The sequence below is a fragment of the Polyodon spathula genome, chromosome 23 (assembly GCF_017654505.1).
Source record: "Polyodon spathula isolate WHYD16114869_AA chromosome 23, ASM1765450v1, whole genome shotgun sequence".
Classification (NCBI taxonomy): Eukaryota; Metazoa; Chordata; class Actinopteri; order Acipenseriformes; family Polyodontidae; genus Polyodon; species Polyodon spathula.
The window spans coordinates 10,814,697-11,103,054 of NC_054556.1; the positions used below are offsets into that span (position 1 = coordinate 10,814,697).

General features: G+C 36.9%; 8 protein-coding genes and 1 long non-coding RNA gene across 15 annotated transcripts in view; 5 read left to right on the forward strand and 4 right to left on the reverse strand.

The window, feature by feature from the left end:
• Positions 1-38,435: 38,435 nt before the first annotated feature.
• On the reverse strand, positions 38,436-41,215 carry LOC121298301 (U6 snRNA-associated Sm-like protein LSm3). Its single transcript, XM_041225353.1, has 4 exons — positions 41,157-41,215; positions 40,385-40,495; positions 39,948-40,043; positions 38,436-38,590 (listed from the first exon to the last, which is right to left on the reverse strand). Exons 1-4 carry the CDS (start codon positions 41,175-41,177, stop codon positions 38,510-38,512), a joined length of 309 nt encoding a protein of 102 aa, XP_041081287.1. The 5' UTR covers positions 41,178-41,215; the 3' UTR covers positions 38,436-38,509.
• A 706-nt stretch (positions 41,216-41,921) lies between these two features.
• Positions 41,922-49,375, forward strand: zgc:171566. Its single transcript, XM_041224896.1, has 9 exons — positions 41,922-42,293; positions 43,710-43,824; positions 43,969-44,019; positions 44,464-44,548; positions 44,806-44,944; positions 45,428-45,534; positions 46,876-46,966; positions 47,484-47,621; positions 47,955-49,375. The coding sequence occupies exons 1-9, from the start codon at positions 42,176-42,178 to the stop codon at positions 48,074-48,076; spliced, it is 966 nt and encodes a 321-aa protein (XP_041080830.1). The 5' UTR covers positions 41,922-42,175; the 3' UTR covers positions 48,077-49,375.
• A 91-nt stretch (positions 49,376-49,466) lies between these two features.
• Positions 49,467-58,986, reverse strand: LOC121298089 (ankyrin repeat and BTB/POZ domain-containing protein 1-like). Its single transcript, XM_041224895.1, has 12 exons — positions 58,716-58,986; positions 57,327-57,389; positions 56,887-56,942; positions 55,278-55,422; positions 54,688-54,847; positions 54,323-54,368; positions 53,893-54,009; positions 53,264-53,379; positions 52,883-52,981; positions 52,471-52,638; positions 51,928-52,128; positions 49,467-51,169 (listed from the first exon to the last, which is right to left on the reverse strand). The coding sequence occupies exons 1-12, from the start codon at positions 58,769-58,771 to the stop codon at positions 50,963-50,965; spliced, it is 1,434 nt and encodes a 477-aa protein (XP_041080829.1). The 5' UTR covers positions 58,772-58,986; the 3' UTR covers positions 49,467-50,962.
• A 4,850-nt stretch (positions 58,987-63,836) lies between these two features.
• LOC121297755 (podocalyxin-like protein 2) lies at positions 63,837-83,625 on the reverse strand. 3 transcript variants are annotated; one of them, XM_041224230.1, is made up of 8 exons: positions 83,119-83,624; positions 78,149-78,436; positions 72,850-73,505; positions 70,431-70,505; positions 67,598-67,754; positions 66,154-66,215; positions 65,115-65,294; positions 63,837-64,626 (listed from the first exon to the last, which is right to left on the reverse strand). In XM_041224230.1, exons 1-8 carry the CDS (start codon positions 83,150-83,152, stop codon positions 64,420-64,422), a joined length of 1,659 nt encoding a protein of 552 aa, XP_041080164.1. In that variant the 5' UTR covers positions 83,153-83,624; the 3' UTR covers positions 63,837-64,419. The 3 variants fall into 3 exon arrangements, with proteins under 3 accessions (XP_041080164.1, XP_041080163.1, XP_041080165.1); XM_041224229.1 differs by having other exon boundaries at positions 72,850-73,508; XM_041224231.1 differs by lacking the exon at positions 70,431-70,505 and having other exon boundaries at positions 72,850-73,508; positions 83,119-83,625.
• A 4,304-nt stretch (positions 83,626-87,929) lies between these two features.
• On the reverse strand, positions 87,930-98,924 carry LOC121297701 (DNA replication licensing factor mcm2). The gene is made up of 16 exons (XM_041224145.1): positions 98,881-98,924; positions 97,938-98,110; positions 96,009-96,178; positions 95,273-95,539; positions 94,640-94,859; positions 94,088-94,295; positions 93,715-93,849; positions 93,220-93,411; positions 92,964-93,057; positions 92,437-92,687; positions 92,020-92,146; positions 91,776-91,888; positions 91,414-91,656; positions 90,812-90,994; positions 90,181-90,336; positions 87,930-89,063 (listed from the first exon to the last, which is right to left on the reverse strand). Exons 1-16 carry the CDS (start codon positions 98,884-98,886, stop codon positions 88,953-88,955), a joined length of 2,649 nt encoding a protein of 882 aa, XP_041080079.1. The 5' UTR covers positions 98,887-98,924; the 3' UTR covers positions 87,930-88,952.
• A 1,244-nt stretch (positions 98,925-100,168) lies between these two features.
• LOC121298338 (transmembrane protein adipocyte-associated 1 homolog) lies at positions 100,169-110,030 on the forward strand. Of its 2 annotated transcripts, none has more exons than XM_041225431.1 (11): positions 100,169-100,356; positions 102,855-103,048; positions 103,248-103,380; positions 104,492-104,578; positions 105,188-105,260; positions 105,565-105,644; positions 105,764-105,874; positions 106,475-106,535; positions 107,100-107,202; positions 108,028-108,108; positions 108,874-110,030. In XM_041225431.1, the coding sequence occupies exons 2-11, from the start codon at positions 102,867-102,869 to the stop codon at positions 109,103-109,105; spliced, it is 1,143 nt and encodes a 380-aa protein (XP_041081365.1). In that variant the 5' UTR covers positions 100,169-100,356; positions 102,855-102,866; the 3' UTR covers positions 109,106-110,030. The 2 variants fall into 2 exon arrangements, with proteins under 2 accessions (XP_041081365.1, XP_041081366.1); XM_041225432.1 differs by having other exon boundaries at positions 100,169-100,334.
• A 4,323-nt stretch (positions 110,031-114,353) lies between these two features.
• On the forward strand, positions 114,354-225,009 carry LOC121298287 (MICOS complex subunit mic25-a-like). 2 transcript variants are annotated; one of them, XM_041225330.1, is made up of 9 exons: positions 114,354-114,603; positions 115,331-115,442; positions 116,929-116,998; positions 120,155-120,299; positions 149,020-149,040; positions 152,188-152,271; positions 177,310-177,380; positions 192,409-192,544; positions 224,757-225,009. In XM_041225330.1, the coding sequence occupies exons 1-9, from the start codon at positions 114,520-114,522 to the stop codon at positions 224,778-224,780; spliced, it is 747 nt and encodes a 248-aa protein (XP_041081264.1). In that variant the 5' UTR covers positions 114,354-114,519; the 3' UTR covers positions 224,781-225,009. The 2 variants fall into 2 exon arrangements, with proteins under 2 accessions (XP_041081264.1, XP_041081265.1); XM_041225331.1 differs by lacking the exon at positions 149,020-149,040.
• A 38,142-nt stretch (positions 225,010-263,151) lies between these two features.
• LOC121297818 lies at positions 263,152-271,822 on the forward strand. The gene is made up of 3 exons (XR_005947221.1): positions 263,152-263,547; positions 267,176-267,289; positions 271,609-271,822. It is a non-coding gene; the product is annotated as an uncharacterized LOC121297818 (long non-coding RNA).
• A 12,418-nt stretch (positions 271,823-284,240) lies between these two features.
• Positions 284,241-288,358, forward strand: part of LOC121298001 (plexin-A1-like) — a 202,587-nt gene continuing 198,469 nt past the window's right edge. For 2 of the 3 annotated variants that reach the window (XM_041224676.1, XM_041224679.1), the window contains exon 1: positions 284,241-284,387. The gene's annotated coding sequence lies outside the window, so the exon portion shown is untranslated. Of the gene's footprint in view, positions 284,388-284,492; positions 284,583-288,358 lie in introns of all 3 variants that reach the window. The other variant, XM_041224678.1, reaches the window with a different exon arrangement.

Consider the following 288,358-nt stretch of genomic DNA (forward strand, 5'->3'; position numbering starts at 1 on the left):
CAGTCCAGGACCTTGCTGTACGCAGGATTTGTATATGCTCTGCAAGAAACAGCTTCACCTGGAAAGTCCAACCCACCTCCCAGGGTAAAATCCCTCATTAAAAAGAGGGCAGGTTAAAATCTGGAATTACATCAGTCTGAGATGGCTGCCACTCTTGGCCTCACGGGTGTCATTGCTGATGTGAGACAAGACGTTGAGATTTGATTTGCAAAATCAAAACATCCCTGGTCACATTCTTTTTTTGGCAGGTGAAGCCATTTTTTTTTTACCTAGAATTGTTCAGAAGTAGGTATGAGGATAGAGTAAGTAACGAGGTTCAGAATAATAACTTCATAAATGTACAAAGTTGTCCGGATGTTAACAATGAAAAGAAAAATAGGTACGTTATTTAAGCAGTTGTAGCAACATATGGGGACGTGTAACGTGGTATTTTTCGGAACCCTGCTACTTGCTCTAATGCACAGGCAGCGTTGAAATCATTACAAAACCAGCTCCTACAAAGTTACATTGAAGTAAAATGATAAAAAAGCTTTTTATTTCACTATAATGTTCTGCTTGCCTCCTGAGACATTTCAAAAGGTGGGCTTCAGGCTTCTATTCAGCAGCTTGAAAAAATTCTCAGGAAATTTTGAATCAGCCCTTGTTTTTGCTACAGAATCATAATGCATAAATAGCCACCAGGCACAGATTTGTTTTAACAAAGCAGCATAGATAAAATAACTGAAGGAACTTGCATAACTGGTAAGAAGTTTTTTACAACAAAACTACACAATGTTCTGACCACAAAATTAAATAAATTCAGTAAATGCCACAAGATACTGTATATAAAACAATTACAAGGTGTGTGTGTATATATATACACACACACACACACACACACATAATTATCGGGGGGCTTAAGTCACATTACATAACTGTTACAGTCCATGCTACTGAATGCTAACACTTTATTTATATATAGTCATATACAAAGTCACATGTTACTGTATATGCTTCCCTTCCATGGTGTGATCCATCTGGTGACAAGAGACGTCACCATCTCATCTCTGAGGGCATATACAACAAAAACTGTTTAAATAAAGGAGTAAATATAACTATGTAATGTAAACAGCTTCTGGTTGGATGGTTGATGCATTAGAGCTTTTAAGCTGTTTCTCTTATCCTTGCAGTGTAGTGATGCAAGTGGGCTTCAGTTTCACACGTGCTCAAAGAAAATGCCCCCAGACTCTACAGCTAATAGCTAAAATAAACTGCGGAAGGAGGTAGTAGCAGGACTGGAGAGATGAAATGTCTTTTGATAAGTACACGCCTATAGAAATCTATAAATATCTATAGAAATACATTTACAGCCAATTTTATAGAGCTGTAGAAAATTACTGAAGTCTTTAGATAGCTGTAGAAGTGATATATATGGCAGTGATATACAGACATGTCTACAACAAAAAGGCATAAATCATATAGTTTTCTACAGTAATAGGATTTTTTAAGGGTTACGTATAAAATCCAGTCCAAATGCATTACTTCTTCTTAGTGTATTTGATTACACCATGTAACAAATTTTTTTTTTCTTTTTTGTTCCTGGGTAGAAAGTGTTATTTCCTAATTGCTTATGCCTCCAAAGTATAGAAAATGGCTATTATTATACTGTAAATACAGTATAATTGTAAATCTCGAAAAACTACTCACTTCTAAATCTTTTGTAGTCATTTTTGTATTACTTTAGTATAAATACATGTTAATTTGGATTCATATGTTGTTTTTTTCTGACTTTATGTGAATGAAAAGACACACATTTGCCTGTTTTCCCACTGGAAATAGTGATATTTTGAAATATCACTGTCCTGGTCACAAAAGCAAAGTTTGTGGGGAATAATAGCCATTTTCTATACTTTTGAGGCATAAGCAATTAGGAAATAACACTTACTACCCAGGAACAAAAATTGTGTTACATAGTGTTATTTATTAGTGTTGTAGCAAATTTCTTTGTGCAAGTTGGCTATTCCATACATGACTGTTTTATGTTAATCCTTAACATAAATTCTGTAACATATAAAAGCTCTTTATCCTTGTTGGAAGTTAGTATCAGGCAGAACAATCAAGGTTGCACATTGGAAAGATTGATTGAGAGTCCGAGGTCGTTTAGATGCTTCTGTATCTAACAAACTGCTCATTTCTCATCAGGAACAGTCTTTAATGTATTGACTCAATGGCCCATTTGGCAAAACGGGAACCTCTAAAGAATGGTCAGGTATCCCTCCAGAACAGTTTAAACATCTTGCAGGCCCGTCACATTGAATCTGCACTATCGAAACATACCGTGCTGTCCTTTGGATGAGCCTGGCACCCATGAAACATCAAACACACACTCAAAGATAACTGACAGTGTTCTGGCCATGCAAGCTTTGTTTATCCGCCCACAACACAGACGCACACACATGTCTGTGGAAATGAGAGTTGTGAAAATTATAGCCTCTTGCTGCTGTAGAACAACACACCTAACTCATTTTAAGCATGCCATATGCCTAGAGGTGTCATGTGCCTATGTTTCTAATGGTGCTTTGACGATGGAACCTTTCTGTGAGACAAATGGTGCTCCTATTAACATTTCAACCATAGTTACAGCCCCCCCCTACCCCAAATGGAAAATGTGCTTCTCATCTGTGTCCCTTTCACTTCACTGAGAAATTGTTTTTGTATCATTTAAATCTGATTGATGCCTGAAATGTTTCTCCTAAAACAAACAGACATATTTCAGAAAAGTGAGCAGTAAAAGAGGAATACATTTGAGCTACACCTCAAACAACAAAGACTCAAAAAAATGAATTAGACATTCTATTACTGGGGAGATAATCTGGGTTATTCCTCGTATGACAAGTGGAATCACTTATGACATTCACTGTCATTGGGAGTCCAAATCATGTTTATCCTGTGATAACACAACACAGTATTGTTTGGATAAACAAACTTCACATAGGGTACATTGACATTACAGTGACTGTAGCCTGTCGCTGTGCCAAAAGATTGGTTCTATTAAAGTCTGACTAAGAGCGGATCCTACTGACTTTTTGTTATTAAAAACCATGACCTTAAAACAAGGAAAGCAATTTTAATATAATACGGTAGCTATTACTAGAGGACGTATCTAGTGTGTTGGAGATAACTGTCTTTAATTCATTTTTTTTTATATATTAATCAGAGTTCGAAAACAGCTCTTGATTTGTATCAACGTTTTTGTTTCCCTGTATACATGTGTACCGCAGGTTAGATTGGCAAAGTGTCTGTACATTTGTAAGACCTCAAAAACTGCTCCTGAACTGTCAAAGCACTATATGACAAAGTGAACACAATACAGTATGATTGCAATAGGAAGCACACAGAATGCAGTCACAATAAAAAGATGTTTTTACAATGTAAGGGAAAAGGCTCCAGTGCGGCAATAACTGGTTGTCTTTTCAGACTGAGAAACATGGCTGTCAAATGTCAACCACTTACATGTTTGCATACTACAAACGGTAAGAAAGATGATTTCTAATGTGTGTTTTTTAAAGCATTTGTAATGGTTTACTTATTGTTTTAGTTATTTTAAACCTGCCTCCATTAAACTCAGCTGACTACAACCTTTCATGAGATTAAATTAGGACCCCACGTAGCCAGACAGAGGCAGTGCCTTTCGTCCTAGGCACTGAAAAGGTTAAACATTTTCTGTGCTGATTTTTTTGACTGCCACTTTCGTTAAGTGTCATGCCTCAGTAGTGGCCTAGTACATTGAAGGAGTTTATGTTATCTCAAGGTATCAGAGTATCATAGTTGTGTCAATTATTAGCCTTGTGGTCTTTATCTTATCGAAAAGTGAGTCAAACATTGGCAGAAAACATTCTTCACCTTTCTTTAAAAACACATGAGACCACATGACTCTATGTTGTGGAAATATACTGGAGTCATTTGTATAGCATCTACATTGTCCATTAAAACAAAATGGAATTTCACTACACCTGACTAATACTGTCTTACACAGGTAGAACAGATTTCTGTTGCTTATCAATTATCTTTATGTTTTGTATGTATGTATTTAACTTTGGCAACAAAGCTCCTGAGAGGAATTCAGTTCTCTGAAACCAGACAGATGTAATGATATCACAGAAGCAGAAGGCTGCAGTTCAGCGGGCCCTGACACCTACAGGATTTATCATTTATATAGAGAGAGTTGCTCCCCTGGTGTTGTGGCAGTTCCACTGAATTTAACAAACACTGTTTCAAACAGAAGGTGGCCATCCGGCAGACCAAAACTACAAACACATAACAAACAGGCTTTCAAAGCTTATACAAAGGTAGGATTCAAACCCGATTTCAGTTCATTATGAGTCTATTTTCATGTGTGAATAATCATTTTCAGGCAGGTTGAGAGCACCAATGCTGAATTTGTTTTTATTTTGTAATCACGTGCTGTAGGCTAACTGAGGTGCCTGCTACCATAGAAACAAATGATGTCAAGAATGAAACCACCCATAACAACTGAGATGGTTGGACTGATCATTAAAATGACTATTTCATCCAGCTCTTGAGCTCCCAAGTGCCTCTGTCTTTCCCACTCTCTCACATTTGAGACCGACGAAAAAGCTGGTCTTATAGTGTGTAGTCGGTGGGGGTGGGGTTAAAACCCCTTCCCGAGTACCCTCGTGGGAATGTGGCAGGAGCCTTAAGGTAATTATTGTATCAAATTAGGTAATTAAGGCTCCAGCCACAGACTATAAAAAGCACTCCAGGCATATTAGGCTGAGAGTGTCAGAGGAGAGACGTAAGTCAGTGAAAAACGTGTTAAACTAGAGGAAACAATTGCTATACATGCTGGCTAAAAAACAGCACGATGTTTGTTTGGCCAACGCGCCTTTTATTTTGCAGTGTTTTGTGTTTGTTCAAATCTTTTGTTTGTTTCTGAATAATAAAATGTTGAGCGCCGTAGAGCCTCAGTTTCACCCGTCATTTCATTGTTTTGGAGTCTGTGTTTTTTGGTCTGACGTCACCCCAACAAAGCCACCCTTTCACACCTGGCTTAAGTACATTTCTTTGTATTGAAATACAGTATTGAGTCAAGTGAAGGATAAGGACACTTGTCAGTTGGGGATTGGTGTTCCACTGACTACAGAGGCGGGACATTACATACTAAAGGCAACGTACTACTATGTTCGGGGTTGGTCCGAAAGTAAAATAGGAGGAGTAACGGGTGCAGCGGGATTTTTAAAACAAAAAACACTAACATTTCTTTTGTCTTTTTTGTTTATGTATGGTTCGCCACGAAGACGATTAAAGACGAGTTATCACGGTTTGTTTTGGATTTCACCCCTGCACTCCTTCCCTCACACCATTTTGTTTTCTTTTGTTATTTAATTATTTTGTTGTGTATAGATAATAAAAATAAATTATTTTATTTCTGTACACATAAATTACTGTCTGGACATTCCATTTAATACACTCTCGCCTCACAGGGATGTAAACCGTTTTTTTGTTTTTTTTTAAATGGTAACTGTTTAAATCCTTATATAACCGTTGTAATTCCTCAGGAAAAACGCATTCAAATTGGGTACAAATATATATTTTTTTCAAATTGAAAGTTTTAAGTTGGACACAGATATTGTAATGCAAGCACCTGTGGACAAAAACAAAGCAAAACAAAAAACAATTCTGTTAACTGTGGCCTCACTGACAACAAACATTAAGAGTAAACGATTCTGGTCAGGTTAAAGAGGTTATACCCAAATGCTGTTTTTATATCTCATTAACTTTACAATCTTTCCCTTTCCATGTCCATGTCACTGTTTTTCTTCCTTGTTTAATCCATTTACTATAAATATTCATTTTCTGTGTTTATTTTTGAAGAGCCTATCAGTCTGCAGGCAGGTGTTAGACATTATCAGAACCTAGCTCATCTGCTTGCTGTCTCGAATGGCTCAGCCTCTAAACAGTGCTGTATTAAAGTAATACACACTGAAAACAGGGAAGTGTGACTGTATACACACTTGTACACAAGGTATTGAGACCCCACCTGAGCTGTATACAAGGAGTGAACGTAGTGTGATGACAGGATAATTGTAAGTCTGGAAAATTTTTAATAAATACAATAATTAAACTTGGTTACAACCTCTTTATGCCAACTCTGATGACAATAATTTGAATCGACTTAATCTTTAAATCAAGTGAAGCCACTCGTGTGTTTAATAATAAACCTGGTGCGCTGAACTCATTACAAAACTGCTGTCCTCTATCTGATCAAGAATGTGCCCTATTAAAATGAATTTTAAATTAGTTTCAGAACAAAAAGGAACATTTGAAAAGCTGTCAGGTTTCTTCTGCAAAAGGGGGAACCTATGTTATCTGTTTTACTGTGGTTTTGTGTTATATGGTTGTATGCACTTTTGTTAAGACAATGCTGTGCTAGCAACTTTCTAGCTGTGTCTGCACATTAACAATTCATCAAGATTTTGGAAGAGTTAAAGAGTCCCTTGGTACAGGTCTGAGTTATCACAGTTATCTTGACTTCATACTACTCTCCTGTTTGATCGACTATATCTTATTTTCTGTTTCAGTCGTCACGACCTGGTTCATTTTTTAAAACTCTTAATTTTAAAGCACCCTTGTGACCTCAAAAGGCCTCTCTCTAAGTTCCCTTAAAATACATCCTATAGTAAAAGCTTAGGAAAGTACAGTAAAGTATAGAGAAATCATAGGAAAGCAATATAAGAAACAAAGAGGTATGGTAAAGTATAATTAAAAAAAAAAAAAAAAACATGACAAAGCTAAACTGTGTATAACCATGGGAAAAGTATGGTGAACGTACAAAAATACAGAGTAAAAATACAGTGGTAAATTTTTACAAGGGTTAAGCTGGGACACCAGCATTTAACTATTAATTTGTCCTCCCTGCAACACTTTGCAGTGGATGTAAATCGTTCCACATCTGTTAACATTTCTCACTAATGTATTTAGAAAACCCACTAGTGTTGCAGGGGGGACAGAGTAATCGCTACACTCTGCTGTCACTTAGGTTTAAGATCATGTTGCTCTTCAAAAGGATTGTAGCTAACACAATAGTTCTATAAATCTTACCTGCTGGGCACTTTATCTCAAATGTGCAGGTTTGAAAGAACCACATAGTATAGTAAACATGCATTTTTATTTAAAAACGTTATTTATAAAGTGTTTCCTCCATTCTATTCTTAATCCTATGTTTAAAAAGGAGACAAAACATGTTAATGTTACAAAATTACACTGAGTGCTTAAAAGGACTTGAAACTTGTATTTAGGCACAGGGATTGCACAATCACTCCACGTGCAGATTAAAAAGGAGAGCACAGGGATGCGTGTGTGTGTGTGTGTGTGTGTGTGTGTGTGGAATAATGGGTGACAAGGAGGAAGTTAGAATCCTCCCTGCAAAAATATGTGGGAATGTAGCCATAGGTGTATAAACAGGGTGATCACGGTTGATACGGGGTCAGTGTGTTTAGAGGCGGAGCGAGAATCAGGAGGTAGAGAGAAAATATAACTAATACAATTGCTATTCGTGCTGGTTTTACACAAGCGTGATCCTTGTGTGTTCCGTGTTCTTGTTTGTCTGTTTTGGCTACTGTGCCATTTTGTTTGTGTTTAGTGTTTTTGTTTGTTCAAACCTTTTATTTGGTTAATTTATTGTTTATAATAAACCCACACCAGCGCTTCATTTACTCACAGTATTGTATGTTTCTTCTGGGTCTGAAGTCACCACAGAGCTATCCGTGACACTATAGACTAAAAATAACTAAAGACTAAAGAAGGTGCAGGTTTAAGCACTATTGCATACATTTCATTACAAATAATAACAAAAACAGGCACAAGGGCCAAAAACAAAAGGTTTATAAAAAAAATGACTGTGCATATATCGTCCATTACAACACAACACAGCACAGCACAGCACAGCACAGCACAGCACAGCACAGCAAAACATCAAAATCCACCAATATTAACTCTAATCTTACCACCTGTGATTTTCCTTTTTATATACCTATGGCTAGAGCCTAATTAATCATCAATTATTCCATTATGGCCCCATCCACACTGCCACGTGTGTTCTGGCATGGAGGAATTTAACCCCTTCCCTGCCCACCCAATATTCCCCGCACAGACCCACACATTACACCGGCAGGGCCTCAGTCTAGCCGCACTGCTCCAGTTTAACAAAGACTGGTGCTTTGCATCAGAGCACAGAAGCTTATTGTGTTGTAATCTGAAGATGATGGTGTTTTAAAATATTGACACTGACAGGAGTGGTGAATCATGTCTGCCTGCCTTTAATCTCCACTAGAGGATAATTTAATTACAAAGACAAGGTCAAAAGACATTTCAGCACACTCTTTATTTAGGAGCCTGTACTGTAACTTATTTTCCAAGGATACTGTACAGCTCCTACTCTCTAATGAATTGGCTAGCCTATACACAAGACTTTAAATAGTATCCATTAAGATTACTTCTATTTGTTTGTATTTCAATTGGATTTGAAATGGATGCCAAAGGGATTCTTTTAACTTTCGAAATTCACAGCAGGGAAAACAAAATAAGTTAAAGAATGCAAAAACGCTACTTCATTAAAATCAGAACGTCTAGCAAAACTTAAATGAATTACATAATGCTAAAGAACTAAAAAAAGTGTCATGAATGAAAAACAAAAAAGTAAACAGTATTTATATATTGGTTCAGTCTGGAAAGAAAAGCATAGTAAAGCACAGCATGACCATCAATGGCAACACAATGGATTTGAAAGAAGTATTGCACAATGCTCTTGATAAGATAGCACACTGTTATTGATATGGTACAATTGTACTCCACTGTATTACCAGTTTACATTGGTTCTCACTCTTTGTGATACGTATATACAAAATATGAAACTGTTACCACTTCTACCAAAGGCAATAGTACATAACCATTGAATTACTAACATGATACTGCCACTTCAATTAAAGATCGTTCAGCAAGGGAACGTATCACTTTAAACTCAGATAATACATAGACTTGGGTGCAGGACCCTGCTGATTTTCTGTTTGTATTTCTGCAGTGGAACAGTATTATTTTCCCAGGGTCTGACATGAAATGTCTACTGTTGAGACATAACTCATTGTCTCGTTACATTTCCAGTGAACTTGGAAATGTAACGAGAACATGTGTGTGAATACGTGTGTTGAATAATTGTGTAGCACTAATTAGCTTTAGAAGACATGTGTAAGGAGCTCAGTTGCTAAAAGTTAGTCTTCAATTGAGATTAAAGGACCAGGAAGGGAAAAGAGTAAAATGGCTGAAGACTAGGGTTACAGTATATGGAAGGCTAATGTCCTTTTCCTCAAAAAATTAAAGAACTACTAACATTTTAATGTATATTACCATGTTTAAAGAGCTCTTTATTGTTGTAGAGAACAGCATTCCAGGACAACAGATACAGCATTTTCAGATAATAACATCTAACAAAGTTACATTTAAACCAATCATTCACAACATAGGGCTTTTAGAGACACATGTGCCTAACAGTTTAATGGCCACTTAATTAGTGTGTCTATTTCAAAAAGCTGTTCCTCTTATATAATCTCTTAAGCAGACCATATGCAGTAATTCAAAGATCACAAAGGTTGGTAATCACCACAGCCCTGGGTACTTGAGTTCTGAAAATGTGTAGCTGGGGTGTAGTGCTATACATAGTTTTAGTTGTCATAGTAACCCACTCCTCAGTGCCTGTAGGAGTGGAGCTGTGGTGATTTTTTTCTGTGAACACAAACCATTAAACACATTTACACAAAAAACCAATGCTCTATCTAATTGCTTTATTGTTTTAATTGCATTGTTCACTTGTATTGTGTATTGTTACTTCTTTTAATCGTTGTCAGTGTGTTTGTCTATGTAAAGCGCTTTGGGGGGGGGGGGGGGGGGGGGGGGGGGGGGCGATTTGTAGTAAAATGCGCTGTATAAAAACAAAGATTGATTAAAGGCTTTCCACCATATGTATTATTAATTCCGTTTTTATATTAAAATAGTATTGCTAGGTGGTTTAGGTCAAAACAAAATATGTATGCAAATGTACCACCCACTCAATATATTGCGGGTGTCGGGTCCAATATAAATCTACTATATATCGAGGGCCGCCTGTGACAAAGTGCCCGCCCCTGTGTATATGATCTGTTATGTGTTGCGTGTGGTGTGTTTAAATGTTGGTGTATAGACATTGGTACACGGGATATAAACGGGTCTGTGTAACACGAGTGCTTAAAAATGTATATGTGTATTTAGGCACGAGGATTGCACAGCACTTCACGTGCAAGTAAAATGTAGTAATATGTGAGCACGGGGAATTGCACTTTATTAATTCACGTGCTGGTATTCAAGTGAATAATTAATTGGTAATTGAATCCCAGCACAATAGTATATATAGATGCACGTTGGCACATACTTGGGGTTGGGTGTTCGGGAGTGGAGAACGGGAGCGAGAGAAGAAGAAACTTAAATATATCAATTGCAATTGCCAGCACGATACTTGTTTATTTAAAACTCACCGTGTTTGTCAGTGTGTCTGAGAGTGCCGTGTCCTGTGTTTTCGTGTTTGTTTAAACCTTTTATTTTGTAATAAACCGGCGCCAACAGGCGTCTTCTTCATTTCATTTCACATCATCGTCTTTGTATATTTCATTCCTTCCTGGTTCTGACGCCGCCCACTTGGCCGTCTTTGTGACACCGCCATATAGCGAGAGATCCATAGAAAAACAAACGGGCTAATAAAATACTGTACAACCACTCCCGACATAGGAGGCTTGTTTCTAATGAGCTGACGTCACTGACTTATTTGTGCATTGCTGCCACAAATAAACACCTCGTTGGCTACAACAAAAACTGCTTCAGCAAGTAAATTTTTAATTTGTTTTGTGTTATTATGCAATAGGTGTGTATATGATTACAGTATGATATTACTGCTTTGTTTTTAATTGTTTTGTATATTTTTGTTTGTGATGTGCAGTACAAAATAAAACAAACAGTAATTCTAAGTGCCTATGCATATTGCAGCTAAGACATACGCAGTTAGACAGTAAAAATGGGGAGCCAACTCCAGGATCGCGATATATCCGAATCCGCAGCATAGCAAGGGGCGATATAATAAGGGGTGAGTGTATATATTTGATTGTATGCAACAGTGAGGCCATGGGTTACATCAGCAGTGTCTTCTGGGTTAAAGCATGCCACTGGCTAAAGCATGTCAGTCCCTCTCCAGCTGAAGTGAGTAAGGATGTGCAACACTGTGTTGAGGAGATTTCTTTAACCTAGCATAGAACCTGATATACATCAAACAATACATTGATTTATTTCAAAAATACACATGTAAGGCCTATAAACGAATGGAAGTACACACAACATCCACAATTTCTGGAAAATATGTTGTTGGTTACAAGACCGGCGGAATACAGTGGCACCATTGTTCTAAGGGACTATAATGCCAGGCAGGCACAATAGAATGGCACAATAACAAAACAGAGTTTTGTTAAGACTGAGGGCAACTCCAACAGCTCACCCTCTTCAATGTAATTTTTTTTTTTTTTTTTTTTAAATATTGAACTGCTGTAGATTTTAGAACCATAACTCGTTCATGCAAATTCATAAACCTGTTTCCGCCCTGGTAACAAAGGGTGTTAGGCTCCTGGTAAAGATGACAGATAGATAGGACAAATGGCATATCTCTGATGTAAACAGCAGGTGTGGCATCAGGCCATTTTCATCACAAGACCCAAGTTAGTTTGTGATCAGGATGTGTTCATCATAATCGCAAACATGATGAACAAAAATATCGCAGGAATACTTAAAGCATACCAGGTATCAACAGAAAATGTTTTGCTGTCTACTATAGAGCTTGTTCAGAAACACTTTAAAATCTAAGAAAAGCCAATGTTGAAATCAACTCTAGTATTTCTCTGGTGAAGAAAACCATCAATCAAGCTTTTTCTGCCAATTTCGTTTTTTTTTTTTTTTTTTTTTTTTTTCCAAAAATATTTTTTAAAATAATCATTGCAAAACTTAAAGTAAAAAGTTAACATTTAAATACTGTTATTATGTATAGGTACAACGCACTTAATGTTTATTTATTTTGTTTACATGATATAACCCTAATCCTAACCCTTTTCTGATACAATTATATAGATGTTTCGGACTGCCTTTGTCCTATAATCTGATTAACTCTCAATGTGCTCTTCAACTTTCCACCTTTGCACTTACTTTCAAACTGATGTCATGGCATCTCAGCTCTACCCAGCTCTACCAGTACAGCTGAGGTTCTCATGTGTACATAAGGGCTTTTTTTTTCTTCCTGTCTGTTAGTTCTGTTTAGGGAAGGAGGGATCTCAGGGTTATTACCCTGCATTATTGCTATAAGGTAATAAAATTGCTGAGCTTTAGTGGGAAGAACAAGCCTAACTTGGCTTTGAAAGTTTATGACCGAGAGAAGGCTTATCACCTTCAGTGTTTAGTTCAGGGCTCTAAATACTGTTTTGAGTGTGTGTTCTCCCATCTTAAAGAGACATTAAACTTTTGGACAACATTCTAAATAAAAGTTTGCTAATGCGCTTAAATACATTCTTAACTCTGTTGTGCCTGGTTTTTTTTATTAACCCAAGAAAGACAAAGAACACTTGATATAGCACTCACATCCTGACCCATAGGGGGCTCACAATACATCTACAAGGACAGGGTGTTGCATGGACAATTCTGATAGACTTTGCACTTGATTTGTACAGGAAGGCTTTAACCAGAAGTGAATCTATCAAGAACACATTAGTTAAGGTGTTTGGTGCAATATGTCCTAAACCTAATCTTTATTGTTTATTAATTGTTTATGAACTATTTGTGTATTACATAGAGGACAACTGGAATAAATAGTGGGGGGTTTATAAAAGGCTGGGCGTAATGTAATAGTACAAATCAAGTTACTAACCTGTTATCCTTTCTGTAGCTCATAGCAAGGATCAGTGTTTTATCAGCAGATCGGTTCAGATGGCAAATGTCAGTTGAAGGCAGGACCTTGAGTCCACTAGGCTATCAGAATTTGACTTGGATAATGAGAACTGAATAATTGAGTAATACAAGGTGACGGACTGTTCATGCATTAATAAGTAAACAATAGACCCTTAAATGTGATACAGCTTTCTGTCACAGCCAGTTGCATACTAAGCAAAGCATTGATGTATTCCACAAACTCACACACACAGCCAAAATTCAGCCTGGCAGAAACTGAAGGACGACTCACAGAATAACAACAACTCATTTGAGACAAAAGGTTATAAACTGTTGTTGTAATCCTAACATTAGTACAGGTTCTTGGTATTTTTCACATGACAACAAGGTGCCTTTATTATGCAGGCTTGCTGAAAGATAAGGTAGGCATGTAAGAAAGCCCCCAAGTTGCATGCATAATTTACAGATAGGTGTATTAAGTCTTCCAAATGACATTTAGTAGCCAAACCTACTAAATACCAAAGATCATTTTTTTAATGTTTTACTTAAGCAATATTTCCCGTCAGTGAAGGCTCTACTAAAAGTCAAGGCCATCTAACATTCATCAATAAAAAATTATTCTTTTTTTTTCTTTAAAAAAGGACATATACAACCTGGATTAACCTTGTTCTATGAATTGTCGGGTACCCTTACAGGGATAAATACAACTATGAAAAAATGAAGAAAATAATGCTATGTAAACAATGTGTCAGTCAACTGAAAAAAATCAGCCATGCGGCTAGTACAGCAAATCATACAACAAAGCTGCTTGTTTTTATTGCTGTTGAAGGATAACTGAGTCTGTTCAAGGGCCTATAGTAGCACAACATTTAGACCAGCAGCTGCAAATCAAGTTTTAGGTGACAGTGAACCCTAACAAGCTTTGACAAAGCTGGAAGCTTCTGAAAGTTTTACCTTTAGAATACTAGGCCTCTATAGCAGGGCTTCTCAAACTCGGTCCTGGGGACCCCCTGTGACTGCTGGTTTTCATTCCATCCGAGCTCTTTTACTTAACCAGACCCTTGAATTAATAATTTGCTTAATTAGACCTTTTTACTTGTTTTCAGCTCTTAAACAGTTGCAGTTCAAGTTACTTATCAAATGTTACAGCTAATTCAAAATACGCAACTGTTCAAGAGCTGAAAATAAGTAAAAAGGTCTAATTAAGAAAATTATCAGTTCAATTAAGGGTCTGGTTAAGTAACAGAGCTCGGATGGAATGAAAACCAACAGCCACAGGGGGCCCCCAGGACCGAGTTTGAGAAGCCCTGCTCTATTATGGTATGCTTTCAACAATTCAATCTCAATTTGACAACGTATTCATTGCAAATTCTAATATCGTTCAGATTCGGGCTCAACCCTGATACTGTACAGTGTGTTGCATGCACAGAATTACGCAAAACTGAGAGATCAAATGGGGAAAAAGGCAAACAAAGTGTAATGTTAGGTAACTGAGCATCAGCAGTAGTTATGCAGTGTCACAGAGTTTTTAGTTTTTAGCAATTTACTAATGGAACGTTTCAGCAGCATTTCAATGTGTTCCGTGAAAGTCTACGCCATTAGAAATATTAGCAACAATAATTCTTTGTTTTAAAAGGTGAATGACAAGTTATAGAAATCAAAGATGAATACCTTTTCTGCCTGCTTCCATTTCTTGTTGAGTGGATTTTACACCCCCTCATTTTTATGTAGCCAGTACAAAGACCCACAAGAGAAGAACAATGTGTTTTCTTCTCTGCACAATGTCTCCCGCCTCTAGCATTACAGGAATCCAACTGAAACGGACAGCAATGGGATTACAAATCCCTGGTCTGCTTCAGATTTCAAAACATTGCTAAACATTTTTGTTTTTCTGTGTGAACCATTCTGTAATGCTAACAGAAACCAGGTTAATTTTGAGTAGTCTGTTTAACATGCATTTATAAATTAATTCAATTCATTTTGTCTTCATTATTATCATTTTGTTAACATTTTCGGTTGCCCTCATATCTTTTGGTAATCTACTTGTTTGTAAAGCTTATCACTTTAGCACCCCTGTACCTGGGGGGGGGGGGGGGGGGGGGCAGGCAGCTCATTTAAATCATTTGACTATAATCAAAGCAGACTATTATCTTAGTAGGAATACCATGACAGTAAACAAACAGTATGAGTGGGTATATTGAGCAACAAATGACTTAACACCTAGCACGACAAACCAGCAGTTTGTTTGGTTGTTTGCTTTTTTTGGAAGTCACAGTATGCTTTGTAATCAATGAGACTGTACAGTATTTCAGTCAGTAGGTGATTCAGATGAAGATGAATCAGACTTCTCAGCTGCTTAATGTTTACAGTTAATGGATTTTCTAAACAATTCTTAGTGTAAACCAAATGGAGATGTCTCCATGTTTAACAGGTGCAACCTTTATTCAATTATTAACTATATAAGTCCTTTGTTAAAAACTTTGAGTGAGCTGGCCAAAAGTTTCTTGTCATGTGTATTTCTTGGTTCAGTTTAATAAGGAGTTTCATTATTAATGACTCCCATCAGATGATTAAAGCGCGAAGCAGGTTGTAAAGTAGGACAACTTCTAGGACGTATAGCTCTAGGGATATTTGCTATTTTCAGTCTGCTAAGCTTTGGACCCCCTGGGATGCTGAAGGACCTGAATGTAAATATGGAGGAGCTATTGACCGTGTGTTTTCTCTTCACACTACAGATTGACCTTCATAGATTAGGTCACACGGACTGTGTTTAACTGCCTTGAATACTGGATCATGCCTATTTCAGCATGAGACTTACCACCTATATCCTATACTCAATAAGGATATACTTTTCCCAAGAACTTGATTAATATACTGCAGTGCCAGAGTGTTTAGATCTCATCCCCCCTTAATTTTGAATTCACTTTTAGGTTAAAACACCATTGATATTTTTTTTAATCCAGACGCGGCATAGATGCAGAAAGACAGGTTACACTCTTTACCTAGTGCAGAAATACGGTTCAATGTAAAACTGTTTCTTCAAGATTCGTTTTCTTAACAATAAAATAGTCTGGACAAAGATTGTCAAAACTATCAACATCTTTATTGTGAAAAAAGCAGAGAACAGATTAATATTGGACATAGCAAAAAGAAACTCATTTAAATTACTTTTACACTGCTCCCCTCCTTCACTGCGTCCCCTCTCCTTCTCCTCACAGACTACTTTACAAGCTGAGTGTCACATAACTCAACCAGCCGTCTACCTTCTTTTACACACACAACCCCATTTTATGACCTGTGATACATTCCAGAGCATGTGCTGAATTCATGCCGACTAGAACTAGCTATATGAGTTTGATAAATTTTCAATTCAAAGCTTACCAGTGCTGGCGGAAACATTTTCTGGTTGCAAGGGTGAAGCTTCCTCAGTGCTATTTTCAGTGTTCCCACCAGATAATTGAAATATTGAAAACAATAAAGGCCCTACCGACATCACGAAGAGATCTTCAAAAAATGCAACTCAGTTGCAACCAAAGCATGAAAAAAAAATCACAGAAATTTTGTTCTACTGTCTTAATTACGAAGGTCATTAAAAAAGCCATACAAACAGCTTTTCATTTGGTTATTTAATAAAAAATCGCAATCTCAAATGACAGAAATAACTGGCATTATTGTATTACCACATGTAGTATAAATGATTTACATACAGTAAATCATTTACAAAAAATCAAGTCCAGCAACCTTTGTAGACTGACCAGTGGATTTACAGTATTTCACAGTAGATAAAGTTGGAACACAAAAGTGAGCCAGACCTGTATATTTACAGCTTGCAGGTATTTCATTTTTTTTTTTTTTTTTTTTTTTAAATGCGCTCGCTACATTTTTCAGGCACTGCTAAGCATGCAAAACATTGACAAACATGACATTTTTTTGGAAACTGTTGCAGACTTTCTGTTTGCTTGAATGCTGTACATCTGTACAGGAACACATGTGATTAAGTGAGCAGGGCTAGGCAACCCTGGTCCTGGAGTGCCACAATCCTGCCGGTTTTGAAGGTATCTCTTGATCATTAACTGCTAAATACCTGGAACACACGATAATTTTGACCAATTAAGCCAATCATTGAATCAATTAGGGCTTGGGTAAAGCAAAAACCACAAGTGTCTGTGGCACTCCAGGACCAGTGTTGCCTACCACTGCCCTAGAGCATTACCTACATAAAAGCGAGCATGGTTTGTGAACAGTTTATTTTTATTTACCTCTTAAAACATGTAAAAGAATAAAAGTACTGGTAACTTTTTTTATTTTTTAGGAGTTTAGTGAATGTTTTTGTATTTGTGTAAGTATCTAAGTTACTAACACAGGCTAACTATTAGCAAAAGTAATAATAATAATAATAATAATAATAATAATAATAATAATAATAATAATAATAATAATAATAATAATAATAATATTGATTTTATTAAAAATATGTAGCAGACCACATATGTTAGTGCTAATTGTGCTGTTTGTTCAGTTTGTTCAGTGTGTTCACAAAGTTTATTCAAAGTAATCTGCATCCAGTTGTTTGATTTCTATAACTTGTCATTCAAACCGGAGACTAGTTGCTTTTCCTGCTGAGCGTACTGTACTGCCGCTGAGTACTAGAACAGAGATTTTCTTTCATCGAGCACAATAAGGTCAAATACATAAAAGAAGAGGCCTACTGTATTTATGTATTTTTACATTAGAGGAAATCTTCATGTTTTGATATACAGATATACCTCTTACATGCCTTACTGGAGACTCCACCCCGCGGTTCCACCCGCCTATGGTCCTCAGTTCCTAGCAAAAATAAGTATTTTTTGTAATATTATATTGGACAAATGTGTCTGTCTGAATCTGGAGGCACGAAATCAATCTGCCTCCACCTCGTGAAGATAAGAAGGGTTTCTTCCCAGATATTTTAATTGCAGTCCTCGGCATAAAGCTCACAACACACTGCTAAATCAGTCTAAAACTGCTACAGTGATCCTCCAGTCAGTCTGCATCCAAACACAACCCTCCAGCTCCTCAGCTGACTATTTATCCTTAGCTTATCCCTGCCCCTTTTCATCAAATGTCACAGCCTCGTCACGGATGCCTTTCAGTCATAAAACATCTAGAATGAAACCCAATGCAACACACTGACACAAAAACATACCACTGGAATTAATTTAGGAAGAGCCCCACTTTAACTACAGATCACACCCACAGCTGAACTATAGGGAACAATGTAACCAATCATCCCGAAAAAAGACATAGAAAAAATGAATTGCACATCCCTTTAACTTCAATTTCTTTTACATGAAGCTTCATTGTCATTTAACAAAAACTAGCATTCAAATCCCAAAAGAAAATGTGACTCAATAAACATTTTCTATGCAAGTCAGTTTCCATGACAACCAGAAAACAGGTTTTGAAATTAAATACAAAATGGTTGGAATCTGTGTAATGGCCTTCTAGAAATCCAGTAAAAGCTGCAACTAACAAGATGTTGTAGGTATATAGTCTGTACTGTAGTTAAAATATGAATCATTTTATTTGAAACCATTATGATTAAAGCAGTATAATAAATAAAATCACATGATCTGTTTTGACCAACATGGTATTGGCCTTTCAGTAAAAGCTGAATTGCTGAAGTACGTCACTGTAGTTTTCCACTTACTGCTTATCAATTGTAATCACTAGTATTATCATTATTGGATTTTTCTATTCAGAGGATACATATCAGCAAAAAATGTAAACAAGTAACAATAAAAGATTAAAAAAAATTGTAAAACTGGAAACCTACTATCAGAAACTAATAAAAACATAATTTGAACCTTATTGCGAAAGTAAACTATATGACCCTCTTGAATCAATCACTATTAATGCTGGTAAATTAATCATTAAGTTCCATCTAATGTCTAAAGGTTCTGATAAATGATCAGGACACCAACTGAATTACCACAGCTGTGACAAACGAAATGTACTCATGTAAAGTAAGAGATGTGAGGGTATTTTGTTCTGTTGTGTGCACAGTGCATGTTATCTTGTTAACAACCAGTTTGATTGTTTCTTATTCCAAGTGCTTAAACATTGTGTTTTTGTGTTGCCCCCCCCCCCCCCCCCCCCCCCCCCCTCCCCCCCCCCCCCCCTCATTGTAGAACTTTGTCTAATGCAAAACTGTTAGCAATACAAAAGGAAACATGACATAAGCTGATGCTCACAGTCTGCACATGACTATGACAGGCAACTCAAAGTGAAGAGCAGTTCTTGAACTCAAGTAAAAGCAACTTAACAATTACAATAAGAAACACTCTTGCATATTAATACTGTCACGGGGCAGGAAAAAAAATAAAACTACTTTCTTAAGGAGTAAGAACTACATTTTTAAAAATCCATTCTTTTATTAGCACTACATCGACAATACCTGGATCATGCCCCCCCCCCCCCCCCCCCCCCCCCCCCTTTTTTTTTTTATGTGCCTTAGGTTTTAGCCCTTATTATCTTTTCTACATTTATTCTATGGTATTTAATTACTGTAAATATTATAGAACGATCCAAAGGGTTGACATACCATTTGGAATATGGAATATTATATTGTCTGAAAACATCTGGCCACCATATCCTTTTAAAACAAATATGAATCAGTCTCTTCTGCTCTTATCACTGTATTAAACAGTATGTATGTCATGTACTGCACAGTACATCTGAGACACATGTGCATATTAACCATATCCAACAGTTGGGACAAACGTATTGGAAGAAACACCAATCACAACATCTGGCCATGATTTTTTGTTTTTCACTTCAAAGGAATTGAAATAATAATACTAAACTGTAAGTGAGCGGGATTCTCAGTAGTTTTCCACTGCCTCAGTTATGCAACTACCGCTACCAAAAAAAAAAAAAAAAAAAAAAGAAAGAAAAAAAGACTTGTCAAGGAAGTTTCTTCCCTGTTTTATTTATATGTGTATTTCGTAAGACAGCGTGAGAACGTGTTCAAAGTCTTGAGTTTCTTTAATAGAGACCTGTTAGATAAATAAGTTTTCTAGTTTTCAGTTATAGGACAATTATTACATCGTAATAATTATTGATCAAATTAAGTGTGAATTTCAAAGATATACACACTATAATTATTATATCACAATCATTATAATTTGCAGTAATTAAAAATGACATGATTAGATCTTAAGAAAAGTGGTGTTGGAAAAAGGTATACTGGACTAATCATGAAACTCCATCACCACAATTAAATCGAGGGATTACAAGCATATAGAATTTAATACTATCTGGCACATACAAAAAAGGTAAAGTCTTTTTTTTTTTTATTGTAGATTAAAATCAATGTACATAAATACTTTTCTTTGTACAGCCAGCTCTCAGATATCTGTTACCCAGATACACGTCAGTAGCGGTTTACCACCGTTGTATAAGAATAAAGTCTATCCCCATATGTAACAAAATTTACCCGTTACACGCAATTTCCAACTCCATCACCAGTTTTCTAATACAAAATCCATCTCTTCAATGTTACAATTCATTTGATTTTTTATTTTTTTTCTCTATTTCAATAAATTGCAATTCTTATATGCAGTTATGTGTATGGCTAACATTTTGATTTAATTTTGCTGTTTGGTCATTAGCATAAAATTTGACACACTGCTACAATACTTATCGGATTTAAAAGTATGCGCTGTATTACACTCCACGTGTCTTCTCTTTTGGTAAGCGATATTTTCAGAATCATATCGTTCTGAATTAAAACACTTCTGTTGAAAATATAGTACTGTACCAACAAAACCAATACAGTACTTCTAAATGGAAGCATACTTATTTTAAAACACAGTCTTTTCACCTATGTATTTTTAATATTGTCTCTTTTTTGTACTCTCTGAAAAACGGACAACGGTTGGAACACGACAAAATGAAATAATCAGACATACATCACACGCCTTTAACCGTCACTGAAGTCAGCATGTTACAGGGCCGGATATGTGAGTGCTGACTGTATTTTTCTTTTTCTTTGTATTTTTCCAATATTATAAAATTATTTACATTATGTAAAGCATCAAGTGCTGATTGGTAAATGTAAAACAGCGTGTTAAAAAAAAAAAAAAAAAACAACTAAAAACAATCCTGTGTTGTTTTCAGGGGGTTGCTAATCAGGAGTGACCCCAGGCGGTGGAAGATTGGTATTTGGAGAAGATGGCCTTTCATGCCCAGAATAATTCCTTGTAAGTCAATTGTAACTTGGCTCTGATTTCCAAGATTCAATTTTTGCTGGTCTTTGGCAGATGTTGTGGTACTGCTGTGTTGTTTGCGAGGTATGCAGTAATCTTATTTGGGTCATCTATACCCCACCAGTCTGATACCCCTGTAATTGTGGCACCATGTGGGCATAACAATCTTGTGGTCAGTGTCTGTTTCAGGAAGATCTATTGCCATAAACTGTGAATAACTACAATGTCACCGGATTAACATTCCCTGTTTTTATTGAGAGTGGTGGCGTATGCAATTGAATTACAGCAAATTTAATTACAGGACATTGAAAAGCAATGAATAAGATGGCAGATAATACTGCTGCCATTGCTTGTCTCATTATAAGTCCTCATAAAATATAAACTCATGTCTGTGTTGTAGCCCCTTTGCATCTTTACACTTACTAAAAGTGTCTGTTTTTACATATTACTTTTGCAACTTTCTGTTTTTTTAGTACTAAAATTGCAATGACAAAACAAAACAACCTGCTGTTATTTTGATATCTTCTAAGCTGGCTGGTAACAAATATATACAGAAAATACACTAACCGCCACACTTTTAAAAAAATAATAACACTTTTCATATTTACGAAAGACCAACATGTCTTATGTGGTCAATAACGCACATTTGGCTGGCCAGACATACTTAAGAATGCATTGCCATTTGATAAACCACAAGATTTACAGTTTGCACTGCATATACCCTTCCATAAGTGGGTGTTGCTCTTTATAGTGCAAACCTGATGGCCAGTGAATTGAGCTTTCTGTCGGGTGAAGAGAGAAAATGCTTAGCAGACCTAGGAATTTAAAAAAGTAACTTCAATGTGTCTGTATTATTTTTTATTTTGTTTTCAATCATTCTATGGTATTTCTGGAATGAGAAAACCACATGATAGTCTGTATATTTACAGTACATTTAGCTTAATGCCATCTATACAGAAAAAACAAACAAATTCAACTTAACATGATTATGAACATAAAAACGAACCAGAAAGTAAAATAAATAAACAATTGTGTTTGAGCATTACAGGTATTTCGTTATATTATTTAACATGTTTGGCATTGTGAAACCACAACCAATGTAGTATGTATGTAAAATTAACCTTGCTTGAGCCAAGTTAGGCATTCCATCTTATCTGAGATGTTGGGTGGACAGCTTTGTGTTTTGATAATCTACCTCATTCTTAACCTGAAATATGTACCTGCATGTCAAAACTGGCAAATTGTATTGTTAGATTTTACTGACAGTGTATGTAAATAATATGTCTTACTTGCATGTTAAGGTTACCAAGATCTGAATCCGGTCTTTGCTATCTCCAAACTGGATTACTGTAATTCAGATACTAGCCTGCTATTACAACATTCAAGTAGATTAACATCTCTGCACCTTGCCTCATTAATAAAGCCCATTGATGCAGTATGACTGTGTCACAGCTAGGAACTCTATTGGCTGGCTTCTTTTCTTCATACCCAGGTTAAACTCTTGACACAGATATACAAAGCCTTCAAGGAGACTTTTGTACCACACATATATTAAGAAATGTCAATTTAACAAGTCACTACATTAATTTTTTTTTGGTAATTTCAATACAAATAAATTGATTCACTATAAAATTAACAAACCAGGAAAAGAAGGGATTGTCATAAGCGTTTTTTTTTATTATTATTATTATTATTATTATTATTATTATTATTATTATTATTATTATTATTATTATTGTTTTAAAATTCTAATTGATATTATCTTCTTACAATCTGGGCGAATGACAATTTGGAGTAAAAGGCTTTGTCAAGTATTCAGATGTTTTGGCTAGTGCCTTTTTCAGTGAATTGCACACTTAAGAAGGCAACAGCTTATTTACTTGATTTAGTTTCTTATAGTTTTGCATCGGAATTCTGATTGAACTTTTTCTGATGATTAAAAAAACAAGATCCTTACTCCCTTTTTCTAATGGTAATCAGGTAACTGGCATTTAAATGTTATGAGATGTTGTGTGGTCTCTTTTGTTCCTTTTTTTCTACAAAAGCTAGAAAGACATCAGATTACCTAAAACACTGAAGAGCTACGAAGCGGAACTTTCCCACCACTTCAGAAAGAAGTTACAAAGTCGCCAGAGGAATGCAGATAAAGTCTGCTTCTCAAAGGCAATCAGCAGAGAACAGAACAAATTGCATTGCTTTGTTTCCATTATACAGAATCAATTAACTTTTCAACCACTGGGAATCCCTCCAAAGTTTTTTTTTTTTTTTTTTTTATAACTTATATATTTAGGACCGTTTTCAATTAATCACCATGCTGTCACACCAAATTAGTGATACCTCATTCTTCCTGTCCCTGGTTAAATAGATGTAAAGTGAACTGATGCATTCCCAGCGCTACTGAATGAGTGGCTAGCTACACTTCTTTTCTATGTCTATCCAAATAAGTTATTTAGCAACTCTTAAGTGTTAGTAATGGCTAGACACTTTAGGGTGGCGTTGCCTACTAGTTCCAACATGTGCAAAAAGGCATACTAACTCCAATTACTGAATACCATTGGTGAAACAAACCTGGGATAAATTTGCATTGTGCCACAAAATTGAAGATAATTAAGTGCGGTTCAAGTTGACAGGATTTGGCCTGAAGTCATAGCTCCCTTTCAAATCAACATTCACAAGCTTTTGGGAGCTTGTTAAAAACAACAACTGTTGAGAATAGAGGTATTCACAAGTTAAAAGAAAAAATGCTGTGGCTAACTCATTCAGGAAAGCTGAAGTGCCCCTTGGAGATGTCTTTACAGAGAACCTGGTGCCATATCAGCAGGGACGGCAACTACCCTACCTTGTCTCCGACATTGTGAGGTGGATGGCTGAGTTAAGATTTAACAAAGATAAAAATTATAAAAAAGTAAGTCAAGTAATGACATGTTACTTGAATTAGTTTTTTATAAGTTGTACATTAGAACTTCATTGTTTCGAATTCCTTTCATTCCTCTGTTGTATTTCCATGTCTTTATTTCGAGTGTATTTTTCTGTAGTACTGTTTGCTGAGAACTAAAGCTTATGCTAACCCTTCTCAATCCCAGTTATATAACCACAGGGGATGCAGGAAGAGGAATTAAACATGTAGTCGATGAGAAGCTGTTTCTGGTAAGTCTTATTCCACTGCCAGGGAAGTATGAAACTATGTGACTCAAGCAAGGCTCACTCTAAATATAAAGGAAAGCTCACTCTAAATATAAAAATCTGCATTGCACTGAGGAACTCAAGTAATCCATAATTTATCCTCCATTTATTCAGATCACTCATTAAGTTTGACCTAAATAGTAGAGTTAGTCTAGTCACTCAATGTCACAAAGGCTCTCACAACTGTTGAATAACATTCCAGTTGCACTTACTTACAGTAGCAGATGCTACAATGTCTTCCATCGTGCAGGTTATGCAAGTTTACCCTTGAAGAGGTTCAGTTTATACCCACCATTCCTGCTTTTAGTATCTCCCTGTTTAATGGGATACTTTACATCATCTACATTTTCATAGCATGTCATTTCTTCTGCATGTACTCAATTATTCTCCATTATTTTTATAGTGCCATGTGGCCTCAACAGACCTCTCAGACTTGTCTCTTCTCTAAGTATAGCTTGTATTGCACACCAGAGTATAACTATTACATTCTTCATTTAATCAAGAAAAGAATACTTTAGTTAAGATAACTTGGATATTTATTACACTTGGAAGCTTGTTGTCTTTCTGAATAGGAGAATCGAACTTAATCAATAACATAATCATCTGCAAAGCCCTGTCTGATTACGCCTTCTTGTCATTTTTTATTGCTGTCCACTCCACCCCCCCTTTTTTTTTTTTTTAGGTATCACATATTCTGATGGCACAGGGGCGACTAGTGCGCCCCTATGGACAAAGCCATGAGCCAAAGTTTCATGTTTGTATATCTGTATGGGCATATTTTCTTTAAATGAATAAATGGCCATTCTACATCAATTGTGGATTCTCCTTTCTGAACTATCAAGTCACTATTTAAGTTGCACAATCTTGTTAAATTCTAAACTGAAATATAACTCATTGGTTTCTGCACATATAGGGGCTGATCAACCTTATAAGGTAACAACAATATTTAAAAAAGAAAGTCAAACCAAATGGGACACTATACACAAGTCAGTCAAGTACAGAAACAAGTTGTTCTTAAAAGTGCGCTATGGACTTCCTATTTATTTGTTCCCATATTCAAGTGTTTTATAATAAAAGATTCAAGTTATTAGTATAGTATCTTACAGACGACTGTGTCTAGTCAAGACTTAGTAACAGAAAAGAAAACCTTGCCAGAAAAAAATAGATATATCAAACTTTTAGGCCAGTCAGAAGAGTAGTATGATACATTTTGATATTAACATGGTTTAGTTTAAATGTTCCTTAGATTATATTGCACAAAATGAAGCAGTTTGTGTAAACGTGCAAAGCAAAAATCATTCCCAGCATTATCTGCCTGTCCTTGTGAAAAACACAAGGCATTTTCTTCTTCCCACTCTCAAATACAAACTGGCTGATTTTGAAAGCACGAAAAGGTTAATGTGAACTTCTAAACAGACAGCCCTTGGGACTTTATAATCCTGATATTCTCTCTCTCACACACACACACACACACACAAAACATTACTCTTGTGAATAAAAGCATGTTGAGACTATAGTTAAAACAGCTGGCAGCAGTACACTTGCACAGATGGAGTCAGAGAAACTTAGATTTGGGCCAGAGGATACAGTGCCCTAAAGATCCTTAGTTTTCCTAGCCCTGATAGGTACTTCATTGCATGGTTCGGACCACTGAATCTTTAGGTAATCAGATGTGGAGGCTCAAATACAAGAAGGGTATTAACACAGTATAATCACAAATATGATTTTGCTTTTGTCTGTCACTTTCACAGTCCCATTCACTGTTCAAGTGTTATATTTTCTATATTTATTCCCATTTTTTATTATTTGTGTATAAAATGCAGACATATGTTTACTCCTTTACCACTTAAGAGAATGACCATCACTTACTGGTCACTTGTTTGGTCAACACTGAAATAATCACATTTAAATGAGACAATACATTTAGTAAAGACTGCACATTTTTGGTGTCAATAGGCTGAAGTAAACTACAGAAACCGTTTTATTCCTCTTGAGTTGCTGTTTAATAAAGGTTTAAAACAGTTCAATTAGTTTGAGTTCCCAGACACTAAACCATGTCTTTGCCTCCACAATATGACACCTTTAATGGACTCTGGATACATCCCAATGGTTTCTTTCAAACTGGCAGATTCTTGTGCTGCTCCTTGTCCATTCCTGTGGTTTTCGTATTCAAACCTAAATAGCTGTTATTTTTAGATGTTATTTACTTGAAGGTTACATGGGAGGAAGTAATTTTATAGGCCCCTATTTTTCTTCCCTGGGGAAAGCTTAATTATTCATCTCCCACTCTCCTCTTACAGTAAAAAAAAAAAACACAAAACAAAAAAATATATCATGTGGATATGATGTCATATAATTTATGCTTCAATCTTACCCTTCCTTTGAAAATGCAGTGACAATGAAGAGAGCCTCCAGGAAATAATTGTTTACCAGACAACAAGAACTTTTAGAGTCCATCTTTACAGCCTGTTTATTAGGCCATTAGAAGAAGTAGCTGAAATGTCAGCAGCCACTAGTATTTTATATTATTTTGTATTTATTTGACTCTGTTTACCAGGAGAACTGTATGTTTCTTTTGTGTCACAAAATATGATAACCTATAAACTCAATTTTTTTTGTGTGCCATATTATCAAACATTGCATTGAAAACATTGGGCCTCTAAAATATATTGGCGTCTGCTCAGTTGTACTAAACATTGTCAGATCTAAAAACCCTGAAGCTTAGATTAAAATAGCTCTTTGTTTACCAAAACAAAATTCAGCACCATGAGAGTCACACTGTATTTTTCCCTGTAAATGTATGTAAAACTCAAGGGAGGAGATGTAGTAAGGAGAAAAACGAAAAACATTATTTTATTTTTTTCATTTCACCATCATATACAGTAGTTACATATAACTTGTTGACTGATTGACCTATAAAGTGAGTAATCTGATTCTTGCTAGGGTCATCTAGCAATTTAATAGAATCTGTTGTATGCGAAAACACAACCAGCCAAATAGGAGATGATTTCTCACATATAAACCATTTAAACGCGGACCATGCATGAACTGAACATCAGAGGTTACAGGATTAACGCAGATTTCTTGAAGGCGGCAAATGTAACATTTTGCAACCAAGATTGTATTCAAAGACTTGCTAAATGAACACCTTAGGATAACACCCACAAGCATGTACAATAATTTACAAAGCTCTTAAACCACAACGCACCAATCAAAGTAAACACTGATGGTGTCAGTCTAACTATAAACACCATGACCGTGTATAACTTGGCAACCTTCCAACGGTATATAAATCATGTAAGAGAAGAAAAAAAAAAAACATAATTATATTCTTATTGAGTTTATAGCGCTCTCATGGAATTTGTATTGAAACCTAAAAACAACAGTTTTATAAAGTACGCTCTCAAGACAAAATAGTGTGTAGGCTTACCAGTTAGAATTTAAATCACATAAACAGGCACATTCACTTTATTTCTAACAAGCAAGACCACTGTTTCTATGAAAGGAATGCACCAAGACTTTTATGGACGGTATTGTAGCCTTTGTGCATTGTATCTGATGACTTGCTTAAAGAAGTTTACAGGATGCCCACACTACACAACTGGCAAGGCTTCCAAGAACCCATTTTGGGTGCACACCAAAAATGTACATAGCAAAAAACAAGGAAACTGAGAACAATTTGTACAGAGTGACCAGTGTATATCACACATACAGCAGACTTCCCGTCAGCTGTGCTGTCTCTGTGAGAGAATGTCTTGGCAGTGGCAGACATTTCGATTAAGTCTATCTCAAGGGATCTACTTCACTATATATATATATACACCCCCCCCCCCCCCCCCCCCCCCCCCCCCCCGTGACTGTATAACTCGTTCTCCAAAGTGATTTTTTTTTGGCAATGTGTTGGCGCTGGAGGCCAAAAAAAGAAATCCATGCTCTGGAAAAATACAACGATATTTTGGTATGTTCCAATAAAGGCCAACTGGCTCCAACACTTAGTGCTCTACCAGTCTGCACTCTAAATTATTTTCATATGAACAAGAGCTGATAAGATGACTCACCTGCAGTCCTCATCTTAAAGCATATATTTCATTGAAATGTACTGTTGCTAAAGGTCCACATTAAATATTAATTTATCTATGAATAAGAATAGCTACCAAGCTTACAGATAATAGTGTTTTAGTCTGATTCTCCTCTTATCTCATTTCCTGGATGTTTATGAGCTGAGTATTTGTAATCTGCCCCTGACAGAGTTGAGAGATACAACCCCAACAGTGACTCACTGAATTCCACGCCATCAACAAATTAGACAACATTAAATTATTGATATAAAGTTTATATCTATCTTTGGAAGCTGGTATCTCTTAGTTACAAATGTTTTTTTGTCATTAAAGGTAACACGAATAGAAGTGCACTGTTCTATTTTAGTCCAGTGCATTAGTTAGTAATCCTCACAGGAGTCATAGCAATTACTTTCAAATCCATCTTCTTATTAAAGTGACTGTAGCCCACAAAATAATTCCATATTGCTTTCCACGCCATGCAACTCACTCCATTCACCTTATAGGTCTCAAAAGTGCAGTCTTAAAATAAATCTGTTTTAGGAAACAAGTATTTTCATTTTAAAACATGATATCTGGTACTACACTAGGTTAAACAAATTGCAACCCTTGCTTTATAGTTTAAAAAAATTAAAATGATCATGTTCCTTCAGAAACCTCACATTTGAGAGCTGCATATGGAATTGCATGACAGGTAAGAGCTATGAAAATATTATGTTTGCTAGAACCACTTTTGTAAGGTTATTAATATGTAACTGGTCCTCTTTATTGTGAAGGAAATATTTCACTTGTTTCTTTGTTTTGTTTTTTTTTGTTTGTTTTTTTAGGCAGGATATGGAAATATATTAAATATAGACAATCAGATGCATCCTGGTACCTGTCCTGTAGGTAAAATGTTTTGATTTCTGCCGGACCATTGGAGTGAGTTTGAACTACAACTTTCTATTTGGGTGGATCTAAATATAACTGTTCGTTGATTCCCTACTCATCCAACTGAAGTTTTCCACCAGGAGTGAATAATAGAGCCTCTTAAAGGGTGCATAAGGACCTTTTATTTTATTGTGTTACATGTTCTCATGTGTTGCTACAACTGTTTACGTAAGGTGTATGTATTGTTTAAAATATATATTTTTTAAAATTTTGACCACTTTTATTAAACTTTTAAATTGCATTCCATGACTCCCCTGAATCAAGATGGCTTCCCATGTACCAGCATGGATTTCTCGAAATGGCGGGCACATCCAAGTCTATTCATCTTTCATTTTTAGCCTCTACCTGAGACCATGCCATTCAGTTACTCTAAAGAACCACCCTTTGTTTTAACAAGGTTAAATATTTATGATGGTGGCATTTATTGCATTGCCCATGCTATAAATGGATACCATTATTGGAGATGCCTGTCACACAGTAGGATTAATGTATACCAATGCCCTTGAGAGATTATCTCGACAAAATGAACTATCAGCCAATCAAACACATTCCAATGGCACTGGCAAGGCCACTGGAAACAATTTAGGAATTAGTCCAGCGTGGGCATTAAACAGGGGAGAGGGTGTAGGTCATGTGAACCTTTTCCAATTAGAAAGCGTCCTCCATCCTAACCAGAAATTGAAGGTCTCTCTCATGAAAGTTCAATTTGGGATTGTTTTGTCAACAGTGCTATGTGTATGAGTGAGGCGGGCAGGTGGGGATTTAGGTACTGGAGCATTAGACATTAGGCATTAGGTCAAGGTCATCATTGTGCAATTATGTTTTATTCCTGAATGTGGTGAACCCAAGCATGTGAGGGTCAGTGGATGCGTCACAAGGTTTTTTAAAGCAGCTGTTTTTGAGACAGGTATGAAAGATGTGATTGGTTGAGCCAGATGCATTTACAGACTGTATTGATGTATCAAAAGTTCAAGTTCGCAAATGATGGAAAATAAGAACGTGGCAATAGACAAGTTAGTTTCTGCAAATATCCCCAATGGTTGTTCCATTAATGATGAAACAACTTTCATTATAAATATTCTTTTTTTTACCATCACTTTCAGGCAAAATTCCTATAGTATAGACCCTTGTACTTTCTCTACCATAACACTATGAGTTCACTTCCTGTGTTACATAATATTGGACACATTAGCTGTAAAACAGGAAATTAATAGAGAGGAAATAAAGTACCTCCATCAAATTTAAAGTGATGTGGAAGAACTCAGAAATATTAAATCTGCTCTAGAAATCCAGCTGTGGTTTATCCTGGTGGGGTATAGCTTGATCAAATCAAACACCTACCACTGTCATCATATGCTAATGAGAGCTTAGAAAACAAGTTTAATAGCCTATGTTGTTTTTGAATGGCTCAACAACATCAAAAATTAAGTAGAAGTGAAATACGCACTCCATATAACTAGTGTCATAGCTAATACTGTATCTAACAAACAAACCATACTGCAATCTCTGGTCATTTTGTGTATACCAGTAACATTTTATATATATATATATATATATATATATATATATATATATATATATATATATATATATATAAAAGATCTAAACAAAACTGTAATGGATTCGTTTGTTCCAGGTGTGGGTGAGTCTTCATGAGTCACTGAACGTGTGAGCCCCTTTAGCACAGATTAAGCACTGATTTCTAATTAGAAGTGCATTCTGCAAATGCCCTCAGAACAGCACAGTGGGGGTTAGAGCACACAGTAATCTTTTGTTTTTGAAGGCCTGTGAAGTTCTGTGGTTTCTGCTAATCCAGCAGAGGACAGCAGTCATCATGCATCATCAAGAACCACTACACAGTTCAGCACTATTGGAACCAGACATCTTGGTAGCAATTCACAAAACAGAGGAGTAGATGGACAGAGACTTTCTTTCTCTCAAGCCTCAAAGACGCTAGCCTCCTTAAGGCAGGTTTATAGGGCGGTTTGGGTAAGCTCACGTTGTCAGTCACTGGGTGTCTCTTATTTTAAGGTTCAATCAATCAAACTGTAAATGTTTAATGACAGCCTTCACACGGTTTCCATTCAGGGGCAAATTCCAATGAACTGGAGAAGCGTGTGTAATTATTTTATTTTGCTTACAAGCACTGCTTAATGTCAATGGCCTTTACCCCTATTTGGAAACGGGGGCTAACAACATATATTAGCAATGGGCTCTTTTGTACTATAGTCCCACTCAAAAATGTATACTGAATTATTATTGTCTTACATTGGGATTTTGCTATATGACTCTTACAGTTCTTTTAACACCAAACCTATATAATTCCACTGCCTATACGTATTTTATTATTTTTTTTTTTTATTGCATTGTGTCTCATATATATATAAATGACTTGCTAAAATATAAAACACTGGCACCCACATTATAACAAACAAAAAAAAAGCATTTTACAGTACCAGGGAACCAACCCTTTATTTTCAGAGGTCACCCCTGGAAACTCACTGATAGGCAGGGGGTGAAAACCAAAGACACTACTCTGTGCTGTAAAATGCTCTAAAAACCCAGCTGTGTTTATTCCAGCAGTGGATACATTTAGTAGTCAAATCGAGTTTTTGGAAAATAGGAAGAATTTTAAGAGGAATAAAAATCTAGGTATTTCTGTTTGAAAATTAATTTATGAATCTGAAGACCATAAAGTTTTTGGGGTTTTTTTTGGTAATTGTACCAAAGTAAAGCTAAAGAATGAAACAATATATTTAAAGACAGTATATATCAATAACTGCTGTCTGTAGTAGAATTACATCTGCAAGTATTACAATAAACTACAATCCCATAAAAAAGTGTTTAAGTACATTGAATAATTTGGAATTAATTAATTCTAAAACCACCATTTTATTCCTTGGTTAACCAGACCCAAACAAAGCAGTGCCAGGTTCTTCAATGTTGTTGTTAACTGAAATGTCACTGTTAGTTTAAATATAAGATAATGTTTTTTCCTTGAGGGTATTCTAATCAAGGGTAATAAAACTCACAGTAAACATGGTGTGACTGCTCACAAGGAAGAACTTTAACAAAATGTGACAGGCTGACCACACCAGCTGCATATTACATTTAGCAATAACAAAACAGTAACTACCATTCACAAGCCAAACCCTAGCTCAACTGCTTCAGATATACAGCACCAGAATATATTTGATATGCTTTCTTATTAGTTTTTCAGAAAGAGTTGGTCTGCTATTATGTCAGTATCCTAAATGCTAGCTTTATACACGGCTTGACCACATTTGGAAAGGCAGTGAAAGGCCACTCAAGGGACCAACAAAATGTAGCCTTAACAGGGGGGTGACCTTATTACTGAAGGTCAAAACATCAAGAGGGTTTGGTAGTTTAAAAGTAGAGAGGTTATTTAACAGTGCTTTTACATTTAGGACTGCTGACGTAATGGGCAGTGCTGTGTGATACACTGTCGTTACGGACTCTGTCCCGTCGGTGAGATGATCTTGCAGCACGTGGGTTCATTAATTGGCGTCCAGCATCCACTCTGTTACACTGATAGTGTCTGTAATACTGAATACTGTCAATAGATGCAAAATAAAGTTGCTACAAAGAAAGGTTTTACTATAGTAAGTGTTATCAAGCACAGGGGCCAAGCCATGTGGCGTGTAACATGGTCAAATGTACAGTATATATGAGGCCAAAAGCCCTTTGCTGGTAGTTAGGCAGCTACATAACTGAAAGAAGTAATCATCTAGTGTGTTAAATTGTTGGGAGGCATGATAGTGGATTCCAAATTGCCCCATGCAAGATTAAACAATATCAAAGCATGGTACAGTCAGCATAGGAAACTGCATTGCTACAGTGCAAAATGGTTAGGTGTCCAACTATAACATGGGATATCTTGATTTACTATTTCTTTCTTTCTTTTCTGCTGTACTTGATCTCCCCACTATGATCGCAGCATGGTTTTTGAGGCAAATCAGTGACAAAGCGCTGTTCCACTTCCAGTCGAATTTCTTGACCGAAAGCTAGGATTTACACAGCAGGCCCTGGCTGCATTATAAAATAAGTTGTCATAAGATGGGGATTTCCAAGGAGTGGTGTTGAAATCAGGAAACAATGGTAGATGACAAAGGAGGGGTACTGGTACTTAAGATATTGTGTTACACTTTTAAATAGGTTATTTATTTATTTTTTTAGGTTGGATTCCTGATATTCTATATAACATGACAGGTTCCAGAGTTTGTGACTATTTTATAACAGTTGAAACACTTTAATGTGGGGTGGAAACCAGGTGGTCTGCTTTCTATTGAAGCAAACTGTAGAAGTCTATTAAACACCAAAACATTTTAAATGTAAAATTGAACAAATGGACAGCGGTCCTAATACGGTAGGAATATCTGAGCCACCACATCTTCAAATATCCCAGCGTGTCACTGTTTATATGGAGGAAACTAAAGAGTTAACAGTTACAAGTTAAGTATTAAGAGGAAGTTGAAAATGTATACAATCATGCCTCTTGTCAGTGTGTGGTAATAACATAATACAAGGGTCAACGTGAGCCCTGTGGGTCTGAAGCACCCTGTTAAATCATCTCAACTGAATGAGGCATTTGTCATACTCCTGGCTCTCTCCTTGATTACCTTGCAGAGTTATAAACCTGTACCAGCACCCAGTGGTCCTGGGCCCCATTCCAAGGTTTCCTTCGCAACCCAGCCAAGGCAGCAAATCATAGTTACTGGTATTTATTTACTGGTGTCAAGTTCAATGTCAGTGTCTGAGCCAGTAAAAATGGAGTAAAATGTACTCCGGTCACATGTAATAAATGATTTCAAGGCCCTTTTTTTTTTTTTTTTTTTTTAAAAACATCAGTCGCACTGTACACAGCTCTCCAATTTATTCATGTATGGCAGACTGGTGCTCACTAATATTGGCACATTACAACAAAAACAAGCCCAATGCACACCATAAACATGAATACATTAATAATACTTTGAACCATAAATGTATATTGCACATTCTGAACCAGCCTACAAAAACAGGGTTTGCCTTTATGTATCCATAGACCAATATATAAAATACCTGAAAAAATTATGATATTTCCAGTAAACTGGCAAGTTTCCTGGGTATTTTGTTGGTGTTGCTCCTCTGGACAAAGATGTCTTGAGCCCTGTTTATTACAAGCCTGCTGGAGCATATAAACATCGTAAAAAACATTTTAAAATGTGTTCAGTACCAATCTTAAACATAACTCCCTACTCCCCATGCGATACCATAATGTGATTACTGTCAAGCACCACGAGTAAAAGACTGTGATAGCGCATCAACACTGCCACCTAGTACTTATTTCCAGCACTGCCTTGGATTGGTTTTTATTACTCTGAGGTCTCATAGCAAGATCTCTACTAGGGGAGCTAAAGCAGCACCTCACAACCCATCACCACTCTCCTTGAACATCAATCCCCTGATCTCAGATTAGAACAAGTTCACAAAAGTCAACCACATATGCATTCTGTGTTGATATTGATACTGTAGCTTTACATATTGTATTCCACTTTGAACACTTATTTGAAATAGACACTAAAGAATTTAGAATAATCTGTTTGGGATTAAGAGAAGTTTGTAATATATCATGATACCATTGTACTATTTCTCTGAAGAAAACCTAGCTGACTCAAGTGTTTCCAGAAATTAAAGGAGGGTGTGTGGTCCAGTAGTTAAAGAAAAGGGGCTTGTAATCAGAAGATCCCTGGTTCAAATCCCAGCTCACTCACTGTGTGACCCTAAGCAAGTCACTTAACCTCCTTGTGCTCTGTCCTTTGGATGAGTCATTGGTGTAAGTGACTCTGCAGCTAGCATAGTTCACACAACCTAGTCTCTAAGTCACTTTAGATAAAGGTGTCTGATAAATAAACAAATAACAATAGAACAGTTATCCTAATGCTGTAGCAAACTGTTGCAGTAGATTACCAGTACATATTAACTTCATTTCATTAACACTACTGTAACTGTGCTAGCATTGCCCAATACAGGCCAGCCACACTGATTAGAAGGTGTGTTAATATTTAACTAATAAAACAGGGACATACTGCAAACATTATACATTTTTCAGGGTTATGTTGTTCCATAATTGAGTTATAAGTTTTCTCTAAATCAGCCACTTTGAACTTAGAGTACCCGAAGGGCTGGGACTAAGCAGCCACCTTCATTCCATTTGGAATCATGTGACCTTTCAACTCTGCCAGTCCAACCTACTCTCTCTGTATTCATAAAGGGAGAGTAGGCAGGGCTGGTAAAATTAAAAAGGTCATATGTCATATGATTTGACTAGAACAAAGGAGGCTGTACAAAAAGATGTCCTAGCTATACTAATTTCTGTAATTCAAAATGCTGTGTTTTCTACATACTGTACATTGCTTAATTCCATTGCTTAACATCATGTCCATTATTGTTGGTTTACCTTCCCCTAAGGTAGTTTCATGTGCAAGACCAGCTTCTTCTGCCACCCTGTCAGTTAAATTTCAATTAACAATTTGGAACAGTGTCTAAGAAACCAACAATGGAGAGTAAAATCAGTGGTCACATTTTCACAACTTTGTAGAATTGTTTGGTCATGTGTAGAGACATTGATGAGTATAACATTTGTCATTAAATGATTCCTCTGGCATGAATGTAAACCCTTCCAACTTGGATCATGCGTACAGGATAGGCAGGCTGTTAAAGCTCTAGATTAATCTGATTACGTACAAGTTTTAAAGACAATCCCTCCCTAATTCCTTCTTAGGGAGCTTGTGAAGATACAATTAGATTGTTTACCTTCAAAAGCATCCAAATGGACATCACGCCCTTGAACAGTGAACACAGCCCTTAGAAGCTGCATTAGAAATGGCTTTTTTTCTTAAACCAGCACTAACAGCACTGTCAACCCATGTTGGTTTAATTCTCTTGCTTTTTTGTTAATACTAGTTGTTACTTGGCATTGTCTTACTCAAAATAAGTTTTTTTGTGGTTAATATATTGGTCACATTTATGTGGTTATCGCAAACATATTACAAAAAAAACAGTAGCACCTGCGACAAATGATTTCTAGGACAGAATTATTTGATCACTTCAGAACTGAGCACCACAATTACTTTCACAATGATACAACTTGAAAAATTTAGTTTCATTTTGAAAACAAACAAGTTTTTCTCATTACTTTCTCTTCTACTGCAGTTACCATGATTATTGTTTTGAACTACAAACTGTATAGTGCGTGGTGACAGACAGGTGGGTAATGCTTTAAGGGGACTTTTCTATTAGTTAATAACTATCTTACTAACATTAAAAAATTATGTTTTTTTGTCTAAATAGTTGGTTAATAAAAAGTAAATTTATAAACTAACATTTGATAGGCATATGAAATGTGATCTCTTTTACACAATAGCTTACCGAAATAAATGTTTGGGAATTAGAAGAGGCTGTTTGGAGCATCGAGGCTTGTTCTAGCACACTATGTCTCTACAAAGGAGTAAGACATAACCAAATTGATTTTTAAATGTTCCTCACATTTAATGTTACTATTTCAAAAACCGACCCCATTAAAATGCAAAAGGTGCATAATCCATGGTAGACCATAAATAAACCACACAAAACAACCAAAAAAGAAAAAAAAAAAAAAAAAAAAAAAAAAAAGAGTAAAATTTGTTGTAACCACTGACCACCAAATTCCATGAAACTAGTATTTAAACCTTAATAACCCTAGGCTCCAATACAATAGACATTTTCTGGACTTTAAAACCCATCTGGTAACTCCACTGTAAAACATTACTGGCAGATGATATTAAATACAGACAAAATCACTGGCTTGTAAACAAAGTTTAAATAAAATTCCCTGATTTGACCCCCCCCCCCCAAAGGCGAGGGGGTACAAGATGGAAATTTTGCAGAGTTCAACCAAAAAAGTAATACTTACTAGGAAAGTTGTTTCACCTTTAATAGAACTATTATGGGTATATTAACAGAAATGAACTTGTCTACTACCATATATATATAGGAATAAAGATGGTGCCCAAATTTGTAAAATATAGGTTGCACTAGTAGATCTGCCTAAGATTCGAAATAGCATCAGACAAGTTAATTTCTGAAACTATTCTATTAAAGGAACTTCTGTATTAAGTGCTAAGGTTTTTGAAAACAGCTTAAAATAGCCAAAAGTAACATACACACGCTAGCACTTATTTGAAGCCCAGTGGAAGACCCAATACTGGGTTAAAATAAAATGGTATGTGGTATGCTGTCGATGCAATTACTCTGAGCGGTTTTGGGACCTGATGCTTCAACAGTTTATACCTAAAACAACAGTGTCATCTGCCAGTCTAGTCAAAGTGACTGCTGTAGATGTTACTGCAGAAAGTAAAGATCTAACAATTGTTTTAAAACAAATGTACTGTACTAGGAAATAAGAATTCGGCATATTTAAGAGAAAAGAAACCCGTTGCTTGTAATTGCAAGCAGGTTTTTAAAAATCTGCATACCAGAACAGTTTGTAACCCTGAAGTCCCCTGAATAACAAATCACATTTAGCAGCAATGGAAATAAAATATGTTTTTAATCCAAGCTAGTGTGTAGGGAATGAAGTACACAATGTATTTTATTTTCTTTAAAATACAATTCCTACCAAGCCTCTCATACTGTGCATCGGATATGATAAGGAGGAACCTGATCCAGATTACGCAAATAAAACTATGAGTGCATCACCGTCCAAAAAGAAAGCCCATTCTTAGCTGCATATACATTAAATCGGCAAGGCAACTTTTTTTCAGGTTTTATACTCTGAGACGATTCTAAATATTATAGGTTCTAATATATATATATATATATGATATATATATATATATATATATTATATATATATATATATATATATATATATATATTCCAGAATCATATAAAAGTTGGTTTCCTCCAAAAAAAAAAAAAAAAAAAAAAAAACCTCAATTCAAGAAATGTTGGGTTACATTTTTCTTAAAAAAAAAAAAAAAAAATTCCACTCCCAATGGGAAGCACAGTTCAACAACCTGGATCCATTCTCTTCCAGGATGTGTGCATCTAGCCAACTCTCAGTGGAGGAGCTACTAGTACTACACCATCCCCTCGAACAAACAGCATTGGGATGTTCCTCTTTGTGGACTGGAAAAGAAAAGAGAAACCTTTATCAGAACGCATATCCTATAGTAAAACTTGTCTCTGACAGTTCCATATCGAGACCAGTTTATTTGGCTTCAGCATCTTTCAGTCCCAAACAGAGTTTTCTAAATTAAAATGCACTGAAGACATTGAAAAAGACTTCCAGTCAAAACATGTATTATTTCATTTAGTTTTTTTGTATTTTTAGTATTGTAAAGCAGAAGATTTTTCTTCATTGAACTGCCACCAGGTGGCGACTGTGTACTACAAGGAAACTAAAGCACAATACAAACAGGTGTGAAGCAGCACCTAGGCACACAGGAGCGGTATACACTAAGGGGTACAGTAGTTCTCAGTACCACACCGTAGGCTATGCACTCTAATACAATTTGCATATTATGGCAAATTGTTTTGCATCACCTAGTAGAATACTAGGATGCAAACAATTTTAAAAAAACCATATGAACATAAGCCCAATATTTTATTTAACATCATGCAATCTAGAAACTACAAAATGGTATCTACCTGAAACTACAATACAGTATTTCATGTTAGATTTCAAAATGTCACATTTCTCAATTTGTGGAAAACTACAAAGCAATATGTAATTTCAATACATAAATGTAACATTAATAACTCTATAGGGCGCGATGCAAAACTTTTGTACACAGCTATAATGCTCCCCACAATATACTAAATAAAAACGCTGGTTTGTTTATCAACTTTGTTTTTCTGTCATCTATATGCAGGTGTATGAAATGAGCGATCTGAGCTTAGCAAAGAAACATACAATATGTAACAGCCAGTTATTTAGTAACAATAGTAGTGAACTACAAAAACAATTTTAAAAAGGCAGGAAGGATGCTTATCAGGGGCAGTGTATAAAATACTGGCTTACCTGTCCTTGTATGAAACATGGGAGGGATCAAACACTTCAGGGTGCTTGAACAACTCCATAGACAACAGTTTCAATCATGATTTTTCCTGGAAAGCACATGTTGTCAGCACTTGGCTGTGATTGGTTAATCCACCGGTACTGCACAGCAGCCAGAAGAAAAAAAGCGCTCTATTCGATTTGAGCGTTACCGCTCAGTGTCACCACGGGACTAGCAGTATTGCAAAGTGCTGATCTGTCCAACACCACATGAAAGCAATGGCTGCGATACACACAGCAAAAAAAAAAAAAAAAAAAAAAACTAATCAACCGGGTGCATTGGAGACCTCAATGGGGCCTAAAAAGGTATGGCACTAATTCTATTCACAAAAAAAGGCCTACCAGAACATATAAATAACTAAACTGAAGGCCAGATATTAACAGTAAAAGAGGGAATAAAAAATGACAGATTTATTCAAAACTTACTTTATAAATTTCTTCATACGTCTCCTCATCAATTTCTACTGTGGTCACAGTCTCTTCAACATCACCCAAAATCATATTCAAGTGCTGATCATAAGCCTGCAATAAGAGAACTTGGCTTAATGCAAATAAATCTTTATTTAAGTATAACTGATAAGTAACAGTAATACTAATTTAACATGACAATCTGTGGATCATATTTGGATTCACAGATTTTTTTCTGCTTCCATATTTGTCTTAAATGTAATGCAGTGCAATTACCATGTCCAGTTTAAAAGACAATCCTTGGTATCAGTTTACAATAATCATCCCCAGTTTAACTCCCTGTACACTATTTTAACAGAGAATCGGTACTCAAAATATTCCTTGTCATTCAGTCAATAGGCCTACATCTTTTGGAGAATTGCAAATTGACTGATATTATTATTTACAGTACTTACGTGTAGCCTTCCTCTGAGCTCTCTGTCATTGCGCATTTTCACATAAATGCGCTCATCAAGACTAAGCCTGATGAGATCAAGAGGTTCCTCAACAGTGTTGGAAGTCTGTTGCTAAAAAAAAAAAAAACAGACAATCTTGTAAGGTCTTGTGTACATACATCTCTATTTAAATACAGCACTTATACAACTCACAACAGGTCAAACCAACTCAAACAATTACACACACATATTATATATATATATATATATATATATATATAGTATCTACTGTATTGACTTCAACAGCGGTACTTATCAGTTAACATCAATTCACTGAACAAAAGCATGTAACCGTGTATTACTGATACTGTAATTGTACGCAGTTCATATTGTTCTACATGCAAGTCTTCGAGAAGCAAACTACACATACAATTATAAATACATAACACAAAACATGTGTGCCGTTTGTTCACGCTCACGAACCCGCTTCTGTGGTGTCATTCACTGTCAATAATAAAACAAGAAAACAACGTATTTCAAATGACGTGATTAAACACCAAAGGTTTTTGTGTGTGTGTTTTCCAAATACACACACAAACCACACATGTACATATATATATATATATATATATATATGGATATATATATATATATTATATATATATATATATATATATATATATATATATATATATACGGTAGTATATGCCACCAGATTTTTACTAATTAATTTGTAAACATAAACGGTTTGCCATTTTTTGAATAAACACTTGGAATAAAAAAAATACTTTACCTGCTCTACTTCGTCCGCCATTTTTCAAATTACAAATGGAAAACCCCGCGGGATTTTATACCGTTAAGAGAACGGGATTTAAAACAAGGCGTGTGTAACGCAACGCAGTCCGCAGGCGCAGTAAAGCGTTCTGAAGCTCCCAACTCGAGACAGGTGTTGGGTCTCTATGTAACATTATTATTATTATTATTATTATTATTATTATTATAGCCCGAAATAATAATTATTATTGTTAGATATCCCCCCCACCCCCCCCGTAATATATTAATTATATCAGTAGTGCAAGTCTAGATCAAGCCAATCGGCTATGCGATACTTCTGTACTTGAAATTAAATTAAAACTAGAACGTTATGATTTTTTTTTAAATCAGCCTGTTTTATATTGGACGTATTGTTCAAACAACCTCACAGATATTGGACATTTGGTCATTCGTATTCACATTATAAAAAAAAAGTTTTAAATAGTTTTTTTTTTTTTTTTTTCATTTAAAGTTGCTCTAGAATAAAATTATAAATTACAAACCGTAGCATTAAAAAAAAAAAAAAGACAAGTCAAAAATAAAATGAAACGGGCCATGTTTAGTAGAGCGAACCATCTCTCAACAGCTTGAGTCTGAGATTCCAAGATGCATTAATTTCCCATACACATTATGGGAGAGCATCATGAGTATTTATTATTGGTCCTGAAGAGGTTACATTGTCATGTAGCTTGTGCCCCCAAAAAAGGACCGTGACAAAACGGTAGATGAACTGTATGTGCTCACTGACCTATCAGTGTATCTGCGAGGGTTCATACTTGAACACACTTCCGCTTTGGAAAAATCCAGGTTACAGTATATAAATATTCAATACGACACCGGAACAAAGTCAGCAACGCGTAGGCCTTCGCAAAGGTGGGGCGATGGGGGTGTGCTTGTTATAACGGGATGATGCTGCACCTGCTTGATCATGTTTTAATTTGATTGACTGTTTTGTCAGGATTCTTTCAAGTAGAAAATTTCAAACAACAAGCATTCGACATGTGTTCGTCGGCTTTTGTTTTTTCCGTTGTTACTAGCTTTACTGGTGTGCTGTGTTGTTTTCTCCTGCCACAACCAGTGTATCCCTGCATCCGCCTTAACAACAGACCCATCATAGGTAAGTGAGATTCAGAATGCAACTAAAGCTGTAACACTATTCAGTAAATGTGTAATGTTCTGTACCGTACCGTCTAACACAATCAACAGTCATGAAGGAAGAATTTTATTTCTTTCATAACCTAATTTTATCCAATGACATAAAAAGGCAGCTGTACCGACGCCGCACACTATGTCAATAAAGCCAGTTATGCTGCGTAGTACTAGTACAATTGCCGACAAAAGCTGACACCCAGCACGAAAACGTGTTAAATATAAGACTTTAGTGAGCATTAACAACTAACTAATACGAGAAAGACCAAAATACACACTTTCTAATAGTTTAACTATATATATATATATATATATATATATATATATATATATATATATATATATATAATATATAAGACAATTTCAAATGATGTTATTATTGCACCCCAGCTTTACCATATATCCGCATTTTGCTTTTATTACAGCTTTCAGACGTTTATGATAATTCTTAACCAGCAAGTTGCATCTTGTTGGTGAAATATGTGCCCATTCTGCCTTGCCCATTTCCTTCAGCATAGACAGATTGCATACACAATGGATGTTTGGATGCAGGTTTTTTTTTTTTTTTTTTTTTTTCTTCAGATCAGTCCAGAACATTTCTATTGGAATAAGAGCAGGTGATTGCAGAAGGCAATTCTAGAACTTAATCTTTGTTTTCTATTACATTTTTACAGAGTTTTAATGTAACAGTGCCCATACTTTAATGATGATCAGATATTTGAAATTGCTTTTGTCCTTTTTCATTTTTAAGAAAGATTGTTTGTTAAATTACATTATATTAAATGTAAGGTACCAGTAATTTTGTCTGTGACTCTAACAATCTGCTAATATATATATATATATATATATATATATATATATATATATATATATAGTAGATATATATATATATATATCATTTAATTAGTTGCATAATCTTTAAAAAATATTAATTATCATTCAGAATAGCTGCATATCTTTCATGAAATAAAATACAGACTCCATTTTTTGCTGTCTAAATGAAATGCTGACCAACAATTTTCCTGGTCTTTCTTTATTTCTTTATTTATTTATATTTTGGCTCACTACAAACCCCCCTCACACCACCACTTACAATGTAAACATTCCAGTTCTCTTGCCAAAACTATAGGAGCATGACATATTTGTCTTGGCTTTTTCATCATGAGTTTGAAATAAAGGGTTAAAAAAAAGGTAGAATATAATGAATGAAGGTGAACAGTCTGTCTAGCTGTTCTTTCATTTTAATGCTTGTTTTAAAGGCTTGCCAACAAAGAACTGATGTAAGATATTTCCGTTAGGGTTGAAGTAACCCTCCCAGAGCTGTAATGACTCCACTCCCAAGTAGTAAGTGTAACACTCCTAATTAATCATTTGTGTTCCTAAGGGATCCTGGCACAAGAAAATCAAAAGAGCGATCTCCACCCTCAGGGGATATCTTACATTGCTGCTTCATATGTAAAACACCTGGAAGCAGCTGGAGCCCGAGTGGTGCCTGTGAGGTAAGGGTTTCACACTTCTACGTTGCGACCCGCAGCGTCTTGTCATTTCAGTTCTACCAATTAATTTTCACCTTTTATATTGAGCAAGACTTAAATCTGTGCTGGAGGAACATTCACTGAAACTTTGCTACCCTTCTTCCACAGAATAAATCGTACAGAGGATGAATATGAAAAGCTTTTCTACTCCATAAATGGGTATGTGTTTCGTTTCAAAAAATAAACCTTCAGCGAGTTTTATTTTTTTTATTTTTTGAGTTCTACTGTCATCTCTTTACCACATTACTCTATTGGTTAACCTTCTCTTTCTGCTTCACCTACAAACCACATTATCTATACTGTACATTCCCTATAGGCAGTTTAAGCTGTGGGGACTCAAGCTCCAACCCACATTGAAATCAGCTTGTCAGTATGCCATTGTATAAGGAAGCTCATTCTACAGGGACTACTTGTTGCAGTAGGAGGTGGTCAGAATATCTTTAAGCCTTGTTATAGCCCAGGAAGGATGAAGTAAAGGGATTGCCTCAGTTATATGGTAACAGTATCCATTTGCAACTGCAGCCAGACCACAAGAGTACATTTTAATCATGGCATGCTGTTTGTATTGCTGGGTGAAGTTAAAATGACTGTTCATTGTTTCAGGTTGTTGCTACCAGGAGGAGAAGTGGATATTGAAAGATCCCAGTTTGCCAGAGTGGCGAAGATATTCTATGATCTGGCAATACAGGTATTTTTAAAATGTGTTTTAGAAGATGTTTGTATGTTTGCGCTGCGACTGGCTCATTTACTACACCTGTCCCTAAGTATTTTACATTTTTAATGCATTATCTTATGTTTCAGCCATTTCCTGCTAGATATTTGACTGGGAGTTATTTAGTGAAAGTACAATTATCAGTTATCTACAGGTAAATTCAATTAAAAAAGAAAAAAAAAAAAAAAAAAAAAGCTGTTTTTGTTTTATTTTTTTTTTATTTTTATTTTTAGGCCAACGATGAATCTGACTACTTTCCAATCTGGGGAACGTGTCTAGGATTTGAGCAGCTAACAGTTCTCACCAGTGGCAAAAATATTCTGACTGTAACAAAAACAGAAGGAGTCGCTCTCCCGCTGACATTCACTCAAGGTTTGACCTAGGGATTGGACTTGCTTGAAATGTGGCACACTTGCATTAAGTTGCTATCATCTGCACTGTATAAAAGACTGCTCATTAGTCAGGTCCATTACAAACAACCTGCTGATTTGACTCTGCAGCAAGAGTTTATGGATGGGAGTCAAGAATTACAACAGCACACCAAGCAAATGGAAATTTCACACATTAAAGCGCATATAGGGTGAATACAGTAATTCTGGGTCTAATGCTCTGCCTAATGATTAAAAACAGCTCAACTCAACACTTGTAAACACATTAACTTTTAGTTTGACCTAAAAAATAAAATAAATTCAAATTAAAGGTGTAGCTGATATTTTTTGGCAACAATTCAGGATGTGCAATTTTAGTTTATTTGACTAAAATACTTCCCTTATTCTTTATCATAAAAGAACAAATTAAAAAGGCCAACATGTTCTTCGTTTTTAGTATTAACATGTCTGTTGATTCTTTGTTCAGCTGCCAAAGAAAGTAGGCTTTTTAAGACGTTTCCCAAGGATTTGTTACAAGCGCTGTCTACAGAGAACATCACAGCTAATTATCACGACTGGAGCCTTTCCTTGCAGGTAAGTACAACATTGTTGCCATAATTTCACACCAAATACTGTTACCCTAATCTCCTCTTTGGTGTAGGCTTATAGATTTGGATATTTAGAAAAGCACTTGGATCTACATCCACCAACAAAGAGTTTCACAAGTCGTATCTGGGCCAGATTTATCATAGTCTTCTGATGCAGACAAATGTCACAGATCATCAAAATGGAAAGCAGCTATTGGTTACTGAGAAGAACAGAGCTGGCTTCTGGGAGTTGAAGTTCTCTAACCTGTCTGTCAACCAATCACTTCTTTTTTTTAAATTACATTTCCTATTGCTCTGCTGCGAATGTTATTCTTTCCACAGCTGCATATTGACTTTATAGGTGCTGCAGCTGACATCCCTACCATTAATTAAGTTACTCCCCTTCATATCTTGGGAACTTTGAGGATAGGCTAGGTCACACTTCTCTGCTGTAAAAGCGGTTACACATTCCATTCAGTCTAAAAGGACCAGATGTACTATAGACCTGTATACAGAGGTGTAGTTATTAGTGATGGATCAGTAGGAATTGTTCCCCTTCCCCCTCATATCCATGGAGAGTAATCTATCACAGCTCCTTATCCCCAAACCTGTCAGATCCCAGCCTGATTGCCAGGGTTTACATGCCATTAAAATCTCTTAACCTGTGAGACGGCTATGCCTCTGTATTCTAATCAGTGTTTTGCATGAGAATCTGGCAAGCTTTGAAGTAACACAGGCTTTCACAGGCATCATCCTTGCTACTAGTCTGGGCAGTACCACCCAAGTTAAAGCTGTCAGGATTAGGGTTGAAACTGTTGAAACCCACTACTGCAGCAAATGGCCCTACATGTATTTTCATTATAGATTATGATATCTGGTACTACAGTACACTGGAATAAATAACTGTCTGCAGGTCTTGCTTTCAGGTATTATTGCTTTTTCATTGTAATTTCATCTAGAGAGCGGAATGGCCCATCCCCTTCAGGTAGGGACAACTGTCAGTAACCAACCACTTTCTTCCCCTAATCACACACTAGTAAGATGCCTGACCCTGTAGGCATTTGTGAGGTGAAGTGCATCAGATTTCCTGGAAGGCTAGACATCCAAACTGATAACTTTATTTTATTTAGTGTAGTACCAGATGCCATGTTTTAAAATTAAAATAGATGTTTGCAGTGTATCGTGTTTCTTTATGAAGCTGCACATTTGAGACCTATATAGTGAATGCAAGTGCACGGTAGGTAAGATTTATAAAATATTTTGTTGGCCACAACCACTTTAAAATGTCCCTCTTTGGCCACACTCCTGCAACGTGTTTTTTCTTATTGTTTGTCTATATTCTCTACAGAATTACACCAACAACAATAAGTTACAAAGTTTCTACAAGATTCTGTCAACCAACACAGATGGACATACAGAGTTTATATCCACAATGGAGGGTAAATGGGTTTCTTTCAATTGGTCTGTAGACTTGTGTTCTTTTATGCCTCATACTCCCTATCCCTATTCCTAGTATATCTGTGCTTTTCTCCTGGGTTACCCCTGCTAAAAGCAAAGGATGTACTCCAGCCTTTAATTCACATTGGATGTTATTGTTAAAAAAAAAAAAAAAAAAAAGGGTGGTATAATTAACTTGAAATTCTTTATGTTCAAAATGTTTGCCTAAATATATATATATTTGTAATATATAGAAAAAGCATGCCAGAGAATTAATGCTAATGTAAATACTGTGAAAAAATAATTTAGAAAGATCAGATATGGATTTATGTTTCAGCAGGGGGCTATTACCTCTGCTCTATGGCCAGTTCAATAGCAACAATTAATCAATGTTCATGCTGACGAAAGTTCAGTGAAAATACGTTTTAAACATTGAAGAGGGACAAAATATGGATCATTAAAAAGCTCTGTGGTTTTGTATGTGCAGATTTGATCTAACTATTGTTTTGTTTCTTGCAGCTTATAAGTACCCTTTCTATGCTGTCCAGTGGCACCCGGAGAGAAATGCTTTCGAGTGGGTGCAGAAGAGAGGCATGGCTCACTCCCCTTCTGCTGTGAAAGCATCATTTTACACAGCCGACTTCTTTGTAAACGAAGGTATCTCCTGTATTGTAACTGCCAGTAGTTTTTTAATAGACCCCCAGGTTTCCACATAACCTCATTTTGTTTTATCAGGTCTTAACTACTTGATTTAGTTACTTATTGTTTTGCCTGTCTTGACTTTGGAGTAACCAGTTTATTACACAAAGTCTTTCTAAATCTTTATTCGCTTGATATTTGATTTTTTTTTTTACTAAAACAATAAGAGACTACATCAGGACCCTTAATTGAAATGCCTGTCTAGTTTATCTCCGGTTTGTTAAATTGGTTTTGCCTTTTTTAACTTGAATGTCCTTCTAACTAACAGATTCCCTGTTCTTCACGTTACAGCCAGAAGAAACTTCCACCACTTTGCGACTAAGACTGAAGAGGAAGATGCCTTGATCTATAACTATTGTCCGGCTTTCAAGGGGCAAGACGTTGCATTTCTGCAAAAGTATTACTTTGATTAAAACCCATTCTCTTTGTATCATCATTCCAGTATAAATCTATATAACTTGGTTCCTGTTTTCGTTCCTTTTAAAACAGTGTTGTTTTTCTACCAGGGGTGTTAGTTACAATACTCTACTGTAATTAGAAACCTCAGAACCTTCATTCAGCAATGAAGAAGCGCGGTCGCAGGACACTACCACTCAGTAGATGACCGTTGAAAATATGTATGTATTTAGCTTTAAAAAACAAACTAAACAGAAGGCAGGCATAACATTAAAATAAATGTGTACATTTACTGGTTTGTAATTGCTGTAGAACCCTAATCGAAGGCAAAACCTTCGACATGGTCAACTAGAAGGTGGTAATGTCCTCAAGTCAGGGTTCTGTTGCTGTAGTAACACATACTGTAGTGGAGGTATGCATCATAGACACTGAGCCCCATTAACACATAGCTAACACAATCAAGACAAAAGTTCATATTTATCTGCTGAGCAGACTAGTTACCAAACCCCTAGTTGTGAGGAAAGACAATGCACATAATGCTCTGTTCTACAAAGAATACTGACCGCTGAATGTGCTGTATGTCCCCCTTTGAGGGGATTCTCTGCTGTATAGTAGGACTATAAAGAAACATGGGAATAAAGTTAGAGAAGCGTTTTAACTGTGTTTTAACTGTCATTGTTTTTCTTGTTGGTATACAATACTGACAAAATAGACATTGGTCTATTATTACCGCCTTATAATTTAAAATTCTTTTAAATGCAATTTGATAGAATTGAAACGTGATTATGTAAAAAAAAAAAAAAAAAAAAAAAAAAAAATCAAATTGAAAGAAGCATATGTTGTCACGAGTAAGTTCTACAATCAGTATTTATTATAGGTATTGAACATGCATGAAACAAATGGAAGATACTAATCAAGCATGCACAGTCTCATTGAGTTAGGTTGCAAACTCATAAAACCAGTGGTATTGTAGTAAAATATTGGACAGTGCTGTGCATGTGGTTATTAAGCTTACACATTCCACATTCATGGCTGTATTCCTAAAGCTTTCATTGGAGCACTTTGCATTCACCTGCATGTAATAAATTGAGACGAGTACCATTTGAGAAGGTTTGCAAATTCACATGCATTTGTCTACACACTAAACACATTGTTTTGACATTTAGAAAACAGACTTGTGTGTAAAGATTTGGTGAATTAAAACCATTTGCAAAAAAAACCCTAGTGATGAACCCTTCCGTAAAAACGTTCCGTATTTTACTGTGTCTTTTCTATTGTAATACTGCAATAAAGTGGGATGTCAGTGGCTAAAAGTATCTGATCAGTCCTAATTGAGATCTGTTGTGTTTTTTGTTTCTTCCTTAAAACTGAACCTGCATACTGGTGAAGCATTTTTGTATATGTTATTCATATACAGGATGTAGACACTGCTTTTTGGAGGCCAGTGTGTATGTACAATATTGGCACACATTTAGGGTCTGCTGCTACCTGGATTGGAGGTGAATTGTTGTTGCTATGCTGCTTTTTATTTTGTACCCAATTTTCTGTATGCACTGGTGCAAAGGTCTGATTTTTGGGCTCTTTGGTTATATGGGTGCAGTTTGTTCAGTTTTGCCAACATTTACATCAGCATAAGTTCATTATTGAAATAAAATAATGTTAATGAAGCTAAAAAAAGTTAAGAAATGAACTTGGTTAACACTTCTTTAAATATAGTACGCATGGCAGTAGCATCCTTGGGTTAAGTTAGTGTACCTCAATGCACATACAGTAAGACAATCAGACTGCAAGCTATATAGGCTGGTCTGGTTATAAATTCCACTAAGGTTATGCAGACTTCAAAAAGACTCTTTTCAAAGACCTTTCCACACCTAAAACCAAGGGAAATTTTGAATTTTTCAAGAAATAATAAAGAAACAATGTGAGGATTGTATATTTGACTTTTTTCATCTCATGCACCCAGTTAAGTCATATTTCCAAACATCGTCAAATGCTTTTTTTTTTTTTTTTTTTTTTTTTTTTTAAATACACAGTGTATAACAGCTCTTCTGTTAATACTACAACAACAGAAGCAATTACATGAAAAAAGCCATCCTGTGCTTTTATTGCCAAGTGCTGTCAAATTCTATTTATAAATTGAAGATCCCTTATATGTATCCATAATCTAGGCTGTGTCATACAACTCATATTTCCAATAGAACGGTAAAACTGTTGGATAAGCAGTAAATAGGATGGTAAGATACTAACCCAGAATGCATTGTATTATCTACTGTGTAACTGATATCTCTAAACTGTTTTCTCCAGTTTCACAATCACTCAGGAGTTTCATTCAAAGCTTTTAAGTATTATTAACTGCCAGTATATATGATTAAAAAACACATGGTATTACTGGGCTTTTGGTCATCAAATGAGAGGCTTGATATATTGTTTAGGGTTTTTATGACGCAATGCTAGAAAAAAAAATAAGGTACCGGGAAATAAAAATCCTACTGGTTTCTTGATTAAAATGTCTTTAATGTGACAAGCTACACACTTACAGTGGCACAAATCAGAGAAGCCTTCATGATTGGACAAGACCCACCTGTTTTCCAATGCGCTGGGAATACGCATGGCAGGATTTGGTAGCAGGTTACTAGCATCACTTCATATAAGCACCCTCAGATATGTACCCCTCTATTTTAGCAGTGAGGTGTGACTGCATAAAGGAACTGCTGGCATCCAAATAAGGTCGAGGGGTTTGCGCAGAGACCAAGGTCTCCTAAAGAAAATGTCCTGGAAGTGGAAGGGGGAGGAGGACTATGGGGTTTATTACTGCTGTCATCCATGAATAAAAGCTTAATATTATCATTCTGGCTTGTTTATGATTATTCAGCTGACAATTAATGCTGCTCTCAGGCCACTCCTCAGCAGTCGAGTCCGATGCTGCCCAGCAGCTGCTCCAGGGCCTCTAGTTTCTGGTTGGCCTCCTCGATGTCACTGTAGGTCTGCACGTTGCTGGTGATGTGAAAGCGGATGTCATCGACAAGAGGGATAGAGTCGGTCTCCTGCCGTGCTTCCACTGCATCTGCGTCCTCCTTAATCGCCTCTGCAAACTCCTCCATCTCCATCAGCTGCAGGAGGTACAGAGATTACAACGTATTATACAAAAAAAAAAAACCAGAGAAATCATGAAAATTAATTATACACCATTCTTATGCTTGACTATATTTTAAAAGGCAATCAAATACATCATTACCTTTTTATATCTTGAAATGGACATGCTCTGAGCTCAGGATTGCTTCACGTGCAAGTCATGTAATGTTAAACAACCTACATCAGTGTGATTTAAAGAGGAAGTAGCAGGATTCCGAAACATAGCGTGACACACCTCTCCACGTGTTGTTAAAACTGGTTAAATAGCATCCCTGTAATTTTTCTTTTCATTGTTAACAAAATGGCTGCACTAGTGCACTGATCATTGCCCACATTGTCAAACAGGTAACACAGCAATAACGATCCATGATGTGGTTCAGAATAGAAAAGTCTGAGCGTGTGGGTTTTTTTTTTTTTCTTTTTTTATATCGCTCTTCCTGCAGTGATTTAGTAGACTGATCTCAAACCCCACTGCACTAGAACAGTCATTTTGAAAACAGCTTTGAAACAGACTTTATAAGTTTATAAACCATAAGTGTAAAAAACATCATTTAAACAGTGGGGATCTGTAACGCTACATTTTTCAGAACCCCGCTACTTCCTCTTTAAGCAACGTGCAATTTCTACTCTCCAACAAAAGGTGTAGACACAACTTTCCACGTTAATGTATGATGGACCAATTGAATACCTCCAAAAGCCAGCAATGCCAATAACATCACAGCAAACACATACAAACCTTCTCTATGATCCTGGCCATGTACTCAGTGCACTGGTCCTCAAGCCGCGACAGGCGAAAGAGTCGGGCTGTTTTCCAGATGTTGACAACATTGTCTTGGTGGAGGGTCTGCGCCAAGGTTTTACCACAGAGCCTCTTCAGCCCTGGCAACAGGTACATGTCGGCCACACACAGCACATCATAGGCATTCTCTGGAGACAGCTGGGGAGGACAGGCAGACACACTCAGAGACAGACGTGCGCTAAAGACGGTTTGCTCCCCAACTGGGGAAGCACACTCAATGTATTACCCAATGAAGCTTGTCCTTATATAAAAGACACCTTTGTAAAAATTGAAATTGCACCTATTCTTACGCTGTATATTTCAGTTTCTATCCTTGCATTACAGCAGTCAAAACAACTCTGCTGCAGCTGCCTAGTGAATGAAAGGAAAGACCAGCCAGCAGTTTATGTCTTGTCACATGATGTACAGTAAAACTATTGTTCGTATTGATTTGCTTAGTGATTGAGTGCCAGTGCGATGTGGACGAGCCTTCTGTTTCACCTCGGTGTCGTCACTGTAGATGTAATACATGACCCTGATGAAGATGTCCTTGGTGATGTTGTGCAGGGTCACTGCAGGGATGCTGGGCTGAGACTGCAACGCTTCACTCTCACAAAAATGATCCTCCAGCAGCGCCTTGAAATAATCACTGCGGCCACAGAAAAAGGCCTGTTGGGAGGATGAAAGATTCATTTTAAAACATACTCTACAGTTCTGTGACCTTGATGGAAAGTATCATACAAATTGCGACCTAAATAACAGACTTGCATAAAGAATAGACTGCCTTATTTAAACACGACGCGCTGGGCAGATAAACTAAAAGCTTGTTTACCACACATTACCCAAATATATTTATTAAGGATGGATATTTTTCCCTGCATCTAGTATTTCACTGGTTGCAAACCACACACACCTTATGACACAGGAAGTCATAGCCTTCAACTCTGAAACAGACGTCAGGGGAGTTTGTAAAGTTGTCAGTTCGGTCAAAGGGCAGCTCCCCAAATCCCACCTAGAATACAGACAAGGTAAATCAATCACACAGACACACACACCAGTAATTGCACCTATTCAATAATGCGGCTCAAAACTGACTGCTAAATATTAAGTGTACTTAGGATGAAATGAACTTTTATGTGAAATTGGTCTGTTCTTCTATACTGGCTACACTTGATTCTGTCAGTAAATTCATAGAAATGAGCAATTTTAACGATTCAAGCAAATTAAATCCCAAGAATCAAAGCCCTCCCTGTCAACATTCTTGCAGTGAGCAGGTAAGACCACAAGCCCATACCCTGAGTTCAGCAGGCAACGCGCAGTCCGCTAATATAGCTAGGTCCTCCTGGAGCTGGAAATTATTCGGCGGTTCCAGCGTCAGGACTTTCACACAGGTCCCCGGCTTGGAAGACACTGCAAGGTAAAAGCCATTATTTTACACTGGCATCACAAGAATGCATACCCAAGCACTCTATGTGGGGACAGAAGTTTCACCTGTGGGGCTATTTTATTGCCCAGTATTGAAATAACCACACATGCACGGCTTAAAATGCATCAATCCTAACTGTGAAGATTAATGCTTTTGAACCAAGGTTTTAAAATCTGTAAAATGACAAACATTTAGATTTTTTACAGAAGCACTTGTCTTTAATTTCCATTCTAAAATAACCCTGCTAAGGTTGTCATTACTAGCACAACAAAGCCAAGATAACAGAAACAAATTGCCCCTATACAAAAACCTATAGTACAGTAAATCTAGAAATCCAGCTCTATGTCACTGTGGTTTGCGGATCACTGTTCGCAGTAAAGAAGACTATAGTTTTGTGAATAACAAAAAGCAAAACCTCAGAACTCAGACCTACCACTAGGTAGGCTGCTGAGCAAGAAATGGTCCTAAATACACAAGATATGCTCAGGAAGACTTACCAAATTCATAGACCTTTTTGCATTTGTTCTCCAGTTCCTCTATGAGGTCATCTATTTTGCACTGCTTGGCGAGTCGTATGCAGTCCTCAACATACTCCACATCAATGTCCAAACGGCCTGCAAAATAGAGGACAATCCAGGAACTGCAATTCAGATTTTGCAACAACAAAAAAAAAAAAATCTGCACATGCAGCCCAATTAAAATAACACAAAGTAGCATATATTGAGATTTTAAAATCCCTTAGAAATTATTGACTAATTCAGTGACACATGACTGAAAACAGTTCCCACAAAACAGCCACTAGTCACTCGTGCGATCAACAGTCAAATAACTGACCTCACATCCCAGAATGCGCCCCAGAGTTGAAAGTGACCAATGCACTCAGCTGCACCCTCTTTAAATTATTATTTAGAGTTTTATCATTCTTACCAGTATAAAAGTACTGCAAAATTGAGCAAAAGGCTGCTGGATTTACCTGGAATTTAAAATAAATGCAATATGTTATTGTTGAATATACTATAACCTATATAAATACAGTCCTCATTACATATGTGAGAACATGAAAAAACATCGCAACACATACTGTTTTATTACCCCCAAGCTGCCCCATGGTGGCTCTGAACCCTGTTTACAGTAACAGGGCAGGTGTTTCTCACTTCTGATTTTTTTTATTTACTCCCCACTTAATGAACAGGCCCAGCAGCTTTTTTTTTCCCACTTGCAAAGAAAAGAGCAATGACATGCAAAGACACTGCAGGTACCCAACAGGCTGGTTAAATTGAATGAAACCCTACCAGTGGGTGTTTCAGGGCGATGATGCTCTTCCCTTTCCACTTCGTTTCAAACATCTCATTGAAATAGTTGGAACGCGCGCTGAGGATGCAACGGTGAGCGGTGAAGGTTTTTCCGTGGACGATGAACACAATATCACTGTCTCTATCTTTCTCAAGAAGTCTTCAAAACAAACAAAAAATAAAAACCAGAAAGTTATGCCAATACTAAATTGCCACATTTGTTTCTGAATGGAAAAATGCACACGATAAGTTTCCAAACCACAAATAAACAACTCAGACATTCTGCAGTGGAATTGTTTCTTATTCATTTTAGAATTGTAATTGACCTTTTGTTTTTCCAAAGAATATAACAATGTTCCCATGGGTCTTATTCATTGGAATCCTTCAAGAGTTGAATGGATGATGACCTTAAAATAAAACTGTTATTACTAGCCGGTCAAGCATCCTCTAGTTATAACTTTCCAAGTGTTCTTAAGTTCTGTTAACATAAGCGCAGCTGATCTTCTTGTCACCATTTAAAAGAGGGGGCTAACCAAACAGAGTGATCTACCCCCTACTCTACTCCACACTGGGAGACACTGGACACACACCTCTGCAGGAAGTCATCATAGTAATCCCTCTGCTTTCCCTTGGCGGTGATCTGCTTGTACTCCTTCAGTAGCCTCCGGATCGTATCGCTTAGGGCGCCATACAAACAGCGTTCTCTGTCAAATGTGTTCGCCTCACATTTCGCACCTGCAGAAAAATGAATGTTTATTTATTAAATATGTACCTTGTAACCGCGGTGAAAGACTGGCTCAAGGAGGCGACTGATTGATCAAATGGAGCAAGTCAAATGGCTGTGATTTTTAAGTATAAGTATAAGAAAATCGCTATATAACCCAATAAGCTATAGTTCAAGGGTTTGATGCTGTGATGTCACACGTCTACAACTGTATGACATAAGATTACATCAACAAGGAGACACAATTTCTTGATTAAAATTAAACAAACTGTGTACAGGTCTTGAAATATCCTTGAAGACAGTTAGGGTCAGCTGAAATAAGGTTGACCCAATACCAGCTATGATCAGCGGTCCATATAGGCTGCCTACCTGCCGTTTTTTACGCATTGAAAAATCCGAAATATGTACTACATTTAGGTTTAATGCATAAACATATGCATAACAATTTTGCTGCACCCTGCCGCCTTCCCTAAAACTTCCACTAACAACTACATCTCCCAGAATACAACCTCTTCAGTTATTAGGAACCACAAGAAAAAAACTACCAACAAACACTATCCAATCTACGGCTAACCCTGTTGTGTTTGTAGTCAGTCACAGTAAGAATAAGAAAATTTCAAAGCTACACAGGTTACCGTAAACCCCAGTGCAGCTACAAATTCAACTAGAACCATCGGCAGAGGCAACTGCAAAAGAAAAAAAAAAGGTGCCTACATTATTAAACTACCTTTTTGATAACCTATTAATGCATGTTCTTATTTTATTTACCTGTATGGCTTGATATTGAAGTTGTAACACGTTCACTGAGTTTAAGAATTTAATGTTAAAATATAAGCGACACAATTAATTTGCAGAGTCAGTCTGATACCTCGAAATAAATGCACTGAGCAGAAAAAGAACCTTGTAGAACCCACGTCTGTTGAAAGTAGTTCAAAGTAACATTGCAGTTAAAATAGAAGGTTCTTTTTTAATCCCTACCCTGTTATCATTAAAGATTGTACAGTATTTATCGAGATTAGTCATGACTTCAAGGTAATGCATTTTACCCTCTGGAAATACATTGTACTTTCTCAGTGTTCAAATTAGAGGGTAAGTTACTCCCAGACCTAAAACCTTATCTGTAGCGCTGGTTATGACCAAACCTCTTCCTTTCTTAGGGTTACAAAGATAACTCACAACAAACAGTGGACTGTCAACAAACATCACAAATGCTTTTTCCTAGTTCTGTTGCTCTAATACTGAGATTTTTATAATTTTTTATAATTGCTCAGTTTAACTGGCTGCCACCGTGCTTGTTTCTTTGGTTCCTGGTTCATGTCATATGGGACATAAAAAGGATGTACATGTACACCAACTCGTGCTACACTTTTAAACGTAATTTATAATTCTGGTTCATTAAGAAGTCCTCTCCTTGCTATAGAGTAAGTCAGCCTACCTTTGATAAATTAAGATCATTCAATTTTAACTCTCCTTACCGTTCACCAGCAGATACTGAACCAGCTCCTCATGGCCACACAAGCATGCATAATACCTATTAAGAAAGGAGGACAGAGATCAACCAAAATGAAATACATGTGTAAATCATAGCTAAAAAAAAACATAAACTGCAAATGCTCAACATAGCTTGTCTTCTCTCTGTGTAAGGCACTGCCTGAAAACTGCTCTGGCATTCTCTAAACACAAGGCAGAAAAGTAGTATGTCACTTTCTCAGCTGTTAAAACTCTATTACAGAGAACTACTGTTCAAAGATTAATCAAAGAGCCCAAATATCCTGGGTTTGAATCCCCCTACTTTAACCACTAACTCACTGTTACTGGAGCAAATAATTTGACCTCACCGAGCTCTTGTCCTCCAAGATGCAAATCTGAATCAATCATAGATTAATAAAGCCAATGATACAGATACAATGCTTACAATGGGGTACTGTCCCATCTGTCTCGGACATTCAGTTCCACATCTCTCTGTTCGACAAGGTACCTAAAAGCAAAAAACAGCCAACATTCTGGTTAATTTTTATTTTTCAGTGTCTTTACCAAATAACTCTCCTCAACCCAAGTGGGTCCCTAATATGTACCTGCTGCAGAAAATGAATTTATAGTCAGGAGGCAGGATAAATGGCCATGTCCTGAGTCAAGTGCAAATAAAGTCTGGAACACAGGTTCTGTACAGGAGATGGGATGAATACTGTTGTGCTAAAGAAGTAAGGAAGTCTTGACAATCACCACAAACACAAAACAGAGAACTGCTGTACTTAGTAGGGAGGAATTGGGCCCAGATTGCTAATACTGGTCCTACAGGAATCAAGGAAATGTAAGAGAGAGAGAGAGAGAGAGAGAGAGAGAGAGAGAGAGAGAGAGAGAGAGAGAGAGAGAGAGAAAGAGGGTTGTATTCATGGCAATGCTAATGCTTTGCTTGCTTTCTCAAATTCTGACAGCTCTGCACTATCAGTGCTGTCAGCTGTTTTTCCGCTCTATGATGGCCAACATCCAACACTAGGCGTGTTTCAGGGCAGACTCACTGTACTCTAGGTTACTCAAGGCTTGTTTTGCTAATTATTATTATTATTATTATTATTATTATTATTATCCGTGGTTATGTGAGCTGTAGGGTGTTGCATTCCAAGATTGCATTAGGACAATTAAATATTGCCCCTTGGTTACTATTTAAATGTTTTATTCAAATGTTAATTCCAGATGCATTATTACTATTCAAGCAATCCACCGCCACATCCAAATATCATTACCTTTCTGTCATGTGAATTTAACATTAGGATTGTACAAATGGCCAGTGTTGTAGTAGTATAGTAAGTAAACAATTACCTAAGTAGTATAGTTAGTAAACATATACCTTCAACATAGGAAAGGGACATCTGATAATGCTGTTGGTGGTAATACATTATTTTTTAATCTTTGGCCAGCAAACGCCATATGTGCAAGTCAGTTTTTCAGTTCTGCCTTCTGGTGGCTTTGGAAACTGCACTGGTAAACAATTTATGACTGTAGTTTGTATTTAGAGCAGTTCTTTCACGAGATTAAAATGTTTACAACTGCAGAATTTCAAAAATAACGTACCCAGAACCACATTAGAATTCCAAAGCGGGTCTACAATCTTCAAGTTTACAATTAAGCCTCTAAACTTTGATTATATTAAATGCATTATTATTTGGAAAGGTTGAACGAGCATTTCTGTACATCAAGGTGCACTTTGCTGGTAGTAGCATACAGTAAAACAGCAACGTGCACGACCCAACTAAAAATAATACTGTACAACAATCCCAGAGCTGGCTGTGTGCAAAACACTTACCTAACTCTTGAAACGTCTCCCTTCCTACAGCTTGCAAACAAATCATTTGCGTCCATCGCCGGAGAGTTTTCAGTACTCTGAAATGCATTGAAACTGCAGGCCTGTGTTTGTCAGTGTTGAATACAGTGCTTTATACACTGTATGTCTCGAATATGGCTTGAAACGGTTTAGTGTTTATATGCGCAACAACCTTCACTTATCGCTTTGCAGTGTCTCAGCTGTTTTCAGCATCCGCTACTCAATGTAAACACAGAACAGAGAGAAAAAAAAAAAAAAAAAAGAATCAAGTAGACCTCCTCCATATTATATGGGATTCAAGAATATAGTGACATCTAGAGGCGTGGATAAGGAATTGATATAGATTTAAGCATTAACCCTGTAAGAACATTTAGATTTGCTCCTGTGTTAAGATGATTAAAATAGATGAAGATATCCGTTGTGACACCACGTGTAAAGTCTGAAAGTGTATTACAGTGACAATCCTTTAAACCATATGTGTCTCTTTGTACTTGTCCTTTGATTGTACCATTGCAATGTATTATGTATACCGGGATATAAAAAAAAAAAAAAAAAAATTATTTTATTCGGAATTCGTCTGGCACTAATTTATTAAATTCATCTTTAACTTTTGAATGGCAATACATATTTTAGACCAAAAAACAATACAATATTTAGGGCCACTAGAGTAGACTGTAAAACGTTTTATATCATTCTGTTCACCAACCTCTTCGCCTGATCAAGCAATACCACTCCAAACCACACGATGGCAGTGTTGCTCCACAATTAACTCCCTTTACTTATATTACTTATATTTTATTTTACACCTGCTATTCAAACCCTTTCATTTCTTAACATTTTATGTCTGCCCAGAATTGTAAACTATTTCAGCAGCTGTGATGATGACTCTATTAAGCAGAATAATATTTTTGGGATCTGCGATTTGCCAACATCTTTATCCTTTGATTGAATGCCCATATCTATTGCTTGTAGATAATGCCGCAGGTGTCTTTTTGTTATCATAATCTGTATATCACACTTATAATTGTTTCTACAGAGAACCCCTTATCCACTTACAAAACTTGGTTTATCATTGGTCAACATTGAGAACATCAGAATCCTTTGCTATATGGAAGCATCTGTCAAAGATACATTATCACTCTTTGCATAGAGTGGGCGTAATTGGTCATGTTGTTAAGTGTCAATAATTTATCGGTAACTTTTTTTCTGCATAACATTGGACTGCGATTTTTAAATGTCTTCAACGAATAACACAAACGCTTTTTTTGTTGTTGTTAAGACCCATACAATAGTAAAAGCACAGCAAAGTGTAATAAAGCATAGTGAAAGCACAAGTAAGCATTGTGAAGAATAGCGAGATGTTGTAAAACACACACACGCGCACACACACACACACACACACACACACACACACACACACACACACACACACACACACACTTGACAATCCTGAGGTAAGCAATTTGAGACCACTTGAAATATTCTGGGACTGGTTTTCAAGTGGACAAGCATATTGTCTCAGAGGAATGTTATTGTAACAGTATAAAACTGGTAAAAAAAATGAATTCATTTATTGTTCTGTATAGATACATACTAGTTTTATAATGTTAATGGTATTCCTCTGAAAATGTGCCTTTGCAATATAAACAGGGCCCTCTTTGTTTTATGCACAGTTGTTTGGTGTCTGTTTACTGCACTCTTACAATGCTGCGTCGTAATCCATTTCAATCGCATCAACAATTGGTTTTGTTAGGGTTAACTGGAGTTAAATGCTCGATGCAATTGAAAAAAATAAATAAGAAAAAAACAAACAACTGTGGCTTATTCCGGTGGAGTAGATTTTGTTATATTTACAGGAGTTTCACCTGTAAAGGGCAGTCAAACAGCCTAATTGTATTTATAAACGTATATAACAAATAAACATACAGTTCTGGCTCCAACTACTGTATGTTTTCCATTGCAGTTCAGTCAGTAAAATAAATTTATGGGATATATATGTGTACAATTGCAAAAATGCAGAGCAAAAATACCATGGTAATTTATAGACGACTTCTTCAAATTTCAGCTCAAAGATTTCGTTTTTATTTGGAGATCCAACGTTAAAGCCAGGTTGCCTTGTTACGTGTACAATTTGCTATGAAAGGAATTGTGTAAACTATCAAGGCATTAATATGCAGTTTTACAGAAATGCTCCTTTTCAAACCAGTTTCAATGATTTTGTGTTGATGTTAAGTGAAAAAAAAAAGTCTTCGTGTTTTTCCTTCATCTTTGGTAATATTGATATACTAAATACCGTTTTCTTATGCATAATATTTAAAATGCAGGGGTCATACTGACCAAGCTAAGCTAAAGTGACTATATTTACTCAAAACCGCCATAATTCATCAATAAATTCAAGTATAGAAATAAGCTGATAGAGAAATACACTGACCACTGGAAAAACAAACAAACAAACAAACAAACAAAAACAGATATATTATTGTCAAAAACAGGATTACATCACCCAGCTCAGGGATTATCCCCAAGATTTTTTGCTTTCTGATAAACGTCATTCGACAAGGCAAAACAGGCTAATCTAAAAGTGTTAGAGAAATGGAATCCTCAGTGACCACCAGAAAATATTTTTACAGATACATTTCAAAGCACCGGGTTACTAATCCAGTACTGTGTCCGATTTGACAAAACGTGTCACTCTTTTGAAAACAGTGGCATTCATTATTATTTTTCTGATAACGGCACAGTGAAGAAGGGGAAAGGAATCTCTCACAATATTAAATTATATTGCTCAAATATTGTGGTATTATTCAAGCTTGTCTGTATAAAGAACTGGCACTGAACAAACTTTAATGTTTTACTGAACGTTTAACCGGATGTAACATTTTGTGTGTGTGTGTGTGTGTGTGTGTGTGTGTGTGTGTGTGTGTGTGTGTAAGCCTCCATTAGTGTTTCCTACTATTATAACAGCCTTGTCGTGCATAAAGATAGAAATAGCTCGCATCACTCGAGTTTCAAGGTGTGGTATCTGAAGCATAATCAACAAGTACAGAGAAACATCATCTGTAACTGACAAACCAAGGACTGGAAGACCCAAACAGCTGTCTAACAAGGATGAGCAATACTTGAAGATCATATCCTTAAGGAATAGAAAGAAGACAAGTGCTGACTTGACAACAGAAGTGACAAAACCTGCTGACAAATAATGCACTGGGGCTTTGGGTCGAACACCAGTGCTGGTCCTCGCAACACTTGTAACGCAATTTATTGAACTCAGTAAGCCTTCAAATCTTTGGTTGATGTACATATAAAAAACACACCGGAATACGAAGACGAGGTGGTGGGAAGCAATTTGAAAAAATGAAATGACTGGAGAGCGTTTCCAGCAGTTGCGTTAAGATATATTGTGAGATATTAAACCTGGCTAAATAAACCCATATAATAACATGGAGCTGAAATAGATCATTCACACTACGGTACAGGTCACAAGTCATGCAACACTTGTTTGTGTAACATTAACTTATATTACTATATGCAACTATGCAGCTCTAAAAACGTATGGAAATAGGGATATTCCTATTCCTGACAACACTAGCACATTTTATATTGTTGAAAATGAAAAGTACCAAAACTGTGGTTTTAATGGTTCTTGTTTGTTTGTTTGTTTTAAATTAGTCATTCCACCAAGTTGGGAATATTCAATGCAGTGAGCTACTTTTACACAGAGCGAAAAGGCTGTGACAACCAGACTACGTTTTTTTTTTTTTTTTTTTTTTTTTTTTTTTTTTTCCTTAGCAGTGAAAACAAGCAGTAGAATCTTCACAGATTTGAAAATGTGCATTTCGTTGATTTTTAAATGATGCTGCTTAAAAATAAAAAAAAATAAGTCTGACAACTGGCTTCATAATGTGTAACAGTTATTTAGTTAGTATTTAATTCACATTAGAAAGCTGTTTCAGTTAAGGGCAGCTTTCAAGAGATGCTTGGTATTGCATCAAAGATTGCTGTATATTAATTCATAAACACACATGTAATAAAAGAAAACAGATAAAGGGGAGAAATGCAGACTACCTACATATCTTATAATTATATATATACTATATATATATATATATATATATATATATATATATATATATATATATATATATATATAACGTGCTTTAAGCTGTTTGTTGTGTTGCTTAGCAATACATATTGTAGTTGCACGATGTGTGATTCTGTAGAAATTGTTTTTTGCAAGAACTGCGTAGTTGAATTTTTGGAGTTGTTTGTGGACCACGCGGAGTTTACTCACAGACTGTAAGTGTTGCGGGGACCACAGTTTGGAACTACTGGACTATATCAACCAAAGCGTGTTTATATAAGAGCCAGCGTTATTTAGGGAATAGCTAATTTGGATACAAATTAGATCCGTTGTAAAAGATCCGTTGTAATTCGGGCAGTAGGCAGCTGTGCACTAGAGGGTGTTGGAACTTACTAATAGAAAAACACGCTGGCTTGTCTAGCCTACATTTGTCTATGGCAGGCAACAAGAACCGAAGACTAGCCCTGAACGCAGATGAAAGCACCTTAACAGAGACACATCAAAAACCAGTAGATCTGAAAATATGTTAAGTGTGAGCTCCATTATGACAGACTCAATGCTCTGTCGATGTCTGTTTTTTTAGAACACAGCGACTGCCACCTTGCTCCGATAATAAGGCCTGAATACCCCCTTATTTTTCAGCCAAGTAAATATAACACAGTGTCGGCCGTCGGCTTTATCCCTATGTTAATCAAGCTAAAGTGTCCCCCCCCCCCCCAAGGGTAATTTCTTGACCCTCTTATAAACATCGCTAAACACATTACTAAAGCACAGTGCAGGTTTACAAGTTGTATGGCGACAGAATTGCGATTGAGATAATTTAACTAGATTTTTTTTTTTTTGTGTTTCTGTCATGCCACCTACTTCTATTACAGAAACTATATACATATAGTCTTGCTACCTGTCTTGCTACCTGTTCAGAATTATTTTTAAAATGATGTAACAGGGGCGGAGACTGGGCGTGTACCAGCTATCACGTGAACTTCAAGCAAGCATCTTAACCACTATGCAAAAGAAACTGCCAAACATCATCTGACATTTATTGTGATAGCACTTTTAACCTCATCTCATCTCACCAACATTGGTCAGAAACCACAGTGACAGTCATTTATGGTTGTATGTATTCTACATGTGAGGGTTAAGCCACTCACTATGTGAATACCTGTAGTCTTCATCTCTATACACAGAGAGCATTTCATTTTCAAGTGATGTAGTAAACTGTTGAACAGTTTGTTGATCCTAAATCTATCATATTCCTATTTATGAAACACCACATTGTGAGATGAAATACAAGATTAACAGTGAAATACATTATCCTAAACACTTTTCTGTTTTCTTTCTTAGGCTATTTGAATTGTTCTTTACTTTGGTAAAAACACGACTATCAGAAACACTGACAATCTTCTATGTGAACTGTCAGAAACCTTCTTTAACACTGTAAATCTCCAAAGCTTTCTTCTAATGGTGCTGATATTATTTTTGTTGACATAAACTTAAACAGTAAGCTCACAGCTGAATTAGCAGGCATTTCTCAAAATGGCACAAGTCACCGGAAACATTTTGCCACATTAAGTCTGTTTGGTTTATTTTGTTGTTCTTTTTCTGTTAAAGATGTGTGTCTTCTTCATAATTGTCCCCTTGCTCTTTTGCTGTCTTGTTAATTGAGATGTGCCAGTTGTCCACCCCGTCCATGGCAACCCCATTCACATTGGACTTCTTCTCTTGCATCTCTGATTGGCTGTCGATGGTGACGTCCAGTGTCGGGTTGTCGTGGCAACCATTCTCCACAAAATGAAGTTCCTCACCGTGTGACTGAAGCAATTTAAAAAGAAGAAAAAAAGGAGTTACTGTTTGCTTTAAAAATACTATAAGCAATGTTCCCCAAATAGGGTCAACAGTAGGTTCATACTGGCTGTAGTTTGATATGGTTTCCTCTCACCATTCACTGTATATGTTACAGTTAGAATAGTAAAGAAGCAGTTTCTCACAATCATGTACAGTTTTACATTAAGATAGGATTCCTGGAGAACTGTTTATTACATTCTTCCATAGTTTTGCTAAGATATAAGATTTTACCTGCAGACACACAAGCTTTCTCCCTGAACCTCAAAGAAGCAAAACAAAACTATAAAAAAACATCATGGCAAAACTATGGTCATTCTTGAATACGTACATCACCTGTAGAGCTAATATTTACAACAGTCTTTTTAAGCATATACAGATTATTTGTAATAAAAAGCATGAGGCACTGCACTTTTTGCTAAGATTATTTACCTTAGCCAGACACTGTCCTGACTTACCATGTTCTTCAGTTTTGGGAGACGTCTTTGCCAACAGATATAGATGATGCCGGAAACTATGATGACCACACAGATGGATCCGATAATGACGAGCACAACAAAGAGCTTCCCATAGTCACTGCGAGACTGAGTGGGACGAGACTGGCAACTGGTAGCGCTGGTGTAGTTCTGGATTCCAATCTAAAAAACAGAGATGAAAATAGAGGAACAAAAAGCTGAAATGTCTGGAATTCAGAGTAAGCCAATGTGCCTATTTGTACATTTTGCAAGAGTTTTCATCCATAAGTACTGTACAAAAAACATTAAATGGTAGAACATGTAGTAATACTAATAACTTAATGCAATTCCTTGACAGCGTTTTAAAGTGATTGTAGCTAACAAAATAATTTCATAAATCTTACCTGATTTGCACTTCCATTAGCTAAATAGGTCTTAAATGCGCAGTTTTGAAAGAAACACATGTTATAGCAAAATGTATTTCGTACTACTTTAGTTTAAAGAAATGTTCAATTTGCTCTGGTTTATCACAGTAAATATGGCATACTTACACTTCCTGGGTCATTTCACCTCAGAAGTGTCTTCTGAGTCAAAGCCTCCAGGAGATCTCACCCAAGTGTTTCTTTCAAAACTCCACATTTGAGAGCTATTTAATGAAAGTGCATAGCAGAGAAAATCTATGGAACTAATTCATTAGCTACAAGTACTTTAACGACATTGAGAACAACTTTTGCATTCAAAGTTTCTTTTAGAATTGCTAGAATTAGTTATAGGTATATTTAGGTATATTTTGGTGTTGTTTTGTTTTACTTGTCTTTATTAGTTTCACAATTAGTTTTCTTGTCAGGCAGCAAAGTGATATTGACCTTGGCTGATGAATACAAAAACTATGTTGGACTTTCTAAGCTTTTGCCTAGTGGAGTATTTTTACATTTGTCTTTTTTTTTAGTTATCCACCTGTGTAGAGGTCTATGCAGCATTGTGTACTGACAGCAATTTGACATGCTTTATGTTTGGAATGGGTAAAAAACAGATTTCTTACGTCATATAAGCTTTTCCTGATTTCTCCAAGCATGGAGAGTACGTCTTTTGTGGGTATCACCCCTATAAAGACAAAACGTAAAAGGGAATAAAATAATTTAAAATTAGAGTTTGTGATTTTGTATACAATGTATATACAATGTATATATGTATATTTTGTATACACTATATAAGAATCACTGATATAAGAATCAACCGCATATAGTGATCTAAACCACTGGAACAAAATCATTCCTATACTAACCAATGTAAAATACTCTGCTTGTAAGAATCAAGCAATCCGCTTATAATAATCACTTCGGGTCAAGCTCACTGTATATAATATGGTACTTGATCAAATGCAATGACGTGTACAGCCAATAAAAGCTGTTTTTGAAATTGAATTTGATCACATCTCACGTGATTAGGCACGTACACAGAGTGGGTAGTTCAATGATGCAAGAAACACTGCATTGTTTGAAATCAGACAGTGAGTGCACCATTGCATTGTGCAGGTATGTTTTTTTGTGTTCTCTGTTAGTGAAAATTACTTTCAATAAAGTGAATACACATTCATTGAATACCTACTGAGTACAGCACTGTTATTGTGTGATTTGCATGTAGAGGGAGTGGGACTGTGGTGCAGTGAGGAGGAGGCTGGAGGGATTGCAGAGCTTTGCATCGCCACTTAATGAAAAACTGAGATTTGCAACGTAATAGAAAATAAGTAAGACACAGATGCTTAAATGCAGTGGTAGTAAACCAGGCACTCTCACAAGATGACTTCTCAATTATACTGTAGTAAAATAAGATTCTGCAGCCTTGAGTAAACATAATTGTGATCATATAACAAGCTGCTTACCCACAAGGACTTGTTTTGATTGTTTTGATGTATTCTCCTCAGTGACTGAGCACCATTGACATCTGTATACTCTATTTAAACTGCTGATGGCACGCTTTTGCTAATTGTAATGCGACAAAGTGGCAGAGGACAGTGTTAACTATCAGGCTGGAGTCTTGATTTACAGTTTTAAACCGGTGTTGGTTTTATTTTTCTTAAACAGTGGGGGCAAAAACAACCGCTAATAAAACAAACACAATAAACCTAGCTCTCAGCTAGAGCACTAACTAAACAATATTTCATGTGGAACAATCACTAGATCTCTTACTTGCGTTTTGGTTTCTTTTTGCTACTTCTGCTTCCTTTACCCCCACCACAAAGCTATCGATGTAGCCATTTCTATCTAGGTGTCATTAACTTTAACAAACAGTTAAAGTGGTCAACCCATTACACTGGAGCCAGGAACAAGCTCTTATCATTGTCATACTAAGTTTGATTCTGCACCATAGTGATCATACCATTCCGCTTTTAAGAATCAACCGTTTATAAGAATCATTTTTATGTTAAAAAATGAGTCAGTACAGCACTTTATTTTTCATGATCAAACCTCCATGGTAAAGCTTACCTTGTTCACCAGCCACTGTCATCAGCAACTGCTTGTCCTGTCTGTTCGGCTTGCTTAGAGAAATGAACCAGGTTCCCTGGGGGTTGTCCATCTTCCTGGAGAAAGCCTTTTCCAGCATGGCCAGGAGCCTGTCCCCTTTCTCCATTTGGAAGAGCTCCTAATGCAGAGGCAATGGGGCATGTTAGCGAGTGGCTGATCAGTGACAGCATCTTATCGGCAATCACAGAAAGATATATCAAAATACTGGACAAAAAATATAATAGGTTTTCTTTTTAGTACCTATCTGCACTCTACAACCAAGAGAAATGACCACTGGTTCCTTTTAAGGATTTCATTTTCCTTGTAGATAATTTATCATCAGTAACTGACAGTAGACCATTGCAGAATCAGAATTTTTCACAGAATTTACCTGGAATTTAATTTAAACAGCATATGTATTTTCTTTTTTCACAGAGGACTTGCACTTTTGTGTAAACAATGGTTTATTTCTTGCTCAGCTCCACTGCAAGATTCAACTTCCATCGAATCAGAAATTGTGGAGGTGTTAACTGCCAACACAGGTTTCATACTTGCAGGGCAGAAAAGGCTGTTTAAATGTCTAACTGTTTTTCTTAGCCAAACCTATATCACTCTGCAAACCATCACATTTAAACAGTTTCATGTTTTTTTCAGTAACAAAGGTTACAAATGTATGAGCAATAGATAATCCTATAAAGGAAACGTAATGCTGTGTTTCTTCAACAAATCTTAAATCACATTTACTAGTTGATGAGAAGTGCGCAAAGGGACCATGTTTTATCTGAGTTCAACTACAGCACAATTTAATTTACTACATTCAATGTGCTGTCTAAAAATGGCTAAATGCATACAACTGATGTGTTAGCAAAATGGCCAAACAGCAATTAATCTTCATCAAAGCTTCAAAATGGTTTTCCATCTGACATTGCATCAGCATTTCCAAAAAGTTATTTGAATTACCGTTGATCGCCACTGTAAATCTGTCAGTGGCCGTAAAAGATAGGAAAATGAATGATCCACTATCAGATCCTGGGTTGATTGCCTTCATAACTCTAAACATGCCATCAAAATCTAAACATGCCACTAAAATATAGTTACTACCACTAGTGCTTACTGGGACCTTGCAATGGGTTAGTGGTACTGTAGGTTTTTAGACAGCTTCTTTTCATAAAATTAAATGTATTTGAAATAGTGGGGGCATCACCTGACTTATGGACGACTTCCCTTATTGACACTCAGCAAAACATCTATAGCACTTGGTGGTCCAATGAGGTCTCTTATCCTAATGCTGACCAGGGCCAATCTTGCTTAGCTTCAGTGAAATGACAAGCTACAAGTCTATATGGCTGCAGGCCTAATTATAGTTGCACCAAAACCATTCTCACTGCTCTAGACCAACAAGAATCATACTGACATCCCAAGAACATTCTAGAAAGCTCCTAGTGTAGAATGCCTCTTCATTGCTTGGTCTGGTTTCCTGATATATATTTTCTCCAGCACTCCCTGCCTCCTCTGGGTCTTTGAATTCACACCAGTTGCCTTGACAACAGAAAAGGTCATGTTGATTCTAACAAATGGTTTTGCACTGTTTCCATGGAGATATCAAACTCTTTGGGAATCTGGCTGCAGCTGCTTGTGCCATGAATTGGACTGAGCTATTTAAAATGAGGGAATGCTTCATTTAGCATAAGTATTGTGGTAACTAGATGTCAATCAGTCTGGGAGGAAAATGATGAAGTAAACTACTTAGTAAATACAGAGATGTTGTGTATTGACTGATGCAAGAGCATAACTGGTCACGAATACTTTTAATATGAATGTGTTCTTTCCTAGCAATGTAAGATTAAATTCAAAACCACTTGCGATTATGGGCATTGTAAGATCCTTTATGACGTGTTGTTATTAAAAACTGTAGTTTAATAGATTAGCAATGTACTGATCTTTGTAGCCAATCAAATACAAAGATGAACAGACACAAAGATGTAAAGCTTTTAACTATTTGTAAGAAAACCGACAAACAACAAAATTCAACAAAATAAGTAAACTGTACTACGATCGGAGGGGTAAGTGAACACAAAATAAGTTTTCGGTGTTCTTTATGTTTACAGGATAAACACTGTATTCTTGTGGAATGTTTGTATGATACGCTCCCTTGCTGCATTTCAATGATGCTGAGGTGCAATATATATATATATATATATATATATATATATATATATATTATATATATATATATATATATATATACACACACACACACACACACACACACCACACATACACACACATACACACACACATACATACATACATACATACATACATACATATATATATATATATATATATATATATATATATATATATATATATATATATATACACACACACACACATGCTAAATAAATACTGTGTATATATGTGCATAGACATCATTATAGTAGATTTACCCAATAAACTAGCTTGGAAGGGCTTTCAAAACGGCGGTATACAGATAGCATCAGCAGATTTATTTTAACTTTATATTACACTCGTGGGTTCATCCATAGGTTATTATCCATCAAATGTAATGAAAAATACAGTGAAACAATTATACATAATAGACATAGAAAAAACATTGTAGGTTTGAGTGTAAACCTAAACTATCAACTGAAGTATACATTATATTGAAGTCAGTCAGAATGTCCTATTTAAAAAAAAAAAACGTGAAATAGATTGTGTAGCATGTATGTAGACTTAATAGTAGCAGTGCATATAATCCATTCATATAAGGTCACTTTCAGAATAAACGCTGAGTTAAAAAAAAAAGACTTACGCAGTCACTATTTTCAGACATGCTGAGAATAACATAACCTTTCCCAGTTAGATCACTCCAATCGGTGCAAATAACCTGAAAACATAAAACAAAGAACTTGAATTATATACACACACACACACACACACACACACACACACACACACACACACACACACACACACACACACACACACACACACACACACACACACACACACACACACACACACACACACACACACACACACACACACACACACACACACACACACACACACACACACACACACACACACACACACACACACACACACACATCCCAAAAGTTTATTTTACTGACTGAACTGCAATGGAAAACATACAGTTGTTGGAGCCAGAACTGTATGTTTATTTGTTGTATAGGTTTATAAATACAATTAAGCTCTGGAACTGCCCTTTACAGGTGGAATAAGCCACAGTTGTTTCTTTTTTTCTTGTTTCTTTTTTTCAATTGCATTGAGCATTTAACTCCAGTTAACCCTAAAAAAAAACCAATGGTTGATGCGATTGAAATGGATTACGACGCAGCTTTGTAAGAGTGCAGTAAACAGACACCAAACAACTGTGCATAAAACAAAAAGGGCCCTGTTTATATTGCAAAGGCACATTTTCAGAGGAATAACATTAACATTATAAAACTAGTATGTATCTATACAGAACAATAAATTAATTAATTTTTGCCAGTTTTATACTGTTACAATAACATCCCTCTGAGACAATATGTCTGTCCACTTGAAAACCAGTCCCAGAATATTTCAAGTGGTCTCAAACTGCTTACCTCAGGACTGTCAAGTGACAGTTTCTTATTATTTTAAATACTTCAAAACATGTTCTGTTAAAGCTGCTGAAACATTACAGTTGGTCTTCAACTGTGGGGTGAAAGCCTGTTGTATATTCTTCCAATATTTCTCCCAATATATCAAGATGAATAGTACACGGATTTCTGGGTGGAGGATGTAACACCATTCTAAATCAACTGTGATATGACAGGGCACCGGGAATCTGAATAAATGATAGTAGTTTATATCTGTTTTGTAATCCTGTGAACATCTAATTTGCATAGCCCTTTTGTAGGGTTGGACCTTGGACAAATTCCTCTCCTCTAAATCCAGCTCATCGTCAACTACTGTCTCGGTAAATAACCCTATTGTTTGTACCAGCTTACTCCCAGCAGATATCACTAATTGCTCTTGCCAGCCACAGAAAAGGGAAGAGGATTGGAACAAAGTGGCTGCAAAGGCTAAATCTCCAGCAGCAACAGAGACAAAATGAAGTCCTGCTCCTCTGTGACACTCGCTGGCCAATACACACTGCAGGTCAAGCATCTGCTCTGCGGTATACTAGGAAAAGACTGTGCAGACACTACCTCAGTTTAAACCTCCCAAGAGAGCAATGCAGCATCTTATCCCCAGTGATTTTCCAGTGTTCATGGAAGGAACTTGCATTGTTATCGTAAATGCAATTCAAATTATCAGAAGTGCTGGCAATTTTGTCCAAGAGTCTGCAACATTATGTATTGCATTGGCTCCTGCAGGCAACTTCAATAGCAATAGCAAATTGGTGGGGACCAAAAAAAAAAAAAAAAAAAAGAAATGTGAAAGCCTTGCAGTGCTCCTGGGAGTGTTAGGAAATACATCTTTTCCCTAAAGTTTTTCGTTTTAAAGTAAATCTTTATGTAGGAAACATTTTTTTTTGCTAAATAAATACGTACCCTTAAAATAGCTCTCGCTCTACCACTGCCTCAGCAGTGTTCCCTGCAACATGCTGTCACAAAGAGCAGGCTGTCTGGCCTGCAACATGCTGTCACAAAGAGCAGGCTGTCTGGCCTGCAACATGCTGTCACAAAGAGCAGGCTGTCTGGGAGACACATTTTAATAAAGCTTAATCTGTCGAGCTTCTTATTTAGGTTTGTCTAGATCCTATGCCAAGTTTTCATCTGCAAGTGGGACTGACTTGAAAGCAATTTGAAATTTGCAATATTTCATCAGCTAAAGATCCATATCAAAACTGTTTCAACTGGGACTCAGTCAGCCATAGTTAGGATCACTCAACGTTAAATATAACAGACATTGATCAAGCTACTGATATAAGGAACAATCTTTCCTTCAGGAATTAGAGGTGGTAATTATTGAAGAATGGCCATGTTTCACCCCAGAACTATTTAAACACCTTGCAGACTTGTCACATTGAATCAGTGCCTTCCTGGTTACCCATGACTTCCTGACAGTGTTACATGTATATCAGTAAGGCACTGGTACAAATTTCAACTTTTCAGTCCCATTCCAGCACTACTGTTTGTCAACAAAGACAGAATCGTTTTAGTGGTCACACCACGTATATGAAAGATAGATCCCACACAAATCAGTTAACTAGTCTCCCTATTGGTGGGTGTGCTTACCTGTGGAGACCCCTGAGGCGATTCTGTTTTCACACTGCCAGTCTCTGTGGTGACTTCCTGTCTGAAATATGGCTCTGTGCTTTCCGTCAAACCCTCTGGTTCATTCCAGGGAATTAGAGTGGAAGAAGCAGAGAGAATAGCTGTGGTGCTAGGACCACTTTCAGGGGTCTCACTGTCAGTTCTCCTGTGCACTGTGGTTACCATGGGAACTGTGTCTAGCAGTATGTCACTTCCAATGACTGTTGAATAATCCATGGAAGGTCTTTCGGGAGAGGTGTTTTTATCCGCCTTAGCTGTCGATAAAGACAACAAACCCGGCTCTTTGAAAGGTCCATAACCTGAGCCTTCAGCATCTGGGAATGTTGTCATTTCAGCAAGCAATGTGGCGTGCCAGTCTTCCTCCGTCACTGCAACCACGTGTGTGTCTCTTTGATCAGTCGACTTGGGGGAAGAGCTTTGTGCCATGGGCAAACTGGAATGCACAGGTTCCGACTGGTTTGAAGCCGTTTCTCCTTGCTCTTCCCACAGCTCTGGGATGGGGGTGTTGGTCAGACTTGGTTTGAGGGGCTCAGATGAGGAGAGAGAGAGAATGGAATCCCCATCACTTGCTGTCCTATCTGGTGAAGATGACGGTTGTAAAGGAGCAGGCTTGTAACCTACTTTAACAAAAAATGAAATAAACAACTGGAACAAAATATAGCGGGAAAAAAACCCAAAACACTGTCTTCTGACACATTCTGACATTTAGAAACAGGTTTTCCTAACCCTTACCAAGTCATCCTGGATATTAATACAGTTGCACCACTTCATCATTCATAACGAAATGGTTCTGCACTAAGAGGCGACAGTAGCACAAGATATAACAAGCACATAGATACAGATATGGATATATTGCCTACCATATGGGAACATAGCTAAGCAAGAATAAGTTAGTAAGTCACCTCTTTATGGTGGGGGCACATGTAGGTGTATAACATTTTCACTTAATGTAGCTTCCAGTGGCATTTTATTTATTCATTCACCTTTTCCTTGTCTTTTTATTACTGTGTTTGCAATAAGTGTGAGTGGCTATTGCTGTGAGACCAGTAATAACTCAATATGTTCAGTCCCTGACCCCCTTCCAATGCCGCCTCAAGGCTTAACCGCTCTTAGTCAAACTCGCTCTTACTTGTAATTTACTGTATTCTTTATTTTGCTCTTACTTGAATCTGATCTTATTGTACTTCCATAGCTGCTCTTATCTGCATTATGATAACTTGCAATGTGATATTTTATAATGCAATACTTTGTTCTGTGATAATTTGTAACAGTTGTAAGTCGTCCTGGATAAGATTGTCTGCTAGGAAATAAATAAATAATAATTTACCCAAACATGAGTTCCATTTTACATTCACTAGGTGTCACTGATAAACTTTATAGCAGAGCTAGCAAAATATTTGATGAAATAAAAACAGAAGGCAGATACCCCTTAAGGGAAAAAAGACGCCTCAATTACTGAAATCCTTTCATTATCATACAGTGAATGATGGAAGGAGAAAGAGACCACGCTTATTGCAACCTCGCAGACTGCAGCTCATAATTACAATTGTATTGTTTGCCTTCTAGAAGCAGTTCTCAGCTTTCAATAATGAGACACGGGGTGAACCCTGTCTGCAGTAACAGCTTGCATAGGACATCATCTGTGTATCACAGAGGGCTTAAACCCTTGGAGGGCTGCCAAATCAGCAAGTGTGTTAATAACATACATCCCCAGCTACAACTGTAAAAATACTCCACCGCTGACTGAGAGATTGGAGAACAGTGCGTGTTACAAGGGCAACTGTCATGGCCTACTGTGCACCTATGTACAAGTAAATACGTGTCACATTCTAGTCCCAAAAACTATATGTACAGTACAGCCTCGCTATAATTAACCTGTTGGAGTGCAAGCCTTTTGTTTGTTATATAGAGGGGTTCGTTATAGCGAAAGGACAATCAAAATGAAGGATAAACTGTTGGAGAAAGTTAATGAGATCAGATTGTGAATACAAGTAGAATTACATGTACCTGTTTGTCTCGTGTATGCAGTATTCTGCCTTTGCTTTATCCTGTTCGTTAAATAATTAAAACGCAGCACAGAAAGCACAAATCACACCAAAGTGCACCAATTCTTAAATCATCACCAAATTGTCCTGACATGAAAAGTTTGACATGAAATGTTTTTTTTGTTTTTTTTTTTTTTTTTTTTTTTTTTTGCTTTGCCACATGTTTGCTTAACAAACCAAAAAATTTTGACAACCTATATTCTCGACAGAGACATGCCTGCGTTACTCCTTTTTATAAACAATCAATATAGTTTCCAGCTTTGTTGCAACATGAAGATATAGGAGGCATAGTTAGACAGCGTGCATTTTCTATTAAGACAAAAGAGTTGACTGCACTGAAGAGGTGGCATCCCATGTGTACAGACCGGGATGTTGACAGTGTGTGTTTTTTTATATGATCTTTTTTGTTTTTTATTTGGGGTCCAGGGGCCAGGTTTGTTATAGTCGAAGGTTAATTATAATGAGGTGCATTATATTGAGGGTGTACTGTATATGGGTGTAGCCAAGTTTTATCACAATTGGATAAGGGTATGTACAGGCACCTTAAATGTTTAAATCTTGCTCTGCTTACAAAATTACAATCTGCCATCATTGAGATTCATAGACGTCACCTAAATATCTTTGTTTATATAATTATATAAAAGGGTAAACCATTTCAATTTGTTATGAATTCTTTTAAAAGTACTTTTTGTTTTGGTGTTGGATACTGGCATCTAGTGTGAGTCAAGGAAGCATATTTGAAACAGAAATACCAGTCATGTAATGTGGTAGTGACAAAACAAAAATGAACATGCGCTCTCTTTACGCTATCAAGCCTGGTCACTTGAAATCCAATAAGGCTGCTTTAGTGTATCTGAAGTTTCTAAACTCATAGCATGCTGCTCAGCTGCTTTTGATATAGTCCAGACAGGTGTTCCATTTTGCAAACACATGTCCCCAGATAAGATAAGCTGAGAAAAAGGGGTTATTGTTAGATTAGTGACTGTCTGCTCTCATCTTACATGCGACGTTGGTAAAACACAGTGTCATAACTGGGGCTGGTACTTTCGAGAGCTATTTCCCTTATAGAAGTCTCCCACAGTAAACGCCTAGCAAAGTGTAATGACAGGTAAAGCATAGGTAAGCACTCTAAAGCCCTGAGAGGTATGGTAAAGCATATAAAAATGTGGGTGTGATGTTAGATCCAGGGTAAAGTACCTTTCTGTGATAAGCATGTTTTTTTATATACATTTTTTTCTTACTTTTTCCCTAAGTAAATCGGGATTTTCACAAATTGATATCTGTAGAACTTACAAATTTACAACAGCCAAAAAAAATAAAAATAATAATTGACAACCGCAATTATCCCAACAGCTCAGGAGGAAGGAAGGTCAATGGGTCTCCTGCAATTTCCTCTTTATATCCAGGCACTTTACAGCACGCTTCAGGCATCAGGTATCTGTCTGGCCAACAGGGAGTGAGATTAGCTGAAACATACCTGGTCTATTTTGCCTCCATAGCCTGCAGGAGCACCAGAGCCAGTGCAAGGCTCCCTGTGGAACCCCAAGCACAGACCAGCAACTCTGCACCGCCAGGATACTAACCCACACTCCCCTGACTGTATGACTCACCCTGCACACTTTTGTCCAGCACTAGTGTATCATCCTGGATTGCATCATTCCTCCAGTGGGTTGATGCAATCCTGGGGGGGTTCCCTGGTGCTGTAATAAAATACAGAGGTGACTTATACCAGCTGAGTACCATCCCCTTTGACCAGATACCTGTCATACCTGGGCAGGCTGTCAAAAAGCAGATGGTGTATCTCTGACCCCCACTGCAGCCCAGCCCAGGGGCCTGCCCTAGTTTTCAAATTGAAAGCATTTTCGAAGTGCATTTTTGTGAATCATTCATGTGAGAATAGACTGTAGTAGTCATCAAAAGAATTACACTGAATCAAAAATACTGACAAAAACAGAATGTCTCCCCTTCAATAGAACTGAACAGAACGTCATTCTCATTGATAAATTATACAACAGCCTGTTAAAGAAACCAGTATTACAAAAGACAAACCCTCCATTAGTTTCCATTCATATTAAGCTCATAACGCTGATTCAATTAATTATTCCATTATTTAATAGTCACTTCTATTCAGATGTTCACAACCCCCTCAACCGTACACGAATCAATGAAATAATAAATTAGATCAGCCAGTGAGCTCAATTTGAACGGAAACAAATGAAAGTTCAAAACACTTTGGCACTTTTATAGCAACAGCTCTAACTTTACATTCCAAACAGTTATCCCATCACTCATTCTGACACGCGCTGTTCTCCAACCTGTCAGTACGAGGTGGAGTTTTGAGAGCTCTTGACTGACTGACGTGGATCATAGGCAGTAGGGTGTACTGAAAATGCCAACTTCTCTCAGGCAAGGGTTACAGATACACTCATATTTTAGCACAGCTTTCAGTGAAGTAATGGATATTAAAGGCAAAGACAGAGGCCTGGCTGTTACTTTAATGTTTTGGGATTGGGAAAGTGGGCTCTGTATGTACTATGTGGTGTAGGCTGGACAGGTTTGTACGAGCACTGAATTGTGTTGATAGTGAATTATGTATTCCCAGTGATAATAGATTTTGAACACAGATTTTGGAACTACGAAGTTACCTATGTGAAAATCACCATGTGTTATACAAAATGCATATTTATCATACTGTACAATTCACAAACCTTGAGTTATTTAACTGGCACAGTTTCAAGAATAACAAGTATGCTAGGTGAAATACATCCCCATTATGACTGTAAATATAGAGACCCAACAGTTTAATAAAAATATAGTTCACCACAACCTGCAACCACTGTATGTACATGTCCAAGTTTGACATAAAGACATTTGGATAAGGTTCCCTATAGACTGCCTTCCCAGACTCCAATATCACATTTGAATAAGTGATTTTCCAGATGTAAGTACAATTTTAAGTGTGACACAGGGAAAGACAAACAAATAGGCATCTCCTTATATTCCCAGATTCTGATACTCTCAAGAACTTGTGCTAATGTCCTAAGCAAGCATCATCCCCAGATACCACATTTAAAAGTTATGGACATAGCCCCAGCTTTGGTTAATAAACTATATTTAGTAATAAAAAACAGACTTTTAATAATAGACATGCAGCATGTCTGCTCCAGAACCAAGAATATGAAAGAAGCATAGGCAATAGCACTCCATCTTTGTACCTTCTGGAGACCCTGTAACCAAGATGGTGTCATTCAGATCATCTGAGAAGTAGTCAAACTGTATCCCCTTGAGCTTCTCGTTCTCGTCGCTGGAGAAGCCCGACTCCTGGGAGGCAGTAAGGAAATCAGGAATGCCAGGGCCAGCCGACTCAGGAGGTACAAGCTCGGCCTGCTCTGAAGAGTCCAGGGGCTCAAGTTGGGGAGACATCCATTGTGTGCTGACCGGACTAGTGGTAAACAATCCCCTGGTGGCCTTTTCAGAGGCACCCAGAAGAAACAAAAAAGAACCTAAGGGGGATTAACGAAAAACAAAATGTAACAAAAAGCTTGACTTGAACAGAAACAACATATTTATTCTAACACACGTTTCATTAAAGTGGTTTTTCAGTAGAATAGCATCTTCTCATGATAAATACATGATTTTTCACACAAGTGGTTCACAGCATATAGTTTTCTAAGCACTAATTCAAGGATCTCATACTGACTTCATAGGCAAGGTAAGGTAGTCAGCCGTCAACCGCAAAAAAAAAAAATATAAATATATCACATTAGCTGCTGTAGTTATTCCACGAAGGAAGAGAGCTTTGTGAGTGAAATAACCACAGATCGTCCATGGACTCTTGGAAAAGAAAGTGTGTTTAACCCTCTGTTTAACCATTGAATTTGTAGCAGTACTTTCCTTAAATCAAGCTCTGCATCTGATTATCAACTTGTCGTAATGTAGAATTCACCTGGGCATTTTGTCACTGGATTTGAACGAATGATTCCGAAATGTGATTCTGTAAAAAGTACATTCACACAGCAGAATCCAATGCGAAAATGTTATTTGATGCTTGATCTCGCAATGCTTGTTCTATAAGTTAACATGCCTTACGCTGGATTCTCTTTTTAGTAATGTACCATTATTTTAGCTCCCATGGACCAAACTGCAGTATATTTAGCTCTGCGTGGCTTCAGTCTAAAATGCCACTAGCACATTTTCATTTATTACAACAACCATCTTGTCTTCTATTAAATCTGAATACCATACACTATAATCGTAAATCTCAAAAAACTACTCACTTCTAAATCTTTTGTAGTCATCTTTGTATTACTGTAGTATAATTACATGTTAATTTGGATTCATATGTTGTTTTTTTCTGACTTTATGTGAACAAAAAGACACACATTTGCCCATTTTCCCATTGGAAATAGTGATATTTTGAAATATCACTGCCCTGGTCACAAAAGCAAAGTTTGTGGGGAATAATAGCCATGTTCTATACTTTTGAGGCATAAGCAATTAGGAAATAACACTTACTACCCAGGAACAAAAAAATATTTTTTTTTTGTTACACAGTGTAATATGATTCTTTATATAATAATAATACGATTTCATAATTACTGATTTTTTTTTGCCAGTAAGTCCTTCAAATTACAACAAAAGGCACAGAATAACTCTCGATGACATAATTTTGGCAAGTGATGCCGGTCAGATTTGAGTAGCTGCTGGGAGGACAGCTCAAGAGCTCAGGTAGTGTTGTCAATATTGAGGATGAGAGCCCTGTTTCCAACTGGATGGATGGGAGACACCAGCAGGTGGCAAATCTCAGTCTTTGTACATAAACAGACATTAACCAAAACACACATAGTTATGCATGGAAGTTATGCAAGCAGCTGGAATGCATAATCCTCATTTATATGTTGCACTCCACACTAAAGACTTAGATCAGAGCACATAACCTGCCTGTCTTCTGGGCCATTCACAATACTTTTGAACTAACAGCAGCTGCATTCCTGATTGGAGTTGTTACCATCTAAATAAAGCTGCTGTTTTTGGTCACCTTGGAAACATTTATAAAGAAGGTGTTTCATCTAATTCATTTATAAGCACTTTTAAAAGTTTATTATGGTACATTTCCCTGGTCATTTATTTTGTTTTCTATGCTTGCTTTGCAGTTATTGGACTGCGCTACAGTTATGGTGCTTCTCTATCTATGTCTGTGCTTTACCATTCTTACCTACTATAACCATAGTGTGAAAACTTTCAGTACCACACATACAAAATATATAGAGGACACTCCATACATGTTCATGGAGTACTGCAGCTAGTCCATAAATGCAGATTGCTAAATAACTGAAGAGTCCCCAGGAGTGTAATCTGTATTTAACAGGCTGATGTGTGTGCATAAGAAATTGTTATAAATAATAAGACCTGTGTGGAATACTGTGTGTCTCTAACTGTACTTGGCTTTGAAGCAACTAGCTCTTTGTTTAGGGTGGTCTCTCAATATACCCAGCAAGTGCACAGGCACAGAAATAGGTCATTCCTAGTAAGCTTAGCAAGATTCTTTATATTGGTCTGGTCTCAAGACAAAGGCTATAAAGCTTGTGACTGGAGTGAGAGATTCCAGATACCAACTTAATCTGCTAGCTAGGATAATCTGTTGCTTGTATTTACACATGTAAAGGCCTAGTATATCCTATAAGCTCATGGTGTAAATATCAGCTCGATACATTTTCCTGGAAAACAGTACCAGAAAAAGAGCAGCCAAACCGGAATGTGAAAACGGACAGCAGCTAACAGCACCTACAAAATCCTTCTCAGGCCCTTTTCTTCACCATTGTCTACCTGTTTCATAGTTCTACTGTCCAGCTCTCAAGTCCCAATTTCTCCCCTAGTGTATTCGGTTGGGTCAGGTCCAAGAGACTTTCCTTATGCATAGTCCACCCAAAGCAATGCTGATCCTGTACTATCAGAAAGGGAGCTAGTATCACACCCATTGACCACCTTATAAACCCTATCAAAGATGGGTGGACGGGGGTGGGATTGTGGGCTTTTAAAAATAAATTACTGTACAGTAGCATCTAATAATGTTGCTGTTGTCTCATTCTTTTACCTTGTTTTACCTTATTTCTACAGTGCTTACCTGTGCTTTACCATGCTTTCACTAAGCCTTATTACACTTTGCTATACTTTTACTATGGTGAGTGGAGCAGTCAGTTCCACTGTGGTATAGGACAGGATAGTCTTTTTGAACAGCACTATAGTATTTTAATGCGGGTAAGTTCCTAAGGCTAATGGGAAATTCGATGCCCAGGTCTTTGTTAACACCTATTGAAGCTTGCAGGTCTGTTTGAATAGAACTCTGCATGCCAAGGATCACATCCTGTTTAAGCATCACCTAGCAACATCTTAACCATTGTCTAAAATTAAAAACTTATTTACAGGGCATATTCAAATCATTCAAATCACTTTATAATGCCTAATTCCCTCTTGCACAACCACCTTTGGTAATGAGATCAATTCTTCTGGTTAATTAAAGAATAATTGCAAAATGCATTATTAATTTTATTTAGCAGATGCCTTTATCCAAGGTAACTTACAGATACTAGGGTGTGTGAACTACGCATTAGTTGCAGAGTCACTTACAACAATGTTTTGTCAGTAAGATGGAGCACAAGGAGGTTAAGTGACTTGCTCAGGGTCACACAGTGAGAGAGCCAGGATTTGAACCCAGGACCCTCTAGTTACAAGCCCCCCCTCCCTCTCTTTAACCACCAGACCACACAGCCATCTTGTAATTGTTGTCTTTCTTTGTAAACTACCACCAACATCGAATATGCAAAAGCCTACAGCCAGTATCAATAGCTGTTTACTAATTAATGAACCTGAAAAGTATATTCATTTGTGCTTACTGAAAATGAATTGCACAACTAAACACGTGCAAAATATGCCACAATGCTTTGTAATAGGATTCCATTTGTTACTAAAAAAAAAAAAAAAAAAAAAGTTATAAATGTTATCTCATATATTAAACACGATCTTATATGCTATATATTTTTGGTTTGTCTGATGTTGTATGAAATGGTATATTGACATACACAGTAAATGTAATGTATGTTTAATATATGTTTAATAAGAGCAAATGATATACAGGAAAGGGTACATTTTTAAATGCGTTCATACAAGGGAAAACAGCCTGGAAAAAAATAATAATAATAATAATAATAATAATAATAATAATAATAATAATAATAATAATAATAATAATAATATTTTTTTTGTTCACGAAATATAATATCAGTTTTTTTTTGTTTTTTTTTAAACCACCGAATCAATATAATTTTTTAGTCAATAAATCTGATTTCATTCAAATATTCCGATTAGACCAGGGTGGCAGATTTTGATTTAAAAAAAAAAAAAAAAAAAAAAGTATTACTTTGCATGTAAACATACATATTGTCAAAGATTGTCTTAACGTTGTCACATACACACAAACACACACACACACACACACACACACACACACACACACACACACACACACACACACACACACACACACACACACATATATATATATATATATATATATATATATATATATGTGTGTGTGTGTGTGTGTGTGTGTGTGTGTGTGTGTGTGTGTGTGTGTCATATGAATAATTTAAAGATTCATAACGGTAAGTATCAATAATACGGTAAATAAACAAGAACAGGTAAACATCTCCAATTCCATTGCAGCGCCATTGTTTAAATCAATTGAAAAACAGATATGCTTAACATTTTACAATCGTTTAATTTGAATCTAGTTTTATCCACTAGCAGCCTTACAGTCTAAATACCATTATAATACCATTTTGAAATCTAAAGAAATTTCAAAGATGCTGAAACTAGACCGTGTATTTTTAACTGAATAGTTGGGACTTGCAACCAGTAAACAAGTACGATTAACTTGTTACAAAGTTTCTTATATTGAGGAACTCTGAAACTAATTCCACTGCTACGTTTTAAAAATTCTATAGAAATTGATATTATTACTAGGACAGCTTTAACGCAAATCCTAACATTTAAAAAAAAAAATCAGTAAATACATTTAAACTTCGTTTAAGGGCATTACAAAGATAGCCAACGTCCCCAATACCTGAGAGGCATATTCACTGCAGAGAACTCTATCTCCCTACGAAGAAAAACAATCCTAACTTACCCAAGACGAAAATAACCGGCACAAGTCTCTCCATTGTTGTAATTTCAATGTTTTAGTTTAAAGTCTCTGAAGGAATTCTTCAAGCTGGCCGGTTGAGCTCGAGACACCTTGATGCAAATCTGTTCATGCCCAGCTCCTTGCATACAATGCCAGGCCGATTTACGAAATAAAGTCTATGCTGAAGTAGTGTGCATTGATGCGCCGAGCTATAAATATACCTCTGGCATCACTTCATTACAAAATGTGATGAATGTGCAACTTCCACTACATAACAAAAATATTTAAAAAGAAAGAAAGAAAAGAAACTTAAAATTAGCCAAATAGGAGTATTTCCTTGTATAATAATCAAATTCAATCTGTAGTTTGCATTTACAATAGAAAAGGCATTGCCTTCACCGGCGTTTTACTACAAGCGCCCCTTGTTTCGTGTCTCACAGGGTCGCAAATACATAAAAGATGCTTGAAAAAAAATTGACATGATTGCGCAGTGTCTGCAGGCTCCCTGCTGCAACGAACCAGATGGTTCCACAGTCCACAAGGTCCTAGGCACAGACGGATTAAACATCGTGTACGTCAATTTGACATCTGACTCAAATTCTCTTGCCTTGATTTCGACTTGTTTAGTATTTTAACTCTTTAAAAAAACAATAGCTTGTTGCTAGCCAATATAGATATAGGTTATATTTATTATATTATATTTATTTGCGCGTGTCTGTATTTGTTATTTTTTCACAGACCGTTATTTGTAGGGTGTGTTACCTGACACAGCCAGAGCTGTCCAATTTTTGGCTAAAAAGCTATACTCATTACCAGAGAGTTCTTATAGAGCCATACTTATATAAATAATATCACTAACTTAAAAAAATTAAGTTTTTTTTTTAAGTCACCTAAACTAAGACACTGCTTCACTGGTTTTCTGCTCATTAAATATTAATATGCTGTAATTTGAGTGTACTGTCTTCTTTTTTACAATCTTTTCAAAACCATTAAACCCTTAAATGGGATACTTTACAAGCTCCATATTGTGTAGATCAATGAGTCATATATGACTCAAGATGCTTTCTTTGAACAGCCCTGCTTAGCCCAGGGGGTAGGTCGAAGGGGGGAAAAAACAACAGTGGAATCTTTCGAACCTCCTGCTGTTGAAACTATCACTGTAAACCCTGATAAGTCAAGTTTACTCCAAAAATGAAGTAATATAATTAAGTTTATCTACTCATTTAGTTGTTGTTACAACTTTCACTGGGGCTGACTAAACTCATAACATGTATATTGAATCATGTTATTGATGTAACTTAATCCATTTTAGTTAGATTTACTTTTTAATAATCAAGTTAGTTTGGACATTTTGATTTCATTTAAAAAATAAAAAGTTAACTGAGGCAACAGAATGTGCAATCAACAAGCTATTTTATTAGCTGCCAGTGCAGCAATTCTGTCAATAAACTTATGACAGCATTTACAAGTGCTGGAACCAGGCAGATGCAGAGATGTAGACAGAGGGAGAAGGGAGGGAGGCCACATCTGCAGACTGACCACCAAACGGGGGTGGCCACACACAACACAAGGAGAACACATGTAAGGGAGTGCAACCGCACATACACAAGATTTCCATTACATGAGAGTAGATGTTAAAATTTCATGCTGATTTGAACTCGGCTCTCGCCAAGATAATCATCAACTAAGACGTAGCTTTACAGTAAACTAATGTGATCCGTCTGCATCTCCATCCATTTGCATTGCTTTCCATCTGATGATGTAGATATCCTTCTGTCTGGTGTTGATGGTTGAAGCGTAATGCTGGCTCCAGGGATAAGCTTATTTTGTCTCCTCAGCCCATCAGCACATACAATGGCTGCGATGCTGGCTCCGGGGATCAACCACAGTGTGGTCTCCCCAGTGCATCAGCCTGACAAACATCTGGATTGAGCTAAGTAGGGTACATCTCTGGGGTCTTCAAGTGGGCACCTTGAATCCTCTGCATTTCATTGACTAGCCCATGACACTTCAAGAGACAACAATTGTATAAGTCCCCCAAGGGCTGATGGGAATCTAGTCCCTGATTCTACTTAAACCATTTATGTTTGAACAACTAAAGTAAACTTGAATGCTCAACTAACTTAAAATGGATGAGTGTTATGAATAAAATTTGAATTTTTAAGTTAGTGTAACATGATTTAATTGATTTAGAATGACTTTGGGGTTTACAATGTAAACAGTGTAAATGCCAACAAGATCTTCTTTTCCAGTGAGGAAGAATATAGTAACCATTCACCCGAGATTCCTATTTTACTATAGAAATGAACAGGCTCTTGGGACACAGCAGTCTTAAATAAAGATGAAAATCTTGCACAGGTAATTGGGAAGTACACAATAAAATAGTTCAACTTGGCTCACATGAGAGTGATCTAATAATCTGACTCACAGGAGACACAGCGATTGGAAGTTCTTAGGAACTCTACCTACCAGCAGCCATTGCCAGCAAAACAAATAAGTTCAGCCAGTAATAACTGGAAGTGTGTGACAGGTGTATAGAGTCTTTTTTTTCACTTTGACAGTGTAATTTTCCAACTCTGCTGACCCAGCCTACTCTACATATATAGCGAGTGGGAGTAGCTGGGAGCAGCCAAGTTGACAGGTCATTTATCACATGATTTCAAACAAGGAAGTCTGTTCAGAGCTGCTGGTATTACTGATATAGATTGTGCCTATTTATCTTTTTACCAGCAGAAAATGTATCGGAAACTAATTACAGAAATTGAGATATTTTTTTTTTTTTTTGCTGTAGAAAACGGTTTTACATTTGCATTATTTAAACGTTTTGGTGTGTCGAGCCTGCTTCATTTTTCATACAGTGTAGTTTATGAACATATCCTTTGTTTTTGCTAATGCTCTGCAAAGCTGCTGTGTGTGTGTCTCTCTCTCAGGACGGGCACATGGCCCAACCTACAGCAGCCTCCAAAAAGTAACGTCAGCAGTTAGCACCCAATAGCTCTTCTTGCCAAAGGAAAAAAAAAAAAAAAAGTAATGGTCTTGCAGATCACTGGAACGCTGCAACTTTAATTTTACTCCTGCTGTATTTAATGCAACGGTTCTTCACCTTGAATCACAGCATGAATCGATATGTCATGTTGTGGTGAGGAGAAACAATTCATATTCTGTTAATGCTTTTAGAGGTTGCCTCTGGACAAGTAAACAAATAGGGGACAATTTCTTATGAAATTTAAGAGAAACTGACTAGACAAGGAAGATTATCCCTTGTCAAAAATATATATATATATATATACATATATATAACTATTTCCATAAATACTGCTATATTTTCCCATTTATAAAAGTGGTATTTTTTCACAATTTTTTTCGAAATGTTTCACCATAACTGCATTAAAAGAAATCATAGAGCTCTGATACTTCCAGTGTGACTAATTGCTTTAGTGTGTCCATATATAAATGTACCACATTAAAAACACCTACGACTACACTTTATTGTGTGTTAATTAAGCAATATCACACACCAGGGTGTGTTTCACTGTAAGATATCGCCCTCAATCAAACATTCTGTCTCCATCAGACCATTAAAATCCAGTCAGACCATTAACAGCCAGTGAAGTTTATTGAACAGGGGAAAGCAAACATATGTAGTTTGGAAATGTATCCCACTGGGCATTAAGGCCCTCTTTTTCGAGTCGAGTTATTCATTGGAGTAGAATCAAGACAAGGCTCCTGGCCTTAAACAAAACCCTTCAATGACGAAGTATTACTATCTGGGAGGCTGCCATTACCCAAACTAGGGCATTCGGAGGAAGACATGGGAGCCAAAACAACAACACAAGACAGACAAGAGTCGGAGAAAGAAAAGTAATTAAAAGGAGTTCTCCTACTCCCCAACATTTCCATAGAATTATTACAGACCATCTGAAACAAGTGCAAGACACATCCAAGCCACAAAATAATTCAGACTACTTCATATGTGAATAATTTACATGTGGTCATCCCAAACCCTGTTCATTTTCATAGCAACAGAAATGCCTTCAACCAATTGCCACAAAAGGGCAGTCTACATCCACTCAGCAGATTCAGCAGTGCAAATTAATGAGGGACAGAAATTAAATATGGAAGTTATTTGACCTTTAATGGAACTACCACAGAATTTATTTGTAGAAACGATCTTGTCTATTACAATATTCATGCCCCCCACCTGTATATAGAATCCTGTCACGGCCCACTTGTATAATTTTGAGGTCAAGTTCCCTGCTTTGCATCCACTTTTTATCCACACCATCTTTAAACAACTTCAGTCTTCAGTATGTTTAGCATTAGATGAGAACTATTAAAACAAGCTGATAGTTTGAAGATGGATGTAAAGTATGATAAGTCCAGTCGTGTTCAAACTCCTGCAACAAAGCATAGGCACGCATTGCAGACTACACTGCAGTTTTCTATCCTGTTCGGGGACATGAACTCACCGTGAGGGGAATGCAATGAATTTTAAAAATCCAGGCCATGTTCTCAGATAAGCCATGCGTGGCTACACTATCCTTCACCCTACAGCCCACTCTGCTCTTTTAACACTCTACCAGTGCTTTTGTATTTTATTTTCTCATATCTTAATTAAATGAACTACTCTGATTTGTGTTGTCTCTTCCACCACCAAAGAAAGTAAAAGCAGGTTGCATCTTATTTCAATAAGGACTGCTTTCAAATGAGTGTAGGCACTGATGGCAATGTGGCTTGTGTGAATCAAATGATTTAACTTGTCTTGGACTGACAAACCAAGGAAGATATCCAACTCCTCGTTTGGAAAAGCACAACTTTATTAATAGTCTTTATTACAGAACAATGCAAATACAGCACACAAAAAATACATTATTATACAAAAACATATTGTATTCTCATACCCCAAACTTCTTATAATATGCAGATATTCTCTGCACAAACATTTAATACCTATCTGTGGAAAATACAGATACAAGCTTTCAATGCTCAAGTCACTTCTACTTTCTTCACTTTAAAATTCTGCAAGCTACATTTTACTTAATTGTTGTAAATGCAGCAGCATTTCCTTTGCAAGTCAATCCATTCCAAAACTGTTTAAGTGCAGGAAAATTGAAAAACCGTCAGAAAATCTGGCAGTTGGGCTCTGGTACACATTAACAAAAGGTATATTGTACATAGTCAGCATAACAGCAATGGACCTTTAAAAGGTGGTGGGGGTAAAACGGCAAGCTTCCCAGTCAAAGAGGAGTTAAAGCCACCTTGTACATAAGCAGTTTGGGAAAGGCACCTCAAAACTAGTGGTTAGGTTGTCTCTGAAATAAATACAGCTACTGAGATCTAACTTTTAATTTAGCATGAAGATCCAATCAGGCCGCTGGAAGGTCAAATTCCATTGTCCAAGTACGGTGCTCTACTCAAGTTAGAGAGCATTACTAAATCATTTCAAACTTAAAACTTGATGAAAATCAACAAGGATGCAAAAGAAAAGGGGAGGGACAGACATGTTTCAAGGTCTCTCACTGCATACATTCATGCAATTAATAAATTCACTTCTATATGCAGGACAGTTTTTTCAATTCCTTAAACTGAAAATATGTTCATACTCATTTACCTTATGAAAGTCCTTTAAGGACGATGTCAGTATCCCTCTGATTTAAACAAGCAAACTGTAATAAAAATACATTTGTAACCAGTAGTTAAGCAAGTAAGAGGCTTCAGCTGTTTCTTTTCTTGCCCCCAGTGCTTGGTACTTATCAGTCACTTTTGTGTCACGGCCCAGTGGCAGTTTGGTACCCAGCAGTGTGAAGCTCGAAGGCTTGTTGGCTCGGTCCAGGGTTTTAGAACTGCTGAACAATCAGCTTTTTTTTGATGTCGTGGGAATATTTATTCAGCTTGAAGAGGTCGCTGTCGTAGAATGCAGACAGGTTGTGTATGTTGATCTGACGAGCCTAAAAAAAGATGTCAAACAGACAAGTCATACATTTAAGCAGAATAAGGAAATGCGTGTAACATCTCATACCGAAAGAAGGCAACGACAGTACAAAAGTGCACACACATGTGTAGGCCTGGTCAAGATTTGCCAACTGAGTCTTAGTCAGCAGTACATAAACATGTGTCAGGAGGTGGGGGGGGGGGGTGAAGAAGAATTACTTAAACATTACTCTTATGAAGGCACTACACTAACATTACATGTGGTTTTCACAGAACAGTCTTAATGGGTTAATACAAGTTTCCTAGGTTTGTTTCATTGAATCTAAATCCTTTAAAAAAAAGGACAGCACCTAGGTACTTAGCCATTCACGACTGTATGGCTCCATGCATACTAATAGCCTTTCAGCAGGACCTTCTGGGAGAGTCAGAAATGGGTGAGTTTTGCCACAGCATTGGTGCATTAATGCCTGCCTGTGGGTCAACGGAAGGCCTGGCATCCTCCTGATAAAGATTCCGAGACCTGGTTTCTAACTTTCTCCCAGAAGCTTCACTGGCATACAATGAACTCACTGCAGTTCAGAGTCCATGCACAAAGCAGAATGCTTTAGGAGAACAAAGTGACTGTGTTAGCTGCAACAGCACTTTTCTGTTTAAGAAACAATGTTACAGAATTATTCTCAGGTGAAATAGCATAATGATAACGTTAATACTGGTAAGACAACAAACAACTAGTGGGCTTTTTTTGCAATGAAACTGAAATGCACACCTCATTGTAAGATAGATAGTAAACTTAAGTCTATGTTGGTATTATACAATAAAAGGGACCAAAATTTAAATTACATAAGCGGTGTTTTGAAGTAGAAAATAGTCTAATATTGTAAACACAAGAAATCTAACTGTACTTAATATTTGGAAAACCCAATATAAACCTACTCTAACCACATAACAGAACTTACAGCTCACTTTCCAAATTATGATGACATGGCAATTTGTTCTTGTATCATTCCTTCACTACGGAAGGACTGGCCAAGCCTATTGCACCACTGCACAAGTCTTTACCATAACATTGACAAAGGATTACATAAATACCAGACAGACTCCAGAATGCCCTCAGTGTTCCAGAGCTCCACATACCTTGTCAGCTAAGTCCTTCTCTGCTATCTCGATGGTGTCGTGCTGCACCCCATAGCGATTGCGTTGGTACGTGACCTGCTCTGCCACCAGCTGCTTCAGAATGAACAGCAGCAGCTCGTTATTGTCTCTCTTGAAGGCCAGGTAACGTGCAAATGTCTACAGGGAAGAAGCACAGTACACAAGTTGCTCCTGAGTAAGAAAGAAAAAGCCTCTGAACTTTGTATACAGCATTCATGCTTTCTACCAGGTACCAAAGTGCCATCTGGTGGTTAAATACTGCCACTGCTTTAACGTAACAGTACACACTGTAAAAACACATTACTAACTGAAACTTCCACTGAAATGTCACAAGATAATTTAAGTTTGAAACAAATTTGTAGTATCACTTTACTACCATAATCTGTGACTACACTGTTCACGGTTCTAAAGTTCTGCGGTTGTTCTAACTTTTCACCTGTTTCTAGCTACAGCACTTAGGAACGCATTTTTAAGTCAAGTTACAATTCACGATTGAAGACCTATTGCACCACAACCTCTTACAGGAGCCACCTGTATAGCATAACTTCCACAGAAGCTGTTATTTATATATACACAATGTAGAAGTGTTAAAGGTAAGCCTGTGCGCCCTCACCTTCCTCATGCTTCTCATCACGCTGAATTTCTGAGTATCGATAAAGCTCTCCAGCATGACGCGGATGGCCATGTTGACGTCGTCCTCCATCACATAGTCACGCAGATGCATGCGGGCGTGAGCCTCCGCCATGCGAATCATGGATTCAATGTGTCGCACAGTGATTGGAATACTGCCCGTCGCCTAGAAGGGACAGTCATCAACCTCAGCTTTGAATAGAAATACATTTTCCTTGCGAAAACCGATTCCAAAATGAATGCGGAAACTAGAAAGTGTTCCTCTGCCTCCCCCAACACAGAAAAGCTACAGATAAGAGCGAATTATACACATCTCCATTTAATGGTTAGGTGTTTGCAGGGAACATTTTAACAATCTGCAATTGCACTAGTTACTTCCTCACTATTATGAAGGCCTAAACAGATTTTCAAAAAAAACAAGCGTTCATTGAAACAAACATTGTGTGTGATGCAAGCGCATGTACACAATGACAATGGATTCAAGGCATGTAAAAACAATGCAGGGCTTGCACTGCATTTGGTGGAGGGACTTTCGGAGGATGGTAAGATGTCTGTTCACTGTTCAGAAAAGACCAATATATTTACCATGGACTCCTTGCGGAGATCGCTGTACATCCTGGCCACTTTGTCCTGGTCCATCTGGTTGAGTTTGGGGTGGACCTTCTCCTTGGCGTAGATGATGTACTTCTTGAGCAGCTCCTGTGGGATAGGGTCCACCCCGTAGCTGTTGGGCAGGATGATGTCCTCTAGGTTTCCGTTGACTGCGTCCTTGTGGCTGGGGTGGTGCTTGATGTGACTGCTCACCACAAAGCGAGCCAGCATTTCATCCTGCAAGAGAAAGCAGGTCTTAGATCTCACTTGCACAGAAAAGCTAAATGTAAAGGGTGTTAAGTGCTGGCAAATGTATTGGTTCCTCTCCCAAAGAGACCGTTCAGTGCAAAACCCACCTGGACTGGGTCCACTGTGTCCCTGACCACACAGAGAATGTCAAATCGAGACACGATGGGCTCAGTTAGGTCCACGTTATCAGAGAAGGTCAGTGAGGGGTCATAACGGCCACCTGAAAAGGACAGTAAGGAGATAGGGTGTGTAATTTAGAGACAAACAAGCAAGCGTTTTTATTTATGTAAGTGGTTCTCCATTGCTGGAAGATCAAAGCACCACTGTTAGTACCACCAGTTGGGGCATTACCGATGGGGTTGGAGGCTGCAATGACTGTGCAGCGGGCCTGCAGAGAGGTAACAATCCCAGCCTTGGAGATGGAGATGCTCTGCTGCTCCATTGCCTCATGGATACTTGTTCTGTCTTGGTCATTCATCTGCAGAGAGAAAACAGGCTTGAGGTCAATTACCACAGCAACCAGAGCACTCAAGAAAACATTTTGGAGATGATCCTGATGTAATGACATTGGGGTCTAAAGTATACATTCGAGTTCCCATTTGATAAAGGGGGAAATAGCAAACCTACTTTGTTTTTTCTTACAAATACAACTGAAGTATTGCCTTCCAGAAAATGCCTTGTACTTCTGGATACAAATCAAAGGATTGCAAAGAAACATAATGCGTTACATATACATCCATGTACTGGCACCAAAACCAGCCCACTCACTTTGTCAAACTCATCAATCAGGCAGACTCCGCGATCAGCAAGCACCAGGGCCCCAGCTTCTAGTGTCCACTCCCTGGTGACAGGGTGCCTCTGGACGTAGGCTGTGAGACCGACAGCAGAGGCGCCCTGGCCCGTGGTGAACACTGCTCGGCTGGCCACCTTCTCCACATACTTCAGGAACTGAGACTTGGCAGTGCCAGGATCGCCACACAGCAGCACGTTGATGTCACCACGCACCTTGTGCTTCCCACCTAATCAAAAACAGTAACACCAGTACAAAAACATGCTTCAAGCAATTCCTTGATGGAGAAACATGTTCCTACAGAATACTTTAAATTGAAGGGAAACACTTAAGGTTGTTCCTTTTCCCTTGTGTAACATTAAAACGAGACTTGAGCATAAAGACAGACTTAACACGTTCTTAACAGTAGAGAATATTTACAATGGTAAGTAACAGTATGTTAAATTTAAGGAACAGATCAATTTTCCATTTAAACTAGATAAGATGTCTCTGAATTCCAGCCTACCTGGGTTTTTAGGCTCCCCTCCAAACAGTGCCAGGGCAAGTCCTCTCTTAATGTCTTCATGGCCATAAATGGAAGGTCCAATGCTGGCAAAAATCTAAGGGTTTAACGAAAACATTTGAGTCAGCTGATTTACATTTTGGAGAAAGATACTTCAGTTTTAATAGCCACATGGTTCTGCATTTACACGATTACTTCAGATTTTAAAAGCCTCTCCCAAAAGGTTTGATAAGAACAGCATCTATAGAACTGCACTCACCTTCTCCCCTATGCGCTCATCCTTCGACAGGCTCACAATGGCCTTGATATCCTCATCTGTCAGCTCTCCCACCGCCACCTTGTCATCCTTCTTGGAGATGTGATTGGCCATGATGACTGTGGCAAACACCGGGAAGCCATTGGATGTGTTCAGGGAGCCATCATAGTTATTTGTGTAAATACCAGTCAGCTCCTGGAGAGCAAAGGGAAGATTCGGCGAGTTTAGAATATATTCAAGCAGCACATTCATTGATTGTCTTTCTAATGGCAATGCCCAATTCCTGCATTAAAAGGAATACAGTCACCACTGCAAACACATTTTTGAAGAAACTCGACCAAGTCATAACTCACCACCAAGTAGGAGGTGGGTACAGTATCAATAAAGGGTTAAGAATGTCTAGTTCAAGGGTGGTCAAGGTTGGCCCTTCCACTCCTGGTCTTTGTTCTAACTCTAGTCAGCAGAAAAAAACTGGAGGTTAGACCCTGTTTGACTCACAATCTCATCCCCAGGTTTACAGCTGTCCACCAGGTCCGCGAGAAGGATGGCATCTTTGGAGCGAGGCAGCCTTCCAGCTGCCACCTTTCCTGGGCTCTCCTGGATAGTGATTCGCTGGTAGTTCTGATAGACTGTCTGAGAAGGAAAACGGAATAAGGTTAAGAGGTATATAAAAGAGCTACTCAATCGTACCCAGACATTCTACTTTCAATCTAAAGTGAAAGGCAATCTGAAGTGGGCCATTAATACATTTGACTTCTACTTTTTACACGTAAACTGGTATAAAAAATTTTAACACATGTAGTACTTGGCCAATGCTCAAACTGTTAACTGATACATCTCAAAGGGGAGCCCTGTGCGTGCTAATGGTCACCTCCTCCATGTTGATCTCGAAGGGTCCCAGGGACTGACACTCTGGACATGAGCCTGGCTTCACCTCCTGGTTCTGGGACTGGAAGAAGGGCCCCAGGAGAAAGTTGCATTTGTTACAGTTATACTTGACCATGCTGAGCTGAGGCAGCACCCCAGTGCAGCAGGTCACCACTCCGCTTGTGCGGATCAGCTGGTTCAAATGCAGCTGCCTGTGGAGAGAGGGAGAAACCAGCATTATTTAATAGTAAAATAGCTATACTTATTTTAGTAACACACAAGTGTAATACAGCTGTTAATGCAAAATTAGAGCCATCTAATTAAATCACATGTATCATCCACGTATGTATTCAGTGATGTCGATACTCTGTAACTTCAGTTATAAAGAATGACCTTATTAAGTTTGATCACACTTTACTGTATTAAGTGTGTGCATGTCTGTTTCCAAAATGTTATAATATTCCCCTAGAACTGTGTTACCTAGCCCCAAGAAAACTGAATTCAGATATCCACACCAGCTGTAAGAATACAAGCATCTTCAGGGCGGTGAGCGTACCTGAGGGAGCGCAGCTCCTCCACCAGAGGCAGGTTACAAATGCGGGCGTGAATCTCGTGGGCAATGCGGTCATATTTAGGGTACATGGCCAGCACCACCTCCTTCGCCGCCTCGTCAAAGATCTTCAGCATCTCTGCGGGAGCTTCGGGCAGGAAGTAGGCCAGGACGTGTTCTCGAGCTGCCAGGTCCTCATAGTTCACAACCAGGCTCTCTCTGTTCTCTGCAAGAGGAGACACAGAAGTCATCAGGCTATTCAAATCAAGGAAACACTATCAATTCAGGAAACCTCAGCAGTACACTACTATTTGTTATGTTTGTCTCATATTTGATACAATCTCACTTCATGACTATAAAGCAAGATGTTCCAAGAAGGAACAGTTTCTGGCAGCCCCCATACTTTGCCTCAATGTTTTCTGGCTGGTTTCACAGTTCTTTTTTCAGCACAAATTGCATTTGTATTACGCAAGGCTGGTGCTAATTAAAAAAAACAGCTGCTTAAGTTATTATGTGATCAATGGCTTGCAGAAGCTGTTGAACCAAGAATTTGAGACAAATAGCACTGTTAGTTTTTTTCTTAAATGAGGAAAAAAAACACAAATCAATTAAGGTGGCAAAGACCACCCAACTTTGTACCTTTGCACATGTCGCTGATCTTCTCTTTGAAGACGTTGTGTCCATGCTCGTCCACATGGGTCCTCAGGAAGTTCTTGAAGCGGTGGTAGATCTCGAGGCGTGGGGCTGCCATGGACACCCACTCCCTGACAGAGTGGCCCTTCAGGTCCTCCAGGTTCTCTATGCTCTCAATCATGTCCTCATCATCGTCCTGTGGAGCCCCGTCAGCCGCTCGCTCTGCCAGTCTCCGCTTCCGAGCCGGCCGCTCCTCATCCTCATCTTCACTGTCTACAGCGGATGGAAGGAAAATGTGTTCAGCACTAGCATTGGCACAAATGTCATCAAAGCAACTCTATTGCAGATTCACCCAGGTTAAGATTATTTTAAAATCCACACATGCAGCCAAGATCAAGCAGTGGTGCAAGAAATCAAGAGAATTATTATAGCTGCTTATTTAAGTGCCCTGAAATGCAATGTTGAAAGCAAATACAAAGTGTCTTAATTAATGAGTTCTTAACAGCGAGATGAATTTGCCAAAAGCGTGTCCTTGACATCATTTTAGTTAACTATTTTTTTTTTGACTTTCAAATGGAGTAATCAGCTAAAGATCAAGACACACATGGGGGTGGTGGTGGTGGTGGGGGGGGGGGGGGGGGGTTGTCAATTTATTCATAGTCGAATTATTAACTTTAGCATGCCCCTAAAGGAAACCTCAAGTGAGTTGAGTGTTCAGTTTTTCCGTATCAGCCCCACTTACCGTACAGCAGCCCCCTCCTCATGCGCCCGCTCAGGCCCCTCTCCCTGTCCCGACGCTTCATGGCTTCCTCAGCAGCGGCTCGAGCTCCAGGAGACAGCTCGGACAGGTCCTCGTCATCATCCAGGCCTTCTGCCTCGAACTGGTCCAGCTCGGGAATCGCACGGTAATCCCTACAGAGAGGGAGGGAGAGAGGATTGTGTAAGTGGACAGCAGAACGGAAGCGCACGTTTCGAAGAACTGGACTGCATTTCATGTACTATTCCTTTTGCAGGTGTAGTGTCTTTTTTTTTTTTTAATACATTTTTCTATAGCCTCTCCCCAGTTATTAACAACGCAAGCAAGGGCCTAGTGTAGCAAGTCTCTAGTTGGTATGTGTGATCAGTAGAAGTCATCGCAGTCAGGCAAACTGGCCCGAATGCTGCTCTCCCATGGGTCCTTAGACAAGAACTGGAACTTGGGAGCAGGATTTGAACCACACTTGAAACTTGAACCACCACTTTGAACCACCACTTCAAACTGTAGTGATTTTACTAGGTGAACCACTGTATACCCTAAACTAGTCTCCTGTGAAAAGCACTGCACATTTTCATAAATCGTAGTAGGCAATTTATCGGCACTCTTCCCATAGAAAGGTAAATACTGTTTATTTCTACAACATTTTTTATAGGGCTGTTTTCGAAGTTTCACAGTACCTGCACTAACCTGTTGACCTTGAAACAAAATTGAACCATACAACAGATTAAATGCACCAAACATTTATTACAACTTTACTAACTTTAATTCCAAAAACAAACTTGTGAGGCCACAATAAATAAACCCTAGCCTTAGTGCAGTTTTAATTACAGTAGTTTAAACCCTTAGTGCGAAGGGAAAGAAAGTAACCATAAAGTAGCCTAGAAATAATGGAAGTATTTTGCTCAGTGTTCCAGAACACCCTTCAGCATTTACAAGAAATACATTACTTTAACTGGCTGTATCTCGTGTTGTCCATACCGAAGCATTTTGTTTTAACATATTCAGCCGTTTTCAGATTGTTTATTCACTCGTAATATGTCATTCTTTACAGCAGGAGAAATAATTTTTCTACTAAACATTGTAGTGACCAGTTCGTGCTCACTCCTGCAACAATGCAAGATTAGGATGCGCTGTAATCCTTACGAGTTACATTTTTCTCCTGGCGAGTAAATGTTGAGAAATGTATTTCCCAGTTGACCCAGGGTGTGTGCTAAATTTGAAAGGAGTCAGCAATGCTTGAAAATATGTACACCACTGAGAAAGGCAATGTAATGCGTTTCTTGTATACTTTGCTGAGTGTTGAGTAACCTTTCAAATCAAATGTCTTTGTACTGATTCTACATAACATAGACTTAAGAAATACAAACATGTTGTTTTCTCACTCCTGTGAGAAGTGTGTTCTGTCTCCAGAAGCTGACTTACTTTGTATGTATCCATTTTAGCAGCAAGTATGAAGTGTTACAGGCAGTCCCTGGCTTTCCAGACAGAGCAGGTGGAGCCACAGAGACAAAGCACAGGCAATTACAAGCTCACAGCTCTGCCTAATATAACAGTAGAAACATGCATTTTGTGTTCTATACTGAGTTTGTTGGCAAAGCAAGCTTTTGCATGATTCTGCAGTACATCAATATTTCTAAAAAGGTGGATTTTGCAAATTTGCAGCACGATCTGCAATCTCGTTCTTCACAGAGAATTAATTACACTATACAGGGTTCCTTGTATCTTTAAGCAAAGGAACAAATTCAGATCATTTTTAATGAATGGGTAGAGTAGGTCACAAGGCGAGTCTGGCCACCTGATTTTACAGACAAGATCCTAATCTGCCTTACATACTGCCTATGATGATGCCTGTAGAGCAGTTTCTCTCCATCTTGTGTACATCTGTGAGAATATTGTTATTTAACAAGTGCTCACCGTTCCATGCCATCTCCAATCAGCTCCTCTCCATCATCTTCCTCCTCGTCAGGGAGAGCATCTCCCCCTAGCAGCCCCTCAGACTCATCTTCGAATGGGGGTAGGTCACGACCCGGGCTGGAGGTCAAGCCTCTGTTGGGGCTGGTGGCAATGTTGAAGGACTCGGATGAATCCTGGAATTTGAAAGAAAATTATTTAGCGGTGTGAGAATTTGTTTAATGCAGTACACCCTCCCAAACACACTTTAGTGGATTTCACAAAATGGCAAGGCTACATTTATTACTGATCCAAAGCAATTTGCATAGGCCAAAGACAAATAACCAGGCAGAGAAGAAAGAAGACACAGTAACATCAATCTTAAAGTACAGGAAGTGTCAGTTTATTGTACCTTTTCTTGTTTTCATATTGTATATAACGTGTAAATAATGCATTGTGTGTATATACTATACAGCTCTCTTATACTCAAGTTATTTTTTTTTTAAGATCGCGTAACAAAACAATACTATTTTTTAAAACATAAAAAACGTAAAATTATTCAAATATCTACAAGAAAGAAAGCACCGTATGGCCTATCTGTATTTGTTCTGTAAATTACTTGTACAGTACATACATATGAGTAAATACATTTAAAACTTGCTAATGCAAACCTACATGTTCTAGAAATACACGTTTATTCTCAATTTCAAGCAAAGGTACACTAATACTGTAAATTCCACGTTATTTGCTTAATAATGTCAAAAATAAAATAAAATAAAATAAAAAACCTACATAACATGCACTTGGCTTAACAGACTGATATATGCAATATAAACCAGTTGAATATACAACGTGAATTCAACAATTATGTCGAAAATAAAGCTAAATCAATGTATATACTGTAAGTAAACTGCACACTGATCTGTCTGGTTTACATTGTGAATATTTAAACGTGGACTGTACTCACTGCCATTCTGCAGCGCCTGCTTCTTGTCTATATTCCGGTGTGTAGGAAACTGATTCTGCTTTTTCGCGCGAAACTCCCACGTGACCTTCCAAAGCCCGCGGAATTTATGAATATTTATTGAGAACCTTCGCTTTGGTCTTCTATTGGCCCACGGCTTATAAATATTAATGAAACAACTCGAGAGACCCCCAAAAAATGTTGGAGGGTAGGTGTACGTGTAATGCCATTTTAAACTACATGGATTTTTAACGTTGTCTAATGCTTAGTGCTGGTTTGTCTGTGTTTCAAAGAAACATCTTGTCAGATTTCTGTCAAATGTAATATAGCTGAACAAACGGGATCACGCTGAGGTGCTCTGTCATGTTTTACATCCAATATGGTGTTGTGCTACATTCTTCCAATTTAGTTATAATCTAGATATAGCCCCTACAATAAGTATGTAAACCAAAAACATGCGCAGTATATTTGCAGAGGTAGGAGGTTACACGTGGCACACGCACTGTTTTAATGTCGTGATAAGATAGATAAACTGGACAAGGAAAGGAATAGAATACTTGGAATAATTTATATGTTATATACAGGAATGTATATAAGATATTTCGGAAGCTGGACTAGAATGATGGGTGCCAGTAATACATTTTAAAGGGAGGAACTTTGTTTCGGTCTATTGGGGAGCTATTTATCAAAAACTAATACTGACCCTTCTACGCTTTCAAATTGTACGACTTTTATAATTGAAACAATGCTTTGTGCCAGACTTCTGCCATACAGAATATAATTGGTTCAGTCAAAATATAATGCGCAGCCAGAGTTTCTTGTAATGACTGTGATTGGGCTGTTGAACTGTCAGTCTTGCTTTGCGTTACATAATGAACATAAGGTATTGCACTTTTGGAAAACCTTAAAATATTATTAGATATATATATATATATATATATATATATATATATATATATATATATATATATAGATGATTGCTGACATTCTTACATTAGACTAGAAAAACGGTTTCACTTTTGCTTTACTTCTTACATTTGAATTGAATTTGAAATCTATTTTGATAAGAATGTGTGTGTGCATAAACTATATATATATATATATATATATATATATATATATATATATATATATATATATATATATATATATATATATATATATAAGTAAGTGTGTGTTCGTGTTCGTGTTCTTAGAGGAATACGGTCATTTATTGTTGGTTGTGGTTTTTTAGACACTCCCTAGGTGTTTCTCGCAAAGGAAGTCCCCCTGTTTTAAGAGGAAGAGAAAACGAAAAGAGAAAGAGCGAGAATTCCCCAGTCAGGTGACAGGAGTTTTTTTTTTTTTTTTTTTAATTTGTTTTTTGTTTTTTTTTCTTCACTCATATTTTAATAACAAATACCTGGAGCTCTTGATTTTAACACACTCGACGGAGGAGTCATCTCCACACATCTAATGTGAGGTGACAGTTACGGTTTTGTGAGTATTATTCACAAATATTACTAGTCGATCGAAAGCTCAGTTGGTTTAAAATTATCAAGAATAGTAAGAAAAAAAAAAAAAAAAATTTGATGGTTTATGATGGTATATGGATGGTTTCACAAGAGTACCAACTGACTGTACGCATATAGTATTCAGGGTTTATCCTGAATTAAATATCTTGCATTTCCAAGCGAACAATTCCCAATTACATTGAATGATTATATAAGAGAGGGGTAATCCACTGCATATTATATGTTTGGTAGATGTTGTTTTTCTACCAGTAGGATGTGTACTGGCAATGCGTCTGATTTCGCCACAGTAAATACACAACCTGTTTATAACAATACACACTGACAATACCCTAAGCGTTTAACTATCTTGAGCTCTGATGTGTGCAATTAGTATCAGTCTTTTGGAGGGGGGTTTCTTTGCCAGTAGATATATTACTGGTTCTAGTCACGCTGTAGTTGGAATCGCTGGTATTTACCGTAAATTTTGAACTGCACACCTTTTAATTTGGCAGTGGATTATTATTATTATTATTATTATTATTATTATTATTATTATTATTATTTGGATTGTTAACGCTGTGAGCCGCATTTATAGTTATTTTTTTTTTAGCTAGTCATTTAATGAATGGTGTCATTTACCGCTAGCATGCTTTGCACTCATTAATGCAGCGTTCGTAGGGAAAAAAAAAAATAAAAAATTGAGAGAATAGGTTTCATTTTTTGATTTCTTATTTAAAGACGAACAATCCGAGCAGTGTTGTTTTTTTTTTTTTTTTTTTTTTTGTAACGGGGGTCGGGCCGTTTTTTCGCCACAAGACACAGGTAAAGAGCCAATTATACGACAGTGATTATTAACGTTATATGTCAATATGCAGTGACTTACCGTATATCATATAATATATATATATATATATATATATATATAGATATATATATATATATTCCAAGACAGTGGTGTGTATTATACTGATATTGAAAAAAAATGCAGTGTAACATTTAGAATTCCAGATCACATTTATCTGCAGTAGCTTTACAGTGTTGCAAAATGTTGATGTGTTCCCTCCTTTCTGATTGCACAGGACACACTCAAAACCTGTTTTTGTTTGGAGCCCAGTCACAAATTCTAGACTCCAGTTGAATCTTATTTGTATTAAGCATAGCTGGGAATATAGGCAGTTGTTTGTTTTGTCTGAGAGGTAAGATTTTATTTAATTTTATTGTGGGTACACCGTAGACTTCATTATGTTACATGCATTGCCACAAACAGGAGAAAGGAGCTCCCAGGAGACTACAGCATACAGACATGAACAGTTCTGTAGCACGTTTAACAAGGCCTGTGTTCAGAGAAGTCATTCATGCTAGCAAGTTAAACACAGGCAACATATGCATTTCAAGCACATTAGTCATTCAAGCTCAAAAATCTACTTTGTACAAATTGCTTAAAAGTAGTTGCTTAAAGTTTCTGGGGAAAAAAAACACCTGGAAACTTTTTTGTTTATCTTGAGTGTGTGGCTTGAAGGAGGGATTTAATTCACTGTGCCAAGACCACCATAGTTAACAGGCAGAAGCAGCATGACCTAACCTTGGAGTTTATCAGCTTAGTTTGGTTTTACAATTAATTGGGTTCAGTCAGTTTAGTAGTTCAGTTAAAACTAAAACCCCCCACTCTGCAATCTGAAGGGATGTGTTAAGAAAACAGGAACCAAAAAAACAATGTTTGAGTTATCCTCCTATTGTTTAATCCTAGAGTTAGACAAATTATTTTGGTCTTGTACTAGAAAAACTATTCTGCATCGCCCTGAAACTTTTCAGCAAATAGAATGACAGGAGAAATCCAAAAGTAAGTTCTATGTTTCTACTTTCAAATGTACTTTAAGATGTCTTCCATAAACAGTTTTATTTTCACTTCACAAAAGTGCAGATTGTTTTGTCTGTGTAAAGTCAACAGTGTGAATCCTTGCAAATTAAGCTGAAGTGTTGGTTCCTTTTATACCAGCTGTCTTCCTCTAAAATTATATGTATTCTTCCAATGATTGAGGTGTTGGGACCAAGCATTGAAGACCACCATGTCATACAAGCAAAACCAGATAGTATTGCAAATCTACTGTATCTGAAAATGAGACAGTCTTTAATAGATCAGCCAGCGTGGTGTCTGTTCCATGGTAAAGGGATACAGTTGCTGTGTATCAAGCAATGATGTCACGGCATTGTGAAAATGTAATTCAGTACACGGCGTGTCGCAGTGACATCTGTGAGTCAATTTTCTTGTGTCAGTCACAAATGGATGAATGTTCTCCAACTAAAAGGTATCTGAGTTGGCGCCTCCACTGTATCGCCCGTCTCCAGGGATATTCATTCAATTAAAACGGCAGATACCAAGTGATTTTTGTTGAACTCTGTTGTTTTCTGATCCTTGATTGGATGCTGGAAAGTCAGGATCAGTGTTCTTGTCCCAGTGATATATCAGATGCTTTTGTGTTGTAGGTCTGCAGCAGGATGTTGGAAGAAGTGACTGCCGTGGTGAGGTTTGCCGTCTACGGTAACAGAAGCACATTTCTGCCACCAGCGTTTGAGAACTCCTCTTCGGTGCCACCAACGTTGCACCCTGACAGTGGAGCGAACATCACCAAGCCTCACCAGTGTCTCCAGGTTCTCTATGAAGATATCAGAGACTCGCGGTAAGGTTAAACTCCTGTATAGTTAATTTAAAGCATTGCTGCTCTCTCCAATGTCCACGTGAAGAGATCCTGCAGCCTTTTGAAATTTCGAAGGGTAATTTTGTCTTTGTTTATGCTTTACTGTATTGCTTGTCTGCATTTTTTACGCATGCGTTCCTGAGCACCTGATTGCTCCATACGCTTCTGTTTTTATTTTCAGAGTCCGGTTCTGGGATGTGCTGCTGCTGGTCCCAAATGTGGTGTTCTTTATGTTTCTGCTGTGGAAACTGCCGTCCGCCAGAGCTAAGATAAAAGTTACATCCAGTCCCATCTTTATCACCTTCTACATCCTGGTAAGCATGATAAGAATTAGGAAGGTTTAGAATTGTATTTCTTCGCACTGCTGTCGTTCCTATGAAGACCTTCAAGTTCAGTGCTTATTAAGCAGTCCCTTGCGTTGGCTATAATTGAAGTTAGCATTGACTTCAAAGTTCTACAGCTTGTTTAAAGTCTGTTCACCTGAGCTAGCTTATATTTTATTAATCTTTTTATTGTTATGGCTGGTATTTTGAAAGTCTTGAGGTTAAAAAAAAAACAAAAAAAACAAAACAAAAACCACACAACACCTGGCAATATGTTCTGCAAGCTTCCCCCTGTTGTAAAAGTTCCTCTATCTGTTAAGCAGAAGCTGAGAGATCTATCAAAGGCAGTGAACATGGAAGTGAAACTCCTACCCGAACAGCCTAAAACAGATCAAAGTAAAAAGAAGCGAGTGACCCAGTGTGTGCTGCTGGCAGCTTGTTATATATAATAAGACAGGCACTGGTTGTGCTGCACAGCTGAGTTGTCTATACATACACTGTTTCTAACCGAGTGCCGAGGTTTTATTGAGTGAATCATACTGCTGGTGTATCGGCAACAATCTGTGTGTGAGAGGGACGGGAGGTTCCCTTTGAGATCAGATAAGCTAGAACAAGATTAGGGTCTGTAAAACTGTCCCGTAGTCACATTCAGGTTCTATTTCTTACATTTAATACAAAGAGTATAAATGGTGTGATATTAACCCAGTTGATTTAAATGAGCACTTTGCGTTTTTGACATTTCCTTTACACCAGATGTTTGAACGAATGATTATATCTGCATAATTATATGCTTAAGTGAGCATTTATTTATTTGTTTTTTAACAGCCTTAAGTCCAAATTCTGGTCACTGCGCACTAAAGCATTTAAATTCATTAAGATTCGAATCTCCCTTTCTCCGTTCTCTCAACTATCTTACACAACTTGAACAGAGTGGATTGAATCCTGGCTCATGCACTCTGTAAATGTCACATCTAGACTCAAATTAAGCAAGGATGCCCATGATCAAATGACATGATGCCTATTTAGGGTTCAGCAGATCAGCAGATCTGTACTTTTCTCAATCTGTGGAATTTCTCACCTCGGCTGGCCTTGTGTCTTCCAGGTGTTTGTTGTGGCCGCAGTGGGGATCACTCGTGCCGTAGTCTCCATGACAGTCAGTACTTCAAGTGCTGCTACCATCATTGATAAGGTAAGAGGCAAACTGGTATTAGCCAGGCCTGATGCAATGTGATTGTTTTTCTGTAGCTATCTAAAATGCTTCAGGGACATGTAAAAAGATTGTAGAAATGGGCAGTTGGATAAAGAGGGTTACATTTGTCCAATATTCGTAAAGCATGTTCATCTCATGTTATCATGTTGTTTATCTGTAGGCAAACTGTGTTTTCTGGGACACAGATTGGCAAATGCAAGTAGTGTTCAAAACCTGTGAGACTGAACAGAGTTTCTGTATTCTTTAACAATCTCAGGATCTAATTACAATTACTTAATGTTTTTCAGGAGTGGATTTTTTGATTCTAGTTGCCAGCCTTAGATGTGCTGCATAGCTTGCATCAGACAAAATGTCTTGTGGCCAGCCAAGCAACAGGAAACCCAAAGTGGGAGATTACTAGATGGTCCTGGCTCTCACTTTGTCTGATCAAGCCTTTGCTGCATATCTACGGTAGGCAACTAAAACTAAAGAGTAGCTCCTTATCTCTGGTGAAAGCACCTTACACACAAAGATTGAGAAAATGGAATTGTCATTAAAACAAAAAAACATTCCCACTGTTTTTTTTTTTTTTTGTTTGTTTTTTTTCAGGTTCTGTGGGAGATCACGCGATTTTTCTTGCTGGCCATTGAGCTCAGTGTCATTATACTGGGATTAGCCTTTGGTAAATTAAACACGTGTTATATGTAAATGTGACATCTGTGGATTAAGGATTAAATTAGTATTTTTTGTAGCTGTAGCATTTATTCTAAATTTAAGATGTAACATCCAAAATTTTAAAATTTGTATTTTACATTGGAAAGTTGTCATTCTCAACATTTTACCTTTTACTGTTGTACTTGCAAGATGTTTAGGAGAAACCAGTCCCATTTAATTGCTGACACATCGCACCAACAAACTCGCACAGGATTCTGCTGTTGAGTCACCTCATCAACCAAATTCATTTTCTTTTTTTTTTTTTTTTGCAGGTCACCTTGAAAGCAACTCTAGCATAAAGCGAGTTTTGGCCATCACCACTGTGTTAGCATTGGCTTATTCCATTACCCAGGTAAGACAGGCCTAGTTGTGACTAGAGTCTGGGGGGTGGGGTGATAGTATGATAACCACAAAGTGAGTGCTTCCAGTTATACAACAGGAAGGTTAATTTGGTCCCTATTGGTTTCCCAGGGAACTCTGGAGATTCTGTATCCTGATGCTCACCTGTCCGCAGAGGACTTTAACATCTATGGTCATGGAGGAAGACACTTCTGGCTCGCTAGTTCCTGCTTTTTCTTTCTGGTAACTGGGCTCGAGCACTTCGCTGTTATATGCTATAACAGCTGCTACATCACTGTCAATAGGTTGTAAAGCCACCTTTGCTAGCCAGAACAGCACTGATTCAACGTGACTTGTCGGCAAGATGTATAAATTGAGTTGGTTGTATATGTGAGCATGATTACTCTGTTTAATTTGAATTACAAATTAATCTGCCTTGTTACATAACACGTGTATTTTTGTCCAGTGCTTGTATGTAAAATTGACAGTTGCTGGAAAAGTGTTCATTCACTGTAAAGAAATGGTTTAGGGTAGGTGGAATGTGTACTTTCCTAAAGTGGCAGGCTATTGGGAGTAGTCTATGAATAGAAAAGGAAACGTTGAGCTCAATTCTCTGAGAGATAGTCTTATATTAAAACAGAGACTTGGAGAGCTATATGAAACAACAATGTAATTCTATTAAAAACCCTTGCCAAGTGCTGCACTATGCTGAACAGAGGTACAGTGTTGTCAAGACAACATTTAATTCTTTAAACACCAGTTCAGTCCCATTAATGTTTACCCCAAGACTAAGGCAATGTTTATATCTTAGACTGACTTTTTTAACAACTTTTTTTTTTTTAGGTCTATTCCCTGATCGTCATTCTTCCAAAAACTCCTTTAAAGCACCGTATATCTCTTCCATGTAAGTGGCAACATCTGTTAAAATAAGTTATCGATCACACTACAGACAAAAGAAAAGCGTCCAGGGTCACGTCGTTGAACCCAGGATTCAAGGCTCAGCCTGGCTCGTCTCTGCTCAGCCCTGTGAGGTGCCTGACCAGTAGGGGTCGCTGAAGAGTGATGAGGTGAACAATCCCCCTACCAATTTTTCTAGCATCCCACTGGCAAGCTTCATACCAATAAAGCAGTCCCTGTGGGACCCTAAGACAAGATATTCAGCTTGGCGCGGGATTTGAACCAAGCTTAATTCAGCCGCGCTTTGCAGTAGTGTTTTTACTCATTGTGATACTGTGTTTGTTTTTGTGTTTTTTTTTTTTTTAAATATACATTTGTTTAGGATAAGTATGTTTTAAATAAAATTGCTGTGAATCAGTTTCAGCTTAAATATGAGCTAGCCGTTGTGGTTCCACATCATTTTATGATGCACTCTTACAAATAGGCTGTGTGATTCATAAATCACAGCTAGGGAGTGATATGATTTTGCTGCGTGTCAAAAATGACTAACAGCCCTATTTGTGTTCTGCAGCCCGGAAGAGTTTCTACTTGTATGCTGGGATTCTGTCCCTGTTGAACCTGGTTCAAGGCCTGGGCAGTGCACTGCTTTGTGCAGAGATCATAGAAGGACTTTGGTATGTGTGATGTTTGATAGTGGCTCCAAAAGTGAATCCACAACTCAATAATAACACTGATCTTTTGATTAGTTTTTACAATGAATTCATTTTAAGAGGAGCCATGTAGACGTGCAGAGCCTTTGTTTCTTATTCACCATGCCAGTAGTGTGTAAATGTGTGACTGTCTCAAGAGTTGTGAGAATGAGGAGGTCTTTTACCAACATATATGAGTATCTTGTATAACAGCAAAGTATAAGCTATTACAGACAACTCCGATGGCAACAAATCGTACTGAAATGACCTTTACAATGCACAGTGGCAAATTAAAAATAGCTCTACAGGAATAACCACCACAACCTGGCATTTTTAACCCAGTTTTAAAATGTAATTAACACAGCTCCAATCGTTTCCCAGTACCACATTCATTCTTGGATATAAAACGTCTATTTACCATTACCAAAGGTAGTTTTTGCCACTTTGCCTCAATCACCTTTTTCTGTAATGATGACTGCCAAGCCTTGAGTTGTAGTGAAATAATTGCAAGGAATTACAATGAAGAGCAAATTGTAAATGGGGAAATATTTTGTGCACTGCAGCGTGCACGATGAGATCTATTTGAAGAGGAGATATTTAGTAATCAAGGGGGTGTGTTTTTAATAATGTTTTTCAGCAACTAATCACCCGTTACCCTAGAGGAGCTTTGTCCTATCTTTCCTTTTTAATGCTGTCTCAAATGTGAAGTATGTAAAAGAGCCTGGGGCTGATGCTGCCCCACATATCCTATTTTTTAATCATTCAGTGTGGTATATTTAAATTTTTTTTTCTTTTTTTTTATCTCAATAGCTGTGTTGATGTGACCACCTTCCTCTATTTCTCTGTTTTTGCACCTCTAATTTATGTGACATTCCTTCAAGGATTCTTTGGGTGAGTAACTGGCTAGTGGTCGTTTCTCCTCACAACTTATTTTGAAAAACAGTCATCTCTCCATAACATCCCTATTTGTATTGTTTAGCTGTTGACTGCAGACAATACAACTGAAAAAGAACGGTGGCAGGAAAGTGGTATTCATAGGAGTCTGGAAAACTAAAATTATATTACAAAAATGTTGCCTTGGCAATGCTATTATTTTTATTTTCAGCATAGTTGTTTTTATTGAATTAATCGACTAATCGGATAAAGGGTTGATTTTTGATCTTAATCGTGATTGATCGAAACACCGCCATAAAGAAAACTAATAATGCTTTAAAAATAAGATCACTCTTGTTTATGCCTGTAAAACTATAACATCATCTATACCTATAAAACACTCAATAGGAAAAAAACTAGAAATACTAAAAGAAACATAAGAATTTGATGACACATTTCTGGAAGTCTTTTTCAATGTTGAAATGAGTTTGGATTCTTTTACTTAAATGTGGTAAAGTTTGAAGGGTCTCAGTGATCCTATAGAGGGATGTGCGTATTCTAATTCTGCATGCACTAGACTATAACTTTGCAGATGTAAGAATGCCACTAGTTACTTTAGGTCCTGTAGCCAAGGTATTTTCTTAATTATCTTTTAGTATTTCTAAATGTAAAAATATGACACAACTCTCCACACCGTTTTATCTTAACAAAATGTAATGAATTTCAACCCCCTAGTTGTAATGTCTTTGAGTTGGATTGCTACAACTCTTGTTCTTCTCCCAGGTCTGAGCCAAAGATCCTGTTCTCCTACAAATCTCAGGTGGATGAGCCTGATGACACCGATGTGCACTTGCCGCCTACCTTTGGTGTGGGGAAGAAAGACGCCTTCGATTCCTACTCCAGCACGCAGATCGACAGCTCGGGGGCCTACCTGGACGATGTTGCCTCTGCTCACTACCCCGTCGGCAGCATCAACAGCATTGACAGCGACCGCTGGAGAATCATGAATGCCTAGAGCTACTTGTAACCAGCAAGCACTGGGGGAAGACCAGGGAGGGGTGGGGAGACCTCCCCCTAACCTTGTTTTCACCACAAACAATTTCAGTCATGGAATGTTACACAGGATTTTATAAATCCATTCATGAACATGCATGTTCCCCCAGCACAGAGCTTCTTGTCTCTAAAGAGACGCCATCCGAGTTTGCTGGCCTGTGATTTGTATTGCACACTAGTACAAGCATTGGCTTTCTTAACGGCTGAAAAAAAAGTTTAGGAACTGTACATATTGTGCATATACATTCCCATTTAGATTTGCATTTAGAACAGTCTAATCTGTGCCTGTCTGCTGGTTCTTTGGAGAAAGGTTCGGCTGGCTGTAATTGTTTGGCAAACCCGGCGTGTTTTTAGTAGGTCTAATTTGAGTCATTATTCGGAAATCTACCCTAAAGCATGGGACTCCTATTCAATTAAATGTTTTTTTTTTTTAATATATATTTCATGGTAATGCTTTATTGCAAGGGGAATACTTTTTGAACTTGCTTGATTTCTATTTAGAAGATGGATGAGATTCAGTGGTATAAACCTTGCTATGAGCTCCTGTTATAATGCAGAAGACAGGTGCATTCTTATTCTTGAACTATAGAAGCATGATATTATTTCTTCAAAAAAAAAAGGTCAATGGGGGTGATCATGGTATCAAGAGAGCTGCTATATTGGATGTTCATTGCCCACTCATATTTGCCTGGGCCTAGACTCAGATCTGTGTGATTATCCACTGTTCTCCATAGCAGCTATCACTATGATCAGTATTGTGGTCTAAGGGAGATTCTAGTTTTGAATCCTGCTCAGATTTAAAAAGGATAGCCTCTCTAGTGCACTGATAGTGTCGGGATTATTACCCACATTGTCATACAGGTAACACAGCAATGAGACGTTAGACAAAACGTGGTACAGAACAGAAAAGCCAGTGATTTAGAGGACAGATCTCAAACTCCAGTTATTTTGAAAATAGCTTTGAAACACAGGTGACTTTAAAGGTATAAGTGTAAAAAGTTGTCAGGATGTTAACAATGACAACAACATTTACAGTTACATTATTTACAGTTGTAGCAACACGTAGAGATGTATAAAGCTATGTTTCAGAGCCCTGCTACTTAACCTTTAAGGAGTGGAATGCTATTAGGGTTCCTCAGTGGGGGACTTGATAATGCTGTGTTGAGTTTCGTCATCCAGAAACCTCTGTCAACCTCCAAATCTAGACCGCAGTTTGAATTGCTGACAGTGGTTCATCGTCTTGCAAGTTCCCCATAGGCCCTGGAAATGGCACGTCAATGCTGCTGGAATCTTGTTTCCCATCTGAGGTACTTCACTGTTAAAAATGCACCTGGTCTCCTAATTTTGAACTAGGTGGTGTTGAGGACCATCTTCCTCAGCACTAGTGAAGGAGAAAGACCACCACAAGCATTTTAAGTGGGAGATGGCATTAGGGACCTGTCCTGGGAGGGAAACACACACACACACACAAACACACACAATCAAATGACTCAAGCCATTAGATTAAAAATGCCCATGGTGATAAGTACAGTCGAACCATTTTAATATCACTATTAGGAGTTCCCCAATAACCTGGTCAAATGAGTATTAAAACACAGAATAATATTAATACAAATACACCTGTTTTGCTGTGGAACTTTAAATGTTATTGACTCAGGTAGAGGTATTAATTACAATTGGCTTCCTTTTAATTTAAAAAAAAATTAATTCTAAACTGTACAACACAGTTGTATAATAAATGCTTTATTGTGCTGCTATAGTAGAACTTTTCAAAACTGTAATGGGACTTTCAAAACTATGCTTTTATTTCCCAAAGTGATACTATGTGGGGTGGAAATCTGATTTACAAATGATTAAATACGACTGCTCTATACAAAAGTGTGATATTAAAAGAAGCATTGACTTTAGTTAGATTCTGACCAGTACATTTCAATGTGATTATAAGCTGATCTTAAATGGTTTTGAGCGTGCATATACTGAAGGTATACTGTATGTCATTCCAGCGTTTGAAAGGTACAATAACTTTGTATTGGTAACACCTTATTCTTCCCAAGATATTCCCCTTAATAGGTTGAGGATTATGGTGTTTCTATTGAGGAATGGTGTTTTTTTGAGTCCTCAGACTATGAAATATTTTATTAAAGTAACAGTTGTGTGACATGTATCAACACTGAGCCCTGTGAAAAAATATTTACATCAGTCTTAATAAAAGTACATGTCTCTGTTGCTTGGCAGTGTGATAAGAATCATGCTTCGTTGCAATTAGTTTCTTTTACGGTTCCTTTCCTCGTCAGACAGATTTGGACCCTCTGAAATGTTAATGAGAGGGAATTGCTGTAGAAGTGGTGAAAAGCCAATCACTCTGGCTCCAATTCCAGACAAGTGAGTGAAGCACATAGCTAACTGAAGACCCAGACTAAATCAGGTTTGGATTTTGTGTATCCTGGCTGATGCAGAGGTACTCCTCACTACCTGCAGTCCCTGTATTTCCATGTGTAATAACATACAGGTGTTGATTCTGAATGCAATCAAAATGTCATGACCGTGCATTGATTGTAATGTTTTTGTTTTGTGGGGGGTGCGGTTGGCGTGTGTTATAATAATAATAAACTGATAAACTGGTTTGTTGAACATTTCTAGAAAAAGATTATTGAAGATCCCATCTGCTCATTTTTTATTTATTATTTGTATTTTCATTATTAAACTAAAGTGACACCCAAGACCACAGCAAGTAAACTTGTTTTTCAGTTTTGAGCCAAACCTGGTAGGCAGGCTGTACCCAGTCATTTGATACTAGTATAGGTAATACAACTGTTATTCCTCTCCCTACTACAAAACACATACACTTAATAACAAGTTGAAACAGCATATTCTAAAAAAAAAAAAAAGAATGACAAAAAGCATTTAGCGCTGTGATTCATGAAAATATATTTACTTTTTAAATTACCTCTAGTTCCTCTTGTTAAAACGAAACGAAACGAAACAATCTCTATAAAACTCTCCCTGCAACTTTCAGGCACAATGGACACTTCAACGGCCTTTAAACAGCTAGCAGTACCCAGGGATTTTTGATAATTACTTTTATGTCATATTCAATGAGCATTATAGCTCAATAAACTATCCCATTGCAGTTGCTGCTTAATAAAAGTGCAATAAAGGCTCAAATATTTTCACAATTACCTAACCTTAAGCCTTGAAAATGGACTCTGATGTATATCAATGCAGCTGGAGTAGCACCGTAATGAATTTCTGTAGTGATGACAGTTTTAATTAACTTACTGTTGTAAATGGAAATAATTCATTGCTAGTAAATGCCTGTACCTAGGCTACTTTTGTACATTAAATATAATAGTATTAATTGTATAGACCTATAGTATGGAGCACATGGGTATATTCCTAAAATGAAGAGATCTTTAATTGTTATGGATTTGTATAGATCTTTTTTTTTCTTTACACAAAGAATTATATTGTAGTATACAATTGAAAAGTATTGTTGATAACTCGCTTTAACAGAACATGAAATACTGTACTACTAAAGGTTTTTATAATTTGTTTGATAACATGATGTTAAATAAAATATCTAAATCCTGCTTGTATAGTTTATTTATTTATTATTATGTCTCAACCCTAAAATTCTGGATGATGCAAAATTGTTGGCCATGGTTGCCCTCCTCCTACAAAGGGTGTGGTTAAGAGATTATCAGCCCAACACAGTGATGGGTGTGGTACCTGGAATAATGTAAGGGTTGGACACCCGAAAAGAAACACCAGCCGTAATACTGCCAGTGAGCTCAAAACCACCACGGGCAGATAGCAGATACAGGCTTTATATAAAATAGAATACATATCCCTGCTGGATAAACCTACTGCAGCATTCTATAAAATAACAGGTTTCACTATTCCCGAATACAGGTTTAAAAGGAAGACAACTTGTGTCTGTAAAACCGAATTGCTTTATCTTTCCAATTATGCTAATAATACATTACATATAAAATCAGATTTGTTTTTATCTCTCTTTTTTGGCATGGCATCTAAAACAAAAGGCATGCCACAGTTTTATAATCAATTTTCTTACCTTTTATTAGCATATGCGACGTTATTTCTGGTTTCTCTTTTCTGTTTATGTATAGGGGTTTCAAGTAGAATGATTGAATATCTAACTTTCTGTGTAGCAAGGCATATCCCCTGACGCTAGACCATTGGTGTAATACTTAGGTACAGAACATGACATGATTTGGTACCAGGATATAGCAGCAACCTTTACTTTGACAGTATTGTCTTATTGTAAATGTATCAAATGCAAGCAATTAACCAAGAGATCTTTCACAGAAAATGTGGGCAGTAACATTATTGCCAGTGTAAGTTTATTTTTAAAGCAGCCCTTTGAGCCCTGTTGAAAATCTGCTATGTCGTTTTCAAGAAAACTTTTCCACAATGGTGCTATGTTCTAGGCCATAACTTTTCTGCCGCAATAATATTGTTTGACTTGGTACTAATACAGTATTCTGAAGCGGTATTCCTCGGATCACCATGTGAAGCTGTGTGCACGAAAAGCGACACCTAGTGGCATTTTTGTATTTTGTGTTGGAAGTATTTAATTATTTGTTCCTGGACCCAATAATAAGTATGATCCAGACTGAATTATTTTTAAATTGTATTTATTTATTTATTTATAATCCATCACAACCCATTAGGCTATAATTTATAACACCATTACTTCTAATAAAGGCTATTACAGCCCTGTGAAGTATTAGGAGGAGTTAGCTGGGACATACCTAACGTGAGGTGATGTACCAGGAACTCTTTGATTAGAGACAGAACGTTGTGACCCTTTGTAAGTTTTGTGGAATATCTGTTATCCTTAAAGGCAGGTACATTTGTGGACCAAAAAGTGACAACTCGTTTTTAGCACTGAGACTATATCATTCTAAAGAAAATTCAAAACTGTTTGGGGTATTGTTTAAATGTTATAACCTGGGGAAACAATGTAACAACACTATGCAACATTTGTATTATTTTGAATTAATGAGTGTTGGTTGTTTTAGCTAAAAACAAAAGGGATGGTCCACCGTCCACTCCAAAGGGATGCTCCGCCCTAAAAGAAAAGACGAATAAAAAAACAAACAAAAAAAAAAACTACAGTTCCCACAACCTCTCATTGTCACTGAAGTAGTAATATCAAATATGATTGGTCGTTCTGCACACGGCCGCCAATCCTGTTGGCTTGCACTTTGATGCCTTGAATTTGACATTTCATGTGAAGTGCAAGCTGAATGCTTAAAATATTATAATCAAGTGATATTAACAGAAGAGCGTGTTATTTTTCGTAATCTACAAAGAAAAGTTGCCGAGGGTGAATAAAAGATTATTTTTGCGATGGGTGGTAGCGAAAGTACAAGTAGGAAGGTTTCTTTCGGTATGGACGAGGATGACAGGGTCAGGGTACTGCATGGAATCAAGGTAAGGTAATGATCTTGAAAGTTGCATTGCAGGGAAATTGAACAATACAACTGTAGCTGATTGCAGTGTGTAAATCCCGATATATACACCAATGTCTGGCCATGTAGTGTTTTTCCCAGTTTAAATACCATTAAATAATAATGACAAGGCAAAGATTGAAAAACAGCTTTCTATCGATACGTTGCATTGTATACTATTTTAGTATCTGAGTCAGCGTCGAAGTAGGTTTCTACTGCATGTAACTTGCGGAGCATTACCGTGCTGCTGCATGCATCCATCAGAAGCATACAGCAAGGTCATAACAAGCAGGTTTAAACTAGGAAAGATGAACTTGTGTCTCTACCACTGATGGGGAATGTAAACATACTGGGATTGTAACAAGGCCTGCTCTCCTGTAATGTAAAGTACACGGCAAGAATGTGGAAGAATGCAGTAAACAAAAACAACGTTATATTTGAGTGTAAAGTGTAACTTTTGATTGCGAGACACTACTGTGTTCAGTGTTCCCACATGCATTGGCTTTCTTTCTTATTATTCGCTATATTTTATATTCACATTAGTTTGGAAAAACAGGTCTTTCACAGATGAGTATCTTTCTGACGAGCGTCTAACTGAAATGAAGTACTGTTTACTGAAAGTCTTTAGATTGGGGAGATACAACAAAATGCTGCCACCAGGTTTAAACTGTGAATTTAAAAATTGTCTTTTTTTTCTCTATTTTCAACAGCTGTCTGAAGATGTTGTGAAACGCATGAAGGAATCTTCAGGGCAGTCAAAGCCTTCCTTTTCAGATCATGGGTCCTCTCACAGTGGAGCTGGTAGCTCCCCTAGCTCCACAGGTATTGTTTGTGCTTGAAGCAGACCCTACAAAGAGGTTTGGGTTTTTCATTGCTTTATTACAATGTGTTTACAGAGTTCATCCTAGACTCAGTGTCAGGGAGGCTCGGTGCTCTGCATGGCGTTATATAACACATAGAACAATGGAGGTGACTTCCAAAGCCAGACAACTAACCATGACATTTTAATAAATCTAAATTCCTCGAATTCCTATCTGTATTATTATTATTATATTATTATTATTATTATTATTATTATTATTATTATTATTATTAAATTAAATGTCAGAGTAAATGCAATGTTTTTGGATTCTGTATGGCAATTTGCCTTATTTGACAGTGCTAACTAAATTTTGAAGTCACAACTTTTATTTTTAACACTTTTAAGCTATTTTTTAAAACACTTTAAGCCAACTCAAGTTATATTGTGTGTACAGTACCCAATTCACACTAATTTTAAAATGTGTTATCATTATGATTGGCAATCACATGGTTTCAACACGTGTTGATCAAGCATACATTGTTCAGTATAAATAAATTAAGCATGGTATGTCTCTTTAATCACATACTAAAATTGAGCAGCACTGCTTCCCTGAGGTGGAGTCTGGGGTTCCAAAATATACGCTGGGACAAGAACATTGCACTATGTGTTTCTACAGCCAGGTTACAATTTCCTATGTTTTGTTTACAGATCTTCAGATGTGAAATTTTGTACAGCATCATTGGGAAGTGATTCATTTATAAACAGTTTGACTCGATATTCTGTAATCGTCTTTGGTTGACCAGGTGTTGGAACAGCCTTCCACTGCCATTAAAAAGGTGGATCATAATAGCCTGCTACCAGAAACAAGAAACAAAACTGGATTGTGATTCTAAGTAAAGTAGAGTGAGCAGCAGAGGTGGAGAACTAGTTTATCTTTAACAGAATAGCCTCACCCAGTCCTCTTTAAAAGAATAGCCTCACCCAGCCCTTCTTAACAGAGTAGCCTCACCCAGCCATTCTTAACAGAATAGCCTCACCCAGCCCTTCTTAACAGAATAGCCTCACCCAGCCCTTAACAGAATAGCCTCACCCAGCCCTTCTTAACAGAATAGCCTCACCCAGCCCTTCTTAACAGAATAGCCTCACCCAGCCCTCCTTAACAGAATAGCCTCACCCAGCCCTTCTTAACAGAATAGCCTCACCCAGCCCTCATTAACAGAATAGCCTCACCCAGCCCTTAACAGAATAGCCTCACCCAGCCCTTCTTAACAGAATAGCCTCACCCAGCCCTTCTTAACAGAATAGCCTCACCCAGCCCTTCTTAACAGAATAGCCTCACCCAACCCTTCTTAACAGAATAGCCTCACCCAGCCCTTCTTAACAGAATAGCCTCACCCAGCCCTCATTAACAGGATAGCCCCACCCAGCCCTTCTTAACAGAATAGCTGCGTTTCTTTGGAATGCTGTTAAGTTATTAAGCAGGATCTGTTCTCTCTATTTGTTAAGGTCCTAAACCTTCATCTGAAGAGAGCTCAGGGAAAAAGTTTACCGAAAGAGAGGAGGAACTGTACAAAAGGTAGGTCACTGTATCTGTGACATTAAACTTTTTAACGTGAAGCTTGACTGCTCATTTTCATTCCTCAAGAACCTAGATAGTAAACACATGAATGTTAGTCACAGACAGATACTAGGCTTCACACTTCTCAACGTGACAAACTGAATTTTAATTTTATATTTTTTAGTAACACTGGTATTTAAAGAAATTATTATTTATCACTTCAGGAACTGCACCCATGTTTCTCAAACATATTCCAGTGAACATTCTAGGGTGTTTTGGAGCCATGAATGCAGCCTCTGTGCCGATAAGAACTACAATACCCACAAACTCATATTATTGCTATAGTGAAGCATTCCTCAAGGAGTCTGAGTTGTGTACCATTGGTATTGAAAGCTTCCATCTCTAGTCAATTTGCATGCATTCACTTGTTCCAATACAAAAGACTAGTACAGCACTGTACTACTGCGTTATGGACAACCTGCAAATGTGTTTTCAAGCTTTGGTCTGACATCTGCTGGTAAAAGAGTGCATGCAAGCACATTGTCCAAATGATATTACAACAGCTTTTACCAACCATCATGTTTAAGATCAGTAAAAAAATGTTTGCTTCTCATTAATAAAGCGTTACAGAGTGCAACACAGGCACAAGATGTGTAAGGGTTATCTTAATTAAAGCAGTAAACGGATTTATATGTTTTACTTTTTATCTCAGAATACACAACCTGGGGTATCTCATGCACAAATGAGGTTCAGTGACCAGCTATCTTAAGTCTTTATAGATTAACTACTTTTATAAATGAATCTTTCAACAAAATGCTGTAATAATATTTGTTTGGAGGATCTGTAGAACAGATGGCTCCTGGAGCAGATATCTCTCGATTTAGAGGCTAAGATTGGTTAAGGCAAATCAAAGTGCAATTTATATTAAACATGCAGCATGTGAAATTAACACACAATACTGAAGAGGTTTGCTAAACAGTCAATTTTTCTCATTTGTTGGCTTTTTAAGAACTCCCTATGACAGTTAAAATGTTTGTATAAGGCAGAGACCTTGAGCAAGGGGGCTATTTTGAGCACACTAAATGCAAATGTAAAATTTAATAGAAGGACAATATGTTGTTTCTTGCTAGTGTTATACCATTAATGGTATTATTCATCTCAGTAAATTATCCACCGCCTTTGCACTTGCATCATAATATGGCTCTTTGTCTTAATGAAAACACTGATTTTTCATCACAAAATGTTTCATTTTTTAGTACTACTGAATATAACTTAATTGTGTCCACCTAATACTAATTTTTACAAGTAACAGTTTATCGTTGTAAACAAAATGTGTTTTAGCATGTTTGTTATGTGTATAACTTCGTAAAACTAGATTTCTTTTTTGTAAAAATCAGCAAGCAGTCAGCCCTTAACCAGATACTAGACAAACAGAAGCTCTACTCTCTAGATGGCGCTGTTGTACAGCCTGTCTGGTCAAAGAGTGCTCACATGTTGGAGGATGTATTTTTAGTTCAAATGTGCTTTCAGAATTCAGATCAGACGATTCTTTCATATTAAATCAGCTGAAAAATTCCAATGCAATATAATAAAAGTAGTGAAATCTCTCTGGAGTAAAAGGAAACCTGGTATCAAACTTCCTTACAAAACAATAAGAAAAGCATTCAAATGTGTTATTCTTTTAGACCCAAGGAGCCACTGTTGTTTGCCAATTCACGTGCTAGGTAGGCAATATTCAGCCTACCAAAAACAAACAATTTATACAACCTACCACCAGAGCTGCCAATCTAAAAGAAAGAAGTCCCAATGCTGCAAGTCAAGTCCTTCTTGGATAGCTTAGCATAGACTTGTTTCATCAGTCTCAGTGAACCTCTGATATGGGAGCTCTTTATCAGCCCAGCTGGTGTTTATGGTTAAGGTTCAGATTTCAGACTCCATGCTAGTAAAGAACCCGTTGTTTCAATTTATTTTTTCTTTTTACCGACCCCTTAGCTTTTGTGTCCCGTTTGCAATCATTCAGGTGGTTCATACTGCAATTACCCATACTGTTTTGTTTGTTTTTTGTACTTTTCTGATAAGTCTGTGTCAAGGGACTTGTCTGATTGCCCAGCTTCAGTATTGAGGCCTTCTCTGTGTCTATCATGTTTGTTCTGATTGCCTTATTCAAGGTAACTCTGTCAGTCACTTAGCAGGGATAAAAAGAAAAGCCAGATCGTTTCAAATTTAAAGGCTTGTCAGTCACAGTGATAGGCAACTGCCCTCTTAACAGCAGGAAACAGGAGGTTAACAAATGAGGCCTTGGTTAAACAAAATGAGAAGTTAACCTTGAACTTCTCAGTGAAGCCATTTTAAAGTCAAGTGATGTTTACTCTTTATGTGAACTTATACAGCTTTGACAGCTTGCCATAAACTCTTGAAATGTCTTAGGTGACAATTTTAAGTTCTTGGTGTAGAATATGGAAGTTCTGGTTTATCTTTGGGAACATACTTTTATGTGCTTTGGGATATGAGACCACAGGAGTTTAAATACCTATGGCTAAATTCAATAAATAATAAGATTGGTTAAGTCTAAGATTATTATCCCCACTGGAGATGCTTCGTGGAGGCAGCATATATACATCATATTAGTAGTAGTAATGCTTCAAGAAACATACACAAACATTTCTTTCTTTACGATTGAACACATTGAGAAATACATCCTTGTGAGAGTTTTATACGTTTCTTTTAGCCTAACTGAATATTCTACGAATGAGTGTTATCATTGCTGTCAATTGACTAATAACAGCATCGCAAGGTGGAAAAATAGGCTGGTGGATTGAGGGACAAGACCAGAGTCTTTCAGTCCATGACAACCATCCTCAATTTGCATGTTAAGTGTTTTATGTTTAGTGGCCTGTTTGGTCTGTAATTAAGGCTTTTAACTTTTTGATGTGGAAATATCACTGCTGTTGGTGTTGTGTTGCTAGTCTTGTGAGGGTGTGCTCTATTGAGAAAGTGCAATCTCAATAGCTTTTGAGCGTATAGCAGACCGGTAATCACAGCCAACCATCTATGATTGAAGAAGTGCTGGAAAATAGTGTCTGGCTGTGTTCTGATTAGAATCCAGCATATACTGTAGATCAATATAGAGCGCTAAATCAGACAGTTTTCTTTCCTGTTTTCATCTTTCCAAAGGTACGAACGAGAACAGGCTCTGGTACAAGAAGAGTTGGCCAGGATTGCAAAGAGGGAGCGGGTGGCAGGGCAAGAAAGTCTGACCCTGGCTGTTATGCGGGAAAGAGCCCAAGCCAGTGAGGAGAAGCAGAAAACCAAAGTGATGGTGAGTAGAAACCCTGCAGCTAGAAAAGTGCTGGGGGAACCACCTGGCTGCAGCGCTGCACATAAGGTTTTGGGTCTGGGCGTAACTTACCCTCTAATTTTAACACTGAGAAAGGAAAGTGTATTTTCAGAGGTTAAAATGCAACATTACCCTGAAGTCATGACTAATCTCGATACATACTGTACTATCTTTAATGGTAATGGGGTAGGCATTAAAAAAGAGCCTTCCATACTTCGAACTATTGTACAACCATGCATGTGTTCAACAAGGTTCTAAAACTTACAGTGAATTAAAGAGTTTTAAAACTGTACATATTTAGTTGTCCTTTACATTTAAACAAATGCATCTAGTTCTACTATAGGACAAATATGTTTTGTATCCTTAACTGGAATGAAACTGTTTGTGTCGTTATCTAAAAAAGCCATGAATTGTCGACTGATGAGAGCTAACAACAATTGGGCGTTGCACAGAAATTTCAGCAACTTTGTTTTCAATCTTATTAAATAAAGTCCAGTCACTAAATTCTGTCCAAGAAATTATCGCAAAATCTTAAGTGAAGTTGTGCTTCAGATGTGGATGCAACTGCTCCAGGTAATTCACCTTCCTCATCCAGGTCAGAATCAGCAGCCTGAAGTTGGTTCTGGTTCTTTTGCTGGAAATCCCCCACGATTTGTTCATCTTCCAATGACTCAATGTATTCAGCATCATTATCCACATTGATGAAAGAATTGAACTCATCCTCTTTAAACTCCTCTAGGACCACCGGTTCTTCCTCAATAACTAAAGTCGGGGCATCCTCTTTCGAAAAGCTAGATGTACAGAAGCAGTTAACGATGGTTTCACTTTTATACAAAGTCCCAACCTACCTTGATCAACAGCATTGTTGTAAACAGGTCTATTTTCCTCACAAGCTCAGTTGCGCACTGTCCACTGTATCCATAGTAGCAAGAATCTTGGAAACGATGGTAGTGTGCTTGTAGTGCTCGGATGATCCCCTGGTCACATGATTGCATTAGAAGGGTTACATTTGGTGGCAGAAAAATCTAGTATTGTCAAGTTTGGTAGGACGATGAGCAGGACAATTCTCAACAATAAGCGCAATACAACAATATTGTGCTTTGAGAGACGTGACCCACTGTTTTATCCACTGCTCGAAAATATATGATGTCATCCATGCATTAGAGCTGTAAGTGTAAGGGATGGGCAAATTACAAATCAGTTGAATAAATGAATCAGTTCGCTTGTTAGCCGACATTTTTGATGCTTCGCAGATAGCACAGTGACGTTGGTGTTTTGTAACTGAACTGTATCCCGTTATGGCCTCCCACACAGAATTTGACAGGCTGCACAAAATGTGACAATAAGTGGCTTTGTGAGATGATATTGAGAGGTAATTTCTCGAAGAACTTTTGGTGCATGGCGAGTGGTTTTTGAAAATTCATGATAATAAACTGGGTATGATATTAAGGGAGGTGATATAAACCCAGTTCATCTGTATTTTAAAATTAAATTCTTAAACTCAGTGAACATGTTAAAACTTAAATATCAAGCCATACAGATACATACAGTAAGGAAGTGTATTAATAAGTTATAAAACAGTTTGTTTAATATCATAAGCACTTTTTTTAGCAGTTGCCTCTGACTATGGTTACAGTTGGATTTGTAGCTGGATTGAGGAATTTACGGTTCAACCTGTGTAGCTTATTCTTACTTTTTTATTCTTGCTGTGATTGGCTGCAAAGACAACAGGGCTAGCCAGAGATGTATAATGTTTGTTGGGTTTGTTTTTCTTAATAATAATAATAATAATAATAATAATAATAATAATAATAATAATAATAATAATAATAATAATAAAACTAGGATTTTGCCAACATTTCGTGGACCTGTTTAAACATTAAATAAACCTAAGTAGACAGTATTTCAGAACACTATAAAGCCTAAAAATAGTGATTCTTGCTTCCTTACTAAAACAGAGTGCTGTCATTTGTTAAAGGCAAGCATGCAGCATCTCCCTGCAGTTGACTTGCCCATGCATTGAGCATTGCCCATATGTTCTGCATCCACTGAATTGGTTGGAAGTTAAGCTTTGTTTTGCCAAATTATACAGATGTGGAAATCGATTAGAAACAGCCACAAAACTCGGTTACCCAAGGGCATCTATCATACTTTAATAAAGGCAATGTATGCAGCATGCTCGTTGTCATGTTATTTGTCCCATCCAATAATTTATTTTATTAGTACCGACTCAAAACAAAGAAAACGTGCCTATTTGGATCTAAAATTCCAACTGCGAAAAAGTAAGCAGCAGGTTGAATCGAGGTGGTTGTGCTGGATCGTTTTAGTACTTATTCAACTTGAAGACAGGAATGCTTTCTGTCTTGGCTGACTTTCCAGTTTGGTTTCTGAAACCTGTTTATTTTACGTTCTGTTCAACAGCCTCTGTAGTAGCCTTTTGTTTAATGTGTGATTCTGAAGCTAAAGAGCGACCGATCGTATTTTCTCCAGACACATTAAGATATGCAAAACAATTACCTCAGTCTGCATGTACAGTTTCTTTGGGAAATGTATTGAAACGAACATCAGTCCATTTCTAATATTTTATCTCCAATGCTGAAAACTACAGCAACCTAAATGCAGCAACAACTTTGTCCCACCCCCAACTGCACATTACAGGTCACAGAAAAGCAGTAAAGACTCACTGATTAAAACATTGTTGTCATTTGAATAGTAAATAAGAACGTTAACCACTTTAGCAAATTTTTAATTTTTTTTTGTAAATGTTACTTGTGCACATTTTTTGTTTGTTTGTTTTTTGCTTAAGTGCAATGCACACAGGACAGTGAAGGAATAAAAAAAAAGGACTATCTACAGAAGGAAGATATGTAGTTTGCTTCGCTTGCGTTGTGCAGTAGTTCATTTAAACAAGTTTTTTTTTTTCCCCTCTCCGTTCTTGTCCATATGCATTTGCCCCTAAAAGAGATTAATTTCGCGGTGACTCCTCAATTTCACGATTTACGCGAAATCGCGATTTTAGGTAGACCCCCAATCCCAGGTGTTGTCAAAAGTTCCGAGCTTCAAATGGCTTTCTGAAATGCACAAATTAGAGACCGTGAGGCAACTGTGATTTCACATGGTGAATTTAACTGAAACACATCTTAAAAACTCTGTTTGTTTATATTTGTGACAAAGGTGCAGAGTTGTCCGGTTTCATGCTGGCCCTTGGTGACAGCTCTGGAACTGTGTTAACTGTCTGGTAACGTACAAGACAAGACGAGACAATTACAAACAAACAAAACACCACACTCACGGTTTCAGTTATCAAATACACTGTTACTGCCCTTCTGGTTCTTACTCATTACAAACCAATGCGAAGGAACAGATTACGATTCTCCGTCCCCCTTATATGCTGTCACGCATGACCCCTTGGTAAAAGAGTGCAGCTGACAATCGGCGGCTGCTACATCTTTTCCCTGCCGGGTCAATACGTTCTTACAGCGGAGTCTCACCTTCTTCCCAACTGACCGATTTCCCGAACCGGGGAAAGAACTGTCAGGCCAGTCCGTCCAAAAAACTCTGTCCTCACTGCTTAGTGCCCTCACAGGTCAGGAGGGAGATGTACAACCAAGATTCATTGTGTTTCTGTCACATGAAGATATTTTAATAAAAATGCATTTAGGTTCGTTGATTGTCGACTTTTAACGTGCTATGTTTCTGAAAATAGTTAAAACATTTAAAATCGTAATGAAGGGATGGACATGCACTTGCTTTTATAGGTTATATACATTTTTCAGTTGCAGAGCAATAGATTCCAGCTACCCATTCCCTGTTTTCATCCAACCTACAACACAGGAAGGGATTAGCCACCCGACAGCTTCAGCTTGTGTCATATATGTATCCTTAATTAAACAAAACAATCAAGCAATTGATCATAATGTTTCTTTTGAAAATGTTTCTTGGCTGTAATATCTTTGTAGCTATTAGGTTTTGCAATAGCTGCTGTAATGCAGGTACTCTTAAGTGAAGCCAAGTCTTGGACCAGCGGAAATAACATTTTTATTATCTGATCGAAAGCCAGGCTTGTTGGCTGGAATGTCCTGAAATGTACTGGAGCACTGGACCGTACAATGATCACCCTTTTCACTTCTTGGCTGTCTTGCCCTTGCAAACATTGAGCCGTTACTATCTGCAAATCACATGTTGTGTCGCAGCTGGGCGTTGCTGCCTGTGCCCGTGCAGACTTGCATCAAAGTGGCTTTCCAGACACCTGCTGTATTGATTAGCCAGTCCAGTGAACTGTAATTTGGGAATACTGTTTAAAAGAAACCTTGTACCTCTGCTGTGTAGGTAGACCGGGGTGATTGTATAGCTGTAGCTTGTATAGAAAAAAAAGTTAATTAAGTATTTAAAAAAATAAATAAAAAATGTTGGATCAGTCCCATCATTTGGCAAGTGCTGTGTACTTTGAGAAATGCAAAGTTCATTATACCTCAGTAATGTAACCTAAAAATCACTGAAGCCATTTATGCCAGCTATGTCATTTAGTTGCTTAAAGAACAAGTAGGTCTAGTTACATTTTAAACCACCTTTTTATAATGTTTTTGTCATTCTGAATTATTGCAATTATTTATTTTGTATTGTGTTTGTTAAAAGTCTGTATTCAGGAGCTGCTCTTCAGTTCTAAGAGACTGCTTTAGACATTTGTAAGCCTGGGTCTGAACCTACCCAAGTCAGAACCCAGTGTCATGCGGGTTGGGTATGCGATTTCACACTGCTTTTGATAAAACAGCCGTCTTGCATTTTGTCTCGCTCAACCCGGGTCAAAGCGTATCGACCCACATCCTGAGGTGGGTCGCTGGGACCCAGTTATGTGGATTCACAGTATGCGGGATTGTGACCCGGGTAGCCAGAACCCATGTCTGGACCCGGTTAGGAGTGCCAGAGTGCCTTCATACAAGTTAGTGCCAGCCCATTCACTAGATGGAACTGACTGTTACTTCTGTAACACTTTGACTGATCTTGAAATACACAGATGTGCCCTAGATGGTGCTGGCTTTTACTGTACCTCTATAAATTCTTGAGTTTAATATGTCTATGGCTGGCAACTGGAGCTGAATATCAGCATATGAAATCAGTTGGATGCACCTTCACACAGATTTATCAAAAAGTAAGGAAAACACAGTGTTTGGGTAATAGCAATGAGAAAATCTCAAAATAATCTAATATTTGACTTGAGGAATTCTCAAACAACAGCACTGATGGGAATCACAGTGTTACCTCGATTGCAACAAATATTGTCGCTCTAAATATTATCATTGTTGAAACATTAAAAATAGGTCCACATCTAGTGCTTTACTTTTAAAGACACAAATATCTTATTTTAAATATTAAAACAGCAATATTTACATCTGCCAGTTTAGATCAAACGAACAGACCACCACAAAAAAGTATAGAAACACTGTCTGGGTTGGTCTATAGACGTAACCCAAAGCAAGGATTATGCTAAAGGTTGAAAAAAAAAATCTAGGGCTGTCAAAATGATTATACTACCAGGGAAATATTGGAGGAAGGTGAATGAATTTGTAAATGGGATCTGTACAAAATGTGATACATGTGTGCAATTGATCTGCAGAGCGCAGATGGAACCGGCTGCAGCCCCAGTTTGATACTGGAATGAGAAGAGCATCACAGATTGGATTAATGGTGCAGACGGAAATTTACTATTTCAAGCAAGCTTTGGATTTAAAGGAAGCGACTGAACCGTTATAATAGACACGCTTCTCTTTGAATATTCAGTGTTAAAATGAGTGCCTAAAATAATATTATACTTAATTAAAAAAATACATTAATTGGTGTTGGTTAAAATTGACTTGTTTCTTCCCCTGGGCAGCTCCACTTCCTTAGTTCCTGTGTCTATACAGTTCATGGCATTTTGCCTAATTTGACAGGTCTATTAATAACACTTGTTCACATTCTTACTACTTACTGTTAGTTTTTCCAGTCTAGTATTGCTGCAAATTTCAAATGTGATTATTTTTTAAATACACGAACATTGTCTATAAACGTCCTGTCGCAACACCCTTTTGTCTAATAATATTCCCTCTCAATTAATGAGCTGAGGGGTTGAAGGAAAGCCCCCTCTGTGAATTTTAACCACTTCACCTACCTCAGAATTGTTGTCAGGTTTAGTGGGTTGTATTGTTGTTTTATTTATTTTTTTGTTTTGAGAGAAAATATGTTGTGGAAAGGGAATATGGGAAAACATCTTAAAAAAAATGCCTTGAGGATTGTTTTTAGAAGCAATTGGTGGAACAGTTAGTATGCATGGCAAGTAGCGATCCAAGCAGACAGCAATAGGTAACCGTACTGTACATGTGCCAAACGGGTAAAGAAATACCCGTTAGGAAATGTGGATGATGTGAAGTACCTCTTTTACCCCTGCACAGCAGAAGGCACCTCTTTGTTGCAGCTAACAAACAGCATCTGCAGGAGTATTGGTTAAGAGAAAGGGTGATAACAATGCAGGATTTAATACCCTTGTGCCCTAGCAGAGTGTTTACCACAGTGTCAGCTGAGCCACCACATCCTTATATAGTACAAGAGGTCTTATCTGTTGGAGAAAAATACCACCCCCACCCCCCCTCTTCAGGAGAGTGTTGCCAAGCCCTACTGCGGTTAAGTGCCTCTTCTCAAATCACGAAAATTTTAAGAAATACACAATTTATTTATTTATTTATTTTTTTTGCTACATACAGCTACGGACCTCGTATTGAATTTATTTCTGCTTCCTTCCTCTCAAAAGATATTGTTATCTGCGGTGCGGGAAAGGTAAATTGCACTGAGAGAGTTTCCTGAGGATTTAGATCCTACCCGGTGTTTTACACCGAGGCCCTTTCTCTGGCAGACTGGTAAGACATGTTGTCAGCACCTTATCTTGGCTCTGACACACGCTGGACATTAATAGAAATTCAATGTGGAGGTGCGTGTGTGGAATGTGAAATCAGTCTGTGTGCAGAGATGCTATTGTTCAGATAATTGAGTCTTGAACCCTTCGTGGGGCTGTTTACAAGTGGTGGGACTTTTCCATGGCCGGCTTTTATTTATTTTATATCTTTTTAAATGTAGTTTTAATTTTAATCCTATGCTTCGGGAGAATTCAAAAATTTACATTTTGTTTCTTAAAGGGAAAAACACCAGTTAATGTAAAAAAACAAACAAAAAAAAAACAAAGATAAGATGCCTAACTTTCCTTGAATTCAAGTCCTGGTTGTTTATTTCAGATTTTCAATAGGTGTTTTTGTACTTGTAATTACTCTGGTAGATAGCTTAGTGAATTCCCCCCTTTATCACAGTTGGATAATACTGGGCTCTACCTTTAGATTTTTTACTATTGGCCCCTTGGGCCACTGAGGTAGTGTTTTTACTGTCCCGGATACAATTTTAACTGGCCCAATAATAAGTACAAAACTTTATCACCCTGCTTGGCAAGTTAATAGCAAAGTAATGTATTAGGTTGTGTGTTGGCGCCATTCAAAAATAAAATAAACACTCTTATGGATTATTTGTTTAACCATTCTGATTAGGTGTATACCATATGTTTAAATGATAATGGCAGATCTGTTTTTTAAATCTGGGTTTTTGTACATTTAACACGTTTTGACTAGATGATAATATAAAAATAAAATTAGTTATCATCTGGAATAAATTCACACGATGTTTAATTTTTTAACTATTATTGTCTTATTTTATATACTGTTATTTTTGGCTTCAGAGTTGCTATGGCGTCAGTAAATAAAAGAAGAAACAACAACAAAAAACACCCCGTTTATTTTCACTGTGGAAATCTGGTAACACTAAACTACAAGGACAATGCAAGAAATTGAAGTTCTGGTAGAACTTTTGGTTAGACACCAAAATCTTGCCGAACTCGACAAAAAAAACTCACAAAAATAGTAAAATATATTCAGTTGTTTCTCAAATGTCTTTGTTTAATGTTGACATTAGGAGAACCGTGCATTCTCCTAATGCAGGCAATCAAGAAATGCATCCATTAAATTAGGGTGCTTTCTTCCACAGCAATATGTAAGAATCTAAAACATGCTATATTAAAAACCGGAGCAATACATCAATAGTTGACATCATTCAATATGCCTTGCAGGGTATTGTAAACATCCGGTTCACGCACCATATAAACGAGCCGAGTGCAGTTGAAAACTGCATTGTGAACACAAACAGACTCGGTCCTGCAAAAAAAAAAAAAAAAAAAAAAAAAAAAACTGTAACCAAAGAGACCCCGCGTCTCAAAAAAAAAAAAAAAAAATGGCGAAACGAAGCCTTCCAATATATACTGTTGTATTATTTAAGCTATTTAAACATGCACACATTGGCGTGCTTGTCAGAAAATTAAAATACTGTATTCAAGATTTGAAAATGTATGTATACAAAAATAACTCGTTTTTTTGTTTTTTTTTCTCTTTACAAGCATACCCGCAACCGAGCTGTTACCATGGTAACAGCAACGCTAAAAGGTTAACGGATTTATACTAATTCTAATAATAAACACTATTCAGACAATAATCATTATAACACAATCGTTCTCAGATCGTTGTAGCTTGTAGCCTCTCCCAAGTCAGCACCAATCTTACTGCTGATAGAAACGAGTCCTGTTAAGATTGTGAATGGCATTTCTGACCTGAACATATTGTACCCCAAGTCAAAACGTTAGACAGTTTGATCCAGCTTCCATGCGGGGTATCTGGGTATTCACTGGTGCATCTTTTCTCCCTGCAGTCACAGCAGCAGACAAACACCTGCTATCTTGTGAACTGTTACTGTGAGACTGGATATGAGGGTAACTGAATGTTGAATTCGCAACAAAAAGCTGCTGTTTTATCTGTCTGGGAAAATGACATTTGTTTCACTGTCATTATGAAGCCAGGTTAAGTCTTTCTTCCACTCCACTCTATATTTTCATCTTAATTTTTTTTTTCCTAACTTCTTTCATTATCATTATTGATTTAAACGCTTAGTAATAAAAAAAAAAAAAAAAAAAAGAAAACCGAACGAAAAAAACGAATTTTAAAAAACTGCCATGTCGAGGTAACGAGTATACCAACTACACTTCAGTACGTAATCTCAGATGCTGACTGTACAACAAATACTACGTGCGGTGGGACAGTTCGGACGACTTCAATTACGCCGTTATTGGGGGGTGGGTATGTTTTTAAAAATGGGTTTGTACATTTTTTTTTCCTTCAGTTTTTTGGCACACTGACCCATTTTCCTGCGTTCATGAAACGGAAACCACGTGGACTATGCTAAATACATTGTACAGTTAAAAATTTTTATTAAATAGATTGTATGAAGTTTAACTACCGGCCAAACTGCGATCTCTACCGGCCCCGGGCCGCTAGGCCATGGTTAATGTCGAACCCCGATAGTAGGTTCATCAGATACATGTAAACTCAAAGTGTGATATACAGACAGACAGACATGAAGGACACTCAATAACTTTTGATAAAGAAAGTCCTTCGCAAGTTTCATCACTGTTCAACAGTGTAAAAATATAAGGATGACATACAGGCATTATTATTATTATTATTTTTATTATTAACAATAATAATAAATAAATAAATAGATTTATTTTTAACAAATCCTCCTAGGTTTAACATTGCTTTGAAAAAAAATAATAAACTTTGAACCCTCTTTAAAACTACAGACTTGATGTAACGGACAAAACATTCCTTAGTGTTTTGTGAATAGAACCCACATGTTTAACTTTGGAACTCCCTGCAATCTACATGACCAGCTTTAGAGAACTGAAGTCATATTCAAAGTCACACAGGTCTGTCTGGAACAACCTCTCTTGGCATTATATATATATATATATATATATATATATATATATATATGATTAAAATGCCAATGAAACCAACATAAAGGAAATTGTTCAGTAAATTCCAACAATGAAATTGTGATGGATTTATACTGTATCTACAACATTACTTCTGTGCTCCCATGAATCTGCCCCTACTTAATAGCAGATTGATAGATCTCCATTGTAACATCATAAGGGGAGTGAAAATAGAGGATTCTTTGAATTTTGAAAGATGATTTAATAAAATAAGCAGCCCTGGATAGATGGTTTCCCTCTTATGTCAGTTCAGTGTAATGAAGCCAGATATAAATGACATGCCACTCTGTCTGTGTTGGTTGAAAGGAAGCAGGTTCATCCAGACTGCTATCAATAAAGTGGTGTGGCCATTCACTCTTTTCATTGAAAATAATTGTCTGAGACCCTGCAAAGAAAATTAATCGTTATAGATACTGTAGATACCTGATACTCGGTGAATTTATAAATGTTCATGGCGCATATCCATTTTATAGAGTTATGGTACAAATAGAAGTTTGCAGTGCAATATATGTGAAGTAACATCAATCTGTGAATTGCAGGTTTTGCAAGTCCTGTGAAACAAAGTCAAACACAGCTAAGAATTCCAGTTCTGTAATTTAATCATTCTTGCTGATGCTTTCTGATTTCAGTAACTATCTCGTGGCTTCTTGCTGTAGTGTAAAGGAAATAGGGACAAGTGTTACAGTGTGGTGTTTAAATCACTGTTTGGTAAAAATTACACAAGTGTGTTTTAGTGCTACATATGATTTGATATAGACAGAATTAATAAGAAGGTGGCAATAGACAAGTGAATTTCTGCAAATACACCCTGTGTTAGTTTCATTAAAGGTGAAACAACTTCCATTGTAAATATTTCATTCTTCACTGTCTCTTGAAGGCACATTTCCCATCTCAATCTATTATGCATGAAAAAAGACAAGCCAAAGTTGAATGTTGTATCTCTTATAACTGTTTGGCCTAGAGGATTTAAAAACAAAACAAACAAGCAAAAACATAATGAATACAATCCAACCACCGTAATGAATACAATCCAACCACCGTTGCCAGTGTCTATCAAGCCAGTAATACGTTTTAAGATGTTCAGATATTAGAATACTGAAAATCCATCCACTACACCAAGACTCTTTGGGAAATCCAGAAGGTATCGAGTGCTTCTGAACGTTGTATATAAACCCAGCACTCCGTGTGTGGCATTGGAGTGTCCTGTTTATATAACAAGAGAAACGTATGGAAAAGAAAGTTGTAATTTTTACTTTGGAATTTGGATTTTAAAATGTGATCCGGTAATACAAAATATTCACTCTGTAGTATTGATTACGAAAAGAACTGCCAACAGTAGTATAAAAATGTATATTTAAGATAACAACAGCCATAAAATAAAATGTCAACCATTATTAAGAAAGCAAGCAAGTGACCACGTCCTATCCTTAAGATGATATTACAATACGACTGTATGGTACTGTATTTATAACACGTCAAAGCAAAATCTTACCTTAACTTATCATGCTAAACCAAGGCTTTAAAATCCATAATATATACTCTTGCCATTTGAAAATGTCCACGGTCAAATCGATGCCATTCTAGTAGCTAGGGTTAGCAAACCACGATGCTGGGTCTAATATATGCTTAGTGCCCTGTTTTTTTTCATTATAGTTGGAAGAATTATATAAGCTCACCCCTCATAGTACACCTGCATTTCTACTTCTCTTCCAAATATGAGATTATATTCCTTTTTAAGGGTAATTAGTTGCTTCTATGCTGCTGTTCATGCATCCTTGAATAGGCTTTTTCAATCTCATTGATTTGTGTTTAAGGTTTTTAAGTGCCACTCCATTTTTTTTTTCTATGGCAGAAGCGAAACCTATTATTCTGCCCAGCTCTCCCTCCAATGATTTGGTTTTGGAAATTGTAGTGGCTGCATGTATTAAAAATTAAATTAAACAAAGCTACCTCTGTATTTAACTGTTTTGTGGCCACATTCAATCCAATTTTCTGAAGACATGGTACAGTAAATATGCTTTTTTAATTAAAGTAATTGTAGTTAACAGAATAGTTCTATAAATGTGTTGAAAGACAAACATGTGTTTAGCAAATTATTTTCACTTTAAAACTAATACTCTAGGTTAAAGAATCTCTGTTTGCAAGCCAAGCTTTTAAAAAAATAAAATAAAAATCAGACTAGAGATTTCTTTTGGAATTGTTGATCACGTAATCGTTGCGAACTTCAATTTTATTTCATCCAAACACCAGGTGACCACGAAAGCAAAGTGACCTTTGGCGCAGTTCAGATGTAATTTGGGGATCATAATTTATATTGGTTAAGTGGATTATACAACAGATCAACCTGTAGCCTACCTAGACAATCTTTAAATTTTTTTTTCATAGTAGTACCAGGGAATCCACCTGGATTTCATCAACTACTTTTCTAGGGTTGATCCCAGGATAACTATGGATAGGGGATTGATATAATCAAGGGTGATTCCCTTGTTCTGTACATTAAAAAATAAAAATCCAGCTGTGGCTTATCTCATCTTTTGATTATCTTATCAAATCAACCTGTAGGTAAATGTACACTGCACAGCTTTGGGGTCAAATGGAAACCAATGTGTGTTTCCTGATTGTAAAGAAGTATAGTATCTTGCATGTGTAAGCCACGGTGACAGTTAAGAATGCATTTCATTTTTGTAGTGCAGTGGAAACTGCTGCTTTTTAGATTATTTTCCCAAAATTTGAAAGGTGCAATGCTTTAAGGAACTACTGTATATTTTCACTAGTGTCTAACTGTAAATGTTAACCTTAGCAACACAAGGTCCCTCATCTGAAAATGTCAGAGGGAATGTATGCAGATGGCTTGCTAGTATACGAAGTAAAGATAAGAAACGATCGAGCAGCACCAGAAAAATGAGATTTAAAAAAAAAACACAGGATGTGCCCAGTTTAATACGAAATGTCATAGGGGAAAGTTGAATTTAAAAAAATGTTATACATGCAAGGCTCCATCTTCATTTATTTATTTGTTATTATGTATACTGTTATTATTACTTTGAATAATTTCTCATCACATTCACTCTGATTTTCTCAGGTCTCGATGCAATATATCCAGTATACTCCGCTTAAAAAAAAAAAAAAAAACTGCCATTACTAATATAGGCTTAAACATATTTCACTAAAACTAAAATACATTGTTTCATAGTTTATCATTGCTGTGCTCTCTACTTTGTCAGAAGTTATACAACCAGACACTGCACTCCCGTTGTCATTATTAGTGAATAACAGAAACTATGACACGAGTTAACGACACCTGTTCTAAAACCACGCTTGCTAGCGACCCTCACACCCTGGTCTCAGACTACTTCACTGGGCTATTGCTATGGCCAGTAGCAGTGCATCACCTAGAATTTTAGGATTGTGATATAGTTTTAAACGAATATATATATATATATATATATATATATATATATATATATATATATATATATAGTACTGTGCAAAAGTTTTAGGCAGGTGTGAAAAAATGCTGTAAAGTAAGAATGCTTTCAAAAATAGAATAGTTTATATTTAGCAATTAACAAAATGCAAAGTGAGTGAACAGAAGAAAAATCTACATCAAATCAATATTTGGTGTGACCACCCTTTGCCTTCAAAACAGCATCAATTCTTCTAGGTACACTTGCACACAGTTTTTGAAGGAACTCGCCAAGTAGGTTGTCCCAAACATCTTGGAGAACTAACCACAGTTCTTCTGTGGATTTAGGCAGCCTCAGTTGCTTCTCTCTCTTCATGTCATCCCAGACAGACTCGATGATGTTGAGATCAGGGCTCTGTGGGGGCCATACCATCACTTTCAGGACTCCTTGTTCTTCTTTACGCTGAAGATAGTGTCTTTATGACTTTCGCTGTATGTTTGGGGTCGTTGTCATGCTGCAGAATAAATTTGGGGCTAATCAGATGCCTCCCTGATGGTATTGCATGATGGATAAGTATTTGCCTGTATTTCTCAGCATTGAGGAGACCATTAATTCTGACCAAATCCCCAACTCCATTTGCAGAAATGCAGCCCCAAACTTGCAAGGAACCTCCACCATGCTTCACTGTTGCCTGCAGACCAGCCCTTCGGCGAACAAACTGCCTTCTGCTACAGCCAAATATTGCAAATTTTGACTCATCAGTCCAGAGCACCTGCTGCCATTTTATGTAGGAGGTATGGCTTTTTGTCCGCAAGTCTTCCATGAGGGCCACTTCTGACCAGACTTCTGCAGACAGTAGATGGGTGTACCAGGGTCCCACTGTTTTCTGCCAATTCTGAGCTGATGGCACTGCTGGACATTTTCCGATTGCGAAGGGAAGTAAGTATGATGTGTTTTTCATCTGCTGCAGTAAGTTTCGGGCCGACCACTGCGTCTATGGTCTTCAACGTTGCCCATTTCTTTGTGCTTCTTCAAAAGAGCTTGGACAGCACATCTGGAAACCCCTGTCTGCCTTGAAATTTCTGCCTGGGAGAGGCCTTGCTGATGGAGTATAACTACCTTGTGTCTTGTTGCTGTGCTCAGTCTTGCCGTGGTGTATGACTTTTGACAGTAAACTGTCTTCAGCAACCTCACCTTGTTAGCTGAGTTTGGCTGTTTAAAACCCAGTTTTATTCCTCCTACACAGCTGTTTCTCTTTCAGTTAATTATTGTGTTTCAACCTACTTATTGATGATCATTAGCACTTGTTTGGTATAATTGTTCAATCGTACACCTGACTATATGCCTACAAAATCCCTGACTTTGTGCAAGTGTACCTGGAAGAATTGATGCTGTTTTGAAGGTAAAGGGTGGTCACACCAAATATGGATTTGATTTAGATTTTTCTTCTGGTCACTCACTTTGCATTTAGTTAATTGATAAATATAATCTATTAACATGTCTATTTTTGAAAGCATTCTTACTTTACAGCATTTTTTCACACCTGCCTAAAACTTTTGCACAGTACTGTGTATATATATGTGTGTGTGTATATATATATATATATATATATATATATATATATATATATATATATATCTATTACATCTTCCTTTCTTAATTTTGCTTTTGTTTTGCCTTTGTCTTTTATAGCTTTTATTAATTTCTTATCCTCACTTTCATCTGCCATTTTCCAACTTTCTTCGTCTATAAATTCTTCTTTGCTTCTAGTGAATGGTTTTATGGAGATTAATTTCAGAGACTGAGATTGTCTTTAATTATTATTATTCAATAATACTCAAGAACAATTCATTGAAGAGATGATAAAGTCTCATTTGCATAACATTTCTTGCTGTTAACACTTGCCAGGTTGGGCTTTATGACGAGCTAATGCAAATATTTTGAATTTTCTAGAAAAAAAAGGTAAAGTAATCAGACAAAAATATTCAATGGGGATAGCAATAATTTGTAAAATTATTGCTGAAAGAGAAGTCATACATGCAAATTGTGTCCCTTATTTCACTGGCTGAAAGCATGACAGTCAACAGGTGAAACAGCTGATTGGTACACAGACTTATGTACCTGTCTGTACCATTTAGATCAGTTGGGAAACACATATCTTTTTTATAATCATCTTGGTACTTTGTGTTTTTTTTATGCTTTTATTATCAAAATGTTGACACAAATTACTGAGCAGAAATCGTATATAAGGGTTAACCAAGGCTCTCTCTTACCTCAAGGCGTATCACACTGTCCACATTTACCATTTGCTTCCGGTAGAGTTCTTTCTCTTTTGCTTGTTTGTTGTACATTTCAAAGTCATATAAACCGCTGATGTGTTCTCTGTAGATGGAGAACTACACTAACCCTAATCTGCTAAGTGATGAAGTAGCTTTATTAAAACCCAGATGGCTGAATCCAACTGGGGGACTATAGCTTGCCTGTCTGAGTCCTAGCCGTTCATCATAGTCACTTTGCAAAGGGGTGAACTCTGATCCTGGTCCCAAATGTACAGCTATGGTATTATAAAATGAACAGTGATACATTTATTTAGTTTAGCTTTATTTATTTATGACCTCAAACATCACTGCCTTGGCCACCTTTTGAGCATCTACTTCTATTTCTGCAGTGACCCAGTAGCATAATAAATATACTGTAGTTCTCAAGATCACAAGCACCTTGATTTTGTTATTTACCAAGTCGTTAACTCCCTGAGAGCTAATACTTTTACAAGTCTGGAGCCAAAAGATGAAGTACAGTAATATAATTCATGGTTCATTTTGTGGAGTTTTCCGTCGTGGTGAGTAGTTTTGGTTTGTGATTTTCCAATATTGAATTAATTAAGTGATAATTTTTCCTCTGTAACAAAACCCACCTGATAACTGAGTTGGTGGAATTCTAGTTGCCAGTTGCTTTTGAGTACGGTAATCCATCTGACTTTGGTGGGACCACAAAAGTAAGGGCGGATTTGTAAAAAGTCAGATGAATGAATCCTGTTTTAAATACCATTATACACAGCTGTAACAATTGCTATATTCACACAGTTATTGTTTTGAGATCCAGCTTTTGTTAGGGAGCTCCCCTAAATCCCTTGTTTAGAAAGATACAGGGTATTAATGCTTGTGACAGAGTAGCCGTTTTCCATGTGGGTGCGTGCATTCGCTGCTGAGTGACAGGCAGAAGATTGAGACGGAGGTTGAGGTTGATACGCCCCCCGCAGGTGAACAGGATTTATTTACATATCAACACACTGAACAGCTCACGTGACACTACCAGCAATGGCAGCGCACGGAGCGCATACAACACAGTGTACGAAAACTTTGGTAGGATCTACAATGTCTGAACTAATCTTCTCTGTTCAATAATAAACTAACGTTGTTGAAGAGGCTGATCATGGCGGATGAACAGTCAGGGTGGATATGAGATGGGCGGATGCGTGGCGGATTAATGTACTTCCTGGTTCAAAAGAAATCATGTCGCTGTTAACCTTTCAGCTCTGTCACAATGGCTTTATTTAAAAAAGCCAACAAGCAAAAAAGCAGACCAAAAAAGAAAGAGTCAGAGAGGAAGACTAACTAACGAGGGAGAAAGTCACCGTTAAGTGGAGTTAAAACTTGATTTAAGATTATCATGATCATTTTTAGATGAGAATCAATAATCTCATGATCATCCAACCCTGGTTGAAGGGGGAAAAAAAAAAAAAAAGACAACTGAAGCTAGCTTTTGAGTTTTAAAAACCAGGAGTTAATTAAAGAATGTAAACACTTTGATAACAATGCCCCCTGACGCAGATGACCTATTGTTTCACCTTGCTAGCTCTCAGGTGTTGTTTCTTGCACTGACGATGATGTGAGCTGGCTGGCAGAACTGCTTGCTGCTGAGGTATCTGCTGCACTGGGCCGAGTACCTGCTGGTTTTTCAGTACTCTGTTCAGGTCCGTTAGAGTTGCTCATAGTAATGCCATCATATATATATATATATATATATATATATATATATATATATATATATATATATATATATATATATATATATATATATGTGTGTGTGTGTGTGTGTGTTTGAACTAAATGTAATAGATAGTATAGCTGCTGGGAATGGCTCACTACACACAGCAAATGAATTGGACTTGATATGTGAAGAAAGGCGTTGAAAGTATAAATCGACACTGGCTAAAATATATCGGAGACTGCTGATTTTTTCATTGAATTTAACTATAAAACACACTTCTTCATTAAGGATCCACTTGGTGAACTACAATGAGCTATGCTCTGCTTCTGGTCTTGTTTAATGATACAAACTATACATACCTCTGTTGCAATGTATCACGTAAAGAAAGCTTCAAGATTCATCGTTACACCCCTACAGTTAAGTTTTCTCTTGCGGATAGTATCCGTCTTAATCTCTCTTCCCCTGTTGGACAGTGAGTTGTTGTTCACACAAAATTTAATTTTAAACCAGGTTTGTTGCAGTAGTTTTATCTAACCAATTTAAGAGTTGCCTTGAAATCTGTTATGGATGTTTGGTGTTAGAATGTACTCGAACAAATCTCCACGCCAGGACCCAATATTAAGAACAGTCAATTTCTCATAAACAGAGCAACATCTTAATTCTATCTAGGCTAGACCAACTAGAGAAATACATTCATAGCTTCACTAGATGGCAGTACGATCTTGTCTAATTTTCTCTTGTCATTTTAATGATACAGTACGTGTCCCAGAATCTTGTTGAATTTGAAACTCAAATACATAAGGGTATTTAATCGTCTTATATAGTCTTCCATTTAGACTTCAGCCCCTTTTATTGACAAGTTTAGTTTTCTCAAAGGTATTTTTTGCTTCCTTTTCATTAAAACCTGTATGCCTATCCAAATTTTATTCCAAATGTGCTCATTTCTGCCAATACTCACAGCACTATAATAAATACCAGTATTTTTAAATATAAGGAGGATTGAAAAATTTAGGATCTTCACCTTCAAAATGTATGTAGGTTGAAATAATTTAATAATCCGTTCCTCTAAGGCTGTGTTGGTAGTGACTGAATCATACAGGTCCAGATTGGGGATGTCACCATATACCAGTTTTACGGTAAACCGCGGTATAAACTGCCACGGTTTTGAAACCACAACCATTTTTTCTCTGTTAAGAGATACATAAGAACATAAGAACATAAGAAAGTTTACAAACGAGAGGAGGCCCTTCGGCCCATCTTGCTCGTTTGGCTGTTAGTAGCTTATTGATCCCAAAATCTCATCAAGCAGCTTCTTGAAGGATCCCAGGGTGTCAGCTTCAACAACATTACTGGGGAGTTGATTCCAGACCCTCACAATTCTCTGTGTAAAAAAGTGTCTCCTATTTTCTGTTCTGAATGCCCCTTTTTCTAAACTCCATTTGTGACCCCTGGCCCTTGTTTCTTTTTTCAGGCTGAAAAAGTCCCTTGGGTCGACACTGTCAATACCTTTTAGAATTTTGAATGCTTGAATTAGGTCGCCACGTAGTCTTCTTTGTTCAAACTGAACAGATTCAATTCATTTAGCCTGTCTGCATATGACATGCCTTTTAAGCCCGGAATAATTCTGGTCGCTCTTCTTTGCACTCTTTCTAGAGCAGCAATATCTTTTTTATAGCGAGGTGACCAGAACTGAACACAATATTCAAGATGAGGTCTTACAAGTGCATTGTACAGTTTTAACATTACTTCCCTTGATTTAAATTCAACACTTTTCACAATGTATCCGAGCATCTTGTTAGCCTTTTTTATAGCTTCCCCACATTGCCTAGATGAAGACATTTCTGAGTCAACAAAAACTCCTAGGTCTTTTTCATAGATTCCTTCTCCAATTTCAGTATCTCCCATATGATATTTATAATGTACATTTTTATTTCCTGCGTGCAGTACCTTACACTTTTCTCTATGAAATGTCATTTGCCATGTGTCTGCCCAGTTCTGAATCTTGTCTAGATCATTTTCAATGACCTTTGCTGCTGCAACAGTGTTTGCCACTCCTCCTACTTTTGTGTCGTCTGCAAATTTAACAAGTTTGCTTACTATACCAGAATCTAAATCATTAATGTAGATTAGGAATAGCAGAGGACCTAATACTGATCCCTGTGGTACATCGCTGGTTACCACACTCCATTCTGAGGTTTTTCCTCTAATCAGTACTTTCTGTTTTCTACATGTTAACCACTCCCTAATCCATGTACATGTGTTTCCTTGAATCCCACAGTTTAAGATGATATGAGTGCGATTTTTTTTTTATTCACAGTTTGTCCATCGGTGAGCCACTGTGTAGATTAGAACTAACTAATGAATACTGACATCTCTAGTTCTGAAAGCTGCCATGCATGAGTATTCGTGTAGGCTATTAAATAAGTGACATCATATTTAATATAAACCGCCCTACTAAACAATGATCACTAGCAAACGTGATTGTCAGTAACTGAAACACAAATACTAGAAAATTATACTCGAAAATATCAGCAAGAACAAGGCCCTGTAACTTATCATCACTGCCTTCCTATTAATTTACCAAACCAAAGAAGGAACAGCAGCTATTATCTGTCGCAGCGGTCAAGAGAAACACAGTAAGCACATACCATTGCAGATAAGCAGAAAGTCTATATTTACTACTATATAACCAAGTCTAAGATGCTACAGGCATTTGTATTATTTTTATTTTAAACATTATTGTAAAGATGTTGCCGTCTCCTCGAGTTGATAGTGTTGTAAGGATTTTGGGTTTATATATTCAAATATTAATACAATTTTATTACCATTAAAAAAAAAAAAGTCCCCTAGATGCCACTAAACTTTGCAATGGTGTCATACCCACCTTAACTTCTTTTTTCCTTTTTGTTCTTAAAACGCACTCAATTGGCTATTGCTAGGTAACACTTTGCTTCTCTTAACTAATAGGATGCCGTCCAAACTGATAAATGTAGCCCGGTGATTGACACCTCCGAGTAAGTTGGTCTATGATGTCATAGCCGTGCGGTAAGACAATTGTTAACGCACGTTCATGTCATCTTGTTCAGCCAGTCATAGCACTTAATTTACCTAAGCCATATTATAATTCGTTAGGTAGTGCCTGATAGAACTGTAGTACCAGTGTGTTGTATTTTTTTTAAAACTTTAACTTAAAGTTATTTTTCTTGTTAAAAAATGACTTAACTTGAGTGTATTTCTTTAAATAACCATTTAAAAATGTATCACAAAAAAATTACATTATACCGCGGTGCGATGATAACTGTGGTATATTATTTGATGGTTACCATACCGTCAAAATTGGATACTATGACATCCCTAGTCCAGATTATTCAAAATCCAAATGACAAACTGTATAGTACAGTGTACAAAAAGTCTCCAAGGTATTGCTGCCTCTAATTCTTTCAGAGAAGTTGGGGGATAAATATCTGCAGTGAAGTTTTAATACAGCACCAGCCAACTAAGTGCCTACAATCAGACCCTGTCTGTCGGGTCTATCTTACCCATCATACCTGAAACTGGCTTGCAGCAGGGAGATGCAGCTTTTATATATTACAAAATGACAAGACACCCAATTAAGCATGTGATGGATGGCCATTTACACAAAAGTGTGCATTGCTCAGGAATTCTAACCTTGTTCTCCCCCGCTAGGGGATGCATGTCAGTGGCGACAGAAATGTGGTGGAAGCACCTCTACAGGTCTGCCACACTTTAGATTTACATGTATCTAGAGAACCGTTCATCCAGTTGTGACGAAACTTAATCTGGGGGTATATGGAGGCACTATAAAAATAATGATTTTATATTTACAGAGTATTATTATTATTAAGTATATGCATCTAGTGAATTCAAGAGGTGGATAGTTGCTCGTTAGCAGAAGTGGCACGTTTTGCAACTGAAGCAGAAGTATTTGCATAAAGTCAAGCATATCAGAAATAATATAGATCACTAAAACACAGAGGGCACAGTCAAGGTGAAAATGAAATCAATGAAAAGGAAACAGTGTTGTTAGTCGAGGGACTCATGCGTGGCTACCCAAAGCAGCCGTTGCTACCTCAGCTGTCATGTATGGCAGTTGTTACAGTTATATGGCTGAAAGGGTCTAGGTAGTTTTAAATATTATACCTTTTAACTCCATTGGAAATGACAGGGTGTCCGACTGAGAGCTACACCTTGGGGCTTTCCGCACAGTTTGGCTGCTCTAGAGCAAGTATGAATCTCAATGAATCTCCACGATTGTTTGGTAGGGAGTCGAGTTTTCAGTGGATTGAAGGATGTGGTAACAACTACAGAATAAAAAAAGAAAGTTTCCTTGTCATGGGCCCCCTTGTTTAGTTTATCTTTTTCATTTCTAATAATTAAGCATCCCGTTTGGGGATCCTGTTTGAATTTGCAAACTGTAGTACACTTTGGGTCTTAATGTTTGGTACACATGTGTATTCTAAGTCCCATCACAGCGCTGTCCAGTAAAAATGATCCTTTTTCTGCCTTATATGCTGCATATGCGAACCAATGTGTTGCTTAGCATGTTCATTATTTCTCGCTGGAAATGCATATACTAGGGAATAGGGAGTAGTAAATACCTGCATCACACTTATCGTTGCCTGTCTAATTGGATTCTGTGAGAACCTCTTGTAAAAACACCATCAATATTTGTCTGTGATGCGATACTCTACTAAGAGGAAACCTCAGAATTGTAAACCGGTTTACTTAATGAATAGTATTATCAGTAATTGTAATCATAGCCTCGACACCTTTTTGCATGTAAATCTGTTAAGCCTCTTGCCTCGCACTCACAATGATTCGGATCCCAGCGAGTGCTGACAGCTGAAGCCAGTTGAGATTCAATCCAATGACCCTGACCAAATGCACTTCTAATCTAAAATCTTCCGAAAATTGAATTTCACTTTTTTTGTATGGATTAAGGATTCGACCAGTGAATGAAATCATTATAAAAGTTTTTTTTTTTTTTTAAATAAATATTTTTGTGGTTGTTGCATACAAAGATAAAAATACAGTTGTTTCCCTTTTCTTTGACTTAGCTAGTTTTGTTTTGTAAGCATTTAAGATGGGGAGGAGAGGTTATGTATTTCATGTAACCCCTATATACAGTTAACTGTTTCTTAACTGGTTGGACAGAATATAACTGTGAAAAATATAGTGGGTTAAAAAAAAAAAAAAAAACTGAGGTATTTGTTCTTCCAGTTTGCAATTTATTTGCAATTTTTACGTACTTTGACAGCTAATTGAGTTCGTTTTTTCCTATCTGTTGGTTGTATTTTTCTTGTTGAAGTAAACAAGTGGTTTTCTTCTTCATTTTGATTTTGATGGAATTTGGAATCACAGCCGCCAGTTCTTTAATGGAATTTGGAAGGGTGGATACCTGCAGTGAAGTCTCTTCTCCAGAGTGACCCTCTGAGTCACTGTTACAGAAGGGCAGACTGACTGACTAATATCAGCTTTCAATTTTTTGGAGTCTGTCATGAAAATACGGTACAGTGTCAGAATGACTGGGCCAATTTCACTGTTCCAAATTATGCTACGTTGCCAAGCAGATGCGGAGCTTAATCTCAGGAAACCAATTCTCAGAATTCAGTTGTTTAATAAGTTCAAATGTATTTAGTTTTTTCATAGCTATACTTGTATATGACTAGCATCCTGTAGTCATTTCACTCATGAGGGGTATATACTCTATTTTTATTTCAAATTCGGTAGGCCTTTTCAACGTGAAATGAAATGCAGTACACTATGCAGTCTTCTACACAAATACAGTTACAGTAATCTATAAACCTTGTGCATAGCTTTTCTGATTTGTTAAAGTTTAATGTTGAAACATGTACTAAAGTTAAACAAATTAAAAGGAAACAAGCAACCCTTCAGAATATCACAGGTATTTGTTTTTGTCCAACCCCTGTAATTTCATTCCTTTGCTTGGGGCTGTGTACAATACAAACGTCAGTATGTAAAAAACACGCAGAGTATAAATAACCCCATACCGACACACAGCAGGAGAAAAGCATGGTTTGTGAAAGCTTTTATAACGAGTGCAAATATTACAAGACAAAGCATGGAAAAGTTGAAGCTAGACCTGCCTCTGCAGTTTGAAGAGGCTGGTGTATGCAATTCAAATTCATTGGCTTGTTCAATGTGCAGAAGAAGAAAAAAAACAAAACAATTTCTGTAAGCAAGCCTTGGTTAAGAGTCTGTGTTTGACTGCTTCATATTGTGTAACGCATACAAAGCTAAACAGCCATGATTCATTCCCCTTTTTAAATTGTAATTACTCCACCTAGCGCAAATGGCAAACATTTAATTTACAATTTACTGCATGAATAAGTAAACAATTAGTCTTTCCTTTAAGTAAAAAAAAAAAAAAAAAACAGAAAAAAACCCTTGTTGTCTCACCAGAAGCAGCAAAGATCAAACATATTTTACTATGTCGACTGTCTAAATCTACAGTGTTATTTATTTATTTGTTTATTTATTTGTTTAATTTGCTGGAAACAAATTCAGTAATTATGCATGCTCTGTATAATCATACCACCCCTACAGGTTTTTTTTTAACTGAACTGTCACTTGTTCCAATTGCAATAGGGTTTTGATCCTTGTGTTTGATCCCATTTAAGAACATAAGAACATAAGAAAGTTTACAAACGAGAGGAGGCCATTCAGCCCATCTTGCTCGTTTGGTTGTTAGTAGCTTATTGATCCCAAAATCTCATCAAGCAGCTTCTTGAAGGATCCCAGGGTGTCAGCTTCAACAACATTACTGGGGAGTTGATTCCAGACCCTCACAATTCTCTGTGTAAAAAAGTGCCTCCTATTTTCTGTTCTGAATGCCCCTTTGTCTAAACTCCATTTGTGACCCCTGGTCCTTGTTTCTTTTTTCAGGCTGAAAAAGTCCCTTGGGTCGACACTGTCAATACCTTTTAGAATTTTGAATGCTTGAATTAGGTCGCCACGTCGTCTTCTTTGTTCAAGACTGAACAGATTCAATTCTTTTAGCCTGTCTGCATATGACATGCCTTTTAAGCCCGGAATAATTCTGGTCGCTCTTCTTTGCACTCTTTCTAGAGCAGCAATATCTTTTTTATAGCGAGGTGACCAGAACTGCACACAATATTCAAGATGAGGTCTTACTAGTAAAAGTTGGAGACGGAACGTCGTTTAGTGTAATAGAGAGTCGGGATCATGTACGGTACATTACGACCCATGGGTACGAGTAAGTGAACACATCAATCCCCCCCCCCCCCCCCCCCCCCCCCCCCCCCCCCCCCCCCCCCCCCCCCCCCCCCCCCCCCCCCCCCCCCCCCACCCCCCCCCCCCCCCCCCCCCCCCCCCTTTCTTGAGACCAAATAAACTGCATAGTTGTGACACTGACCTTCTAATTTATGGTATTTGCAAACTTCTTGAAGTTCTGGGATCTGTGTCACCCATGTTAATTTATGACTGTTCTCCAAGCCTCACTTACCTGCTTTGAGCTTTTCTCTAGTATACAAAGTGCCAGGCCTGAACAGCCTTTCTGATTCCATTCAAACCATGTGGCAGTGTGACTTTTCAACTGTGAGAAGATCACGCTGTCACATGATTTCAATGGAATGAGCCCTTTGGATTCTCCAGACAAGCTAAAAGTCAGGTAGAGACTTATTGCTAAACTAATACACTCCAGTTGAAATAGGACCAATCCCATCAGAAAAGACCCTGGTAGATTTGCACAATGAGCACACTCATTTTACTCATTTTTTAGAGGACCTTGTAGAACAAGCCTTAGTACATTCTGCCACTGCTGTTTTTAACACCATTCAGCCAAGATAAAATTTCACTTTCTACAGATTTCCAGTCGTGACTAATGGTGATTTTATTTTCTTTTTATTTGTATTTAAATGCCTCTAATTTTGTGCTCTATGGGTCTGGGTGTGGAGTTACTGTCATTTATTTTCCAGGAGATGGGTGTAATGAAGTGAGGCCACATAAAGGAGGTGGAAATGGAATGTAAATGACATAACATCTTTGAGAAGAGAAGGGAGGAGAAGTTAAACAGATGGCATGCCATATAGATACCTTATTATCCCTCCTCTCTGTAAATGGGCACTGCCTATACAGTATATTTATGTGCAAGTACAATACAGCACTTTTTCTTTGGAATCTCCATTAACCTTTCAGTATTCATGACGAGAGCCCTCACCAATCCATCAGGAAACCTTGACATGCCTTGTATTGCTAAGAGAAAACGATGAAGCAGTGTGTAATCAACAACGAATAGGTGTTTACTAGAGCACTGCCTTTCTTCAGAGACTTAAAATAGGGGCCAGGTGTTGTCTTTTAGATAATCTCAATTGTTTAAGTAAAGCTTTTAAAAGAACAGCAAAGGTGTGATTACCAATTAATTAACTAGTCATTTCTGTTGTTTTTATCATCCTTCTTTCCCTTTTTTGATTTGCTGTAATTGTCACGCTGTGTCGGGGTTCACGCCACCCATGTGTATATTTTGTTATTTTGTATTGTATCTGTTGTATTATGATTTAGCGGCATTATTTAATGTGTAAAAACACAATGGTTTTTTTTATTGTTCATTATTTTACAGCATGGACGGGGTTAAAATTCCCCATCCATGCTAGAATTTGTGCAGAATGTGACCGCCTCCAGATTGATTGATTTATTACTAGTCTGGAGATGGTCACATGTATATAAACCTGCAGCTTTGGCTGATCGAGGTTGGTGTGTTCAGAGGCGGAACGGGAGTCATGAGTAGAAGAGAAACCTAAAGTGAAACTTGAAGTAAACAAATCGCGTGTTGGGTATAACCCTGCACCATACTTGTTTGTTTGCTCCGTTTCTGTATTGTCTGTTTATTTTAACCACGGTTGTATGTTTTATTCAAACTGTTTATTTATTTATTTATTATTAAACGCGCAGCAGCGCTTACATACCCCAATACTGTTGTCTGTCTACTTCCTGGCCTGACATCAGCACAGAGCTATCCGTGACATGCTCCAACACTGATGTACAGTGGCTTGCGAAAGTATTGACCCCCCTTGGCATTTTTCCTATTTTGTTGCCTTACAACCTGGAATTAAAATTGATTTTTTGGGAGTTTGTATCATTTGATTTACACAACATGCCTACCACTTTGAAGATGCTAAATATTTTTTATTGTGAAACAAACAAGAAATAAGACAAAAAAACAGAAAACTTGAGCGTGCATAAGTATTCACCTCCCCAAAGTCAATACTTTGTAGAGCCACCTTTTGCAGCAATTACAGCTGCAAGTCTCTTGGGGTATGTATCTATAAGCTTGGCACCTCTAGCCACTGGGATCTTTGCCCATTCTTCAAAGCAAAACTGCTCCAACTCCTTCAAGTTGGATGGGTTCCGCTGGTGTACAGCAATCTTTAAGTCATACCACAGATTCTCAGTTGGATTGAGGTCTGGGCTTTGACCAGGCCATTCCAAGACATTTAAATGTTTCCCCTTCAACCACTCGAGTGTTGCTTTAGCAGTATGCTTAGGGTCATTGTCCTACTGGAAGGTGAACCTCCGTCCCAGTCTCAAATCTCTGGAAGACTGAAACAGGTTTCCCTCAAGAATTTCCCTGTATTTAGCGCCATCCATCATTCCTTCAATTCTGACCAGTTTCCCAGTCCCTGCCGATGAAAAACATCCCCACAGCATGATGCTGCCACCACCATGCTTCACTGTGGGGATGGTGTTCTCGGGGTGATGAGAGGTGTTGGGTTTGCGCCACACATAGCGTTTTCCTTGATGGCCAAAAAGCCCAATTTTAGTCTCATCTGACCAGAGTACCTTCTTCCATATGTTTGGGGAGTCTCCCACATGCCTTTTGGCGAACACCAAACATGTTTGCTTATTTTTTTCTTTAAGCAATGGCTTTTTTCTGGCCACTCTTCCGTAAAGCCCAGCTCTGTGGAGTGTATGGCTTAAAGTGGTCCTATGGACAGATACTCCAATCTCCGCTGTGGAGCTTTGCAGCTCCTTCAGGGTTATCTTTGGTCTCTTTGTTGCCTCTCTGATTAATGCCCTCCTTGCCTGGTCCGTGAGTTTTGGTGGGTGGCCCTCTCTTGCCAGGTTTGTTGTGGTGCCATATTCTTTCCATTTTTTAATAATGGCTTTAATGGTACTCCGTGGGATGTTCAAAGCTTCGGATATTTTTTTATAACCCAACCCTGATCTGTACTTCTCCACAACTTTGTCCCTGACCTGTTTGGAGAGCTCCTTGGTCTTCATGGTGCCGCTTGCTTGGTGGTGCCACTTGCTTAGTGGTGTTGCAGACTCTGGGGCCTTTCAGTACAGGTGTATGTATACTGAGATCATGTGACAGATCATGTGACACTTAGATTGCACACAGGTGGACTTTATTTAACTAATTATGTGACTTCTGAAGGTAATTGGTTGCACCAGATCTTATTTAGAGGCTTAATAGCAAAGGGGGTGAATACATATGCACGCATCACTTTTCCTATATTTATTTTTTAGAATTTTTTGAAACAAGTTATTTTTTTCATTTCACTTCACCAATTTGGACTATTTTGTTATGTCCATTACATGAAATCCAAATAAAAATTCATTTTAATTCCACGTTGTAAGGCAACAAAATAGGAAAAATGCCAAGGTGGGGTCAATACTTTTGAAAGCCACTGTACTACACAGTAGCTGTTGCATGGTTTCTCTGGATCTGTAAACAACAGACAAATGACCACAAAAAAGGCCTCCTTTCTGCAGCCTCAAAGCCAGAGTCAGCGATAGTATAAAGCATGTATTTTATATCCAGAGCGGCATAGATTTGGTTAATATTTCATGTTTGACGCCACTGCATATCAAGGTTTTGTAATACAAGGTTGTTAAAACTGCAACAATAACATGTTTTTAAAAGTCTTCGGGGTGTACTGAACAGTGGCAGACCTACTGTAAATCTAATAAATTTAAACAGTTACCAGCATTACTTTTCAAAAAGAAACAAACACACTAAAGAAGACTCACACACACAGATACAGATGTTGGTTTTCACAGTCACCTTCTATGATTCAAGCAATGGTGCTGCAGTAGTATGTAGATCCGCCAACATTTCGATTAATTGAACAGACACCCTTTTTCTTGTATTGCATATCGACATGGATGGCTGCTACAGTATGTCTTGTGATTTACCTTAATTCAATATGTCCCTCTGTTTATTAAACAAAAGAATGGGAATACTGTCTCTCTTTAATGATGGAAAAATAAGTCCATGATTTTTTTTTTTTTTAAATCATTACAAAAATCAGTACTGCATTATAACCTGTATTAGAAGCCTGGCTCAATTAATCTTCTATTTATTTATTTTTTAATATACTGATTTTTCTCTTTCTGTTATTCCCAGCCTGCAGATTTGGATGCTTGGGTAAGCCTGGCCATTTGCTGTTAATCTTACTTGTCTTTTTACTTAAATGTCATGTTTTCATTGTGCATTACAATCACTATCTGCACAGTTATATAGCATTTCCAACCAAACATTTTTAAGGGTGTTCAACTAGAAAATTGCACATCATCTGTGTGCCTGCTGACGTTGGTTCCTTTATGGACTAGTAATAGCTTAAATAAGGTTGTAATCACAGAAGATATATGCAAGCAGTGATATGTGCCAGCCTTCTCCAATATTGAAAACCTGTGCTCTTCTGGGGTACTGCTGTCCCGGTTGACTGCGCCAATAAAACCAGTGTACAGCTTTTTATTAAAAAAAAAAAAAAAAACTGTGACTCAGAATTCCCTTACGGAATGTTTTTGACCACATACAACCATCTTCCCACCTTGTGTCTAGTTTGGTGACTTGAATAGTGTGCTGCAGCTAACAACATTATAATTCCTACGTACAATGCACTTCCAACATAAATCTAAAATCTGCAGTTTTGAAAGCAACTTATGTTGTATCAAGCTTGCATTTTAAATTGTGACATCCCATACTAGGTTGAAGAAAGCTCTCAGGAAGTCTACTTTTAAAGTCATTTAGTTTCTGCAGCAAAAGTCATAGCATGCTATTGTCTGAAAGCCTGCTGTCAGTCAGTAGGGACGCAGCTGGTTGGCTAATGACTGTAGAGAAGGTGTTGAGTCGGTGCAATGTCACTCTCCAGGTGACCAAGGAACAGCAACACTTTCTGAAGGCATGCCTTGCAAACAGATAACCTGAACCTAGTGTAGTACCAGATACCCATGTTATAGTAACATAATGCTTCTTTCAAAATTGCAAATTTGAGACCAATATAGCAAATAGAAGTACACAGGTGGAAAAAATTATTTTGTAAGCTACAAACACAAGTGAAGAAGCAAAAGGGATTTTATTCACTAATTAACATGTAATGAAACTGACAACCACAGCATAAGTTTTTAGGGCTTGTAATCAAGTAGTAATTTCAGCTGTGGCATATTCTAGTAAAAGCTAGTATGAAGCTGTCTTGTCCGGATTTGTCCATTAGGAGATTCTGGGTGTCAAGTGCCATGTAATTTAATTAAGCAAGGGAAAATGACTTTAATTCAGTCTCCCCTCTGTTGTGGGAGAAAACTGTTGTATGGCTTTATTTTTAAAAGCCAGCGAGAAGAAACTCCGAACTAGGGAGAAAGTCAGTCACAGTTAATGGGAGTGAAAACAGGATTAAAGATGATCGCGACTATCCTGATAGCTCATAATAGAAAACAAAATGGTTCCTATCTCGATTACCTGAAATTGCATCATAGTATCAGTTTTCAATGTGAAATGCACTTGGTTTGCTGACATTCTTGTGATGCAAACCATGTCATGTCCCTAACCAGAGAGATTTGGACAAATGGCTTCCCTTACATGTATTAGGTGGTGTACAAAGCTGCTTCTCCCTGTTGAAATAAAGTTTCAGTCACAGAGGGTAGATATGTGCGACCCACACAAATTATAGAGAAAAGAGAAAGAGAGCACTGTTAAATACACAGTAATTTACTTGTTTTTACATGAGGGCAAGTCTTAAGATTAAACAGAGAAAGACATTTTAGCTTTCATTCAGTTAATACAAATCTGTCTCGTGAATAAATTCTCTTTAAAACTTATTTAACATTTTACACCCTCTGACCTGGTGTTAAATGCTATGTTTTTTTTTTTTTATTATAATTATTACTTGAAAAGCATAAGATTAAAGATACCAGTAAGTGGTAATATGGTGGTATGAGAAGTCCTGCAGATTTTAGGCAGGGGCGTGGTGGCACATTGACATTAAAGTCATTGTTAATCTTCAAAATGAGTTTCGTATTCCTGGAGAAAGAAAGAGACCTGTACGAGCAGTCCATGTACTTTCTAATTTATTTTTTGATCTTGAACCAGCTAAACAGAAGTCTCCTCGGAGGCTTGCATTTATTAGGCAGGTTGTGAGTTGGTGTCCCAGCTTTGCCGGTAGTGCATTTCTGATTCTTGATTGCTCTAAGCAGGGGAGTTTGTGGGGGGTGGGAGTGGTGTGGTGTTGCAGCTTTTCTAGCTAAATGTTACTGTGTCCTTTTTGAAAGTGTGTGTTTTTTTTGTGTTGTTTTTTTTGTCCACTTTGAAGCTACTTCAAAGTAGCGCAGAACTGTTATCATTTTTAATTTCTGTGATGTATGGGGAGCTTATGTTTTTATAAATCAGAATCTGCTTCTTCAAAGCACGTTTTTCATAACCCATTTGTGATATCAGACCTCAATGATATAGGAACTCCTTGAACTCAATGTAAAAGTAAAAACATTTCTAATTAAATATTTAGAACCACTCATTGAAGTGTGACAAAACTGGCCAACAACATTCTTTACCACGAAACTTTGAGGTTCTTGGAATCTAGCTTATGATCACTTACTTATCTTTGATTTCTGAATCGAGATTGTGACGTTGTATCTGGAAAACGGATGAGAAATTCCAATACATTTTGATTAGTCATCTTGTTCATAGAACAGACAGCACTTTTTTTTTTTTATTTAAAATCTCAATTTTTATAATTTATAATAGCTTAGGATGATAGGGCAGGGAGTCTCTTATATGGCTTCTTGTGCCAAACTATATGAAATGGCATCCATTATGCAATAGAGACAGCCTACACGACACACAATGGAAGAAACACATTCGAGGATATGTCGAATTGTTATCCTAGCCTTTTTATGTTTTTAAAAGTGATGATTTACTGCTGTCTTATTACATAATCTCTTGCCCATTTTTATTCACTTACAAACTGGAAAGCCATTACCACGCACACACTTTTCTTAAGCTGGCCGTTTCACCCGGATACAAGAAATAATGCACTTCATTCTCTGCTGCATCAGCATGTGTCAGGGAACAGGGACGCGCTGACAGATAATGCAGCAGACACATTATTATCTGGTAGGTCTATGAGGTAGCGCTATGTCTCTGAGGAGTTTTTTTTTTTTCTTAATGATTGTTAGGGCCTAGCTGTCCAGCTTGGGAAGGGCTGTGTTGAGTATCTGGCAGATAAAGCCTCTGCAGCAAGATTTCCTCCAAACCCTAGCCCCTTTTATTCAATCTATCTTCCTTTCTTCTCTATCACAGGAGAAACAGCTGGAGAGGAAAGAAGCTGAGCTGAAACGTCTGGATGCCTTTTATAAAGAGCAGCTGGCACACCTGGAGAAGAAGGTAAGGGAGTCGCCATTGAATTGTCAGGAGGTTATATAATCCAGAAACTGGAGAGCAGTCAATCTAGGCTGGGTGGTAGCCTGGTACCAGTCGAATCTGTGATCTCACAGCCAAGTCCTACTTGCACCCAACAAGGCAGTCCAACTTGAAAAGGATCCAGAAGAGGTTTATCACACTCCTGTTCTTGCTAAAATAACTTCAAGTCAGATTTCTCCAGACAAAACAGGTTTAACAGAAAGAGAAGGAGATATACCCATTCTTTCTATTTTCTCATTCAGCAATGGCTACTTTACCTGGAGTACACAAAGTGCCAAGACTTCCTTGTTCCATTCAAATGATGATTGCAATGTTTCAACTCTGCTTGCCCCACCTACTTTACGTACTGAATACAGAGAGAGGTGTTGCTGACAGTTGAAAAGTTTCACTGTCACATGATTTGAATGAAATGAAGAAGGCTGTTGAGTCTTAGCACTTAGGATGTTAAAGCTCAAAGCCAGGTAAAGACAGATTTTGAGAAAATGGTACAAAACTCAACATTGGAGCAACAGAAAAATAGTAAAGGAGAAATATGAAAACATAAAGAGCAGTCTACGCTTTTAATTTCTGTTTGTGGTTCCCCTTTTTGCGCCAACATTTTAAAATAGTAACTTGAGGCCTCTAGTTAACAGACATGGAGAAATATGATTGTGGGGTACTGGACTGCAGCAGTTGATTTTTTCTTTCAAATACGACGCAGATATTTTATATGAAACAGATACAGATAGTTGCCTTCCCCCTCTCGCACAAAAGCACAGCAGCTGCTTAACTGAGCGCTGTTGGCCACAACCCTCCATTTGCCAACACTGTTGGCCCTCCCTCCTGTCCAGCAGTGCTGGCAAACAAACGCAACAGCTTTGGGCACAGTGGGCACGTTGCTGATGCGAGAAGAATCGCACATGGTGATCGCCGACCCATGTGATCACGATGCAGTAATCCGTGTCCCCTGGGGTTTTCAGAGTATGTCTTGAGTGCAGAGAGCAAGGCCTATTGTGACGTCTCCACAAGCATCACTGAGCATGGGCTTCTATAATACGGTCTTCATAATTAAACTAGGGAGAACTCATTGGGATTTGCATCTCATTTCCAATGTGGGGTTACATTGTCTTGCATGGCAAAGGCATTTATCCTGGCAATGTGGTGAGGTTTAGATAACCTTTAAACTTCAACCTAGGAATTATTTGCAGGGCATTAGCAGTAAGTAAGCATTGCAGGCTTGAACAGCAAAAAGCTTAAAATGTTGTACAGGAGTTTCGTTATACTGACAAGTTTCTTGCAGAAGAAATTGAAATGTGATATTCAGCTTTGTCAAGAATTGAAAGTCTGTGTTGCCTTGTTGAGTGGGTATGTTTAATGGCCTGGATGATTTGACATTTAACAACCCTGTAGTGCAGTTTGCACCAAACTCTGATGACTCAAATGCGTGCTTAAGTGGATTTAAGGCTGGACGAAATGTTCAGATATCGATTATGGACTATAAACTGTAACGGTACTCTAATTCAGTTTGTAATTCCTTCTCTCTCTCTTCCTGACAGAGGTTCAAGTGAAGACTTAAGTAAAGAGTTATACAACTTATTTTAATTAAAGTAATATTCCCTTACCGAAAAATAAACGAGATAGCATACAGGAAGAGAGAGGAATAATTCTCATGTAGCAGCAGTGCTTTTCCAGTCAGAAATACAGTCATCTGGGATTAATACAAATTTGATGCAAAGTGAATCTAAACAAGTGAAAGAATACATTAGTTAGCTCTTCTATTTCCTACTAAGATAACCAGTGATTCAGTGCAGGGGGGTTTGCATGACTCCTGACTCCTTTCTCCAGTGTTACTATTATCAGTAGACTAGCGTTTGAAACAAAGTGGTACAGTTCGAAAATTATGTTATTTGTTACATTTTATTGGTATTTTTTCTTTCTTTATTCTGATTGCATGTTTGTCTAGCAGGCATTTCAAAATACAGAATGGCTTTTGTCAAACCATTATTGCTTTTCGGCCAATTACAGATTATTATTTTCTTTTATCGCTCAACATCTACTTTTTATCGTCATTTTAAATGTTAGAGTCGATGGCTGTTAGCGCTCTCTCTGGGAGCCGTCTTTATTCAGCTGTGAAAATCCAGGCTGACCCCCTGAAAGCAGTGTCTTTGATAATAAAAGCGTATATACCACTGAGCATTTACTGACTCCCATCAGCACAAGCCTTAACAAAAGACAAGAAGCCTTGAAAAAAATTCACAGGCGTTAGGAATACGTTTTATGGTCTTTTCTTTCTGGTCATAATATGTGACCAGACAAACTTTTTTTTAAATCGGAGTTTTCATACTGCACAAAAGATTATAGGTCAGGGTCAGTTTAGAAGTGACATGAGTTTGCTGTTTTCAGCTTTTAGTGGATAATCGTTCATATACAAAACCCCCACTGCAACCAGGTACAATTGGAAGAGGACGCTGGAGAGAGGCCCAGTGCCAATATCGTTGTCCATTCAAGGCTGCTTGCTGAATAAGACCAATCACTCCACTCAAAGTCACAGCCATCTAAACATCCATACAAGAAAAAACATTAAAAAACTGTTTTAATACCACCAAAACAAAAAGTTAAACAAAATATATATATATATATAATATAATATATATATATATATATATATATATATATATATAGACATATATATTCTGTTGTGTACAAAAGGGACTTGCCCCTGTTCATGGTGCAGTTTTGGTGCAATAGAGGTACACCAGCTAACATCATTTTTTTAATTAAAAAAAAAAAAAGACATTGATGCTAAAAACTTTCAAATTTTGAAAAACATGGATGCTTTAAACTTTTTCAAATTTTAGCTCCTACATTATTATACATTTGTTGATAGTTCTGTACCATTAGCCAGTTTTACACAATAATAATTGCGAAATAATTCACAAATGGTGTATAACTTTGCTATCGCCTTATTAGAATGTTAACAGCCCTTGGAGGTAGCTTTTAGAGACCCTTGACAGTATCGAGCCCTGCCCTACTCCACTGGTCAAATGCACCATGGAGAGCAGCACTCTGCGCTGTGTAGGGAAATGATAATCCACTGCAGTAGTTTTATCTACCTCCATTTCCACCTAGGTGGAATAAATTGATTTTATGAGTTGGCTTTGTTCTTTCTGAGCTGTTTCCAACAGCTGGAAGAGGAGTGGTCTTTTGTTGTGTGTGTGTGTGTGTTTTTCCCTATAGCATTTCCCGTTTTATATCATTGTTGACCAGCTGCGAGCCCCCAAGGTCTAAACTAGCCCTCTAGGCTATTAATTGTTGCCCGTGATTTGAGTGTGTTGGAATAGAGCTGTCAGGGCTACGGTATGTTTTGTGTGTTTGTCTTAAGAGATTAATTCTGTTTAGCCTCCCTCTCTCTTCTTGTCATCTGTTGACATTGCCAGGGTGGCATTCAGAATGACATCTTGTGACAACCTTTTTTGAATCCACTGGCTGTCACAGTTCTCTTCAAAGCAAGCTTCTTTTTAGTCATTTCAAATGGTGAGGGAGGAGCCTATGCTGTTTTTCAACCAAAATTTGAGGATAATTTCCAGTTAATGGATTATATGGTCTAAATCAGTGTTTTTCGACCTTTTCATCTCAAGTACCAGTGTTTCCAGCAGGGACCACCAGGTGTACCAGTAACGATGTGCAATCTTAAATGATAATAAATACACCACAACAAGCACACTGTCATGTGTTTGACATATTTTGATTAACACAATCTGAGAGCAAAAGGTAGTGTTTTTTTTTTTTTTTTTTTTAAACTTCAATTAAGTTAGCTGCAGTACATTTCATTTACAGTTCCATTTATTATTATTATTATTATTATTATTATTATTATTATTATTATTATTATTATTATTTATTTTTTTTATTTTTTTTTTATCAGCAGTACACTTCCTATTTGCAGTCCCAAATATTTCTGTGTGTTCTGCTTTCACATTTCTTGAACTGGTCCGTTTGATAAACAAACGTTGTTTTTCCTGCAACAGCTGACCCTGCTTTAGTACAAAACTCACACTACATTATTGTTTTTCATTCTGATAACATCTTAAATTACAGTGCCTGCTTCTTTGGCTGAAGAGATATTATCAGCTCATCATCTAACTGGGGAATCTGCTTCGCAATTAAATAATCTGTAATCTCCTGATGGTAAACACTCTAACTAAATCTATTATATCTGGGATACAAGATACAACAGAGGAAAAACATCTTTTTTTCAGCTTGGTACGATAACCTTTTCAATTCCTTTTTTTAATTGTTGAGTTTTTTGCTGCATTACAGTCTTTCATTAATAATTTCCTTTATATTGAGTTTTCAGGGCATTTTGTTAATGGCACGTGTGCAACACACGAACCTTAAGTGTATTGTATTTTCAGTTTATTATAGCAATAATCTCCACTAAAGCCATTCTTCAGCAGAAGGTTGTGCCCTTAAAGAGTGAGTAGCGGGGTTCTGAAAAATACAGCGTTACACGTCCCCACGTGTTGCTACAGCTGTGTAAACAATGTACCTGGATTTTTTCTTTTTATTGTTAACATCCTGACAGCTTTTTACACTATGCTCTTTTCAAAATGGCTGCTGTAGTGTGCTGGGGTTTGAGATCTATCCTCTGAATCACTGCAGGAAGAAAAGTAAAAAAAACAAACGGAACAAGTGCTCTGGCTTTTCCGTTTCGTACCACATCATGGATCGTTATTGCTGTGTTACCTGTTTGACAATGTCAGTAATAATCCTTACACAATTGGTGTACTAGAGCGGGCATTTTGGAAAGAGCTTTGAAACAGACTTTCAAGTTATAAGTGTAAACATTTATTTAAACAGTTGTAGCAACACGTAGGGGCATGCAACGCTATGTTTTTCCAAACCCAGCTACTTACTCTATAATGTCACCGCAAATGGCCCTTGATTCTGGCTTGTGACATTAGCTAAAAGAGCAAGCATTACCTACTGGGAAAATACTTGGAGGTTCCTGTTTAAATACTTATAATATCGCACGGTACATAGTGCAGACCTGGGGGAAAATGCCATCATAAATGCCAAATGCATTCCCATCTGTGAGTCAACAGGAACAATCAGTTGACCAGAAATATTTAATGCAAGGAAATAGGGCAGTGGAGAAAAAGGCACTGGTAATTAGACGTCAAGATCAGACAAAGCTGTCTGCTATTGAAATCTTCCATGTGGAAAGAGATATTTGGAGTCACAGAGACCACTGATATCTGTGCAATCAGTACAATCATACAAAATCCAGGATACTACATATGTCAAGTCATATACCATGCAACTAGAACTGAAGAGCAGCTCTTTAAGCCAAATAGTCAAAGCACCTTAAAAAAAAATACAGTTAAATAAAATCACAAACACAACAGTGTTCATTGCAAAGAGAAACAATAGACATGAGTACAACAATATTAAAAAAGGGGAAATAAAAATAGAATTTGAAGCTACTATTTGCTCTTGAAACAAAAAGCTAAGGGACATGTGTTGTTTTGCTTATTAGATATTTTAAATTATTTTTAAAGCTTTGCTCAATGCAAGGTGCGATTAGAATCTCCAACCACATACAGTAGTTCTAACTACAACACATGCCCCTGCTGTTTACTGTGGCTGTCTTACTGTCTCCCTGTAGCTAAACAAGCATGAAACATACAGCACTGAAAAGATTGTGAACCAAATGAAGTAGAGAAGTTGATTATACATTTTTCAATATCTAGTTTAACTAATAAATGGACTAATGAAGTTAAAATTATACTTCCCCATCTACGAGCTGTTAGTAAGAGAGCAGCTGCTTCAGAGTCATTCAAAGTCTTTAGAAATTACAGTGTGCATGCTGCTGATTGTTACCAAATGCTACTTTACTGTGAAAAGGAAGTGTTTTCATAACACAATAAATTCAATTACATTTTTTTAAAAAAACCCTGCTAATCTAGCCTAGAGAAGGGCGGCTGGAAGTTGAATCTTGCTACTTTGTGGAACGAGATGGCTAATTTAATAACATCAAAATGACTTCTGCACTAGAATATTAAAATGAGAGTTTGTATTGCAGAAAAGCTAAATCAAATACTGCAAGACTGGTTTTTCAAATTTGGAATTTTATAGGATGTGTGTTTAAATAAAATCAGTTTTATTTCTCAGGTTTTATTCTGTGCCTTGTATTGTAAATTTGGGGCCACTTATTTACTGTGAATGCTAGCACAGGTGGAGGAAACTTGGCTATTCCAGTCAATTCCATTGCATAATTATTTAATTGACTCTGCTAAAGATCAATTCAATAATTAAGACTTGCAGTGGAATGGACTGGCATTTTCAGTCTTTACACAGGTGTAAGAACCAGCGCCATCTAGTGTTCTTCTACTTTGGGTCATGTCTGTGGCAGGCAACAAGAACTGATGAGTAGCTCCTGAACTCACCTTAACAAACACTTATAGCGCTTTGGTTGATGGCGGCGTCAGGCCAGGAAGTAGACAGACAGGACTGGTGAGTGAGTTTGCTGTTGAACCGGTTTGTTATAAATAAAAAGTTGAATCAAAACAGAACACTTGTACAAAACAAAATGGCACATTGGTCAAAATAAATAGACAGACAAACAAACAGGGGACACATCAAAATAAGTATCGTGCGGGTCCTCCCGCACGAGTAGCAGTTGTTATGTTTATTATTTTTACCTCCTGATTCTCTCGTTCTCCACTCTGAACACCCAACCCTGAGTGAGTGGCTCATGCATCTATATATACAGCTGTGCCAGGTTTCGAATACTAATTAATCATTCACTTGAATCCCAAGTGCTTAAATTCAACTATACATTTTAAATCATTTGTGCTACATAGCACGCACCAATACATATGCCCCATGCACCAATACGTACACACCAACAGTATCACACCACATACAACATAAAACACAAAAATACGCACAGGGGCGAGGGACCCACCACAGTTACACATTCCCACGTGTTGCTACAACTGTTCAAATAACATACCTGTAAGTTTTTTTCTTTTCATTGTTAACATCCTGACAACTTTGTACACTTCTAACTTGAAACACTCTTTTTAAAATGTCTGCTCTAGTGGTCTGATAGTGTAAGGATTATTGCCCACATGTCAAACAGGAAACACAACAATAATGATCCATTTCTTTTCCATGATGTTTCCAGTGAAAAGAAAAATGACAGGTACGTCATTTAAACAGCTGTAGCAACACACTGTTTTTCGGAAGCCAACTACTTGCTCTTGAAAGCGTGATAAATTTGAATATGTTTACTATTAAATTACACTTAAGTTGCTATAGTTACTACACAATATTTGCTTTGTAACTGAAAGCATCAACATGTGGGCCAGACCTTACTCCTGTCGTACGGCCCCACACAGTGAAACGCTGAGGGCTAATCTCTGTCAATAGGCAGAGACTAACCAACACTTTGATCTTTGCTACAGTTTTTCGGCTCCTTGCCAGTCCATTGGGAAGCCATTAGTTTGAGACCTTGAAGCAGTAGTGAGGTGCGTAGGAGGCATTGCGATAAATGAATCACCCAAAAGATGGGATGGGAGAGAAAAGGATGAACAAAAAAGAAATATCTTTGTACAGCTGGTTTTGTTCAACCTTAATTGACTTCTTTGATCTAAAAAAAAAAAAAAAACCAAGCAAAAATTGCTTAGCTTGCCATGTTAGGAGAAATGGTGCAGAAATACCACAGTAACTATTGATAAATGAAGTTAGACACATTCTCCAGGATTTGTTATTGTATTTTTCTTTCTTAAGCAGCCTGCGATGAACTGTTCCGGCTCCCTAGCCCTACAGTCTTATCTCCTGCTTCCAGCAGTCTGGGTATTTAGGTTTTTAAGCAAATGTTTTACATGCTGTAGTAAATGAAAGTGCATATTGCTGCCATGCTTGAAGGAAGGAGCTGATTGGAAACAAGCTCGGTTTTATATGTGTGTATCGTTATTTACAGTTCCCAGTTTCTCTCCATTCAGGAGAGTAGACCGACCTTCATTTGGAAAAGCTTTTGATGCGATTTATTTCTTTAAAGTAGAAGAATCCCTTTTTTTAAAAGCCCTTTTCAGGTTCTATGAAAAATGTACTCTCCATTAACCCGAGTAAATTTTAAATAACTTGTGTGAAATAGGTTAGTAAATAATAATATATATATATTTTTTGTAGTGCAATATACATTAAAATTAATCACAAGTTTTATACTTGTAGGTACAGAAATTGCTGACTGTTTTACTAAGTCATCAAAAGCAACTACTGAAAATATTGAAAGGCTGTGTGCCAGGATTTTTTTTTTTTTTTTTTTTTTTTTAATTAATATGGCTCCAAAGAACAGGAAATTTTGTCTGCATGTGACAGCCGAAAAATAGTAATTTACTACAGGCATTGTTTCAGCTGTAACAGGTCTACCACAGGGTAGATTTACAGAAATGAGCTTATCTATTGCTGCATTCTTATTTTTTTATCCATGTGTATCGAACCCTACGTATAATTTTTCCTATGTACAATCCACTCGTACAAATGGGTTAATTTTAAACTATTTTGTTTAACTTTACATCTGTTTGTTAATGTGAGTGCCAGTTCTTAGGATTCACCAGGATACACCTGGAAAAAATAAGAATATGGAAAAAGCTAATTTCTGCAAATGTACCCTATGGTATTTCCACTACAGGTGAAACAACGTACACAGTAAATATTATTTTTTGGCCATTACTTGACATCTGATAAACCAGGGGTAATCAATTATTTTACTTGAATGTCCACAATTCTTAGTAATAATAATACACAAACATCATTATTACACGTGATGTTAGTTTTAGTGTTCTTCACTTGGTTTACAGGAGTTTTTTGCTTTTTGGAATCTTTTTTACTAGTCTGCCTTTTTTACTGACTTGTTTCTACAGCTATCGAATTATATAACAACTCTATGTATTTTTAATTAATTAGTTAATTTTAATAATTTAGTCATCGCCAATTATTATTTTTTTATTATTTTCTCCCCAATTTAGTCGTGTCCAATTATTTTTAGGCTCAGTTCACTGCTACCACCCCTGTGCTGACTCGGGAGGGGCGAAGACGACCACACGCTGTCCTCCGAAGTGTGTGCCGTCAGCCGCCCGCATCTTTACACACCTCAGTCTCACCATGCAGCCACCCAGAGCTACAGCGTCGGAGGACAACGGAGCTCTGGGGAGCTTAAGGGCAAGTTACTGTATTTACAGTATAATTGTAAATCTCGAAAAACTACTCACTTCTAAATCTTTTGTAGTCATTTTTGTATTACTTTAGTATAAATACATGTTAATTTGGATTCATATGTTGTTTTTTTCTGACTTTATGTGAACGAAAAGACACACATTTCTCCGTTTTCCCATTGGAAATAGTGATATTTTGAAATATCACTGTCCTGGTCACAAAAGCAAAGTTTGTGGGGAATAATAGCCATGTTCTATACTTTTGAGGCGTAAGCAATTAGGAAATAACACTTTCTACCCAGGAACAAAAAAAAATAAAATTGTTACACAGTGTCATCAATGCAAGCAAAAAGGGTGAGGGGCAACGCAGTGATACACCAGACTCTTTTTTGGAATGCGGGACAGCTGGATTTTGGTGAAAATTTTTCCCATTTTCCCACATTTAGTCCCCCTTCATCACTAAATATTTTGATTTAGTGTGCTATATTTAAAAACAAAAAGATTTTAATGAGCAGTCCAACAGACAAGTGTAGTGGTACCACAGATATTATTAATGTATTACCTAATGCATGCAGAAAGACTGGAAAGGACAATTGCTCTCCATTTCAGTCCAGAGAAGGTGTTTTAGAAATTGTCTGGACTGATAGAAAATTCAATGTGGAAGTCACCTTCTGGACCAGTGTTACCAATGAAGCCAATTACACACAGGTGCTATATTGCTTAATGTCTTTGTGCTGCTTTGGAATTCTTATCGTCTGCAGCATACCGAGAAATGTCATCTTTGCTGACGGCTGCCATACTGACTACACTTAAGGGGCAACTTGAGTTTGATTCAAATTTAAAAAGAAAGAAATGTGCTCATTAAGATTTAGTTCAGCAGTGTCATAAAGCTGAGACTCGAATGCTGTCAAGTTCAGCATACCATACCAAGTTCGTTGGTCAAAAAATACCTAGCGGTAGATATTATTTGAGAAATTCATGTTTGGAGCAATTTCAGTAAGCATTACATTGTGAAACAGCTGCTGTTAAAAAAAAAAATTAAAATAAAAATTAAAAAAAAGATTTGATTATTACAAAGTGCGGTATGCATAAAGCCACTGGCCACAGAACCTTGACACGCATCTCTGATATTGTTAAGCTTTAAGAGGTTGTAGCTAACACAGTAAAGACCTGCTTTCTTTCATTTGTTATTTTGGTTTCAATTCTGCAGTAGTGATTGGAATCAACTCCCCAGTAATGTTGTTGAAGCTGACACCCTGGGATCCTTCAAGAAGCTGCTTGATGAGATTTTGGGATCAATAAGCTACTAACAACCAAACGAGCAAGATGGGCCGAATGGCCTCCTCTCGTTTGTAAACTTTCTTATGTTCTTATGTTCTTATTATAATTCAGGTAATGCTGCACTTTCTTGGTTTTTTTCACCTAAAGGATGAAATTGTCCCCACCCCTTTAAGAAGACACTGTTGCGCTTTACTAACTGAAGAAGTGCAAATGTAACTGTAATTTTCTTTAACTAGTATAATACCAGATTTCATATTTTAAATGAAAAGCCACGTTTACTATAATGTGTGTATCTTTCAAAACCGACCGTTTGAGACCAATGTATGGAAGAGCAAAGCGGGTAAGATTAATGAAAAAAAAAAAAAAAACTGATTTATGAACTCTTCAGGTATCCTGATATTATATATTTAATATACAGCATATTGTCACATCTTTATCTTGCATTGTGGAGTCAAAGTTGTAATTGTGGAGTTAGTAGTTGTAACTTGGAAGAAATGATGTAAAATGTAAAGTGTCACTAATGCTTCAGATCTACTCTACCTGTTCTTCCCAGAAAGATCTGTTTTGTTTACCTGGTGAGCTACCAAACTAGGGGGGCCCTCTGTCTCTCAAATACACTAGCAGTTTGAGAGATTAAATTCATACTGTCTGTACACACACTGTCCCAGTTTCCTTACTGAATAATGACTTGAATTAACACCAAATAAGGAGCCAATTGGAGTAATGGATTGGTAAATGTGAACATAAAACTGTTAGGAACTCCTGTGACCCCCTCAAGGTTTTTGTTTGTTTTGTTTTTTTGGTTTTTTTGGTTGTGTTTTTTTTTTTTTTTTCTACAGTGAAGTGAATTTAAAGAAGCAGGATTTGAACCAGGGGTTTCTTAGAAGAAAACAAAGCTAATCAGAAAACAATATAACTGTGGAGTTTATGTAACAGTTCAGCAAACAGTATACCACTGTCATATGATAGTTATCGCAGCATTAACCACCACAAAATGATTGAACTATGCTTGCTAATTGAATGGGTAAAATGTTTGCCTTTAGTTTTTGATGATTAATTGTGGACCCTGTCCCTTTAACTTCCCTGCTCCCTCTGAACCTGCACAGACCAGCCAAGCACAGCTGAAGAGCTCAGCTAAAAGACTTACCTTCTCCCAATTCTTACTTCTCCTTACAGAGAGATGAACATACAACTTGTTTTGCCTGGTTCTTCGTGGATAGTCTCTTTGATTCATTTATTTGCTGTTTATTTATATATTTCTGGATTGCATACAATTCCAGGAACGCTCACCTTGTCAGTTATTAGCCAGCTCAATGCTGATTCCTTTGCAGTAGAGAAATCTCTCAATCAGATTTTCTCAAAGGGCAAAATGTTCTCGGACTCAGGGGCAGTGACTCATAAATAATTGGAGGGTACCATCTGTCTTATTATACAACACCTGTGTTTATATTGATGAGTAACTATGGGTGCGATTCTGTTTTGTCTTATTATGCTGAAGACATTGATGCTAAATGGATATGCAGTTAGTAGACGGTGGTGGTGCAATGTTAGTCTATCCATGCTGTGATATTTCTCACCTTGATTCTCCCCGGCAGGGGAATGCATATTCTTGCGATAGCGTTACACAGTAGAGTCGTGAGGATTGGGTGAAGAGGCTATACACCACACTTGCATCTTTGTATATCTAGGAATCTGGTCACCCAGTTGGGATTAACCCTTTTTTTTGTTTTGTTTTTGTACATTGTTCTTGGAAATCTGTATCTAGCTTAATTTCCTGAAATGTTGTACATTTGTTACTGATATTTTTGCTGTTGTTTTTAAGTGGTCATTTTTACTTGTGGGATGTACATCATTTTTTGCAAATATTTTTTTAACAACGTATATAAAACACAATAGGCAAATAAATATAATGTATAATAGATATTTACTCCACATCTTCATTAATACAATTGTTTTCTGTAAAGAAAAAAAATAACAATTGCAATTCTAAAATTCATAAAAAACAACTAGTGTGGGCACTAGATTCTCAAAGCTATTTATTCTAGACTGTTATAACTGCGAAAAGGAAAAAACAAACAAAAAAAAACATTCAAATTGTAAAAAGAGTAACAACTTAAGGCTAATTTATAAGCCCCTAAATTAAATATAGGAGTTATTTGTTTATGCTTTGGAAACTTTGTTGGGTGTGTTTTGTTTTTTTTTAAAACTGAGCCATTGATGATTTGGAGTACCATGTCTGAGAATTATTTGTCCACGGTAGTATATATGCCAGCTGTTCCCTGAAGTATATACATGCTGGTGATGGTCTGTTTGGGCTGAAATATGTGTGAATGTAATTCACACCATCTGTGTCCTTTTAAAATAAAACTAGACTTTTTCTTGTTTTTTCTTTGTCTTTATCAATTAACGGGCCAATACCAAATTAAATGCACAGCAAAAATATCTACCTGGGACCCTGCCTCTGTAATCCCATGTGATGTCTGTAGTTTTTTAGTCTGAACTGGACTGAAAAGATTTCTCAGTGTTTCTTTATTACATTTCCACCTGTCAGCTTAGTTTTAACGCATGCCATCTACGTTGCTTTGCAAACAAACCAAAAAAGAGCCATAGCTTAAACCTAGGTCACATGTTCAAGTTGTGTGAATGCAGAACCTTTTCTGTTTCATTTTTAAAAGCCAGCAAAAGTGCAAATTTTTCTGGATATGTAGACTGCATGTATGCTCCAGTTTATTTTTGCTTATTAATAAACCTGTTTTTATGCAACTTGCATAATTGGAAATAAAATGTACCGGTGCTGCTAAATGCACCACCTGCAAACCACGACTACTGGTACTACATAAAATGATTAACTTGTTTTGAGGCGTGACGTGTTTTGAGGCATGTGTTTGACATGTTTCAAGGGTTTAATCTTACTTCTGATTGGTCAGTTTCATTCCAGTCGCACGCTGAAAAAAAAAATAGAAACAGGCTCTATTTTAGCGACGCGAAATTTTCTCAAAGCGACGTCACTCGTGTTGCTCGCTGCTGATGTGCCATTTGACTGCAGTGACTTCTAAATAATTCACTCTCGTCCAGTGTGGATGCAGCTTGAGGGATGCGCTTCATACTGTACAGTGGACTGCACTACTGTCAGCCACCTGATATTTCACATTATTACAGATAGAAGGGAGTATCTTCATACCAACATTAAAAAAAGTTAAATCAAAGGATGGGTACATTATCAATTTTATACTTAAACAATAACATTTACTGTAGAGGAGCTGAACAATCCCAAGTGATATTTACATTAAAAGTCTCATGGCCTTTGAACCAGCTCAGGACAGAGCTTCAAGAAAATTATTTGATGTGTGATTAACATGCAAAACAGCATTTTGCACTTGTCCTATTCCTGGAAGACGTGAGCTGAATATTTGTATTTGTCATTCGGGTTGAAGAAGCAAAAATAAGTTTGCTGTTAGGCTTTTGTTATGTATCCATTATTTGTCTGACAGGACATCAAAGAAAAGAATAACAACACATTGTCTGTTTGCTGTTTAGTTTTGTGCAAACACTGGCAGTAATGGAGAGATAATCAAAATGTATTGTTAGGCAGGTCTCCGCTGTCTTTCAAAATTCAACCCACATTACTATTCAGTAATGGGCAATGAAGGAGACATGTTAATATAGGAAGTATATATTGTGTGTGTGTTTCTAGGTTTGTACTGTACAAAAAAAAAAAAAAATACACAACTGCCATATGTTGCACACACTTTTGTGCCATTCCTGCTCAAGTAGAACACATTTGTGGTTGGTGGTTGAGACAATGATGATAGGGAAAGTGCAAGCCATGGCAGAGCTGTATAACTTATGGAAGCCCCACATGCTGAGGTTGAGGTGTCTGAAGATGGTAAAAAGGCCCACTGTGGTGGCCTCTGACCACATGTGGTGGATGATGTAGTGACTTATTAACTGATGAGTTAATGGTACTGACATCAGCATGAGACCTGTGCTTGCCTCTTGACCACAGAGCTTGCTCTTTAGTTGAATGGTAAGACATTCATCTTTGAATCAAATGGTTTGGGGTTTTTACGTCTAGCCCTTGCCTTGCCATTCAATTCAATGGGTTAAGATGCCAGTTCATTATAGTGGTGCCCTATGGGAAGAATCTTGACCCCTGTGGTTGAAACAAGTAATTAAATATCCATGTTCTTTGCAGTATTGTAGCTATAGCTATGTATGCTGTCTTGAGAGACAAATGATTCTAAAGTCGCTCATAATCCTTGAGTGGTCGCAGTTACAAGTTCAAAGTTTAGGTGAATGTAATGCATCTCCTAGAGCTGATGAGTTAATAATACGAACATCCGCTGCTACAGAGTTTGCTCTTTATTGAATAATAAGATATTCAGCTGGTGTCCTTCCATTCAATTCAGTGGGCTGAGATGAGATGACAATTCATTACCAAGACAAATACCTTTATTTTCAATTTAAAGTAGGTTTAACAGGCTTTCCAACAGAAAACAATTATTTGTAGCCAGTCACTGATGTAAGAGGTTGTTTAAATACTGTAACTGCAATTTCTATTTTCATTGTTGTTGCTGTTATTATTATTATTATTATTATTATTTGAACCGGGGACCTCCTTGTTACAAGCCCATTTCTTTAACCACATCCTGACAACTTTTTACACTTATTACATTAAAGTCTGTTTCAAGGCTTTTTTTCAAAATGGCCGCTCTAGTGCACTGGTGTTGGAGATCTGTCATCTAAATCGAACATGGGTTTTTATTGTTTGTTTTACAGTAAAAAAAAAAAAAAAAAAAAAAACTACCCTATCAAGTTCTTTATTCAAGGGAATGAAACACTCTTCTGTACACACGTGTTATTTCTTTCAGATGCCCTTACACTGGTTTCTATTGATACCGTAAAACAATTCTGTTCTGACTTAAAACGAATGTGGTCATTTTTACCACCAAATACATTTCAAGCAGCATTTGCCTGTGTATTCAAATATTTGTTTCAGCACTACGTTTGGATGTGAACTTGGAAATAGTCTGCCCGTGAAGACTGCCAAAAGTCATTCAAAGTAGGACATTCAAGTCATTGCGACGGGCATCAGTTTGTAAAGAGACATGTAAAATCAGCTTTCTATTGTAACTTCTTCATAATGAAGCCCAGCTTCTGATTTATAAATGAATAATCTGAAAAGCAAGATGTAATGGTATGAGAGGAGCAGAATGCGGCTGTAGAGCAGAATTAGCATTTGGTGCTTTTTTTTTCGGTTCTAACCCTATAAAGCCTACACTGGGCTTGCCTGTTCATCTCTCCTCTTCCCTTTCTCTGTTCATTCATATATATTATAAGCAGAGCCTGTGTTTTCCATGTCACTGATGTTGTAAAGTACTTTGAAGCACTTGAGCGTGCATAAGAGATAATAATCCTCAAGAAATCCTGACAGTTTGCGTGACGTGCTGTTCACAAATCTGCAGGCTGGCTGTCAAACTGGTAATTCTGTGAGTGTCTGCAGTCTAGTAGTGCCTGGGCAAGGTATTAACTGGACAAAGAAATCAGTTAGAGTCCTTTAGAACAGGTTCACGCAAATGCAGCCAGGTTAATATGACATTTTATTTGAAGTTAGAAACCCAGTATGTCTAACTGGTATTTAATTATTATAATGTACTTTTAAAGCAATGTCCTGAACTGTGTCATTTACAAATAGTTCAGATGAATGTAGCAAGAGCAACTCTGGATTTTCTTAACTTAACATTCTTGTTGTTGTTTATATTCATGTTGCAGTTCTTATTATTGTATTTTTACCAAGTCAGGTTGGTATTTCTTATTTATGTATTTTGTACATCCACCAGAGGCAGAGTCTTAACTGTTATACTCTGGGGTACCAAATGTATGGTGAGACAAGACTCTGATAGCTTAATAAATGCCACAGGGCATTAAACCAGAATAAATGAAAAAGCGGAAAAATAAATTTTTTAACATAACTGATATTTCTCACTGTGGCAGGGCAATGTCCCTGCACATGGAAAGGGAGTTTGTGCTTTGTTTATTCGATCAGGGGCTTTGTGTTTGGTTTTTGTAATTAGTATATTGTAAGTACCAGACACTCTATTTGGAACAACCTACCTGCTGTGTTTGGTTGTGGGGAAAAGCATCTGGTTATTGCTGATCTACAGAGACCTAACCAGCAGGCAGGTGTGTCCCGACATAGTCTCACTATAAAAGGTTTCAGCTAATACACCTCGGGGTGTCTGCCAGGTTATAGGACAACGAATTGTGAAATCCTCTGATAACCGGAAACAGAGCTTTGAAGAGAAGAAGCCGTCACAGAGGACTGTTTGTGTAACCAGTGTTAGGGTTTGTTTAATTTGTATAAGGAATAAGGATTAGCGTAAGGATGTTAAGTCCTTCATATTGTATCGTAGCGTGGTGTGTGAGTTGGCCCTCCCTTGATTTGCGAAGTAGTTCTCGCTGTATTCATGGCAACGTTTGTTTGTAGTTTGTTTCCGGTGTTTTATTTTGCTTTTTGTGCACTTGCTACGATTGCTGGCAGCGTCACATGATTTTGCATTTCCTGTAAATAAGTCCTGCATACCTGAGCAGTGTTGTCAACATTCCTTCCTCATGTGATTCTGTGTCTGTCAGCAGACACCTGCCCATCACACTCAACCTTAACAAATTGTGCTTTAATCATAAACTGCCCATTCAAAAGCTATATGGTGTGTCTAAAGGAGGTCAGATGCATTACACTTCAAGCAGGAATAGTTCAAACTGCTACGCAAAGCATGTCTTCAGTTATACCCTGCTTTATCAAAAGGGATGGTATTTCATTTCAAGGAAAACAAACACTGAATATTTTAATACTGCATGAGGAAATGTACAGTAACTGAACGACATTATTCATCCATGTGACCTTTCCCTGAGATAATTACAGTTAAGTAGAAGCAATGTGGAAGGTGCAAGGTTTTTTCAGGAGCAATTCATTGTATGTTTTCTCACTGAATTATTCTTGATGTAATGCACGCACTTCACAGTAATGTTAGACTGCTAGTTGACTACCACAGCAAAGCAACATTTAGTTTGCATTCCACACCTTGCTGGTGTTCTTAATTTACAGATGAATGCGTCATTGGCCTGTATCTCCTATAAGGTCGCTCTGTGTGTGAATGAACTTAGTTGTGACAATGGCATTTCCAGTAACTGAAAAATCCAAACATTGGACTAAGGGGGACTGTAACTTCCTCTTTCACGTCTACCTTCAGTGTCAGAACTAATGGTAATCAACAGGTTCATTTAAACCTAGCCCTATTTACAGTCTGTGTCATGCTTTGAGTTTACCTCCTCCTTCCCAACCTCAAATCAAAATTTCGCCACAAGTGCCCTGTTGGGTGAGAATGAGTGTCAAAATCAACCCAAATACCATGATACCTGCTTGTGTCAACTGTTTTTATTCTCTGATAAAAATGTTGTTTCAAATTGCAAGAGAAGCATTAGGAACATGTTTGTTATCAGTCCTCAACAGTTTGAATAAATACGAACATCTCAACCCAAATTGGAGTAACGCAAGTCAGGACTACGCACAATGCTTGCAGATATCATCAACAGATAACACAGGTTTCAAATGTGGCAATCGTGGTGAGTACTGTGTGTATCTTTTTTAACAACCAATATTTACATCTGTGCTTTTCCCGCTAAACTTAAAAATCCACCTTAATGCTGAAAAATTAAACAGTCAGTTCTTAGAAAAAAAAAAGAATTGAAAAGAGTTTGCATAAAAGTGAAAACTAAAGAAAGAGCAAGCGTGGAGCAGCTTCAAAGACGCCAGGATGTATTTGTAGACTCAGAGGAAGGCAATCAAACAAACGTTAGCAAGTTTCTTGACTTCTAAGCTTTTCACAAATGGAAATAATGACTTTACTAATAGATTGGGCAGGCAGATGCAGCCTTGCTTTTAAGTTGTATTTTCTTTTCAAGGTAGCTGCGTGTTATTGTATAATTGTTGTGCATCATAGAAAAGGCAGTTGTTTGCTGCTGTAGAGCACAAGCCCCCAAGCATAAAAGAGCTGCTGTGGCATTGGGAAAATATACCCTTTAAAAACTAAATATGCTCAAATCTTGCTTGAGGCCACCTCTCAATTAAGGACACTTTTTTGCAGTCACAATTTGCTCCTATTGATGGCAAAATATAGTCACATTCAATATGAAGGCCACCCCTTTTTCAATGTAAAGGCCACAATCCGCAACACCGTTTGTTAAAACTAATAACTTTGATTCAACATAGTTCATAGCACGTTTAATCGAGATCCAATTGAGTTTAAGTGAGTCTAAAATTCATTGCATTTTATTGGTTCAAGTAATATTTAAGAAACCATATATAGAGCCACTTCAGTGTAATCAAGAGCTCTAATCTTGTCCTTACTGTCACGGTGTGGGATGTGTGTTATAGACTTGTTGATTTGCTGCTGATTTTTAGAGCTGTACATTGAGTCTGGTGAGGTTGTGTAATTTATGTCACAACATATGAAGCAAAGCAAACTTATAATGATGCGGTAGAAGAAATTGATTTCCCTTAAGTCAAGTGAAAATAAGGTCTGGAAAACAAACTAAGATAAACTGCCAAACAAACCGCAAAGCAATGTTTTGCTTCATAACAGCTTTTAAACTGGTAACTGTTTTTTAAAAAAAAAAAAAAAAAAATGCAGGTGTTGATTGAGTATACAATAATACAATTTAAAAAAATTAAACAGTCAGAAAGCCATCTCAGTTGTCCTGATAATTAAGCTGTTGATTGGACTGCTGTGAGCTGTGACAATACTGGTGGATCAGTGCCAGTGATAGCTGTGATAGTAATCAGTGCGAGGAAGAGAGAAGAGCCACCAGGACTGAGAGTGGGCCTGGCAGACAACAGCTAAAGGATTTGGACTAGCAATCCGGCTAATTCCCTTCAACACCTGCCTGCTTATGTTCAGAGTAGCAGCATCCTCTCTTCACAGTTCTAGTGTGCTTAGAAACATGTTTATGTTTTAAGCTTTAAGCTCCCCTAACTGGTAATGTTGACAGTTTTTATTTATTTATTTATTTGTTATTTAGGCTAATAACCCATGATGACGGTTTGTGTGGTTTTGGTTTTTTTTCTTTTCTTTTATTTTAAGGGAGATAAGTTACCAGCTGTTGACTCCTTTTATGTTTCTAAACAATCAACCAGATATAAAATGTTAAATTATGGCGCAACCTTACGATAACATACAGCACACCTGCAATTTTATAACCGCACTTTTTGGGAGCCTTCTTACGAATGCTTCTCATTGTTGTACGAGACACATACTCTGGTTCAGGTTGGTGTTACTGGACACAGAACAGAAAGTGCTAATGGAGTGGCATTATGGATCAAATGGGAGCCGCAGCCATGTTGCCTTATAACTGGTTCAGAAGTTTAAATGGCCACCTTATAAAAGGGGAGCACTATAGCAACATGTTGTCCTTTTTCATTTTTCACTGAAGTTGCACAGAGTTGCAATACTGTATCACCATAGCTTCTGTAGGTTATCCATTAGCGATTTATTGATTGGATACAATTGACAGATTTTAATCTGACTAGTCCTTACCCAGCTGCAAATGGGAATGTAAATCCCCAGCAGGAGCTGACTGATTTCGGTCAGATTGTGATCATTAACACCAGTTAGAAAAGTAACCCTCTCTCCCATATCTTCTGTGAGACGAAATGATGGAAATAACAAGTGATTTTATCAGTAAACCTTCATTATATGTTTGCTCAGTGGGTTTTTTAAGGAACATTAGTTTCTCCCCGTGCTGTATCTCACCCTGGAGGCCTGATTCGAGGCATGATGTTATTACATAAATTGAGTGGTCTGCTAACTGTAATTAGTCGACAGTAGTTGCTGTCTAAAAACCCATCACCTGCCAGCACTTGCCCTTTTACACCTATAGGCCTGGTTGAACTTGGTTGACAAAGATAACGCAATATTAATTTTTAAAAATAATTTTTCTTTTTCAATATCTTTCTGTTCACCACTTCAGCTGTCTTCAATTATGAGCTCCTCTTTGCCGGTCCATTAAAAAATATTAACATTTAAAAAGCAGTTATTTTAATTGTCTCTTCCGAGCGTACGCTACAGAGAAATGCACTGAACCTTGGTCTTTCCAGTTCTCCCACAAAATTAAAAAGGATGAAAAAAAAAATGTATATGTGTCCCCAGGAATAATACTCTGTGTGCAGCTGGAAATTATTCACTGAGATCAGATAGGGTGAAATATGAAAATTGCTTGTGAAGCACTCAGGGAAATGATGGAATTTGGAAAGTTCAGCAATGATCTCATCAGTACCTTCTTATTTGCTTAAATTACATTTTGTAAAAATAATTGAATTAATGAAAACACCCTCCCCTTTAGTAATTGGCACAATCACTGCATTAAATCAGTGTTCTTAAAAAACCCCACTAACATTTAAAATACTTTAAAACAGTGTTTTATTCACTACTTACTGATCATTTTAGACTTGATCATTAATGGTGTCTGTTCCTTAAAGTTGCAATAGATTCCTGAAATCGTACCTGTCATGTACTTTCTTTCTCTAGATAGGTCTTTGGTGTGCACATCAATTTCAAATGAACATGCGTGGCTGCAGAAAGTTCTCTGTTTGTTTGCCTTACTTTCTAAGTTTGTTATCATTTCACTTCCTCAGCAGTGTGTCACAGGCTGTAAGTCAGTTGTTTTTTATTGTTTACAAAGACGATGAACAAAGACCAATGCTTAATAAAATACAATGGAATTTAAGATTTGTAGTGTTTAGGAAAAAAGTAGTGTCTTAGACCACATGAGAAGTCTCAAGTTAACAGTCTGAGCAGCTGATGCACTGCAGCAAAGAAAACATCCAAAAATCTGAAACTACAGGCTTTGAGGTGCTTCAGCTGATGACTTATTAAGGAAGCTCTCGTGCCCTCTCCAGCTAATGCATCTTAGTTATTAATACACTCTGTGCTTCATCTTTGTTAGGTCATCTGCTTCATTTCCTCTCCCCTTTGAAATATTCTGCAGCTTTATTTTGCATAACCAGATCGGTTTGCATAATGAGATAGCATGCAGCTCTACTACTGTTATGCAAATCTTATTTTGATGAGCAGTCATAGTTAATCAGTGTATTATTTACCAGCTCGCTACAGGCACACTGTCTCTCTAGGCAACTGAAGCTTGTGAATACCACAATGCAAAAGAAAGTGAAGCTATTCAGAGCAGACATCATTTACCTCATGTAGTCAGCACAGTGTGAGAGTCGCAGCCTCGAATGCAGCTTATTTATTTTAAAATAATTCTTTTTTTTTATTTAACGGTTACTGGTTTCATGTCATTTAACCTTCACAGTGTGTTCAACGATAAAGCCCAGACTTTCCTGTTGCGCAAACCTTACCTGTTGTCCACTTCCAGTTGATTTATATAGGTCTCAAATTTGCAGTTTTCAAAGAAACAGATACAACACTTAACCAGATTTTTTGGGTTTTTTTTTTAAACATGATATATGGTACCACACTTAAATATAATGCACTTAAACGTGCAGGCCTGTGTAACAGGGTGATGATCCGAGCTTACCCCTACCCACAGTCACATTATCCTCTCAGGAACACATAGCTCTTTAGAATGCAGGAAACAGCACTTGTCTGTCTGTCTGTCTGTCTGTCTATCTATCTCACTATCTAACAACATGCACGCTACATAATGAACCATGGTTCTATTGGCAGTAGAATAACACTAACAATCATAAACACAATAACATGCATTTAAATATTACAGCCTACATCCCATACAACCACACAAATGTGACCTATTTCAATTGGGACAGGATGTCTCAAAAAGAAGACAATGATACAGAACTGTTATCTCAACCCCTATTGATGATGGTCCCTTCATTCTTGCAGGGCACACAAATACTACTATTAATATACGTGAGCTCCAATGAGCATTGACCACTATGTAACATTGCAGGCTTTCCAAATTATCCATGTAAAGAAGAAAGAAGAAAAAAGGCAATTACAGTGTTGTACTGAGTGGTAATTCCAAACCCATAGTTGCTACGCAGATTGTAACTTCCTCTAATTGCCTTGGAATTTCAAGTGCTTAGGCTTGCCCCTAATTGCCACTTAAAAGTCCACCCAGTAACTATCTCTGGTCATTTACATCGGTCTAGGAAATGTTCAGGAGCCTGGAACGCAAATCTTTGCACTGCTTACTGCATGTCTCAATCAATATGCCAATTGAAGTTGATGCCTCTGCAGCTGTAATGATAAACTGCCACCATAGCAAAACCTAATTATACTTTAGAAATAAAAATCAGATTGTATAAAAAAAAATTTTAAAAAATAAAATGTACGACACATTTTATTTTTCTGTGCCTAGAGAATTGCTAAGTGTTGTTTTTTTTTTTTTTTTTTTATAATATTGATTTTAGTGATCTAATTTAATGTCATAAGAATGCTGCAGTACCCTCAATCACTCAGTGTTTTTCCTTCTTTATGCAAGTCAAGGTTGTTATAATAGTAGAACACTAGTGGAGAAATTGTTGATGCTCATAATGCATCAGAATAAAAAAAGCAACATGTCTAAGACTTTTGCACATGTGTTGTGCGTTGTGTGTGTGTGTGTGTGTGTGTGTATATAGTGAAAGATAAAATATTTCACTTAAAGGTTTGTAGACCCTTTTAACAGATCCAGGCACAGAACTATAGTTTTTAAATAGCACTTTCGTGCAGTATTTATTATTTACAGACATAATAAGACAATAATTAAGACAAAAATAAAATAAAATAAACATCTAACTCCATTTTGGAGTGCTAACTAAACTTGTTTTCCTTTTACAGCATTAACTACAGTCGGAAAGCTAACAAAACACTTTTTACTTAACACACAAACAAAAAGGTTTTCACTCTACCTTTTTTGAAACCACACAGGTCTCATTACACTGCCAGCCTCTCCCTTCACAGAGACTAGAGACTGCCCTAAACACACATTTTCCTTTTCTTATGTGACCTACGTTATTAATCAGAGCCAGGTAAACCCCATCCTGGCTCCCTCCCGTGGCATTCTGGGGGATGTAGTCCTTTGGCCCCTTTCAATTATATCAGGACTATATGAAGTCCTCCTTCAGGTGGAATTAATTATTTTTACATCCAAAATGTTTTCATTTTTGTACTAGTTATACTTCCTTTCATGTATGTGTTAGAATATACAAGGGCTTGTAATAACCTATGTCACCGTTACAATGAGGATCATAGTCCATTAAATTGGTGAAACCTTTTTTTGTGTGTGTTTTGATCTTTTCCATCTAAGTAACAACCTCGACTATGGTTAAAGTGAATATTTATTAACGATAATAAATGCTTCTGTTTCTGCAAGGCATGGTTGTATTTGCTGTAACATTGAACACTAATGAGGCATAGATGCTAATTCACTCAAGACTCACTGTATTTAAGTGTTCTCATTTGTCTAATCTTTGTGCCAGCTCAAACAAGTTAGAGATATTGTACAAACCTTCATTCTAGTGTATAAAAATAAAATCTGATATCGATAGTGGGCCGTTGCAATGGACATGGGAGATGACAGTTGATGGGACAAACTTGTATGTGATCATTCCCCAATTATTACAATAATTATCTAATTTCTGTTTCCAGAAATGCCACCTTGAGTCATTACCTTTTAAAACGTTCATATTTGCAGTCTTGAATTCTGCTGTTCTGCCCATCTGTATTACAGACATAATACCATCTACCTTGTAATTATGTGTACTCTGTATAATTCTCTATCATTTACCAGGCATATTAAGACATATCACAAAACTCCCAGAAGTGAGGGTGAGGGTGAGGGTGTGCAGCAATAAATTTGGTCCCGTCTGCAATTCGACTGTGGCATCTATGAATTAGTAAATGGAAAAAAAAATTCTGTACAAGGTTAAAGGGAGCAGAAATTACAGTAGCCCACCTCCAGTGGCCAACCACCTCAGTGCTTTAGAAGAAGACCTAGTTGTAGAAAAATTATATTTTTGCTTTACTAGAGAGAGCCTGCTAAATAATGATCTGATCCGAAACAATAATAAAGAGATTGGGATCACAATGACAGGATATTAAACAAGTATCAGGTTATGAGAAGGTAGTTGATGGAAAGTGACCCTTAGGTGCATCTTGTCAAACACGGGGCAGTCCCTTTGCACTGCAGCATGTGTTACACAGCCCTGTGTGTGTTCAATCCTAACACCTATCAAACATATTATTCGCACCCGGAATAATATTTGATTTGATCAAAACATTTATAGAGTAGCTTCTATGGCGTTTGCTGCTTTTGTTGTAAACAAGTCTCCATTGTGAACTGTGTCAGTGTGAACAAAGTGTACAGTGTTTGCAATCTGACGCTTCTGCAGGAAGAGTGATTTGAACAGTTCCATTGCTTTCCTGTAATGTTTTGTAAAGAAGTCAGGCGCTTTGATGACACTTCTCACAACAGTATTGTGCCCTATTCTTTCTTCTAGAACATTGAGTACTACAAGCTGACGTCTGAACAGTTCCGTGAAGCAGCAACGCAGGCAGAAGCCCATGTGAAGTAAGCCATTTTAATAACCAAACAAGTCTTTGCCTTTTAATCCAGGGATTTGATCGTTCTGAGAAAAACCTAATTATGAAGTGCCTGGAGACACTTATATATGAGACTTATACTTATCAAAACTTATATGCAGCACAGTCTCGTAGGTACAGTGCTATTAACGTAGAGTACACAGAGAAAGGCCCTTATGCCAAAATTGAGAACAAATACCTCAAGCATTCAAGGAAACTATATTTGGATATCACATTTTCATACTGGAGTGCATAGGAGAAATACCTTAAAAAAGCAAAAAAAGTCTTGTTAAAAAAAACAGCAGTTTAGGGACAGCCTTATTGCAGTACTGGCACTTGTTAGCTCTCTATATCTGTCTGTTTTAAATATTCAATAACTCTTATGCCTGCATGTATTACTCCAGACACAATTTCTTTCAGCTTAATGTTATTTCTATCTGTGCATCTTTAATCTATTGCCCGAGGCGCACTCGCCCTCTCTCCTGGTTTTTTTTTTTTGTGACTTCGATATACAAGGCATATAAGGATTATTTGGATTAGCTACATGCAGTGCCATGATGAATTGTAATTTATCTGCATTTATTACCATATTGCTTCCTAATAAATATCCTAGTAAAACATGCTTGTCAGTACCAATACCGTATTGCATGCATCTATAGAATACAATGATTAGAATAACGAGCTTCACTGCAATGAGCCTTATAAAGGTACTGCATAGAGAAGAAACAGCCCCTCTCCTGAACTGCAATGCATAAAACCAGAAGCTCTCATCAGCCATTTCATCATCATTAGTGCAGGGGCAGTGCAGGGGAGCTGGGGATTGTATCCATGTTTACATCAGCTGAGATTTTAACAGAGAAAACTACTAATAGGTAAAAAGCATTCTTGAACACATGTTGAAGCTTCTGTATGAATGCAGCTGAAGCAAAACCGTGGAGTGCATCCAGCTGACTTCATGAGACCAGTGAAGCGGATCTAAAGAATAATGCAACTAGATCAAAAATGGCAACTTCTAGAACAGCTTGACTTCTCTTCTATTTATACTGCACTTTTTTTCATATGGCAGTTTGACAATGGCAGTGTATGTTGCAGGCATTTCACAGTAGAGTGATCTCAGGATAATTGTTTAATTTACTGAAATAATACAATTCGTAAAGAGGTGCAGATCTATTAAATCTGTGCAAGCTGCTCACAATCATATCCTCTGTTTTCTGTCATTCTATTTGAGGAGAGGGGTTAGCTTCTACTGTAAAATTGAGGGGAGATATTGAATGTGAAATGCGCAACACGTTTGTGGTACAGTATACCATTTGTATTGCATTAGAACATAAGGGGGTCTATATAATTGAGCTAAAGTGTTAATGTCATTAAAAGAGGACTTTGAGAGAACCAGCCTAAGAGTGTGCATTTTTGTCTTTTAAAAGTTAGTAAAATGATTTGATATTAATTTAATATTTAAACAGTGGACTTCCATTATATTGCATAGGTCTAAAATGTACAGTTTTAAAATGAACACACACATGTATTGTTTACTGACGTATTTATTTTTTACCTTCATTCAGTAGCTGATACAATTTATTCATGCGGTTCTCTGTTCACCTATTTCAATAATGTCTGTTTTGCAGCCGCCAGAACTTGACACAGCATTCTAAGCAGAGGTCTACCTACAGTGTTATATATTAGTTGCCTGGGGTATTCTACTTGTACGATGTAGAGTAACATTCTGTTTTGCCTTTTTAAATGCCTTTCCACATTGGTGAAATACATGAAGAGTGGAGTACAACTTGAGGGTTGTGTTGAGTTAATTAGAACTGCAGTAGAACCTTGTTCTCGCTACATTTCCTGTGCAGATGGCAATAGGATTGCAGATACAATGAAACTGTTCTGTGCTCCTCTTTAGATGTTGCACCTGGTAACTGACTGCACCACAGTATTTAGGCAGCTCCTCTGCAGCTGGTTACTCTTTGAAATGCAGCATCCATGCGTGAGGCAGGTGTTGTTAAGTGCTTCTGACATAGTAAGGGGAATCGGAACTGGTGTGTCTACAAACCAGTCAGCTGTGGGTATGTCAGTGGCTGCTCCTGGTTAAATAGTGTGTGCTCTTGTGTACAGTGCATTTTAAAATGTGTGTGTGTGTGTCTGAAAAATACATTGATTAGCTCAGTTTCCTATATGTTAATCTAACGCATTCCTTAAACCGCTTCAAATTACTTTCTTTGTTGTTTTCTTTTTACTGTTCCTTTACCTTTTATTAAGATGTTTTCAATAAGTATTGGTTCTTATTGAAATGTATTTTTCTTTATAAAGGGGCTTTTACTTGAGCTCAAGAGCTGGTCTTCTGTTCTAGTTGGCTGCCGTAATGTAGGTAAGATCAGTGTTGTAGAATTAATAGCCCGTGCCATCTAGGGCACAGTTGTGTATTGCCAACAAAACAGAGGAAACTTGATCATTGTTTCAGATCACAGGAAGGTGCTGGCTGTTATTTCTGTATAGGTGCTTTGGCTGATCTAGTTTTAAACTTGAAGCTACTTACTCTGCAACTGTGTTTTGATCATTATATGTACTATTCATTTTGGATTCTGATTCCTTATATATTTAAGGTACTTTTTGAGAGGGAAAATAGGCAGAAATTGTATTCCTAAACCCATTTTCCAGTACATCACTCTCTCTCACACTAACTAATTTGTAAGGGATGTACAGTGTTCTAGCCCTAAGTAAATATACAGTTAAGCAAATGGTAGAAATGGTTTGTGGGATTAGAACATAAGAACATAGGAACATAAGAAAGTTTACAAACGAGAGGAGGCCATTCGGCCCATCTTGCTCGCTTGGTTGTTAGTAGCTTATTGATCCCAGAATCTCATCAAGCAGCTTCTTGAAGGATCCCAGGGTGTCAGCTTTTCTCCCCATTTCTGGGGAGTTGATTCCAGACCCTCACAATTCTCTGTGTAAAAAAGTGCCTCCTATTTTCTGTTCTGAATGCCCCTTTGTCTAAACTCCATTTGTGACCCCTGGTCCTTGTTTCTTTTTTCAGGCCGAAAAAGTCCCTTGGGTCGACACTGTAGAATTTTGAATGCTTGAATTAGGTCGCCACGTAGTCTTCTTTGTTCAAGACTGAACAGATTCAATTCTTTTAGCCTGTCTGCATATGACATGCCTTTTAAGCTTGGAATAATTCTGGTCGCTCTTCTTTGCACTCTTTCTAGAGCAGCAATATCTTTTTTATAGCGAGGTGACCAGAACTGCACACAATATTCAAGATGAGGTCTTACTAGTGCATTGTACAGTTTTAACATTACTTCCCTTGATTTAAATTCAACACTTTTCACAATGTATCCGAGCATCTTGTTAGCCTTTTTTATAGCTTCCCCACATTGTCTAGATGAAGACATTTCTGAGTCAACAAAAACTCCTAGGTCTTTTTCATAGATTCCTTCTCCAATTTCAGTATCTCTCATATGACATTTATAATGCACATTTTTATTTCCTGCGTGCAGTACCTTACACTTTTCTCTATTAAATGTCATTTGCCATGTGTCTGCCCAGTTCTGAATCTTGTCTAGATCATTTTGAATGACCTTTGCTGCTGCAACAGTGTTTGCCACTCCTCCTACTTTTGTGTCGTCTGCAAATTTAACAAGTTTGCTTACTATACCAGAATCTAAATCATTAATGTAGATTAGGAATAGCAGAGGACCTAATACTGATCCCTGTGGTACACCGCTGGTTACCACACTCCATTCTGAGGTTTTTCCGCTAATCAGTACTTTCTGTTTTCTACATGTTAACCACTCCCTAATCCATGTACATGCGTTTCCTTGAATCCCAACTGCGTTCAGTTTGAGAATTAATCTTTTGTGTGGGACTTTGTCAAAAGCTTTCTGGAAATCTAAATAAACCATGTCATATGCTTTGCAATTATCCATTATCGATGTTGCATCCTCAAATAAATCAAGCAAGTTAGTTAGACACGATCTCCCTTTCCTAAAACCATGTTGACTGTCTCCCAGGACCCTGTTACCATATAGATATAATTTGTGGTGGAAGGTCAGCTACTTTGTATTTATCTGCACTGACACCAGTATTTTCTTTCTGAGAAATCTTGATCTGTTTCAGAGCACAGAAGTCCAGCTCAGTAAGAGCCGGCCGCTTTTCTTTTTAATTTAGTCACAGGCGCTCAGAGAGCCGTGACACAGGCACGGTTTAGCATAAACACTTTAATCTCTCCAGGTGCAGGAAAGAAAATGCCATTTCATTCTGAACTCTATTAATACTCTCATTATGGAGGGGGATCACTCACCATTCCCATAATACTGGACTCCAAACACTTCACCTTTCTTTGACTCTGTCTCTTCCCAATCCAGCTTTAACATTTCAGCAATTTGCTGTACAGGATTAGAGATGCTTAACAATTGCCTTGTCTACAAAAGTGGATAAGAGGTCACATCTTCATGCAGATGTGACTGTTTTAATTTGGATACATCTCTCCCTCACTTCTCTCTCTCTCATGGGTTTTCATTTTTTTCTTTTTCTGGAGTTAGTTACCGTCCTCCATCCTTTTCATCCTAATTAGCAGGAATTAGAGATGAAAGGTTTTTGATTTATGGACTAGATGTGAAAGGGATAGGGGAATGATGATGAAGGATTTCAGCAGTTCATTAACAATCCATGCGTTTGATCGAGCCTGAAGTGGTCTCGGAGGTGTCTTTAGCATAATCTTATCCTCTGGTTCCTGTTATTCCAATTTGGAGAGGGGAGGGGCAACAAAAACTAAACTAATGTAAATTCATTTTTGATTTGTAGGCTTAAAAGGCTAGGGTGTATTTATTAATATCAGCCATTCTTAATGCAGCTCCTATGTTGAATGCTTCTTCCTTTCCTTATCTTGCTTCTGAGTTCTTGTGCACCAATATTGCGTTGTCATATTTTTTTCTCTATATCAATTTGCATTGCCTAGCACTGGACTCTTTCTATTCAGACATGTGACCATGTGACCTTTCAACTGTGCTGGCCCAACCTATTCCAAATAAAGTCTAGTGTGGGTGAGTAGATGCTGAAAGACCGTTTTGTCATGTGATTTGAGTGGCGTGAGGAAGTCTGATAGCATTACCTGAGAAGCTCATGAAGAAGACATTGAAAAAGACTTCTTGCCGAAACGTTTGTCATCTGAATTTGGTAGCTGAATGTAAAGCAGATGTTAATTTATGTGAAATTCAGCGATGGGGTGAGGGGTGAATTGAATGGAAACACTGTAAATCTATCTTTTTTTCAGCATCTCACCCTTTCTTTGGTATTTTAAATATCATGGGCTGTAAATATCCTGGGAATGGCATATATTTTCTGGAGCTCAGATCAGCAAGGAAAATATTTCAGCAGTTATGCATCTGGGGTTGGTATCTGAATAGAAGCTCCCCGCTACACTTGAAACTCTGCCCTGATATTGAGGAAACAGGAACACAGCTTTTATTTGGATACAAACCGTGACGATACACTGAAACAATCATTTTCTAAATTTTAGAAAGAGTAGGCTATTTTGAAGTATGGGTTGCTGCTGTAGTTCATATATGAATATAAATATTCAATTGAACAGGCAGCATGCAGGAAACATGGCTCTTAACAAGGTCTCACAGGGCAAGTGATCTAGATTCAGTGTGCAGAGTCTATATTTCAGACCGTAATTGCTTGCTTAAGATCACAAGAAAACAATGTCCTGTAACATCTCAATGTGGTCCTGGGGCAAGTGGAGACAAGTTACAAAACAGATAACAGTTAAACAAAATACAAAAATGTTAAATAAAAAAAAAAAAAAAAAAAAAATGAAGACAGAGAAACATTACCAGCAGTAATTCTGATACTGTATGAACTCCATTTACGTCAGTTTCCCATGAATCCTATATAGCTGAATCATCAGCTAATAGCCTAATTTCCTTAGGTTAGAATAATGACGATGTAATGATCATATTTAAACAAGCAGTTTTATGATACAACAGTGCATTAATTATGCCCCTGCAGGGGATGCATTTCCCTGGTAATGAGAATTTGTATGGGGGTGTATGTCAGCACAGATATCTAGAGAACCTCTTATCTAATTGGTAAGGACATTATTTAAGCATGAGATGTACTGTATTGAAGATTCCTGTTCGTTTGTAAGTAACCTTTTTACTTGTGTGTGATGTACTCTTCTATGAGATTGATCATTCTGAATCTGTTACTTGACCCAGTAGGGTTGAATACTCGATTTATCATGATATTACTGATTTTGATATTTATTGTACTGAAAAATGATTGTTGATCGTATTATCAGCAATAATAATGTTTCTGATATCTAGGTGTGAAAAGGATCAACACCACCACATCGAGAGGTGTTTGGTTCCTTCCTCTAGACAACCTATTTGTTCATAAAAAGATTCTGGGTGAGAGAGGTGTTAAGGTCCGTGTAATTAAATTGGGCATCAGAAAATGTCTTTGACTCCCCCCTCCCATTGGAGACAGAACAGTGATATGGTTTTAAAAAATAACAAGCAAAAGCAGACCGAGAGAGAAAGAACTGCCAACTGGGGAGAAAGCCATCATTTATTGGGAGTTAGAACATGATTTAAGTTAATCGTGACTCTCATGTTCATTTTTAACTGATAAACTGTAGTTGAAAATGTTGTTGTCGAACATTTGACTGATTTGATGTATAGTGTTTCTTATGACTCTTCTCTGGTACACTTTGGCAAGACAACTGTGAAGTGTAGTTTGATCTATGAAGTGGAAATCATCTTGGGAAAGACCAGCATCAACTTTTGGACTACCGTAGATGTATCCCAAACCACGACTGAGATAAAGCCCCCCAGTTTATCTGTGGCTTAATTATCATACTATCACTGAATATGCCCTCGGGAGCCTTAAGTCTTCTTTGCAAAGCAGCAAGATTTGTGATCTCATCTCCTGAACACGCACCTCATCAGTCTTTCTATGAAAAAAATAAATTGGTTACCACTTCAGCTCTGCAGACATTATCACCTGCTAGATTTTCTCCTGTTACTGAAATTGCACAGCATCTCAAGTTTTCATTAAGAATTTGTTCATGTGTGTTACTCATGACGGAATAAGCTATATTGTAAGCCTAATTTTAACAAAAGCAATCTGGATCGCATTAACTTAAAACATTTTGAATTGTTTTATTTTTATTTTTTAAGTATTCAAATGTAATCTATATGTTTTATAGTTGTTTGCTTGGTGTGTATATTACAGCACTACTTCACTGAAATATGGCTGTATTATCTCTCAATAAACAATTTAATTTTCATATCATATGTGCCAAATTCATGTGACATATTCAACATTAAGACTAGTAAGTGCCTGTGATAGTGTCAGGTAGACAGAGCATTCAAAGACACTTTACATGCATAATCATTAAATAAGTTAATGGCTTCAAATGACATGTACATTTTGTTCTGTCTCCTCATCTTTTTGTGACATTTACAATCATTCTGAGGGCTCTTGCTGCAATTACTTTGTATTTTATTAATTTTGTTTTATATACTCCGTTCAGGTGATTTTGACCTGGGTTCAGGAACAGCTCTTGAGTTCTAGTTGCCAGGCACGTTTTTAACCATGTAACACAGGCTAGATAAGCAGAATTTCTGTTGCTGTGTATTTTATAGCCCCGCTGGTGATAGGAAACTGAATTGAAAAGTGTATGTTCACTAAATGACTCTTATAATGACAGGCACTTTGCTGATCTACCCTGTGCCAGGCAGAAGAGCTGCTGATGAACTCAGGTCAAAGTGCTCGAAGAACCATTTGTAATGACTGCAAACACCATGAACATGTTAAATGTAATTTGCAGCTAAAGGAGTGAGTGTGCCACTTTTTGACCCACATTATCCCCACTTCTTTGTTTATAGAGGGCGCAAATAGCTCCAGTAAGATTACATAGATACAAAAGCTGAAAGCAGATCTGAAGGCTGATAGCTGGGATGCTGACAGTTGTTCCAAACTGCACGCAAAATTGATTTTTCTCGAAGAACCATTTCAAAAGTTCCCTAATGGAATTAGTAATTGGTTGTGGACTTTGGGGATCTCTCACAAGATACAGTAGGAAACAAAATACATATCGCTGTTCTGCAAAGAATAATAAACAGTACATTTATTTATACTTCTCAGAGTTTTGTGGTTATAAATGTACCACAGCTGCTCATCTATTCTAAAGGATGTATGTTTCTTAGTGTGAATTGGGGTATAGATGCACAGTTAGCAGCGCAGCATGCAAGCTAGTCTCTGTAAAGTTCATACTATGCAATTTATGTGACAGAAGAGGCATTGGAAGCCAATTAGCAAACCCAGCTTTTGTTTTGCCTTCCAACGAAAGCATTCATTATAAATGGCACCAACTGTCCTGGCTTTGCAAAACCAACATGTATCAACACCACAACAGAATGCAGCCCCATCATCCAACTGTACGTACACATGCTGTTTCCTAGCTTGCAAACGCAAGGTCATCCCACTGTAATAATTCTTACAGAATGAAGAAACAGCCATATTTAGCCATGCAATACATTATTTGGGATGTATTGCATGCAAAGGTATGTATGTGCTATTGTCTCAAGAGCCAATGCTTCTTATCTTATGGTTGGCCCTGTCTTGTTCAATATTTTTAAATGGCCGGTTTTCTTTCCAATGGGCAGATGTGGGTATAAGACCTGTATAACTTGCCTAAATCTCTGGAGTTTGCCTACAGTTGGAATTTCAAAGGGACTTACAGACTTACAGATGGAATAGGAAGCAGAGTGGATTAGTGTAGATTTCATGCCATCCTGCGCCCACCAGTCTCTGCTGGTTTCGGGTCTGCCAGTTGTATTTGAAAGGCTTTACAATTGTTCTTATAATGAGAGTCTTTGCTTGTTTGTTTAGTAGTGCTACTATGGTGGTTTTTTTCTTAGATATATTGTTAGTCAGAGTGTGTGTTTTGGGTGAACGCTTTGTTATCTGTGTCTGTTTCGTTCCCCCATCATTATGGACCAGTATACAAAATTTAAAATGTATCCAACGAGTCGGTTATGTTGCATAGTTCAAAAGCTTCTATAGTACGGAGCCCAGGAAGGGACATGAGAGAATAAAAACATGGGAGTGATTGAGTATCTCGTGCGAGCGATTTAGTATCTTGTGAACATGACTTAATATCTTGTGCGCACGATTTAATATCTTGTAGGAATGAGATAGTATCTTGTGGTCACAAGGTAGTAAGACATGTGCACAAGATATATAGGGTTTTCTCTATCATCCCTTCCTGGGCTTTGTATCATAGAAACATCAAAACATGAAAACAAACTAGAAAATGTCTGAAAACACTAGGTGCAAGGGCTGCTATGTAACGTTGCCAAGGTACGCTTAATCATTCAACGTTTAACTATTTGCCCCAAATAAATTTAAAACTTTTAATTTTAAGGCTAAAACTTATAAATGTTAAGGCTAATATTTTTTATCAAAGACCTCACTTTCAATTTGTTTCAATGAGCTCAGTGCTGGGTCTCAGGGAAAGGCAATTTTCTGCTTGGATTTTCAGACTCCATTATTAAAAATCCTCTGCTATCAGTACCCTTTCCTCTCTGATGAATGTAGAGTTTATTTTAAATTAAAGGCGAGTTTCTTATCTGTCAGAGGAAATAATTCAGAAACTCTGTTCATCTTTTTTTTCAGAGTGTAATTAAATGGAAAGGCTTGTTTAGTTGTCAGAAATTTTAATCTGATACAGCGCTGGTCTTTTAACAATAATATGTGTTTTTTGTTATTATTATTTTGATCCAGCCAGGCCCTGCTATTTCAGCAGATATGAATTATAACCAAACATGAAGGCAGTAACGGTTTAATGCGTCTTGCACTTAAGGATCTAAGCTTTTAATACTCTTTAATTGAAACGATGCGACCTGCAAGCAAATACAATTCAAACACAGTTCGTGGTGTAATTCACAATCCAGTTAAGTTAGATGTTGAATATTATTCAAGGTGAAGTATATTGCAAGGTAAGGTGGCACAGTGGGTGTAGAACTGCAATTCCTAATTACATTTTACAGAAAGAGGTACATTGGTATGTCTTACTTGGGAGTACCAGTATACAACAGAGCTGTCAATTGAAATGTTTAAGTGTGGTCTAATACTTTCCAATGCAAAAAAGGCATACAAATGTATTTAAAAAATGGATCCTTCCCCCCTGCACACACACACACACACACAAAACCACTGCAGGTATTCTTGCTTGGTAATTGACCACAATAATAGCAATTTGTCCTTAGCTGAAGGTATATGAACTATGATGTATGTTTCTTGACAGTACTGTAGCAGGATTTATATAAAGTGATTGGCTTAAAAGTAATGGTCCTTGCCATAGCCCCACATCAACTGTGTAATTTCAAAATTATTATCACATCAGCAAATAACTCATATTCTTATCATAATGCCTTCCCTAATTGGGACCAGTTTATTTCCCCAGGAGAGTTGACAGGAACTGTATAAAAAACGAAACAGAGAATCAGCGCCCGCATTTTTCAGTTTTTGGCCTGTCTGAAAGTGGACTGAGAAAGCTTCATATATGTTCGTATATAGGAATTCTACAGTAGGGTGTTTGGGCTGATAGAAATATGTCTCCTGACCAGATGGATGCTGCAAAGAACATCTTTATATAATATAAGAATATAACATGAGCCTCTACTTTATAAAGTTTTGTATTGTCTGAGTCCAGATTGCATGGTGAAACATTGCTCTGCACTCTGCTCCCCACTTTGCAACCTTGTTCAAGTTCCAGAATGTTCTTGTCTGTAATGTATCTCTGCAGTACATTTTTTGACTGACTTGGATTTGACAAGAGTGGAGTTTAAAGCGAAAAAGAAAAAACAACAGTGGTTGAATGGATTTTAAAGGACATAGATGGGTCCTGTCTTGTTTCACACTGGCTGCAATTCTTTTAGCCTTTGTTCCTCTCTGAGATTTTTTTCAAATTCAAATCTCAGCAGTTAAGTCTTCAATCCCACACTGGATCAACCATGGCAATCTTGATAGAATCAACAAACAGCTGCAACAAAATCTTCAGTCCTCGGTATAGGCAACAGCGCCTGCCCGCTCTGTCCTCTTCACTGAATCTTTTAGCTACGCAAGTTGCAGGGCTCAGTTTCTTTCGGATACTGTGGTTTTAGGTGTACAGCAGACCTAGACTGGTTTGTCTGATAACAGTTGCTGTAAGTTTTATGGCAGTCCTGCAGCCAGGCCTGTCTCGTTGCTTGTGGTCGTTGACTTGCTTGCAGCTTGCTTCCTCTTCTTGGGTCCGTTTGCAGGCAGAGTCCCGTCTTGGGTCCAGTTTTAGGCAGAGACCTGGAGTTGCAGCTTCGCTTAGCAGAGTGACAGCACCCTGTTTAGCATTTGATGTGGAGTGCAGAATGTTGAGTTTTGCTTGGATATTTATAGTCTTTTCACTCTGCTGAGTAATTACTTTCATGAGGTCATTTGTGTATCTTGTCTATTTAAACTCCCAGTCCTTTGATGTTTTCAGTCCTTTTCCACTGGGACATTGCTAATTTATGTCTTCTTTGCGTAGCCCCGGTGACCTCATTCAGTAGGTCACACAGTTCAGTATGTCTGAGTCAGAGGCCTCCTTCTTAAGACACAGCAGTTTGGCCTGTTTCTCAAGACACACAGTTACATTTCCAGTACACGTTCATGTATTATTATCATATATTTAACCACAAGCATTAGGTGGTCTGTTAATACATTTAACAAATTGGAATTATCGGTATCTCTGAATAAATCACAGAAGCTCAAATGAGTTCAGAATGGTTTGAAAGATGGAATTATTTCATTTCTGACTAGTGTCCCTGTCTGGTCAGAGGAAAGGGGATTACAATGGGTGACGCCTTCTTTAATATTTCACCTTATATTCCAAAAAATAGTAACAATCCTTTTCACTAATTCAGTAGATGTTAGAAACGTGATGATTTTCAGTAATTCCTCACACAGTTTAATTTATTTAACAAACCAGAAACATTTTGTACATTTAACAAAATTAAATCATTTATAGGTGGCAAAAATAATTCTTAATAAATGACTGATTTTGTGACTGAAGTAATATAAATACAAATGCAGTTTATCTTTCAAATGTTTCAATGTTGGCTGGTAAAGAACACTTCTGCCCAATAGCTTTGCTCAAAATCCACAATCCAAGGGATGAATGAGTTATGTGGGTAGTGTGTACGAGGCTGCAGATTGAAGCCCTGACTAAGGCTTTTACCATATAAATTAAAAGAATGATTAGGAGGGACACCGGCTCTGCACACTCACCTGTCAGCCTCGTTTCACAGTGCATTCTCCATTCCAGCTTTGTCTCAGGATGGGCGTTGAGTTTTCATAAATCACTAGCCATAAAACCACAGGGTCCAACCCCACAGACATGATTGTGAAAACACAAAATCAATTTCATCATGCCTTTGTCACTGCCATAAGGTCACAAAAGGGTTAACATTGTCATTAATCTTACTGGAAAAGTCTAGATCGTCTGTGACTAAGATAAATGTATAATTTATCACAAGTATCTGCATTGTCGGTAATATAAAAAGCCTGCTTACATATTCATCTTGCATCTGTCTTTCTCTCTCTCCCCCCCCCCCCCCCCCCCCCCCCCCCCCTCTCTCTCCCTCTCTCTCCCTCTCTCTCTCTGTCTCTCTGTATCTGTTTCATTTTTCACCACCTCTGCCGACCTCTTCCAAATTTAAATATCAAGAGAACATTAATAACATGAATCCACAGCACACTACTATGATCAGATTGGTGTGTGTGCTGATAATATCAGTGGTATAAGTTGATGAGATTCCCCATATTAATAAAGTGGGGTGGGATGAGAGGGCAGAGGAGTAAATACAGAGTTAGGGAATCTGGCATGAATTTAATATAGTGAGCAACTGCTGGTCCCTCCAGAGACTACTGTGCTGTTATTTCACACAAAGTAACGGAGAATCTGAAAATAGTATCTGAAGTAGCTGCCTTTTTTCATTTTGAATATCTCAGAAAATTGCAGTAAATTGGTACAGTTGTTTTTTAAATGAATATGTTAAGTATGAGACTTTTTTTCATTAATACCTTTTAGTATTTCAACTGAATATCTATGTAAGGTGCACTAGCTTTCATGACCGCAGATGTAGAAATCAAGGTGGTGGCCCATGTAGATGCAGTATGTTTTTTTTTTTTTTTGTCGTACCTTTTAAATAGATCAGATGAAAACACATGTGTTAATTTTATCCTAGATCCGGGTACCTTTTTGTCTGACAGTCTAGAATTATTCAGTTTGCAAATAATGAACCATATGCAAACGTATCTTAGGTTGCACATCTATGAGCAAGAACATTACTAGAGTGCAGCAAGAAAAAACGTAACAACAACAGTATCGTTGCTCCTGTTCATCAGATTACTCAGTCCACCACAGGTATTGTTCAAACCTGCAGATAATGTTAAAAATGGTTAGGCAAAGGTTGGCGTGCAGCTACCAAACAAAAAACCCTGATTCACACACAGGTGAAAACATGAAGCATATATGGAAGCTATTTCAGGTGAGAAGTGGAAACTGCGGTACGGATAGTTCCTCTTGCTGGTCACTTCACCCTTCAACAAAAAAAAAAAAACTGTTTGAAGTTAACATTTGAAGTGTTGTTATCGTACCTGTTTTATTTTCTGAGACTGAGTTGACCAGTAAGATGAGCTGAATAAACAAGACCTCTTGAAACGTGTGTATTTTATATGCGATCATTTAAAAAGGTAACACCAAAAAGAAATGTTATATTTCTCATATATGGACCAACATAATTAAAGTAAAATGTACTAAACCAGTTTAATGAAGTAATTCTATTATCTTCCCAGTGGCAGTATTTAATGATTCACATTTAAAATGTTAAGTAGTTTTCAGCGCATTCAAAACCACCATTTAAATGGGGAGCAGTACTGTAAATAGATGTTTGGTGTAATAACTAGCAGTATTTTCTATCCATCTGCCACTTTGGGGAAGATCCTTTGATGCTCTGAAGCAAATTGGACTCAAGAAATTGACTGCGCCTGTTTCAGTTTAATATGTAGACAACTCCCTGAAGTGTTATTGTGGCAAAACACCACTTTGCAATGTAGGACAGCACAATGGAAAGGGTGATAATTAGTCTAGTTGGTGGCCTCAAGTGATATTGCTACATTGTGGTTAAAATAATATCATTCATTTTTAAAGCATGACACAGTCTAAGTGAAACAGACATTACCGTAATATGAGTAATACAAATCTCATTGTAATACATTGGAATATTACTCCATTTATTTTTTTATTTATTTTTTTTGTCAATGGCGGCTCAAAATGGCCCATGCAGTCATTACTCATGAACACACTTCCTCTTGAAACAGCAGTATATTGTACATGAGATAACCAAGCAGCTCTTATGTGTTACAGAATATACGTTTTGTATAGGTTAATATTTTATTCTCATTATTAAAGGGAACGTGGATGATGGGAAATGTAGTTCTGTGCGGTCCGTGCCAAGCCAGTGAATGCAACTTAAAAGTTTAAAAAAGTGCTTAAAAGAAGTTAAAAACTAAAAATTTAAATATTGCACACACCTTACATAAACAGTTGTAGAAACACATGGGAACATGTAACACAGTAAAATAAAATGGTCCTTATGTACCCTTGTCTGGATCTGATGATTTATTTTTTCCTCAAATTGACGGTGGTAAGTTCGAGGGCGTCTTAAATTCGAAGGGATGCGGGATGTCAGCTTTGCTGATCCAGCCTGTTGTACGACAACTAAAGAGCAGCTCTTGAACTCAGGTAAAAGTATTTTGACACAGACACAAAGATAAGTAAATATATTATCAACAAGACGCACACAGAAGTTTCTTCCTTTATATTCTCCTCAAACACCCTCATATCCTCAAAACAGGCACTCTGCCCTTCTCTTATCATTCCCAACCTATCTCCATTTAATAGAAAATATTAATATGTTCCCTTGCAGGAAGAGGAACCTGGAGCCTGTGTGTTCCAACCTGCAGTCGGAGATTCTGCGTTGTTACCGAGAGCATCAGCATGAGACCTTGAACTGCTCCGACCTGGCTAGGGAGTACAAGCAGTGCATCAATGCAGCCAAAAAGGTAAGGACTCCACGTGAACTTTACAACTACCAGCACACAACCGAAAACATAATGTATTTACACTACAGACAAAGTATTACACTTTAGAAATGAAATCTTTAATATTGCAATAAATGTGTATTATGGGCTTAATCACATTATACAGTAATTGCAAAAGGCAGCATGTGGTTGCCTTGTAGCATTGATGGATTCATTCTAGCATAGGAATATATTATAATGTTCAGAATAGATAAGTAGCAACTACTAGATGTATTTTTTAAAAGACGATATCAGGGGGGTACTCTTTTGCACACATTTGTTCTTGTTAATGCAGTGTATGATTGAAAGGTAAGTCTCAACAATAGTTCATTGAGTTTTGATGAATTGTGCTAGGAAATCGAAATTGCTATTGCTACGAGTATAGTGATGCAATGTCTAATGATGGGTTGGAACAATAGACTAGATATCTGCATTTAAACAAGAGTTTGGGGCTTTGTTGTGTTAATCTATGGCTGCAGTCTTGTGGAATAAGTTTGTAATTTAAATTCTGACAGATATAGCAACCCGAGGGTTGAAATATACACAGAATCTGTAAAAATGTACATAATTCAAGTAATAAACCATGTGTAAAAAATGCATAATCAAGCACATTACTATGCTGGAAAGTGCAAATCTCACAGGAAACAGAAGAATGTAGAAGCCTGCATTTTTATAAATGGTTTGTATTGCTCCCTTTACACCTTTTTATTGAAGGTAACAAGTACAACCACATCATGCATCAGCGTTTACGCCAGGCTGATACATTTAAAGCCAGTGAATCACTATTGATCATTTGGAACACTCTTGTAGACTGTTGTGGATCTTTTAGCCAATCAGAGTGCCAGTTTCACCCCTATTCATGACATCACCATACTGAGTTTGTGCTTTACTTTAAGTTTGGTACTTCCAGGTTTCCAGAATCACACCCTCATATCACAAAATAAATACCAAAACAATTGGAGGATACAGCTCTAGTGACAAGTTTACATACCCAAATGGAAATGTATAATTTCTTGAAAACAAAGAATTTTAGGAAAAATCTTTTGTAGTGAAAGTTTTGCTTTTGTGGACAAGGAAAGTGTTACAAGAAATATATGTCTACAGTTATTTATTACACCAATTTCTTTTTGCAAAACTCAAAAAATGCTAATTCAAAAGTATTTATACCCTTTAATGCTATGATAGTATTGTCTACAAGGTAATGCAGAACCTAATTCTAGAAAAGTCTAGAAAACGCTGGATTGTAGGTGAACATTCTTAGAGAGTATAAAAGGGTTAGGCATAGGATAACACAACAATGATCCAAAGCACACATCAAAATGTACTTAAAGAAGAATAAAGTCAAGGTTCTGGAATGGCCTAGTCAAAGTCCTGATCTAAATCCATTTCAGAATCTTTGGTATAAGTTGAAGAAGACTGTGCACAAGAGAAGTCAAAAAACATATCTGTTGCTACCAGCATACCTTGCAGCTGTGTTCAGCACAGTGTGCATTAGAATATTTGTTCAACCTTCATTAACCCTACAGTCAGCTTAAAGGGAAATATGGCCAGACCAGGGTTCAGCTTTGTGTTTTAGTCTTTGAAAGACTGCCCTTGGATATATCATGTCCAGAAAGTACAGAGTCGTACCTCAGTTTAAAGTTGGGAGAGACACAATGGAGCTCTTTCTGAGAAAGAAGCGTGTCCCCCGACTCAGAACACGATTCTTGGAGGTCACTTATCCAAGTAGTAACCAGACCCAAAATAGCTTACCTGAAAAGTCCTAGGTGGAAACCATACATAACTTCAGACCTCAGAGGCTATGCAGTCTTGAGCTCTCCAATGAATGTTAGATTGAAGGTGATATCGGGGACTCATTTGGGAGAATTCTCCCTTTTGGGCCGTAACTCAACCAGGTATCCAGCATTATGTGCAGTTACAATGCAAGTATGTCCAGTCTAAATTCACCCTTGGTTGATTCTAACCTTAATTAAAATATGTTGACGGTCAGTTGGCTAAAAAGTAGACCATGTTTTCTAAGTTGGGTTTAGTAATCTTTTACCAGTGAGCATAACAAAACGACTGGTGCGCTGCAGCATAAACCAAGGGAAATGGAAATGCAGTGTGTTTGCTTAATAAACTCACATTTCGAGTTTTTGTAAGTTCTGAAAGTGCTGGAATAAATGGCCTCAGTTCCACAGGGGATTCAATGATGACTGATAAATAAAAAAAAAAAAAGAACAATAGAACTTGTTTTTTTCTTCTTCAAAAGGCAGTGGTTCATTTCTGGGGAGAAAAAGGGTTCTGATAATCTTTACGTGATGTACCCTCCGCAGCCAGCCTCAGTAGTAAAAAGCTTTTGAAGTGATACGTAGTTTCTCATAGTAATTCTAAGCAGAGTCAGCACTCTCTTGACTGTAATGTTTAGATACTGTCTGAACTGTGTCTTACCTCTGCAGGGTTCTGAAGTAGTTTAAAGAATAAAAGACACTGACTTTCAGTGTTGTCAGACTGATAGATGCTTTGACTTACTCAGTGTTGCACAAAGGGGATGTTGTTCAGTGGTTACAGCCAAAAAAAACTACAAAACCAGCTTAGAACTCAAAACATTAAGCAGCTACCATACCAGGTTTTTCATGACAAACCATCTAACTTTATAGTTTCCAAGAGGGACACATAAATAACATTGTATTTTAATAAACAACCCCTGTTCCCAAACAATACATTCTTTTAAATAATAGTACACCAATACATTTTTAAACTTACAGTAACAAATCACCTGTGCTAAATAAACAACACGTTTATTTACATGCAGGGCTTTGCCGCGCCCCCTATTCATGTGTAGGGCTTTTCCTCCAGTAACATGTTACATCAGTCTTGTGTGTGCTGAATTCAGATGAGCTGAGAAGTGCAGTGGAGAAATGTAAAGGACACACATAAACGGATGGTTGTTTAAAATGACAGACTAATGACCCTTACATGGTAGTGAGAAACTCTTAGTTGGGGCCAGTTTTCTTGCTGTTGAATCAAACATAGGCGTTGACAGATAGCAGCTGTGAATGCATCATCATCTCGGAGATCCGCAACTTTGTCGTCGACACTTAACTTGGACATAAACACTTAGATCGAACAGACTTTACTCAGTACAGTAGTTTGCTTGATTATCCATGTCCCGTACCTGTCATATATATATATATATATATATATATATATATATATATATATATATATATATATATATATATATATGCTGCTTAGTAATACCACATGTTAAGAGACACTGTATTTATATATAAAAGGAAGCACTAGTTGCTCCCTAAAAATACATTAACCAACTTCAATTTTTATAAGAATCTCATATTTTATTGCCAGATGTATCATATCAACATTTTTTTTTCTTTCAGAACATTTCACTCTATATGCGTTCCTGAATCTTTACATACAACATAGTACCTAGTTAAGCAAACTTTGCAGGAAGAGCTTAGTGGTTTTAACACCTTGCTTTAAAAAATAAATAAACAAATAAAGTTATATTCTTATTAAATACAGTAGTTTAGTGGGAGTATCTTCAAACTGTTGTATTGTATTTTATTTGCGTTAAACAAGTTGAATGTTGGATTCTCCAGAGACCATATCCATCTTTCGATTGTCCTTAAGCCTTTCAAACTATTGTCAGTTTTGGTTTATTTCTGTCATTTCTGATTACAGCTCTCCCATCTGGCTTGGAATAGTCTTTCTCTCTCTCCAACCCCCTGTTATTATAACTCTTTCTCCAACCCCCTGTTATTAGAGTCCACTGCGCTGTCCATCGAGACACAGTTTGTCAAATTACTGAGTGCATTAGCTTCGATCGCTGCAGTAGCCACACAGTGAAATTTTACCAGTCCCAGACTAACAAGCCCATCTGAAGATTTTCCGATTTATTAAATTTAAGCATGTAGCTCAGGCCTGATAGCCTTAGGACATGGGGATGAGATGTGCTGCTTTGTGTATCAGTCTGTGTTGCATGATGTTTCAAAGATCTTTTGCCAGAGATGTATATGAACACTACATGCGAAGTAACTCCTACCGTCCTGTTCTCAGTTTTTCACTTCAATATATACAAATGCTGCTTATAAAATAATTTAGTAAAATAATTGTGCAATCCTCATGTCCTGCCTCTGACAATGTATTTGATGCTTAAGGGGTAGAATCAAATGCTGCTTATAAAATAATTTAGTAAAATAATTGTGCAATCCTCATGTCCTGCCTCTGACAATGTATTTGATGCTTAAGGGGTAGAATCAAATGCTGCTTATAAAATAATTTAGTAAAATAATTGTGCAATCCTCATGTCCTGCCTCTGACAATGTATTTGATGCTTAAGGGGTAGATTGTGCAATCATGTCCTGCCTCTGACAATTATTTGATGCTTAAGGGGTAGAATCAAATGCTGCTTATAAAATAATTTAGTAAAATAATTGTGCAATCCTCATGTCCTGCCTCTGACAATGTATTTGATGCTTAAGGGGTAGAGCATCTTCTGTTTTTTGACATACTAATTGTGTCATTCCACAGCAAACCATCTCAGAATGTGATGAAATTATCAGGATAATCTTGCAAATCTTAGTTATTTGCAGGGATATGGTGCATATATGCTGAAAGAAATGAATGTTTAAATGGTTCTGTGGTCTTTTTCAGTGTATGGGGCCAGTGAAAACTCGGAACACTGCTAGGAAAGTGTAGTTTTGGGGATTATCGTATGATGGACTAATTGACCTGATCATTTCATCACATTCTAAGATGGTGACCCTTATGCCATCTGCTGATTTGGCATGGAATGACTTAATTATCAAAGCTGTGGGTTCAATCCAGGCTGGGTGAAAATGTATTTGCTTGTTAACTGCTTCAGTGCTGCTGTATTGAAGTGCTACCTCAGGACTGTGTTGACGTAATGGATTCAGTTATGGCTGCTTTAAAACAGTCACTTGCTCCAATGCCCCCCCCCCCCCCCCCCCCCCCCCTGGAATTGCCAATTAAAGAGTTATTCTGTAGAGTGTAGGCACCGTTTTTTAATTTGGATGAAGTTACGGATATACCATTACCTCTGAAGCCCACGGACAGAGTTGCACAACTCCGGTTAAATACATTACTAGACAGTATCTGATGGATTGGAGGTTGTCTGTTGATCTTGTCCTTATCAGTCATTGTGGTAGTAAAACTGGTTTAAAATAAACGTTGTCATGAAGGCCAGAATGCTGTGTACAAGAAATAACTGTAGCCAGCAGCTCTATCTGCATTTTAACTTTGGATCTTGAAGCTGCAACGTTGACAAGAAACTGAAACGCTGACTCTAAGACTCTAATCACTCACTAAAGCTTATACCCAGTAATAATGCCCCCCTGACACCTGTTAGCTTAAAAAATCAAATTGTGATCTAATGTGGATGAGCTGCTCTGTAGATACAGCCCTCATTTAGCCTAATCAGTCAGATTCCAAAAGCCAAGTAGGTCACTGATACTGTTAAAAACATGTATAAAAAAACAAGTTTATTACACTTGGATGCGCTTTTTTTTGTAAGTTTGGCATAAACACAAAGGTATATATAATGGTGGGAGATAAAAACATACTCTTGTATTATTCTGCTTTAAACTTGTGTTTATTTTTTTGCAAGAACATAGATTCAAAACACTGTAAGTCACTGACAGAACTGCAGTATGAACACTTGGATCTTTATAGCTGCATGTGATTGTGTGGAAGGTGTGTGCCCTGCTGTCCATTGGTGCTCAGGAGATGTTCCGTGCTCATGAATTAGTTTTTACCTGCTCTGCAAGCCCTCAACTTAATCAGCAAAGAAGATTAAAAGGTGCTCTTATTGTGCTTCATACGTTAGAGAGTGACTGAGTTCGCTATGCAATTCTAAGTGAAGCCACAGCTTTAATGAAGTGTCATAATAAACACCAGGGAGCTGACATTTCCTAAGATAAGTGCCTAACACTATCAAAGCTTCACTTCATGTGGGTGACACATTATCTTCGTATTGCCATTGATTTAAAATCTTCCTTCTCGTGGTAGAGCTTTACCATAGCCCTGTCTCCTGTTCCAATGGGGTGATATTAAACTGTGTCATTTGGGCAAGCCAACATTGCAGCTAATATTTGGAGAATTTCTGCATCCCACTGCCCTTGTGTTTAAAGGATTGCTTTTTAAGAAGCAAACAATTTAGCTAGTCCTGAACTGCTGGTTCAGCTAAGAATGTTGTCTATATATTAGAAAAAAAAAAATTGTGATTTCCCCCTAAGGAGCAGTATGAACTTTAGGCAACTTGTTTCATGCTGTTGTAATGCAATTCATTAAGCTAAACTATTTAAAGTCTCAAAGAACCAAGGGTGTACAAAGGTCTATAGTATAAGATGGCAATTCTGCCTACAAGTGATAGCTGAACTATGGAAGGTGTTTCACGTTTAATGGAATTTGAACTTGTGTGTTGCTACATTTTTATTTGATGGTAAGTGCTGTTATTTAAGGCTAAACTGCATTCTGAAGACGCATTAGTTTAAAGGTGGTGCTCACATTAAACTGTGGATGCTGACTAGGAACAATTCCCTACATTCCATAAATGTTCCTACATCGGATTCAGCGCCCATGGAAAAAATTGCAAATATACCCTAAGATTGTTCCATTAAAGGTGAACAACTGCCATATTAAATACTTAATTTTTGGCTGGTAAAATTCCCATCATATAGACTTCTTCTTTGTAAGAATTACAAATTTTGATATAAACAGGATGCAATTTTACCTAACAATGCGGCTACTTTTAGGAACAACTCGCCTTGTAAAGTAGTTCCATCCTATATTTGTGGTTATTTATTGTGGCATCAATCCGTATTTTTTTTTTTTTTCCATTTTATTTTACTTTAAGTCGTTGTCAAGAGTTCAGGGCATTCAATTATTTTAAGTTCAAACCATCCTGCCTGAGAAGTCACAGTATAACTCAAACCCTTATAATAAAACCTGCTTCACAAGGACTGGCAGTACAAGCAGTTGAATTGTATCGTTCAACAAGCTTGGTCCTCTAAACCCCTGGATTAACCTTTTCAAAGCTAGGAATTCATTTGCTGTCTTCATTTACTTTCAAGGTCTCGTTCAATGAGGAAATGTAGCGTGGTATTATAACCCACTAATACAAATTCAGTCAATGATCTGTGTCCCTGGTTCTGAGAATGTACAGTAACTAACTACATAAGGCATGTAGATTTGTTGGTGGTAAAAGAGAAGGTGTATCTGCTTTATAGATATTCAACAACTAGGAACGTGTGAAGCTACATTACAGACAGTTAGTCTAAGCCTTTGTAAGTGCAAGACTTTCAACCAGTTAGGCAGGTAGTGGGTAGAATTTGCTACAGTGGGCTAGTCAACTGGTTCCTTTTACAAATCAACAGATTATTATAGTTTCTGATTGAGTTGAGAGTTTTCATTGACCTGTATAATCCATGAAGGCAGCGTCTCAATGGGGCTTTGTAAGATTTGCAATATCTGGTGTCTGTGCTTGCCTTTACTTGTTATAGCTGTCCACTTGTTCTGACTACTGTGATGTTTTGCGAGCAACATAATGTTGCAGTGCAATAGATTTCAAGGCTACATTGAAAATTCTGCACCAAGATTTTCCTTTTGTTCCTACAGTACAACCTGTGTGGACAGTTGCATTGTGATCAAAACACCTTGTTTCATCTGATTTAGCTCCATTGTCATGAAATCAGCTGAAGTGAAGCCCTAAATCACATTTTTTAAATGTTTTCACTGTGGTGATCCAATAGGCTAATTTTACCCTATGGGACTTTCACAGTCTTTCACAACTGCAGGAGATCTGAAACAGAAGTTAATATCTTTCTCGAATTCTGCAGGTACATACATTAACTCAAACTGGAAACACAGGGGACATGCCAAGATTGGAAAAAGTGCATAGTTAATCAGGGGAACAGAATTCAGGGAATACCATTTGAATGAGACTTCCACTTTAAAGTATGGAAGGTAAAGCTCAGTTATATATGGCTGGACATGTAAGGCGGTGGAATATTCATAGAGCCCACAGTGGGGGGATATCACAAGGGGCTGGATTATAGCTGGTGCCAGTGCCGCAAAGATCAGCTGCTGTGCGGGCAGTTGGTACAGGAGGCGGCCAGACGGCTGGCCAGTGAAGACAGCAATAAAGAAGAGTTGATCATGGTTGACTTAAGATCAGAGTGTAGCAACAGAGCAAAATTAGGGTAGAAACCACTGTGCAAGCTATGAGGGTGCCGTCTGTCCATGCCTTTGGCCAATATACTGACATAACTTCATAGGTAGTAATTAAGCATAATGTCTGCATATTCAATTGATATACTAATAAAAAAAGAAACAAAAGAGGTTCCAGCTCTAATAAGTGGTAAGAAATTGTATGTAAAACTTTAGAAACCAACACCTTTTACAATACAAGAGTATCAAATGCAGTACAGTACAAAGTGGCATATCCAACCCTCTGTGAACTGGGGTACAGGCGGATATGTGAAAAAGCTGGATTTGCAAACATCGATAGAAAAAGCAAATAAGTTAGTGAACAAAAACAATACTCAAACTGCTTTAAACATGGGATTTTTTTTTTGCTTTTAAAGTATGCAAACATAAACAAGATTAATTAGGCTACAAATAAACAGTGTTGCTATGCGGTTTGCTATAAGCCATCTCGACACAAAGCTTTTTTTAAAAAGAAAAATACAAAACAGACAGTAAATGTACAGTAACCTGCAACTGATGGCTTCTTTCTTAACTCTAGAAGTCCCTGCCTCACTGGTTCTGCTTTCTTAATATCTCTGTCACGGTACTTTGCGCTCTTTCTTGTTGTTGCCAACAGCCGATAAGCAGCTCGGTTTGAATATTGCTTCGGCTATTTTAAACAAATGGCCAGTAAGCATTGTGTTTTATGAAGCTTGCTTTGTTTAATTCAAATGCATTTAAAAGCTACAACAACACGCTGCCAGTATCTGTAAGTGTGCGCTCCATCATATAAACACATTGCACACAAAAAATGATTTCTCGGCTGGTGTATTGAAATGTCACTGCTACACGCAGCCCACCTCTCTTAAAGGGGAACACATCAAAAGTCTGATTTCTATAAAGCTTTCTTTCTGTTTCCATTGCGGAAGCTGCATTTGCTGCCAATGTCATTACTCTTGTAGCCTACTTTTAATTTGTATTTATTTATTTAGTGAGACAGTTCATTGATCAGGGCGGTTATGTGATGGTCGGATATTCGACCTTCCACTGTAGTATAATGTTGTGGCTGGAGTTATTGCAGCATCCTGGGCTATGCCTAATCACTTAATGTGTTCTTGTTTAAACTCAATCCAAAGGACATAGATTGATCAAATCCTAAACAAAATGAGCCACTGACTTTTAGCATTTTGAAATTAAATTCTACCACGTCTCTAAGTGAAAGGGAAAAAAAGACCTTTTATATTGGAGACGAAGGTAGCTTTCAAAGGTAATTGGAGTTTGCAAAATCCTAAGGGGCTCTGTATTTTCTGCTGCACTGTTTCACCTACGTGGGCTCTCTCCGCTTGTACAGGCTCTGATGGTAGCTGTTGAGGAGAGCAACCTATTGGCGTGTGGTGTCTGTAAATGGTTACTGTGTGGAGAACCTGGAGCCAGAAGGAAACAGCACTGACTCCGGGGAAAACAATGCCTGTGTTGGCCCTGTGAGGTATAAACTGCTGAAAACCTTCTGCTGTTTGTTAAGATGCAGAGGTCAACTGGTGATGAATGTTGTGAAACTGGAAGTCATCTCTGTTCCTCATGCTATATTTCCAAATCTTGCGTCATCTTGCTGAGCCTCCCTCTGCTGTGTAGCTTCTGACCTGCTTGGGCTTTAGTGTTAAAGAATTGGCCATCTGCAGCGAATCGCTTCATCTGTTTGTCTCACAGGGATTCCACCTAGCCCTTTATCGCTCACAGGAGAAAACCAGAATTTTAATCACTTTCCTCTGACTGAGTTGAATTTTTGGAAGCCATTCGACTGACAGTCAAAGGAAATGAGGAAGATGTAATGCCCAGTTCAGTTAGAGACTCACTCTGTGACATTGGGGAGTCACCTGACCTCCTTGTGCCTCAATACCAAATCGTTTAAAACAACAACATACCCAAAGCAATACACTAATTATGTCTACTAATTACAAGTACAAATCTAGAATTCCTCTCAGGCTTTTTTTAAGTTATGTAATTGTCCTGTGTGTCAGAGTGGAAGATGGCAACTGCCATGTACTGGATGAAATTTCAGGGTGAATATTTTGGTGTATGCCGTTTTTACTACCTTCCTCCAGAGGACAGAACATCCCCAGCACTAGGTACAAGTAAAGCTCTTTGACAGCCCATTGGGACCTTGGCAGAAGTCCGTCAGGCAGGTTGGCAGCAATCACAAACAAGAGCTGAAGCGCTTTTATTGTTCTCGGGCAAAAACTCAACCAAAATGGACACAAAGGCTTTTATCTTGTTCTTGTAGAGGACTTGCAGTTTAGATATGGGCAGCTAATTATAACTATTCATATACACAATATACAGAAATGAACCCTCCACCAAACGGATTCATTAATTATCCCCATTTGACTTGAGTTTCTTTTCTAACACCCACATGTGTGCTATTAACATATTCACAAGACAGGGTACTTTTTTTTATATACATTTTATTAGATTCTGTAATTTCCATAACCATACTATTTTACAAGAGAAAATCCAGTTGCTGTTCTTTACATTTAAGAGGAGAGGGCACCTTGCCCTGACACAGGACTTTTAAAGCTCAACAAGAATCCAAGATGGAGGCTGTTACGAAGACAAGAAAGCTAATTGTAGTCTGCTGGTTCTTGCATGATAAATAAATGTGATGTATTGTTTCTATGATATGTTGCCTTTTAACATAAGTCAATCATTAATGATCATTTTATCTATTACACAGCTTATTACACAGCATAGGTCAGGACCATAATGTCAACTGCATAGCAGGACTTTAATACACCCAAAATACAACTACATAAGGAAATGGGGTGCAGGAAAGCTAATGAAAGGTAGAATGATGTCCGACTGATCTCTTCCTCCAAGATTAAACAGACAATTTGAGATGTCTTTGTCTGTCATGTAACAGTATTGTATTATAACGTTTGTCTAAGTTTCTTGTAAAAAAAACTTTAGAGTTAGTTTGCTATTGAGTGTTCAGCTTTGGGGATGGTTCTCCTCAAATATTTCATAAGAAGATTAATTTGCTTTACCCTGAGGAGTGGTGGGCATACTCATTGGGAACGAGGGTGAATGAAAGAGCTGAAATATCTTCAATCTCGCTGTCCTCTGAAGAACAAAACCCAAACATGTACAGAAATGAATTCCGCAAAAGAGGAACTTACCTGTCTCTCCGTTCTTTATAGATTTCATCAGAAACAGTCTGTGTTTGCAGATTTTTTTTTTATTATCTCTGGTTTTGAGAGGTGACTAGAGAAGCAGAAACATGGAAAGAAAATAAAAAAAAAAACTCAGTTTGCCTGTCGCTGGCTGCTGTTGATAAAGTGTGTGGGTATTGACCCTGCAATTCTGGCCAAATTCACAAAACACAGTGGAGCTTTATCCTCCCTCTCTCACAGCTTGGAAGGCTATTCTATCAATGTACTGGAAACTCAGTAGCCACACATATGCGTGTACTTCATCATTGGAACATATGAAAAAAAATCTTCAGTGTTAGTAAATCCACCACTTCCAACACCATACTTTAAACGGCACATTCCTTTTCATAAAATGTTACAATTTAGCTTAATGCATTCAGTGTACAAACACTTCACCATTACAAGCCCCACAGACAGCCTGCTGTGGCTATTGGCTGTTATTCACTTCAAGCAGCTGGAACTTTGAAAAGGAAATCTTCTTACACTATGTCAGTTTCTTAAAAGAAACCATTAAGTGTCTGACAGCAGTCTGGTTTGTTTACCCTAATGTTAAGTTCCTGAAAACTTTGTTTCAACCTCAGAACAGTTAAAAAACAGACAGGTTCAATTACCCTTACAGAGACTTGCCATATCAGATTCATATTCGTCTCTGGAGTTGAACTGGATAGTTGTGGAATTGATAGCGCCCACTTTGGTACCATTGCAAATGGATTTATACTAAGCAGGAAGACTGAGAATTGTACACTGGTATTGTTTTCACAATAGCTCCCAGGCGCTGCAAGCTATTGTCTGATGAAGTGGACAGCCTGGCTTGCTTCTTTGCAGTCGCACCTGTGAGAAGTAATAACACAAGACTAGTGAAAATTGAAGCTCTTATTTTTTTTGATTCCCCCATCTAATGTTTACAGGATCACAAAGCTTTTTTTATGGTCCTGTATGGTTATACTGGAATGGTATTGAAGTGTACAAAAGTACTGCCAATTTAATCAGATTCAGGTACCGTTTCATCGGCTTACCCAACAAAGGTTTCAGTGTGTTTTAGGGAAGGGGGTAGATAGAGCCTGCACAAAGGGCTTCCACTTTACAAACCAAAAAACCAATAGCTCTTTGCTTTTGAAATAAACTCTCTTCTTTGTTGTAAAGGACAATTGACTGAGCTTTTATTATGAAATGGTAATGCTTTAACATGAATTCTGCATTTTAGATCAGAATACGTTACAGGTTATTGTTTACAGTACAGCAGCTGCATTTCTAATAGGGTTCAAAAAGCTGCCAGAAACTAAAAAGAAAATGTAATTATTGGGTTTCTTTTTAGTGGTTTTTTTTCTAAAATCAGCAGTGAAGACACTGAACAGTACTTCTAGTCAAAACGTGTGTCATGTTAATGTGTGTAAATTTAGCAATATTGAGTGTTTTGTAGTTATGGATGAACTTTTATTATACAGTAGAAACTGTCATATCTGATTTTAATTGGTTGGGGGATCCATCGGATATGTAAAAATATCATATCTCAGAGGGAGTCATTATACTGCATTGTAGTTGCTTTATTAACATCAGGGCATTCTAAATTAATAATCTCAGGTACATTATTGTGTTTCATAATCCCATAGTACGGTACTCCATGTATACTATACAAAGAAAAACAGTGAAATTAATTGCAAAACAACACACTGTTAATACATTGTTTAGGAATTTACAAAATAGCATTCCAAAGAACAGTTCTCAGGGTATGCCAAAGTAAGGAGACTTTTTTTTGTTTGTTTGTTTGTTTGTATCGTGTATGTAAACCCAACACAGAAACAATAAGAAAGCGCACACACAAACACAAACTGGCTTTGGGGGCTGGTGAAACAATCCTGTTTCAGCTTTTTTGTGGTAAAGTAATTGTATTAATTCCTTGATTCCTTGTTTTCTTTTATTTAACATAGCTTAACTGGGCAGTTACGAGAAGCGACTGCATATGCAAAAATGTGAAACTGAATTCACAGTCTTTTTTAAATTTTTTTATCTGCAACTTAATCCATTCTGTCCTGCTATAAGAGCTGAATTTACAGTTTTAAACCCATAATACAACTTGCATTGATCAGTCTCCATCAGTATCGTTCAGTTGGTAGCAGCACTGACACATGCCAGCGGACCATCTGTTAATAGAGGGGATAGTATCTTAAAGGATTGGCTATGACAGGTTCTACTGCATGTGAGTTACAATTTAAACACCTTGGAGACTGATTGACTAATGACAAAAAAAAAAAAAATACATAAAACAAAAACTCACATAGTGACATCTATGAGTGAAATGGGATTCCCAAAAGCATTTTATTAGAAAATATTCCTACTGTCACTGGGCAATAAATACCAGGCTGTCATGCCTAAAAATTCCTAACTAACATCTGTTGGCATTTTAATTACTTCACAAGTATTGCGGAGACCAGTCTGTTGCCTGTTAAACTCGAAAACCTGCCAATTGTTATACAGGATGATTCATAGTTTTGCGTTCTTTTCAATTCTACTTAAATGTTGACATTATTGAACAAAATTCTGGTGGCCAAATGGTTAGTGTCTCTGTTATAGATGTCACATAGTGTCTCTGTCATAGATGTTTCTCCTTTTCATATCCTCTACGTACTGTACCCTCCAGTAAAAAAAAAAAAAAAAAAAAAAAGCGTCTCACTGGAATTCTAGAAAATCTGTTTTTATTAAACTACGTTAAGTAGACCTTGTAATAATTATCTCTACACCTTAGCTTATAAACTACTGTACTTTCCATGTGCCTAACTAATTATTTTAAAAATCAAAAGTACTATGAACTGCTAGAATGCTGACTTCGTGTTGTGATCAAGATTTCATATCCCAAGAGGGCACTATTAACCCAGATGAGGTTTACCAAACTAAAAGGCTACAGAGAAATGCCGTCTTTTATACACTTGCTTTCCCACAATGCAATGCAGTAAAAAGGCAGAGGTCTCCTTAAGCCCTCAGCAACAGTACAATCCTGTTATTGCACTGTGACTGACAAAACTCTCTATTATTATTATTATTATTATTATTATTATTATTATTATTATTATTATTATTATTATTAATATTATTATTATTATTATTATTATTAGTATTAGTATTATTATTCATTTGGCAAACGCCTTTATCCAAGGTGACTTACAGGTGTTACAGGGCAAGTTACAATGCAAGACTAATATTTAAATGCAGTATGGTTTATAGTAAGTGCAAATAATGCTACTAAAGTACAATGTGAACTAGGATGCAACAAGTTATATCTAAAATGACATATTAGTAGTGCATGGATAGTGCATCAGGTGAGGATCCAATAACTTGGTGCATAAGTCAGGCAAGAGGGGTAGATAAATAGATCTACAAGTGCAGTCTAAACAGGTTTTCCCCAGTTCAGCTGTTAAATGCATTTTCTCCATTCTAAAAAAACGTAACTGTTACGCACAGCCAGCGTATGTTTAAAAATGCATTGTATACAACATGAATATAGCAAAGACCAAGAGCCAAATATTCAAACGGCTTCCCTGTGTTGCAAGGGGAGTCGTAGAGACTTTTTCCGCAAGTCCTTTTTGTGGAAAAAAAAAAAAAAAGTTCCGCTTTTGAGTAAGATTCAAAATAGATTCTGCATTGGAAAAAAAATGGGTTTGCGAGTTGTTCTCTCGCAAGTGCTTTCCCCTCAAATTAAGGGGAGGTGTCATAATGTTCACCACCACAAGCTAAATTTAAAAGTTAATTTGCGAGCAAAGCACTATGTTGTATGGAAATCACTTAAGACTGGTTACACTCTTAATTATTTCGCAGGAAGTATTTCAGGACAATCTCTGTTTCTAGTTAAAGAGTGAACGTGGCTTTCGGACAGCTATATTTGCAAATGCTAGCAGAGCAACAGAGAAAAAGGAAACATCGTACAGGCAGAATATACAGACAGCGTGTAACATGCCTTCACTTGTCGACTGAAGAAGTCCTTAGTCAATTTATACTTTGATTAAACATAATAACATTTTGGTTTATTTCCAAATCAAACATTTTAATTTGTTTGTGGTTTATTTTAAACAATACTAATTACCTGTGCTTAATTAGTAGAGAAAGAGGTGTCGGGCACAAGCAATGACATTAATACCATTCTTCTTAAGAAACACACATTCAAAATCAAAACAGGTTTATTTGAAAGAGTATATTACATACTAGTGTTAGATTTTATAATCAAGTATTCGATATCATATATGAAAAGCAGTAGTGTGTGCAGAAAAATAAATTAAAAGCAAATGCACGACAAAAAATATGGTGAGACGGGGGGAACTATGTATTTTGTCCATCTACTTTTTTGCCCTGTGTATATGCACAGTTATTCAATGTTATGCTTTGGCATTTATATACAAATTTTTAAATATTAATTTTATAATAATATATATATATTTATATATATATATATATTATATATATATATATATACACACACACACACACACACACACACACACACACACACAACCACACACACACACACATATATATATATATATATATATATATATATATATATATATATATTATATATACAGTTTAATCGTAAATCTCGAAAAACTACTCACTTCTAAATCTTTTGTAGTCATTTTTGTATTACTTTAGTATAAATACATGTTAATTTGGATTCTAAATTGTGTTACATAGTGTAATCACAGTATCCTGTCACAGTGCTGTATACATTAGTGTCAGGTAATTTACACAGTAGCAGAATGCATAGGTTTAAAAAAATAATAATAATTCAATTGTAAGCACAGCTCTGTTTCGCTTTCTTGTAGGCATTTTGCATTAGCGCTGTACACCTGGATGACACTGCGGAAGAGCTTGATCCTGGCGAGTATGTCACGGGCGGATATACGACGGATTACTGTATATATCTTTATTTATTACTTTTAAATTTTGAGGAGGCACTACCTCCCTTGCCTCCTGTAGGAGCCTCCACTCTTACCTAGCCATGTTCTTGATGCTGAATCATCGAGGTCCTTTAAGACCCAAAGTCTTGAGATCAACCAGCAATTTGGAACTGGACGAGAATTGATGACCTTTCCTTTGTTCTTTCTTTGGAAGGATGAAAAATGTCCTTTGCCTATCTGAACATTATTGCTAAACAAGTATGCGATAATGGCGAAAAGTCATTGCAACAAAACGGGGGCCAACCACATATTTGGTCCTGATAAATCGTCCAACGTGTATATTTGAATTACATTTCGAAAACTGTTACATTCCTAGTAAAAGTGCACTTTTCATCATAACATGGAGTTTCTGAATAAAAAAAATCATGCTGTGCGTCACTAATCTCCTGCAGATTGCTTCTCAAAATAATATTATAAATAATAAAAATGCAAACTCAATTTCAGCTGTAATCAGCACTTACAGGGTCTGAATGACTGTGTGTCAGAGACCTGATACAAATAACGCATCCTCACTTATTTGCCATTTAAAATTCTTATCTTGTATGAAAAATGCATTGTGCTTTTTCTATTAGGAAGCACCTGAGTTTATCCAACTATTAAGAAACATACTGTGTAGCATTTTTAATGCAGAAGGAGTCTTTGGTAAAACTAAGCAAGTCAAGCCGAAAAACAACCGGTGTAATGAGTTTTTTTTTTTTTTTTTCATGGGGTGAAGGGTAAGAGACAAGTTTATACACAGAGAGTGATAAGTGTGTGGAATTCCAAGCCACTTTGTTAATGCTGAATCACTGGGATCACTTAAGACTCCCAAATAATGTAGCAGTGCTTGCAAATGCTATCCCACCTGTGCTACAGAGTGTGATGCCATACATGTGATACAGAAGCACATTCACGTTTTCATGAGTAGACTAAAGATTTATATTATATGGCTTTTGTTTAGCAGTAAATTTGTTTTTCTTTTTTATTATTGCCAATCACCTTGTGCAATGCCTTAGGAAGGCTGGCATGATCTAATCTCACTCTGGATTTTACGGTACAAGCAAAACAAGGATTCAAAGCTGCTCTTGCTATCTGTTTTTAAAACCGTCAGGAGGTGACATTTGCAGGATGATTTATATGTCGGAAGATGTCCTTTTGGTTAGAGTCCCGGAGAACTTGAAAAGAGTGAATAAGAGGAAATAGGTTAATTTAGATACGAAAAAGGGGGTATGTGATGAGTCAAAGGGATTTCGGTCTGTGATTCAGCCTCCCGACAGTAGCCAACTCGGGACTTCCCTTACCAAGATCTCGTGACCATGGCAAACGTCATCTTTTTGAGGGGCGGCACCTTGGTGAGGGGCGGAAGTACGAGTATGTAAATTCCAGCCACTGGAATCAAGTGATGGATAAGGACACTTGTCAGCTGGGGATTGGTGTTCCACTGACTACAGAGGCGGGACATTACATACTAAAGGGAACGTACTACTGTGTTCGGGGTTGGTCCGAAAGTAAAATAGGAGGAGTAACGGGTGGAGGGAGAGACTAGTTTGGTGCAGCGGGATTTTTAAAAAAAAAAACACTAACATTTCTTTTGTCTTTTTTTGTTTATGTATGGTTTACCACGAAGACGATTAAAGACGAGTTATCACGATCGGTTTTGGATTTCACCCCTGCACTCCTTCCCTCACACCATTTTGTTTTCTTTTGTTATTTAATTATTTTGTTGTGTATAGATAATAAAAATAAATTATTTTATTTCTGTACACATAAATTACTGTCTGGACATTCCATTTAATACACTCTCGCCTCACAGGGTATTATAGATCTCTTATCGACTAAAAGAGTAGACATCTTTAATTCGCCATGCAGTTTTCTAAGCCTGTGTCAAACATGCAGTTGTCAGGCAGCACAATGTGTGTACAGTATTGATTCAGGCTGGCTCCCGTGCAGTGTTTTTTTAGTCATGTTTTTTATAGTTATGAATTGTTTTATTTTAGTTATAGTTACCATTATAATTGTAGTTATAGTTATTATTACAGTTAACTAAATCTAATTAGTTATTATTTAGTTATTATTACAGTTAACATAATGGTGATGACCTTGAAATCTGTCGAGGTAAAATAACTTGGGTAATGCCGGGCTCTACACCTCTTGACAGTGCACTCCTTAGGATAGCCAACCACAGACATGTATTGATCAGAGATTACCATTGATTAGCCAAGATTACCATTTATTAGCCAAGTCTTGCTATTCAGCCCTCCACACACTTAATACTAGTCAAGTGGATTCTGTATGCAAGTAAAACGTAGGCTGTTTATTTCAACTTGATTTTTACTTGACAATTTATAAAAGCTATATTTAGCTTTTTACATTAACTTGAGGGAAAATAAATAAACTATTTAATTTGCAGTTGTAAATGTTTAAGTAGAGCCTTAGTGCCTGGTGAAAACAAGGCATATAGAAGGTTTACATGTATAAGCAACTTGCCTGAATCAGTGGTACCCATGAACAATAAATAAATAGACAGTGAATGCAAAATCAGAATAAAACATTTGCCTTTTCTGTACAATACAAAATGCTCCCTGACTCACAGGCTTTCCAAGAGATCTGGAGAAAACATACTGTAGGGCCATATTTATAAAGCATTTACCTTGTTTCCCTTATTAGAAAACAACACAATGAAGTTGTAGTGTCAGATAAATCTTTCATGTGTTAATTTAACAGTCCCTGTGTGCAGTTCATATGTTTATTTTTGAACAAAAACACCTATTAAATTGTACATTTTCTATAGGCTTTTATAAGCCATTCCATATTCAGATAACAGCTTTGTCGCGAGATACATTTTCATTCCATACATGTAATGTAGCACACGTTTTGTTTGATTAAAGAATTTACCAGGTTTTTTTTTTTATCTTTATTTTTCCATTCAAGCAGAGAACGGGTGAAATCGACCTTTATGCTTTGCAAAAAACAGACATTTTATGCCATTGAGAAACGTCTATTTTAGCAAAACGTCTCATTTATCATATTCAACATGCAACAAACCCATGGTTACCAACATTCTAATTGAGATAATGTTTGGTCACAGTGGAGCTATACGTACAGATAAAGATCCTACACAATTAAAAAAAAAAGGTCTCAAATAAACAGCAGAACTTGCAGCATTTAAAAGTATATTACACAGACTATTTTTTATAAGAAAATAAAAAATTGTAAGTGGTTTTACAGATCCTATGTACATTTATTTTAGTCAAACTCATATTTTTGGGAAATCGAATGTTTAACGAGCTTCACCGATTACAGTCAAGGTAGCAAGCCCATTTATAACAGAATGTTTATTTTTGTTACTATTTTGTTATCTTTTTACTTTATTTTTGTTATAGTTACTATTAACAGATATTGATTTATGTTTGTTAATAGACATTTTTGATATTGTTACAGTTAACTAAAAAAACACAGCTCCCGTGATAACGTATCTAGTTAATTGGTGTTAAACAGACATTTTAATGGGTTATTCCCCATCCTACTTCACTTAGCTCACATAAATGTATAACAGTTACAATTGTATACCTTTTTTACACATATCAAGATAAGTACATATTCAGTTGTGATCAAACTTTTTTAAAACCCCTTTAACTCATTTTTACATATGCATGTGGTAGATTAAGGCTATTTACTTTCATGAGAGTAAAGTGCTGCCTTTTCTTTTTCTAACTTACAGCTGTAGCTGGGTAATATAATCATTTTCAGCTTCATTTAATTATCTGTGCTGGCAGCTAATACTTCATCATTATGTGCTTTTACTGCAAAGAGAAAATCCAGCAGCTTAGGCATTTTTTTCTATGCGTTTTGTTTAACAATAATAGCACACTGATTATTTGGTACTTTCTGGAAAGCTGTCAATACTTTTTAATTAAGTGTTTACCTTTTTTTCCATATGAGAAAAAGACTTAAAAAGACTGGATACACAATAAGTGAGTTCCTTTTATTTAGATTTATTCATAGTGCAGCAACTGCTCAAATGCAGCCCCACAATAGAGCATAACACACAGTTGAAGAATACAGCTGAACTTGTCATTATTAAAGCCATACCTACTTCCCAGGCTACATCACAACTGAAGCAGACATCAACACAGATGTGACACATTTTCTGTAATACACGTGCTTCCAGTAGACTTACATATAGGACATTTTTTGAAAATAATTGTGTAGTGTGTCAAGGTGCTGTAGTAAATGGGATCCCATGGAGTACATGTTGGGGATTATTCCAGTTGAATACGCAAGATTCCCAGCCTACTTTACTCCCAGGATGTGAGGCCTCACAACACCACTTCTTCCAGTTATAGTTAAATTTTCTACTCTCTACCTTAAGTGGGGCTGTGAACAGGCTGGCTGTTGGGTGACGTCAGGCCAGAAAGGAGTACACAGACAGGCAGTACTGGCAGGTCAAACCGAGACGCTGCGGCGCGCGGTACGTTTATTACAAATGAAAAGTTTAAACAGACAAAAAAAACACTTTGTAAAAAAAAAAAACAAACGGTGCATTTTTTGGCTTGTTTGTTTGTTTTTAGCAATTCCCTGGATGCCATGTATCTCTCATTCCACTATGGGTCTTGGGGCATCTTACCAAAAGATCCCTCAAAGGATTAATACCATAGCTGTTTTTTTTAGAATATTTAATTCCTTTACTTGTTTAACTCTTTCAGTGCGTTGGGGTTGATTTGATTAACCTGTAACCAGGTGGAATAAGCGACTGATCGATTGTGTTAGAGCATTATTACAGCGCTGGCTAATCTCCCTGGATTACATTAATTATCTATTTTTAGGGGTAATCCCAGAATAACCACATGAGTGGAAGTAGACCCAAAGCTTGAAAAATGTACTTGCACGTCTTGTTCGAGTGGCACAGCTATTTTTCCTGGTGTATCGCACAATCTTGCTTACTTGTTAGCCTGTGTATCATAATGTATTTTCTATGGCTCGTGGATCTGATTGCAGTCACTTTACTCCAGATCTTGATAGTCCTTCACTATGTTGTTTCCAGTGACTGATGGACTATGCAGTTGCTTTTCTAGCTGGGATAATGCTTCCCTCATTTCTCCACCATGTCAGCAGCAATCCCTTTCTTCTTTTTTTACTATTTTGTATTCTCCATTCAAGCAGGGCTATTTGGGATATGGATACCTTCCATTAATTCTCTGGCATAATGTATTTATAAGACAATTGGTAGAAAACATACATTTGGGTTGCACCTGCTAAGGCAGCTTTGTTAACTGCCAGGGAAATTGTTTTCTGTCAGTCGGAGGGTATTTACAAAATAGTCTGTTAGAATCAGGAAGGTTTAAATGTACTCTGTTGAAAACTGTTATTCTGGCCAAATTAGAATAAAGAATGGAGGGTGCAGCTCTAAATCACATTCCAAACAAGATTTATAATATGTGGATATACCATTACGGGAAGATAGGCAATCAAAAAGTTGAAGAGGCAAAACAAACGGTAACTGAAACTGCATACTTGTAGGGGTTGAGCTGAAGAAGGGAATGCAATCTCTGTATTATTATTTATCATTGTTTATTTCAGAACAACTGGTGCTTGACTTTGGCACTTTTTTCTGTATTGAGTAGTCCATCATACATAACCAAACCCCCCCCAGATTGTAAGGTGCAGTATGTAGAAGTGCGAAAAAGTAACTACTAACATTCAGGGCATTGATGGTGAACTAACCTGTGAAATCTTTAGTGAACCAACTTTTTTTTAGATCCTAACTGTTCACGATCGCTGCTGTCTTTGTTCTGCCTATTTCTGCACATTTTGTTTAAACCCAGTTGAAATTTATATTTGTATCCATGTGGACTGGTTTGATAATCAGCTGCACACCATTATTTCTTCTGAACTTTAGCAGTGATTATTAGTATTTACACTGAGCAGCTATTTACTGTGAGCACAAAGAGAATATAAACAAACTGGACACAGAACAAGAAAATGCACAGGAAAGTACAGCATTAAGTGAACAGTCATCAACAAATCTTATTCCAGTATTGATGAAGTGTTTGAGAGTGCAGCTAAAATAACTGAGCCTGGTTATTTAAGACCTGTGATTGACCTGTGATTGATTGATTGATTGGGTTCATTGATGAACATCTCCAGTAAAAGTGTTTGTGGGTTCTACACAACAGTTCAACCGGGAGTTCATTCTAAGCCCTAGAACAGCTGAATATGTAAGGCATCTTTTTCAATTTCTGGTCAGACCTTTGGGGCCAGAAGACTGATTTAGTAATTTGATTTTCACTTATTGTGCAAGTTAATTATAATTAATAATCTACACAAAAAAGTGATTTGTTTATTTTAAGTCAGTGTTATTTTATTTGTTCTGGTGATTAACTGTGGACTTCTTTTGACTGTTGCATCAGGTAGTAGAGTTTTCCAGAACAATCTCATCACACTGATGTTTTTCATGGGAAACAAGTTAAATAACCAAATTAATTATCAGTACTAACCCATTTCTGTGACATGACAAGCCAAACATGCAACTAATGTTACAATAGTTGCAATTGCCCATACTCTTTAAAAACTGTTTTTAAAAAGCTAGTGAAAGATAATGTAGAAAATAGTAGCTCTGTAAAGCTTTACCTGTATCATGAAACACTTTGTGAAAGGTAATCTTTTTTTCATTAGATTTTCTTCTTGAGAGACTGTATAAAAGAGCTTAAAGCTGCCATTTCTAATGTAGTATCAGTATTTCTGTTGAATCACAAAGTGTCAAGGTATATCAGACTCATATGCGGATTATGGATATGGTATAATTGGAATTAAGATGTTCTGCACTGTGATTATTTAGTTTAAAGTGGCGTGTCCTGATTGGTTTGGAATGTCATTTGGTATAATAATGAATCCTTGTATGCATATTATGGAAATTGGCGTTTCTAATATACACAGGAGCACATTAAGAGAAAGTTCACTTTACCAATGTAGTTTTATTCTTTGGTTGTAAATGCTAACTGCGCCACTACAAAGCATAACACTGAGGACAAATGTGAACATGTAATGTATGGCCAATTGAGTAGTCTGCAGTGTAAATAGTATTAGAATTTGAGGGGATTGGGGGCTTTAAATAGAAATGCCAAAACAGACACAGGAATAGTTTAATTAAATACAACAGTTTATTAATTAACAGCAACAGAAATATAAACAATGTTAGATGTTTGATATGTATTAAAGGGTACATAAGTACCTTTTTATTTCATTGTGTTACATGTTCCCGTGTGTTGCTACAACTGTTTACTTAAGATGTGTGTATTTTTTAAAATATTTATTTATTTATTTTTACATTTTGACCACTCTTTGAAACTTTTAAATTTCAAGATGGCTTCCCTTCTACATTTCCTGTCATCCTCCTGCTCACATATGTAACTGAGATGGATTTACCAGTGAGCAGGAAGATGATGGGAAATGTAGTTCTGAGAGGTCCATGAAAAAAACAACTTCTCAAGTCATATTATGTCAGTGCTGCTCACTGATATATATTTACTGCACTCCTGTTGGTTTCAGTAGCTCTACATTAAAGAAACAAAATAAAATTATATATATATATATATATATATATATATATATATATATATATATATATATATATATCTATATATATACTTATATATCTACATATATCCGGTCAGTACATTTCCCAAATTGTACATTTCCCAGGACAAAGAATCTTTGTCTTCCTGAGACAAAAGTACACTTCCTGATCTTCTGTAATCTGGTATATCCTCACACATACACACACACTCTGTAATAAAAGCACTGGTAAAAGAGCCGTCCCAGTTCTGTATAGCTCAATTGAAAAAAAACAATGTTAAGGTCTCTGAGCTCATCATATCAAATTATTTGTTTTTTATTAAACATTAAAATTCAAAAGTATTACTCATGATACAGTAGTGAATGCCGTTCTTTTAATAAATGTTAATCTTTTATCAGACAATTTTATTTTTGTGAGGCATTGACACTGTTATTCACATCGAAAGAGGGGATCGAGGAATGAATGTATTCATAGTACGCTGTTAAACATTTTATCACAGCACCATTGTTGTGTTTGGGGTAAACAATAACGTTTCTGTAATATCATTCTTAAAGCATACAAAGTCATTGTAAACCTTGCAAAATATTTACGTAGCTCCTCATTAATCACCATAAAGTGACATCAGCTGGACTTTGAAGTTTGTTCTAAATCCAATATTAAAAAAAAAAAAAGAAAAAAAACAGGATAGTGTAACTATTACAGTGGTCCAGATCTTTAGCTGTGCACATAGCCACGTGTCTTCAGGTGTCGGTGGTGCCCAGTACAGAAATAGGGTTTGTGTTGTTTATATTATATATATATTATATATATATATATATATATATATATATATATAATATATATATATATATATATATATATATATACACATAATACACACACACACACACACACACACACACACACACACACACACACACACACACTTGGGTTTTGCATTGCTGATCAAATGGACAAGACATAGTTTGTAGGAGGTTCAAGTCATTTCACTTCATTTTACTCCCCTTTTAAAAATAGTTTCCAGAGTACATTAAGCTTGCCAATTTTGTATTGGGAATGCTGGAGTACAGACTAGCTTCTTATTTATTATTGTTATGCTTATAAAGTTAGTGGCAGTTTAAGCTGTAATCTGTGTGGCTGTTTCCTCTTGTTACTTGCTGTGCAGCAGAACATTCTCTGTCTGTCTGAATTTAAAACAAATCACAAGTGACTCAGAGTCAATACAGTAACCTATAGTCCAAATGCAATGAAAATCAAACTGATGCTGCTGCAGCATCAGCAGTGTGTATAAACTCCTACCTACAGAGTTGTTTAAACATTGCATGATGCAGTGTTTGCACTGACACGCTGCTTGGTGATTTTTATTTAAAAAAAAAAAACAACTTTCTTTAAACTATTCAATGTGTATTGTAGATAATATGGCAGTTTAAATAGTTAATGTGTCTCGGGTTAGCACTCAAAGTATGAATTTAAGAAAAAGTTATTCCAGTGCTGTGTCATTTTACTCATGGTTTCACAATTGGTAAGAAAATGCTTACAGACCCTAAATCATAACAGGAGCGCTGCAATTAAGACAAGTGAATGCAGAGAAGAGACTAGCATCAAACAGACATCTATTCAGTCTCAGTGACACTTCAATACCTCCACCATTTCAATATTTAAGTAATTTTAAAATCACACACTGTTAGAGATGCTGGTTTTAACTAAGTCCCCTTTTTTTCAAAAAAGATTCAGTATTACTACCGTATTTAGAAACTGAATTTACCTTAATTCATTATTATGGATTTTCTTGTTACTGCATCTTGTAAGCGCTTTGTGATAGTGGTCCACTATGAAAGGTGATATATAAATTAAAGATTGATTCATTAATTGATCATCATACTGGTCTAAATTAAAGGTGCGCAACCAAACTTTTATTACGGGTCGCATATCCAGAAAACTAGTTACTAAAGAATAATCCGAGTTTATTCCTTACGATTACTATTAATTTTATTTCATAATGCACGATACACATTACAAACAAAAATATACAAAACAGTTCAAAACAAAGCATTAATGACGTACTGTTACACAATATACACACGCATTGCACAGTAATACAAAGCAAATTAAATATATATATATATTATATATATATATATATATATATATATATATATATATATATATATATATTTTAGCAGACGAGTTGACAGTTGTAGCAAGCAGCAGCCAGCAAAAGTCACAGGGCAGTGACGTCACTTCCCTAGAAACAAGCCTCATATGTTTAAGAAAGAAGAGGAAGACTCGTAAAATTATTTGAAGACAATCTGATGAGAAGCAATTACCCTCTGCAGTACAAGTTAAAATGGTGTGCTGCTTTTTATGCGAATAATTAGAAAAAGCAAGTCAACAAAATTTAAAAAATAAACGAATAAAAAAGGCCTGCAGTCAGATGACCGCAGTCTACTATTGTCCCTGGGTCTAAATCATTGAAGTATACCAGATTGAGTCTTTTTCAGATTTGGACTCAAAACAGGCATAAACAAACTGTCTTTGTGACACATCTATATATATATATATTATATATATATATATATATATATATATATATATATATATATATATATATATAACCCTTGTGGGGGAAAAAGGTGGCTCCCCTTTTAAAAAGTGGCAGTATTTTAGACTGGCCAACATTAAGATCAATTCAATACACAGTACTATATAGTATTGTGGAAGGATAACAGGTTTTGTCTGAGAATTCAAATATGAAGAGCAAAACTATAAGGGACTTGTGATTACACTATGAAAAGGCCTTGGCCCTTATACTGCACCTTTAAGGAAACTGGTTTGTTGCAGCTCCTGTTACTTGTCATAGCGAATTAAAAATGATCACATGCAGGAAAAAAAAAAAAAGGGTGGAAATGCCATCAAATTTATGAGATTGTGATCTGTTGTAAAGGTCCTTGCATGCATAATACTTCATTACATTTGTTCACGCTTGAACTGATTTGATTCAGACCTCACTAGATGTCTGTCTTTCTCTCTCTCTCTCTCTCTCTCTCTCTCTCTCTCTCTCTCATAGCTTTACTTGGGTCAGATGTTGACTCCAGTTTCAGCACAGAAGCCAAAATAATTCCAAAGTGCATCCCACCCTCGCTGTAGATAAGACAGGGAGCTGTGCATGTGAGCTTAGAGCAAGGCTTCGGTTATTTCTGTAGCAGGTTCAGTGAAGTTTGTTTCTGTTTAAGAATAAACACGTATATACAACATACACTTATTTGTTAGTGGGAGAATAAAAAAAAAATCAAAAGCTTTAAACTATTGCCCTCTCTCATTATCTCACAACAGTTTCTAATAGCTCTCAGCCAGCGGACTGGAGAACAGTTGGAGTCTGGCAGTAAAACTCACTAAATGCTCAAAGGTCTGGCCTCAGCTGAGAAATAATTAGCAGAGCCGGCTTGCCCCAAGTGGATGGAGAGGTGAGGAGCAAATGGGGGGGGGGGATCGGTACTGGCGTGGCAAAGGGCAAGCTTCCTTTCATTGGGCTCATTTAGAGTCTGTCTCGCAGATGATGCGGCAAGATTGTTTTTTTCTTTAAACTCGACAAGAAGCAAGTATTTAACCGTTTCCAGTCTCGTTGACTAATAAAAATAAATAAACAAGGAAAACTCAATAATGAGCCTTAACAGGTGGCACTAAGCTCAAACATCTGCTTGGATGGAAAACACCTGCCATAACACTGTCAGTGAGAAACAATTAACATCAATAGAGACACGTTTTTTACCCCTATAGCAGAAGTGATGCACTGTATATACTGGTATGCTAACTTTGTGTAGGAAATAAGAAAAATCAAACATCTGCCTACAAGCAAGACATGAACCTAACGTGGAGGTGGTTAATGAAACTTAACTGTGTATTTCAGGAGCGAGTCTGGCTGCCAGTTGAAGATGTCAGTTACCTCTGGGTGCTCCTGTTGATTCCCTGGGTTTAAAAAAAAAAAGCACGAGGGGTTTGTAATTGAAAGGGCCACTCACCTGAAAATGAACATGATTATTATCAAAGAACAAACCAGTGTAGCAGGATCTGGCAACCAAAAAGTGTGATAACAAATTACTCTTTTTGTAATGTTGTAAATGGAGTGGAGTTTTTTTTTTTTTTTTTTTTTTTTTCAAAAGTAGGTGTTATTTTGAAAGCACTGTGATACTTTGAGCTCGTTAACAGGTTTTCCCAACTGACGCACATACGCCGACCTGATGAGACTGTAAATTAGTTTGTTTACGAGAAGGTTGTTCAAAATAATGTTTGTTTCAAAAGCCAATATTTGTATGGCAAGGGGAAGGTAGATCACCTAGCCCATAGCTCATAGCTCTTTTAAGACTGCAGACCTGTATATAGCTGTATGAAAAATAACTTCACTCCAATATGTATTACTATGTCCATTGTATTTATTTGTTTATATAATGAATATGTAATTACAATATGTATGTGCTGACAGAGTTTGATTTGCATTTTCTCCCCATAAAAGACTGCACTCTCAGTTTCAGGTAGTTAAGATTGTGTGGCAGTTGTATTGTTGATTAAATTAAAATATTTATTGCAGAATGGTCACATACCCCTTGTAAACGCCATTAATAAAGCTTTTTTCAACTGTATTTTTACACACATGCAAGACTCCAACATCACCAGAATAAACAAACATGTCCTCCAGATTGTAAATAGGCACCTGAGTTTCAAAGACAACCTCCTTTACTCTCCTAACATCTATCAGCAGAATTGTTACCCCCCCATTTACCCCCCAAAATGTTACTTGCCACATCATTTGATATAGTCAATACTTATACATTATTTGAACAGTAGTACACTAAAATAAATGTATTTTAAAATTTTGTACAAAGCTAGAAGCACTCAATTAAAATACTTCAAGCGGAACCCGATCACTGGCTTAGCAGTGCTGCTCCTTACAAAGCTGCAACTTTAACTTTTTAATGTTTTTGCAACATTAACAACTTTGACCTTTGATTAGCCAGTATTGTGTTGAACCCCTCCCCTTGTAACAGGGGATTGCGTACCAGCTATTAGTGCTGAAGGTCAGGGGGTTGAAATAGCAGTGAATTGCTCTGGTGACCTTTAACAAGACTCGGACACTGATTGAAAAGCCTCCAATTCTGCAGATCCCCAGGCCCTGCAGTATATAGGTATTTACTTGTGAAAAAGCGCTGTTGAATTATGGAGTTTATGCAGGATGCGTACAGGGTAAACGCAGCCGGCATGCAAAACACACTCCATCCAATAAAATCATAGTGAAACAAAGCAAAACATGATTGTAATTCTTTTGCACAGTGCCCTAATTCTTTCTAAAAGTATGCTGAATGAACACAGCATCGAGAGAGACTAGGGAACCAATCTAATTGAGAGAGCCACAAGTGAGTCAATTATATTGTGTTGAAAGCCCCAGACATATGGCTTTTTGCTCAGAAGCAATGTGAAAGGGTAACGACTGTTGGTGGCTCAGCAGGCACTTGCTTGTGTGGAACCAGGTTATCCAACAGCACCCCATCATTGTGTTTGGGGTTAGTCGGTTTGCAGTTTACTGTGGTACTTTAGGTACATATTGACACCATTCCTGTTCTGCTGCACTCCATAAATTGTAATTACGGTATACAGTAAATAATGCTATGTTCATGTTCCTATGAATAAAGTGAAGGAAAAGGACATTTTCATTTGAACAACTTTTTATTCCACGTCCTGCCCAAAACAAGTCTCAAGTACTTCTCAGACTTCTCACCGTAGCCTCACACTTGCACATTCCAACCACTTCTACCTTACTCTCAGTCCAATAACATACGTCTTTCTGTTAAAATACGTTTGCGTGGTTTTGCTGTACTTATTAGGGCTCCATGCCAAAAATGAATAACTCTTCTCTGCTCTTAAATATTAACCTGTATTAATACCTCTTTTTGTTTTAAGCAATATGTCCGATCATTTCCTAATTCTGTTTACCATCAACTAAATGCGCTTTTGATATTATTATTTGTTTTTTGTATGTCAGAAGGTTTCTATAACAAAAAAATGTAATCCTTTAAAAAATAAAAAGGCAAGGCTTGCAGCACTACATTGTTTTAAGCTAAGGATAGATCTTTACAGTAGAGTAATACAAACTGGAAGCATAACATATAGGCTGTTGTACAATTTAGGGTGTTAGTTTTAAAATTCTGATTGACTCTAGTTCTCTACTTTCAAAGCACATTCAAACAATATATACAGTATAAATCTAGTTGTCTTTCTCCCTCAAGACTGTGCCTGTATTAACATTGGAGCCATGCCAACAATCGTTTGTTAAGACAAGTATTTTGCTTTTTATATTGAGCTGTCTGCAGGTTGAACACTTGAACACGTGTACACATCTGTGGATACACCTGTAGTTGCTGGTGGATCTCTTTTTGTTTTCATGACTGATGGCTCAAATATTGCGTGTTACTGCATGTTATTATCTCATGTAGTTAAGAGAATATCAGGGCATACATTGATACTGTTATGAATTTAGTGTCTTTCACAAAACTTGTCGTTAAACTTGTGTCAGTTGATTGTTGTGATGAGACAACACTCTTGGGGTGGAAAAAATGAAATGTTTGGGAGGATTTTAATGATTTCTAAAGCATTATGTAATGTAGTCTCGTGTGTTATAGTGCATTATCTTGTATGTATCTTCGCCCCACCCCCTCCCCTGCAAACTCTCTTTGTAAGTTAATCAAAGGGACCAGATGTACTGTAGATGTTGTGTAGTAACCAAAAAGGTGACGGGATTACTTGTTTCAACAGAAAATTACAATAAATATGCACCCTTACATTAAGTGCACTTGTAGGAAGTCTGTGCCCCCTCCCACTTCCGCTTTCTGAAAGGACTTCAATTTCTTTTCATTCCTTAGTATGTCCAAATGTATACGGCTCTTTTGATCAAAAGGTGCTTAGGCAACAATGGAACCTATTTAAGATTAGAACCAAAAGCACTGTGACACTTTACATCTATTAATTGGTAGAAACTATTTATTAGTCTAAAACACTTTTATACTGTACCCTAACTTACTATGCAACAGAATTGAGGAAAAATTCCCCTTTGTCTTAGAAGTCATTTGACCTTCGATCTCAGCAGTGAGTTTTAGATACAGCAGATTAATGTGCCACATTACCACAACTAATGAAGGGAACTGAGATCACTATTGATCACTGACGCTCAGGGAGTCTGCACTGCTCAAACAAGTTTCATCAAGTTCAGAAACTCTGCGCCAAGGCTAATGATGTGTGTGAGATGAGGTATTTTCAGATCCATCACAGTTGCTGTGCCATTAAGACCAGGCCAGCTGAACCAATTTAACAAGAACCTGAAGCAACTTCCTCCTACAGTCAAAACTGAATCAAAGACGACTACCTACATGGTAGGGCCATCTATCTACTGTGACACTGAAGAATCCCAGATATTTACCCCCATGTTACTGACAGTCCCTTGATCTATTATCTTATTTATGGTCTACAAAGCTGATTTAAAAAAAAAAACACACATTTTTGGAGCTATGAATTTATTATTAAAATATAGACAATGTTAGTGTTTTCAAGTTTGAAATACGTTTATGCAATACTGAGGACGTTTGAATTGGTCATTGAGTACAATTCCAGAATAATTGTTGGTATTAAAATAGGCACAGCATTTGTTATTGCTTCTCTCTCAGCTGCTAATAGCTGTGCATTGAATTAATTTGTTTATGATCTTTACTTCTCACTTAGTTGTATTGCTACTTTTAAGAAATGTTTGTAGTGCAAAGTGTATGAAAATCAAACCCATGGCGGCAGTAATATTTTGTCTGCAGTATGAGTTAAGAATGTCTCCTGTCTGAAATTGCTCCAGTGATATCATATAATAACTACTTAGTTTACATTTGATTCCACAACTTGGATGCTGTAAGTAACTCGTATAAGAACATGCTTTATAAGACCGGTCAGTATTGTATTTCCAGGGTGTGTCTAATAGTATGTTCTATATTATGATGCCGTTGAACTAGAATTTACTAAAGCCAAACCATACCATTATTTCTTTATCTACATTAAATTCAAATTTTGTTTCAATCAACTTCATTGCCATGCTTGAATTAAACTGCATTCTTATCTTTTAATATTTCACCTTAGAATGCCCCAAAATAATGTAAAGCAAGAGGCCAGGTTTGATGGCTTACACAAAGGTGAAAGCTGATTACGTTTGAAAAATGACTGCTTACCAGTACTCTGTCTGTTGTTTGCAGAACCTGGTGGTGAATCACGGATGAAAACCCCCAGGAAGTGAGACTCAAACCTGAGGTTCATACATCGGGAGCGACTTTAACCTGACTGGAAACCATCTACAAAAATGATTGTACCGATTTGTATTGCAAGAAGGAGGTCATGGTTGTTTATAGCATGGGGACAACTGCCTTTTTTTATTATTATTTAATTGTATGCTTTATTAATTTGAAGATGCACTATGCCCTTTGGGCTCAAAATAATCCCTCCATATTTTCAAGTCAATTCTGAACCCAATAATAAATACAAGAGTACCTTTTTGGTTCACAGTTTACTCAAATACAAAAACTATTGTGCAGTAGGTGTGAAAACAATAATGCCTGCTATCAATTCCAGGCGTGTCATGTTTATTTTAACTGCTGGCTTTCAAATACTTGAATACATTTAAAAAAAAAAAAAGATGTCGTCAGTTCCCTTACCATGCGATAGTGCTTGCATTCATTCTGAGTGGTTCTGGGTTCAATATTGAATTGTAGCAAAACACATAATATAGTAAGGCAAATTTTAAAGAAAGCAATTAAAATGGCATTATGTACGACTTACTCTTTAGCATTTAGGGTACGACAGTCATACCAAGGTAGGTGCAAAGAATAGTTTGTCTAGTTCTAAATGATTCATCAAATATTTGAGCCAAAGGACTAAAGCTTCCCATTTCCCTTAAACAGCTAAAATATCTATAAAAAAACATGGTGCCTGACCTGAATGTGGGTATACTGTCATACAATAAAGACATTGTTTGCTGCACTGTAACATGTACAATATACTTGAAGTGTTATGTTGTTTGATTGATTGTTATTAAAATTAAAAATATGCATAGATAGTAGTGAAAATCTGATTAACATTCCCCTTACGAGAAGAACTAACATTTACTATTTAAAAATAAGTAAATACAATGGCCACTACATAATCTGTATATTAAAAGCATTAGAATTAATGGACAGGTGTTTTCAGCCATAATATCCAGATGTCTTGCCCAGTCCTTATGGTTAATTTGTTTGTACTGTATGTGTGGGGTGAGTATTGTGTTGGTTTTCACGTTTGACAAATAAATTCCCTTATTACCTACTAACCTCTCAGGATTGCTGACTTTGTGGAAATATAAAAAATTATTGAACACACTTTCAGAAGCATTGAGTTTTCTTTTCTCCATGGCCGTGCTGAGTATCATACACTGTATATTTACAAAGGACAAACAACGTACTGTGCAGTTTGCCTCTGTAATATCCCACTAAGTGTAGAGTTAGTGCTGGCTGCAAACAACTCTGCTATGAGTAACTTGTTTCAACACAAGCTTTTAAGCAACATGTAGAACCTAATTTCACCACATACATTATCTGTAGCCAGGTTATCTCTGAAGAATATTCCTTTGCAGTTAATTTAACATACCAGCAAAGGTGAGACACAGCATATTCTAAATAATTGTGTGCTATATAAACTGCCTGGCCACCTTATTGGGACCTGTCTACCAGATTGGATTTGGCATCGCCCTGGTGTGGGATGTTCTCTAGAGATGAACGTAAACCAACTTGGAAGTAAATGTTAGCTCAAGTTAATATTGGGTTTCAAATAAGGTTTTAAATCAGTTTGTCACTGGCTGAATGAAAAAGCTTGTGTAACCTTGCTGTTAGATTCTACAAACAGCTTGCACACCAGGGTGTATAATTGTTGTACTTTCCTTTGGGTCGCTCAGAATCAGTGCAAGGTTTTTAAAAATCACATCACACAAATTAGAATGGGACTCCCACCACCGAGAAAGGTATAAGCTGTCTGTCACTTTGATGGGCACATCATTGGGTTGATGTGCCACTGATTTCTCTTATGTGGAGTCTTAATTATTAACTATTATTAAGGTTCATGCCCGGTGCACAGTCTATCAAATGTTGAGTTCCAATCTTGCACTGTATGCTACATACAATGGATTATAATATATTACTGTATGTTTGTGTGTGCATACACTAGTCAAACAAAACAGATTTTATTTGCAAGAGCGAAAAGAAAATGATAAAGCATTTAATACAGCACGGGATGGATTTTCCACTTTTCCTTATTAAGAAAAAAAAAAAAAGTTATGTCATTTGGTCATAAAAATAAAATATGAACCAGATAGAATTGCAGATGCTTCAATATAGACTGCAAAAATGACTGCTTCATAAAAAAACAGTCTCAAGGTCAATGAGCAAACTTTGCCAAAGATGTCCACCTGCATACCTCTCCATAACACGTTGAATTACTGCTGCCCTACTCTATATCTAACTGATGGTGGCATTGCAGGTGTTGCAGTTGTTTGGAAGATTGAACTAGTGTTACAGCAGATTAGACAGACTGAAAAGGAATGGGCAGAATTTTTGAATTTTACATTCTTATTAAGGGGCACAATTCTAACAATCGAACCATTCTAGCTTTTGACCACCATACTCACATTTTTTGTCCAAATGAACAAATTATCTATTCATAAAATTGTTTTTCCAGGCCAGCAATAAGCAAACACAAAAGACAAAGAAGATAGACCCACCCAATGCAAGTGTCATTTTAAACTAAACAGACAGGACAAAACTGGAAAAATAATAGTGGTTTCAGGGAACATGTCTGGCTACTGGTTTACAAAATCTGTAAAAGTTTAAATATTTACATCAATTAATAGCTGACTTCATGCCACAGAGAATAAAAAAATGGATGCAACAGTGCTTGAAACATGACTTGGCAATGTGGCTTCTATTTAAGGGGCAGATGTAAGGATAGGCGTAGTGCAAACAATTGCAGCTGCAAAATCAAAATTGCCTGGCCGCTAGGGAATTATTTTGCACTGCAGCTTATGTAAGCTTAAGAGCAATGAGAGTCACAATGAGCACCGCCTGTATATCAGGCCATTTAGCGGCTGCACTTACAGCCCAGAGGTGAGGTGAGTACAGTAGGTGCCGTATAAGATTTGTGGAGCACGACAAATCAACCAAACAAAAAAATATGTCAGAGGAAGGGCAACAAAGTCCTTTTCTGAAGAGCTAAGAGTCCTTAAGGCTGAGGTCACTCAGCATGAAATTGAGTTATTTGGAAAAGCCTCAGCCAACATCAGTTATGCTACCAAAGAAGCCATATGGTCCTTTATAGTGGAGAAACTCAATGCTGTCTGTGTTACCAGGACAACAGTGAACCAGGCGATGATAAGGTGAAATTCAGCTATTAGGTCTAGGATGAGATGTTAATGCCTTACCACCGCATCCTCCAGCATCCCAAACAAAGTGGCCCTTCTCTGTCTTGTCCTCCTCCAAAGGTTTTCCTGCCATCAAGAATTGTTGCACAGCAGCCATCCTGAGGCCAATGACAGGTCTCTGAAGGTGTGTTTTTATACAGTTCTTAATTACTCGCTTCTACAATGATTTGCGTCTTGTAAGAGGAGCTGCAAAGTTTTTGGCGGGTCAACTATCGCCCAAGTGCAAAGCAAAATCTTTACATCTCATTATAATGTGTGTGCCCGCCTAGTATTCCAGATCCTCACCCAATTCCATGCTCTTTTCATTTGAATACACATGTAAATATAATTTAAATGGGTGCAGAACTCCAGGTGAAAACCATTCTTAGTGGTCACTAAAGTCCCAATATGGGTGTTTTGTGGCCACTAATCACTTTTCACATTTCCTTACATCAGTCCTTAAAGCTCTATGTGCTGTCATCTATAAATATGAAATATGCTGTAAATAGTACTGTTCTTTTGAAGACATGTTTGTCATTTCATTTATTCAAAGTTTCTTTTACTTTTAAAAGGTAGAGACACTTCCTCACGTAAAAATATAATCTTCTATGACACATGCCATTTTTCCACCATAGAACATCCGAATAAGTCAAGTAGACCAGCATTCGGTAGATGAAGATATGAACTGAAACATTTGTCTGTTTGATTCTTAGAATTTTTACCTGACAACCATGAATGATAAAAAGACCTGTGTTGAAAAATCCTAACCTGTACAAATCAGTAGTGACACATAACAAAACAAGCTGTAGTTAAAGGTTAAAATTACACCCAATCAATAAGCAGATAATGCAAACTAATGGCCTCATAACGTGTCACATAAATAGTTCTTTAAAGTCTATTCATTTGAAATGTTGCCTTTAAATCAAGAGTTATCTTCAATGTATCCATCAAAACTCTTGCCCTTTGGGTCCTATAATGTCCTCCATCCTATCGCTTTATATTATAACATATTGCATAGCCACAGGGAATACGTACAACTATAGCTCTTCAGTGTGATGTTGGAAAGAGGGCTGCTGTAGCCTGGCAGCTAAAGCCAAAGATTGCTTTAAAACCTGTAAAAAGTTTAAATAAAATGGGCGGAAAGGAGGTTATTTTTGCTTGTTCTAAGCCACAATTTTAATTTAACAGCACCAATAAAGAACCACTCTGTGCTACTGACATTTGAAAGATAACCCTTGGCAAATACAGTCGTCATTCCTCCCCTGTTCTCGGTTATTAAAGTGGCCCGTGTGTCTGTCAGGATTGCAATTTCATAGTGGTCAGGAAGCTGGATGAGCATCACCTATATACAAAGATCCATAAGCAATATTCCAGCTATATTTCTCCTGAGATTTACTTTGAAATATAAAGTTGTATAGTGAAACTGTGTGAGTAATTATTGCTGTTCTTTCTAAAAACAAACAAAAAAAAAAAGATTTCAAAACTACAACTGCATGATATTTAAAGGACAGTTATGACACTATGGTAATGGCTGAGCCTTGACAACTACGATTGCCAATATTTATTTAAAGTATTTTTTGTGTAAACCTGCCAATTTAAAAATGTCATTCTATGTTTGCTTTATAATGATTTTTCTTTATATTTTATTATATATATATATATTTTATTTATATATATATATATATATATATATATATATATATATATATATATATATATATATCGTTTATAAAAATAAAATAAATTTACATTTAAAACAAATAAATTTCATAAAACATAAACACTTTTGGTGTCCCAATAACCTAATATGTAAACGGATATATATTTTATACAACCAAGTATTAAATTCACCTTAGGATACGTAACGGACTTCTTTCAAGTCGTGTCAGTCGGCAAGAAAAACAGGAAATTCAACCAGTACCGGTCTGACCCTTTCATCTGACGGTTGTATTCTAAACCATCGGAAAGGTTGTGGACCACCGGGTAGACTAACCTAGCCATTCTAGTACTTGGGGCTATAGGTTCCAGATCTCTAAAATCATGAAGTCAGATATCCAAGGTACGATTTTTTCTTTTTTGACTATGCACTTTACTATATATATATATATATATATATATATATATATATATATATATAATATATATATATATATTATACAAATTCACATTTTATTTGTTCTTTATATTGCACTTCTAGTAACACCTATAATAGGTAATGTATGTATCTCATTTCTACAAGTATTTCCTCAAAATGTCTTTCCTATCTTGTCAGAATGCTATCAAGACCACAAAGGTCTCTTCTTCAGGTGAGAAGGGAAAACTGAAAGGAAGTTTATCTTACAGTTAGAATTGAGCATGAGTTGAAGAAGGCTGTGCACAAGAAAACGCCTTGGAATTTGAATGAACTGGAACAATCGTGCAATGAAGAATGTTAAAAAAAATCACTAAAGAAAAATGCCAAAAGTTCATTGCCAAATATCATAATTGTTTAAAGGAGGTCTTTATTGCTAAAGGTGCCTCAACAAGCTATTACTTTCATTTTCATTTTCAGGGTATGTATACTTTTGAATCTGCGTTTTTGGAGTTTTGCAAAAAGAAACATTGCTGAAATAAATAACTGTAGACATTTATTCTTGTAACTTTTTTCCCTCATACACAAAAGCAAAACTTTTGCTACAAAAGATTTTTCCTATAATGTTTGTTTTTGAGAAATTTCTAGAAATTATAAATTTCAATTAGGGTATATAAACTTTTCACTACAACTGTATATATGCCAGGAGAAGCTTCTAAACTTGGATTAAAGCACCTCCACACAGACTTAACAACACAATATTTGAAGCTACATACATTTTCATGAGAAAAAATAAAATTCAATATAACTTTTTTCTTTTTTTTTCTTTAATCAGTTTGGTGCAAACACAATTAGTATCCATGGAGACAAAAGCCTTGAATGATCTACAGGAGAGCTTTTAGGTATCAGGTTAGAATATATATATATATTATATATATATATATATATATATATATATATTTCGTAATAATAAATAGTCAACACTGATCTAATACCATTATAAATTACAGCTGCAATGTGCATCTGTCTGGAGGAAATTTCAGACACTTTACATGCCTCTTCAGAAACCTAAATGAATTAAACTGCCACAGAGACATCAATAATTTATACTGGGATTAACCCTTTGCGGTCCTATGTTGGATCAGGTACGACATGACAATTTTCCCTTTCCAATCCGATGTCGGACCCTGTCCATCATCATCAAAAAGCACAGGCCTCTAGTCGATTTTTAATCTGGAAAAAGCAGAGAAAACCTTTCAGTGGCCGAGTGAGACCGATAGGAGCCGAATGAAGCCGAAAAAAAAAGAGGGCGTATCTGAGCAATACAAATACAGCCCCTGCACCACGGAGATAACACGGACACAAACAAAGGAGATAGCTGCTTCCACATCCAACGCTCAAAGAATATCATGGACATTTGCAGAGCTTTTTGAGATGTTATAGTAATAAATTAAGGACTTGGATCACATTATTGAGGAGTTTGGTGATAAAATGAATAATCAGGAGAGGATTTATCAGTATGCATTTTTATAAAAAGGTATGTGAAAAATACAGCGAACAAGGGGTGGGGCTTGGCTAGAGATGCAGTACCTTTTAAATCTGTTTTACTATGGAAAAAAAAAATTCAAATAATGCTTGTAAAATAAACAGCATGTGTGAAAATAAATTGGACCTGACGGGTTAACCGCTAAGGGTTAAGAAAAATATCATCATAACTTCAATATTTAATTTATTGGCTCTGTTCCAACCTCACAATGGCAAGTGTTGTTTGTGGAAATGTTTGTAAGGATAGCTGTCAGTCAGCATACTGACTTTTTAATTTCCCAATGGATAGAGTCAATCGTTTCAAATTACAATTTCTTAATATTTTTTTTTTTTTTTTTTTTTTTACTGTCTGCCAACATATGTTTGCAAGCATTCCAGTTGTTTCTGTTTTTTTGTCTGGGTTAAAGTGCTAAGTTCAGCAGCTGCTCTTCGGTTTTTGTTGCCTTCCACAGATATTCTGTATCTTGCATACTCTAAACCAAAGTGTGTTTGGGTCTAATTTTCTCCCTCTCTGAAGCCTTCCATTGTGTAACAGTGTGAAGGTTGGGCGCAAAGCAGTGAACCTGCAACCCTGGAGGTTATGAATGTCTTGTACCATTAGCTAAAATATAGGAAGGGACAATTAATACAATAGTTTTAGAATACTGTTAAGGTTTAAGAAATAATTGTGCACATTACTATCACACTATACTTTATCATGAAACACAACACACTGAAAGATTTTAGTAGATGCCAATAAAATAAGCACACATAGCACACAAATTTACTATGCAGTACTTCCTATTACTTCTGGATTCATTTTTGGTTTTTTAGTTTCTCATTTGATAGCAAAACTGGCAACATTGCTTTTCATCAGGTTTGGGGTCAATTCTAGTTTTTTAAATTCCAATTCCTTTTTAAAATCAATTCCTAATTCCAATTTCCTTTTAATCATTGATCAAAATTGCAATTGGCAATTAAAATGAGCTTCTCACAATGGCATTAAATTACTCAAATTGAAGTCACCATTAGTCAACTAAATTGGCTTCGAATGGAAGCAGTTGAACAATCACAACAATTAGTATGTCTCAATTCCTTCAGAGGAATTGGAACTGGCAATTGAGCATTGATTTTAAAAAGGAATTGAAAATGGAATTGGAATTGAAAAACAGGAATTGATCCCAACCCTGCTTTGCATTTGCAAATCCTTCTTTATTCTCTAGAAGATAAGTGATTTATGTCAAATACTACTGTATTCTAAAAGGTAAAGATAAATGCATTATTTCAATATTTTCAATCAATACTGAAATAGTCATTGGAACATCACTTCACCTACACTATACACATCACTGTAAATGTGCCTTTGCTGCCTAGCAACCTGTAAAGAAGTCCTCAATGCCAAATACATTGCAATCTACTACTTATGTTATATTCTTTTAATAAAAACTTTGTTACTTTTTTTCACTAAAATGTAGATTGTTGTTATGAGTCTGTCTTACATGTTTGGTCTCAATCCTGAAACACATTGCAGCCAACTAGTATTGTCTTAAATATAACTGCCTCCCATTTGTACATTCAAACAAACTCAATCCCTTCACTATGGGGCTTCTTCCAACTTGGATCTTTCAAGGTTTCTTATTCACCACATGTCAGGCTGAAAATGACTTTAATTAAACTGTGACTTATTTTGAGAGAAGACATTCTACTTCATGTCTTATTTCATATCCAGCTTGTTCCAGTAATTGAATTTTATTTGATTAAATTCCTGTTAATTCAGTCCAAACTGACTGGAGCTTAATTCAATCAAGTCAGATATCTCTTCAGTGAAGAGACATTTGATTTCCAGCTCAGCAAGGGAGAGAAAAAAAAGGCTTCATCGCCGCCGTGCTTATTTTCAAAATAAATTCAGAGTTAATTGTCCCTGACATCTGCTGGAAATGGAGATTCAGGCACCTTAAGCAATGGTGTAAATGTACTGTCCGCTGCAGACCGCGGGGTTGACAGCTCTGAAGACTAATGTCCCTTTTCTGTGTTTAAGTCTGTGCCATTACGGAGAAACGGGGTTATGGGTGTTAATAGAAATGTCCTAGTAACTAAGTTTTTAAAATCCATTGCCTACCTCAGTTCAATTCCTTTAATAAAATGTGTCATTTCTAACTCCTTTTTTTTAATCTCTTTTCAAAGAAATGTTGCACTATATGTGGGTCCCTACATCGGCCCTTCATGCCTTATTTGCTGAACTGACTGTATCAATAAAGTGGTGGGTTTGTGATTTGAACCGGTGCTCCAAATATTATTAATTTACTACCAATGAAGAATGACTGTGAAAGACATTTATTCTTTACTGTTTTGTGTGTAAAATATATATACACTGCCTGGGTCTCTTGAATACTTTTTGGAGTGCAGCATAAAAGCCTTTGTTTACTTAAGCACTTGTACTGCCATGGCTACTTTTAAGATAATAATACACCGATATGCTGAATCCAAATTGTGCGCCATATTCTATTTCATGATCCCTGGATCTAATTGACCATATTTGGATGAGCTTGAATGACCCATTCATCATCACAACCCACTGTCTGTACCAATTGTGTGGAAAAGTATCGACTGAATGGATTAACATCCCTTAAAACACCTTCCAGCACCTTGTGGAGTCTGTGTTAAGGCTGGGATCAGGACAAACAGCTTCTGTGCAGGATCTAATAAAGTGGTCAGACAGTGTGTATTATTTATAAATGATAACTGTAGAAATATTGACTTTAAGGTGCCAATAAAAACTAGCAAAGTCTTGGCTGAATGGGCTTAAAGAATGCAACACATATCTTCTGACCGCCAAAACCCTCTCCCTTAAGATTGTACTGTGAATTGCCTTCTCTTTCCCAATTTTCTCTATTTTAACTGAACAGTCTGTCCAATCTCACCATCAATTTGCACACTGCTGCACATACCTTTCCTCTAGACACATGTGTTTAGATTTTGCTGATACGGATGCCAGGAAACAAAAACGCTTTCGACATTTCTATTCTGTTTCCAAACACGTTAACAACACGCTAACCCAATGAAGTAACCAAGATCGAATCCAGACTCTCATAATACTGAAATCAGATCTTTGGCTGGAGAAACCCATAGCTTCCCCCTCCCCCGTCCCTACCCTCCACCTGGGAAATGAAGACTCTGATTCTTAGTGTTTTATCAAATTTTCTATCAGATTAAACAGCAAAAAAACAAAAAAAAACATCCATCAGCTTCAGCCCCAGTGTGCCTGTATAAACATTAACTAAGGGCCTCCCTTATGACATTACATTTATGGATAAAGAAATTTGACATTGACTAATCTGATTAAGACAGTATAACACAGAACTCAAGCAAGCCAAAACCCTAACCCTCTCACTTGTTGGAAATAAGAAGACAGTAATCCCTCAATAAACAACTAGGATTATTCGCCATTATCTTCTTTCTCCTTTCCTTAAGCATCATTGTCATCCCTTTTTTGTATATGCCTGACATTGACTACAGTATAATAAAACACTGTTGAGAATTTTTAACAGGCATTGATTTAGGTTAGGAGGGGTTTCTTTGTCAGCAGTGCTTGTTTTGTAACTGTCCTAGTAGCTTCCCAGTATTTGGTAACAAGTTTCTTGAGGATTCAGACTCGATAACCTAGTGAGTTCTCAAGGGGTCTTAAATAGCAGCTCCTGAGCGATGCAGCTATAATATATTCTCAATTGTTCAGTCCAACTGATTTCACCTTGGTGTACCTGATATACTTTGAATTTAGACACAATTCTGACAGGTCTAGTGAAGTTACAGGAGGCCTTTCAGCTTTAAAAGTCATTAGTGTGGACAGTGTGATGACTGAAATAGAAAAATAAGAAAATAGGAAGAAGAAAAATACATTTGTCCAGATATCTTTGCTATTTCACATCCCACATGAGCAGTTTGAAAGCAAACATGTATTTCCATTTAAAAAACAATAATACTTGAAATGTGGCTGTGTTTAAGAAAGCCTTGCATGCCGTATGTTCAGGTCGTTTGTTATGTTTACACTCCCTAGATTATTTCACCTGGCTTCTCTCTGCTTCTTCAGTGCTTTTGTTCCTGTCATTAAACAAACCAGCAGGTCCCCCTTATATTGACGTTCGTTGGGTCCCCAGAACTCACTGATGTCAGATGAAATCCATGTGTAACAGACTACTTGAAAAATAAGGCATGCAAACTGTGGTGCAAGATCTATAAAAACAAATGGAAATAGGGGTTTGCTATAATAAGTTCTTCTTTCAAAACATGCAAGATCTGCATAGCAAATGGAGTTTCACATCCCAGGCATGCATTGTTTAATGTTGAAAGAATCCCTGTGTTATATATTTGAACCTATAGCTATGGCCAAAAGTGTTGCATAACCTAGAATTTTAGGATTGAGACTTAATTTACAACTGTATGAACATTATGTAGATCTTTAAATTTAACACAGGGGTGGCCAGTCATGGCCCTGGGGGGCCATTCCACTCCAGGTTTAACAGGTATAATGAGATATAATGGATGGAGGTTTAATTGGTTCAATTAAACAATTTAGAATAGAGTTGGAACAATGATTAGGACTGGAAGGGCCACCCATGATGTAATCAAAGAAACTACAAAATTATATTGCAAAAGTAGTGGTACAGTATTTCATGTTAGACTGTAAATAATGCGTGTGTGTGTGTGTGGGGGGGATGGGTATTTAAGTTTGGCAGGGATGGGGTTAAAATCTCATCTCTGCCAAATCCTTGTGCAGAATGTGGCTGGAGCCTAATTGATTAACTGAGTATCAATTAAGCCCAGTAACATGCTATAAAAGGAGAACCAAACCTTTTGTTTCGAGAGTTGAGTTTGGCAGAATGATTGTATGTGTTTCAGTAATGTGGCTGCTCATCTGGGAACAGTGTGTGTTTATTTAAAGAGGTTTTGTTTCTTTTGTTTCTGTGTTAAATAAAAGTGTGCAACCGTGCTTTTAAACTGAAGCTTCTGTCTCTGGGTCTGCTTTCCTGCCACTAACCAACGTTGATTACAGTACTACCCCGCTACAGTCGCATGTTTCCATTTGTGTCAGTTTTATGAAAACTACAAAGTGGTATGCAATTCAATATGTTAATGTCACATTATTCAGAAGGCTTCATTCGACTTTATATAGGGTGATGCAAAACTTTTGGCCATAGCTTATAATCTACCCAGAAGGGCTGGTCCTCCTATTGATAATAATAATAATAATAATAATAATAATAATAATAATAATATAATAATAATAATAATAATAATAATAATAATCCTGACAAATAGGACAATGGTACTGTAAAATTCCTTTCAGTTTCATAAATACCAGTAAACAAAATCTATTCTAGATATAGTGCATGTGTGCCAATTCAACCCATTCTTGTTCTCAAGTGGGATCAAATCATTATTGCAGTTCTTATGAAAGGTGCTATAATAAAATAAAAGACATTGTATTCACATACAGTATTAAGACAGCTGCCCTAGTGTTTATTTGACAACTACCCTAACAGTTAAATCTTACAGTTACGCTCCAATTTCGTAAGCGTGTAGGATATGTGTTTTTCTTGCTGTTGTTTTTGTTATTCTTGCAAATCCTCTCTATGTTCTACCGTTTTTGTAATCATCACATACACACTCCTTTAGATTGAAATTCCATTACCATCTGAAGAAAGAAAAAAAAAACGTTTGAAAAGAGAAAGAGAAAAAATTGAAAACCCGGACAGGCTTGATAAGAGAGGATATTTTATACTGGAACCAATTTGCCAGACGGTTATACATTGGTTTGTACATGTGTTCTGCTTGTAATGTGAAAAATAAAAGGAGAAGAGAAAGGAATGTGATTTCTTTTATAATTAAACCACCCCTCTCCCCTTCTCCCTTTCAATTCCAGCCAAGTGTTGCATAGCAACCTGGAGTTGTCACAATCTGTGTTACAGCGTTATCAGAAATCTTATTAAAACCCATTGCAGAATCAAATCTGTTATCCTTATTTTCTGTGTCATGAATATAAAATAATGGCTATGAATACTGTAAATAAAATGAACATAATAGTTCCCTTTTTTACTCATTGTCATTTTATTGCAAGTCAGTCTGATATTGCTGCCTAAATCTCTCCCTCACAGAGGTACCCCTTTTCTGTCATACTATATTGGGGTGGTGAAACCTGTATTTTCTGCATCCCCTACTATCTCTATCGCACTCATGATGCTTCTCGAATGAAGTCACAGATGCAAGCCTGTCAAAAGTGTATACTATGACACAGTCACACATTTCAGAAGTATGATATAAAAGATGGATAACTTTGGTGCTAAGTAGACCACAGCTGCATTTATCAAATTCTATTATAACCATGAAAGGTTTCAACCTTTCAGCTCTGTTTGCGCCACTAGCATGTGCCTTAAGTGCAGGTGTGGCCAAACAGAGTTGAAAGGTCAAAAGACAGGGAAGGTGATTCATAAGCAATGCTCCATGTGAACATGCACATTGTCTGAATTAAGTTTTGCCACTGGCCATATTTCTTTGCAGTTAACCAGGATTATGTCAACTGTGATCTGGATGCATTCTGCCCTAATTTTGTCCTGGAATTCTGCAATTCTGCAATTGTTAATTCTTATTCATTAACATGTAGTTTTTTTTTCTGTTCACATCATCATGAATCTCCTGAGCTTTTGGCTGTTGAAGTGAATTTCGTTATGTTTAGCAGGGGCGTTTTATAGATTGTACCAGGGACTGTTGCATATGCTGCAGAATGCATCTTCTGTTATGGTTGTTGAGATGCTTTGATTTTTTTTTATCTTAAAATGTCAGAGAGGTTGAAGAAGAAATATACCTTCACAACAGAGCCATATTCAAGCCTACATTTATTTTGGCACCTGCCAATATTTTCTTGGTAACACAGTGTCCACCTAGCCTGCCTCAAGAAAAGTTAGAATGTGACGTTATTTGTTCAACATCTGTAACATGAAAAGCTTATTTAATGCTCCTCATATACAGAAGAGTTTTAATACAGATTTCAAAAGCGCTAGGCAAACTGAAATCATACAACATTCAATACCAAAATACTATAACAAGACCTTCACAATACTCTCAGGGGAAAATATAAACCATATATATATATATATATATATATATATATATATATACACACACACTTAATTTTGTATTAGCTTCAATGTTATTGCTCTTACCAGTTCAATTTTAGTGTATGGTGGAGAAAATGCCCTTGTGGACACTACATCACAAGACCACCAATATTCACCCAGAGAATGGACAAAGGGAAGCTCATACTGCAATTGATACATATACCGGACCTCAATCTCTATTTGTCTGTATAGCATCAGCACTTCGAACTTTCATCACACATAAAGAATGGTAAAAGAGCGCTCTACATTTATTTTTATATAATTATATTCTCCATATATACCAAATTGAGTTTTCCAAATTAAATTACACTCCAAAACTATCTTGCTCATGTCGACTATATTGACTACACGGTAGAAGCGCCCAAAAGCACATTCATTTAAATTAGAGTCACATCGTCTCTCATATAGGGGAAAACCCTTTCATTTTATTCATATTCATGTCCTGCTTTGCAAAGAGCAATTTCTCATGTTCTGTGTCTTAGTCATTGCAGAGCAGTGAGTATTTGAACAGGGTTACTGTGCTTCCAATAGAGAAAACAACTAAGAAAAAACAAAAAAAACCCACAAAAAAAAAACCAAACAAGCAATGGGAAAAGTACAGTAGTGTAACAGAGTGTATTTTATTAATGTTGATAGAATTAATACAGCAAAAATGATTAGTTGGTACTGTTTTGTACTGCGCAGCAAATGCTACCTTAGCTTTAACTGGAAGACCTTACGCACTGTGACGTTTCTGATGAACTGTTTTGGAGTGAGGTTGAGCCTCAGACTCTGGGGGCTGGAAAGAGAGAGATCGAAACCACAGGGTACTTTGAGCAAGTTTCATTGAGCTCTATATTCTAACACGGTAACTAAAAGTCAAGGAAATATGGAACAGAGAAATCTTGTTTTGGACATTGTTTATACACTTCACGAAGCCGGGCCGGCTCCTCAGAAGAGAAAGCATAAACTTTACAGTCCTACTGTAGCTTTACATGCCAAATGCTTTTTTTTACATTTCCCTTTCTGTTTTAGAACGATTGCTACCATTCTGAATGCTGTCGTTGCTCCAATATTGATTATTATCAATATTGATTATCTTTTTTCCTCTAAAAGGGTTTTCACTACACCTGTTTGCATGCTTGTTTTGAGGATGTCTGTAGGAGCCTAAGTGACATGCATTCAAATCATGTAACAATCATGTAGGTGGAACTTGTAGAATTGAAAGGTCAAGCTGGTACATGATTTGAATGGAGTAAGGAAATCTTTTCAGTCCTGGTCAAGCTCAGAGCTCATTTAGAGAATAAAAGAACCACTCATTTAATTAAAAAGATGTTATCACTATTACACCCCAACCACCCACCTGCAAAACCCCTGCAATCTCATAAATATGCAGCAGACAAATCATCATGTTTTATGGAGTGGTTCTTACTAGACCGAGTCTGGCCAGTCTGGTAATCTACTGATGTAATGACAGGTTGAAACCCCTGCTTTTGTCTTCTCTTGTAAGGGTTGCTATACGCAGTTGCTACAATCCAACTGTGATTGTCGAAACATGACGTATCTACTAATTGCAGGGCCCAATTTTTTTTAAAATATTGCATATTTTAGACTTGTCAAAGCATTTTCTGGCACTGAATGACTATTAGCCTTGACAATGTAATATTCACTTTTCAGGAGGTGTGGGTAGGATTCTGGATAAAAAATAAAATAAATAAATAAATAAATAAATAAATAAATAAACAAACCACTAGAATTTCTGGTGACAGCTTTCAAGGACTACTCTGTTTGCTATTATAATTCATTTGTGAATTCCATAATTAGTGTGAGGTCCAAACCTGGATACTTAATGCAGCTTTGGGTTATTTTCAGGTTCAAGTATTGGTATCAGATGATTTTTTTTTTTTTAATGATCTCAACAGTGTTGAATCTAAATACTGCTGTTTAACTGTATGAACTATGCCAATCATGCTTTAAATCCCCCTGTTTTAAAGAGGAAGTAGCTTCAAACTCTTTCTGCTCCTTACAGATGTGTGATGTTTGCAAACCTTCTCAGCTGTTCTTATTGCAATTGTTCAAATAATGGTTTTATTTTAATATGTCAGTGTTAGGGCGCTTTCATCTGAGTTCAGGAGATGCTATTTTGTTCTGCTGTATGTGTAACATAGGCTAGCGTTTACTTCTCTAAAGACACTTTGGCTGATTGAAAACATATGTCTAAGACAGGCAAAAAGAACTTAAGAGCCGTTCTTGAAATCCCAGTCAAAGCACCTTACTTATCAAAATTCAAATATTTGACCTCTCAGAGTGAATGCAAATTTCATAAAGTATAAGGGAAGAGTACAAAAGGTTGTTTGAAGCTAACTCTCCAAAAATCAAGTTTATAACTTTTAGGGCTGTGGTATTAACATTTTACCTCCAGTCTGGGAAATGCTAAATAATAGAAAACCAGTCCGTTATGAGAACATTGAATAGAAGCTGATCAAGTGCTGCTCTTATCTAATACTTTCAAACATTAATAAAAGAAACACTCCTCCAAGATTCAACTAGGTTTATTTTTACTGCTGTAAGCCGCAGTTAATATAAAAGAATATTAAAGACCAGCCAGTTGCATTCTTCTTTGTGTATTTACCATGTGAAAACAATGTATGGCCCCATAGTAAATGCAATTTGGAGACCCATGGCCTGCAGCTAGTATAACCCAGGTTGCCAGTCTGAAATGACAGTTAAATGAAACAGTTTATTTGAATTGCTATCTGCAGTTCACCAATGGCTATGTCATTTGACAGCATTTTTATCAATTTGAATTCAGCGAAAATAATTAAAAAAGCATGCACATCGATGCTTTAGCTCCGTTCATGTCTCTAGTACTTTGCTTTGTGTGCCAACCTTGTGCACTCTATTGGTGGTGACTACATGTCAACCAGCACTGAAATCGTAATGAGAAAGAGGGGAGTGACTGGATTTTGATTAAACTGGCCTGGGGGTCATCTTCAGTGGCCGGGAGGGCAGTTTATTAATTCATTGTATTTATTTATTAAAATGTTACCCACTGGGGAAGCAGAGTAACGAGGTGGGCTGCCTCGTTTCAGACTGTGTTCCATGGGGGGAAAAACAGACACACTTTTTTCTGTTGCCAGTTTGAAGCATAATTTAACCAACATTATAAAAAAAAAATAATAATAATAGTAAAACTCTATAGCAAAACCATAAGAAACATGTAGTCAAATGTTACAGTTAGTGTTACTGTATAATCATGACATCTTCAGTAATACCATTCTTTTTGGATGTAATATACCCTGGCCTACCAAATCATTTAAAACCTGTGATGGGGTGGAGCATTTGTTATCTGTTTTACACCACTCAGGTCCTTGGTAACCCAGAATAAATCATTTTAATGAGCAAGATGTCTCACAAGTGCAGAGGTATTTAAAATGGTATATATTTGCTACCTATACATAATGACTGGGATGACTATTTGTTCTTCATTAACTCAACACAATAAATGTTTCTCTAAATGGTGATTGCCAAGGCTAGTAACACACTTAACATTGTACCAGCCTTGGCTATCTCTGCTGTGCTTTGAAGTAGCTCTCTTAAATATTTCAATGTCTGTGTCACTACAGAATGATGTCCTTGCAGAATCTTACAAAATCAGATAAAACACACACAAGTGTCCTAGATTCTCTCTAAAACCTTCCTCCAGGAATATTTCACTTTCTTGCTTGAGTTTACTGAATTATCTTTTTCTAAGTTTAAATATCTCAATTCCACAAAATTGCAGCCACCATTATAGAGTAGTGCTTGCTCAAAATGAAAAATGCATTCAATTTAAAGACTAGATTTCTTGTAATTATATAGATTATTTAAAGTGTATTATTATAGCTTACACAAAGTTTAAATACATTTTAGTTTTGCAATCTCAGTAGCCACAATAGTATAATGGACCTACTGGAAAATGACCAGGCATAATTATAAACCAATCATCTGTACTGTTTGCTGTTCGATCCCTATTTCCTCTTTTATTGTGTATTGAACAAGAGGAGTTTGAATTCTTAAAAAACAGGTTTCGATTGAACTTTACACTGAAGTAAATCAGTGATTATTTAGAGCTTTATTCACGTTCGTGTATAGAATTGACCTTGTATACATTATTTCTGGAGACTGAACACAATCTGCGTACTTTACTTTGCAAAGCTTTTATACTGCAGTGTACAAAGTGCAAATTATCAAGTAAAATAATGCCCTTAATTATAAATAAGAATTATAACTGTACTTAAAATAGCTCATATTATCCAAGAGAATTGCCAATCAAAATCAAAAGAGCCTTCTGTAACACCAGGCAAAGCCAGTTCCATACTGGTACTATTGTTGTAATAAGGTGGCTTTATAGCATGAGTTCTATAGACTGAATGATACATTCTGTAGACTGTTCAAATGTATTGCCAGGAATACAACAATTCTAGGCTTTACCTAAATAAAGCATTAACAATAATACTACTTGAATGTTGAAAAACTACTGTAGTTCTGCTAGTAAACTAGTTGAAGTTGTTCTTCTTAAAATAGACAAAACACCTAATCTAAGACCCTGTTCACACTGTTGTGCTGGCCCAGGGGTCGGTCGCCCTTGCAAATGCAACCCCCTTCACATTTGCGATTTAAGGCGCCATTGCACATTCACATATGTGACTGAAAAGCAGGCCTAGAATGTGGTGAAATGCTTTTTTTTTTATGGAACGATGCACTCGGAATGGAAGAGCTACCGGGATATGCAGTAATCCTTGATTTATAACAGATATTTCTTATTAATATATATTTTTTTCAATGCAGCACAGTAGCAATATATTAAAATCCCAGCACTGGTGTCTTGGATTTTAACTGGCCATGCTGGTTCAGGAGACTTGGTGCTGGTTTAGAAGCTGGTTAAACTGGTCCAAAAAAAAAGGTCCATTAAAAACCATTATCTGGGATTGTATATACCCGCTTGCTGACCAGTAAGAGACTAAGGTAATTTTGTTTCAATTCCTCACTGGCAGTAGCTAACATTTTTAATAGGCACCTCACTGTTGAATATACACATATAATCAATGTTAGTAGATGAGGCTTTATAGTTATTGATTGGAAACTTCCCCTAATGAGAACAAACAGAGGCTAGACAGCTTTTATAAACAGTGCTCCTCATTTCTGGAATCAGTCGCCATTGTATATTCGACATGCAGGTTCACTGCGTACATTTAAATATGGTATTAAAAGTCATTTGCTAGTTTAAAGCACCATCGCAGACTACAAGATTGTATTGAACAAGATGGTTCAATAGGATTCTCTGGAGCTTTGTTCAAGTTATTATATAAACTTGACATTGTTGGTGCTATTTGTTTTGGTACTTTTTTGTACTGCAATGTAAGCATACATGTATTCTTTCAGAAGACCCAAGTTTTCTGACAAGACTTCAACCTAATGAAGTTGTCCTGATGTGTGTAAATTAAAAAAAATAATGACATCAATAAATAAAAATACAGTTTTAGCAACTTTGGCAGACTGTTTATCTCAATCATAGGTTGTAGGTTGAAATCTTCACTTTTGCAATTATTGTATGGAAATCTATTCAGTAGAAGGGCGTCATGTAACAAACCTTGCTAGTGTTTCCTTATAAAGCACTAAACAGTACTGACCCTGAAGCATTCACATATTTCAAAGAAAATCCTGTTTGCACCTTCCAAGCACAGAAATCAGCAGCAAGATGGGGAAACACATACACGGGGTGAAGATACTATCAGATCACAAGCTAAAAATATATTCACTTGATAATTAGTGTTGAGGACACTGTTGCTAGACTTTTGCCGATATATAAATTATAATTACAGTAGAAGCAGTTATTATAAATCACACATATAAAATATACCACCCACCTTTAAAGATTTCGCAAAATTACATTATGTCTTATCCTGTGTGTAGATGTCATCCCATGTAGAAAGCCCACAGCAGAATTCTAAAGTTGAAAAACAATGCATTGTTTAATAGCACTGAATACAATCTTCATTTCTGTGATTTATAATAAGTTAATGTGTTGTTTGTTGAGTTTCTTTTATTACAAGACATATCATTTTTGCAATTTGAGCAGCCAGAACATCTCAGCTTTGCTTTATCAAACTGCACAAGATGACACCACTTATACAATAAGATTACCTTACAAGTATCAACTTACATTATCTCTAAAGCCATGTGTTATGAACCAATACATTAAGTATCACGGTTATTTTAATGCTATCTCAATTATATTTCATTATGTACAAATGATCTTCAGCTATGCAAAAGAGCTCCACCATGTACATTTTCACATTTTTGTTGGCATTATATAGAATCTAGAGCAGTTAAAGAGTGGAAGCAAACATGCAGCACTGTATCACACTTCTATAAGAAAGGCCATCATGTTAAAATAAGTATTGATCGGCCTCCATGTGATCAGAAGGTGACTGATAGGCAAAGAGAATTCCGATATCTGATATACATGAATTAATATGTACAGACATTGAATACAGAAGTGAACAGTAAATATATTACACATGGCTGAAAAAACTGCTAATACAGGATGCATCAGCTGTCAAATTTCATTTCTTCTTCATTCTTGCAAAAAGCTGCCGATTCTTGCAAAAGCGGATTTCACCCATTTAAATTGAATACCAATGGCTGCACCTATGTTACATTACATGCATTTTTCAAAATGCAGCTTTATTTTATATTTGAATGACAACACAGCTACAAGTTTAGGTATTTAGCCCAATAGATGGCACTCTTGCACACAAAGTCATCCTTAAAGCAAAGTTTGTGCTGCCCAGTATTAATAAGGCAATGGGTAAACATGAATTTCTGGTTGTTGGTTAAAGCAAATACTTGCAGCCAGCATGTATAGTAGTATTATTAAACACAGTCTGCTATGTGTGGATTATCTTGAGCTACTAAATGCAAAAATGAAACAATGGACCACAGGACAGTGTAAGCTATTCAACATATAACGCAAATAAAAATATATTGTAGCAAGTTGCTAACTGGATAAGTGTCAACATGAAGGAGGCAGACAAAATATCTCTGTAGCATCAAACTCCACTCTTTATTTAAACACGTCTGTCAGCCGATATTCTGATTAGCCCTGACCCGTGCTCCTTATACTATACATCAACATATTTACAGAAGTGTGGACTGTAAAACAAACCCACAGTGCTGAAAACACTACTCTATTAAGAAGCTCCAAAGACAGGAATCTAATCATGGAGCTGGCCAAGAACACTGCCTGTGGAAACAATCTGCACATGTGTATCCCTTACTCCAGGGGTGTCCAATCCTTAATTAGAACAATAATTGGTCCAATTAAGTAATTTAGGACATAGTTGGAACAAAAACCAGGAAGGACACTGGCCTTCCAGGACCAGTATTGTACACCCCTGCCTTACTCATACTCCTGCTGAAAGCCCCTTCCAACTTCCGCCCACTCACCAAGCCCCCTGCTCCTACCACACCTGTATGGCACAGTCCATAGCATGGAATGCAGATCGTGGGTGTCAAAGTATGCTTCTGATATCAATGAGAAATAAATAACAATACTGTTTGCTGAGCATTGTGTAGAAACATTCCTTATGTTTTTTTTTTTTTTAAAGTGTATAAACTAGCTGTATTTTATTTGCCTACAAGATGAAAAGTTTAGATGCAGTTACTTGTACAGAGAATGAAGAGATGTTCGTCCAAAAGCCTAATTTTATAGTTCCATTTGTTTGTCATTTCAGAGGCACTGGCCCTACTGGTAGAAAATTGTGTGTGTATGTGTGTCTGTGTTGGGTGGGGGTTTAAGTCTCTCAGTAGCTGGAAATGAGAGCACTTCATGAAAAGATAATAAGACAGCTTACTGTGCTGGTGTTAAACTCAAACAGTGTTTGATTAAAATAATCAGGGAACCTGGATACTTCACTTAATAAGAGCTATTGACATGGAACTGCACTGTGAGTATCAAGATATGCACAAAGATGTAGGAGTTTTAAAGAATATATATTTATCATATTTTTATTAGCACAGGCAATCACTGGTTGTTTATATAGGGACAATATTATATGAGGGAGTTGACATCGATTCAGAAAAGGACCATGAGTAGCCTTCAGGATTTATTCTCTGAATAAGTTACTGCGATGATGGATACAAACAGACCATATGTCATAATATATCGGGACTTTCAAAGGCATTTGCCTTACTGCTGCATGAAAGAGAATCCCGAAGATTAAAGCTACAGTAGTACGTACATGTGGATCATAACTTGTTGAAACACAGAGAGCTGAGGGGGAGTAACCTCTGTCATGTATTCAGTGAAGAGGTTGGGGGGATCGGTGCTGGGACCCCTGCTCTTTTTCATCTACATTAATGACATAGATGGAGGATTGACACAAACATATAGTATTTGAATAGCAAATGGGTGGTATAGAATTAAACAGGACCACCAGAGAGAAAAACCTTGCCTTTGTAGCTGTCAGCAGCCAGGTAGTGTGGGGAAGCAATTAAACAAGAGGAATGCTTGGTTATACACACTGATAGAGGGAGGTTATGATGGGGTTCCATAATGCACTGGAGAGAGTTTATCTGCAAACAGAGATTGTGATCTACAGCAAATACACCTGGATGCAGCAGTGTGTCTACAGCACTGAACTTTACATATTTACATATCCTAAATAAACGTAAAATGGGAAGAAACAAAATGTTGTCTGTATAATAAAAGGGGACATTAATAAAGCTATTGAAGAAGTAAGAGAATAGATTGGAATGTATTGGTTACTACTCCCTTTAAAGAGAGTCTGTTTTGAGGTATTACACAACATTTTGAATGGATGAAGCTCTTTTAAGCTGTTGTCAAAGAAGCCTAATATAATAGGTGCATTGCATGTCAGCTATTCCTAAATGCACATGAGCGCTCCAAGGATGTTAAAGTAAAGTAACAATATCTATTTATAGTACCACAGTGCATATATACTAACCAAATGAAATAAAAGCACATAGAGTATGATTACTATTCTACACAGACTTGACTTTGAACACTCCCTCGAGACCTGTTAAACTCCTTGTGCAAATCTAAACTGTCTGACAGGAGTCTTCAACTGACACTGGAGGTCTAGAGATGCAGTTCTGTTGTTATTCTTGCACTTTAAAATTCACAAAAGCTGCTCTCCTTCAAGTTGTCCAACTTACTTTGCACATTTGGGTTATTATTGCACACAACTGCTAAATGGCAACCCTATACACAAGATCAAAAAACAGCCAAGATAGATTACTGCAAAAGGATAAGCCAAAGATGGGAGCTATCTTCAAAATGAGCCTCATTACAACAGTCGTTCATTTGTATAAAGATGTGTCAATACAAAAAAAAAAAAACAGGTTAACGGTCAGTTCTATAAAAAAGTTAACCAAGATGCAACTAAGTGAAACAGCACTGCTGCATAGACGTTAATGTTTTGTATAATGTGATAATTTTTGAATGATTTTATTGAGCAGAACATTTTTCTTGTGAAACACTAAAGTATGGAATAGCTAAAATAGACAATAAGATTTCACTATGTCTTGTAGGACAGACAGTATAGTAATACAGTATAGACTGTGTGAAGCTAACAGAGTTGAAAGGTAAAAGCAGAGCAGTGTTTCACAATGATAAAAGACTTAGTTTTCAACAGATCTGGAGTGAATTTGGTTAAAGTCAACATCACTTTATGTTGGAGCAGCAGAACTCTATGATTCAAAATGCATGCAAACTGCAACACAGTTCCAGCTGAAGGGTTTACTTGATTCTGTCAGAAGAGCCTGACTAGATACACAATAAGAAACAGGGTCAGCAGTGCAGAATAACATATTATTCATTTATTTTCATATCGTTTCAGTTAAAGCCAATGTATATTGGTTGATAATTACATGTTGAATATGCAATGAATTATCCCCCAGTCATCGAAGTTTTGAGTGTTGATTGTTTTCCATGCTTAATAAGAAAACATGTAATCTTTGATATTTATAAATACAAAAGTTCAGTCTGAGTCACGGCAAGTCTCAACCTTCTTTCTCACTCCTGCAGTACATTTATAAAACATGGTACACACTGTAAAAATAAACAAATGAAAAGCAGCTACTGTCCTCGAAGTCTGAGTTATACAGCTCATTTCAATTCTTCCACAAACCTTTCAGAACAACAAAACAGCAGCCTTCCAAATAGAAAAACAGACTATTTTTCTTCAGCTTGGCCATACTTCTGACCTAACCTTGCCTATTAATTCTCTCAGGTGCAGTGCAAAAGGACTGTTATTTTCATTTAAAGGAATAGGGATGTATTTCTTGCCAATCTGTTTAGAAATGAAAGTGAGTTTCAGATGCAGCAGACTACTGCCACCCTGTTCTAAACACCATTCTCAATAAGCATGCAATTGTTTTGTTCTAATTAACTGCTGTTCATTAACTGGTAGACCTGCAGGTTATTACACAATTAATATCATAATTTAAAAATCCCTCCTTTTACTATTACAGCCAACATTTTACTATTATAACCTATTCATTACCTACATCAGGGCTTCTCAAACTCAGTCCTGGAGACCCCCTGTGGCTGCTGGTTTTTATTCCAACCGATCTCTCAATTACTTAACTAGACCCTGAATTGAACGGATAATTTGCTTATTTAGACTTTTTTACTTGTTTTCAGCTCTCAACAGTTGCAGTTCAAGTTACTTATAAAATGTTATAGATAACTTGAAATATGCAACTGTTCAAGAGTCTAATTGAATTGACAACACAAACATGTCTCTGGCACATTGAGCGTAATCTGCATATTGTTTAATTCAATGAGAATACGTTAATGTTTATAAAAGTTTTTTTTTTTTTATTAGCAGGGTTGTTTTTTCTTTCACAGACAATGGTGCAAATGGATTGTCAGATTTTCCCATTATGAAATGTGTATTGGATCAAAAGCTCTTGCCTAACTATCAGTAATTGGTAAAACAGCTACTGAATACAGGGCTTTTTTTACTTCACATTTTTTTGTTGTTCTTTGCATTAAGTGGCTCTAATTAATGTGCATTTACATAGTAGTTACACAGTAAATACATGTTATTATGCATAGTTACAATGTACTTCATGTGTAAATTATTTTTGCCTGATACAAACTCAATCTTAACCCTACTCTTAACTTAACCCAAACCCTTTTCTGATACAATTGTGTACTTTACATATATCGTGCAAAATGATTTACATCTTAATCTTTTTTTTACGGTTCCTTAAGACATGAAATATAGAAAGCTGACCCTACTAAGGGGATGTATGTATGTTTTTATGAAGCAGATTGAAACTGTAAATTCTTAAAGGGTAAAGTGCCATTTTAATTGGGTTTGCAAACTGGTACTTCGCTAAGCTAAAAGTAAATTACTAAGCATCATACCATTAAAATGGCAAATTAAGCCATTTACCCTCTAATGCTGAATAACTGTATAGGGTAATATCCACAGAGAAATGTATACACAGTTTAGGTCCTTGCACCAGCTTGGAAGAGAGTCATCCCAAAACTTTACCTTCACTACCTCATTTTATTCTCACCCAGATCATTATGATTGAAAATAACTCTGATCTAACAGCTACACCTCTGTCTTGTCTAATAATATCAGACAATCTCAGCCCAGTGTCCAGATTATTGGATTTGGGATCTGTCATAAAAATGCATTTAAAAAGCAGTTTGATATGAAAAGCATACAGCAGTGTTATAAGGTGTGTGGAGCAGATCAGAGTGATGTGATTGCAACAGACATGACCTACAAGTCTAGAAAACTTTTCTTAAAGTGCTGCTTACAGTTTAGGATCTCACATATCACTATGTTTAAAACATGTCTTAAAAAATAAATAAATAAATAAATAAATAAATGTTCTTTTCCTGTCAGATAACAGATCAAGAAACATGGCGATGCAAAAAATGTCAATTAAGGTATGAAGTATTACACTGTTGTATGTACTGAGAAAATTGAAAGTGCATTGAATTGCAAAAACGTGTCTAAATTGGTCACCTGGTAAAGGCATGACCTTTACCAAGGCATTGCATAGGGTATTACACCCAGGGGAGCACAGGTTCACGTCCTGGCTGTGCCACGTTGGCGATCCTCTCTGGAGATTCCACAGGGAGTGTTGCATTGATTCTGGTGCTCCTGTGTGAGGCAGAATCATCAGGGACTGTCACCTTGGCAGGCTACAGTGGCCCTTACTGTCCAGGTGCCCGATGAGCTGAAGTGGACACCTGCAGGGCTGGCCTCTGTCCTCCAGGGTCTTGTACCCTGGTAGCGTGATTAGCTTGTTGTGCTGTAATACATCTACTAACCTTCAGTTCTCCTGAACTGTGTGGAGATGCTACGGTGGTGAGTAGCAATATATATATATATATATATATATATATATATATATATATATATATATATATATATATATATATATATATATATAAATATATATATATATGTACAAAAAAAGTTTAAGTGCAGTACCTTTAACTTGCTGGTTTCTCCTCTTGGAAGTGATTTGTTTGATAAAGGGTGTTTTTACTTCTTTCTACAAAGACCGGCTTCTTTCATGAAGTAAATACTCAGAGGAAGAGGACTTGCTTTGTAAAACGATGACACCAGCTAGCATGACATCAGCTGCAGACAGAGCTTCTTTATCCTTCATAGTGATCTCAACAGGACAAAAATCAACACAGACCACGTAGAATCAGTGGGACAGTATCCAAGCCCAACCCAGGCCCCCTGAGAGCTTTCTAGACCCGCTAATGTGCTCTGAGTGACAGGTTGAAAATGGAAGAGGTGGGCTTTTGTGTCATGTCAAGGTACTTTCCATTACAATCGCTGGTAGATAGCAGACAGTTGCCTTTAATGTAGGGGAATCCATTGGGGGTGCAGAAATCGGAGAGACTGCTTTAAAACTTGCCATAACCCGACTAAAATCATTGCGTTTTAACAGGATATAGTTTATTATTAATACTTGCGGGATACAGCTGGTTTAGCAAGTGTATTTGGAACACGCCACACTGTGTGAGGCTGTCGGGGCATTTTTAGTAGTACCTTAGAGTTGCAGTTTGGTGCTAAGATGCAATAAAGTTGTATTTGTTTTTTATTTGACATACTTTTAATTATAAACCGATGGTGAAAATATAAGCTCTATAGTTGTAAAAAGTATAGGAAAAGAGATTTGCTTCCCTGAACTACAGAGGCTGATATGACAGTCAGAACCAGCTGCCGCTGGTGGTACTGCAGGTCATTGCTTGTTGTGTTCCCAAAGTGACAAGGTGGCAAGGAAGGCTTGTCTGTCTGCTGCAGAAACCACCTTTAATGAACGTCAACACTTTTACATGGTTGTAGGCACTGCAGAGTCAGGTAAAATACAATAAACCTCACTCAATAAAACTGCTTCACAATTAGGGCCTCTTTATTTTTACAACCACTGTCACAAGCACATCAATAAACTCTCAAATAACCAACATGCAGTAAATTACCAACCATCAGAAAACCTGGAAGCAAAGATAATATAATTAATCTGCTTATTTGTTTTTGAAAACAACCATCAACTGCAAAAGGCGTAAAACAGAAATGCAGAGAATTTGCATAACTACTTGTTATAAGGACCAGGGCTTAGTTTAGGGATTTTAAGTTCCAGAAGTATAGTAAGGTATGTCAGCATAATCGACTTTATAGTGGAGTAGCGCTCGTCATATTCACAGCACCATTTGTTTGTAGTTTTGTTTTGCAGTGTTTTCTTTTGCCGTTTGTACACGTTGTGTATGTTCCCCCAGGCACTAGCACTGCTGTGCTTCTTTAAATAAATCCTGTTTGCGTGAGCCTAGCTGTCAATGTTGCCTCCGTGTCTCTCCCTGTCTGTATAACTCACACCCCCTATCACACTTACCTTTCATGAAAAATGCATATTTGTTACTCAGGCAAACTGACTCCAAACTCTAAAGAGTATCTTTTATTAAACTACACTCAACGTATGTGAAGCAGGGACAGCCTTTTGAAACAACCTTTTTTAATGGTATCACTGCTTAACAAAAGTTAGAACTGGCATTACAAACCGCTAACAGGTAGTGACCCACAGGTTGAAAATCATTACTTTAAAAGAATTAATAAAAAAATTTTTTAGTAGAAATACTTCTAATCTTTGATGCAGTAGGTGTCTTTTTTGTTGAAGACATTTTAAAGAAATCGCACAGCTCTATGCAATGTGCAATAAACGAGTGCTGTGTTTTTTTTCAAGAGCTAAAAAATCTGTAAATGTACACTATTCTTTCAGAAATTGGGATTTTTCACAGGGGACAACATATTACGCGGCATTGGGTAAATTTCATAATTGTGTAATCCATAATTACAGTGAAAAAAAGGGGGGACATAGAAATGGTTACACTCAGGTGTACCAGATTTATTTGAAGGTTAGAAGTGCCTGAGAGCTGTAACTTCTGCATTTATACCAGGATATGATGACTGAAAGAGAAAATGATTGATAAAGAATGATCCACACTCTCCACTAAAAAAAAACAATCCGAAGCACTTAAAAGTGCAATTAATATACCTTTATTATTTCATTTTTGAATAAAAAAAAACAAACTTTTATATCCACCCCAATTCAAAACAGAGCTGCAGACATGTTTCGTCAAACTGCCTTCCTCAGTATGTGTAACAGAAAATAACGAAGACTGCATCAGCTAAGACAAATGATAATTCACATTAATCTAAAGTTGTTCTTTAAGATGGTAATGTAACAACAGGGGTATTGGTCTGACTGTTTATTGTATAGTCAAAAATCTTTGCCTCAGAGTGAAGCAAAAAGAAGCAATGATTAAATTAGTGAGTAACACCAGATTTATTAGACTTGTTTTGTACTAGAGATTATGCTTGGCAGAGGTTGAGGTTAACTGGAGACCATTCCGATGAAATATTATATAAACAATTGAGAAATAAAAGTACAGCCTTAATAAGAAAAGCGAAAGCTGAATATTTTTTAAATTACATTGATACAAATCTAAATAACCAACCTGCCTTTTGGCAGTGCATTAATAAACTATTGACTTCTCTAAAGCCTTTGATTGAGCTAATCATAAAATACTTTTTAATAAGTTAATAAATCTTGGAGTTACAGATACTCATCAAGGTTTAAATTAGCTAAGCACCCGTGTTTCCCATTCTGGACTATAATGATGTGATTTATATGACTGCTAGTAAGGAGTCGCTGAAGAAGATTGATACAATGTTCAATAGGATTTGTAGATTTGTTCTTCAGAGTACTCCTTTAGAACATCACTGTACCTTGTATTCCAGGTTAAACGTGTTGTGTGTCACCTGATAATAGAAGGCATTTTCACTGGAATTAGATTATTTTTAAAGGGGTGTTTAATAAACTGCCTGTTTATTTGAGTAACCTATTCTAAGTGTTTACAGCTTATGAAATGTTTGTGGAACCAAATATTTTAAAATATCAATGGTAAAAAGTACTAATGGAAGGAAATAATTTGCTTTTATTGCAGTTTCAGATTGGAACGTATTGCTGATGGAACTTAGATCTGAGATCACATCGTCAATTAAAAAATGTATTGTTCCACTATCTGAAAAAGCCTTGTGTATGTGTCTGAATGTGTTGAATTTTAAATGTGTGTTATTTATGTGATTACTGTTGTATGCCATTGTAAATGAACTAATCATAGCACCTTTTTTCCCCCCAAAAATATAATATTTAATATATAATTAAGGCTTACATGTTCATTAAATATCACAGGTGGTTCAAAATAAGAATATTTTTTAGGTAAATAAAAAGTATGCTTTTCTGGAGTGGCACTTTGGGTGGGTGTGCGTGTTACTGTAACTTTGGTGGCTGTGAAGGTTACATTTCCCTGTGGAAACAGATTCTGTATTTTGACAGATAAGCTCAAACACTAACTAATGTTTTCATATTTTAACTTGGGTTCAGATACAGTGTCATCTCTCACAGTTAGGCGCAACTTTGCAATGTGGCTATCTTCAGTAGAAAATAGATAGATGGATCATTCAAATAATATTTTTCACAGTTGAATATTTTAAATGTAAACAAAAAATGTGAATAACTCTAATATGTAATAGAATTCTGCATAAAGTTACATTCCAAATGAACACAGTACATGTATATTTGGGTGATTGCAACCCTCCTGGTCTCTTTTCCACCTGTACCCTAAATTACTTACTTGAGACAATGTAACCTACTTTCAAGTCTTCATTTATTTAATGGTGTCTATAAAACAGGGTGACTCAAAGCATTTTTTACACCCTTGGTACAGAACAATTTAAAATATATTTTGTGTGTAGCATACGTCTTTATGATGTGGTGTTTTAGTCACAGTACTGGTTACGTACTGATGTAACTGAAAAAGATTTCTCACTGATTCAGACATTTTGGAAAGAATTGTCTACACACAAACAATGTTCCAGACTCTAAATAGCTAATAATAATAATAATAATAATAATAATAATAATAATAATAATAATAATAATAATAATAATAATATCACAACAATTTAGAAGTGAATTCCATGTATCCACCTCACTATACCGTAGATTTACTTCCCCTTTAACAGGTATTAGTATCTTTTCGATTCTTATGATGCAGCAAATAAAGTAAATAAAGTAAATGAGAGTGTGGCTCTGGTGAGGTCCTAATACCTGCCATAGCAAAGGATGCTACCAAACTGCCTAACTGGCCTGGGATGTCTCCTGGCATTGATAAAATGCTATGCGGTTAGTTATTCTCAGTTTATTTTCCTCACTATCCAATGGTAGCACAAAGACCAGTAAACCAACAGCTCCCTTGAATCCCATGCATGGATGAAGGCAGTAATCTCTACCCATGGCTAGGGGTCTTGTACAGTGGGTTTACTCTTTTGTACTCCAAAGTCTGCTCAAGCAGCCAGCAGTAACACAGACAATAGGGGTTAAATCAGCTGCCTCTGTAAGATCTATTTTTAACCCTGCAAACAGTTTCTCTTTTGTTTGTCATGTGTCCAGTCTTTGAAGTCTGGGACAATCATTTAAATGAACTGGGGTGTAGCTTATAAAATATTGCGTAAAGAGCAAAATGTCTCCTGGCTGCTAATTTAAATCAATTACTAATTCTTCTCTTGTTTACAATAGCCATTTCAAGCTAAAACAATAGATCTTTGACTATTTATGCAAACTGAAATAAACATTTGGTTATATTCGACAGCAGGGTTGTGTGTGAGGTTTAATAAACAGCGTTGAAGACGTAACAGTGCAATGCTTTCTACTATAGCCCCCACTCTGGGTTCAGAACATAATAATTTCTTTGATTCTTCTCTTGCTTACATGCTGGTAACTGTGAGGTAGATTACATGGTCTGATTGTAGCTGTACCATCGGAGTAAGTTTGAGTTGTAGTTGATATATCTACAAATTAGAAGAAAAAAACAAGTACAGAACCAAAATATGCAAAATAGGTTAGAACCGATTTTATGTTTTATCTTCTTTACCAAAGTTGTGCTGCCACTGGTTATGTTTTTGATTTGGATTGAGATCCACATTTATTCCTATCTCATTTTCTTTCTACGTTATCTGGATCCATTTTACAACCCTTAATGGAAAGGTCCTTCTTGAAGATCAATAGATTATAATCCTGGCTATAAAAAGTTGCTTTGATATGACAAGTGTAAAGTAAACATCCCATTAATGACTTAATTACCAAGCATAACTTAATTTTGATCAATAAGAGCCTTATGTCTGTGGGATAAGACTTATCCATAAAAACAGTTCTCATGTTTCCCTGTGGCTCTGAAAAGTTGCCAGATATTTATGATGGTTTGTATGTGGACTCACTACTTCTGCCTCTGTCACTGACTGGCTGACAAGCAGTTAAATTAGCTTGATTGCATTCTGATATATGTTGCTCCTGACAGAGACCCACATGAAGAGCTACAGAGAATGAATAATAAATACAAAAAGTCGTTTATTTTAGACTTATCTGCCAGACCTTGTTGAACATTGTTCCTGGTGTGGAAAGGACATACTTGACAGAGGCCTTAGGGAAGAGGATACTTCTTTATAGTAAGCTGTTCGCCAAAAATAAGGGAGCTGAGTGTGCATGAAAGGCGAGGGACAATGGCGCTGGCTTCAGTCACACACAGTGCCGACAGCAACCTTGCTGGTCTCTCACATTCACCATTATCTAACTTTGTAACCACCACTACCAGAGAGGCCTGCTATGAGAGAGGGAAGCAGTTTCAAGTTCTAAATCAAATGCATGTGCTGGTCCAATTCAACACAATACAATAATGGTTTTAGTTTATTTCAATGTTTTCTTTCCTTCCATTTCTATCTGAAAGTCAGATGTTGATCTGCAGTGGAGCTTCTTGAATGGTGGATGGAAGTTGTTAGGGTTCTATTGTGTAGTTTAGAGGACACTACACAGTTAGCAACTGTTTAAAGATCAACTTGTTACAGGTATGAACTACCACAGTTCTCTTAAGTAATGTATTGTACCCTTTCTGTTTAGAATACTCAGAACTGTAAAGCATCCCTAATTATCTGAATCATTTCTAGTCCATCTAGTTCACCAGCGTAACCATTAACCTGTCCCTCTGCAACACGCTGTCCCTAACGGATGTAAGGAGTTCCACATTGCTCCATATGGTATTTATATGTTTTTCTCACATCAACTGGTATTGCAGGCGTACAGATGACCTAAACAGAAAATAATACACAGGGAATCTAAACACAGGAAGAATATAACACACAAATCAACTTTTTCTTTAACATACAAATGATTGCAATAAATAATGTAAACTTATATCCAGCACAGAGATTTAAAAATACATCAGTGCCGCAGACACAGTGTTGGGGAATTTGTTACAGTTACAAGTTGAGCAAAATTGTAACTAGTTACACTAACATATTATTTTGAAAAAAAATTAACTTACAAATATCTTTTTCTATTCTTAGTCATCCCATCCACTAAATTACACATTTTCCAAGATAGGGCAATATAATTCTGGAAGCACCCATCAAGTCACGTAACCGAACCCGAGATGAGGAGGTTCTGTACAGTCTACCTGTTAAGGCAGCATGTTTTAATGTGTAGGTCACTGCCCTTGTTCATCAGCATTTATTCAGCTGAAACTGTTTCTAAAGGTCACTGGCTGGCGCATGTATGCTTTTGGTGTACCTGTTTATCCTGGAGACAGATCTTTAGAGCCTTGTGATTCTCATTGAAATCTCCAGGCTATCCTGCAATGTCACAGGTAATTTAACAACCTGAGTGCTGAGATGCATCCTGTTTAAGATCTGAGTTTGTACTTGCATTGAAAATCATTCATGCTGATATTAGCTTTGCAAATTAGAATATTAACTTAGGGTTCCAAATCTTTCTATTTAGCTTGAAATTAAAGTTCACCAACACAAACATTTTCATTTACTCACTGCAAGGGTAACGAATTGATCAACAACAAACAAGCTGATTAAATTTTCCTTTTTTATTTTTTGCAAACTAGCTCTTGCAGTTATTGTATTTGACGAAATAATTTGAACTCATGAAACTCATGAACTTCATGCACATGAAATCTCAATTCCATTAACATGAATAACAAACGAATGAGAAAAATATTGATATAAATTATTGAGAAAAAAAAAGTTAAATGGCGGTCTGTAGCATTCCAGATGGATTGTTCGCACAATATCTGAAAAGTTGCTACACTGTCTGACATTGAATTTATACCTCAAAATAGTACCTTCCAATTGCAAAAATGCTTGTTCTACGTATCAAACAACTTAGCTCTACGAATCTGTATTTAAATACCAAATAATATCATTTTTTATTTCTATTTTTTATTATTTTGGTTGAAGCTTTATGATAACCATGAAACAATTAACAGAATGACTGCTGTCTGTATTATATAGTGTTATTTCATTATCAACCTAACCCTATCCCCAACCATAACCAAATCTTTGTATTAAAACATTTTGGGAAAGCGAGAAAATCCTTAATAATTATTTTGTAATTCCTGTAAATCATTACCCAGTAATATTATTTTGTTACTAAAAACCTGTTGGAACAGGTATTACCCTTTATTAATACAGTATATTACAGAAATACATCTATATGTCAATTATTAACATTAAAAAATGTATATCAGATAAATCTTCACAACCCTCTAAATACTCTAGCTGGGCATAAACAAGACTAAGTTGCTCTGTTTGTGATATGGCTGTTTCACAGCTCCCTGAAACCTTTCTGTTACCCACAGGGTCACAAGCCCTAGTCTGAGAACCCCTGAAGTACTACACTGAATTCCTTATTCCAGTAGAATGCCTGCTTCTCCAATGGTGTTCCACTTAAATCCATTCGGAAACTAGAACAACTATACAATGATTCCAACGAATACACTTGAATTTGCTGCCATCATTTTTAAAGCGATTAAAGGTTTTCAGGTAAGAATGAATTATCCATAGACTGGTAGAATTTCATGTAGTGGAGTTATGGTAACACACATACAAACACAAACAAAAAGAAATTCTGTGTGCAGAGAGAGATAGCGGGAGATGGATGTTCTCTCGCTTCAGATCCATTTCTCTCAGACAGCTGCTCAGCAGTCCTGTTTACTCTCTCTACTGTTCCTCAACACACTGGAGAACTGAAGCATGACCAGCAAGCTACACTTCCAGAACCTGCTACCTGACTCTGAGTCTCCCTCCCCAACCTGGGATTTTGCTTTTGTTGCCCATGCGACACTTTAACAGCATCATTTAAAAAAAAAAACGTTTATAAGGTTACAATGGTTAAGACTTGTCAGCTAGGAAGCCAGTTTCCTTTATCCCTCTGCAATGTTCATGCTGATCACTTCAGAACAGGGGATAATAAGGCCCAGCGTTGTGGGCAGGTTTGAATCTATACCACAGGCTGTGTTAGATCAAGCTTGTATTCAGATCACCGCTCCCCACAGTGTCACCATGTAATCCCTCCAAATAGAGATCAGTGCTATACCACTTTGCAAGACCTATCTGGAGATGCCAAGCTCGGTACCAACCCATATTGTTTATTTAATGACTCTAGCTCTTTTTTTACATTGATAACTGAACTGTAATACATATTTTCTATTTCAGATATTCCTTTGACTCTTGATATTTTCAACACAACTTACTAGGGAACGTGGAAAATCAGTCGTAGCCCATATTCTAAATTGTTAGTTATTTGCTTTATATACATTGGAATTATTAAGTTGGTACAGAATAATATGTAACTAAATAAAGAAAACAATTCAGAGAGCCGGATTCAAGCTGGTGCATTACAATATAATTTGCAACACTTTAAAGTGAAAAGAACTCTCTGTTACTTAAACTCATTCTCCAGAAAACAATACACACTTCAGCTTTCCATATTACATTTATGTTGCTATTAATCCCAGATCTGTCAGGAATTTCTTGTTTCTCTTGCCTCAGTGGGCCCCTAATGAGACACTGTCCCATTTGAAATAGTAATAAATCTAACAAGAAGCGGTGGTGCTTTTTTCATTTTCATTTCTGCTTATAAACGTGATGCCTGCGAAAGGTGACTGGCTCAATAGTGCTGGCAATTGAAGCATCCTGTTACCTTTTTGGCTGACCGTGACTGTTGCTCTGAAGAACAGTTTAAACTTTTGTCATGCCACACTGAAGTGCTTACTGTTTCCTTCCAGCAGCATCACAGACAGGCCTCACCCTATCTGACACATAACAAACGCCCCTTCACAGCTCACTGTATCAAACAGTCCCCAATCCAACACCTATAGGGCAAGCTGTGGGTGGAGGAGAAATACCATTCTGCTTTGTCAGTTACAGTAACCTCACAAGCATGAAATGTCATAGCACAGCCTGCATTAAAACAAACAGAGGACACACCCAGTATCAGTGGTGATTTCCCAAGCCCCACTGGTTCTTTAACTTCTTTTGTCACATTCTGTCACCATCAGTAAAGCCATTTCAGAGCTGCAATAAGGCTGGGCAATGTGAAACGTTTAAAATTTTACATGCACCAATAAAAGTATATTTTTGATGACCATAAAACATTGGAACAGATGTCCTGCACCTGGCTTTGAGTTCACCGCATCCCTAGTCATTAGAGTGCGCTGCAGTGTGACGAGAAGAAACAGTCCCTGCCCATTTTCCTTTCTTACCCGAGGAATTGCAAGAGCCAATTTGATGCTCTGTGTGCGGCTGAATAGTTTTACACAACTCCTACACAGCCTATATAGGCTCACTGGATCCGGTGAATTTGCAAACCAGGATATTTTTCAACTTTGCTTACAGTTTCTGATTTGATTGTTTAGAAGCAGTTCCATGTACAATTTCAGTTTAATCAGTGCCCAGATGGATTGTGAGACACACTCATGTGTAGGTATATATGTATTCTACAACTAAAGCCCTTCTTGATTGTGATTTTCTACCCAACAAGCTGTCTACTGGCTCTCCAAGGAGGTGTCAGTTTAACTGCCAGGTTCCGAACATTTGGCTCCTGCAGGTGGCACCTGCCAAAGCTGTCCAGAAGCTACTTGACGATAAGTCTGTCAGGAATATGTTTTGTTCAAAGAATTAGAACTCAGACTTGGCTGTCATCTTGTATCAATCATGGCAGTTCTGTCACGTTTCTTCCCACGGTTACAATGGACAGTCAAAATGCTACTGTTGCATGACTCCAGCTGAGGTATTTATAGATATGTTAGGCGTGTTTCATCCCCTGAATCTTAGCTTCCTCTTTGACAACACGATATATTTATTGAAAACCTTTTTTTTAATGAATTCAGTGTATGACTATATTTTCCTGTTCTGGTAACTTTAAATTCCAATACTTTTTTGGAGAAAAAATACCCTATTACCCATTTTACAACAAAATCCTGATTCTTTTTTTTATTATTATTATTCAAACAGGAGGATCCTGTTTTAAAGTTATTCCTATAAAAAATAATGTTAAAGCTAGAAAGAACTCAGGGCCTCCAACTTGTTGCGCCATTGTTTCTTAGTGTAAAAATGCTGATGATATTTTCTACTCCGTCTTGGAGGCCTGGTCTCACCTCTGCTGAAACCTAATGTCTATTCCAGTAACCCATTTATAACTGCAGCCATGTCTTTTGAATTCTGGTGTTTTAGTTCTTATGTAGTAATTTGTTCAGCCCAAAATTGGCTTTTTTTTTTTTTTTTTTAAGGACACAACCCTACCTTGATACAATGCTGTTTAATCCACTTAGAGTACTTTAAATAGTTTGGTAATTAGAAAAATTCTCATATTAATAGCTTTGGAAAGAAAGTTTGGATTTTAAACCAGAATATGTTTTTCAAAACAGAGAGCTGTTAAAAGGAAAAATCCTGCGGCAGTCAAAATCTGGCATGGTTGAATGCTTTCAATTTACAAAGCAAGAGATTTCTCATCTTAAGAGCACTCATTATGTGAAACATTTTCACTACATTGGCTGGCAAACATTCTGTATCATTGTAATGTTCTTTTCCAAAAAGTCGTAAAATGAAGGCCATCTGGCCCCTTAATTCTGGGACCCTTTAAGACAGGATTTTTAACTCCCCTCTAAACCACAGATTTTATAAACATGTAAATTGACTATGCATCATGCAAGCTGCTTCATTAAATAGATTTAGTTGATTAATTGCAACATGGATTCAAATCCTACATCTTGATAAAAAAAAAAAAAATCTATCAGAATATTACGATTTCATCACAATAGAGGGCGTTACAGTCACCTGCACTTGTGGTCCAGTTTCTGTGTATTTCTTACTGCTTCAGATAGTCCCACCCTATAAAACAAACAAAGCAAGCTGTATTGAGAGGTAAGTTTTAAAACATGGAATCTTAATGCGTCCCCTTATTAATGAGGCCAGGTAATTTAATAATTGATTCATAATAGTTGTTAATAATAGCATGTTTATTGGGTACAAAATGAATACATGTATTCAACTTGATGATGAGGATATTCTGTTTAGGGTTTTATATTCTCTTGTTTTTCTGTCTGTTTGTCTACCACACTACTGGGTGTATCATAATCTGGGGGTGTATGAAGTAAATAATGTAACTAGGTATAAAAAAGGCATTTTCTTTTGCTAAAATTGGTCAGATTATGATGTGTAAAACAAAACTTATTTTAACTTTGGCAATCACAATGCAAAAAAAACCCCACAAAACGCTTATACGATGCCTGAAATGATCCCACGCCCCATACTATTGTGGAACAGGAACAAGACAACATGGTTAAGAGGGACCATTATTTACACTTAAATAATGCAGAAATACGGGCTGTGAAATGGGAACAATACAATCCCCATTTGAGTAATGACCCAAGAAATGTGTCTCTATATCGAAAACAGCTGACAACAGTAGGTAGTACAGAGGAGGCAGCAACAGTAAGAAGCAAAAATGCTGTGCAAGTATCACTAGCTCGTTAATATGCAGTTACATTTTAATTAGGAATATAGATTAGGAGGTGCCAACAAAACAAGAGGTGGAAAATAGTCCTATCCACCACAGCAGTGTAATATATTATTCTGCCATCTGATACAGTTTTTGTCTTTTCACTGCTTTCAATTTGGAATCTTTTCCTCCGCCAGACAAGAGACAGAACTGAAGTGTCTCTATAACCGAAAGCAGCTATAAGGCTGTGCAAACAAAGTGCCTTTCAAACACTACTGGAAACAACAGCCATATTCTATCAGGCTGACTCTTCACGCCGCAGATCTGAGATAACCTTTCTCTATGCCGCTGCTGTTCTGATGTTCCAGGTAAGCGCAGACCATTTATTGAGGGAGACAAAAGGAAATCTTTGGGGGATGGATTGCTCTTACACTGATGTATATTCTTCACAGTTTTGTGGTAAAGTCTGTTTGATACAACAGGCTGTTATCCACCTTTTGGCTTCACTGAGAAAATGCAAAAATAATACTGTTAGAAAAAATGAACTATGGCAAGAAGCCATATGCTGACCACAAACAAAGAACATAACCTTTTTGAGGAAATGTTTCAAGCACTTCCTTTAGCTATTGGACTGTAAACAAACTGGACTGCCAACATGATCTGCTTTTTGATGAAATGGTGTGAAAAAGAAGATATGAACAAATGTAGGAAACAGACACCATGAGATTATATTAAACCATTTCAGTGTGTTGGAAATCTTATTTCCAATGTTAACTAAAAGCGTTTTTTTTTTTTAATTTTATAGATTTATTAAATATAATTTTGAACAGATGGAAATGTTCTAGACTAAACACTCAGTGAGGTCTATTCAATTAATCTAAGCTTTGGGGAATCTAAATACAGCCATCATGTAACATTGCAATATACACCTACATTTTTCGTATTTGTGCAGACAGAAATAAAGTAAAGAGACTAGCACACACGATTGGATATGTGGCTATAATAACTTTGAGAACTTTATCAATTATTTAAACCATGGTGGCACAGAGATCTGCCACAGACTGGATTAATTGACTTGACCCCATTTGTGTGTAAACGTTACCCTGCCAAGACACACCACAACTGGGGTTTCCTTTCAGTGGTAAGGATAAGTGGTCGACACAATCCAGAGGGACCCCCTCTTCTAAAATCCAGCTGTGAATTTTCCTGGCAGGGTATAGGTTGATCAAAAACCCTTTAGTTTTATGAATATTGATTTAATTGAACCTGTAGAATCTTAAAGTCAATATTGCAATGCTCAGTGTTCAAATGTGTTCTTTTTTATGTTGGGGCTTGTGAGGTTATAATGACCAGGAATGGTTCCCACCAGCAGTAAGAGTCACAATTAATTTGAAATGTGCTGGAAATAGTAAACTAAGTGTGGCACTGATTGGTCAGTGTTAATTAGATTTGTTTGTGTCATCCATAGAAAAATAATTATAACATTGTTTATATAGAGAGTTAACAGAATAATTCTAGTTATCTAATTTTAACCCAGATGTCGTAGATTTCAAAGTAGGTTATGAACTATGTTTACCAATCATTCCACCCTGGTATTGAAAGTTTACACTTCTGCAGCATCCCTTCCGTCTCCTTCCAGAGGTCACGTGAAGGTACTTAAAGACAAACAAGTGAGTCATTGGAAACGCAACGATTGGTTATTAAGGAGAGCCAACGTGGGAGGCTCCTGGGAGTTTGAGTTCTTGTAAAACTGCCAAAAGCAACTCAGTTCCTCCCTAACAAATGGTTTTCCAAATACTCTGGTGTTTTCAATGCATTGAAGTGCAGCTTTAAATATCAGGAAGACACCATTGGTTAATTTAATTTGCAACTACAAAAATCAATAACATAATGTGTGTGTATATATATATATATATATATATATATATATATATATATATATATATATATATATATATATATATATATATATACACACACACACACACACACAACCTACTCAGCAATTTGAAGAGGCAAGAGAATTTTTATTGTGAAACAACAGTTAATAATAATTTTAAAAAAAAACGGAAATGTCTTGGTTAGATAGGTATTCACCCCCCTGAGTCAATACTTGGGAGAAGCACCTTTGGCCGCAATTACAGCTGTGAGTCTTTTGGGATATGTTTCTACCAGGTTTGGTGGACAGCAATCTTTAAGTCTTCCCACAGATTCTCAATCGGATTCAACTCTTTGACTTTGACTTTGACTGGGCTTTGATTGGGCCACTCTAGGACATTCACTTTCTTGTTTTTAAGCCACTCCAGAGCCGCTTTGTCTGTGCTTGGGGTCATTGTCCTGCTGAAAGGTGACTCTCCGTCCCAGTCTTAGGTCTTTTGCATACTGAAGCAAGTTTTCCTCAAGGAGTTGCCTGTATTTAGCTCCATCCATTTTGCCCTCTACCTTTACAAGCTTCCCAGTCCCTGTCAATTAAAAGCATCCCCATTGCACACAGATGGACTTATTGTGTGAATTCTGAAGGCAGTTGGTTGCACCTGAGCTTACTTAGGAGTGTCATAGCAAAGGGGGTGAATACTTGTCTAATGAAGACTTTATAGGTTTTATTTTGAACTGATTTGTTTTCTCAGCCCCCATTTTTTCACACATTGAAAGTGATGAGTAGGTTGTGTAAATCAAAGAGAGAAAAAAATTTCATTTAAATGCATCAAGATTTCAAGGTTGTATCGCAATAAACTGTGAAAACCTCCAAGGGGGGTGAATACTTCCTATAGGCAATATATATATATATATATATATATATATATATATATATATATATATATATATATATATATGTGTGTGTGTGTGTGTGTGTGTGTGTGTGTGTGTGTGTGTGTGTGACGGTGCACACACCGGCATTAGTCAAGTTATATTACGTGGAATTATGATCTTTGAACCCCAATATTTCTGATCTCTTTTCCTGCTTTGAATCTTAAAGGAGGTTATTTTCTCATTCTCATGGTATAGTAGAGAACTGAAATGAACAACAGAAAATATTTGAAACACATGGAGATAACTGCTCATGGAAATAGCAGTGAATATTTAAGAAAGCGCAAGATTAATGGCCAGGAAGCAATCCTTTTAATGCCTCATTTAAAAACTGTTATCTGGCAAATCCATGCTGGTGTATTAATGATATATTTGTTTAACCTTTTTATTTAATTTATTTAGTATGTATTTCAGTGTGTATTGTAAAGCTCTCCTATAAATACATGGGCCATAAGACAGTGTCAACCAAGATTTATTACCTCTTGTTGGAAGTAACACCATTATTACTGGTCTTCCTTTTGTGTGGAATATCTTTTATTTCTTTGCTTGTTTTTCATACTGAATTTCAGGATATGCAGATATTTCAAATAAATCAGACCATATAACATAAAATATTTGGCTTCTTGCTAGCTGGGCTTAGTGAGACAATTACCACATAGCACTGAGAAGTGACAAAGCACTAGGAAATGACATAGCACCAGGTAATGTAGTGTAGTGCTGATGCTGTCTATGCTCCCAAACTATGCTTAACAAACACCATGTAACAAATTCATTTATAATCACCCCTATAAGGTTAAATACAGTGACAATTATTTATTTTACATGGTTTTAAAAAAACATTTACATAAATTGATGTTCAATCACCCATTTAATGAAGTTTAGTTACTGGTACACATTATAAAACAGCTGCTACAGATTTGTGAAACATACCCATATGAAAATGACTTGATGATATAAGTATTAAAACCTAGAGCTAGCTTCTCAATGCTATTTACTCCAAATCGTAATTAGCAAATTTCAGCTAGTAAAAATGATTTCCATTCCATGAGCGTAATTGTTAAAACTTTATGCTGATTTGAACTTTGCTCTCGTTAGGATAAGCACCAACTCAAACATAGCTTTACAGTAAACTAATGTGATCCATCTGCATCTCCATCCATTTGCGTTTCTTTCCATCTGATAATGTAGATATCCCTCTGCCTGGTGTTGATGGCTGAAGTGCGATGCTGGCTCAGGGTATCAACCAGAGTGTGGTCTCCCCAGCGCATCAGCATGACAACCACCTGGATTGAGCTAAGTAGGGTACGTCTCTCGGGTCTTCAAGTGGGCACCTTCATTCCTCTGTGTTTCATCAACTAGCCCACGACACCTCAAGAGGGCTCGACTGTGATTCTGGCTTCCCAGCATCACCCCCCTCCATCCCCCACTCAACACAACCCAGCTTATTTACCTGTACATCAGCATTTCTTTCTTTCTATTGTGCTTGAGATCCCCAACCAATATCTTTCCTTCTCAACCAAAGCCAGTTGCTGCTTCTCTCGGCTGCTTCAGATAAGTTTTTCACTGTGTGATACAATTCTTGGCCACTGAATCCGATGTCTCTGAGAAACCAGGTTGTAGAATATGCTACAAATCCTTGACAAACCACTGGGTAAACCCGGACTCTCCATCCTTGCTGTTCCACTTCAGCAGCTAGTTGAGCATACCACAGTTTCTTCCTCTCATACGCCTCATCTACAGTATCCTCCTATGGTACTGTTAACTCTACCAGGTGAACAAAGCGTACTGATCCAGACCACAAGACAATATCTAGTCGAAGGTTAGTGGAGGTAATCTCAGAAGGAAAAATAAGCCGTTGACCAACATCTGCCAGCATTTTCCAGTCTCTAGCAACTTCCAGTTGTCCTGGATGAGGCCTGGTTTTAGCATCTTTTCTTGGTGGTTGCTCTCCTGGGCGGAGGAATGTTGTCTTTTGTGTGTAATGTTTTGATGGAACTGATGGAAACTTATCCAGTTACCAAACCAGAAAATCAAGTGTGATCAGTCTAAAATTGTTTATTATTCAATTTAGAAAAGTAAATGCTTTTTATTTTTTCCTTCAGACACAAATTGCACTAATGATGCTTAGGAGTAAATAGCTTTGAGAATCTAGCCCTTATTATTCATTGTTTTAGATAGTAGTTGTTTATGTCTTAAATATATTGTACAGCTGGAGACAAACAATATCTTCATGAACATACTGAACATAGATATGAGCAAAAAAAAAAAAAAATTATATTAATTTTAATTAACATATACATTTATAGTTATTTATGTCACTCAAAATAATGCTTGTGTGCAAGTCAGTCACCTTGAATCCCTGTATGTATATATTTCCAAATTCACTTGGAAGAAACACAATTTTCAGGCAGTCCCTTGAGATGTCGTTATAAAGAGGTTTGACTGTAAGTCTAAACACTGCACAGAACCAAATATGCAATTAAAAAGTAACTAAGATTTAATATCAATATTTCCAACCTTAGTTAGCTTCAGTGCCCTTTCAATTGTTTTAGGGTATTGTTAAGTTTTCTTTTTTTATAGAGTAAAACAGGATGGTAGTGTCTGTGAGTTCCAACAAACTCTTTACAATCCATTTTCTTACTGCTTATTACCTTCAATAACATTACTTGTCCACTTTTTGTTGTACAGAGAATATTTTGATTATTTACATGATTCAAGATATACATATATTTACATTTTTAAGTTGATTCAAGATATACAATCACAATTACAATGCTATAACAAACTGCTGCATCCTGGTTCTCTCGTTGTAGTTCACGTGGTCTGATTGCATTGCAACTAGAGTTTGAACTACAAATCCTTTTCTTGAAGAATTATCATATTTATCAACTGACTTAATATAGGTTACACGCAAGCCGGTCCTATTTAAGTAATGTTGCCTGTCAATGAAGGCTCTACCCTGTGGTAAATGATTGCGATGGGAATTATCTGTCCTGAGCCGAAAGCAAGGTCGCTAACGGTAACGCCTTTATCGAGAGGGCACTATTGCTATTAGAAAACGATTTTCACATTATTTTCTTTCAAACAACACTTTAAAACATAGATTTACCTTGAACTTGTAATGATTCTTCTGGTAGCCTTGTGCTGAGAAAAATTTTAGGAAAATAGTCCCGAAAATGTTCATAAAGGATGACATGCTTAAAAACAAGCAAAGAACTTTATTCAACAAGTAACTTTTTACTTGTCAGTTACTTTGAGACTGTGCCAGATATCTCAATTTATCAATATTACTGAACTATCCATGTGTAGGTTTGTTGCTGTTTGTTGCCTTCGGCTCAGGAAGCATAACTGTAGTCGCATTGAAATATAGACTCATCACCGACGGGCCCTATCGCTTAAATAACAAAAACAAATAGGCCTATATATTCTAGCAACATTACATAGCCAACTATTTCTAATAATTATATTAAAAATAATGTAGGTGCTACAAATTGCACTTTTCTTTTTTAAAAATATATATCTATTATGTTTGGATTTGTTCATTAGTAGCCTATGCCTTATGAATACCTATAACAACCTACTGAGACAACTAAATCTAGAGTAAATTTAGCTATTCAAAATATTACTATTACTTTTGGCATAATGACCTTCTGAGGATTTTGCCATTGGTGTCTTTCTTAGCATTAGCAACATACAAGATCTATCAACATTAAACATTTCAAGCAGGTGCTTGCTTGGGTTTGTTTAGCAAATAAGCTGACATGCAGCAAAGAAAGGGGTTGCATCATTCTGGTTCATCCATACTGATAGCATTGTGAGGATGCTGCCCCAATGCTGATGACACTTGTGTTTCCTTTTATCTCCTCGCTGATTATGGGTATTTTGGTGATAATAAACATGCAGCTGGTGTCCTGATAAGAATCTGAAGCTGGCTATTTCTTGAAGCAGATCACGAATGACAAGTGCAGCTCTGAAGTTACAGTTCAGTCTTTCAATACAATGTAGTGCAGGATAACAAAAGCAAACAAGCACAACTGTTTTTTTTTTTTTTTTTTTTTCTACCTAAAACGTTAATGCTAGTAAGTAAAGAAACACTTGAATAAAAGAGTGATGGCTTACTTTAACCCTCAACTTCCCTGAAGGAATTGGAGGCAGTAATTATTGATGGATAATCAGGTATCCCTCCAATATAATCAATGGCATGCTGGCTGTCCATTGTGGCTCTATATCACTCTCTTCATTCATTAATATATTGCATCCATGTTTGCATACTGCATCAGTGTTGTGTTTGAACAGGGCTAAAGAAATTGATAGGGATACAGCTAGTGTCACTACAAGTGGCCCTTGTGTCAGTTCTTTTTTGCTGGAAAGCCCTTGAGACAAGCCTTAAAATTATATTAAGCTCATTAGCCTCGGTCGTCATACGCACAGAGAAAACCAGATCAAAGGCAATCAAAATGGACACTTTCTCACCATGTAGGGCATGAATTACACGGCTCTTCTCTTGTGTGCACACACATTGGCGTCTGCAGCCGTAAGCACGTTGCGCACTGTGCCTACAACTGGTTTGCAAAAGTTTGGCTTCATAACTGCGGACTCACAAATAATTAATCTTGTGAGATCGATTGAAGCTGAACAGACATTTTAAGCTTATAGGACTGTACTGTTTATTTAGCAGTAGTAATGAACAAAAGGAAGCAGATAAGTTTGGATGAAGCCTTGAAATAGAACGAAAATCTTTCTTCTGACGACCCAGAATGTCAGAGGGAAAGAATCAGTAAAAGCACCAAACTGTATTTCTGGCACTAACGCTGGGTGATATACGTTGGCATACATTAGTGCCACATTATCTGAATTCTGCTTCTCTTCCAGGATTGAACACAGTAAGTGCACAATTATACAAGTTTTCTTTATATTTTAATTTTATATCCCCTGCATATAACATAGAGCAATATTCTAAAGCTAAAAAACAACAACACTTTGTTTATTTTTAATTGTAATTCCCAAGTACAATATTCACTGTTGTAACTGACACTAAGTTATTTCTAATAAGATGGATGAACGTAAGGGAACTGTATGTTGGAGGGGCCTGTCGTGTAACATACCTGAAAGGGTGGATCACACATCATCATATCAGAGCAACCCACATAGTTTCTGAATGACTGAAATCCCTTCTACAAGATTTCATATCTATTCATTTTCTGTTGCATCGAACCTCACTTAATGGGCTTTTATTCAAAATTTGAAAGCTGCCACACCTTTGCTTTGCATTTAGACAACTACTGTAGCTCCCGAGACAACAAAAGCGCAGGCAGAACTAAGTTGCTGATTTCATCAGGAATCCCTTTGAATGTGGAAAGATTTAGAGATGCCTTCAACAAACTGATGCATCAAATAAAAATAATGCCAGATTCATACTGATCTGCAACTTTAAATCGCTTAGCTGCACAATGCTGACCACCTTGAAATAGTTTCAATGCTTCACTGAAGAGAAGGTAATTGACCCAAAGCAGTATTGGAACCCTTTAAAGGGCTAACAGTCCTCCACAATCCTCTAGCCTATTATTTATTCACTGTGATTCATGAAGAATCTATCTAACTGGCTGCCATCTTGCTTTCAGGCACTGTGAAGGGAGCCAGTAAAGTTGAATGATCACAAGTTTCATCAGGAACCTGGAATCAAAGAAAGAAGGCAAAATAACACACAAAGATGGTATCCCAATTAGACAGACAAAAATACAAATATCAGGGCTAATTAAAAACGTATTTTCATTATGATTTTCATTATATTTATTGTGTTTTTCATTATTATGATTGTGCTAGTGTTTGTTTTGGATAGGCAGGGAGGGGGTTAAATCCTTTCCCTGCCAAATACATGTGAAAATGTGGCTGGAACCTTGATTAGCTAATTGTTAATTATTGATTAATTGGGCTCCAGCCACAGGCTATGAAGGCCAGGAAGAATCCTTTGTCTTCTGGGTGGAGAGAGAGAGAGAGAGAGAGAGAGAGAGAGAGAGAGAGAGAGAGAGAGAGAGAGAGAGAGACTGCACAGCCACACAATTTTTGCCCTACATTTCTGCCTTTTGTGTACTGAAACCTGACATCACACACATCAGCCATCCTGTCACACTATTAAAATTACGTTTTTGTAGAGCTAATAAAGTAATGCCAGTCAATATTGCCTAATGCATATTGCATCACTAATTTGATGTAACTTGTATTATTTTGTTAGCTCTTTATGTTAGTCCCTGACCACTGATAGACATTAGTTAGTAATTAAATTTCATATTATTGTACTGTTTCTCCTGAACTGAATATCAGTCTGTGGCAGAGCAAAGCTCTGCCCTTTTTAAATTGGCAGGGATGGGGTTAATTTCCCCTACCTGCCTGGGTTTATTATGTTCAGGTGGCTGGGGTTGATTAGTTGATTAGGTTAATTAATGATCAATCAGTGCCCAGCCACCTGACATAAAAGGAGGCCTCTGCTTCCCTCATTTGTGAGGAGGGAGTTGAGGAAGCAGGTTGGTGTGTTGTTGGTTGTGGTGTTTCAATTTTCTAAATTCAGTGAAGGCATTGCCCAGCCTGGAAACCTTTGTTTTGTATGTTTTGCTTTTTTGTCTTTCTTTTTGTGTTTCAATCCCTTTGTTTTGGCCCTTGTGCCTTTTTATTTTTGTATCTATTTATAACAAAAGTATAGTTTTTTTGAACTGCAGTCTGTCTCTGGGCCTCTATCCACTTGCCAGCCTCACACAGTCCTTCTGTATGGTTAGAGATGGTATATGGATAAGTGCATAGTTGCTCTGGGGTAAACTTAGGGGCTCGAGCTGAGAGTTGAACTCAGGATTTCTCAGTTCTGTCTCTTCCTTTTCACTAGAGGAAACTGGCAGCTGAATTCATTTATGTCCTGACAGCTTCATACATACCAATCCACATTTCTTTGTCAGCCAGTTTATATGGACTACAGGGATATCCCCAATTGAAATTCACTTAGCCTTCCATGAGAATGACATTATGGTTCTAGGGACATTTCTGGCCATGGCTGCTTCAATTTGGAATAAGTTACTAGTCGACAGCAATGCTGCTGAAATGAGCTCTGGGTTTAAAATGCTGTCAAACTCTTTCTACTAGAACAAATTGAATGTCATCTTGTCAATTGATCCAAATACTTTTTTTTTTTTCTTTTTTTTTTTTTTTACTAAATATAAAATGCCATTCTTGTATATGCTCTATGTGTGTGTATGTATATATGTATTTTTTATATATAGATAGATAGATAGATAGATAGTGGACCCTAATGTTGATGGGATACAGCCATCTGAAATGCCATTGTACCAAATAGTCTGTATCACATGGAACTGAAACACTGTTTTAAGATTTACAATGATTTACAGTGAGGTAGGCTCAAACATAAACTACTAAAAAAACTGATAACTGATTTAGAACAGAGGAATGTTCTAAATCTGTTTCAACTTACTTTACAACAGGGTCCTCTGGTCCTGGTTTCTGTGCTGAGTTTAAAGTATTGGTTTGGGTTAACTTTGACAACTCCTTCCCCCATTCTTCATTATTCGATGCTAAATAGATTCAGTTGTTGTCTTCAAAGCTCGTTCCTTTAAACCCTGAGATTACTCTGGTTGCTCGTCTTTGGACTCTCTCTAGGGCCACAATGTCCCTTTGGTGCTGTGGTGAGCAGAATTGATGCCGTGGTGTCACTAGTGTATTATACAACCTTGTCATAACACCTCTACACTTTTGGTTATATATACCCAAGAATTATATTAACGACAACTCCTTGAGAGTGGACTTTTGGTGTTTTGGGATTACTAAGTCATGCCAATGGCCTAGATGCTGAAAGCACAGCATTTCTTTTTCAAAGTAAGAAGGAGCTGAAACACTCTGTGCAACATCCCATTTGTTTTTATTACTGTTTACATGTGCGTCCTGTGGGCCCAAGCAGTGAAGAACATAATGGAACTTTAAAGATTTTGTTTGTATTTACTAGCAATTTCAGTTATTAAATATTCGCAAGAGTCAGAGAGTCTGCCACTTAGTCTAGTATATAATTGTCATCTTCTGTTTACCATACAACAATTTTTTTTTTTCACTGTAGTCATTTTGGGATTGATTTCCACAAACAGCATTACAGTCAAGTGAGGGTAGAGACCAACACCAGAAATCAGATTTTGCAAAGTGGCATAAAAAAGGTACTGTAACTCAAGCATGATTGTGTTTTACAACCTAGAATAACAATGTGTTATTATTATTATTATTATTATTATTATTATCTTAAAAATATCATCATATGTTGTTGTTTATGTCGTATACCAGTACTGCTATCAGAATGTTAAACTCCTGAGAGAAAATTTGAGTAGTTTTAAAATCCAAGCATTGAATTCAAATGAGAATTGGTACTGGTGTCATGTGATTTTTCGATACACCTTTTGGTACACTGCTTCACTAACCTTGACCAGCTTTAATATATATGCCCAGTATCTTTTCCTTCCTTGAAAAGGATCACGCCGATTAGAATTTAATATGCAGGTAATATAATAATAATAATAATAATAATAATAATAATAATAATAATAATAATATCCAATACCTCTCATTAAGCCACGGAAACACCTAACATAGCCCACAATGTAAAATGTATGTAAATCACCAGCACAATGTGAAACTCCATTAATCACAGAGCCACAGTAATTCTAAATAATTCTAAAAATACAGTAGCAACTGTAAACCACTAAACAGGTTCATTAGTCTTGTGTTGGTAAGGCTGGTGGCAGATTTGGTAAGGCAAAGCAATAGAAAGTTGCAGTCAGTGTGAAAGCAAATGAACAGAGGAGATCTGCTTAAGGTTAAATGTAGTAGAAAGCAAGAACTTGAGAGCTGAAAGACTGTAAGTAAAACCTACCAGTGCCAGTAGCTGAGTACAGCACCTCAGCTAATGACTTCAAACATCTACGTTTTGTTCAGTTTAACAATGCAGAAAAAGAGTTTATAACTATACCTAGCGTGGTAATATTGAGGTAAGCCTTCAGCCCACTTCAGCCTTTAGAAGAAAAAAAAAGATGATTGCAGCCTCCAAATTGGATGATGGATAAGTAAAGAACTTGAGTCTCCAGTGATTATTGTATTTATATCCCTACTCGCTATCAATTTGTACACAATGACAACCCCACCAAAATTAATCATCACTTAAATCACTTGCAATTAGTAGCAGTGGCAATAATAAGTCACACTCTATTTTCATACATGCTATCTATGTCATTATCACAAACAGCAAACAAGCTGTTTAAAAGAAAGCCTTTGGAGGGAGAACATTTTCAGACATTTTTTCTCCTATAATCTCTTGATCAAAGGATTTTCTACTCATTATTTAGAAAAATGAACTGAAATGAAGCCCTTTCTTAATGCAATAACATAAATGCATGCATACATTAATAAAAGCTTGAGCCATGAAAAGCAAGATGATAAAAAAAGCAGTAATACTTTATTTAGCTTGCCATAAATGAGTATTTCATTGAAATGCAATGAGCCATTTATTGAAGTTTGCTGTAAGAGGCAATTGGCTTGGTTGTGGGATTGGAGGACGCCCACTGACCTTCAGTTTTCCAGAGCTGTTGTGGGGCGTTGCTGCAGTGTGGGACTATAATAATAACAATAAAATGTTGTTAAGTTTTGGAACAATACTAATTTTAAAGTATTCTTTTAAATACTAACATCTGGAGATATTAAACCAGTGGTTTGCTGTACAACATTACCATGAGTGAATCCAAGATATTGTGTCAGTATGACTTTCCCAGATGAACGTACACACAGATGGCACAGATTTATTTATTAATTTTTATTATTATTATTAATCCATCCATTATCATTAACCGTTTAATCCTTTACAGGATCATGGTGAGCTGGAGCCTAATCCAGCTGACACAGGGTGCAAGGTGGGACTACACCCTGGACGGGACACCAGTCCATCGCAGGGCACCACACACACACAGGGCAATTTAGAGTGACCAATCAACCTGTGGTAGTAAACTGGAGTACCTGGAGAAAAGCCATGCGAACATGAGGAGAACATGCAAACTGCACACAGACAGTCCCATAGGCTGGAATTGAACCCAGGACCGTGGTGCTCTGAGGCAGCAGTGCTAACCACCACGCCATAAATGAACCACCATGATCATAAATGTGTCCAGAAACAAACATCAATAACATCAATAACAATTTATGTTGTACAGGCCTGAAAAAAAGGTATGCTGCCAGCATAACCGTTATTCAAAAAAAGCTTAGTATTGGTGTCATAAGCTTTGAGTTCAACTCAATGAAATAGTTCCATAAATCATAACTGTTGTGCACTTCCATTCTGTATGTATAATGCTTACTGAGTTAAAAGACAGCTGTCACTTTGCAGGTTGTCTGTTATGTTATCTCACTTCAGCAGAGCTGATCATGGCTGCAAAGCATGTCAGTTATTAAATGAAGCAGCTGGTTTTGACAGCACAGAAGACCTTGAAGAGGCGGGGACAATACCTCTCTCCAGATGAGATGGCCAGGGAAGTACAAGACAAGAGTTCTGTAATTATTTTGTTATCGCTAAACGTTATCATTCGGTTTCACTGTATATGTTCCCGTGTCTACCTTGATGTAAAAGTAATGTATTATTTTATTGAGTCATGAGCCATTTTGCATTGTTTTAATAACAGAGCCTTCTCAATTGCACAACAGTCATAAGTAGTTATGGTTACCGCAGCAGCAGCTTTCTGGCAATGTTACTGCCACCTTATCAAAATACACAGCTGTATAAAAACTTGCTTGCACTTGTAATTACAGGACACAAAAGTAGAATAACAAGGTAATAACTGGGCAACTGTAATAATAGGAGATTTATTGTGGAATGACAGTATAATTAGATGGAAATCACCTTTACCAAGCAGTGGTCTTTACGATGGAATCACGTCAAGTAATGTTGTTCGTAAAGACATTTAATTACCCAGTAGTTACCGTGTAAGAGCAGTGACCATTGTTATCTATCAAATTATTACTTTGTAATTACACGTCTATTTATGCCCTGTAATTTAAAAGGATACCAAAAACTGATAGTAAAACTTGTTGTGTAAATGACAAAATGCGACTGACTGAAAACTAGATTTAGTCAATGTGTTTATTGATATTACCAGTCAGTAAAGAATTATTTTTTTTTGTTTAAATACAAGTAAATGACAAGACGCTTGAATAAGCAGGCAATTATAATCACACATGTTCTCTCCTTTTTGGTGACCTGGGAATGGGGGTTTCACAGAACGTTTCAAAAGGGTATTTGTAATCCTTTCTCTCTTGCCGGTGCTTTTCTCTCTAATTAGGCTCACATAATGCCTTTCCTTGTACCAAAACCAGTATTTGGAAGCTGACAGCAACTGTCAGTGCAAGGTTGCCATAGTAACCAATACAACTTCAAAAAGGCTGGGAGATAGGTAGGCAGAGTGCTAGAACTAGACTGAAAGTAGCATGTTAAAACATTCAAGCATAAAACCAGAACATTCACATTCATCTTTATAAACGTGTTATACACAGAATCACTTCTTACTGCAAGTTGACGCCTGAAAATAATGACCTCATTTTGTAGGCGTGATGAAAAATGTTACACTGATAAACTGGTAGCTAAGTCCCTAGGATGTTCTCATGTCTCTCATCATAAATAGTCTTTTCAGACATCTAATAATAAAATAGCTGCAGATTTATGGGAAGTTATGCTTTGCTTTTGGAGAGAAAGTATTCTTTAGAGGTTTTTTCCCCTTCTCGTGTTTCAGTAAAAGCTCAGGAAGATGAAAACAAATGGCTATGCAAATCCCTGAAGGAAATAATACATCTATTATAAAGTTTTAAAGAGCCGAGAATGTAAATTGACATTTTAATCCTGTGGTAGCCCAGTACTGAGCTATCACTATTAAAAAAAATTAAAATGAAAATAAATACATTCTGTGTATGGAGAAAAGGTGTAGCTTTTAATGTTTTTATTTATTGCTCTTATGAGACTGGTTGGAATAAAGTCGGCCCCCTTCACCAATTGAGTCAACAGCCCTACAGTGGCACTACCAGTTATAATCTCAGGGGCAACTGAAAGGTATAATGGCATGACTTTTGGTAGAATTGTACCAGAGAAGGCCCGTGCCTTATTAGTAGCAGTAAGCAGCCCTATCACGACCATTGTGTTACCATAACTGTTAATAGCTGTGCTAGGGTTTCATTAGGGTTATACATTGATATTACACAGACTGTACATTTGAAAATGTAAGCAAAATTATAAAATGAGGAGACTGTATCATGCATCCATGAAACCATTTCGTCATTCAACAGAGTGGCTTCATTGACCAGCATGTCCATCTAAACCAGGGCCTCTCATACTCGGACCATGGGACCAGTGCCTTTTGGTTTTCATTCCAGCTGAGCTCTCAATTGTTTAACTAAACCCATAATTGAAGTAATAATTTGCTGAATTAGGCCTTTTTAATTGTTTTCAGCTCTTATACAAGTAGAGATTTCAAATTAACTGTAAAATGGTATAATTAAAAATAATCTGCACATTATTACACATTTATATCATGAGCTAAACTATGAGAATGCATGTCCCCGATCACAAGCATGTCTTGGCTGGTCAAGCCTGCAGACATGTGTAACTTATTGGGACAAGCACCAGTGGCCCAAATCACAAACCTTCAGTACTGGGGATACCTGTTTCCATGTGAATAATGTGCATAGAGTCAGGTACTGTGGGTCACCTCTAATTATCCAACCAGTCAGTGTATAATGTTATTTTATACTAACGATGGGGGCCACATCTCAGAGTAGATAACAGTGCGGTTTAGTTCCGCTGTCTGTTGTACTACTTTACTATAGCATTTTTATCATAAAATATGAAGAAAGCTTAACAATATTGTAAATCTTTGACGCCATGTAGAGAATATTGAGCCCATTTATATTTCACAACATAACTTTGATTGTCACCACTGAGATTGTGCGCTACCTTCTGAATACAAGCTGCTTTTGATTCAATAGGTTGCAACAGGACAGACTCTGAAATACTTAAATGCATACCTCAGAGCTGCAAATGGTTGTTATCAATAGATCTATGTGAAAAAAAAAATGAACCTAAAACTGAGGTAAACTGGGACCAATTATCTTTTGGATTTCATACCCCACCAATCAGTGAAATAACCCTCTTGACCCAAACACTGAGAAAGTCCTTTGCATTAAACTAATGAGGATAACATTATATGGGCTCCATTTTGTTCTACATGTAGGACAGAGCTATGGCATTTTGTGAAAAAGTACAGTGCTGATTGCAATCCTTTTCTAAACAGTTTTGTTAAGGCAGGGGAAAAAAGAATCTATTAGTAAAAGTATAATTTTTCACCACCAGTAACATAACCAAGCACTGCATCAGGAGAGAATTATTTCTTTGCAAAGTTTAGTACCTTTTTGATTATGTATGCAGCTTTGCAGCAGGACAGGAAACGAAATGCTTATATAAATGGTTCTACTAGTTGTGAATAACCACAGTCTTCTGATTTTCCTAATTCCTGATTTTTTTTTTTTTTCCTGTTTGAAAAAACAGCAGCTTATTCGTACAAAAGGTTGCCTTTATTTATTAGGCTCTTGCGACATAAAGTAAAAATTTTAAGTGTGTGTGTGTGTGTGTGTGTGTGTGTGTGTGTGTGTGTGTGTGTGTTTATTTATTTATTTATAACATTCAATATTTGAAATATACTATGGAATTGCTAATCTGAACCAGTCTGCTTAAAACACTTGTTCTTACTCTTCATAAACATACAAACTTCATGGAATTCACTCAGTATTAATCTGATGTTAAATCATTGTTCACCTGCCTCAACAGAGATCAATGATGTCATGCATAACCTTGTTATACTATAGGCCTATTTGGTTTACAGAGTGGAGTAGTGACCAGCAGGTTTTCCACTGGAGGATAAAACTAACAAAGGGGGGTGTGGCAGACAGGCAACAGTTTTTTGATGAAAGAAAGGAGATTAGAATTTGTGTTGAATGCACAACAGTGCCTTTGTTCAGAGGTTTCACAAAATAAAGAAAAGTCTAGTGCAACAGTTGTCTTGCCCCAGCACATTTTACCAAGCTAGAACTACAAAAACAAACACTTTTGACCCCCCCCCCCAAAAAAAAATAAATAAAATAAAAAGCCTAAGCAAGCAAAAACTATATCAGACCTATTTGTCCACAAATCTGAGCACCATTTTGAGCAGTGCCAGATGGACAATCCAGTCAGCAGGGGAGATGGGTATAGATAGAGTGATCTGAGCTTGCTCTCTGTTGCTTTTATATTGGAGCCCTGGAACCCTAACATGTTAATTGATGAGTTGTAAAAACACTTTCCTACCTCTCCAGATGACTGTCACAGGAGATAAACAAACTGGACTGTCAACATACAAATCTGATAACATAGATTGTACACAAGATATGATAATGTTATTAACAGACACTAAGTCATTTTCATGTGTCATTTTTTTGTTCTTGCCTGTGCACGTACATCAGAGTAAGAAGGAATTAAGGGTAGACGTGCAGGTATTATAGGCTGCTAAGGAGGCAACATTACTACCATACATACCAGTGATGTTTATTTCTTTGTGTGAGGACTAATAAGGCTGTGTTTAAATCCTTTATGAGATAGTGTATAGTTTATTATTAATGTTAATGTAGCAAAATGTGATTTGTAATCAGCAAGAGAATGAAGTAAGGGGGACCAATGATAAGCCAGATATTAAAGTCATTGTTCAGTTAATAAAACATCTGCATTATTGTTCTTTAAAAAATAAAAGACACATAATGCATGGGTGAAAGAAAACTCTGTGTCAGGTATTAAATATTGAAAATGTTTTTGTGGTACCATTGTTTAGGGCATGTTTCAAATAGGTTCTACATGTCCTAACACATTCCGCCTTGATAAATGTTTGTGATTTGGGCCTGTGATTTGTGTTTCATGACTGTGCTGTCAGTGGTTGACTGTAACAGCCAGAGTTAAATCTCACTTTTTCTGTGTGTGGTTTACCTACACTTAGGATCACATTTAGCATACAAAGCCCGTGCAACTGCAGCAATGTTTATTTGGTAAAATAATAATAATAATAATAATAATAATAATAATAATAATAATAATAATAATAATAATAATAATAATAATAATAATAATAATACAAAACAAACATGGAAATGACACAAACTCCTGTGCTGGTCATATAATAATGTTCACAGTGCTGTGTGAGATGGTATCACAATAAGTGTGTTATAACAAAGGCTTTAAAACATGTTCTTTCATCTTATTAGCACAACAACCTTCTTCGTTGTCTTTTCGCTGGGCAGATCTTTTCTTATGCTACACTCTAATGTTTTATTTTGTTTATTTTGGTATGCTTGTGTTTCTAAAATTTTAAACAAATACAATAAACATGCAATATGTATTTATAATACGCCCCATGCTATAATTCTTAAACATTTGTTTTTAACTTATTGTAAGGTTGACGGTAGTACTGACACTGAATGGTTTCCTGTGTAACACAGGAAGTTAACATGTCTTCATTCTGCTTGTTCAGGAACTTTACAGAACTATCTCCAGTGTAAAAGACCACAAAATAAAGGTCACTTACGCAGAATGTTCGGTCTAGTCATAATTGTGTTAGACATGATAGTTTTTCAGTTCGTAGACAATTTAATAGAGGGTTATTCATTTGATTGATGGCTATTAACTATTAATTAAAATAATAATAATAATAATAATAATAATAATAATAATAATAATAATAATAATAATAATAATAATAATAACAAACTCTAAAATCTTGGCAGCAACATGATGTGAACTTTTGATTTTGATAAAAACTAAAATCTAAGAACTATTTTTTTTTTTTTTTTTTTTTTGCAAAGTGTTTCAGTGCTTTTTGTTAGTATAAGAAGAAAGAAAAATAAAACACCAGCAATCCAGACATGTGAAAAACATGTTCTCTTGCACCTATGAAAACCTCAGACTAATAGAGATGTTAAGATTTTTTCCCCTGGCTGTAGCCGAAGTTTGTCTCACAATCAGGAAAAATTTGACCTACACGTGAAAAGGTTCTTAAATGTCATTTCATAGGCACTTGTTGGAATGGTTTTCAGTATCTTATCAAACTGTTATTTTCAGCTCAGTCGACTTAAAGGAAACCAATTTCCAAAAAGGGCTAGTGTACAGCCTTTAATAGCAGATTTTAGAACATTATTACACACAGGTGTAGTTTTGAAAGAAACACATTGTATTTAATAAACAATCTTCATACTGAACAAACCAACAGTGTTAGAAGACAAAAAACAAACAAACAAACAAAAAAAGAAAAGCTGTTTTAATAAAAAACGTTAATAGTTCACAATTTATTGGGGTACACCAAAAATTGCTGGTGCATTATATATATATATATATATATATATATATATATATATATATATATATATATATATATATATATATATATATAGTGTGTGTGTGTGTGTGTGTGTGTGTGTGTGTAACATCCCTTTTACTGTTTACGCTAATGGCATTGCCCTTTTAAGGAAGGTGTAAGAAATTGCATGATAAAATTGTGTTAATAAATATATCAAAATAAAACGCATACGTGTTTTTACAGCGACAACTTTGCTTTGTGCTTTAAAATAATGTCTATTGATTATACTGCTTATTTTATTAACGCTACATGTGTAGTGTTATTTTGCGGTAAGCGTTAAAACATAGTACGTTGTGCATTGCATTTGCCCGGGCATGCGCAAATGATTTTAGCTCAGAAAACAAGGAAACGTGCATATGAACGAGGTACAATGTACCGAGTCAAAGTTCTTTTTAATGTGTTTTTATTTATTTTTTGCACAATTCAGTAAATGCATGTGACTTTAGCTGATGAGCAACGCATTGGTTCGTAGTGATTTGCGTAGTCGTCAATCACAGCACTTCCGAATCATTGTGCTTAGACCCCTGTTTGTGGCTGGAGATATAATTTTATAAGTTGTTAATATAACTTTAAATTATTGTGCCGAGCCTTGCTTCCCGAAAGCAGGGGATGTCGGACGCAAACACGTGACGGGACCTCCCGCTTTGAAGCATAGAACTGTACCGCTGTAAGAGCCAGGCTCTTTTTTTTTACCTTTGCAACTCGTGTCTCCCTTGTGTCCTCTCCGTCAAACATACCCACTAGACTTCCCTGGTGAAAAACGAATGGCACTCTGTCGCACTAAATGGTAGTTTTATACAATTGCCAAAGTCAACTGTAGGCTACACATTAAGACTGCTTATTTACATGGTAACATTCATATATAGAGTGAAGAGATATGCCACAAACACTGAAACTGTTTCAAAGCTGTTTTCAAAATATCCGCTGTAGTGCACTGATAGTATAAGGATTATTTGCCCACATTGTCAAACAGGTAACATGCAATAACGATACATGATGTGGTACAGAACAGAAAGCCAGCGAGGTGCATATATTTAAAAATAAATAAATAAATAAATAAAAAACAGAAGGTACATACAAACGTACCACTTTTTGACAACATACCGTTTTCTAACCTTACACATGTCACGTTTTGCTATGTGTACCACGTTTTGACAATTTACAAATGTGTCTGTCCCTACTCCGGCCCTGTGCAGCGCCCAGACTATGATAATTTAAAAGGGTGAATAGTTTCCATATTACAACATACACCTCCGAATCTCTGCCCTTTACTGTTATGTGTATTTTTTTTCCACCCTTACTATTTACTAGATTCAAATGTCCCTTATTCCAATTCCAGCAAGATAACATTACATGTTCCCTCCTATTTTTATTTTATTTTATTTTGTTATCAATGTGTATTCATTTGTATTCATTTATTGGGTTGAGCGTTTGAGTAAGGTCACCCTCTTCTGAATGCAAAATACGTATGCCAGTCTCGAGCATTTATGACAATAGGAGGCTAATGGAAAGTTTGTTTTTTTTTCTAGGAATTTTCTATTACATTTACTGGGTGAATTGTGAGCTCGTGTCTGAAGGTCTCAGCCACTAAAATTGAAATTCTTAAACTCCAACGATGTGCCGTTGCCCATTTAAGACTTTGCAGACCTTGCTGGCAATCAGGAACGCCCCCTAAAGGCCAACTCGGGGTAATTCAGCGCAGTTCCAGACCTCCCCCAGAACGAGGCTGGGTTTCCATTGGAAGTCTTCGCTGCATTCCGCTTCATTCATGCTGAGAAGCAGCAGTAGATAAGATACAGTGTATCAGGGAGCGAGTACACCGATAAGGAAAAGAAATATCCACGAGTTTGGGAATGTAATTATGGCAAGGATAACCAATTCAGGATCAGTTTTAATCGGTAAGTAACGTGGTTTGCCTTTTATTCCCCGTCTGTTAAATGATTTTGGTGTTTTTTTAAGCACTCGGAATTCAGCCTTCCTCTTTCCGCCGGTGTCTCCCACAGTGGTAATCCTGAAATGTTCTGCAGTTCTTGGGGATGGTACAAGGCATGCTCTTTCGGGGGCTGAAGTCCAGGAATGCAGTTTTCAGTACAGTACGTAAGATGTGTATAAAAGTTTGCAAAACATGGAGCTGTTTCTATTTATTTATTTATTTATTTAACATAACTTATCCTGTTCAAGTCAGGAATAGGCTGCAGATTCTTATTTTGTAGGTAGTGATTGGGTGTACGGACTCCCATCTCGCACGCGGGGACTTCCTTACGAGAATGTGTTTTCTTTTTTTTTTTTTCCACCCTTACAAAAAAAGCTTACAGCGCAAACCTACAATCTACACGATTTAAACTAATTACAAAACACACTTTTAAAAAGGAAAACGTACATGGCTTGTTATAGAAACACAGTGCTTTCTGGAAAGCCTGCAATGGGTTTCTACATGTTGCAGTTTAATTAGAAACAGTTTACGCGTTTTTGCTTTTCTGGCATTTCAACCTTTCATAGCTGGAAGAATTTATCTCGGAGCGGTGTTATGCATGAGTGAAGCCGCAGACTAGAAAAGTTTAACCGGTTCTTGTTTAAAATGTAATGATGCAATAATAACAAACTGGTTACATTTGTTGCATCGCACCATTCACAGCAAGCATCACACCAAAGAGAAACAAACATATGCAATTGTTACATTTAACTGTTACATTTTCTGTATGTAGCCCACATTCCAGGACTTACGGGACCTTTGTTGGTCGTGGCTTGCTAAAACACGATACATTTGCCCTCGTAACAAAGATAAGGAACGCTGGCCGCCTGTTTGGTAACCATCTGATAGGATCGCCTATAAAAAAAAAAAAAAAAAAAAAAAAAAATACAAATACAGTATGAATAGTGTAATATTTTCCTTTTTTGATCTTTTTAGTAAGGTGTATTTGGGTAATGCCTGTGTTTATGTATCGAAATGTTTTAAACTGGACCTGCATCAGTACACTAGCACTCTTCTTACTTTACAGCAAGGATCTTCTGCCTAATTCTTGTGAAGCATAATTTCCCTGTAAATTAAGCAAAGCGAGAGACGCAACGCAATTGGGACATGCAGCTCTTTAATGCACTTTAAACCAGATTCGAAATACATCTAGCAAACTGCGACCTGATGATTACAGCCTGTAGTACAGTACATTAAAGGGAACTCGCATAGCCCGTTTGACATTGCTTCTAAAGTGTGTTGCGAATATTAGATATCCTGCATTGTTTTTATTACATTGAATTCAACGTATTAAATACGTTTTGCCATTTTATGCATGTGCCTCAAGGAGTTTCTGCATACATTTGAAATAATAATAATAATAATAATAATAATATATGTAATTAATTACGCTAACGATTCTTGCGATTGCTAAGACCATTTGCAAACGTCGGTACAAAAGTTTACCAAGGTCCCCCCCCCCCCAAGCCCCCCCCCCCCCCCCCCCCCCCCCCCCCCCGCCGCCTCCGCCGCCTCCCTTCAAATTAATCAGGATGGAAATTTGATTAAACAGAAGCCTACTTGCTCTCAAGATGACAAAACATGATGTACACAAGCTTTCAAATCTCCGCAAAGAGACACACCACGGTTAATTGACAGCTTCTGCTCTCAACTTGTGGCATCTCTGCCTGTTTGATGTGGTTAAGCACGTTTAGCTCTTGGAGATGCCTCCAAAAGATAACATTGTTTAACAATGCGCGTTGTCGGCTTTATTTAACGAGACAGCTATCTTTAGACCTAGTGTATAATAATAATAATACTTATTAAATGAAGGCTAACGGGACGTGTTATTGATAGCTGTAATACAAACTGGTACAAACACCATGGGAAGAAACGACTCGTGTGTCTGTAAAGTGTTCTGTAGTTTGAAACAGCAACTCGGAATGTGCTGGTAATGGATTGAAGATACAGTGGCTGACGAGAAAAAGCCACACCTGATGTCAGTCAGTCAGTTCTCTCTCTCTCTCTCTCTCTCTCTCTCTCTCTCTGGGAATGCATTGCACTAGCGGTCGTTTCTGATTCAGCTTTTTAAAATCTTGTTTGTATGAGAATTCCGAGGCAGCCAGATTATTAGCAAAAAGCTTGCAGCGTAACAGTTACAGAAGTTTAGTAAATATTGCAAATACAATAATATTAATACAGTACTCTTGCATATGCCTTCTTTCTCGTGTTTGTGCAGCGTTTTAACACTTGCAGTGTATAGTTTGTGTTTGCACGCTTAGCGGCAACCACAAAGTGATCGACGTGCTGCATTCTGTTCATCTGTGCGCTTCTTCAGATCGTACCGTATAATTATCTATCCATCTATCTGTATGTAATTATTTTTTGCTAAATCAGTTTATGCTTTAATTTGATATTTCAGAGTAATGGTAGCGTGAATTGGTACATCGTACTATTCCATTGAAACTGATCAGTATGTTCGTTACTCCCCTCCCAAGCCATGTTTACAGATATCATGAAATTGTTTGAAACATGTAATGTATTTATATATATTAATCATTTTTATAGCCCTGGTTAAAACAAAAACATGGGTTGGTTATTGCAATCTGAAGCTGGAGTTGAGCACAACTGACATCTACCAAACTCAGATGGAATTTCAATGGAAATTAGATTGACAGTATTTTTTTTTATTTTTTTATAAATATTTTTTATAATTTTCTCCCAAATTAGAATATCCAATTATTGTTTAGGCTCAGCTCCCCACTACCACCCCCACGCTGACTGGGGAGGGCGAAGATTAACGCACGCTGTACTCCGTATGGTGCAGCAGACCCAGAGCTACAGCGTCGGAAGACAGCGCAGCTCTGGGCAGCTTAGAGGCAAGCCCCGCAGGCACTCGGACAATTGTGCGCCCGCCCCCTGAGTGCTCCCATCCACTGTCGGCAGTGGAATAGCGTGAACTTGAACCGACGATGTCCAGGCTATAGGGATCATCCTGCAGTCCACTCGGGAGCCCCGGATTGGCAGCCTTTTAAAGTAGTGAGTGTGCCTGCTCTTACAACTCGTTGGTGTGGTTATGTTTCTCGGGGAATTCTCAGATCCATCCTGTTTGCTCATCTGTCGGCTTTAGGTTGGAACCACATTTAAACTGACCTTGGGTTTTAAGAATCCACAATTTACAAACTGGAAAAACAAATACTTTTTGATTCAGTAATTAAATTTGTGTTCAAGCAGGGCTAGGTATCTGAAAACAGAAATAGACTTTATGCAAAAATTCTGATAGATGCCTTGTGCAGAGATGCGTAATTGGATTGTGTAGTGTGTGATCTTTATCGTTATTGTATTAGAAATTGTCCCACTTTAACAACTTGTGTTACTGTATCCTCCATAGTTGAAAAGCATGTCTTTTCTTTTTTAAGAGAATATGTTTTTCCCTAAATCCCATTTTATCCATTAATTATAGGGCTTTTCTATGCAATGTTAAACACCAGTTTGCCTTTGATAGGGCTTTTCATTTATACTTTACTGATCAGGGGTTCACAATTAAGGCTCATGTTGTCTGTGGAAGGACTGGGTTATTTTAGATATCACTGCAAAGCTAAAAAAAAAAATAAATAAATACATTGAGTGCTCTAACTTGCTGGGGTATCTGCAGGTAGGTTCCACAGGAAAAATTGCGTTCATGAAAAGGTGAGAAGACTGTGTGATGTGTTTCTTAACAAAGATAGTGAGGGATGTGTTAGTTACCATGAACATAAATAACAACGCGGGGTTCAGAACCTGTACTGGCCAAGATGCCTGGGGATAAAAGGATGTATGTTTTCAACACTACCACTAGATACTTTTATACAGGCGATTTTACAGAAGCTGATGTTTCTTAACTTTCTTCCTTTACAATTGTGTTGGTTGCCAAGGGAA

Bases quoted from the DNA above. Each gene is read 5' to 3' on its own strand.
- LOC121298301 (XM_041225353.1), bottom strand. From the start codon at position 41,177: ATGGCGGACGAAGTAGAGCAG. The intron at 40,496-41,156 runs GTAAAGTATTTT...TTTTTTTTTTAG, and splicing joins TGGCGGACGAAGTAGAGCAG to CAACAGACTTCCAACACTGT. The intron at 40,044-40,384 runs GTAAGTACTGTA...CTCTTATTGCAG, and splicing joins AGCTCAGAGGAAGGCTACAC to GCTTATGATCAGCACTTGAA.
- LOC121297701 (XM_041224145.1), bottom strand. The intron at 92,147-92,436 runs GTGAGTGGGCTG...TTCTCTCTGCAG, and splicing joins TGATTGATGAGTTTGACAAA to ATGAATGACCAAGACAGAAC. The intron at 89,064-90,180 runs GTATGTGGAGCT...ATCTTTTTTTAG, and splicing joins AGAAGGACTTAGCTGACAAG to GCTCGTCAGATCAACATACA.
- zgc:171566 (XM_041224896.1), top strand. From the start codon at position 42,176: ATGTGTTCGTCGGCTTTTGTTTTTTCCGTTGTTACTAGCTTTACTGGT. The intron at 42,294-43,709 runs GTAAGTGAGATT...TGTGTTCCTAAG, and splicing joins TAACAACAGACCCATCATAG to GGATCCTGGCACAAGAAAAT. The intron at 45,535-46,875 runs GTAAGTACAACA...TATTCTCTACAG, and splicing joins ACTGGAGCCTTTCCTTGCAG to AATTACACCAACAACAATAA.
- LOC121298287 (XM_041225330.1), top strand. From the start codon at position 114,520: ATGGGTGGTAGCGAAAGTACAAGTAGGAAGGTTTCTTTCGGTATGGAC. The intron at 149,041-152,187 runs GTAAGCCTGGCC...TCTCTATCACAG, and splicing joins CTGCAGATTTGGATGCTTGG to GAGAAACAGCTGGAGAGGAA. The intron at 177,381-192,408 runs GTAAGCCATTTT...GTTCCCTTGCAG, and splicing joins CAGGCAGAAGCCCATGTGAA to GAAGAGGAACCTGGAGCCTG.
- LOC121297755 (XM_041224229.1), bottom strand. From the start codon at position 83,152: ATGGAGAGACTTGTGCCGGTTATTTTCGTCTTGG. The intron at 70,506-72,849 runs GTAAGCACACCC...TTATGTTTTCAG, and splicing joins CGCCTCAGGGGTCTCCACAG to GTTATTTGCACCGATTGGAG. The intron at 64,627-65,114 runs GTAAGTCAGGAC...AAATTGCTTCAG, and splicing joins TCCCAAAACTGAAGAACATG to TCACACGGTGAGGAACTTCA.
- LOC121298089 (XM_041224895.1), bottom strand. From the start codon at position 58,771: ATGGACGCAAATGATTTGTTTGCAAGCTGTAGGAAGGGAGACGTTTCA. The intron at 54,848-55,277 runs GTGTGTGTCCAG...TTTGTTTTGAAG, and splicing joins TATGATGACTTCCTGCAGAG to ACTTCTTGAGAAAGATAGAG. The intron at 51,170-51,927 runs GTTTGTATGTGT...TACCTCCTGCAG, and splicing joins TGGCCAGGATCATAGAGAAG to CTGATGGAGATGGAGGAGTT.
- LOC121298338 (XM_041225431.1), top strand. From the start codon at position 102,867: ATGTTGGAAGAAGTGACTGCCGTGGTGAGGTTTGCCGTCTACGGTAAC. The intron at 103,049-103,247 runs GTAAGGTTAAAC...TTTTATTTTCAG, and splicing joins GAAGATATCAGAGACTCGCG to AGTCCGGTTCTGGGATGTGC. The intron at 105,261-105,564 runs GTAAATTAAACA...TTTTTTTTGCAG, and splicing joins TATACTGGGATTAGCCTTTG to GTCACCTTGAAAGCAACTCT.